The 288,358-nt window shown below is 42.3% G+C and overlaps 4 protein-coding genes and 1 long non-coding RNA gene across 18 annotated transcripts; 3 read left to right on the top strand and 2 right to left on the bottom strand.

Moving 5' to 3' along the window:
- Positions 1 to 96,375: 96,375 nt before the first annotated feature.
- LOC110504162 (rap guanine nucleotide exchange factor 2) lies at positions 96,376 to 224,739 on the bottom strand. 13 transcript variants are annotated; one of them, XM_036970350.1, is made up of 31 exons: positions 224,056 to 224,739; positions 177,276 to 177,346; positions 173,243 to 173,299; positions 165,957 to 166,040; positions 152,578 to 152,653; positions 150,123 to 150,290; positions 124,793 to 124,924; positions 120,392 to 120,569; positions 118,622 to 118,758; positions 117,623 to 117,781; positions 117,155 to 117,307; positions 116,719 to 116,883; positions 114,774 to 114,893; positions 114,350 to 114,553; positions 112,993 to 113,101; positions 111,563 to 111,729; positions 111,184 to 111,302; positions 110,347 to 110,504; positions 110,121 to 110,135; positions 109,427 to 109,667; positions 108,645 to 109,028; positions 108,172 to 108,383; positions 107,732 to 107,855; positions 107,221 to 107,244; positions 105,320 to 105,543; positions 104,897 to 105,067; positions 104,461 to 104,610; positions 99,990 to 100,194; positions 99,305 to 99,831; positions 98,540 to 98,943; positions 96,376 to 97,941 (listed from the first exon to the last, which is right to left on the bottom strand). In XM_036970350.1, the coding sequence occupies exons 1-30, from the start codon at positions 224,122 to 224,124 to the stop codon at positions 98,582 to 98,584; spliced, it is 4,965 nt and encodes a 1,654-aa protein (XP_036826245.1). In that variant the 5' UTR covers positions 224,125 to 224,739; the 3' UTR covers positions 96,376 to 97,941; positions 98,540 to 98,581. The 13 variants fall into 13 exon arrangements, with proteins under 13 accessions (XP_036826245.1, XP_036826246.1, XP_036826247.1 ...); XM_036970351.1 differs by having other exon boundaries at positions 105,320 to 105,534; XM_036970352.1 differs by having other exon boundaries at positions 114,786 to 114,893.
- Positions 224,740 to 225,363: 624 nt separating this feature from the next.
- LOC110505135 (uncharacterized protein C4orf45) lies at positions 225,364 to 229,520 on the top strand. Its single transcript, XM_021584132.2, has 5 exons — positions 225,364 to 225,551; positions 226,085 to 226,314; positions 227,558 to 227,616; positions 227,807 to 227,924; positions 229,373 to 229,520. Exons 1-5 carry the CDS (start codon positions 225,485 to 225,487, stop codon positions 229,379 to 229,381), a joined length of 483 nt encoding a protein of 160 aa, XP_021439807.1. The 5' UTR covers positions 225,364 to 225,484; the 3' UTR covers positions 229,382 to 229,520.
- A 12,575-nt stretch (positions 229,521 to 242,095) lies between these two features.
- LOC110505134 (peptidyl-prolyl cis-trans isomerase D) lies at positions 242,096 to 252,237 on the top strand. Its single transcript, XM_021584131.2, has 10 exons — positions 242,096 to 242,273; positions 242,725 to 242,865; positions 243,554 to 243,660; positions 243,825 to 244,013; positions 244,182 to 244,304; positions 245,537 to 245,643; positions 245,830 to 245,974; positions 250,733 to 250,819; positions 251,401 to 251,443; positions 251,765 to 252,237. The coding sequence occupies exons 1-10, from the start codon at positions 242,189 to 242,191 to the stop codon at positions 251,851 to 251,853; spliced, it is 1,116 nt and encodes a 371-aa protein (XP_021439806.1). The 5' UTR covers positions 242,096 to 242,188; the 3' UTR covers positions 251,854 to 252,237.
- A 37-nt stretch (positions 252,238 to 252,274) lies between these two features.
- Positions 252,275 to 271,521, bottom strand: etfdh (electron transfer flavoprotein dehydrogenase). Of its 2 annotated transcripts, XM_021584130.2 has the most exons (13): positions 271,283 to 271,521; positions 268,597 to 268,749; positions 266,508 to 266,737; positions 262,082 to 262,163; positions 261,804 to 261,922; positions 261,157 to 261,234; positions 260,739 to 260,885; positions 260,420 to 260,560; positions 259,976 to 260,119; positions 258,376 to 258,544; positions 257,823 to 258,005; positions 257,385 to 257,606; positions 252,618 to 252,781 (listed from the first exon to the last, which is right to left on the bottom strand). In XM_021584130.2, the coding sequence occupies exons 1-13, from the start codon at positions 271,311 to 271,313 to the stop codon at positions 252,618 to 252,620; spliced, it is 1,863 nt and encodes a 620-aa protein (XP_021439805.1). In that variant the 5' UTR covers positions 271,314 to 271,521. The 2 variants fall into 2 exon arrangements, with proteins under 2 accessions (XP_021439804.1, XP_021439805.1); XM_021584129.2 differs by lacking the exon at positions 271,283 to 271,521 and having other exon boundaries at positions 252,275 to 252,781.
- Positions 271,522 to 273,024: 1,503 nt separating this feature from the next.
- LOC118946062 lies at positions 273,025 to 277,795 on the top strand. Its single transcript, XR_005041231.1, has 5 exons — positions 273,025 to 273,739; positions 274,334 to 274,413; positions 274,561 to 274,683; positions 274,843 to 274,889; positions 275,251 to 277,795. It is a non-coding gene; the product is annotated as an uncharacterized LOC118946062 (long non-coding RNA).
- The last annotated feature ends 10,563 nt before the right edge of the window (positions 277,796 to 288,358 follow it).

Raw genomic sequence — 288,358 nt, 5'->3', positions numbered from 1 at the left:
CACCCACCTATGAGCCGTTCTGGGGTTTGCCAAAGGAAAGCCTGTTTCCTGCCAATGTTTGAAATCCACTTAATTTCTTTTCAAGCTGCAGTTTGATGGGAAAGCATTTGAACAGCCAGCAACTAATGACTACCCGAAATACATAATGTTCATCCACAGCACTGACTGCACAGCACACAAACACTTGAATTCTGAGCACTGACTGCACATACATATGAATCCACAGCACTGACTGCACATACACATGAATCCACAGCACCGACTGCACATACACATGAATCCACAGCACCGACTGCACATACACATGAATCCACAGCACCGACTGCACATACACATGAATCCACAGCACCGACTGCACATACACATGAATCCACAGCACCGACTGCACATACACATGATTCCACAGCACCGACTGCACGTACACATGAATCCACAGCACCGACTGCACATACACATGAATCCACAGCACCGACTGCACATACACATGAATCCACAGCACCGACTGCACATACACATGAATCCACAGCACCGACTGCACATACACATGAATCCACAGCACCGACTGCACATACACATGATTCCACAGCACCGACTGCACGTACACATGAATCCACAGCACCGACTGCACATACACATGAATCCACAGCACCGACTGCACATAAACATGAATTCGTAGCTGCGGAACGAAGTGAGAAGCTGAGAAGCCCAAGACAAAGAAACTTGACTCGTCACACCTTCAACATTATTTTTTCAACTTCTTCAACCTAAAAATGCGAGTGAGAGATAATCAGAAAGTCATTTGTGAATCTATTAATAGTATGTAGGGTCTTTAAGATGTCCGGTAAAGGTAATTAAGTCACTTCAATCTTCCAGAATGAGCTGTGTTTTCAATCATGATCACCTCAAAAGGTTTTACAGCTGCACCATCAAGAGCATCACTGCCTGGTATGGCAACAGCTTGGCCTCTGACTGCAAGGCACTACAGAGGGTACTGCGTACGGCCCAGTACATCACTGGGGTCAAGCTTCCTGCCATCCAGGACCTCTATACCAGGCAGTGTCAGAGGAAGGCCCTAAAAAATATCAAAGACTCCAGCCACCCTAGTCATAGACTGTTCTCTCTGCTACCGCACGGCAAGCGGTACAGGAGTGCCAAGTCTAGCTCCAAGAGGTTTCCAAACAGCTTCTACCCCCAAGCCATAAGACTCCTGAACAGGTAATCAAATGGCTACCTAGACTATTTGCATTGCCCCCCCCCCCCCCCCCCCCCCCGCTACTGTTACTCTGTTATGATCTATGCATAGCCACTTTAATAACTCTACCTACATGTACATAACTACCTCGATTAACTCGACACCGGTGCCCCCTGCACATTGACCCCATGGATATAAAGCCCAGCTATTGTTATTGACTGCTGCTCTTTCATTATTTGTTATTCCTATCTCTTACCTTTTTAGGGATTTTCTTAAAACTTCATTGTTTGTTAAGGGCTTGTAAGTAAGCATTTCACTGTAAGGTCTGTTGAATTAGGCACATGTGACAAATAACATTTGATTTGAATTTATTTTTCTAACGTTGACTCCAGTCAAGACTAACATATGACAACTAATTAACATTTAATGAAAGGTATCCTCTCTGAAAACCTGGTTTTATATTGAAATATATTCACACATAATTACGACGCCCCCACACCTTTCTGGAAAGCCATGCAGCGTCCCAAGAAGCAAAGAAAATGAAATTGTCACGATATATCACATTTTTTTAATTATTTACTTTCGTGCCAACTTCTTCCAGTCATTTACAATGTGCCCAGTATTTGTCGATGCATGGGGAGTTAGGGGGGTAATCAAACTCATCCCTAACACCCATTGTCTGTCAGTTGAATTTAATTCCCCATTAAATTGAGTGATTGCGAGCAGCGAGTGAATCACCCTGCTACAGACCCCACATGTTCGTTGTCCACAGCCAGACTCATTAAATCTTTCAAATGCCCATTTCCCTGCTCCTGCTTTGTGCCCTCATATTTTAATTAATTCCCAGGCAATGTTATGATAGCTTATAATGGGTGTGTTGCCAGTGTTGCAATGGGGTCTCGACAAATATCTTGATCATTATGGCGAAGTAGTCCATTAATAAAATACTAGTAAGATATCGCATTGTGTTGAGAGATTTTACTGTGTTTAACTGTAAAAACATTCAATGTCGTATTGCATGCTTGAACCAATCATATTGTAGTTTGTTGACTGCATCCTCAAATTGGTGGCCATATAATACAAATGAATGGTTTGGGATGTACATATAGATACTACTAAATCCTTCCTGAAGAAGTAACTACTAATACATACACCAGTACATGTCTGTGTCATTAAAACACAAGCCCCAGTAGTTACAGTGCTTTCAAAAAGTTTTCTGACTTCTTAACTTATTCCACATGCTGTATTACAGCCTGAATTCAACATGTATTAAATAGATCTTTTTACTCACCCATCTACACACAATACCCGATAAAAACAAAAGTGAAAACATGTTTTAGAAATATCTAATTCACATAAGTATTCATACTTTTTTATATTCACACTTTTTCAATACTTTGTAGAAGCACCTTTGGCAGTGATCACATCTGGTAAGTATCTAAGAGTTGTCCACACCTGGATAGTGCAACATTTGCCCATTATTGTTTTCACAATTCTTCAAGCTCTGTCAAATTGGTTGTTGGTCATTACTAGACAACTATTTTCAGGTGTTGCCATAGATTTTCAAGTAGATTTAAGTCAAAACTGTAACTCGGCCACTCAGAAAAATACACTGTCTTCTTCGTAAGCAACTCCAATGTAGATTTGGCCTTGTGTTTTAGACTATCGTCCTGCTGAAAGGTGAATTCATCTCTCAGTGTATGTTGGAAAGCAGACTGAACCAGGTTTCCGTCTAGGATGTTGCTTGTGCTCAGCTACATTCTGTTTATTTTTTATTCTGAAAAACTCCCCAGTCCTTACGATTATTAGAATCCCCAAAATATTATGCAGCCACCACTAGGCTTTAAAACGTCTTGGTGACAGGGAGGGCAGTATTGAGTGCCTTGGATGAATAAGGTGCCCAGAGTAAACTGCCTGCTACTCTGTCCAAGATGCTAATATATGCATATTATTAGTAGTATTGGATAGAAAACACTCTGAAGTTTCTAAAACTGTTTGAATGATGTCTGTGAGTATAACAGAACTCATATGGCAGGCAAAAACTTGAGAAAAATCCAACCCGGAAGTGGGAAATCTGAGGCTTGTAGTTTTTTTTAACTCGGCCCCTAATTGTAGATACAGTGGGATATTGGTTATGTTGCACTTGCTAAGGCTTCCACTAGATGTCAACAGTCTTTAGAAATTTGTTTGAGGATTCTACTGTGAAGTGGGGGCTCATAAGGGCTGTTTGAGCCAGGTGTCTGGCAGATTGCCACAGGCTCTGAGGCGCGGTCATGAGAGAGTTAGCTCTCGTTCCAATGCTTTTCTACAGACAATGGAATTCTCCGGTTGGAACCTTATTGATGATTTATGTTAAAAAACATCCTCACTAAAGATTGATTCTATACTTAGTTTGACAAGTTTCTACGGACTGTAACGGACCTTTTTGAACTTTTAGTCTGACGTTCGGCAGGACCTGAACGCGCTTTTGGATTTGTTTACCAAACGCTCTAACAAAAGAAGCTATTTGGACATAATGATGGACATTATCGAACAAAACAAACATTTATCGTGGAACTGCAATTCCTGGGAGTGCATTCTGATGAAGATCATCAAAGGTAAGTGAATATTTATAATGCTATTTATGACTAATGTTGACTACCCAATATGGCAGATATCGTTTTGGCTGCTTTGCTGTCTGAAAGCTATACTCAGATTACTGCATGGTTTGCTTTTCCATAAAGTTTTTTTGAAATCTGGCACAGCGGTTGCATTAAGGAGAAGTATATCTCTAATTCCATGTATAAAGTTGTATTTTCATCAATATTTATAATGAGTATTTCTGTAAATAGATGTGACTCTCTGCACAATCACCACATGTTTTAGAACTACTGAACGTAACGCGACAATGTAAAATGAGATTATTTGATATAAATATGCACTTTAGCGAACAAAACATACATGTATTGTGTAACATGAAGTACTATCAGTGTCATCTGATGAAGATCATCAAAGGTTAGTGATTCATTTTACCTCTTTGTGCTTTTTGTGACTCCCCTCTTTGGCTGGAAAAATGGCTGTGTTTTTCTGTGATTTGGTGGTGACCTAACATAATCGTTTGTGGTGCTTTTGCTGTAAAGTATTTTTGAAATCAGACACTGTGGCTGGATTAATGAAAATGTTATCTTTAAAATGGTGTAAAATACTTGTTTGCTTGAGGAATATTAATTATGAGATTTTTATTGTTTTGAATTTGGCGCCCTGCACTTTCACTGGCTGTTGGGGAGGTGGGATGCTACCGTCCCACATATCCCAGAGAGGTTAAAAAATATGTACAGTGGTACTCAGTAATGTGTTGTATTGGATTTGCCCCCAACATAACACTTTTCCACAATACACTCAAGAAATACTGCAAAAAATGTGGCAAAGCAATTCACTTTTAGTCCCGAATACAAACAGGACACACATATCTGAGCTATCAAACTGTAACTGTTTCCAAGTCACCAATGGCCTCATGGTGAAATCTCTGAGCAGTTTCCTTCCTCTCAGGCAGAGAGGAAGGACGCCTGTATCTTTGTAGTGACTGAGTGTATTGATACATCATCCAAAGTGTAATTAATAACTTCACCCTGCTGAAACGGATATTCAATGTCTGTGACAAACAAAAACTCACTTTAAATCATTTTAAATTCAGGCTGTTGCACAACAAAATGTGGAAAAAGTCAAGTGGTGTGAATACTTTCTAAAGGCATTGTATGTCTTCCCTAAAACCAATTGCACGCCTGTAATGCACGAGGGACACTTCAGGAACTAAAGGAAGACACTGAGATACTGCCGAACTGCTCCAATTTCTTTAGGCTACAAAATCAATTGAAAACTGGGAGATATTCATTTATTTTTGTGCTATTTAAAAACAAATTCACCCCATGTTTTCTTGCCTCACTCTGCTGTTCTTCATGCTCCATTAAGTATAAGTATACAGGGCTCACCCAGGGGATCATATCAACAACACTGTGTGTAGGCTATATATGCAGTGTTCAGCATTTGCATTTTTTATGTAATCTTCTGACACAGAGCATACTAATAAATATTCTCGTTACAGCTAGTACGGGATGCCCTAGCGAGCCCAATTCCACACAGCACCCCATAAATGTATTTCTTCCTGAAGACAGTTGCCACATTTTGGAACCGTGTCAATAAACGATCCGAATGCCGGCCTTGTGCAAGGGGCAGAATTACAATTTATTTGTTGACGTCCTCCACAAATATGAGGTTTTACTCCCGTTCTTGTCTAAGGTGAAGCATAAATCTAGTGAACACAATAAGGTTGAGGTGGTTCTCTTTCATGAATCTCTAATGAAAATTCCTTAAAAAATGTCACGTTATTCTTGAAATTGTTGACCTCTAGGCGGCAAGTTGCCATATTGGAACTTTTTGTTGCAGTCAACTTATGGTTTCTTTTAATAACTCACTCAATCATGGGCTGGCTGCCTCCAGTTGTAGATGTCTTTGGCCCTGCAACAGCAGGCAATGAATGTTCCACAGAAAGCAACCGTTTAAATTTTTTTTTAAATTATACATTTGTTCTTGCCTATAGATGGCAGGTATTGTATAACAATCAGCTTGGAAGTTGGAACTCAAACCATTAAGGTCAGTTTATACAGTGTTAACCAGAGAGAAAGCAATGAGGCAACAAACAAACAAACAATCTATGGTGAGCAATAAGTTATTGTCTAGACTGTAGGAGGATCCCTCGCTGCCCAACCAGTCAAGTTTCAAGTTTTAATGTCACTTGCACAAGTACAGTGAAATGCTTTTCTTGCCAGCTCTAACCCCAACAATACAGTAATCAATCTATTCTTATTTTTTATTTATTCTTCATTTAATAACAATGTAATACAAAAATAAATAACAAGGTAGAATAAAAACACACGAGATATGAAAATAAGAAATAAGAAGAATATGATAAAGTAAGTAAGCATACTATATACAGGGTCAGTACGAGTAGCATATTTACAAAGTGCAGGAATACTGGATAGATAGAGGTAGATTTGTATAGGGATAAGGTGACTAGGCATCAGGATATATTATAAACAGAGTAGCAGCAGCGTATATAATGATTGTATGTGAGTGTGGGTGCGTGTGTGTAGAGTCAGTATAAATGTGCAAATTGTGTGTGTGTGAGGAAATGATGGAGTGAGTGTTTGATTGTGTATTGTGTGTGTCAGCGTTTTGTGAGTGTGTAGGGCCCTATGAGTGTGCATAGAGACAAAAATAAGAATAAAATACAAGGGTCAACTCAGCCATTTTTAGCTATTTAGTTAGCTATTTATCCGTCTTATTGCTTGGGGATAGAAGGTGTTCAGGGGCCTGTTGGTGTCAGACTTGATGTACTGAAACCGCATGCCATGCAGAGAGAACAGTCTATGGTTTGGGTGGGTGGAATCTTTAACGATTTCCCATCCTTCCTTTCACACCACCTGATATAGAGGTCCTGGATGGCAAGGGGCTCGGCCCCAGTGATGTACTGGGCTGTCCGCACCACCCTCTGTAGCGCCATGTGATCGAGGACGGTGCTATTGCCATAACAAGCAGTGATTTTGACAACACTGAGCTGTAGTCAATGAACAGCATTCTCCCATAGTTGTTCCTCTTACCTAGGTAAGTGAGGGCAGAGTGGAGTGCAATTGAGATTGCGTCGTCTATGGATCTGTTGGGGCGATATGCAAATTGGAGTGGGTCATCTAGGGTGTCTGGGATGATGGAGTTGATGTGTGCCATAACCAGCCTCTTAAAGCACTTCATGGTAACCAGCAGCATACCACCCTGCATCCCACTGCTGGCTTGCATCTGAAGCAGGGTTGGCCAAGTCTAGGAGACCAGATGCTGATGGAAGTGTTGCTGGACGCACCATTTCCTCTGGTCTAAAAAAGTATCCCAATGCCCCAGGGCAGAGATTGGGGATATTTTCCTGTGTAGGGTGCCGTCTTTTGGATGGGACGTTAAACGGGTGTCCTGACTCTCTGTGGTGACTAAAGATCCTGTGGCACTTATCATAAGAGTAGAGGTGTTAACCCCGATGTCAACCCCGGTGTACATTCCCAATCTGTTGTAATACCATCACGGTCATGGTAAATATTCCCCAGGTCGTTGAAAATTCTCATTCAACTTATCTGGTAAAATAAATAAATACAAATAAATTACAGATATGAGTGCTACAGGGTGGTAGTCATTGTGGTATGAAGTCTTGAGAACAGGAATGGTGGTGTTCATCTTAAAATATTTGGGGTTCAAGATGGGTTGAAGATGACCATGAAGAACATATGCTCTGAGAACATTTACTCTATATACATACACTTAGGTTGGAGTCATTAAAACTTGTTTTTCAACCACTCCACTCATTTCTTGTTAGCAAACTATAGTATTGGCAAGTCGGTTAGGACAACTACTTTGTGCCTACCTTCAAACTCAGTGCCATTTTGCTTAATATCATGGGAATACCAAAATAAATCAGCCAAGACCCCAGAAAAAGTCTGGTTCATCCTTGGGAGCAATTTCCAAATGCATGTAGGTAGCATGATCATCTGTACAAACAATAGTGCGCAAGTATAAACAACATGGCACCACACAGCCATCATACCGCTCAGGATAGGAGACACATTCTATCTCCTAGAGATGAACGTACTTTGGTGAGAAAAGTGCAAATCAATCCCAGAACAAGAGCAAAGGATGTTGTGAAGATGCTGGAGGAAACAGGTACAAAAGTGTCTATATCCACAGTAAAACAAGTCCTATATCAACATAACCTGAAAGGCCGCTCAGCAAGGAAGAAGCCACTGCTCCAAAACCAACATAAAAAAGCCAGACTTCAGTTTGCAACTGCACATGGGGAAAAGGATTGTACTTTATGGAGACATGTCCTCTGGTCTGATGAAACAAAATAGAACTGTTTAGCCATAATGACTATCGTTATGTTTGGAGGTAAAAGGGGGACGCTTGCAAGCCGAAGAACACCATCCCAACCATGAAGCACGGGGGTGGCAGCATCATGTTGTGGGGGCGCTTTGCTGCAGGAGGGACTTCACAAAATAGATGGCATCATGAGAACGGAAAATTACGTGGATATATTGAAGCAACATCTCAAGACATCAGTCAGGAAGTTAAAGCTTGGTAGCAAATGGGTATTCCAAATGGGCAATGACCCCAAGCATTCTTCCAAAGTTTGGGCAAAATTGCTTAAGTACAACAAAGTCACGGTATTGGAGTGGCCATCACAAAGCCCTAACCTCAATAGAAAATGTGTGGGCAGAACTGAAAAAGCGTGTGCTAGCAAGGAGGCCTACAAACCTGACTCAGTGACACCAGCTCTGTCAGGAGGAATGGGCCAAAATTCACCCAACTTATTGTGGGAAGCTTGTTGAAGGCTACCCGAAACGTTTGACCCAAGTTAAACAATTTAAAGGCAATGCTACCAAATTCTAATTGAGTGTATGTAAACTTCTGACCCACTGGGAATGTGATGAAAGAAATAAAAGTTGAAATAAATCACTCTCTCTACTATTACTCTGACATTTCACATTCTTAAAATGAAGTCGTGATCCGAACTGAACTAAGACGGAATTTTTGCTAGGATTAAATGTCAGGAATTGTGAAAAACTGAGATTAAATGTATTTGGCTAAGGTGCATGTAAACGTCCGACTTCAACTGTATGTATATATAGTAAGATGGCGCCGATAGACATGGCAGCTCTGCTTCTAGATCCTAAGCAACTTTTTTGTTTGTTATTTCTTACATCATTAGCCCAGAACGTATTTTTTGTGTTATTACATCCAGCCGGATATAACTTGTGTACATCAGAGCAGTGGTAACTCACCAGCATTACTACCAGGAATACGACTTTCCAATTGGATCCTTTTTTTGTACCCCCCAGGGCAATTTAACTTATCCCATAGGCTGCTCCAAAACACCGCCAGTGGAGCAGAGGTATCTGCATCCTCTGGATGTACGTTTCTTGTTTGTTTATAGTCTCGTACAGTTTGTTAAACACCAGCTTGTTATTTTTCTTGTCCTGAGGTGGAATGAGTACACCAGTCACGATAACAGCTGAAATCTCCCTCGAGAGGTAAAAGGGAATTCCAAGACCAGTGAACAATGGCTTGACACTTCCAATGTGCTCGAGTCAGCACACAAGTTGGCGTTGATGAAGAGACAACCTCCCCCTCTCGATTTCCCCAACTCCACTGTCCTGTCCACACGATGAATGGAGGATCCATCGAGTTGGATAGCCATGGGGGGTATCTTGTCTGAGAGCCATGTTTCAAAAAACAGAGAATATTGCAGTTTTGAGAGTCCAGTTGGTAGTAAATCCGCGATTGGAGGTCATCCATCTTATTGTCAAGTGACTACATTGGCCAGTAGAATGGAGGGAAGAGGTGGCCGGTTCTCCCACCCTCGCCTTAATCTCACCAAGAGCTCCCCTCTCTTCCCTCTGTAACGTTGGTGTTTCCTCTTGGGTACCAAAATGTAGGTAAGTAACTGTCGATTTGATGTTCAAAAGTCCTTGTCAGTTGTAAGAAGTGATAGCGGATACATTTTGTGAAAATGAAGTAAAAAAAATAGATAAAAAGAATGACAAAATAGCAAAGTTGGGTCAGAATTCGCAAAACGGCGGCTATCCAGCACGGCTCCATCTTTTTTTGCGTGAGTATGAACTAGGTCTAAAAGTGGCCTAAGACGATATATTTTAATGATTCCATTATGCAGTTTTGAATATTAATATAACAGCTAATTTCTTCATATTGTAAATGCCTAATTAATCTACAGTACATGCTAAATTACAAATGTTTGACCTTGTGAAGAAACATCTGGTTCAACCATTCTACAAACCTGTTGTCCACATTGTTGCTCATCATTATGATTTTAACATTAAATACAACATTAAATACGGCAGATGCTCTGACTTGATTAAAACAGTTAGGCCTAGATTCAATCAGATCAAGCGTTAACCGGCAATTGCTAACACCCGCATAGCTGATGTTTTGGCAGTGTCAGAGGTGTAAGTGTGTTGGAGCTGTCAAAGCCACACCCATCCCAATTGCCTTAGAAGTTCCCAACAAGAAAGTGTAGGCAATGGCTATATAGAAATAATGACGCTCAGCCTAATCAAGTTGTAGATTACAAGGTTGCATGGGAACCAGGCTTCATGGGGTTTCTCTTAATACGACTCTGTGCAGCCAATGACAATGCCCGCTTAAGACAGGTGTTCCCAAACTTTTTGGGCCCACGACCCCATATAGATATCAGAAAATGACCTTGACCCCAAATATGTGAAAATAATTATTGGGGGCTATGGCAGTCAATTGAAAAACATTAACAAAGTATTTCTGATTGTCTTCTCAACTCACCATCACATACTTTTAATGTGGGGCTATGACAGTCAATTGCAAATTGGTCTGACATAATGTTTCTTATCTCACTAATGAGATGGGTGTAGTTGATGTATGTCGCGTCGGAGCTTCTCAAAGTCAGGGGGCATGGTTGACAGTGCACACCTCATCTCTGCTGGCACATCCAACCTGGATCGATATTTTGTTTTAATGCAGAGGAGAACACTGAATCCAGCTTCACACAGATATGAGCTGGCGAAGACCTTGAGTTTTATGGTGCTTCCAAGACACTGGGAATCATTACGTCAGTGGTCTTCAGGTCGGGGATTCGGAGCTCTAGAAAGAGGCCCGAGTTCCTGAGTTGGAATTCCAAGTTCAAAACGATTTTTCCCAGTCGGAGCTCATTTTTTTCCAAGTTCCCAGTTGTCTTGAAAGGCACTTAATCTGAGAGTTCCCAGTTCCCAGTTCCCAGTTGTTTTGAGCGCAGCATTAATGCTCAGAGGGGGACAGCAAGATATTCCCTTTGAGTCAGGAACCAAAACTCTTACGTAATGACCAGTGAATGTGTTGTCTGAAGCATTTGGTCACATGACCGCTCTATCAGCTGTTTGATTTCCCTTACCGGCATGTCATCTGAGCCAGGATCACAGTCAAACGGATTGGGAAGTAGGTCCCAAAGTGCTCTTCCGAGCGTTGGAGATGAGCAGTCATCACTCTTGTGTTAGAAACATACACAGCCGAGGGAAGGGGGCATGGTTCACTCCAAATTAGAATTCTTTCCTCTGAATCCACTGATTCGGTCACTCATCTGTAGAATGTTTTTGTATTTCCCCGGCATGCTTGCGTTTAGTTCGTTCAGTTTCCCAAATATGCCTGTTACATATGCAAGGACACACATTTTCTTTTCATGACACAGAAAATCAACCAAGTCAGTATTTTTTTTTTACATCCATAGTGAATGACGACAATTTCTCTCTCAATGCAAAAAATCTTTCCAACACTCCCGCTCAATAACCACCAAGCCTTGGTGTGAAATAGAACATTGTCATGATCAGATCCCATATCGCCACATAGTTTAGTGAACAGGTGTGCGCAGTGGATGTGGTTTGATGTAGTTTACAATCAAAGTTACCTGCTGCAGTGTATCTCCGAGTTCTGTGCTCAGGTCTTTTGTTCTCATGTATCATATATGCAATATGTCTATATGGCAGAGGGAGACACATTCATAACTAGAGTGAAGAGGCCTGCCCACCGTTCTGCCATCTGTGCAAAAGCCCACCATTCGATCCCTTATGAAATCTGTTTTTCGGCAATATAGCACTGTTTAATGCTTGGGAATCATGAGACAGGGCAATATGTCCTCGTAAATCCCCCCCCCCCGACATCTATAGTGAACAAAAGTCAATTCATGGTCATCTTGGCCCTCACAGCTAACGTCCATTTGGAGAGCATGTGCTGGGTTTTTAAGGTTAGCCACACTACAATGATTTTGAGATTCAAAGACAAAATGCTATCATATATTTTTGGGGATATTGTTTTTTTTTTCTTCAGGATTTTGGACATTTTCATATCAGGTCGCAACCCATAGTTTGGGAACCTGCTGGCTTAAGGTATAATGCCAGGAGACGGCCCTAAAGCAGCTCCACCTCTGACACCGCCAAAACAACCGTTATGCGGATGCCGGCTAAAGTGCATAAATGGGAGGATTATTATGGCCAGAGTAGCAGCCAAAGCCCAACACGATCCAGCATAACAGGGAAGATGGGAATAGATAATAAAATGTAATTTAATAGACTTTACTAGACAGCTCATACAAAATCTCACCAAGATGGCCATAGCAGACAAATCGAATTTTATAAACCTGACATTTAGTTTCAAATCTGTGCCGTGTATGGATTGCATTTGCAGTTATAGTTATTATGGCCTTAGCCACTATTTAAACAAAAGTACTTATAGGTCTTCACATTTGTGGCTAATTTATCTAAGAATAACTCCAGTAGTCACTGTTTGAAGACACTGTTTGATAGTCTCAGATCATTGGAAAACCTTCTAAATAAAATTTCCCTGAACCAGCAGTTCTCAAAGTTCCCTGCTTTTGTCTCCTACTTTTGTCGCGTAAAGCTATCAGGTTTTCTCCAAAGCCTGCCGACACTGAGATGGCAAAAAGCTAATGAAACCGAGTGCAAATCACATACAGTAAGTATGCATGAATACATTAGAAAGTGTATTTCATATTTAATGTTTTAACCAAGCAGTGTGAATCATGAATGATGTTCATATGCACACAAATGCATTGCATCACAGTCATGATGAGAAAATATCCTGGATATTATATTAGCACCACTATACAAAATGGAAAACCTTTCCTTTTGTCACAATCCTTATCAAAAATGTGTTTTTATAATGAATTCTGTCACAATTAATTAGAGAATATGCTAAAGGTATAGTTGACTGAACTCATACTAAAGTTACATTAACTATATATGAATACAGATTCAATCTTTGGGTTGCTCGCCAGGAAGAACTTCTCAAAGGTATTTCAAATGTGCATAGCTTTGCCAACAATAATCCAAAATCTGAAATCTATCTTTACATATCCAATTACAGACACAGCTCTTAACTCTGTTTATGCATGAGCACACATCCTTTTGCGCAGCTTAGTCAAGGTGTAGTGCCTCCCAGTATCAAAATGACATTACTCTGCTAAGATATGAGCTGCATCCCAGATGGCATCTTATTCCAAATGTAGGGAATAGGGTGCCATTTGAGACACAACCATGCTAACACCTGTTAGCTCCGCACATTAAGGCAGATGGGTCTACATGCTAATGAGTTGCGTTATCTCCGTTTTCATCTGTAATGAGATCTACATGCTCCGACCAGAAAGATTCATGAATACTGCTGTCTGTTCTATTACGCTTGTGGTGATACTCTTAACCAGTAATTAAGGTACTGGCGAGAGTGTCAACTGTCCACGTTTGTATTGTTGTAGAATTTGGTTGACCATTTCAAAGCCTTGGTTTTGGATTGCAACATCCTCATCATATCAGTTTCATATTCCAGTTTTTTTTGTTTTACAATGACCAATACCTAATTATTATTCTGATCTAATCACATATACAGTACATTTCCGTATGTGTACCAAGAGCCAGTTAAATTAATTAGGGCTAAATGTCAATGTATATTCCTACTGCGTCTTTCTTTTTCCCAACGCAGTTAAACCAAAACCATGTCCTGCTATTCAGAGGGTCGTTCTACTACGCTCCCATTGGCTAGCTAGCGTTGTCTCACTCACAAGCGATCAGCGCAGAGACCGTGACCTTCCAATGTAAGGATGGAAAGTGTAATTCAACAATTAGCTTCCTACCGTAATGCAGGCCTATTAGCATCATGTTTGGTAACATTTTCCCATGTATTTATTTTCAGAGTTTGAAATGAGTTGTAAAAATGTCTGAGAGAACTCTGCTGAATTCCCTCAATTGAAGGTCAGCTAAGTTAACCTAGGCTACTTAACGTTACTAGCTCGGTATTTGAAGTTATATCGTCATTAGTCTGTTATCAGGTAAAATCATATGCTTATTATTCATAATTTCTCAAATATTTATTAGCTAATAATTCAGTCGAATACGCTATGCTGCAGCCATTGAATGTCTTTTGAGCGTTAAGGGACGTTTATGGCTAGCTCGGTCCACGATATTATGTTGTTTTATTTTTTAATCTTGAAATATAATGGAAAATGTTATTAACCAGTGACTGAAATTTCGTGCTACGTGATATTGACTTCTGGACTTGGAGACTTGGAGAGCGCTCAAAGCTTTGTAGAACTGCGTTGGGGGAAAGAAAGAGGCATTCCTACTGCTTTATGAAATCTCAATCTTTAATCTTTCATTTTGTTTTCAAAGAAAATGAAATGACTTAATTCACCCCTTAACCCCGGGTTAATAATCAAACACTAAGTCTATTTTCATTGTTTTATTAAACTAGACCATTGAGATAAGTGAGATTTTAATGTAACATTACATGTCGGCAATCGGCCCTCCTTGAAGAGTTTGAATTTCATTAAAGAACTTGTGCTCACAAGTCTGTTGAAGATAAAGATATTATTGCCTGCCAGATCGTGTTTTCTGACTGCCCTCTATTTCATAAAAGGGAATATTACATAATTGACCTTTGGCTAAATGTGCCTGCATAGTCTGCTTTTATGGCACCTGGCTGTGGGCTTGACGTGCACTTAGAATTCACTCAGAGACCAAAGAGGCAATTGATTGAATGTCTTGCTCTCCTTACACCAGAACGTGCTCTATTAAGACTTAATAAAAAGCCTGAGCCAAAATATGACAATTGAATGGAGATGGAGAACAAGAAGTAAGAATCGAGCATCAAATCGGCATGTTTAGAGACATTCATTGTGAAGGTGCGAGTGGGGTGGCCACTTTCACAACCCCATTGTGAGATCATGGTCAGGTTTGGGGATTTTTAAAGCACACGTTGCAAACTAAGGCCATGCAAATGTATTTAAATGATTAACAAATAATCGTTTTTTTAAGTGAGGCAAGAGTGCGGAAAAAAGTGGACCTTCTTGATAAAATACTATAGCGACTGTAGTTCAACACATAGCAACCAAATAAAGAGATTTGAGCCTCTTGGAGAGGCTAAAAGAGTCAAAGTTCAGCCATAATCCTAGAGGAAGTTGTGTATCTCTTCACTGGAAGCTTGTAGTCTCTATACAGACAGGTTGCCTCCCACAATGTACAAATGCTGCAGTTTAGACAGTTGGGACAGAGATGACTATTCATAAATGGGACACACATCACAGGTGACGTCACTACCATATCCACTTGTAACCCTAGCTAAAGAGGAACACAATTCCCTCCGGCATTTTAAGCCCCAAGTGTCAACTGTCCTCTTTTGTATTGTTGTAGAATTTGGTTGACCATTTCCAAGCCTGGGTCTTGGATTGCAACATCCTCATCATATCAGTTGTAATACTTTGTTTTATATTCCAGCTTTTTTGTTTTACAATAACCAATACCAAATTATTATTCTGCTCTAATCACATATACGGTACATTTCTGAATGTGTTCCAAGACGCAGTTAAATTCATTAAACGTCCAAGAGAATGGGACATCATCCTCAGACCTTGTGCTCTTGATCCTGGGTCTTCAAGACTAGGAAAGCTTGAGGACATTATTTTTTGCTTACAATCATGCAATTTGTCGGTACAACTTTTCCGATTTTTTCTTGTTGTGAAGAGAGGTTTCCATTAAACATTTAATAACTTACATTTTGTCTGGACGAAGTTGTTTTTGGGGACATTTGACCAATGACACATTGGTAACACTTTGTTTGAAGTGTGCCTAAACAGGGACATGAGATTAACGCGACATAACAAAAAAAAGACAGGCAGAGTTATGCCGATTTGGAATTGGAAAACGTCGCCCTCTGCTCTCACAGATGCTCTCACAGATGTAGAGAAAAAGGTTCCATTTGATAGGTAGTCTATAACTGGAAATGTGAACCAGGTTAAATGAAGATAATGAAGGTGGCATATCAGTCTTTATAACTGGATGGCATTCTGACACACACACACACACAAGTAGTCTACAATATGCAGGGGCGCAACTTTGGTTTTAGAAGTAGGGCAGACATAAAACAGCCTACCCGACTGCTCGGAGGCGTCCGCTTGGTCCTAAAGTACTCCCTTGCTTTTTTTTGTATCACATTCCAATGATAAAACTGAGCCGGGGCGGGACAAAAACGGCAGGTTTATTTGACAAAAACAATATCGCAGCAGAAAACATTGCGACTTCTAACGACAACGGCAGCTGTAGGAGAAATGTTCTGAAGCTCGGCAACATTTTGAATCTGTTCGACAGGGGGATTTCTCGTGACGTCATCACTTAACATCGAAGCTCTGCACCATATTTAATTCTGAAGGCCGAAAGCTTGCTAAATCATATTTCATCATGGCAAAACACAAGAATGGCTGAATGTTGCTTTGATGCAAGTTTCACCATGCAAACATGCAATTCGACACATACAACAACACAGAGTTACACATGGAATAAACAAAACATACAGTCAATAATACACTTTGCAGACGCATGCCAGATCTCACAATGCCTGAATGTGTCTTTCCTATATACAGTTGAAGTCGGAGGTTTACATACACCTTAGCCAAATACATTAACTTTTTATGACTGCAGGGGCAGTATTGAGTAGCTTGGATGAAAAGGTGCCCATTGTAAACGGCCAGCTCCTCAGTCATGGTTGCTAATATTAGCATTTTTTATCCCCCACCTTTATTTAACCAGGTAGGCTAGTTGAGAACAAGTTCTCATTTGCAACTGCAACCTGGCCAAGATAAAGCATAGAAATTCGACACATACAACAACACAGAGTTACACATGGGGTACACACAGAGTTACATATTATTAGTAGTATTGGATAGAAAACACTGAAGTCTCTAAAACTGTTTGAATTATGTCTATTTCTGTATAACAGAACTCATATAGCAGGCAAAAACCAGAAAATTCCACTTCCTGTTTTTTTCTGAGCTGGCAGATTTTCAACCAAGCTCTCATTGAAATTACAGCGAGATATGGATGAGTTTTCACTCCCTACGCCTTCCACTAGATGTCAACAGTCAATAGAACTTTGTCTGATGACTAATGTGAAGGGGGGTCAAATGACACAGGAAATAGTCACCACTGCCACGAGTTGACCATGCATTCACCAAGCGTGTTCAGAGGGGAAGGACTTGCGTTCCACCGGTCATCTGAAGTCATTCTAATTCTCCGGTTGGAACGTTATTCAAGATATGTGTAAACAACATTCTAAAGATTGATTCAGTACATCGTTTTACATGTTTCTACTGACTGTTACGGAATTATGGACATTTCGTCACGTTATAGTGGACGCGCTTTGTGACTTTGGAATTGTTTACAAAACGTGCTAACCAAAGTAGCTAATTTGACATAAATAACAGACATTTTCGAACAAATCAAGCATTTATTGTGGACCTGTGTTTCCTAGGACTGCATTATGATGAAGTTCATCAAATGTAAGGAAACATTTATCATGTATTTTCTGGTTTCTGTTGACTCCAACATGGCGGCTAGTTTCGCTTCTGTTCTGAGCGACGTCTCAGATTATTGCATGTGTTGCTTTTTCTGTAAACCTTTTTTAAAATCTGACACAGTCGTTGCATTAAGGAGAGGTATATCTATAAGTCCATGTCTATTATCATCTACATTTATGATGAGTATTTCTGTTGAAACGATGTGGCTATGCAAAATCACTGGATGTTTTTGGAACTAGTGAATCTAATAAGCCAATGTAAACTCTGAATTATTTTACATAAATATGAACTTTATCAAATAAAACATGCATGTATTGTGTAACATGAAGTCCTATGAGTGTCATCTGATGAAGATAATTCAAGGTTAGTGATTAATTTTAACTTTATTTCTGCTTTTTATGAATGCTATATTTCGCTGGAAAATAGCTGTGCTTATTGTGGTTTGGTGGAGACCTAACATAAACGTTTGTAATGCTTTCGCTGAAAAGCCTATTTGAAACCTGACACTTTGGTGGGATTAACAACAAGATTACCTTTAAAATGATATAAGACATGTATGTTTCAGGAATAGTAATTATATGATTTCTGTGGTTTGAATTTGGCGCCCTCTATTTTCACTGGTAGTTGTCATATCGATCCCGGTATTGGGATTGCAGCCATAACAAGTTAAACTCCGTTTATCACAATTCCTGACATTTAATCCTTGTAAACATTCCATGTCTTAGGTCAGTTAGGATCACCACTTTATTTTAAAAATGTGAAATGTCAGAATAATAGTAGAGAGAAGTATTTATTTCAGCATTTATTTCTTTCATCACATTCCCAGTGGGTCAGAAGTTTACACAAACTCGATAAGTATTTGGAAGCATTGCCTTTCAATTGTTGAACAAATTTTTTGGGCAGCCTTCCACAAGCTTCCTACAGTAAATTGGGTGAATTTTGGCCCATTCCTTCTGACAGAGCTGGTGTAATGGAGTCAGGTTTGTAGGCCTCCTTGCTTGCACATGCTTTTTCAGTTCTGCCCACAAATGTTCTATAGGATTGAGGTCAGGACTTTGTGATGGCCACTCCTTGATTAAGGCATTTTGCCACAACTTTGGAAGAATGCTTGGGGTCATTGTCCATTTGGAAGACCCATTTGCCACCAAGCTTTAACTTCCTGACTGATGTCTTCAGATATTGCATCAATATACCCACATCATTTTCCTACCTCATGATGCCATCTATTTCGTGAAGTGCAGCAGTCCCTCCTGCAGTAAAGCACCCCCACAACATGATGATGCCACCCCGTGCTTCATGGTTGGGATGGTGTTCTTCGGCTTGCAAGCCTCCCCCCTTTTCATTATGGCCAAACAGTTCTATTTTTGTTTCATCAGACCAGAGACATTTTTCCATGTGCAGTTGCAAACCATAGTCTGGCGATTTTGGAGAAGTGGCTTCTTCCTTGCTGAGCGGCGTTTCAGGTTATGTCGATATAGGACTCGTTTTACTGTGGATATAGATACTTTTGTACCTGTTTCCTCCAGCATCTTCACAAGGTCCTTTGCTGTTGTTCTGGGATTGATTTGCACTTTTCGCCCATTTTAAATTCATTTTAAATCCATTTTAAATTCATCTCTAGGAGACAGAACGCGTCTCCTTCCTGAGCGGTATGACGGCTGCGTGGTCCCATGGTGTTTATACTTGCGTACTATTGTGTGTACAGATGAACGTGGTACCTTCAGGCGTTTGGAAATTGCTCCCAAGGATGAACCAGACTTGTGGAGATCTACAACAATTTGTTTCTGAGGTCTGGCAAAGAGGCACTGAGTCTGAATGTAGGCCTTGAAATACATCCACAGTTACACCTCCAATTGACTCAAATGATGTCAATTAGCCGATCAGAAGCTTCTAAAGCCATGACATTTTCTGGAATTTTCCGAGCTGTTATAGGCACAGTCAACTTAGTGTATGTAAACGTCTGACCCACTGGAATTGTGATACAGTGAATTATAAGTGAAATAGTCTGTAAACAATTGTTGGAAAACTTACTTGTGTCATGAACAAAGTAGATGTCCTAACCGACTTGCCAAAACTATAGTTTGTTAACAAGAAATTTGTGGAGTGGTTGAAAAAGAGAGTTTTAACGATGCCAACCTAAGTGTATGTAAACTTCTGATTTAATCTGTATACACCTGTTCTGAAAGGCCCCAGAGTCTGCAACACCACCAAGCAAGCGGAACCATGAAGACCAAGGAGCTCTCCAAACAGGTCAGGGACAGTTGTGGAGAAGTACAGATCAGGGTTGGGTTATAAAAAAATATCCAAACTTTGAACATCAGGATGACCAAGACTTCAGCCTTGCAATGTTTTACTTATTTATTGTTGTCCAGCACAAGCAACAGAACTGTCAACCATGGTGAACAAGCTGACAAACAGTGAGAAAGAGATGGAAGAACTGATGAGACAGAATGCAGGTAAAATAGTTTTTCCCAATCTTAGTAGCTATACTGGTGAATAGATATCAACCAACTGTAAATAGTGTTTTTTTTTAATATGTTGTTGTGTTAACATTAACCAGCAGAAATGAAAAATGTATCATGTGCTTTTATTGGTACAATCTCAGCAGCAGTACTGTCATCCATGGGGACCAGGGTGACAGCCAGTGAGAGTGAGGTGGAGGAACTGAAGAGACAAAATGCAGGTGAGAAGATGTGGCAGTAAGTATTACAGTATGGTGTTGGAATGACGCCCTTTAGAAATGTATATTTCAACAAACTTTATATTGACTCAGTTAATGACGCAGTATCCGTCAATTATTCTTTATGGGGAAAATTCAGGCCAGAGTTGTGCATGTGTAAATGGAACTTCATTATCTTCTTATGCACTTTTCTCTCTACTCGTGTTCTCACCTTCAACTTAAGCATGAGGTAAAGCATGTACCAGCTAGTTATTTGTTTGCGGTGGAGATGATAGAAATGGAGGTGTGGCAGGGGTGTGTCTACAGATAGGCTGTATTCTGACATTGACTTAATTCCCTCATAATTCCACCACCTTTACGAGCGAGGAAACCATGAACAATGTTGAGCAAACAGTCGGTTCCCTCCACCAATCTCCATGCACTGCAATTTACAAATTGATAAGAGCTAGGTAAATGAGTAATCTGTCTGGATAATGGGATTGTAAATGCAAAGGAAAATGGTTTTAGATCTATTTTACCTTATGATCACTGGAGACAAATGTGAAAACAGTCATATATCAGCACACTAAAAGCATGTCAACATTACAGGTCTTTCGGCTTCCTTTCCACAGTGAAGTATAAATAGTTGTATCGTTATTCAGAATTGGAATTGAAGGCCTATGGTTTCAGAATTTGCTGGAGTTGAATCAAGCCACTGTATATTTGATTAACCAATATATTTTGTGTGTGAAGGCTCTCCAACACTGTTTTATGTATGATTCATAAATTCTTTCCTAACCTTAAAGAGTCTACAAGATCAGAGTAATTTTTAATCTACCAATTGGTGCTGAAAAGGAGATGACTGTTTGTCTATTTAGATGGCTTTCTTTCATTGATCCCTATTCTGAACCCGTTCGCTCGATTATATATTCTAGTGAGTCTGACAAAAATTCTAATTAAAGTATACCATATTTAAAGGGATGGCTTTAGATAAATGTACTGAAAACCCTACCCAGTGATAACTCCACAAGACGATCTGTTGGCCAGCAAGAGGGAGGGTTTTCAAGGAAGCCACACCTACAAAGGCCATTATGCACCTGCATATGGTAAGTCTGAATACCAACTACTGCGAAGTGCTTCAATCAAAACACTTAAAAAAAGGAATATATTTCCTAATTCTTAATCTGCCAATAGTGCTTTTCTCAATCCCAAGGTGCTAAATATTTTTATTACATCAACTCGGGAGCAATAATATCCCATATATTTCAATAACTTTTCTAGATAAGTGCATCAAGTATACTTTTTAAGAATACAATGACTATCTTCTCTCTCATCTTCACACACAGCACAAAGTAGCCCCACCGGGCCTTCACGACTGGACTAGTTATCCAACTGGCCCCTACGTCGCGACGTTACCTGAACGCCCATCTGCAGCCCGCTAATTTTTAGCTGTCTTATCGGCTGCTATCTGAATAGGTCTATCGGAAAATTTTTCTTGGGTCACTATATATATCTATTTATCTATTATCTATTTTACCAATTGGATTGATCCCCTCTACCACACGGAACCCCACTAATCTACCGACGGAAACGCACGAGGTGGCTGAAAACAGACCTCCATCCTATGCTAGCTTGCTACCGATGGCCCGGCTAGCTGTCTGAATCGCCGTGACCCCAACCAACCTCACTACTCACTGGACTCTTATGATCACTCGACTAAGCATACCTCTCCTTAATGTCAATATGCCTTGTCCATTGCTGTCCTGGTTAGTGTTTATTGTCTTATTTCACTGTAGAGCCTCCTAGCCCTGCTCATTATACCTTATCCAACCTTTCAGTTCCACCACCCACATATGCGATGACATCACCTGGTTTCAATGATGTTTCTAGAGACAATATCTCTCTCATCATCACTCAATGCCTCCACTGTACCTCCACTGTATTCACATCCCACCATACCTTTGTCTGTACATTATACCTTGAAGCTATTTTATAGCCCCCAGAAACCTCCTTTTACTCTCTGTTCCGGACGTCCTAAATGACCATTTCTCATAGCTTTTAGTCGTCCCCTTATCCTACTCCTAAACTGTTCCTCTGGTGATGTAGAGGTGAATCCAGGCCCTGCAGTGCCTAGCTCCACTCCTATTCCCCAGGCGCTCTCTTTTGATGACTTCTGTAACCGTAATAGCCTTGGTTTCATGCATGTTAAAACTTCTTATGCCTGCTGGGGCAGTATTGAGTAGCTTGGATGAAAAGGTGCCCAGAGGAGCCCAGAGTAAACTGCCTGCTTCTCAGTCCCAGTTGCTAATATATGCATATTATTAGTATATTTGGATAGGAAACCCTCTGAAGTTTCTAAAACTGCTTGAATGATGTATGTGAGTATAACAGAACTCATGTGTCAGGCAAAAACCTGAGAAATAAATCCAACCAGGAAGTGGTAAATCTGAGGGCTGTAGGTTTTCAACTCATCGCCTATCGAATACACAGTGGGATATGGGTCATTTTGCACTTCCTACGGCTTCCACTAGATGTCAACAGTCTTTAGAACCTTGTCTGGCGCTTCTACTGTGAAGTGGGGCCGAATGAGAGTGGATTGAGTAAGGTCTATCATGACCTGAACATGCGCTGACCATGCACATACAACGAGCTTTGTTCCATCGCACTTCTGAAGATTTATGTAAAAACATCCTAAAAGATTGATTCAATACTTCGTTTGACATGTTTCTACTGACTGTTACGGAACATGACATTTCGTCCGCTTTTAGTGAACGTGCTTCGTGACTTTGGATTTGTTTACCAAACATGCTAACAAAAGTAGCTATTGGGACATAAATTACGGACATTACCAAACAAATCAAACATTTATTGTGGAACTGGGATTCCTAGGAGTGCATTCTGATGGTAAGTGAATATTTATAATGTTATTTCTGACTTCTGTTGACTGCACAACATTTTTGTCTTGATTGGGCTCTGAGTGCCAACCTCAGATTATTGCATGGTTTGCTTTTTCCGTAAAGCTTTTTCGAAATCTGACACAGTGGTTGCATTAAGAACAAGTTTATCTTTAATTCTATGTAAAACATGTATCTTTCATCAAAGTTTATGATGAGTATTTCTGTTATTTGACGTGGCTCTCTGCAATTTCTCTGGATATTTTGGAGGCATTTCTGAACATGGCGCCAATGTAAACTGAGGTTTTTGGATATAAATATGAACTTCTTCGAACAAAACGTATGTATTGTGTAACATGAAGTCCTATGAGTGTCATCTGATGAAGATCATCAAAGGTTAGTGTTTAATTTGATCTCTATTTCTGCTTTTTGTGACTCCTGTCTTTGGCTGAAAAAATGGCTGTGTTTTTCTGTGATTTGGCGGTGACCTAACATAATCGTTTGTGGTGCTTTCGCTGTAAAGCCTTTTTGAAATCGGACACTGGTGAGATTAACAAGAAGTGTATCTTTAAAATGGTGTGAAATACTTGTATGCTTGAGGAACTTTAATTATGAGATTTCTGTTGTTTGAATTTGGCACCCTGCACTTTCACTGGCTGTTGTCATATCGATCCCGTTAATGGGCTTGCAGCCCTAAGAAGTTTTAACATTAGAAACCTCCTCCCTAAGTTTGTTTTATTCACTGCTTTAGCACATTCTGCCAACCCGGATGTCCTAGCCGTGTCTGAATCCTGGCTTAGGAAGACCATCAAAAACCATCAAAAGCAGGCCTTTCTAATTGGGCATGGTATCCTGGAAGGATATTGACCTCATCCCGTCAGTAGAGGATGCCTGGTTATTTTTTTAAATGCCTTCCTCACCATCTTAAATAAGCACGAAATTAAAAAAATTACTTGTTTCACAAAATGTTTAAAAAATGTTAAACGGAAAAGTGGTGTGTGCGATGAAGCCCCTAAATAAGATCTGGTGCAACCAATTACCTTCAGAAGTCACATAATTAGTTAAAAATAGTCCACCTGTGTGCAATCTAAGTGTCACATTATCTGTCATATGATCTCAGTATTTATACACACCTCTTCTGAAGGGTCCCAGAGTCTGCAACACCACTAAGCAAGAGGCACTATGAAGACCAAGGAGCTCTCCAAACAGGTCAGGGACAAAGTTGTGGAGAAGTACAGATCAGGGTTGGGTTATAAAAAAATATCTGAAACTTTGAACATCCTTTGGAGCACCATTAAATCCCTTATTAAAAAATGGAAGGAATATGGCACGACAACAAACCTGCCAAGAGAGGGCCGCCCACCAAAACTCAGACTAGGCAAGAATGGCATTATTCAGAGAGGCTACAAAGACACCAAAGACAACCCTGAAGGAGCTGCAAAGCTCCACAGCAGAGATTGGAGTATCTGTCCATAGGACCACTTTAAGCCGTACACTCCGCAGAGCTGGGCTTTACGGAAGAGTGGCCAGAAAAAAAGCCATTGCTTAAAGAGAAAAATAAGCAAACACGTTTGGTGTTCGCCAAAAGGCATGTGGGAGACTCCCCAAACATATGGAAGAAGGTATTCTGGTCAGATGAGACTAAAATTGGGCTTTTTGTCCATCAAGGCAACGAAATAGGAAAAATGCCAAGGGGGGGGGTGAATATTTTTACAAGCCACTGTACATGTTTTCCATGTGTTTGGTGACATTACATTTGCTCCGTTTCGGCCATTATTATGAGCCAGCCTCCTGTGGTTGGACAATATGATTTTCGTCACTTATATTGAAGAAGCTATTACTTTAATACTGATGATACTCCAGCGTGATGCGAATGGAAGAATCTGATGCGTTATTATAAAAAATGTAAAATCTAATCTTGCTGTAGACAGAAACAACATAACACAATTTGAAGTCAATTGGCCAGAGTCTTACAAGTATTAGAAACAACATTGAGTGTAGATACTGTGGGAACATGTGGATCTGAGCAAGTGGGATGTCGTTAAAAAACTTCTTATGGCTGCAATCCCGTTAACGAGAGCAATATGACAACAACCAGTGAAAGTACAGGACGCCATATTCAAAAGAACAGAAATCTCATGATTAAAATTCCTCAAACATACATGTATTTTATATGGTTTTCAAGGTAGTCTTGTTGTTAATCCCACCACAGTGTCCGATTTCAAATAGGATTTACGGGGAAAGCACCACAAACGATTATGTTAGGTCACCAACAACTCATTAAAATACACAGCCAATTTTACCAGCCAAAGAGAGAGAGAAGAAATGCACAAATAGAGATAAACTTAATCACTAACCTTTGATAATCTTCATCAGATGACACTCATAGGACTTCATGTTGCACAATACATGCATGTTTTGTTTGATAAAGTTCCTATTTATGTAAAAAAAATTGAGTTTACATTTGCGCGTTACATTCACTAGTTCCAAAAACATCCAGTGATTTTGCATAGCCACATCGATTCAACAGAAATACTCATCATAAATGTAGATGATAATACAAGTTATACACATGGAATTATAGATATACCTCTTCTTAATGCAACCGCTGTGTCAGATTTTTTAAAAAACTTTACGGAAAAAGAAACCCATGCAATAATAAACGGCGCTCAGAAGTTAAAAAAAATCACCACAGCCACAACGATGGCGTCAACATAAACAAGAAATTACATGATAATTATTCCCTTACCTTTGATGATCTACATCAGAAGGCACTCCAGGAATCCCAGGTCCACAATAAATGTTTGTTTTGTTCGATAATATCCGTTATTTATGTCCAAATACCTTATTTTGTTAGCGCGTTTGGTATACATATCCAAATTCTGGTCAGCGTTACACCAGACAAAAACTTCAAAAAGTTATATTCCAGGTCGAAGAAACATTTCAAAATAAGTACAGAATCAATCATTAGGATGTTTTTAACATATAGCTTCAATAAAGTTCCAACCAGAGTATTCCTTCTTGTCTTCGTGGGCAATGGAACGCAAGTGGGTACCATGAGGAATAAGCATGATCAGAAAATGGCTGCTTGATAGACACCTGATACATTCTGCTCCCATTCACTCCCACAACACCATAGAAGTCTCATTAAAATGTATATTATTGGTTGACATCTAGTGGAACCCCCAGGCAGTGCAACATCATTCATATCTCAAGGGGATTTCATTGGGGACTCTGGTGAATACATACAAAGCTCAGATTTCTCACTTCCTGTTTTGATTTCAACTCAGGATTTTGCCTGCTATATGAGTTCTGTTATACTCACAGACATCATTTAAACGGTTTTACAAACTTTAGAGTGTTTTCCATCCAATACTAATAATAATATGCATATATTAGCAACTGAGACTGAGGAGCAGGCTGTTTACTTTAGGCGCCTTATTCATCCAAGCTACTCAATACTGCCCCCCAGCCATAAATGTTTGTGGAAATGTATGTAAATGGTACGTTGTTTATTGTTTTTATCTATGTATGTTTTTATTTTATGGAAAATGTGTTTATTGTAAAATGTTTAAAAATAAATAAAGGAAAAGACGCTAATTGAGAGTTTTGAGGATACAGTGGCAAGTTGTTGGAGCCAGAGGGTTGATGTTCCACACTGCACACCAGAAACAACCCCAGAGAACAACAATAGCTGCTAATACACAACAAAGTATAAGTTGTGAGAATGGCTGGCAAAGGGGTAGAGTGTAGTACTCAGGGCTTATGTCAGATCAAGAGCTTTCATTCTCTTTTCCCTGCATTTTGCTCAAGATATTCACAAATGAGCATATTCTGGATTCTGATCTGTACTTTTATGTACAAAAAAAAAAAAGGTTGTAAAGCTTAACACACTAACTTAAAAAGAAAGGTTTGCAATAATGATCACACATTGGCAAGTGGCAGATTTCTTGTAGCAAGTTCCATGATAAAAGGCCTCCCCTGTGACCTTAAAAATAACTATTCATTAGAACTGTACTCCCACACTCATATGACATTGTGCTTAGAAGAATAGAATGGTCCTTTATTTTTTTTTTACCATACATATTCCCAAAAGGTTGACAGTGACAGGCAAGTTATTTTAGATGTAGTATGGGTACTATCAATTGGAAGATATTGCTGTGGTGAAAAATATGTCCTGTCCACTTGTCTTTACTACAAAGCCTGCTTTGAAACATGTGCTCAGACACATAATTAAATGCTCATCTTTTTGGTTCATATTTCACTTTTTTTTTAATCACATCCTCAATGTAGCAAACCATGTGGTTTGGGTATATACTGTACAGCATTTAAGAAAAATCCTAACCAATGATTGTTAAAGGATAGAAACTGGACATGAATGTTAGTGGATACCCACAGGGGGACTATGTGTATACTGTATGTGAAATGAATTAGATGTCCTTGATACACATGTTTGACAGGAAATGTAGGACTGAGTGGAAAGAGTGGAAGTAAGCCTAAGTCAGGGTTCAGTTTCTATTTGGCTATGAAGTATTTGGTTGCAATGACCGTTGCTATTCTTTGTAACAAAGTATCAGTTGACCCAAAGTCCATTACATATTGGTTAAAAAATGTTTTTAATGTAATAAATGAGGCTGTAGCCGATACTGCATTGTCTCGCCTCACCAGAGAACGTTATTCAAATCTACACAGAATATTGTCACTTGTGATTGTTTCTCCGTTAGATGATGCACTCAGGTGCACTCAAAGTTTCCTGACAGCTAAAACATTTTTCTTTTTTTACCTGAACATTTTGTTTGTTCTGGGATTGTTAATTTCTAGGCAGGGAGGTTCTGAAAATGTTTTACTCTGGTCCTCTGAAAGTTTTCTTGTAAGTGTCACGCTCTAATAATGGAAATGATAGGTTATTTGAAGGTAAATCAATAACATTGAGAACATAGAATAAAAATGGTCTTCTTCTATAGAAATAGCTCATGCCTCGTGCTAAAGAGTAGAAAGCAGATTCAGTTAACGTTCCTATCGGTCCTAGACTATGGCGACATCCTCTATATGAACGCAACTACCACTTCATTAATTAAAGCCGTTTAGATGCATTTTGTCGTACTCGTTGGCGACAGTTTTAGTACTCATCACTGCATTCTCTACCAGAAAGTTGGTTGACCCTCTTTGATGTCACTTAGGTTGATACATTGCTAACCTTTTCATGGATAAAAAAAACACACTGTACCTAACATCATTACTACACTCTTAGGGGGGAAAAGGTGCTATCTAGAACCTAAAAGGGTTCTTCAGCTGTCTCCACAGAAGAACCATTTGAAGAAGCCTTCCAGGTAGAACAATTTTGAATTCCATGTAGAAACCTTTACAGCGAAGGTTCCACATGGAACCCAAAATAGTACAACCTGGTACCAAAAAGGGTTCTACCTCAAACTAAAAATGGTTCTCCTATGGGGACAGCCGCAGGAACACTTTTTGGAACACTTTTTTCTTAGAGTGCTGAGCAATTAGTGCTTTTTGAGGTCGGTTCCATTTCTGTTTGATCATTTCTTTTAATTACACAAATGCATTATGTGGGTTGAATGCTGTAACAACACAGAACAAAACAATTAATACAAGTCGCATGATGATAGTGAATGCCCATTACTGCCCATTAACCATCATTTATTGACTTTAAGAAAATATTTCAGCTGTTGTGTATATTAAATCTGTTTAATTTGATGACTTTGTTATTTCATTCCAAGTCATCATCTCCATAGAGCTGCTGCCTACGCTGTCTGACAAAATCCCTATTTTCGTAGTTCTTCAAAGTAAATAAGGCAAAACCTAGTCAGTATTACAACTGAATGCATTCAACTGAAATGTGTCGTCCGCATTTAACCCAACCCCTCTGTATCATAGAGGTGCGGGGGGCTGACCATAATTGACATCCACTTATTCAGCGTCCAGTGGGTTAACTGCCTTGCTCAGGGACAGAACAGATTTTTACCTTGTCAGCTCAGGGATTCAATCCAGCAACCTTTCGGTTACTGGCCCAACGCTCTAACCACTAGGCTACATACTTTTATGACTGCTGAATACCAACTATCAATCACTTAGATCATGTATTTTCAGGTAGCGATATCTCATGAAGCAACTGCTCTTTATGCCTCTCATTCTTGCATTCTCATCTTCTGTCTCTTCTCTTGCTCTTCGGGTCTTCCCCACACTATCCTAACATAGCAGGCAGGCATAGGCCTCCCGAGTAGCGCAGTTGTCTGGGGCACTGCATTGCAGTTGTTAGCTGTGCCACTAGAGATCCAGGCTCTGTTGCAGCTGGCTGCGACCGGGAGAGCCATGGGGTGGCGCACAATTGACCCAGCATCATCTGGGTTAGGGGAGGGTTTGGCCGGCAGGGATGTCCTTGCCCCATTGCGCTCTAGTGACTCCTGTGGCGGGCCGGGCTCATGCACGCTGACACGGTTGCCAGGTGTACTGTGTTTCTTCTGATACATTGATGTGGCTGGCTTCTGGGTTAAGCGGGCATTGTGTCAAGAAGCAGTGTCATTGGTTGGGTCGTGTTTTGGAGGATGCATGGCTCTCATCCTTCACCTCTCCCGAGTCCGTAGTTGCAGCGATGAGACAAGACTGTAACTACCAATTGGATACCACAAAAAGGGGTAAAGGTAAAAGAATACAAATAAAAAATAATAAATCAAACATAGCAGGCATAAAAGAAACCCACAGACCTCACAATGGATTATGGTCAATGCAGTGAATTACCACATTTTCTGCACTAAACTATGTAGAATATTTTTGGCCTGTTGGAAACTACAACTCCCTACTACATTGCACAGTTCGGGCTTGATCTGATCTCAAGAGAAACTGTGCAGTGAGCTCACAGAAAAAAAACGGAAAGAGATGGAATTCAAATAATCTAACTGACGGTCAATTAGTGTTTAAAAACATTTTGGTGAATTGCTCAGCACTAATCATTACTAAACGTTAGACTTATGAGTTACCACACCTGGTCTCAGGGATGGCTAACTCTGAAAATGTCTTGTTCTCTGCTGAGTTAGGAATGTCAATTTTAGTTTTCTTGCACCTTGTTGGTGGAACAATCTTCAAAATGTTCTTAGATTAGATGTTTTGGTGCCTCTAGGTCACAGGAGGTTGGTGGCACCTTAATAGGGGAGGATGGGCTCATGGTAGTGGCTGGAGCGGAATAAGTGGAATGGTATCAAATACATGGTTTCCATGTGTTTGATGCCATTCCATTTGCTCTGTTCCAGCCATTATTATGACCCGTTTTCCCCTCAGCAGCCTCCACTGCATTAGGTCAAACTGATTGAGGACGTTATTACTGATGAATGTGTTTGTTTTTTATGACCGTTGTTTTTCTTTCTACTTGCATTTTGTATTTATATTTTTTGATTTGTGCATTTTAAGTCATTTCTGTTCTTCAGGGCTCATCTGTAAAAGAGACCAGGGTCTCAATATGACGCCCTGATAAAATAAAGGTCCTATAAACAGCATCCACTTTGGTTAGTTTATTAGGATTCACATTAGCTACAGCACATGCAGCAGCTACTTGTCCTGGGGTCCACATAAAACATACAAATACATGACAAAGTGCAGACAAGAACAATATAAGACATTACATTGAATTCAAAATGCAAAATACAAATAAAGAGTTATACAGTTGAAGTCGGAGGTTTATATACACTTAGGTTCGATCCTGGCTGTAACCATGAAAGACAACTTAACAAAGACCTACAGTTGAAATCGGAAGTTTACATACACTTAGTTTGAAGTAATTAAAACTTGTTTTTTAACCAGTCCACAAATGTCTTGTTAATAACCTCTCTGAACCACCCATACCGGATCCGGGATAATTGTCATCAGCAACGCTGAATAGCATAGCGCCACAGTCAAATAATATTACTAGAAAATATTCATATTCATGAAATCACAAGTGCAATATTGCAAAACACAGTTTAGCCTTTTGTTTATCCACCTGAAATTATGCTTTACAGCGAAAGCAATACAAGCGTTTGTGTAAGTTTATCGATCGCTCAGCAAAACAATAAGTACACTGAGCAACAGGTAAGTTGGTCACGAAAATCAGAAAAGCAATCAAATTAATCGTTTACCTTTGATGATCTTCGGATGTTTTCACTCACGAGACTCCCAGTTAGACAACAAATGTTCCTTTTGTTCCATAAAGATATTTTTTATACCCAAATACCTACGTTAGTTTGGTGCGTTATGCCCAGGAATCCACCAGAAAGAGCGGTCACAACAACGCAGACAAAAGTTCCAAATTATATCCATAATGTCCACAGAAACATGTCAGACGTTTTTTATAATCAATCCTCAGGGTGTTTTTCAAATATCTATTCGATAATACACTGCTCAAAAAAAATAAAGAGAACACTTAAACAACACAATGTAACTCCAAGTCAATCACACTTCTGTGAAATCAAACTGTCCACTTAGGAAGCAACACTGATTGACAATAAATTTCACATGCTGTTGTGCAAATGGAATAGACAACAGGTTGAAATTATAGGCAATTAGCAAGACACCCCCAATAAAGGAGTGGTTTTGCAGGTGGTGACCACAGACCACTTCTCAGTTCCTATGCTTCCTGGCTGATGTTTTGGTCACTTTTCAATGCTAGCGGTGCTTTCACTCTAGTGGTAGCATGAGACGGAGTCTACAACCCACACAAGTGGCTCAGGTAGAGCAGCTCATCCAGGATGGCACATCAATGCGAGCTGTGGCAAGAAGGTTTGCTGTGTCTGTCAGCGTAGTGTCCAGAGCATGGAGGCGCTACCAGGAGACAGGCCAGTACATCAGGAGACGTGGAGGAAGTTGTAGGAGGGCAACATGGGGGGCCGCACAGCCCTCCATGTGCTCGTCAGAGGTAGCCTGACTGCCATTAGGTACCGAGATGAGATCCTCAGACCCCTTGTGAGACCATATGCTGGTGCAGTTGGCCCTGGGTTTCTCCTAATGCAAGACAATGCTAGACCTCATGTGGCTGGAGTGTGTCAGCAGTTCCTGCAAGAGGAAGGCATTGATACTATGGACTGGCCCGCCCGTTCCCCAGACCTGAATCCAATTGAGCACATCTGGGACATCATGTCTCGCTCCACCCACCACAGACTGTCCAGGAGTTGGCAGATGCTTTAGTCCAGGTCTGGGAGGAGATCCCTCAGGAGACCATCCGCCACTTCATCAGGAGCATGCCCAGGCATTGTAGGGATGTCACACAGGCACGTGGAGGCCACACACACTACTGAGCCTCATTTTGACTTGTTTTAAGGACATTACATCAAAAGTATTTAATAAGAATATTTTATTCATTCAGATCTAGGATGTGTTATTTTAGTGTTCCCTTTATTTTTTTTGAGCAGTGTATATCAACCGGGACAGTTGGCTTTTCACTATGATCGGGAGTAACAATTGCCGCCTTACTCTTTTGCGCACAATTCACTCTGAGAGCCCCCACCTATCCACTTACGCAATGTGGTTGTTCACGCTCATTCTTCAAAATAAAAGCCTGAAACTATGTCTGAAGACTGTTGACACCTTGAGGAAGCGATAGGAAAAGGAATCTGATTGATATCCCTTTAAATGGAGCAATGGGAGGCTATGGAACATGGAGTTTTCAAAATAGAGGCCACTTCCTGGTTTGATTTTTCTCAGGGTTTTGCCTGCAATATCAGTTCTGTTATACTCACAGACAATATTTTGACAGTTTTGGACAGTTTTCTATTCTGTCTGTCAATTTTATGCATATTCTAGCATCTGGTCCTGAGAAATAGGCCGTTTACTTTGGGAACTTTATTTTTTCCAAACATAAAAATAGTGCCCTCTAGCTTCATGAGGTTAACAAACCATAGTTTTTGCAAGTCTGTTAGGACATCTACTTTGTGCATGACACAAGTCATTTTTCCAACAATTCTTTACAGACAGATTATGTCACTTATAATTCACTGTATCACAATTCCAGTGGGTCAGAAGTTTACATACACTAAGTTGACTGTGCCTATAAACAGCTTGGAAAATTCCAGAAAATTATGTCATGGCTTTAGAAGTTTCTCATAGGCTAATTGACATCATTTGAGTCAATTGGAAGTGTACCTGTGGATGTATTTCAGGCCATAGCTTCAAACTCAGTGCCTCTTTGCGTGACATCATGGGAAAATCTAAAGAAATCAGCCAAGACCTCAAAACAAAATTCATTGGTCTCATACACATATTTCGCCGATGTTATTGTGGGTGTAGTGAAATGATTGTGTGATGGGATGTAGAGACAATATGGACAGTATATAGACTATGTAGTATATCTGAAGAATAGTATGCAGTATGTACAGCAATAGTTAAATGGGATAGGCATTGGCTAAAATACATTATATACATGGGGGTAAAACGGTATGTAAACATTATTTAAAGAGACCAGTGCTCTATTAGGGCTAGGCGTCCCGTTAGCAGGACAACTTCCGGCTAAACTGGAGGGTGTGCAATTCAAATAAATATTCATATAAATTATAGATATTAAACATTTAGGTACATATAAGTGTCTTATATCGGTTGAAAGCTTAAATGCTTGTTAATCTAACTGCACTGTCCAAATTACAGTAGCTATTTTAGCGAAAGCAAGCCATGCGATTGTTTGAGAACGGCGCCCCACAACAAAATATTTTTCCACTGGCACAGGTTTCTTAAATTCACAAATAGCATTTAAATATTCACTTACTTTGTCATCCAAAGGGTCCCAGCTATAACATGTTGTTAGATAAAATCATTCTTTATATCCCAAAAAGTCTGTGTAGTTGGCGCCATCGATTTGAGTAATCCACTCGTTCAACATGCAGAGAAAGGAACCCAACAATCTACCCCTAAACTTTGTTTCAACAAGATGCGTTTCTATTTACTCCTCAGATACCCTAAAATGTAATCAAACTATAATATTTCTTACAAAAAGAAGTATGTTCAATAGGAAACCGATTTTAGCAGGTGCATTCTGTCTTCATGGCGCGCACAAACACAAATTTCCAAGACTGTGTCCCTGTGCTAAAACTGATATTTCGTCTTCGTTTTTGAAGTTACAAGCCTGAAACCTTGTACATAGACTGCTGACACCCTGTGGAAGCCATATGAATTGCATGCAGGGAAATAACTTGCCATTCTAAGACGATGGTCTCTCAAAAAAGAAGGTTGGTTAATCTTTGGATTTCCTCCAACCATATCTATTGTGTTATATTCTCCTACATTATTTTTTTTACATTTTTTGACAAACTTCAAGGTGTTTTCTTTCCAATGGTACCAATTATCAGCATATCCTGGCTTCAGGGCCTGAGCAGCAGTCAGTTTACTTTGGGCACGTCATTCAGGCGGAAATTGAGAAAAAAAGGAGGCCTAGCCCTAAGAAGTTTTAAACTGACCAGTGGTCCATGACTATGTACATAGTGCAGCATCCTCTAAGGTGCATGGTACAGTACCCGGGTGGCAGCCATCTACTGACTAAAGTTCAGGGCATGGTACTGGGCGGGGGCCAGCTAGTGGTGACTATTTAACAGTCTGATGGCCTTGAGATAGAAGCTGATTTTCTGTCTCTCGGGCCCAGCTGTGATGCACCTGTACTGACCTTGCCTTCTGTATGGTAGCGGGGTGATCAGGTCATGGCACGGGTGGCTGAGGTCGTTGATGATTTTCTTGGCCTTCCTGTGACACCGGATGCTTTAGATGTCCTGGAGGGCAGGCAGTGTGCCCCCGGTGATGGGTTGGGCAGACCGCATCACCCTCTGGAGAGCCTTGCAGATGTGGACGGTGCAGTTGCCATACCAGGTGATGATACAGCCCGACAGGATGCTTTTAATGGTGCATCTGTAAAGATTTGTGAGGGTCATATGGGCCAAGCGAGGCGCTGGTAAAAGAGGCGCTGTTGCAGACTTCTTCACCACACTGTCTGTGTGGGTGGACCATTTCAGAGATTCAGTGATGTGGATGGGGCTTGCTACCTCTGCTTTCTCCTGAAGTCCATGATCATCTCCTTAATTTTGTTGAAATTGAGGGAGAGGTTATTTTCTTGGCACCACTCCGCAATGGCCCTCACCTCCTCCCTGTAGGCTGTCTTGTCGTTGTTGGTAATCAGGCCTACAATTGCGGTGTCATCTACAAACTTGCTGATTGAGTTGGAGACGTGCGTGGCCACGCAGTCATGGGTGAACAGGGAGTACAGGAGGGGGCTGAGCATGCACCCTTGTGGGGGCCCTGTGTTGATGATCAGTATAATGGAGGTGTTGCTGCCTACCTTCTCCACCTGAGGACAACCCGTCCAGAAGACCAGGACCCAGTTGCACAGGGTGGATTTAAGGGTGTTGCTGTTGCCCGTGGATCTATTGGGGCGGTATGCAAATTGCAGTGGGTCTAGGGTATTGGGTAAGGTAGAGGTGATATGATCCTTAACTAGCCTCTCAAAGCACTTCATGACTCCAGAAGTGAGTGCTACGGGTTGATAGTCACTTAGTTCAGTTACCTTCACTTTCTTGGGTACAGGCACAATAGTGGACATCTTCAAGCAAGTTGGGATAACAGACTGGGATAAGAAAAGTTTAAACACTCCTGCCAGTTGGTCTGCGCATGCTCTGAGGACGCGGCTAGGGATGCCGTCTGGCCCGGAACCCTTGCAAGGGTTAACAAGCTTAAATGTCTTAACCACAACAGCCACAGAGAATGAAAGCTCACAGTCCATGGGAGCGGTGGTGGCCCTCGTTGGTGGCACTGTGTTTCCCTCGAAGCGGGACGTGGCTGGTTTAGTCTTTATAATCTGTGATTGTCTGGAGTCCTTGCCACATACTTCTCGTGTCTGAGCCGTTAAATTGCAAATCCACTTTGTCTCTGTACTGACATTTTGGCTATTTGATTGCCTTAACTGGACTGTTTGCACAACTGGACTGTTTGTACCATATTCAAAGTCACCTTGCCATGGTTAAATGTGGTGGTTTGAGCTTTCAGTTTTTCACGAATGCTGCCATCTATATATGGATTTGGTTTGGATAGGTTTTAATTCTCACAGTGGGAACAACATCCCCTATAAACTTCCTGATAAACTCATTCACCGTGTCAGTGTATAAGTCCATGTAATTCTCAGAGGCTACCCGGAACATATCCCAGTCCACGTGATCAAAACAATCTTAATGCATGGATTCCGATTGGTCAGACCTGCGTTGAATAGTCCTTACCACAGGTTCTTCTTGTTTGAGTTTCTGCCAATAGGAAGGGAGGAGCAAAATGGTTGAGAGCTTTTGAAGCACGAGTGGCGCAGGCGATGTGTTTATTAAACCTTTGGTCGATTTTTCCTCAGATTTGCTTTATTAAAGTACCCAGCTACAATAAATGAGGCCTCAGGATATGCAGTCTCCAGTGTTGTTCCTTGAGAGCTGTCACAGTATCGGCTTTAGGGAGAATATACACGGCTGTGACGATAACTGGAGACAATTCTCTTGGGAAGTAATGTGGTCGGCATTTGATTGTGAGGTATTCTAGGTCGGGTGAACAAAACGACTTGAGTTCCTGTACATTACCACAATCACACCATGAGTAGTTAATCATGAAACATACACCTCCGCCTTTCTTTTTCCCGGAGTGTTCTTTATTCCTGTCTGCGTGACGTAGTGAGAACCCAGGTGACGGTATGGATGGGGACAGTATATCCGGAGAGAGCCATGATTTCATTAAACAGAGTATGTTACAGTCCTTGCTGTCTCTCTGGAAGGAGATCTTCGCCCTGAGCTCATCTACTTTATTGTCCATACTCAGAAGCGGTGGGTGGTAGGCATGCCTCCTGAGTCGGACTGAGAGTCCACTCCGAATACTTCTTCTCCTCCGTCGGCATCTTGGAGCAGTCTCTGGGATAAGTGGAATTGCCTTGGGGGGTACGAGGATCCAATTCAGTAAAGTCATATTTCTGGTTGAAATGCTGGTGAATTACCGCGGCTCTAATATCCAAAAGTTATTTTCGGCTGTATATAATAATGCAAAAGACGTTCTGAGCTAATAACGAGAGTTAACACACAAAAAATATACAATACTGCAAAGTTGCTTAGGAGCCATGAACTGGGTGACCATGTCTATCGGCGACCATCTTGCTAGAATGTTCCCAGGACGTACTAAAGATATGACATTAAATAAAACCAAATCTGAACCTGTGTGGAATGTTCTGTGGAAGTACTGAAATTCACACCGAAGTAAATTGTTTCTTAATGTTCTCAGAAAAATTCCGGCCCAATTCCGGTCCTGTAGACAAATTCAGACCTGTGACACCATGTGAGTGCAATTAACTACCAGGTACCGGGATTGGGCAGCCTTGCTATAATTAGAACCATGAGGAATGGGTTAGAGTTAGTGGATATTTAGTTGAAATGTTATTGGAAGTTATTGAACATCTATTGACCATCTACAAATCATCTACTTGCGAATATCCAAAGAAAGTGTAACTCAGTTTATTACCACCAGCCTATGCGATCACGCCACGCCAGAGCTACATGTTCTTGTCATTCAAACTTCCCCACCAGTTCATTGATAATGATCTACACTATTTTATATTCAGCAAGCAAGAGTGCTTCTTCTCTTTGAATGTTAGATTTTGTTTTAATTGCTCAAAATAAGTGACCAAACTTTAGGCCTATTGCTATTCCTGGTGCAAGAACAATATAGCAATAGAGAAGACAGGGAAAGAGAATAGTAATTCAGATGGTGGAGATGCCAGAAGAAGGGAACAGTGAAGACCGAAATATATGCTCAATCATATAGGCCTATTAATCTAGAATTCATATGCCAGCATGTATATTTGGCCTAGGATATGAACTATTACAGTGAATTTAGGCGACCACCTGTGCTATGCACAACGTTTTGATTTCACCTTTTTTCTGTTTTTTTGTTGACAGGGAGTCATGCTGAGACCAAGGTCTCTTTTACAGATGAACCCTGTATACACATCAATACACTGTACACGTCAATATACACATCAATATTCAATCAAAACGTGGAAAGGAAAAAGCAATCATAGAAAAAAACATTATTCAGTAGAAAAGGTCCTCAATCTGCCTTTTGAATTCCCCTAGAGCCACCAATTGGAGTCGTGGAGATTATTTCACAAGGTGCAAAAAAAACATAGTGAAAAAACATAGTGAAAAAACATAGTAAAAGTGAAAGTCACCCAGTAAAACACTACTTTAGTAAAAGTCTAAAAGTATTTGGTTTTAAATGTACTTAGGTATCAAAAGTTAAAGTATAAATAATTTAAAATGTCTTATAATATTTTTAGCAAACTAGACAACATGATTTTCTTGTTTTTTACATTTACGGATAACCAGGGGCGGCCCAGTTCAACACGTGTTTAGTGAGTCTGCCAGATCAGAGGCAGTAGGGATGACCAGGGATGTTCTCTTGATGCGTGAATTAGACCATTTTCATGTCCTGCTAAGCATTCAAAATGTAACAAGTACTTTTGGGTATCAGGGAAAATGTAAGGAGTAAAAAGTACATTATTATCTTTAGGAATGTAGTGGAGTAAAAGTAGTAAAAATATAAATAGTAATGTAAAGTACAGATACCCCAAAAAACTACTTAAAAGTAGTTTTACTTAAATACTTTGCACCACTGGGGAAAGCTAAACTTTCCCTAAAGTAAACTGTGCATACTCTTTATCGTTGATGGGTCAATGCAACTAGAAGTTTGTATTTGGACAATCATTTCCTCCTCCAGTTTAGTGACCTCCAGTCATGTACTATTTGCGTCTCAACTTCTTGTAGGCTTTTATACAGACAACATTGTTTTTATTGATATGTTTGACAATATCAGCAAAGTAGGCTACCTGCAATTTGTCGTCTTAAACAAGATTTGGCTTGTTTAATGCCTCCAGTCATATAAAGTGTAGTAGAATTGCATGATATTTGTTTATGAAAAGCCAAAACGAATCCACTGCAAAGAAAGAAGAAATTTAGGCTATATGATATAGCCTATAGCCTAGGCCTACTCTAAGCTATAAGCGCTCAGCCATGCATTGAACTGTCTTTTTTGCAAACAGTGATTATTATCCTAAATTATGACTATCCAATCCACTCATCACATTACGAATTATAGGCTCTTACATAAGTCTGCAAATGCGATGATGCATGGAATGCTTTATTATAAAAGGTGCATTTTTATAATAAAGGTGCATTTTTATAGTGAAAATGTGCTTCTTCAAACCTGAAACTCACATGCTGCTTATGATCCCGTGCCTTTATCACAGTCAACAACACACATATATATTTTATAGTAGGAATAGTCATATAATTGAATGAAAAAGGATGAAAGAGAACATATATTTGACCTTGCTGACAAAAAAAAGCAAAGCCCCGGGAACTATGATTTCATAATCCGGCCCTATTGGTGTGAAAAGGCATTTACAGTGGATGTAATCATGTGGGTTTTGGAGGCGTGCTTTGGTGCGGGTGTCTCGTGTGTGTCTCGTGTGTGTGTGTGTGTGTGTGTGTCTCGTGTGTGTGTGTGTGTGTGTGTGTGTGTGTGTGTGTGTGTGTGTGTGTGCGTTTTCAAAAGTGGGAAGCATTTGTACTTTCAGTCTGCCAAAACAGTACAGGCTGGTGGGAGGAGCTATAGGAGGACAGGCTCATTGTAATGGCTGGAATAGAATGCATGGAACCTATCAACCATAACAAACATGTGGTAACCACATGTTTGATTCCGTTCCATCAATTCCATTCCAGCCATTATAATGAGCCCATCCTTCTATAGCTCCTCCCACCAGCCTCCAATGGTACACAGTTATAGTCACTAACCCTTCTAGATAACTTGAAACAGTATTCCCAGGTATTGTGTCTGGAAGTAGCCTAGACAAGCAAGCATGCTAGTCAATGTATTTTGACACTTAGCTACAGCCAGCCGGTGTGTGACTGTGGCAAAATTGGTTTGACTTTGGATAGCCTACATGTGGGACTAGTTAGGGACCGTCAATTAATTACACTGTAAATGGGACTATATTTTCATTCTGCACACCTTTTATTTCTCTCCTTAAATGCTTTCAATATTTGTATAATAATTTCTAAAATCTATGGTTGGTTTGAGGGTTTTAAGTCATTGAATTGTGGAGTTATTTCACTTTTAAGTATTGTACCATGTACATTGTGTCATTTACTGATGGTCCCTAACTAGCCTTATATAGACATCGAATGTCCAACCAAATTGACCATGGGCATTACGATAGGTCGTGTGTAGCTGCGCTCAGAATACTTTGGTTCTGCCAGCTGTGGGCAGGATTGAAATAAACCAAACCCAAGGAAAACCCTTCATTACATGACATACATTTTTTTCCTAATCATCTCACAAATCTCAGATTTGGATGAGACTGACTTTATAATCAAAATTATCCTATTTACACTTTGTAGTACATTTTGACATTGGAATACAATTTTCTGACTCATATCAATGCCACATAGGCCGTTTTCAAAAGGAGAAGTTACTTATTACGTTAAGTTGCTCGTTAACGTTAAAATAAAAAAAATAAAAAATGTATTGGTCACATACACATGGTTAGCAGATGTTATTGCGAGTGTAGCGAAATGCTTATGCTTCTAGATCCGACAGCGCAGCAGTATCTAACAGGTAATATCTAACAATTCCACAACAAAACCTAATATCTAACAAATTCCACAACATAACCTAATACACACAATCTAGTAAAGGAGTGGGATAAGAATATATAAGTATAAAATATATGGATGAGCAGTGACAGAGTAGCTAAGATGCAATAGATAGTAAAGAATAGATAGGATACAGCATACATTATATACACTACCATTCAAAAAATTTGGGGTCACTTGAAATGTCCTTTTTTTGGAAAAAAAACCAACATTTTTTTTGTCCATTAAAACAACATCAAATTGATCAGAAATACAGTGTAGACATTGTTAATGTTGCAAATGACTATTGTAGCTGGAAATAGATGATCTTTAATGGAATATTTACATAGGCGTACAGAGGCCCATTATCAGCAACCATCACTCCTTTGTTCCAATGGCACGTTGTGTTAGCTAATCCAAGTTTATCATTTTAAAAGGCTAATTGATCATTAGAAAACCATTTTGCAATTATGTTAGCAAAGCTGAAAACTGTTGTTCTGATTAAAGAAGCAATACAACTGGCCTTCTTTAGACTAGTTGAGTATCTGGAGCATCAGCATGTGTGGGTTCGATTACAGGCTCAAAATGGCCAGAACCAAAGAACTTTCTTCTGAAACTCGTCAGTATATTCTTGTTCTGAAGGCTATTCCGAGCAAGAAATTGTCAAGAAACGGAATATACTGGAATATCTCACAGAACAGTGCAAACTGGCTCTAACCAGAATAAAAAGAGTGGGAGGCCCCGGTGCACAACTGATCAAGAGTACAAATACATTAGAGTGTCTAGTTTGAGAAATTGACGCCTCACAGTTTGCATAAAGTCCAGTGAAGTTCCTTGTTGGCCGTCTTGGTATCCGCTTGCGGGGGATATACACGGCTGTATATACACGGCTGTGACAATACCCGAGGAGAGTTCTCTTGGGAGATAATACGGTCGGCATATGATTGTGAGGAATTCTAGGTCAGATGAACAAAAGGACTTGAGTTCCTGTATGTTGTTACAATTACACCATGAGTCGTTAATCATGAAACATACACCCCCACCCTTCTTCTTACCGGAGAGATGTTTATTCCTTTCGGCGCAATGCACTGAAAATCCTGTTGGCTGTATGGAATCTGACAGCATGTCCCCAGCTAGCCATGGGGAGGGGGATAATTATTAAACGGCACCCTACATCTTCACCTTCTCATACGAATCTGTACTGTCTCTCCTCCTCCTTGTTCATTAATTTTACAGTGAAGTGTCATCTCAAATTCAAACCAATAAAGGCCATTTTTCACATTTAACAGTGCATTCTCATTGGAGCTATGACAGCCGTTTCCATGGTACTCCTCTAATTGGATTTTGGTTAAAAGGAAAGCATTTCCAACATGTTTTATAACCCAAACAAACATAGCCAAGGGTATTTATTTGGTTCCAAGAAAAACACATTGAATTCCAAATGTTTTGTGACTCCAAAAAAAACATGTGCCTTTTAGCTTGAGAGGAAGCCTCACTGTGGGCTTTCTACCAAATGCTCTTCATAGTAACACTCGCTCTAAAAAAAAACTACTCAAGCTATTGTGTTCACTGTTTTGATTAGAACCATTGAGAGCAACTATATCAACGACAAACAGCGATGGACCCACTTGAACCAAGTGATTATACTTAATAATAATCTCCACCTCGTGTAATTACCTCCCGAGGCTGTTCCCTTTAACAATGTAAATCTTTAGTCAATACTCCCTGTATTGAAAATACAGAGAGAGAGAGAACTGTCCGAGCACACTAGTTGTGCGACGGGGATGCTGATGAAAGGAGACAAAAAGTGGGGTGTAACAGCTAAATCAATATCCCGAGCAGGGCTTGCTTCAACATATGGGAATATGGGAGTTAAATCTTGGTTGGCTGCTGATTGAATTTCACACCCAGAGCCTTCAGGAGGGCAGTGAATGGTAATTACCTGAATGTCGGAACAAGCAGAGTGTAAAAGCATGCAAAAAAAAAAAACAGAAAGAGAATGAATAGTAGAGGTCCGACCCTTATGTGTAAGGAGGATTAGGAGAACAATAGGTGGACTATAAAGTAGGACTTCATTGCAGAATATTTACATTGATCTGCTCAATGCAAAGGCCTCACGAGAGTTGGAATTTATGGACTTTTGTACGGATTCAGAAGACATAGACCTGTGGATGATATGAATCCAATTTAAATAACTCTTAGAAAAAAAGTGTTCCAAAAAGGTTATTTGCGGCGGGATAGAAGATAAAGGTTCTTTGCAAAGGGTTCTACCTAGAACTATTAACATCCTAAGAACCATTTTCAGAAGAGTTCTTTGATAATTCTTTGGAAGGCAAGTTGGATTATTTGGAAGGCAATAACGTTTCTACATATAACCATTTATGGGCAATAAAAAGTATGTGAACCCTTTGGAATTACCTGGATTTCTGCAGAAATTGGTCAGCAAATTTGATCTGATCTTCATCTACACAACAACAATAGGCAAACCTAGTCTGCTTAAACTAATAATACACAAATTAGTGTATTTGTCTTGTCTATATTGAATACATAATTTAAACATTCACAGTGTAGGTTGGAAAAAGAATGTGAACCCCTAGGCTAATGCCTTCTCCAAAAGCTAATTGGAATCAGGAGTCAGCTAACCTGGAGTCTAATCAATGAGATGAGATTAGAGATGTTGGTTAGAGCTGCCTTGCCCTATAAAAAACACTCACAAAATGTGGGTTTGCTATTCACAAGAAGCATTGCCTAAACAAGAAACCATGCCTCGAACAAAAGAGATCTCAGAAGACCTACGATTAAGAATTGTTGACTTGCAAAAAGCTGGAAAGGGTTACAAAAGTATCTCTAAAAGCCTTGATGTTCATCAGTCCACGGTAAGACAGATTGTCTATAAATGGAGAAAGTTCAGCACTGTTGCTACTCTCCCTTGGAGTGGGCGTCCTGCAAAGATGACTGCAAGAGCACAGCGCAGAACGCTCAATGAGGTTAAGAAGAATCCTAGAACGTCAGCTAAAGACTTACAGAAATCTCTGGAACATGCTAACATCTCTGTTGACGAGTCTACGATACGTGAAACATTAAACAAGAATGGAGTTCATAGGAGGACACTACTGAAGAAGCTACTGCTGTTAAAAAAACACATTTAATTTCTGACATTTGCAAAAGTGCACCTGGATGTTACACAGCGCTACTGGAAAAATATTCTGTGGACAGATGAAACTACAGTTAAGTTATTTGGAAGGAAAAATGGCACAGCACACCAATATCAAAACCTCATCCCAACTGTAAAGTATGGTGCAGGGAGCATCATGGTTTGGGGCTGCTTTGCTGCCTCAGGGCCTGGACAGCTTGCGATCATCAACGGAAAAATGAATTCCGAAGTTTATCAAGACATTTTGCAGGAGAATGTAAGGCTATCTGTCGGCCAATTGAAGCTCAACAGAAGTTGGGTGATGCAACAGGACAACGACCCAAAACACAGAAGTAAATCAACTACAGAATGGCTTCAACAGAAGAAAATACGCCTTCTGGAGGGCCCAGTCAGAGTCCCAACCTCAACCCGATTGAGATGCTGTGGCATGACCTCAAGAGAGCAGTTCACACCAGACATCCCAAGAATATTGCTGAACTGAAACAGTTTTGTAAAGAGGAATGGTCCAAATTCCTCATGACCGTTGTGCAGGTCTGATCCGCAACTATAGAAACATTTGGTTGAGGTTATAGCTGCCAAAGGAGGGTCAAACCCTTATTAATCCAAGGGTTCACATACAGTACTTCCCCCATGCACTGTGAATGTTTACACGGTGTGTTCAATATAGATATAATAAAGATAATTATTTGTGTGTTATTAGTTTAAGCAGAGTGTGTTTGTCTATTGTCGTGACCCAGATGAAGATCAGATAACATTCTATGGCCAATTTATGAAGAAATCCAGGTATTTCCAAAGGGTTCCAAAGATTCCTAATGCCACTGTGTTAGGGTATAATTAGGTCCTCAGAGTAAGGCATTATGATATACACTATATGTACAAAAGTGGACACCCCTGTGGACACCCCTTCAAATTAGTGGACTCGGCTATTTCAGCCACACCCGTTGCTGACAGGTGTTTAAAATCCAGCACACAGCCATGCAATCTCCAATCAATGGCAGTAGAATGGCCTCACTGAAGAACTCAGAGACTTTCAATGTGGCACCGTCATAGGACGCCACCTTTCCTACAAGTCAGTTTATCAAATTTCTGCCTGCTAGAACTGCCCCGGACAACTGTAAGTGCTGTTATTTTGAAGTGGAAACGTCTAGGAGCAACAACGGCTCAGCCATAGGATGGTAGGCCACACAAGGTCACAGAAAATGACCACCGAGTCCTGAAATGCATAGTGAGCCCTGACCTCAACGAACACCTTTGGGATGAATTAGAATGCCGATTGCGAGCCAAGCCTAATCGCCCAATATCAGTGCCCAAGTCCCCGCAGCAATATTCCAACATTTAGTGGAAAGCCTTCCCAGAGGAGTGGAGGCTGTTATAGCAGCAAAGGGGGACCAACTCCATATTAATGCCCATGATTTTGGAATGAGATTTTTGATTAGCAGATTTCCACATACTTTTGGCCATGTAGTGTATGTGGCTAAAGTTGCATTTAAAAGTGGAAGCTTGAGGTAGAACATGTGTGATTAGGCCGGCGCAAATGACTAAGACTGCGGTTGTCAGTCATTAGTTCATTGCTTCATCCATTTTTGTGATTGGCTACTGAAAGGTTCAATTACTTTTTTGCTGGACATCACCATCTCATGAAATAATGTCAATGATCAAAATAAGGGTCAAACAATCAGTCACACTTATCTTTAATTCTGCAGGTATACATTATAAGGGGGTCATACAAGCACATTACAAGTCTTATAATGCATAACATCATTGTAATGCATTATACAGTTGAAGTCAGAAGATTACATACACTTAGGTTGGAGACATTAAAACTCGTTTTTTCAACCACTCCACAAATTTCTTGTTAACAAACTATAGTTTTGGCAAGTCGGTTAGGACATCTAGTTTGTGCATGACACAAGTCCTTTATTCAACAATTGTTTACAGACAATCACAATTCCAGTGGGTCAGAAGTTTACATTCACTAAGTTGACTGTGCCTTAAAACTTCTTCGGGATAGGGGGCAGTATTCGGAAGTTTGGATGACTGAGGTGCCCAAAGTAAACTGCCTTTTACTCAGGCCCAGAAGCTAGGATATGTATGTAACTGGTAGTATTGGATAGAGAACTCTCTAAAGTTTCCAAAACTGTGAGTATAACAAAACAATTTGAGCTCACCACTCATTGAAATGGCTGTCTATGGGAATATCAATGGAATACCTCCCAGATTGCAGTTCCTAGGGCTTCCAGTAGACGTCAACAGTCATTAGAAAGAGTTTCAGGCTTGTTTCAGGCTTGCACTTCGTTATTTATTTATTGTAATGAACATACTATTCTCCGTCTTAAATTGTATAGTTTATTTACATATTAGGGTACCAGAGAATTGATTAGACACGTTATTTGACTTGTTTGGACAAAGCTTATTGGTAACTTTTGAGATTCGTTTGTATGCATTTTGAACGAGGGAAACCGGTGGATTACTGAATCAAGCGCGCCAACTAAACTGACTTATTTGGGATATAAAGAAGGACTTTATCGAACAAAAGGACAATTTGTTATGTAGCTGGGACCCCTGGGATTGCAAACAGAGGAAGATCTTCGAAGGTAAGTGATTTATTTTAGCGCTATTTCTGACTTTCGTGACACCTCTGTTTGTTTGGAAAATGTTTGTAATGCTTTTGTATGCGGGGTGCTGTCCTCAGATAATTGCATGGTATGCTTTCGCCGTGAAGCCTTTTTGAAATCTGACAGAGTGGCTGGATTAACAAGAAGTTAAGCTTTTAAACGATGTAAGACACTTGTATTTTCAAGAATGTTTAATATTACGTATTTGGTGAGCTGCAATTTCACCGAATGTTGTAGAGCTGGGGCGCTAGCGGTACGCCTATCCCTAAACAGCTTGGAAAATTACAGAAAATTATGTCATGGCTTTAGAAGCTTCTGATAGGCTAATTGATATCATTTGAGTCAATTGGAGGTGTACCTGTGGATGTATTTCAAGGCCTACCTTCAAACTCAGTGCCTCTTTGCTTGACATCATGGGAAAATCAATAGAAATCAGCCAAGACATCAGAAAAAAATGTGTAGACTTACACAAGTCTGGTTCATCCTTGGGAGCAATTTCCAAACCCCTGAAGGTACCACGTTCATTTGTACAAACAATAGTACGCAAGTATAAACACCACGGGACCAAGCAAGCCGTCATATTGCTCGGGAAGGAGACGTGTTCTGTCTCCTAGAAATGAATGTACTTTGGTACAAAAGGTGCAAATCAATCCCAAAACAACAGCAAAGGCCCTTATGAAGATGCTGTAGGAAACGGGTACAAAAGTATCTATATTCACAGTAAAACGAGTCCTATATTGACACAACCTGAAAGGCCGCTCATCGTTCCAAAACCGCCATAAAAAAGCCAGACTATGGTTTGCAACTGCACATGGGGACAAAGATCATACTTTTTGGAGAAATGTCCTCTGGTCGGATGAAACAAAAATAGAACTGTTTCGCCAAAATGACTATCGTTATGTTTGGAGTAAAAAAGGGAAGTCTTGCAAGCTGAATAACACCATCCCAACTGTGAAGCACGGGGGTGGCAGCATCATGTTGTGTTGGTGCTTTGCTGCAGGAGGGACTGGTGCACTTCACAAAATAGATGGCATCATGAGGATGGAAAATTATGTAGATATATTGATGCAACATTTCAAGACATCAGTCAGGAAGTTAAAGCTTGGTCACAAATGGGTCTTCCAAATGGACAGTGACCCCAAGCATACTAACAAAGTTGTGGCAAAATCCCTTAATTAAGAACAACAAAGTCAAGGTATTGGAGTGGCAATCACAAAGCCCTGACCTCATCCTATAGAACATTTGTGGGCAGAACTGAAAAAGCGTGTGTGAGCAAGGAGGCCTACAAACCTGACTCCGTTACACCAGCTCTGTCAGGAGAAATGTGCCAAAATTCAGCCAACTAATTGTGGGAAGCTTGTGGAAGGCTACTCAAAAGACTAGTGTTTTCAAGAATCCTTATGGTACTTTGTAACATAGCTTCACAGTGGGGATAAACAGCAACTCCATTTTGGAGAGATTGTAATAAAAATGCAACAGATGTGAGCCATTCAACCGGGAGTGATTTTGAGAGTGAGCATCCGCTTGGGATGAAAAGCTAACATTTTCTTCCATCTTCTTTGAAGCATTATTTCAGCCAAATACCCCACCGAGACAAAACGAGTCAAACATACTGGTAATGAGTTGAACTTAATGAGATAATCGTCTAAAGATACGCACTCCATCCTCCCCGGGAAGCCTTGTCAGCCATGTGTTGCACTAGCGTGCTTGGAAAAATTTGCATTTTTATGAATCTTAATTATCAGAAATGTGTCTGACATTCCCAAAGATAGTATGTTGTCAAGTGTTGTGTGTCAAAAGCGTTCTTAGGCAATGAATCTTACAGTGATTACTGACATTTCTGCCTTGATGCATCTGGTTTAAGTTGTCCATGGTGCTGACAATGCTGGAGTGGTTGCAAAAGTGCAAACTTGATGTGAATGTTTTCATTGGGGCTTGTGTGTCCCTGCATTGAGGCTGTGAGTGGTAGGCACCAGCTTGAAATGCCTTATAAGGGCCACATCTGGGGAGCAGTGGCTCAGTGCCCAAATAGCACAGAGAGATGAGCAAAGAGGAACCTAGTGAGCCCATAGCTATGCTAGTGTACACCACATGCAGAGGGTGTGTGTGTGTGCAGACGCGCGTGTGCGTACACACACACACACACACACACACACACACCATTTCCACTGTACTCGAGCCATAAAGACGGTTAATATGCACTATCCTGTGTGTGAGTATCCATCTTCCATGACAGACGCAGGTGCATATGGTGTTCCTCTCTGACCAGTTCTCCCCTCTCACCACCCCCTCTGACAGTCCCCAGGCTCAACGTGTGGAGAGCCCCATCAAGGACATTAAAAAAAATTGTTGGGAGAGAAGCGTGCCAACTGAAGCGGTTTTAAACTCTGATTAAAGGGCGATCATTTTCCTTTCACAGTTCAATTTGGTTTGCCTTTCATAGAGCCGTCTGTGAGTCAAAGGCCTAAAAAACGATGGTGTCTCTCCATTGATTCCCAAGATAAAACCTCAATCAACAGTTGAAAGGTGATTTTTTTAAGGATACTGGTGATTTTCTAGAATGTTATTTCAAGACTAGGTTATTGGATGTCTCGCTCAAAGCGAAAATAAAAAAATACATTGTGCTAATAATGATGGTAGCTAAGGGTCCATGTTATATCCAATAATCACCATTAGCTTCACATTCCAACAAGCGTAATAATACAAAATATTGACAAAGCGCATTGGCGACTTTTAAGACAAGTTGAAGGGCTTAAGACCAATATTCAAGCCTACACGCACATCGACTGGCTGGCTAAAATGTCAACAGTGTGCGTCAACAGCTGTTAAGCTTTGTGACTGAGGAACTGTGACACGGAATCCGAGTACAATGACAAGGGGTCGTAATCCGTTCATCTGTTTGCTAATCAATATCTTGTGCACTTCCAACAGCTGTACATTGTATATTAGCACTGTATGTAGGCACACACTGCATAAATGAGTGTGAATAAACTGTGTGTGTGTGCCTGCATGTGTGCATGAGAGAAAGAGATAATGAGGCAAAAGTAAATACAAAGAACAAAAGGAACATGTGTGTCAGAGGGGTTGCGGTGGGGGACAAAAGAAAACTGGGACAGGAGAGAATATGTTTATGCCTCTCGCAAAGAGGCACAATATGCTATTCTCTTAGCAGCCGAGCACACAAGAAAACAGAGCAAAACAACCAAAGAACACAAACCCTTAATCTGCAGCCTAGCAGATGGCAATAGGGGTGGCTGTATTTACATATCAATCCCTGGGGACCCTTCTCCTTGTCAGCACCAGCCTAGTGTACACTACACCCACCATAGGGAGAGCGGGCAGCAGCCTCTGAAGATTAGGCTACTTTGACTGGGTCCCCATTCTACACTAGTGGGCTTAGAAATCCCCCCCTCGGGCTATGCTTAGTCTACCTGAGTTAAGGATCTCAGAGTTAGAGAGAAGTTAAAGTTAGCTAGATTGGACAGTGTGACCAGAAGGGGTGGGTGGAATGAACAAATGAGTGATATATTGGCAACTGAGGCATGGTCCGTCTACTTTTGATGACATAGCTCCCTTTCCTACTCAAAAACAACACTATTAGTTGAAACTCTTGAATATGCCAAAATGGGTAGGCAGTCTTTGTGACTTTTAGGATCTTGTTGACTGACAGTACCTTAGATTCAGACATTCGTAAAGTCTTAACAGGTCACAAGGGGATGCAGTGGGTGGTTACTAAAACATGTTAGCACTAAGGTCTTAGGAAGTCCATTTTACAATAATAGGTTATAGGGGGAAATCTACAGTACTGTAAGTTTTTTCCACTTCCTAGTGTGTAGTCTCAAAATCTGGGCCCCTCTTGAACGTGGTTGTCACTTTGCCAATATGTATTCTGGGAGCAGGAAGTTGACAAATAGGCTTGCCTCTCAAATATCTCGCCAAACCATTCACAAGGAGGGTAGGGCAGTAACCTGTTCACGGTGCAGTGACGCTAGCTGATGGGATTAAACGGCTTCCAACATTAGCAATGATAACTGTTGATAACAGGCTACTATTTAGCCATTAGCAGCAGATTTTCGATACATTTTTACTTGGCGATACTTTCTTCGTTCTCAATTTAGAAGTCACTGGTGTTTTCTAAACTCCAATGGCTAGTTGCAGGGGGAACGTTTCAATTGAGAAAATTCTCCGTTATTCAATTAAATCCAGGCGGTGAGGTCTGATTACCATCAGCCTTCACCACCTGCAGAAGACCTATAATCGACCACTAAGCTGTCTAACCTAAAAGGGTTACACACAAACACACAGAGCTATCCTACTCGCACTGACACACATACACAACTGCATGCACACACGCACACACACACACACACACACACACACATGCACGCTAGCATGAACACACACACAATCAAATACACACACTCATGCAGAAAGACACACACAAACAAGTTTTATAGTAACAAGTACAAAGACTGAGAGCAAAACAGCTTCTCTATCAACAATGTATTCAAATTTATTGCAGAATCTGGCAAAGCAAAAGTTTAGAATGCATGTAAACAAAATTCACAGAAGACATTATGCACATTTTCCTGCCGTTTGAGTTCAAAGGTCAAAAAATGTGAAACACTGCACACTGTGCACAGATAGACAATAAACAATGTTTCCTTCTTTCTCTTGCATGAAATTACTGTACTACAGTGTCTACAGTGTTCCTAAATTGCTCAACAACTAAATAGTTCAGAGATTGACACCCCAAAGCCTAAATCAATATCCCTGGCAAGCTTGGGCAGAGTGTTAGTATTAGGCTAATAGATAACCTAACCCAATGCGTCTCATTTGTGGTCCAATGTTTTTGTGGAGGTTACACGTGTTGCACAGTTAGTGTTTAATTGTCAACCAACTGGGAGAAAATAATGGTTTATGAACCTAGCAACAAATAAAGCTGATCCTCTCTCAAGCCACTAACGAGCAGCCAAGCGTATTGACTTATTTGTCGACAATATACATTTTTGTCATTTTCGCAATTCTCAAACAAAACGTTGAGATTCTGAAGCACTTAACAAGAATCTATACCAATTAGGTCTGTAATTGAATTATTAGCTTATATTTGTTAGGGCATAAGAAGGGAGAAAAACAGGCCTCATTGCAGTCACCTCTGTGGCGTGGGTGGCAGGTGTCGGGCAACAGCTGGCATGTCCACGCGGTGCCTGGCAGTGGCTGCCCGTTGTCGCCGCTCCAAATCCCCCAGCAGCCCCGGCTGGCCAGCTGGCCCTCACCATCCCACCGCCTAGCCTCAGTTGACTTGCTCCTCTCTGGGCAGCGTGGGATACTTCAGCTGAGTGTCATCCACCACCCACCTGCTTCCTGCGCACCACTAGCCTAGGAAAGTAAATGTGTCCGCCAAGGACATTTGGCATGGGCTGGACTGTGATAAAGTGTGCATGCGCACGCGCATTTGCCTGTGATCCTGTGCATGTGTGCCTGCCTGCTTGAATGTGTGTGTGAGCCAGTTTGAGTGTGTGTGTGTGTTCCCTACAAAAATGCCAGAATATCACATTTCGTTGTTAGCGAGTGGTGTAAACACAGAACGCTGTGCTGTTGCCAACCCTTGTCCCCATAGCTCTGGGATTAGGCTCAGACAGGGCGAGGTCAATAGATTCAATCGTCTGCTCGCCAACATTTCTCTCCACAGAGCACTTAACAAGTGAAGGGCAAAGTCCATGGCTCACGCAACACCTAAGAATAGAGTGCATGAAGCACAGGTCAGAATTATTTTGTAAGACTTATGTTGCCATTTCTCTCCAACAAACTCTGAAAATGTAAGTCTAGAATCAATTGATCATCTCCACTGGAACAGGCTAGTCAAATTGATTGTGTGTTGTTTTCTGTAGTTTCGTTTACGGAAGCATATATCCCTGACATCAAAACAGTTGCTTTGCAGAAATACATATTTCAGCCATATAAGGACTTCTCAAATTGGCTTCACCGCTAAGCCGAGACAAAATCCTAATGTATCGAAATGGCACTCAATTGCCCAATCAGTTTGCAAAATGTCTTACACTGCTCCCTCTAAAACGAAGCAAAACTGGGCCAAAACACAGCGAGTGGCGTTGGCTGCACATCAAATCAGCCCCATCGATTATCGAAGGTCACTTCTCTAATGAGCGAAGGTCAACCATCACTTCATCTGTCACCGTCGTCTTTTTCAGCCTCCTCTTCTCCTTTCCTCAACCATTATCTGCAATGCAACGGCGGGTTTGAGAGACATCCACGGAGAATGGGGCATGTCAATGTTATCAGCATGCAACAGACACCAGCTTTGAGGGAGACCATGACTTTCAATGCCACTCTGGCCATCCACGTGCTGGCTAATTACCACACCAGCCCTATTTTCTTGCCATAAAGCAGCCATGTGGTCGTGCGTTAAAAATGCAGCCATCTTGGTGACACAACTGGGGAAGAGCAATTACGTCCCGTCACTGGCTAAGAAGAGGTAATTGGACATGCTATTGTTTTGAATGAGAGATGGTTAAAGTTTAGGGAGACTTGAGTTACAGTATTAGTTAAAAGTAGTGGAATTAAAAGATGTCGCAAATGTTGCAAATGGTGGAACGTAGGCCTACCAGTGTCAGTGGGAAAGGTTTAAATACAGAGTTTTTGTCCGTTGTCAGCGTTGTATAGGGGCAAATGGGAAATTGACTACACAAATAAGCAACAATCATGATTCAGCAATCAGGTTGTGTCGAAAGAATGTTCGAACACTCCACATCCAGGAGTTAGGGTCCAACGGTTTGAAAATGACTCCTGCATTTGTATGGTGAACATTTTTAGAAAGTAAATTCTACACTCATCCACATTGAATGGATTATCTAAGGACGCTTTAGATGGTCCGGGACCAGTTGGGAAATTGAAAAAAAAACTAAATCATATGGAAATGTACAGCATTTTGTTGATCTGAGAATTTCTTCAAGATATGAACAGAAGTAAGAAGTAAATATATATATACTTTTAAAAATTTTTACCTTTATTTAACTAGGCAAGTCAGTTAGGAACAAATTCTTATTTTCAATAACGGCCTAGGAACAGTGGGTTAACTGCCTGTTCAGGGGCAGAACGACAGATTTGTACCTTGTCAGCTCAGGGGTTTGAACTTGCAACCTTCCAGTTACTAGTCCAACGCTCTAACCACTAGGCTAAGAGTCAATTGCAGGCTCTTACTTTTGATCAATAAACCAAAACGGCTTACCTCCTGACAAAAGCAGTAGGATTTGTATCCTTGGTGCGGTATCGCAAAACGTTTCAACCACATTTACATTACAAGATACAATCACCACCATAAAGGACATTTGATCATTTGTTTACACTCGCCGTCAATGTTTGGCATTTAACATGGGCTACAAGCAGATAAAGGGCAAGTCCTAGACTTAATAGACGTTGAATGTAGAATGTAAAATACTTACACAGGGTTGATTATGTTTTCTGCAAGAAATCAAGAGAGAGCTCACTTCAGAGGTTAGCAAAAAGTTGGAGTAAAGGTGGGAGTTGCTTGTGGACTGCTCAATCATTTCTTATGGTTAAATGTAAATTGTTGTATTCCGCTCTGAAAATGCACGAAATGAAACCTATCAGACCTGAGTGTTTCCATTGAATTAATGTACTTTGAGAACCTAATTTGAACCTATTGACTAGAGAATTACCTATCAAGGGAATTGTGGGCCATATGAAGAATCAGCACATCTTACTTTTGACTCTAACCTCAAAAACAACTACACAAGTGATGTCCGTGGAAATTGCTAACTAAATGAAAATAACACATAATAAGAACTAACGGTTTCCATTTTAGATGTTCCTTACACTTGTTTTTCTGCCCACAATAGGCAACAATGGGAAGGATAGAGATGTAATACACACCAAACCAAGGCAGAAATGGTTAATTACTTGTTAGATATTACTGCATGGTCGGAACTAGAAGCACACGCATTTCGCTACACTCGCATGAACATCTGCTAACCACGTGTATGTGACAAATAACATTTGATTTGACTACCCTATTACGGAAACCCAACTCAGGTGTAACTCAGTAAAACATAGCAACTAACCTTCCAGGCATCCAAGAACCCCCAACTTCACACTCGACTGTATGATTTCAATGCTAGTGGTTTAGGTGATGAAGTAACTTGTCACTAGGCAAGGTACAACCACTGACTGGAATGCAGTTCTTTTTAATCATGAATTGGCCTTGAACGACAGAGAACAACATTGAATTATTCTAGTATACTTTAAAGTGATCAATTTGTCGAGAACTTGTTTTGAGACCCTCAGCGCTCTGAAGATCAATCCTCACGCTCACTCAGCCAATCAAATCATGATTAGAGAAAATTAAATGCTCAATGACTGAATTATTTAAACAATTAACTTCTAAGGGGTATATCGATCCTTTATAAGCAAAGTCATACTAGATAGAGGGTGATACAAAATGTACTTACATCTGATGCTTTGCCAATGTGGAACATGATATATACACTATATATACAAAAGTATGTGGACACCTCTTCAAATTAGTAGATTTGGCTATTTCAGACACACTGGCCGGTGTATAAAATCGAGCACACAGCCATGCATTTTCCACAGACAAACATTGGCAGGAGAATGGCCTTACTGAAGAGCTCAATGATTTTCAACGTGGCACCGTCATAGGATGCCACCTTTCCAAAAAGTCAGTTTGTCAAATTTCTGCCCTACTAGAGCTGCTCCGGTCAACTGTAAGTGCTGCTATTGTGCAGTGAAAACGTCTAGGAGCAACAACGGCTCAGCCGCAAAGTGGTAGGCCACACAAGCTCACAGAACAGGAACGTTGAGTGCTGAAGTGTGTAGCTTGTAACAATTGCCTGTCCTTGGTTACAACACTCACTACCATGTTCCAAACTGCCTCTGAAAGCAACGTCAGCACAATAACTGATCGTCGCGAGCTTCATTAAATGGGTTTTCATGGCCGAGCAGCCGCACAAAAGCTTAAGGTCACCATGCGCAATGCCAAGCATCGGCTGGAGTGATGTAAAGCTTGATGTCATTGGACTCTCAAAGCAGTGGAAACGTGTTCTCTGAACTGATTAATCACGCTTCACCATCTGGCAGTCCGACGGATGAATCTGGGTTTGGTGGATGCCAGGAGAACACTACCTGCCCCAATGCATAGTGCCAACTGTAAAGTTTGGGGAGGAGGAATATTGTTCCGGGGCTGTTTTTCATGGTTCAGGCTAGGCCCCTTAGTTCCAGTGAAGAGAAATCTTAATGCTACAGCATATAATGACATTCTAGATGATTCTGTGCTTCCAACTGTGTCAACAGTTTGGGGTAGGTCCTTTCCTGTTTCAGCATAACAATCCCCCCGTGCACAAAGCGAGGTCCATACAAAAATAGTTTGTCGAGATCAGTGTGGAAGAACTTGACTTGCCTGCACAGAGCCCATATCTTAACTCCGTCAAACACCTTTGAGATGAATTGGAATGCCGACTGTGAGCCAGGCCTCATCGCCCAACTTCAGTGGCTAACCTCACTATTACTTTTGTGACTGAATGGAAGTAAATCCCCACAGCAATGTTCCAACATCCAGTGCAAAGCCTTCCCAGAAGAGGGGAGGCTGTTATAGCAGCAAAGGGGAGGACCAGCTCCATATTAATGCCCATGATTTGGAATGAGATGTTCGACAAGCAGGTGTCCACATACTTTTGGTCATGTAGTGTATAACACTGCTTATGAATATTTACTAAAGCATGTATACACAGTAGGCCTTCTAAGCAAAGCACAAGTTGTGTTTCGTATAGGAACTACTACTAAAGTATTACAATAATGTCATAGGGTAATTCAATTGTTTATTCTACTCTTCATTAATATCGGGAAGAATAAGCTACTCAAACGGGTTGCTGCAGAGTCCCCTCTCAAACTATGGAAATGATTTTGGAATTATTATAATCCTCTCTGCCCGCCTCAAACCTTGATGAGAACATTTGTTTGTTTACAAGTCTAAGTTTACACACACACTGAAATCCTCTCCCCAGTGCTATTGAACTCCTATCACAATATATGCTGCTGATCATAAAAAAAAAAAACATTAAGTCAGTTTCACTCTCTAGCAATATGATAACACGGCTTGTGTTTGAACTTAAAAGGGGGAAATACTTTAACTGCCACCAACGTTATTGTTTCCTCCCTGGGTAGTTTTTTTTTACAAGTTCTCCACAGTAAGCTCAGCTCCACCATCCGAGCCTGCTGCAGTTGAGCTGTGTGCTGCGGGGACTTCTCTGATAAGATAAATTTGACTATTTTGTGATCTCCAAAATGTTTTCAGCTCTTACCAGGGCTCAGTAGGACTGCTGAGAGAGAAAGAGGTACATCTGTTATTGGGAGTGATGGCCGCAAACAGTGCAGTTGGCTCCAAACGGCGCTTTAGTACTCTCGTTTCAAGCTAAGCAACTCCCTCCCACTCTCTTCCCCCTTTCTATTTTCTAACTGGAAATGGGAAAATGGGCTTCAGTTGTTTTTTTCTTCACACTGCCAACTACGCTGCAGCAAAATGTTATCATTCCGTGTATCAAGCTGTACCAGCCTGTTGGCAAGTTATAGGAACAGTGTCTGCATTGAACATCCATAGGCTGCACAATTATGTTGATGGCATTGATATTCAGGAGTTTTTACCAGTAACTATTGCTCGTTACAAGCAAGTGTATTGGCAACTAATACAATTTAGTCTCTTTCATTTTGTATGTTTGTAGGTTCAGAACCTCCTAGTCCAAAGTGGCCCTTAAAACATATTTAATGTACAAGGTCTAGGCCAATTCTGTGATTTAAAGGCCCATTCTCCACACAAGCAAGAGCTCATTCCAAAACAAAATCAGCACTCTGAAGGGCTTTAAAAAAAAAAAAACCTGGTGCTACAGCAGAATTTCAAGCACAGCTAAATGTGATGATTACGTTGTTAAATGCAGCATACAGTATCTCCCATTTGGCCTAATGCAGTGTGAAGGGGGTTTCTAGGCCTTAATTGCCTTCCCACTAGTCTTGAGAAGGAGTCGTTTGAGTGCACGTCTCCTAGCTGTGTCTGTTTGGTGAACGAGGCAAACAGCTTGAGAAAAAGGGAAGCGGCAATAAAAAAGGCTAGAACGATGACGACGGCTAGGAGTCGGCTATTCACAGGGGGCTGTCATAGCTCCTCCTCTTCCTGTCGTACAGTCCAGATGTTATCTTTGAGGGATCCTAGAATGAGTTAGGTAGAAGCCTGATTCAAGTGCAGGGCTAGATTAAAAAAATTAAAAAGTACACACTGAAGATTGATGGCTGAAAGGCGGGCAGTCTGTTTGATGACAACTGATGTATCGTGTTTCTTCAGAACTTTTCTGATTGAACTGAGGCAATTGTGAAATACCTTAAGCTTCGCCGAGCAATAGCAGATGCTGAAGAGGTTTAAACGCTTAACTATAAAGGCGTATTAAATTCACAGGTCTAAAATAGAAGGAGTGCATTGTTAAAACGAAACACACTTCATTGTAAGTAATGAAGGATAGAAGGGTGATATGCACATCCTAAACTTGAGTATACCAGTGCCGGGCTACAAGATAATATAGATAATATAGATCTAGAGCTGCCTCTTTCAAGGTGCGGGACTTAAACCCGGAAGCTTACAAGAAATCTTGCTATGCCCTGCGACGAACCATCAAACAGGCAAAGCGTCAATACAGGGCTAAGATTGAATCATACTACACTTGCTCCGACGCTCGTCTTACGTGGCAGGGCTTGCAAACTATTACAGAGTACAAAGGGAAGCACAGCCGCGAGCTGCCCAGTGACACAAGCCTACCAGATGAGCTAAATCACTTCTATGCTCGCTTTGAGGCAAGTAACACTGAGGCATGCATGAGAGCATCAGCTGTTCCAGGCGACTGTGTGATCACTCTCTCCATAGCCGACGTGAGTAAGATCTTTGAACAGGTCAACATACACAAGGCTACAGGGCCAGACGGATTACTAGGACGTGTGCTCCGGGCATGTGCTGACCAACTGGCAGGTGTCTTCACTGACATTTTCAACATGTCTCTGATTAAGTCTGTAATACCAACATGTTTCAAGCAGACCACGAGCAGACCCAAGAACACAAAGGCAACCTGCCTAAATGACTACAGACCCGTAGCACTCAGGTCTATAGCCAAGAAGAGCTTTAAAAAGGTAGGTAATGGCTCACATCAACACCATTATCCCAGAAACCTTAGACCCACTCCAATTTGCCGGTCTATCTAACTGGGCTATCTGCATTGTGCCCCACCCACCATCCGCCAACCACTCTTTTACGCTACTGCTACTCTCTGTTCATCATATATGAGTAGTCACTTTAACCATATCTATATGTACGTACTACGTCAATCAGCCTGACTAACCGGTGTCTGTATGTAGCCTCGCTACTTTTATAGCCTCGCTACTGTATATAGCCTGTCTGTTTACTGTTGTTTTTATTTCTTTACCTACCCATTGTTCACCTAATACCTTTTTTTGCACTATTGGTTAGAGTCTGTAAGTAAGCATTTCACTGTTCTATTCAGCGCATGTGACAAATAAACTTTGATTTGAGATAATTACTGTAAATGTAAGGCCCACACAATGAATAAGCTCACCAGTTCTTTATCCCACATTAAAAACACTTAAAAGGGCATGGGAAAATGGCAAGCCTCATGCACCTAAACATTATTCCGTTTTTATAAACAGTTGTACACAGCTAGTCAACACGTATACGCAGTACCTGTTACTTTATACCTCATTTCCCCTCTTTTTTTCAGCTGTGGATATAATTGAATCTACATACAGTGGAATTATGCCAGAATGAATACCGTAACACATGATTGACCATTTGGAAGTGTGCATTTTGATTGATGAAATCGTGACATTTTTTCTATGTCACTGTGGTGTAGCCCAGTTTCACAAGTACACTCAGTTCCAGTGCTCAACCTTGCATAAAATCACATGTTGAATATTCATCATGCATAAGCCTTTGAAGGGTAAAAACAGAATTTTCACTGAAGATAAGAAACACTGTCCATCATGTTACATCCAGCAGAAGACTTATTCCTTCTGTGTGTGACATAAACACCAATAAAAGATTAGCCAACGTTCTTTAAACTGTTTAAAATGGATGATTTGTGTTTACATTCCCGACATGTTTATTTAGTTACTTGGTTGTTCAGTTCTTCTCTTAGTTGGTGCACACATCCCCGAATATAGAGGCATATAGGAATGGAAAAAAAGACTTGCACGTTAAGTCAGTGAAATTCTCAAAATAATCTAATCAATTTAGTTCTTACAACAGAGTCTATGGGTTAGGAGTAAGGCTGTATTAAATTTAAATTTCATCAAATATGCTCAGAAATTAAACAAATCTGGCGCTCATTATTTGATAGTGCATGCCTTCAGATGTATTTTTAAAGATTACATTCTGTGGACTGTTTCCACCGAATATTTCCCAAACTTAAAGTCTCTGGCAGAGTATTTTATATCCTTAGAAACATTTTACCCCATGAGAAACGAACTAACATATGAGAGAATGTCACATTGAAACACAGCATAACGCATGTTAATCAGTCAGGACAAGTTTACTAGGAAGTTTAGAAAACAGTACAACACCGAGCAGAATATGTAGTCCAATGTCCTTTTCTCAGAGTGTGACTGGGCTGATTTTGTCCCCTAAAGAAGTAACAGGGAATGTTCAGGATGGTCTTTACGAGTCAAGGTGGCTCAAACCTACATGGTCAGTTTTCCCAGACTTGGGCCTGGACTCAGTTAGATCAAGCGTTAACCAGCCACCCGCAGACACCCGCAGACACCCGCATAGTGGATGTTTGAGGTGGAACTGCATCAAATCAGTGAACAGGCTGCTCTCTCAATCTTTGTTGTGAAGCCACACCCATCCCACTGGTTTTAGAGAAATGAGAAAATGTAGGCTATATAGAAAATGTAGGCTATATAGAGATAATAACACTGAAATTGCAAAATCATTACGCTAAATAATGAGGATATCTATTGTCTTAATTGAGGTGTAGATTACATCTCACATTCCAGTGTTCAAACGTGTAAACAAAACTGAATGGGATTTCTGTTAATGCGACTCTTTCCAGCAAATGGCAATTTTCACTTTAGTTATATTGCCAAATGTGGATTTGACAGCTCTAACACAGTTCCACCTCCTACACCGCCAAAACAACCGCTATGCGGATGTTGGCTAAAGTGGATCTGATTGAATCTAGCCCCTAATCCTACTGAGGGTTTTAGAATTAGTTGCTTATTATAGTATCTCATGTGTGCCCGATGATGCCCCTCATCCTTGATTCTCTGCTGGGCGCACAACATCAAGTGTGCCTAGTGTGGTCTCAATAAAATGATCTATAGGCTATAGGCCTAAGCTATACGAAGAGCATGCTCGGTGGAGCACAGAGCAAGATATATTTCTTCCTTCCCAAGTTTTTGTGCTTCTGGGATGGTGTATATTAAACTAGGCTTCACTGCATTACACACTGCAATAGATAGGCGTTCCCAATCATGAGCCCCAGCCTGCCCTGCTCTTGCTGATGTAAACCCTTTTGTACTGCCTAACCAGTGACTTTGCTGTGTAGAGTTGCACTTCAGGAAACGAGTAAAAGCCTTCTTCCAAAAATGATGTTTTATTTGTCCAAAAAATGCAGTATCATTCTGTGCACCCAGACTAGGCCTACTGATGTCCTCTTCAGTTTGATTGGGAGAGGGCGAAGATGAGGAGGACCGGAGGTAAGCTTGCTGCTGTTTTAATAGATTTGAATAAAAACAATATGTTTTGTTGCCCATAATTAAGCTATTTATCAGAGTTATTGACCTCACAACGAGACATATTTGAGTAATTTACATAACTTACATTACTATGAAGCGGCAGCCGTGGAGATGCACAGCGCATGGTTGCTAAAAGTAGACTAATTTGAGAAGGCCTAATTCATTAAAAAGCAGTCTTCATTTTAATTTACTTTAGGCTAATAACAACAAGAGGGCTTTGTGTTGGAGCCTATTTCTTCCTATTCAAGAAATAAGAGGTAGATGAAATTAAAGTCTACTATCTATATATTCTGTGTGTTAAGTTAAAACCAGGGCATGAAGTGAGGGGGTATGTGAGGGTATATGGCTAAAGCATAGGCCTACCCCTTGTTAGCTAAAGAAATTGAGAAATCAAAAGTTATAAACAACGACACTTTATGCTAGAAACAAGCTGTGAAATGCCAGGGAAAGACGTGACTCCGATGCATATGGGACCCCTTTGTTTTGTCTCTATGACATTCAGAGGCTTCGCTACAACCTTCTATACTTCACATGGAAAGTCATGTGCGATTCTGTCACCATCAATTGACGATCGATATATTAATCAACATACTAACTCTAAAATCAGCCAGGAGCAAGCCAGGTAGCCCAAGAAGGAACGCAAATGAATTATTTAGGCTATGTTGTTATTATTTCAGGGCTATAGTCTGCCATTTAAGAAATGAATTGTGAGGCATTTGTGACACGCTACAGGCTTGGCAGGAGCGCTTAGCATTTCAACAACGCATCAAACAACAGTACTTTAACAACATGCCTTTAAAATGGGCATTTAGGCTGTATAAATTGAAATGAACATAGAATGAAACAATAATGAAATGAAAAATGCCTTATTAGGCAATGCCTTTGAATTCACTTTTTAGAAACACGAGTTTGGCCAGTCTTTGGTTTGAGGATCATGCAGTGAGCTATGCATGCCTAGTTGGTTAATTTAGCCTAGAAGATCATCTTATATTCCCATGCCCTAATCACAGACAACACAAATCTATTTTGTAACAACAATATCATGGAATAAAATAGAATGCATTTAAAAATGATAGTTTCCCCAATTAAGAAAAGTTATACATGCGTATAGGCCTAACTGACAATGAGCAGCTTTTCTGTGTTAAACAAAGGTTTCTTTTCTCTAATTCATTGATAGTCATGTACTTCAGTTGTAACTGGTTCTTTTGCGCTTCATTTTTACGGTTGATAGACAACTTCAGCACTGTTCCAAACGTAGACTCTCCTCTTTTTCAATAATAGCCTGTATAGAAATCAAAATGTCTCCAGTGCTGCAGGATGTCATGCTCTGTTGTGGTATTTAAAAAAAGATCTGGCTCGTCTCCAGTCATGTAAAATGACGCATGAAATGCGTTTTGTAAAAGGCCATTTTTTCCCCCCTCAGACCGCAAATAAGATGATTCATGCAGTGCTTTTCTTATAATGGATATCTTTTCACCCCTGTCGTTGTCTGCGACTCCACAAACGTCTGGCTACTTTGCAATGTAAGTCTTACAAAATGAAGAACAGCTTCTAAAACTGGCTCTGGGCTGGGTTTCCCAAAAGCATTGGAGCACTAAGATAATCTTCCATCCATTTAGTGTCAAAGGAGTTAAGATGATCTTAGCGCTGGTCTGTGTTAGGAGTGAGGGTAAGCGATAGGCATGTTCTCTACTATCCACGCTCTGTTTTTAATTATTATTTTGGGTATAGGGGAGGGTCACTTATTTGTTTGTTTTTGATTGGAGGGCCATCCATTTTCACTTTTCTCCAGGTATTCCTCATTATAAATGACTTACAGTCCCAAACTCACCCCAAAAAAACTGGAAAGATTCTCCGTGCAAAATGTCCAAAAGACGTCAGTTTGACTGGTTGTAAGGAAATTGAAAGCTGTGAAAACATTTATATCAAAATTTTTCTGATAAGATTACAGTTCAGCTTGGGTGCATACTTTGTGTGGTTGATATACTATCAGCTTTTAAGATGCTGGTAAAGCTAGCCAGTGGCGACCCGTCCTTCAGGGCAGATCTCACATATCAATTTGCAAACAATGTAAAAAAAAATATATATATATATTGAGTTAATAAAGCCACATACAAACATGGACTCTTTTTTTGCTTTCTTGAGTAAGGCAGCTCCAAAATGCAGGTGTTTCAGCCTATCTAGTGCTTTCAGTGATGGAGGGGTTGGTAATATTCTCTAGTTGTGCTGTGATTGTCTCAGTGTTCTGTCACTCATGGGGACACAATGTCACTGCAAAATCTACAGGGAGAGCTAGAAAGTTCAAGCCCCCTTGGGTGCTGCCATAGATTGACATTAGAAGTGCCCATCAAAGAAGGCTCAAGGTCATTGGCCACAGATAAAATGATGTCAAATCTCGTTATATCTACCGTAGCTTTGATTGGACTGATCACGTCAACGACATGCTTTCAAAATCTTAGCTAGCAAGCTAGACAAGCAGTCATCATCATGAATCACGTCGACAATCTACTGGCAAATCCTTTTCAACCCTTGTCATGTGAAGAGAAATTACAGTAAAAACCTATCAGTGCTGATCGGCCATTAGACAAACATTACACAAGTTGGAAATCGCAAATTCAACAGTGTGTGATTTGGAAGGAATCAGCGGCCAACTGCAAATCTTCCAAAGCAATCACTATTTTGCTTCCCCTGCTATTCAGTGGAGAGGGTGTGTGGTCCAAGTCTGGGTTTAAGGGTATCTTTTTCAAGCTTAAAAGGATAAACATTCCCACACAACACCATGGGCCAGAAAAGGTTGAATACGCTGGCTATGCTGTCAATCCAGCATGACTTCTGCCGCATTCAAAACAACTGGAAACTCGGAACTGGGAAGTCTCAGACCTCAGTGAATTCAAGACAACCGGGAACTCAGGAAAAAAACTAGCTCCGACTGGGAAAAATACGTTTTGAACGGTCATCCAACTCAGAATATTAAGTCGGGATCTCGGACCTCATTCTATTGCTCCAACCTGAAGATCACCGACATCACGATTCAACCTATTTTTTTTTACTGATTTCCCAGTTGTCTTGAAAGCACCATAAATCTATAAAATGCCATACTTTGATGACAAAGTTTGATGACAAAATTTGCCCACAAGAAGGACCGGCGCTCCACCTGTTAAAGTGAGCACAACACAACAGTGAGTCTATTGTATGCTGCTGCATAAATTGTGTAATATGCCAGGGAGATATGTATACTGTAGCTAAGTAAGTAATAGTAAGTAATACTAAGTCTCTGTTGTGTAGTAAGCTCTTTTTAGCCTATGTGCCTCACCATAATAATTTTGTCCCTATTACCCTCATACATTGGCCTACTATACTAGTTGGTGGTGCATATGTAGCCTATACTAGCCTGTTTTAGAGAAATGTCATCATCAAGAGCTTTCATTGTCTGCTTACATGCCCCCTTCATTTATTATATGGTTCTGACTCGGTGTAAAGGAAGAATACTCTAAAAACAGCCCATGTTCGGAATTCTGTCGCTGTACATTTCAAAGTGCTGAACAAATAATTATATCGACTATGTCCGTCTTACCTTGCTCATTAATGTCTTAATCAAAATTACGGATTGGCTCTTGTCCGCTCATCATTCCATAGTTTGTACATCTCAGTTGTCAGTAGAAACCTAATTTGTTTAGGCAAGTCAGCCATGTAAGGCAGTACATGAGTACATGAGTACATTGAGGCTGAATTAACTGTTTTGTGTCCAGACAAGGCTCCGCTGATAGCAAGGTGTTGCGGTGGTAAGGATTCACTCCATGGTGCTGAAAAGAAAGGTCTGCTGTTGGGACAGCTTTATGTACTGTAGACAGTTTGAGGGCAGCGTTTGTCACAATTATAGTGGAACTAATGTATTGTTTAGTGTTGGATTATGTAGTGTAGTGGCTTTGCTGGCATGCATCTAAAAAAAATCAATGTTGCGTTTGCCCCACCAAGATTTACATGCTTAAATCGCCACTGAAGATAGCATCTAACTGCACATTTGCATTCTCACAAGATGCTGAAAGAAATAAATCATATTTCTCTACTCCTGGTCCCAAATCAAAATGATACATTTGATGTATCATTTTACTGCAAGACATACTTAATTTGGTAGGAGTTCATATTAAGGCTATGTGAAAGGTTATAGACCTAAAGTCAGTGTCCAGATTTCAGTTTCCACTCATCTGAACAGTAGGCTACAGTTCCCTTAACATGTAATATGCCTATTTGAAGTCCCTGTCTTGTGACTGTCCAATTTGTACAGCGCCTCACAATAATCACAGGAAACAGCAGAGGGAGCACCCCCCTATCCAGATCGATGGGACCGCAGTGGAGAAGGTGGAAAGCTTCAAGTTCCGCGGCGTACACATCACTAACAAACTGAAATGGTCCACCCACACAGACAGTGTGGTGAAGAAGGCGCAACAGCGCCTCTTCAACCTCAGGAGGCTAAAGAAATTTGGCTTAACACCTAAAACCCTCATTAACTTTTACAGAGCATCCTGTCGGGCTGTATCACCACCTGGTATGGCAACTGCACCGCCCACAACTACAAAGCTCTCCAGAGGTTGGTTCTGTCTGCCCAACGCATTACCGGGGGCAAACTTCCCGCCCTCCTGGTTACCTACAGCACCCGATGCCAAAGGAAGGACAAAAAGATCATCAAGGACATCAACCACCCAAGCCACTGCCTGTTCACCCTGCTATCATCCAGAAGGCGAGGTCAGTACAGGTTCGTCAAAGCTGGGACCGAGAGACTGGAAAAACAGCTTCTATCTCAAGGCCATCAGACTGCTAAACAGCCATCACTAGCACATCAGAGGCCTTTAAACATAGATTAGGAATCACTGGCCACTTTAAGGAAATGAAACACTAGCCACTTTAATAATGTCTCTGTATCTTGCATTACTCATCTCACGTGTAAACTTTACTCTATACTATTCTACGGTATCTTAGTCACTTTAATTGTCTGTAAATATTGCATCACCCATCTCATATGTGTATATACTGTACTCTACACTATGCCACTATCATATGTGTGTATATATTCTTAATCCATTCCTTACTTAGATTTACATGTATTTTGGGGTATATGTTGTGAAACTGTTAGATATTACTGCACTGTCAGAGCTAGAAGCACAAGCATTTCGCTACACCCGCAATAACATCTGCTAAACGTGTATGTGACCAATACAATTTCATTTGATTTGAAATAGCCGGCAATGCTATCATCCTCTTGTACCACTTCACAAAATCTTTCCCAAACATGACTTTTCTGACGATCCCTTCTCTTTATTTTCAACTCACCATTTCAAAGCTTTTCTCTTATTGAGTTAAACTCCGATATTGTCCTTTTTACCTCAGTGGATCAATGTTAACCTTTTCTGCCCAGTCTCAGAAGCAGTTGGCGATTGACGTGTAGGCTATATGACACTTGTAGATTTAGGCCCTAAAGCTTTTATACACGAATGCCAGATAGCCTAAAATTTCACAAGAATTATCCATTTATGGATTTTTTTGAAGATATTGTTTTCACTTTATTCAACTCGCCCTTCGTCCCAGCCTGGTCTCATAGACTAGACATAACATATTAAATATAAATCCAGGCCACTCAAATTAGTGCAATATGTTACTTTTGGTATGGTTACATAAGACAGAAGGTTACTTAAGGCCAGAACTTAACCTGTTAGATCTCTAGGGGCGCTATTTCATTTTTGGATAAAAAACGTTCCCGTTTTAAGCGCGATATTTTGTCACGAAAAGATGCTCGACTATGCCTATTCTTGACAGTTTTGGAAAGAAAACACTCTGAAGTTTCAGAATCTGCAAAGATTTTGTCTGTAAGTGCCCCAGAACTCATTCTACAGGCGAAAACAAGATGATGCATCAACCAGGAAATTAGCAGAATTTCTGAAGCTCTGTTTTCCATTGTCTCCTTATATGGCTGTGATTGCGCAAGGAATGAGCCTACACTTTCTGTCGTTCGCCCAAGGTCTTAGCAGCATTGTGACGTATTTGTAGGCATATCATTGGAAGATTGACCATAAGAGACTACATTTTCCAAGTGTCCGCCTGGTGTCCTGCGTGGAATTCGGTGCGCAATTGCCAGCTGCTTGTACTTTTCCATTTGATATAGGGGAGAAACCATGTGTCCAAGAACGATATATCAATGAAGAGATATGTGAAAAACACCTTGATGATTGATTCTAAACAACGTTTGCCATGTTTTCAGTCGATATTATGGAGTTAATTTGGAAAAAAGTTCGCGTTTTGAGGACTGAATTTTCGTTTTTTTTTGGTAGCCAAATGTGATGTATAAAACGGAGCTATTTCTAATACACAAAGAATCTTTTTGGAAAAACTGAGCATCTGCTATCTAGTCAGAGAGTATCCTCATTGAAAACATCAGAAGTTCTTCAAAGGTAAATTATTTTATTTGAAGGCTTTTATGTTTTTGTTGAAATGTTGCGTGCTGGATGCTAACGCTAATGCTAACGCTAAATGCTAACGCTAAATGCTAACGCTAGCTAGCTACTTTTACACAAATTATTGTTTTCCTATGGTTGAGAAGCATATTTTGAAAATCTGAGATGACAATGTTGTTTACAAAAGGCTAAGCTTGAGAGATGGCATATTTATTTCATTTCATTTGCGATTTTCATGAATAGTTAACGTTGTGTTATGCTAATGAGCTTGCTGATAGATTTACACAATCCTGGATACAGTGGTTTTTTCATAGCTAAACGTGACGCAGAAAACGGAGCGATTTGTCCTAAACAAATAATCTTTCAGGAAAAACTGAACATTTGCTATCTGAGAGTCTCCTCATTGAAAACATCTGAAGTTCTTCAAAGGTAAATGATTTTATTTGAATGCTTTTCTGTTTTTTTGTGTAAATGTTGCCAGCTGAATGCTAATGCTAAATGCTACGTTAGCCATCAATACTGTTACACAAATGCTTGTTTTGCAATGGTTGAGAAGCATATTTTGAAAATCTGAGATGACAGTGTTGTTAACAAAAGGCTAAGCTTGAGAGCTAGCATATTTATTTCATTTCATTTGCGATTTTCATGAATAGTTAACGTTGCGTTATGGTAATGAGCTTGAGTCTGTATTCACGATCCCGGATCCGGGATGGGGAGATCAGAAAGGTTAAGCATGGGAGGATGGAAGGATGGGTGGGCTAACCCTTTAACTTACCTTAAACTAACCTTAAACCTAAACTTTAACTAACCTTAAACCTAAACCCTGACTTGAGCCACCTAGCTAACATTAGCCTCACCAAATTGGAATTCGCAACATATTGTAATTTTTGCAAATTCGTAACATACCATACGAATTGTGATTTGTAATATATTATATGACATGGATGATGGGCATCAACAAATTAATACGTACCATATGAAACGTAACATATACTAAATGGTGTGTCTTGGATTCACGCACAAAATAATACAAAATGCTCTGAGACAAGGTTGTTCATCCACACAATATTTCATGACCTTAAACCTGCCGCCCCACCAACCAGGGGGACAGCGGGTTTTGAGTCAACCCATGCATCACTATTAGCCAGTGCTTGGCAGGTTTATATGGGGGCTGTCACCCCTCTGTCACACCCTGATCCGTTTCACCTGTCCTTGTGCTCGTCTCCACCCCCCTCCAGGTGTCGCTTATTATCCCCAGTGTATTTATCCCTGTGTTTCCTGTCTCTGTGCCAGTCCATCTTGTTTTACCAAGTCAACCAGCTCTTTTCCTAGCTCCTATCTTTCCCAATCTCTGATACCGAACCCGCTTGCCTGTTCTGACCTCGAACCTGCCTATCCCATTGTGCTGTTTGGACTCAGACCTGATCACTGAACCCTTGCCTGTCCTGACTTCGAGCCTGCCCATTACCTGGTACTGTTTGGACTCTGACCTGGTTTATGAACTCTCGCCTGTCCCCGACCTGCCTTTTTCCTACCCCTTTTGTTATAATAAATATTGGAGCTCAACCATCTGCCACCTGTGTCTGCAATTGGGGCTCGCCTTGTGCCCTTATACCCTCTTGTGGAGTGACCAAATAGAAGACAGAACGGACAGAAGAGGACACACAGTCAAGCCTTAACAGGCAATTAACACGACAGGAGGCGGTGGTTGTATTCATTGTGTTCAGGCCTGGCTGAAGCAAGGCCAACTGCATCAGAATGCCTGGTTGAGGCAACTGCATCAGAATGCATATGGAGCTAGGGGGAGGTTGATTGTAAAAGTCACAGAAATGGGAAAATATAGGTTATTAATTTACCTTTTTTTATCACTATGTTGGACGTTACTTTACACATAGAAGATGGAGTGGGTTGGAATTGGAATGCTGTTGTACTGCTTAGGCATGTCTTACCTAGTCTGGGTAACACCTAACTCAAAGCCCTCCTGACTTCAGAGTCTGGAAAGGCTATTTTGATGTTGTCGGCACGATGTGTCAATAATGAAGGAGATGTGTTTTTTTTTTACTGATTGCTTCTCCTCTGTGTATTTTTCACTCCAACCCACGTGGACAACCACACACAGGCCCCGAGCTCCGCCCTCCTCCAATACAACTGTACTATTTTCTAATCTAAACAATTTGAGGTCTCAACCCCCCCGGGAAGAAAAAAAAAGGTTTGAGAGAACCAAACACTGCACAAATACTGCCTCCTGTCCAGACCAGTGTGTCACAGCTCTCCCTCGCTGTGAGTCACGACTCGCATCAGGCAGGCTGTGCCTTACCTAGGACACTTCTCACATGAAAAAGTAAACGGCCATGCTATTTCAAGAACAGAACCATTCATAACAGTATTGCATGGCAGGTTGAGTTACATTCTCTGCTTAGCTGTTGATTAAATAGGATCCTCCCTACCAATGTAAAAAGAAAAATGACGGTTTCACTGACACAGTCAAGGAAAATACACTGTAATGAATTGTTTATTGAGTTTGAAAGTTCACAGTTCACCTCCGTTGCATTTTGATAATAAAATATTATTTCTGCCTCCGTCTGTCATTCTCAAAGTGACAAAGCCTCACTTGAAAAAGCCAACGCTCTAAAGATGGATGTCAAACCCTTTCTTTCAGATTTATTTTGCAAATCCCAAGGAAGACAAGACACATTATGAGGCCACTCCAATGGCTGACAGGTTCCATGAAGTCAGCACTCCGCTGTGAGGAAAGGAGGTAGCAAATGGCATAGATTTAATATTAATGATTTATATATTTCTGTATTTTGTGACACTGGCAGGAATATGAGCTGTGGCCGGACAGACGGTAAGTCTGAGAGAGAGAGAGAGAGAGAGAGAGAGAGAGAGAGAGAGAGAGAGAGAGAGAGAGAGAGAGAGAGAGAGAGAGAGAGAGCGAGAGAGAGCGAGAGAGAGAGAGGGGCAGAGAGAGAGAGGGGCAGAGAGAGAGAGGGGCAAAGAGAGAGAGAGGGGCAGAGAGAGAGAGGGGCAGAGAGAGAGAGAGGGGCAGAGAGAGAGAGGGGGCAGAGAGAGAGGGGGGGCAGAGAGAGAGAGGGGGCAGAGAGAGAGAGGGAGAGAAGCAGAGAGAGAGAAGCAGAGGGAGTGAAGGAGTGTCTACAGTTCCTGGCTCTAAGTAATAAGAATGCTATGTAAGGATGGGTTTTTGTCATCCGTTTTTGCCCTGGCTCCCCGTCTTATCTCAGCACATTTTCAGGTGCTTTGTCACAGAGGGACCACAGTCCACTTCAGTCAGAGAGCGGGGTGGAGAGAGGGTGTATGTGAGAGAGAAACAGAATGGGAATGAATCCGCTTGCAGCCTTCTTGTTGTCTGCACCTTCAGACTAACCTCATGCAGCAGGTGTAGAAAGATGCCTGAGCGGAGTCCCCACTTCCGTTTTTCAAGGGAAAAGTTAGGTGGAAAATAGTGTATCCCTGAAAGCCAGAAACATCCGCTTTCTACCAACGCCGCGAAGGGTGCCTTCAGACTGTTTATTTATTTGTATTATTTCACCTTCATTTAACCGGGTGGGCCAGTTGAGAACAAGTTCTCATTTATAACTGCGACCTGGCCAAGATAAACGCCAAGCAGTGCGACACAAACAACAACACAGAGTTACACATGGAATAAACAAAACATACAGTCAATAATCTATATACAGTGTGTGCAAAAAATCTATATACAGTGTGTGCAAATGAGGTAAGATTAGGGAGGTAAGGCAATAAATAGGCCGTAGTGACGAAGTAATTACAATTTTGCAATTAAACAATTTACCAGGATATACTTACTATCTTTGAGGATAAAAATGAGGAGGGTAAAGGTGGTGGAGATGATGATGGTGACGACGATTGTTATTTTGCTGTCGCATTGTACAATGACGTATTATACATTCAAATATATCACATCAAGTCCATCTCTGCACCTAGATCCAAACCAGCTACTCGATTTGAACATTTTAACTTTACTCTCAAAAGTCACTACAAATCAAGTGACGCTTTGGGTATAACACACTCGCTGCCCTTGTCAGGTATAGCGCCACATAAATGAACTAGTAAGCACCTGAATGTAGCCTTGTAGCCACCATACCCTGTCTTTGTAGCATACTTTAACATCCCATGACTGCATTCTTTCTCTATTTGGCCTTCAGACAGATCCTGGTGAAAGGGACGTGACATCTCCACTCTCGGCTCTCCTCAGCTCCAGTGCTGCCGTCTTCATCCAATTTAGCATGAACGGCTCCCAGACATCCCCCCATAATACTGCCCAGAGTATGCCCATTGAACACAGTCGACAACGCAAGAGCCCGGGGTTTACACACATAACTGGCCATTGCTCTGCATAGTAATGTGGATGTCTGGTGCTTCATGATAAGGCGTGCTGGCAAAGGGACTGAATATTCACCCAGACAATATTTACTGGGAAACAGCGCATCCCTTTGGTGGGGAGTACACACTGCACGTGGAAAGTGGGTAGGTGTACTGTATGCAGTCTTTTCTGAATACATCATGCCCTGTACTCAAGTAAGAGCAAAACCGGGATTGCATTGGGTTCATATTGAATTGTTAAAACGTGTTCAGGTGCATGGTTCATGTGCAATAGATGGCAATGGTATTCAAAGGTCTACATGTTGCCTAGGAAACAACGGCTGGGGTTGCAAAATGTTCCGTCAAAATCCATGTGGGACTCATGTATCACGTTAGGAAATTGTAAAGATGCTGACAGAAGTGCCTAAGGAGAAATCTCTTGATATATATAAGATTCATATTGTATCATACACAGGGGACTGAAAGGAGTGCGGTTAGAAAATAGGCCACCGATAGTTCAGTGCTAAGCACCATCAAGGACTCTGAGGAAGACGTCAGCTTGACATTGAAACGTCAGTCACCTGTTCGCATCCTGTACAATGGATTCAAGTGAGCTAAAAGACAATGGCTCCTTTCTGCTCCAGCTCCTTTCTGCCTCAAATGAGTCCTTTTTGGATTTTTTTTCCCTTGGTAAGCCCTTCTCGCCAATAAGGACTCATTGAAACACGTGATCTTGTATATAGGGCTCTATCCATCTATTGCCAATGGCCATAACATAAGCAGAATTATACCCTCCTGCTGAATGACCTGAAACAGCTTTTTAGACGGTTCTTCATTTCCTGGAACAGCCATCCAGCGAAAACGAACAGAACATGTCATTAAGACCGTTAAGAATGTATTTTACACGACAGATGTTTGGGTTGAGGTGCAATACACTTTGTTATATTCAGTCTGTCAATTTCAATACAAGGCTGTCACCAACGGATACAAGACAAGAGCTACAGCCAGAGTGATAAACCAACAGCGTCCATGTTTATCAAATAGCACACACATTGTCCTTGGATATAGAGTTTAAGAGAAATCTAAACCCAAACACCTATTTCCCGAACATCACCTCCCCTTATTTACACCCAACAGTCTGAAACAAAAGAGTTCCGTCTACCGTATATATTCATAATGTTTCCTTGAACATTGCTACCCGACACAGGGGTTGGAGGAGTGGAGAAAGTGTTTTAATTGCTGACTAAATAGACTTTGCCAGATAGAGAGACAGACAGAGCCCATCTCTCACACACTCACGGGCACACACATCAGATACACGTACTGCTCACTCTTCCCCACAGTGTCTCCTCCCTTTCCGTCTCTTAATCTGGCCCCTGTTATTCACTTCCTACTCTCCACACACCCAATCCTGATTAGCTCCCATTATGTACCAACTCTATCACAGACACACACTCTCCTTCAACACACTCCACTATCTGACACAATTGCCACAACAGCTACTGTACTAGGGCCCACAATCAAGTCACAAACACACGCAAGCACACTCACTCAATGCCATAGTCCCCTGACACAACCATGGATGAAATGAAATGGGCTGGCCGTGCGACAACAAAGAGAGAGGCATGGGGATAGGGACGAAACAAGTTGTTTGTTTGGCAGCCTGTGTGTCACGAAAATCAAAGGGCTGGGTTTTGAAGCAAGACCTTAGGTAGGATATCATGTTTATTAGTGTCACACTGTGATTAAATGGAATCACATCCCCTTTGAAGACTTGATGGAGCCAAATCTCTATTAATTTGGCCACATAATAACTAGCAAGCTGCTACAGCCAGTGTTATTATGGAGACGATCATTCAACCCCACAATGGAGAGTAACATTGAGATTGTTACAAAGGCTATAGAAGGAAAACACGAGGGCACTACAAATCTTAACCGTTGCGTTTGAGAACAACATACATTACCATTCAACAGTTTGGAATCACTTAGAAATGTCCTTGTTTTAGAAAAAAAATCGCATTTTATGTCCATTTAAATAACATCAAAATGATCAGAAATACAGTGTAGACATTGTTAATGTTGTAAATGACTATTGTAGCTGGAAATGGGTGATTTTGAATGGAATATCTACATAGGTGTACAGAGGCCCATTATCAGCAACCATCACGCCTGTGTTCCAATGGCACGATGTGTTAGCTAATCCAAGTTTATACTTTTAAAAGGCTAATTGATCATTAGAAAACCCTTTTGCAATTATGTAGCACATCTGAAAACTGCTGTCTTGATTAAAGAAGCAATAAAACTGGCCTTCTTTAGACTAGTTGAGTATCTGGAGCATCAGCATTTGTGGGTTCAATTACAGGCTCAAAATGGCCAGAAACAAATAATTTTCTTCTGAAACTCATCGGTCTATTCTTGGTCTGAGAAATGAAGGCTGTTCAATGTGAGAAATTGCCAAGAAACTGAAGATCTCGTACAACGCTGTGTACTACTCCCTTCACAGAACAACACAAAATAGATGTCATCAGCCAGTGTCTCTAACCAGAATAGAAAGAGGAGTGGAAGGCCCCGGTGCACAACTGAGCAAAAGGACAAGTACATTAGTGTGTCTAGTTTGAGAAACAGACACCTCACAAGCCATCAACTGGCAGCTTTATTAAACAGTATCCGCAAAACACCAGTCTCAACGTCAACAGTGAAGAGGCGACTCCGGGATGCTGGCCTTCTAGGCAGAGTTCCTCTGTCCTTTTCCCATCTTAATATTTTATTTTTATTTGCCAGTCTGTGATATGGCTTTTCTTTGTAATTCTGCCTAGAAGGCCAGCATCCAGGGGTCACCTCTTCACTGTTGAAGTGGAGATTGGTGTTTACAGGTACTATTTAACCCCAAACTTTCGAACAGTAGTGAATGTTCAAGATGTGGCGTTGTATTCCCTATTGAGGAATGAAGGTGGCATTAAACACTGTCCTTCACATTAAAACATAGAACAGGATACAAAACCAACAGATGCACCGCTTAGTTTTGGAATGTTTTACCCGTTTGCTGCTGCAAACAGCAAGAAACATCATCAATCCACGCTCCAATGCCAGCATATACAGTTGAAGTCAGAAGTTTACAAACACCTTAGCCAAATACATTTAAACTCAGTTTTTCACAATTCCTGACATTTAATCCTAGTAAAAATTCCCTGTTTTAGGTCAGTTAGGCTCACCACTTTATTTTAAGAATGTGAAATGTCAGAATAATAGTAGAGAGAATTATTTCATTGATTTTTTATTTCTTTCATCACATTCCCAGTGGGTCAGAAGTTTACATATACTCATTTAGTATTTGGTAGTATTGCCTTTCAATTGTTGAACTTGGGTCAAACGTTTCGGGTAGCCTTCCACAAGCTTTGTCCATTTGGAAGACCCAATTGCAACCAAACTTTAACTTCCTGACTGATGTCATCAGATGTTGCTTCAATATATTCACATTGTTTTCCTACATCATGATGACATCTATTTTGTGAAGTGTACCAGTCCCTCCTGCAGCAAAGCACACCCACAACATGATGCTGCTACCCCCGTGCTTCACGTTTGGGATGGTGTTCTTCGGCTTTACCTCCAAACAAAACAATGGTCATTATGGCCAAACAGTTCTATTTGTGTTTTATCAAACCAGAGGACTTTTCTCCAAAAAGTACGATCTTTGTCTCCATGTGCAGTTGGAAACTGTAGGCTGGCTTTTTTAATTGCGGTTTTGGAGCAGTGGCTTCTTCCTTGCTGAGCGGCCTTTCAGGTTATGTTGATATAGGACTCGTTTTACCGTGGATATAGATACTTTTGTACCCGTTTCCTCCAGCATCTTCACAAGTTCCTTTGCTGTTGTTCTGGGATTGATTTGCACTTTTCGCACCAAAGTAAATTCATCTCTAGGAGACAGAACGCGTCTCCTTCCTGAGCTGTATGACGCCTGCGTGATCCCATGGTATTTATACTTGCGTACTATTGTTTGTACAATTGAACGTGGTACCTTCAGGCGTTTGGAAATTGCTCCCAAGGATGAACCAGACTTGTGGAGGTCAACAATTTTATTTCTGAGGTCTTGGCTGATTTCTTTTGATTTTTCCAATGATGTCAAGCAAAGAGGCACTGAGTTTGATGGTAGGCCTTGAAATACATCCACAGGTAAACCTCCAATTGACTCAAATCATGTCAAATAGCCTATCAGAAGCTACTAAAGCCATTACATCATTTTGTGTAATTTTCCAAGCTGTTTAAAGGTACAGTCAACTTAGTGAATGTAAACTTCTGACCCATTGGAATTGTGATACCGTGAATAAGGGAAATAATCTGTCTGTAAACAATTGTTGGAAAAGTTACTTGTGTCATGCACAAAGTAGATGTCCTAACCGACTTGCCAAAATTTTAGTTTGTTAACAAGAAATTTGTGGAGTGGTTGAAAAATGAGTTTTAATGACGCCAATCTAAGTGTATGTAAACTTCCGACTTCAACTGCAGGTCTTTGTTATGTTGTCCTTCATGGATACAGCCAGGATCGAACCTAAGTGTAGATCAAGCTGTACATTGTATCTAAAGAGGCAGATTTTCAAATGGACAAAGAAGAATGATGATGCATTTTCCATTTACTGTAACCTGAAAAGGTTCTCTGGAATTTCAAACTTTGAACGGAAGTGAAAAATGATGGTTTACCACGATATCAAAACAAACTGGAGGTTAAGATCAAGGACAATGAGTACAAACCCAAAATAATATTTTCAAATTCAATTTGAAGTTGCTGCAGTACTCATATGATGCTGCTTATAGTGTGTCCACAATATTCCAAGTCAAAAGGGTTGATGCTGTCCACTCACTGTAGCCCACACCACACTAGACTACTACATACGTAGACTTATGCACTTCCTGGACTGACACCTCCACGAGTTCTGTGGGTACAGGAGGTACAGGAGGCCGAAAAAGGCCCACTGGCACTCATCATCGGCGCAACATGAACTCATTTCACATGGAGTGTGTGTGTGTGTGTGTGTGTGTGTCAGACTGAGGCTTTTCCACTGTGAAAGCCTTGGTTCCCCCTCTATCTAGCATGTTTTATTAATGTGGAATAGGAATGTCTAGTTTAGAGCTACAGGGTGACTGAAACAAGGGGAGAGCAGTCAGAATGACTAAGCCCTCGAGCCAAGCTGGTATTCTCCATAGTGACACTCCTTAGATAGAGTATCTCGGTCTGTTTAAACTCACAGAATGACAGAAACATTCACTCAAAAGTAGTCCGAATAGCAAGGTAATAGCTATAGTAGCCTATAGCAGTGTGTAAATCAAATCCATTGAAGAAGAACAACAACAACAAGAACAAGAAGCCTATGGGTAGTATTATCAGATCAATATTAATGACACTATACGTTCTGGATTTTCAGTTCTATAATGCTTTTGAGCAGGTGTTGAAGAGCTTCACTAAAAGCTACGTTTGTAATGTATTCAGTGTTGTAAAAGTACCTAAGTAAAAAATACTTTAAAAGAACAACTTCAGTCGTTTTTTGGAGTATCCGTACTTTACTTATAATATTTATATTTTTGACAACTTTTACTTCACTACATACTTTTTACTCCATACATTTTCTCTGACACCCAAAAGTCTTTGTTACATTTTGAATGCTTGGAAGGACAGGACAATGGTCAAATTCACACACTTATCAAGAGAACATCCCTGGTCATCCCTACTGCCTCTGATCTGGCAGACTCACTAAACACCAGCGCTTCATTTGTAAAGATGTCCGAGTGTTGGAGGGTGCCCCTGCCTTTCTGCAAAAGAAAATAAAACAATTTAAGTGGTGCAATCTGGTTTGCATAATAAGGAATTTGAAATTATTTATACTCATACTTTTGATACTTAAGTATATTTTGGCAATTACATTTACTTTTGATACTTAAGTATATTTAAAACCAAATACTTTTAGACTTTTACTCAAGTGGTATTTCACTGGGTGACTTTCACTTTAGTCATTTTCTAATAAGTTATCTTTACTTTTACTTATGCATGAATGTTGGGTACTTTTTCCACCACTGAATGTATTGGGATTTTGCTACAACAGAGCTTCCATCCAAACTCGTCATTAAACCAGAAAGAGGGAGTGGAGTCTAAGACGAATCTGAATGTCTCCTGCTGATGTGCTGTTGGATTCTTTAGAAAACAGTGCCCCCTTGTGCATGACACCACCATTTACAGAAGCAACTTCTTGAACTTCCTATACCACTAAGTAGAATCCCTCCATGGTTAGTGAAGGAATTATGGGAGGTCGAATTTGGAAGGTTTAGAATGCCTGGAAGACAAAGGGGAGACATGGCATTTTAAAAGGAGGACAACCTAACCAATTGGGTTGGCTTTTAGTGAACACTACTACACTCTCAATGCATTTCTCACTCCAATTAGTTATGAGGACATTGTATGAATAGACATGGTAGTTGTGCACATCGATATTTCAGGTATTATTATATAATTCTCAATTGTTCATGTTCATATTATGGTCTGCATCTTCGGTGTGGTGTGTGGTGCTGTGAGGGCGGCGCGGCTCAACAGCGGGTATGAGAGACTACGGGTCGTCCTGCTGGCGAATTTCCTGGTGCTGAAAACTCCTCTGTAATTCAGAAGGTTTCATTACGAAAACTCACGAAGGAGTGCACACCTTGTTACAGTAGGATTTAGTGCATAACAATATACTGTATCACAAACGCACACTTTTTAATTAGCCTAGCTGACTCGCAAACTAAACCAGTGAAATTATAAAACGAGACTATTCAATGTTTATCCCCCTGTTTTGCCCTTAGAACCGCCTAAATTTATCAGGGGGATGGACTCTGCAAGGTATCGAAAGCGTTCCACCGGGATGCTGGTGCATGTTGACTCCAATGCTTCCCACAGTCGTGTCAAGTTGACTGGATGTCCTTTGGATGGTGAACCATTCTTGATACACACACGAAACTGTTGAGTGTTTTGACACGAACGAGTGCGCCTGGCACCCACGACCATACCCCATTCAAAGGCATTTCAATCTTTTGTCTTGCCTATTCACCCTCTGAATGGGCACACATACACAATCCATGTCTCAAGGCTTAAAATTGTTTCTTTGGAGCTGTGCTTTGGGTCATTGCCCTGATGTAGGAGGATATTGCCTCCAGTTAAGCACCGTCCACAGGTTATGGCCTAGTGTTGCAAAATGGAGTGATAGCCTTCATTCTTCAAGATCCCTTTCACCCTGAACAAATCTCCAACTTGACCACCACCAAAGCAATTCCAGACCATCACATTGCCTTCACCATGCTTGACAGATGGCATCAAGCACGCCTCCAGCATCTTTTCATCGTCTCACGAATGTTCTTCTTTGTGATCCGAACACCTCAAACTTAGATTTGTCTGTCCATAAGTTTTTTCCAATCTTCCTCTGTCCAGTGTCTGTGTTCTTTTGCACATTTTAATCTTTTATTTTTATTGGCCAGTCTGAGATATGGCTTTTTCTTTGCAACTCTGCCTAGAAGGCCAGCATCCCGGAGTCGCCTCTTCACTGTTGACGTTGAGACTGGTGTTTTGCGGGTACTATTTAATGAAGCTGCCAGTTGAGGACTTGTGAGGCGTCTGTTCCTCAAACTAGACACTAATGTACTTGTCCTCATGCTCAGTTGTGCACCGGGGCCTCCCACTCTTTATATTCTGATTTGAGCCAGTTTGTGCTGTTCTGTGAAGGGAGTGGTACACAGCGTTGCACGAGATCTTCCGTTTCTTGGCAATTTCCCGCATGGAATAGCCTTCATTTCTCAGAACAAGAATAGACTAATGAGTTTCAGAAGAAAGTTCTTTACTTTTGGCCATTTTGAGCCTGTAATCGAACCCACAAATGCTGGTGCTCCAGATACTCAACTAGTCTAAAGGAGGCCAGTTGTATTGCTTCTTTAATCAGCACAACAGTTTTCAGATGTGCTATCATAATTGCAAACAGGTTTTCTAATGATCAATTAGCCTTTTAAAATGATAAACTTGTATTAGTTAACACAACGGGCCATTGGAACACAGGAGTGATGGTTGCTGATAATGGGCCTCTGTACACCTATGTAAATATGCCATTTTTTTAAAATCACCCATTTCCAGCTACAATAGTGACTTACAACATTAACAATGTCTACACTGTATTTCTGATCAATTTTATGTTATTTTAATGGACAAAAAAATTGCTTTTCTTTCAAAAACAAGGACATTTCTAAATGATCCCAAACTTTTAAACGGTAGTGTAATTGTATGTGTGGGGTACAGAGATGGGCTAGTCATTCCAAAATAACGTTAACAACTATTATAAAAACGAATCAAAAACACAAATCACATTTTATTTGTCACATACACGTGTTTTTAGCAGATGTTATTGCAGGTGTAGCGAAATGATTGTGTTTCTAGCGCCAACATTGCAGTAATATCTAACAAGTAATATCTAACAACACACACAATCTAAAGTAAAGGAATGGAATTAAGAATATAAATAATAAGATAAAATAGAATAGGATAGAATACAGTATATAAATATGAGATGAGTAATGCAAAATATGTAAACATTATTAAAGTGACTAGAGTTCCATTTATTAAAGTAGCCAGTGATGTCAAGTCTATGTATATAGGCAGCAGCCTCTAATGTGCTAGTGATGGCTATTTAACAGTCTGATGGCCTTGAGATAGAAGCTGTTTTTTAGTCTCTCAGTCCCAGCTTTGATGAACCTGTACTGACCTCGCCCTTCTGGATGATAGCGGGGTGAAGGGGCAGTAGCTTGGGTGGTTGTTGTCCTTCCTGTGACATTGGGTGCAGTCGGTGTCCTGTGGCCTGCGTTGGACAGCACACCACCCTCTGGACAGCCCTGCGGTTATTGCACACATAGTGAGTTCTTGCAACCTGTTGACATTTTAAGCAAATGATTACTCCTGACCTTATTTAGGCTTACCATAACAGAGGGGTTGAATACTTACTGACTCAAGACATTTCAGATTACATAATATATATATTTTTTACATGTATTTATTATGACTAATAACAAAATTCCACTTTGACATTATGGGGTATTGTGTGTATATTAGTGACACAACATCTTAATTAAATTCATTATTTTAAATTCAGGCTGAAACACAACAAAATACTTTCTCAAGGCGCTGCATCTCTCTGACATGTAGGCGACCTGGTTGTGCTCAATTCAGAATTTTGGAATCGACTCCAATTGAGATGAAATTCAAATTGATTTGGCCACACCCTAGAAGATGTAGAACTTGAATATGAGTTTGAGTGACAGGAAGTCAAATTTAATTCAGCTCAGTCATAGAACATGGGTTTCATTGAGCATCGTGCTTAAAAATAGTCTGTCCTCAGTTGCAACACTCACTACCACGTTCCAAACTGCCTCTGGAAGCAACGTCAGCAAAATACCTGTCAGTCAGGAGCTTCATAAAATGGGTTTTCCCATGGCCGAGCAGCCGCACACAAGCCTAAGATCACCATGTGTAATGCTAAGCGTCAGCTGGAGTGGTGTAAAGCTCACCGCCATTGGACTCTGGAGCAGTGGACTGATGAATCATGCTTCACAGTTAGACGGACGAATCTGGGTTTGGCGGATGCCAGGAGAACGCTACCTGCCTTAATGTATAGTGCAAACTGTAAAGTTTGGTTGAGGAGGATTAATGGTCTGGGGCTGTTTTACATGGTTCGGGCTTGGCCACGTAGTTCCAGTGAAAGGAAATGCTACAGCTAACAATGACATTCTAGACGATTCTATGCATCCAACTTTGTGACAACAATTTGGGGAAGGCCCTTTCCTGTTTCAGCATGACAATACCCCTGTGCACAAAGAGAGGTCCATACAGAAATGGTTTGTCGAGATCGGTGTGGAAGAACTTGACTGGCCTGCACAGAGCCCTGACCTCAACCCCATCGGACACCTTTGGGATGAACTGAAATGCCGACTGCGAGCCAGGCCTAATTGCCCAACATCAGTGCCCGACCTAACGCACGCTCATGGCTGAATGGAATCAAATCAAATTTATTTTATATAGCCCTTCGTACATCAGCTGATATCTCAAAGTGCTGTACAGAAACCCAGCCTAAAACCCCAAACAGCAAGCAATGCAGGTGTAGAAGCACGGTGGCTAGGAAAAACTCCCTAGAAAGGCCAAAACCTAGGAAGAAACCTAGAGAGGAACCAGGCTATGTGGGGTGGCCAGTCCTCTTCTGGCTGTGCCCGGTGGAGATTATAACAAAACATGGTCAAGATGTTCAAATGTTCATAAATGACCAGCATGGTCGAATAATAATAAGGCAGAATAGTTGAAACTGGAGCAGCAGCACAGTCAGGTGGACTGGGGACAGCAAGGAGTCATCATGTCAGGTATTCCTGGGGCATGGTCCTAGGGCTCAGGTCCTCCGAGAGAGAGAAAGAAAGAGAGAATTAGAGAGAGCATATGTGGGATGGCCAGTCCTCTTCTGGCTGTGCCGGGTGGAGATTATAACAGAACATGGCCAAGATGTTCAAATGTTCATAAATGATCAGCATGGTCGAATAATAATAAGGCAGAACAGTTGAAACTGGAGCAGCAGCACAGCCAGGTGGACTGGGGACAGCAAGGAGTCATCATGTCAGGTAGTCCTGGGGCATGGTCCTAGGGCTCAGGTCCTCCGAGAGAGAGAAAGAGAGAAGGAGAGAATTAGATAACGCACACTTAGATTCACACAGGACACCGAATAGGACAGGAGAAGTACTCCAGATATAACAAACTGACCCTAGCCCCCCGACACATAAACTACTGCAGCATAAATACTGGAGGCTGAGACAGGAGGGGTCAGGAGACACTGTGGCCCACTCCGAGGACACCCCCGGACAGGGCCAAACAGGAAGGATATAACCCCACCCACTTTGCCAAAGCACAGCCCCCACACCACTAGAGGGATATCTTCAACCACCAACTTACCATCCTGAGACAAGGCTGAGTATAGCCCACAAAGACCTCCGCCACGGCACAACTTAAGGGGGGGGGGGGGGGCGCCAACCCAGACAGGATGACCACATCAGTGACTCAACCCACTCAGGTGACGCACCCCCTCCAGGGACGGCATGAGAGAGCCCCAGTAAAGCCAGTGACTCAGCCCCTGTAATAGGGTTAGAGGCAGAGAATCCCAGTGGAAAGAGGGGAACCAGCCAGGCAGAGACAGCAAGGGTGGTTCGTTGCTCCAGAGCCTTTCCGTTCACCCTCCCACTCCTGGGCCAGACTACACTCAATCATATGACCCACTGAAGAGATGAGTCTTCAGTAGAGACTTAAAGGTTGAGACCGAGTTTGCGTCTCTGACATGGGTAGGCAGACCGTTCCATAAAAATGGAGCTCTATGGGAGAAAGCCCTGCCTCCAGCTGTTTGCTTAAAAATTCTAGGGACAATTAGGAGGTCTGAGTCTTGTGACCGTAGCGTACGTGTAGGTATGTACGGCAGGACCAAATCAGAGAGATAGGTAGGAGCAAGCCCATGTAATGCTTTGTAGGTTAGCAGTAAAACCTTGAAATCAGCCCTTGCTTTGACAGGAAGCCAGTGTAGAGAGGCTAGCACTGGAGTAATATGATCAAATTTTTTGGTTCTAGTCAGGATTCTAGCAGCCGTATTTAGCACTAACTGAAGTTTATTTAGTGCTTTATCCGGGTAGCCGGAAAGTAGAGCATTGCAGTAGTCTAACCTGGAAGTGACAAAAGCATGGATTAATTTTTCTGCATCATTTTTGGACAGAAAGTTCCTGATTTTTGCAATGTTACGTAGATGGAAAAAAGCTGTCCTTGAAATGGTCTTGATATGTTCTTCAAAAGAGAGATCAGGGTCCAGAGTAACGCCGAGGTCCTTCACAGTTTTATTTGAGACGACTGTACAACCATTAAGATTAATTGTCAGATTCAACAGAAGATCTCTTTGTTTCTTGGGACCTAGAACAAGCATCTCTGTTTTGTCCGAGTTTAAAAGTAGAAAGTTTGCAGCCATCCACTTCCTTATGTCTGAAACACATTCTCCTAGCAAGGGCAATTTTGGGGCTTCACCATGTTTAATTGAAATGTACAGCTGTGTGTCATCCGCATAGCAGTGAAAGTTAACATTATGTTTTCGAATAACATCCCCAAGAGGTAAAATATATAGTGAAAACAATAGTGGTCCTAAAACGGAACCTTGAGGAACACCGAAATTTACAGTTGATTTGTCAGAGGACAGACCATTCACAGAGACAAACTGATATCTTTCCGACAGATAAGATCTAAACCAGGCCAGAACTTGTCCGTGTAGACCAATTTGGGTTTCCAATCTCTCCAAAAGAATGTGGTGATCGATGGTATCAAAAGCAGCACTAAGGTCTAGGAGCACGAGGACAGATGCAGAGCCTCGGTCCGATGCCATTAAAATGTAATTTACCACCTTCACAAGTGCCGTCTCAGTGCTATGATGGGGTCTAAAACAAGACTGAAGCATTTCGTATACATTGTTTGTCTTCAGGAAGGCAGTGAGTTGTTGCGCAACAGCCTTTTCTAAAATTTTTGAGAGGAATGGAAGATTCGATATAGGCCGATAGTTTTTTAGATTTTCTGGGTCAAGGTTTGGCTTTTTCAAGAGAGGCTTTATTACTGCCACTTTTAGTGAGTTTGGTACACATCCGGTGGATAGAGAGCCGTTTATTATGTTCAACATAGGAGGGCCAAGCACAGGAAGCAGCTCTTTCAGTAGTTTAGTTGGAATAGGGTCCAGTATGCAGCTTGAAGGTTTAGAGGCCATGATTATTTTCATCATTGTGTCAAGAGATATAGTACTAAAACACTTGAGCGTCTCTCTTAATCCAAGGTCCTGGCAGAGTTGTGCAGACTCAGGACAACTGAGCTTTGAAGGAATACGCAGATTTAAGGAGGAGTCCGTAATTTGCTTTCTAATAATCATAATCTTTTCCTCAAAGAAGTTCATGAATTTATCACTGCTAAAGTGAAAGTCATCCTCTCTTGGGGAATGCTGCTTTTTAGTTAGCTTTGCGACAGTATCAAAAAGGAATTTCGGATTGTTCTTATTTTCCTCAATTAAGTTAGAAAAATAGGATGATCGAGCAGCAGTAAGGGCTCTTCGGTACTGCACAGTACTGTCTTTCCAAGCTAGTCGGAAGACTTCCAGTTTGGTGTGGCGCCATTTCCGTTCCAATTTTCTGGAAGCTTGCTTCAGAGCTCGGGTATTTTCTGTGTACCAGGGAGCTAGTTTCTTATGAGAAATGTTTTTAGTTTTTAGGGGTGCAACTGCATCTAGGGTATTGCGCAAGGTTAAGTTGAGTTCCTCAGTTAGGTGGTGAACTGATTTTTGTCCTCTGGCGTCCTTGGGTAGACAGAGGGAATCTGGAAGGACATCAAGGAATCTTTGTGTTGTCTGTGAATTTATAGCACGACTTTTGATGATCCTTGGTTGGGGTCTGAGCAGATTATTTGTTGCAATTGCAAACGTAATAAAATGGTGGTCCGATAGTCCAGGATTATGAGGAAAAACATTAAGATCCACAACATTTATTCCATGGGACAAAACTAGGTCCAGCGTATGACTGTGACAGTGAGTGGGTCCAGAGACATGTTGGACAAAACCCACTGAGTCGATGATGGCTCCGAAAGCCTTTTGGAGTGGGTCTGTGGACTTTTCCATGTGAATATTAAAGTCACCAAAGATTAGAATATTATCCGCTATGACTACAAGGTCCGATAGGAATTCAGGGAACTCAGTGAGGAACGCTGTATATGGCCCAGGAGGCCTGTAAACAGTAGCTATAAAAAGTGACTGAGTAGGCTGCATAGATTTCATGACTAGAAGCTCAAAAGACGAAAACGTCATTTTTTTTTTTGTAAATTGAAATTTGCTATCGTAAATGTTAGCAACACCTCCGCCTTTGCGGGATGCACGGGGGATATGGTCACTAGTGTAGCCAGGAGGTGAGGCCTCATTTAACACAGTAAATTCATCAGGCTTAAGCCATGTTTCAGTCAGGCCAATCACATCAAGATTATGATCAGTGATTAGTCATTGACTATAATTGCCTTTGAAGTAAGGGATCTAACATTAAGTAGCCCTATTTTGAGATGTGAGGTATCATGATCTCTTTCAATAATGACAGGAATTGAGGTGGTCTTTATCCTAGTGAGATTGCTAAGGCGAACACCGCCATGTTTAGTTTTGCCCAACCTAGGTCGAGGCACAGACACGGTCTCAATGGTGATAGCTGAGCTGACTACACTGACTGTGCTAGTGGCAGACTCCACTATGCTGGCAGGCTGGCTAACAGCCTGCTGCCTGGCCTGCACCCTATTTCATTGTGGAGCTAGAGGAGTTAGAGCCTTGTCTATGTTGGTAGATAAAATGAGAGCACCCCTCCAGCTAGGATGGAGTCCGTCACTCCTCAGCAGGTCAGGCTTGGTCCTGTTTGTGGGTGAGTCCCAGAAAGAGGGCCAATTATCTACAAATTCTATCTTTTGGGAGGGGCAGAAAACAGTTTTCAACCAGCGATTGAGTTGTGAGACTCTGCTGTAGAGCTCATCACTCCCCCTAACTGGGAGGGGGCCAGAGACAATTACTCGATGCCGACACATCTTTCTAGCTGATTTACACGCAGAAGCAAGTCCCGACAGCAATGTTCCAACATCTAGTGGAAAGCCTTCACAGAAGAGTGGAGGCTGTTATAGCAGCAAAGGGGGAACCAACTCCATATTAATGCCCATGATTTGGAATGAGATGTTCGAGCAGGTCATGACTTTTGGTCATAGAGTGTATCAATTTCTTCTCTGGAAACAATGCTCATATACACTCCTTTAACTTCAGTGCTTTGAATAGCCAATTATATGTCCACCAACCATTTCACTTGTTTGGCTTCTTCTTGAAGACTTTAGGGTCAACTTGAGAGTTAAACTAATTCATTCTGGGAAATGTAGTATTTTCCCCATAACTTTAGGGTCAACTTGAGAGTTAAACTAATTCATTCTGGGAAATGTAGTATTTTCCCCATAACTTTAGGGTCAACTTGAGAGTTAAACTAATTCATTCTGGGAAATGTAGTATTTTCCCCATAATGGACAAAATGTAAGTGATTCGTGAAATATAATAACTTAAGAATATTTGCATACAGGTTTTGTTTTCCTTGATCATTCATTTTCAGAGTTTGTCTTCAAAATGAATTGTTTCAAAAATAAAATGTGAATATAACGACATTTGATCTTTTGTGTACAAGACGTATATTTGTATAGATTACACAAATTGTATTTGCATTTAATTGAATTTCACTGAATTCAATTCTATTTCCTTATTTCAAATTCTGTATCCTGTTTACTACTACAATTAAAATTCAATTCAAAGTCACGAATTTAATTGGAATTATTGAGCACAGCCCTGGTAGGCAATAAGGATTCATTTAAAATATTCCTGAAAATGTCTGCAATGTTCAGTAGGCTATGGATTTGGAGTGTTAGAGGGATCTTAAAGATAATTGTATTTGTGGGGTACAGAGATTGGGTAGTCATTAGAAAATCCTGTTAACCAGTATTGTTGCGCACACAGTGAGTTGTGTAGTTTTTACAGTGTCAGCCATAGTGGTACGGCCTCACTGGAGCAAATTAGGGTTAAGTGCCTTGCTCAAGGGCACATCAACAGATTTTTCACCTTGCTGGCTCTGGTTTTCAGGATGCATGTTTTAGTAGAACCCTTTCGGTTCTGGCGCAATGATCTAATTGCAAGGCTACCTGTCGCCCAGTTAACTGTTACAGAGTGTAATGGCTGTGATAGGAGAAAGCTCCACAATACTAACCTAAATGATAGAGTGTACAGAATAAAAAATATTCCAAAACATGCATCCTGTTTGCAATGAGGCAGTAAAGTAATACTCCCAAAAAATGTAGCTAAAAAAATATATGTTTTGTCCTGAATACAAAGTTTGGGTCAAGTTTGGGTCAAATTCAACACATCACTGAGTACCACTCAGGGTGTTGAAAACATTCAGTATCTAATGAAGATATATATATATATATGTGCCACCAGAGACTCTGGGTTCGCTTAGGCTCTGTCGCAGCCGGCCGCGACCGGGAGGTCCGTGGGGCGACGCACAAGTGGCCTAGCGTCGTCCAGGTTAGGGAGGGGTTGGTTGGTAGGGATGTCCTTGTCTCATCTCGCACCAGCGACTCCTGTGGCGGGCCGGGCACAGTGAACGCTAACCAAGGTCGTCAGGTGCACAGTGTTTCCTCTGACACATTGGTGTGGCTGGCTTCCGGGTTGGATGCGCGCTGTGTTAAGAAGCAATGCGGCTTGGTTGGGTTTCGGAGGACGCATGGCTTTCGACCTTAGTCTCTCCCGAGCCCGTACGGGAGTTGTAGCGATGAGACAAGATAGTAATTACTAACAATTGGATGCCAATCACATCAAGATTATGATCAGTGATTAGTCATTGACTATAATTGCCTTTGAAGTAAGGGATCTAACATTAAGTAGCCCTATTTTGAGATGTGAGGTATCATGATCTCTTTCAATAATGACAGGAATTGAGGTGGTCTTTATCCTAGTGAGATTGCTAAGGCGAACACCGCCATGTTTAGTTTTGCCCAACCTAGGTCGAGGCACAGACACGGTCTCAATGGTGATAGCTGAGCTGACTACACTGACTGTGCTAGTGGCAGACTCCACTATGCTGGCAGGCTGGCTAACAGCCTGCTGCCTGGCCTGCACCCTATTTCATTGTGGAGCTAGAGGAGTTAGAGCCTTGTCTATGTTGGTAGATAAAATGAGAGCACCCCTCCAGCTAGGATGGAGTCCGTCACTCCTCAGCAGGTCAGGCTTGGTCCTGTTTGTGGGTGAGTCCCAGAAAGAGGGCCAATTATCTACAAATTCTATCTTTTGGGAGGGGCAGAAAACAGTTTTCAACCAGCGATTGAGTTGTGAGACTCTGCTGTAGAGCTCATCACTCCCCCTAACTGGGAGGGGGCCAGAGACAATTACTCGATGCCGACACATCTTTCTAGCTGATTTACACGCAGAAGCAAGTCCCGACAGCAATGTTCCAACATCTAGTGGAAAGCCTTCACAGAAGAGTGGAGGCTGTTATAGCAGCAAAGGGGGAACCAACTCCATATTAATGCCCATGATTTGGAATGAGATGTTCGAGCAGGTCATGACTTTTGGTCATAGAGTGTATCAATTTCTTCTCTGGAAACAATGCTCATATACACTCCTTTAACTTCAGTGCTTTGAATAGCCAATTATATGTCCACCAACCATTTCACTTGTTTGGCTTCTTCTTGAAGACTTTAGGGTCAACTTGAGAGTTAAACTAATTCATTCTGGGAAATGTAGTATTTTCCCCATAACTTTAGGGTCAACTTGAGAGTTAAACTAATTCATTCTGGGAAATGTAGTATTTTCCCCATAACTTTAGGGTCAACTTGAGAGTTAAACTAATTCATTCTGGGAAATGTAGTATTTTCCCCATAATGGACAAAATGTAAGTGATTCGTGAAATATAATAACTTAAGAATATTTGCATACAGGTTTTGTTTTCCTTGATCATTCATTTTCAGAGTTTGTCTTCAAAATGAATTGTTTCAAAAATAAAATGTGAATATAACGACATTTGATCTTTTGTGTACAAGACGTATATTTGTATAGATTACACAAATTGTATTTGCATTTAATTGAATTTCACTGAATTCAATTCTATTTCCTTATTTCAAATTCTGTATCCTGTTTACTACTACAATTAAAATTCAATTCAAAGTCACGAATTTAATTGGAATTATTGAGCACAGCCCTGGTAGGCAATAAGGATTCATTTAAAATATTCCTGAAAATGTCTGCAATGTTCAGTAGGCTATGGATTTGGAGTGTTAGAGGGATCTTAAAGATAATTGTATTTGTGGGGTACAGAGATTGGGTAGTCATTAGAAAATCCTGTTAACCAGTATTGTTGCGCACACAGTGAGTTGTGTAGTTTTTACAGTGTCAGCCATAGTGGTACGGCCTCACTGGAGCAAATTAGGGTTAAGTGCCTTGCTCAAGGGCACATCAACAGATTTTTCACCTTGCTGGCTCTGGTTTTCAGGATGCATGTTTTAGTAGAACCCTTTCGGTTCTGGCGCAATGATCTAATTGCAAGGCTACCTGTCGCCCAGTTAACTGTTACAGAGTGTAATGGCTGTGATAGGAGAAAGCTCCACAATACTAACCTAAATGATAGAGTGTACAGAATAAAAAATATTCCAAAACATGCATCCTGTTTGCAATGAGGCAGTAAAGTAATACTCCCAAAAAATGTAGCTAAAAAAATATATGTTTTGTCCTGAATACAAAGTTTGGGTCAAGTTTGGGTCAAATTCAACACATCACTGAGTACCACTCAGGGTGTTGAAAACATTCAGTATCTAATGAAGATATATATATATATATGTGCCACCAGAGACTCTGGGTTCGCTTAGGCTCTGTCGCAGCCGGCCGCGACCGGGAGGTCCGTGGGGCGACGCACAAGTGGCCTAGCGTCGTCCAGGTTAGGGAGGGGTTGGTTGGTAGGGATGTCCTTGTCTCATCTCGCACCAGCGACTCCTGTGGCGGGCCGGGCACAGTGAACGCTAACCAAGGTCGTCAGGTGCACAGTGTTTCCTCTGACACATTGGTGTGGCTGGCTTCCGGGTTGGATGCGCGCTGTGTTAAGAAGCAATGCGGCTTGGTTGGGTTTCGGAGGACGCATGGCTTTCGACCTTAGTCTCTCCCGAGCCCGTACGGGAGTTGTAGCGATGAGACAAGATAGTAATTACTAACAATTGGATACCACAAAATTGGGGATAGTAAAATTAAAATAAAATAAAAACTCTACTCAAAGATGTCGGTCTGCATGAGGCAAATGGTGGTCACCCCAGACACTTCTGATCCACGTCGCTACTTTTTTTTTAAAGGTATCAGTGACCAACATATGCATATCTATATTCCCAGTCATGAATTTATTTCAAATGACTTATTTCCTTATATGAACTGTAACTCAGTAAATGCTTTAAAATTGTTGAATGTTGCATTTATATTTTTTATTCAGTATAGTTCTCATTGTATGTAGGCCTAGCTGTTGATTTCTATACTATAATACATGTACATTGACTACTGCTTTCATTGTGCGTTGTACTCTTACAATGTTTGTAGTTTTAAATTGTATGTATGTAGCAGTCTACTAGGCATATAACGTACTGCCTGTGGGACTCCATGGTGCTTTACTGCTTTCACTGTGTATCATAGGCTATACAGCTTTAATTGTATACGCTGGCTACTTGCACCCTTAATGGCTGCATTGGCTTCACTCAGGGAGGAGGAAGGAGCATCATGGAGCCTTTCAATCCCGTGTTCATGTGTAGTGAGCTACTTGCACCCTTAATGGCTGCATTGGCTTCACTCGTGTCTAGACTTGACACTTACAGTGCCTTCGAAAAGTATTCAGACCACTGGACTTTTTTCCACATTTTGTTACGTTAGTCTTATTCTAAAAAATAATTAAATACAAAAATTATCAGCAATCGACACACAATACCCCACGATGACAAAGCGGAAACAGATTTTCAAAATGTTTGCAAAAAGGGAGTTAAAAGTCCGTGTTGCCCAGCAACAGCCCCAAAACATCACTGCTCTAGAGGAGATCTGCCTGGAGGAATGGTCCAAAATACCAGCAACAGTGTGTGAAAACCTTGTGAAGACTTACAGAACATTTTGACCTCTGTCATTGCCAACAAAGGGTATATAACAAAGTATTGAGATAAACTTTTGTTACTGACCAAATACTTATTTTTCACCATAATTTGCAAATAAATAAATAAAAAATCCTACAATGTGATTTTCTGGATTATTTTTTTCTCATTTTGTCTGTCATAGTTGAAGTGTACCTATGATGAAAATTATAGGCCTCTCTCATCTTTTTAAGTGGGAGAACTTGCACAATTGGTGGCTGACTAAATACTTTTTTGCCCCACTGTATATAAATAAATAAATACCATATTTACTTCCATAAGAATTCAGACCCTTTGCTATGACACTAAATTGAGCTCAGGTGCATCCTGTTTCCATTGATTAACCTTGAGATGTTTCTACAACTTCGAGTTCACCTGTGTTAATTCAATTAATTGAAAATGATTTGGAAAGGCACATATTAGGTCCCACAGTTGATAGTGCATGTCAGATAAAAAACCAAGCCATGAGGTCAAAGGAATTGTCAACAGAGCTCAGAGACAAGATTGTGTCGAGGAACAGATCTGAGGAAGGGTACGAAAACATTTCTGCAGCATTGAAGTTCCCCAAGAACACAGTTGCCTCCATCATTCTTAAATGGGAAAAGTTTGGAACCGCCAAGACTCGTCCTAGAGCTGGCCGCCCGGCCAAACTGGGCAATCGGGGGAGAAGGTTTTTGGTCAGGGGGGGGACCAAGAACCCGATGGCCACTCTGACAGAGCTCTATAGTTCCTCTGTGGAGATGGGAGAACCTTCCAGAAGGACAACCAGCTCTGCAGCACTCCACCAAATGAGGCCTTTATGGTCGAGTAGCCAGAGGGAAGACACTCCTCAGTAAAAGGCACATGACAACCCGCTTGGAGTTTGCCAAGAGGCACCTAAAGGACTCTGACCATGAGAAACAAGATTCTCTGGTCTGATGAAACCAAGATTGAACTCTTTGCCCTGAATGCCAAGCGCCACCACTGGAGGAAATCTGGCACCATCCCTACGGTTAAGCATGGTGGTGGCAGAATCATGCTGTGGGGATGTTTTTCAGCGTCAAGGACTGGGAGACTGGTCAGGATCGAGGCAAAGATAAATGGAACAAAGTATTGAGAGATCCTTAATGAAAACCTGCTCCAGAGCGCTCAGTGGCTTCGGGACAAGTCTCTGAATGTCCTTGAGTGGCCCAGTCAGAGACCGGACTTGAACACGATTGAACATCTCTGGAGAGACCTGAAAATAGCTGCGCAGCGACGCTCCCCATCCAACCTGACAGAGCGTGAGAGGATCTGCAGAGAATAATGTTTCTTCCAGACTTTCTGAAGGCACTGAGACTTCTATCTGAATACGAAGCTTGCATAGAAAACGCAGGTCTAGACCCACAAGTTGCTTTGTGTTCTAATTGTGTTCAGATCGGTCTGACCACTTCAGGACATGGTCAGGGAAGCATTGTGTGCAGATTTCTTCTCAGTCTGGACGCAATCAGGTTACCGAAAGCACATACAGTTGGCGACGTCATCATGTGTTTTGGGACCGAGAAGCACCGTTTTCATTATAACGGAGGAAATACGATCCTAGCGTGTGGAGAACGTGTCTGCTGGACTCATAAATGCTAGCCAGCTAGTTAAAATTTAGAAAAAGATTTGTCTAGTTATGCGAATTCGTTTGCAATCGCTTTAGCGTTGCTTTGGCTACAGTAGTAGCCGCTGCCATCAGCTGTTTCGTTATCATATTTAGCCTATTCCACTGTTTGTAGAATGCATACTGGCATCTGAATATGGCGCAGGAATGGACACAACGTGGAAATGGTGGAAACATTTAAATGTAGACGTAAATGCATGAATTCCATGATGTGAACACAAAAGCTGAATTCCATGATCAGAATACAAAAAAAATAAACTGCACATACTGTCAAGTCTAGACACGGCCTCAGGAGACGGGAGGAAAAAGCAGCATATTGGAGCCTTCCTTCCACGTGTTGACGGGTAGTGAGCTACTTCTAACCTTAGCAGTTGCGTTGGCTTCACTCATGTCACATAGGGAAGATGGAGGAGCATCATGGAACCTTCCTATCCTGTATTGACATGAGGTGAGCATTACAGGGAAGACTGAGAAGCATTTTGGAGCGTTCCTAGCCTGTGTTGATGTCTAATGAGCTACTCGCACCGTTAGCGGACGCATTGGCTTCACTCAGGTCACATCGTCAGGAAAGATGACGGACGAGCACACAGGGAGGATGGAGGACGAGTGCGCGGTGAGGAAGGAGCAGCATCTCGGAGCCTTCTTTCCTTGTGCTGATGTGTTGTGAGCTATTTGCACCCTGAGCTGCCGCATTGGCTTCACTTAGGTCATACAGGGAGGAAGGATGCACATGTTGGAGCCTCGCCCCTGCATGAGGGGCTCAGAGACCCTCTATTTAGACTCCGGCTGTCTGTAGTCAACTCATGCATGCTTCTGGATCTCTTCTGCCCTGGTGCTGTTCTACAGCTTGTCGCTTTATAGCAGTGTTGATAAATGGGCATTTCCATCAACTAATGGTTTACTGTAGCAATGAGATTTCTTCTCTGCCTCTTTTCCAATTGAAAGAGGGATTGAGCATGGGCCTACAGTATGGATTGTAGAGATGGATTATCATCATGTGATTTCTTTACACTGTATCACACCAGAGACTTGGTAGGCTGTCTACTTGGCTCTCACCCCAGAGTGTCTTCATTCACAGTGGATAACATTCAACCCGTGTCTAATGCAAGGTCTGAAGGGACTCTTAACGCAAAGAAACAAGGGGGCTTCAAGAAGCCTCACACATATTACATTGCTAATGGCCAGGCTCCAGTCAATGGCCATGAACAACTTGGGTTCTGAAAAGTTTGTAAGGTGTTTAAAAAATATATATTTTTGGTAAGAAATATGATCAGTGAACATAACACATTCTCTCTTGTAGAAAACATGGTTAACTACACCTTACATTGCTGTCGCATTAATCGTCTTCATAACTATTCAAAATAAACGTGAAAAAAGTACAAATAAATAAATATATATTTCTGACACACACCGCTGTCAGTTATAAAAGTGTGAGAGTTACACATTTCAAGTCACTGCCATGTCTTATTTTGTGCAAACACTAGATGGTGTGTAGGTTAGGTCTTGGAAAGGAACAATATTCAAAAGAGGAGACCTGAAAATGCAGGGGGAAAAAAAGAGGTTTAAATGCACTATGAATTGATAACTTTTGTAGTATTTATTGATTTCCCAGCTTCATACAAACTGGATGTTGAGGCATAAACATAGTACATTTCAACAAAAATATAACCAATATTTACAATTATTGTATTAAAAATACAAAAAAAAAAAAAAAAAAAAAAAACGAAACATACTCCACCGATTGTCTTTTTAAAAGACATACAGGTCAAAGTAGTAGAAGAAAGTATGAGAAAAAAATCACCAGCTAAATGTACACTTCTCACTTGACATCACACATCAAAACGGAGTAGGAGTTCTACCTACTACAATTAATCTTTATGCTTGTACAATGTTGTGCAACGTCTTTGTTTTTCCAAATAGGCCTTGGCCTGCTAATATCCACATGATCTTCAGAGCTGAAAGAGTGAATGATGATGCGTGTCACCATTGTATTAAAACGCATGATTGACAATCTATCGGCTGCCATGAAAATAATAAAAATGGACAGAAATAAGTGTAGTAACAGCCCACAGTGAAAAACACAGCACTTTTTTTTCTCTCCCTTCTCCTTCTCAGTCTATTGTTTCTAACTACTGATCAATGTGATCAGCACAACTCAGTGAAAAGAAAAACTAAAAAGTGACACTAATTCTGATTGGCAGCCTTCAAAGTGAATTCTTTCATCTAGGTAACTTCCCCACCGGAGTCAAAACAAACATATTCAATCATTTTCTTCAGTCAATTCCAAGGGTGTTAAGAAATGGTGGAAAACAGCTTGCTCTATGCTTAGCATTGCCTAGTAATATACAAATCCATTGATCTTGATGCCTGTAACAGCGGAGGACTTGTCGATGAAGAGGAGGATGTTGCCGATGGCAAGGTAGGAGAGGTGTATTCTAGTTCAGTCTAAAAAATGTACTGTCCAGTGTTTCAATTTCCAGATTTCTATGAAATATGACCTATAATAATTACACTGAGTGAAATCGTTTTCCTTTCCACAACAAAAAAAGAAAAGCAGCTTGTGTTGTTGGAATGGTGTGGGCGTACCCCAATGGTGTGGGCGTATACCTGTCATAAAACATATTCATGCAAGTAGACCGCTGATTGGCCAGCACATCATTCTCTATGATGAAATAGCAATATTTAAAAAAAAAAATGGTCTGTTTGATATGTTTACAACAAAAAAAAAGTGTTTTTCTCCAATTAATGTTTGGCGACAAATACGAGGACAGGATGAGTCAACATTATTTGGGCATGAGTTAACAGAATAGGAAGTATTTCAAGTTAAATTTCCACTGGACAGTTACTTTAAAATGGTTGACAGAACCCAGGGAAAGCATTTGGTTATGCAGCACCGCTGAAAGGCATGAGACTCCATTCACCTGTATAGGATTTAAGCCCTCGACATGCCTTTGGGGTGCATAACTAAAAACACGTTCCCCGAGGTGGCTGATTTGCCAAATCGGGTATAAATACCCTTTGTGCTTATCTTTTAACATCACAACCCTTTAGGGACAAGACTAAGCCAAGAAAAATCTCCTGTAGTTGTCCTTTAAAATGTTGTCTAAATACAGAATTAATATAAGTCACCAGATGACCTAGGTTAAAACATGGATATCAAATAGCCAGATTGACTCCCTAGTTGGGTCACTGTTATGATCCACACAACCTGCCACATATCGTATATGACCTAGAACTGAAGATGTGGCTGGCCATATCGGAAATAGACAAGATATCCAGGCCAGGGTTAGGAATGGAGGGTTGCACTAAAACCTAAAGTTGTACTGAGAAGTGCTGAAGCCAGACTTGCCCAGTGTGTGTCAGAACATTAGATTATGAACGTGCATGTTGGTCCCCCCAAATGACATATTGGTCACCCCAACTTATTTCTCTCACTGTGACTGTCCAGTTAGCAGTGGGGGTTGAGCCACCATTAGGATATGTGAATGGACAAGATAATACTGTAATTGTGGAATAAAACTCTTAAGATTGACAGATCTGTTTTTCAGAGTCCACACCGGGATATGAGACTTGGGTATAGCCACTTTTACCCCCCCCCCCCCCCCCCCTCCCCCCGAGTGCAATAGTTCTGGAAAGAAGACCTCTAGAAACCTAGAAGAAAGTTCAAAAATTGATCAAATGTTATTTTTTTTCCTCCATCGTCATTGTCCATTTTGTTCTCGTTTTATAAAGTAGAAAATTAAAAAGTGCAGACAAAGCTCAACACGTCATGATACTGTGTGTGTAAAGCGAGGTGGGGTTGGGATAGGGGGTTAGTCTTGGAAAGCTGTTCCATGACAGCTGTGTGTGTGTGTGTGTGTGTGTGTGAACGCGGTTGCCGCACTTAGCCGTTTTTTTTCTCTTCAGCAAAACCGTTTGACTTGTTTTTATTTTTTCCCCCCAAAGTGCAGGGCATTTTGTGTCTTTCTTTTTCCATCTCTCCATCTTCTTCTTCACAGTATTTTTTTTTTGTTGCATGCAGGGTCATTCAACCCCCCATGATGCTTTAAGGCGAGGGGGGGAGGGATACGAGCAGAGGAGTCCACCAATGACGGAGAGTCCGGAAGAGGAGGCAGGCACGTACGTACTGGATTGGTCTGTCCATCAATCAATCAAGTCAGTCTCTCTTGTTCCGCCCCCATGGAAGGGACTTCAAGTCACTGCAAAGGACATCCAGCAGAAGACCGTTCTCAGACTGCTGATACCTGCTCATCCTCTGGCGAGAGAGAAAGAGAAACAAAAATATATATATATTTTTTTTGCAAAGTCCTGTAAAAGCATCACAGAAGCAGAAACCCCCACAAAAAAACATCACTAACTGTCCTCTATGTGAACTTACCGTATCATAACAACTATCCAAACTGAACAATATGCATATTGGCTACAAACAGCAATGTTAAGTGCAAAAAGTGTGAAAAACACTGCCAGGGATGGAGATGCATGTGTGCAAGCATCGTCAAACACAACCGTGCCCGCAGATGAATGCCATTCGACACTACTTGTGACATGAGAGACAGTAGAGAGAGTGAGGAGCAAAATGTCGCTAAGGCCTGGTGAGCTTGGTAAGCTTTGGTCCAAGCATGATGACTTCATGCACATGAGATGCCATGGTGGGTTTGTGCTAGCCTGGTCCGAGATCTGTTTGTGCCGTCTTGACATCTCCTCGATGCCAACTCCTATGAGGAATGAGCAAGACGGCACAAACAAATGTGGGACCGGACTAGGTTTGTGGTGGATATGGGGGGGTGGTGGTTCAAGTCCGTGTTGTTCCTGGTGGGCATGCAGGTTATCGTTGGTATAAATCAGTCATTTACCTCAGCCTGAGGGGGACCTGCCCTGTAACCCGTACACTCATCTCATGGCCTGGTTGTCTCTGGTGTTGTGTGTGCCACTGTCTTCCTCAGAGCGACTAGTTTGGGAGACAAGGACTCACCCTCCTCTTCCTCCTCAGGCTCTTCCTCCTCGCCTGGCGAGCGGGTGCGGTGGAGCCCTTGGCGCTTGGCATGTTGTTGGGCCTGGTGGTGGTGATGGGAGTCAGGCGACTGGGTGACCATGCGCGAGCGCTGCAGGGCCGTGGTGTAATCGGGCGGGCGGCGGCCGGAGTGGGCCGGGGCTAGGGGCGGCGACTGCGTCTGCCCTTCGCTGAAGTCAGAGATTGTCAGGGCAGTGTAGCCCGGCGGGGTTGGAGGGGGCTCGCGGTACCGGCTCTCCTTTCGCGCTGAAGGTGGGGTGAAAGATGGTGGAGTTAGTTGGAATTAATACTTTACGCACCTGCGCCACACACACCTCTCAGAAAACGTGTTGGCATGGAGATCTTCTGACATCAGCTGACATGTACTTCGCTCCAAAGATGCATGCAAATCGTAAAAGGCATGAATGCATACATATGTGAGGAAGGTTTGGTATTTTCAGAACATTCTAAAATCAGCCCTTTCACCACAAAACTGTTTATTTGTTAAGGAACAGGTATGGACTACATAAGATTACATTTTTATTTGTTGAGAAATAGGAACATTCTCCTATGAGGGCAACTAAACCCATCCATCAACAGAACAGACAAGGTTCAGCGGTCAACTCACTGATAAGGCCCTTGTTTCCGGCAGTGATGGGTGATGGCGAAGGCCTTCCGTGCTGCTTGGCCTCGTCGGACCCCATCGATGTGATACTACTCGTCTCCGGGTCGGTGTTCACATCCTTCCCGCCTCGCCGTTTAATCGTGCCCGTGTCGCCCTCGGAGTCCTCGCCCCAGTACGCCGCAGAGGAAGATGAAGAGGCCGATGCCCAGCTACCTCTAGCCTGGGACGCCCACAGTCCAGCGGGGCCCCCTAGTAATGCTTCAGGCCCCCCGGGTGGGTGGACACCAATGCTCCCGCCGATGACACCCCCCGGTCCGAAGGCCAGGGTCTCCCAGCTACGTCCCTGCTGCATGGTCTGGATGTTGTCATGGGAGCCCGAGGAGCAAGAGGTCCAGGAGCCGCGGCCGCTATCGGCGGCGTCCAGGGAGACACGGTCCCCTTGGTCCTGGGTCAACTCCTCTGAGCTGGGGGAGGAGAGCACCATGGCGCAGGCATACAGGCCCCGGCAGTCCTGCATGGACGAGTAGGAACTGTATGGGAAGGGGATAAGAGACAAGCTTCACCTTTATAATGGTTTCGCCATTCATCGACAACACAGTGGACAGATAGAAAAATAAAGGGCTGGGATGAGAAATCTTCCATTTTCAACTTATCGCTGTAACTGTAAATTGGCAGCATTGATTCATACCCGAGGCTGTACTGATCAGGGTCGGTCGTAGCCCTCCTCTCAAGACGCACCCCTCCAGCGTGGGGGTCTCCCACCCCTCCTGAGTGCCTGAGCCCCCTCCTCTCCTCCTGGGCCATGTCGAAGGAGGAGTTGCTGACCAGGCTGGAGCGCGACGAAATCTCGCTGTGACCCGAGTCCGAGTAGGTGTCTCCCGTTCTTGGGTAGCCTGGAGAGAGGAGGGGGGGTGGTTAAAATTAACTTACTGATTCCAATCTACTTGTCCATGGGGTTGTGTTCAGAGGGTTGAAACATTCAGAACCTCCTAGCATGGATTAACAGCAGGCATAATGAGAGAACACATAGGCTCACTACAAGAAACTTATCTTTCTATCTGCACCTGGAAAACAAAACATCTAACCTCTCAAATCACCACCTTCACTCAGCACACCACTGGACATAAAACTTTAACACCCTCGAGTCATGATCAAAATAATATTCAAAAGATCCCACTACCCACCTAGAATCACTAGCCTAAGAAAAGGATAGGAGAAATACACAGCAAGACCTAACTCTATAACAAACCTCAGAATGTGCTTGGGGCAGCGACCCAATACCCCCCCCCCCCCCCCAAAAAAACGAAGATCCTCACACCTTTAGCCTGGAGTCACAATGACTGATATTACAAATAAATCCCATTCACACACATCAAGAAACCCCATCTCAGAGTCATAAATCCTATCAACTTCCTCTCCCACTTTGCGCACCAGTCATCAAAAACGGCATTAAATCACTGGGCAAACCAACCTCCAGCTACCATTCAGAAAATGAAGTGTTATTCTAAGTCCGGCGGCCGAGCGTCAAGACGGTCTCTGAAACCCATCCAATATGAGTGCATTAGTTTTCCCCCCCGGTGGACCGAAGGGCTTCTACTGGCTTCTAAGCACACTACACTATCAAGTGGAATAGTGGATGTCGGTGAAGCAGCAGCAACTGAGCACTCCATCTTCTGAAGCAACTACCTTACTACGTGTAATACAACGAGACATAACAGCAGCAACTCAGCTACTAAGACAAGCGGGACGACACAAGCCCCCCCCCCCCTATATGTACAGGTTCCAACCAGTTCCTCTTTGTAAGATCAACTGGGTCGTGTTCATTTTTTTGCAACGGAAAACAGTTCCTTATTGGACATGTTTAGGTCCCTCCCGTTTCTCTTTTCTTCCATTTGGTGCCTAATGAACACGACTCTGATTTGTTGCCTAATCGAAAACGTTGGGAATATTAGTCATAATTTAAGACTTGGTTGGAATTGAACAACTAATACCCTGCGTGTATAAGGGGGGGTATCATACGGGGAACTCCAGTATGTGTTCTAGGTCAGCAGCGTCTGTCTAGGTTTAGAGCCGGGCTTAGTTTACCTGTCTGTTTACTGGTAAAGGTAACCTTCTGGACACTTTGGCCCTTCAGTGTCCCGAGCCCTACGTGCAGCAAGGCAAAGAGACCGTCACACACAGACAGGACACGGGACAGCAACACAGTATGAAAAGGGGTGAGGTAGTTGGGATGGGAGGTAGGGGCATTCCAATATGGACCAGCGTAGAACTAGGCGCTCTCTAAGAATGGCTTGGCTAAGGGATAGTTTAGTGTTGTGGTTAGGGCTTGGCGATATATCGAATTAATTTGATTAATTCGAATGTGTGTGTTTTTTTTGGGGGGGAGTGATATTCTGTATCGCAAGAATCTTTTGTTTTGTTCTTTTTCGTATTCATGAGCGTTTATGTCCGCTTGTTCTCATGCTGTATTTGGTCTCGTGTCTTTCGCTCCTCTGTGCACCTTTCCCATTTTACACCAGAGATCTGTATAGAATGGCGTGATGCTCATGTCTCCGCCCTAAAAAAAAAATGGGAGTCGTTGTCCCAAAGGCGGGAAGGAGGGTCCAACGCTTAGGTACAAAATAAACCCAGAAAAACGGATTGGCCTCATTTTGGTCCGATTTTAGTGAGAGGTTGTTTCGCCTCATCCTTTACGGTTTGCGCACACACACACACACCAAGCCCCTGCTACTTTCTCTCCCACCAACAAGAGTTCAGAGATCACATCTTCCGATCTGACAAGAGGTTTCAACTAGCTATTTGCATTTGAGGTTTGGTCCAACAGAATCGGTCATATGAACACAAACACATTGAGACATGATATTTTTTACTGCAATAGAGAAGATAACTTTTCTAACGACAACCTTTCTATTCAAATTGCGCGCAGAGCAGACACTACTAAAACGAGAGTATCAATGAACATTGATTCTGGAAAATGAATGTTCAGTTTGTCACATTTGGGTCCCACCTACCGCTAGCAGCATTTTAGCCAAAGACTGTTATGAGCCGTCTAGTCTGTGTTCTATAAATGTGCAATAAGCATTTAAAAACAATGATATAAAAGGAAATATAAGGAATTGGCAACTCGTTCTCATTCTGAGAAAATAAGGTAGGCCACTTCATTTCAACATCCGAACAAAGTGGACAGGCTAGCATGCTGTTCAAAACAGCTCCAGACGGACAGAAGGGTGTGTTCATAACAATTCAGCTGCTCAACCTTGTCGATCCAAGTTGGCTAAACTTGAAACACAAAGATTAGCTGGCTAGTGCCTAGAGAGATTGTTAGTGCCTAGAGATTGTTAGTGCCTAGTGCCTAGAGATTGTTAGTGCCTAGTGCCTAGAGAGATTGTTAGTGCCTAGTGCCTAGAGATTGTTAGTGCCTAGTGCCTAGAGATTGTTAGTGCCTAGTGCCTAGAGAGATTGTTAGTGCCTAGAGAGATTGTTAGTGCCTAGAGAGATTGTTAGTGCCTAGAGAGATTGGTAGTGCCTAGAGAGATTGGTAGTGCCTAGAGAGATTGTTAGTGCCTAGAGATTGTTAGTGCCTAGAGAGATTGTTAGTGCCTAGAGAGATTGTTAGTGCCTAGAGAGATTGTTAGTGCCTAGTGCCTAGAGATTGTTAATGCCTAGTGCCTAGAGATTGTTAGTGCCTAGTGCCTAGAGAGAGTTAGTGCCTAGTGCCTAGAGAGATTGTTAGTGCCTAGAGAGATTGTTAGTGCCTAGAGAGATTGTTAGTGCCTAGAGAGATTGTTAGTGCCTAGAGAGATTGTTAGTGCCTAGAGAGATTGTTAGTGCCTAGAGAGATTGTTAGTGCCTAGAGAGATTGTTAGTGCCTAGAGAGATTTTTAGTGCCTAGAGAGATTGTTAGTGCCTAGAGAGATTGTTAGTGCCTAGAGATTGTTAGTGCCTAGAGAGATTGTTAGTGCCTAATGCCTAGAGAGATTGTTAGTGCCTAATGCCTAGAGAGATTGTTAGTGCCTAGTGCCTAGAGAGATTGTTAGTGCCTAGAGAGATTGTTAGTGCTTAGTGCCTAGAGAGATTGTTAGTGCCTAGTGCCTAGAGATTGTTAGTGCCTAGTGCCTAGAGATTGTTAGTGCCTAGTGCCAAGAAATTGTTAGTGCCTAGAAATTGTTAGAGAGATTGTTAGAGCCTAGAGAGATTGTTAGTGCCTAGAGAGATTGTTAGTGCCTAGAGAGATTGTTAGTGCCTAGAGATTGTTAGTGCCTAGTGCCTAGAGAGATTGTTAGTGCCTAGAGAGATTGTTAGTGCCTAGAGAGATTGTTAGTGCCTAGAGATTGTTAGTGCCTAGAGATTGTTAGTGCCTAGAGCGATTGTTAGTGCCTAATGCCTAGAGATTGTTAGTGCCTAGAGAGATTGTTAGTGCCTAATGCCTAGAGAGATTGTTAGTGCCTAGTGCCTAGAGAGATTGTTAGTGCCTAGAGAGATTGTTAGTGCCTAGAGAGATTGTTGATGAGACCTGTGTTTATTTTCTATAGCCTAATGCCTGCTATTAAGAAGTTAGCGCTCATTCACTAATAATGACTATGTATGATTCTAGTTCAATTTGTAACAAAAAAGGGCATTTTCATACAGTAGATAGACTTGATCGCCAGATCAGTGATTATTGCAACATCAAAAAAGCAGGCTAAACTATTCTGATAAAATAAAACATTATTAGTTGGTCTTATGTTTGTGGAAGGCTTATATTTAGCCTAGGTATAACTTTTACAAGGCCTCAATGCATTAGCTTATTGCAGACTGTTTGAAATGCAGTGTATTTGATCTTTAATTGTACGACAACGCTCATTTAGAGAACACAAAGAGAATCTAAATATATATCGCGAATCGCCATCAGTTTTTAAAAAAAATGGAGATATGATTTTTAGGTCATATCGCCCAGCCCTAGTTGTGGCGTGTGTGTTTTAATGTAACTCCACAAGTAAAACACAACTTTACATTTGAATGGGTCATGTCCCATAGCCCCCAAAAACCTAGAGTAACTGTTGCTATGTCAACACGACATCACAGGAGGCTGAACAAGTAGTTGCCCTCTATGACCACTAGGTGTCAGCGTGGGTGAGGGGGACTGGGTTGAGGTTGAATTGAGGGGATTATAATTTTACCCTTCCTGGGCGAGCTCTGGGGGGAGGTGGGAGGGGAGGAGAGCTGCGAGGAGGCATTAGACACCGTGTCCTCCGTCTGACGCTTGTGACGCTCGCTGGCCTCCTCCGACAGCGATAGGATCTTCTTCAGCGACTGAGGGGAACTCGTGCCTTCAAAACAAAATAGCCCAAAATTAGCATTTGCTAATTAGCATTCAGCAAGGGCCAATTTCCCAGACGCAGATTAATCCTTCGAATCTCCAGCCCATATTGTCTAACTAAACTAGCTACCAACAATACAAGCAACATTGTGACCGGGTACATTTGACCTGAAACTGAAAGGAATGCATTTTCCTTCGAGGAATCACAGATTGTATGGTGTCAGAAAGAAACAATGTTCTAAAACGAGCATAATTGCATCAAGTATGTTTTCCCCTCAACTTGTGCAGGTTCTTACCGAATGGTGGCAGGTCCTTGACTGGCACTTTCTTGCGGGAGGGGTAGAGGGCCACAGCGGGCACCTGAAGGGCCTGGTTGCCCTTCTGCAGCTGGCCCCTCTGCTGGCTGGCAGCCCTGGACACCACCGGAGACGTGTCTGGCCTCTTACCGCCACCAGCGTTCTTGGGCACTGAGAAAGGGTTGAAGGAGAATGTGGTGCATTAACAAATCAATAATACCAGTGAGTGTTGCTGCTGAACCAAAAATGGCCACCCGGTGTGCTGGTGAATACACAGCATGCATGTCTGCAACATTTACATGTTTTGATGGAGGGCTCACATTGCAGCTAGAGAACACAAGTGTGTGTGTGTGTGTGTGTGTGTGTGTGTGTGTGTGTGTGTGTGTGTGTGTGTGCACAGCATGTACTCTATCCAGCACTTACGTGTGTTGATGGAGGGCTCACACTGCAGCGAGAGGGTCTGCAGCGCCTCCTCGTTGGTCTCCAGGCTGAGGTTGGACAGGTACTGCTTGACCTTGCGGGCCATCTGGGCATCCTCGTACAGCTTCTTGGCGTTCAGGAAGGAGCTGCGCCTCACCCGCTTCTTGTGCCCGCCCGTCTGGGTGACGTCTAGCACCGCCGCGTTGGCACTGCCCTGGCTAAGAGACCTGGTCACACGCGTACACACACACACATACACGCACGCACGCACACACACACGCACACACACACACACACACGCACACACACACGCACGCACACACGCACGCACGCACGCACACGCACAATACACACACATAGAAATGGAGAGGGGAGAGCGAGACCACCATCAGACTATGGCCATGTGTGTGTACTAATATGTAGATGTCCTGGAAGGTAGTAGAGAGGAGGGTCGTTTGAGAGTCAAACATGCAGAGACCGAGAGGCTTTTGGGGGGCATTCCTCTCAGCTCCAGAACATTCCATGCATTCTAAAGAAGAAGGGGAGGGAATGTGGGGGGGGGGGGGGGGGGGGGTCAATCAGTCAGGCAACAGGGGAGGTGTGTGTGTGTTGGGGGTTCAAATAGTGGTAAATCTGTACCAAATCTGTGGTAAACACCAAGGTAGTTGTATTGAAATGCCTGTTCAGCAGAAACTATGGTACATACTGAGTACATGCACAGTATAGTGGTATAGTACCTCCTTGGCCACTGTAACGCTGACATGTAAAGCATGACTAGTTTGGCTGCAGGGCCTAAAATGAACTACCATACACTCAGATTTTTTACCAGCCAAAATACTTTTGGGGCCATAATTACATTAAAAACAACAGATGACATGCTTTGTAATGTTTCTAAAGCAAAAAACGTATCAGTAAGAAGTAATGTGGTATATTGCTAAATTTGATGTATTGTGACCCGAGTCTTTTGACCAAAATATCAGGGACAAAATGTTCAGCTGCCCCTTTAAGGCCTGGAGGTTACCCTAGTAACAGAACGACTCACGTGGGTCTTGGAAAGCAACCTTATGAACAATGTAAAGAGCCAAAAAACAAGGAGACTTGAGTAAATTAGACCTGTGTGCGTCGCCCCCAAAAATGTATCTATCAGCACTTCACTGCCCTGCCAGTGTTGCTGCGTGAGGATTCATATTTCTTTGTGCGATTAGCAACTATGAAACAAAACAGCAGAAGTATTTTGAAAACTGCCACGGCAGCAAATTTTTTTTTTAACCCTAACTTGCACATGTGCTCATACTTGACTTTTGACAATTTTTTTATTCGCGAATGTAATGCTTACACTGTAGAGCCCTGCAAATTGACCACCCGCCTTTGTGGCAGGTGAATAGTCATTCTTAAGCCCCCCCCCCCCAATACCTAAATCTACCCGGATTTGGCAGGTGTTAATTGTAAGCCCTGTTTGTCCTTGTAGCACACTACAGACTTCCATGTTGAAGATATTTTCAGTATGGAGGCTGTTAAATCCAAACCATGGCAAATTGATGCAAAACAAAAGTAGGCATGCCATTTTTGGTAAGTAGTCCATCTTAGCTGGGAAAACACACAAAGTAATCACTTTTGCTAGTTCATGGGATGCAAATCGCTCTCAGTTCTAACGCATAATTGCGAAATACTTTTGAGATTTCAAAAATGGCGGTGTGACCTGAAAAAAGCAAAAGTGATTTTAATTTCCATTTCTAAAGACATTTTCGCCAGAGCCAAGCAGTGTTAGAAGGGTATCAAACCAAACAGGGTAGTAAAATCTGCACTTAAAACAAACAAACAAAGGCCTCAGAAGTGAGGAAGGGAGGGAGCGAACAAATGGAGCAAAAGAAAAAAGCATGGAAAGGTCGGTCACCAAAACTTACCCTAAACTCCTCCATTTCTTCTTCCTAGAAGGGATAGCCATGAACAGTGAAGCGTGGAGGGCAAAGAGTGCACAGGGAGAGAGAGAGAACGAGAGAGAGAAAGAGAGGGAGACAAGCTTAAGACAGGATAGACCACAAAGAGCCACCAAGATGAGCAAGTTTACCAGAGGCCCACAATAGAGAGAAAGAGACAAACATTGATAACAACCACCGACACCCGGAAGTGACATCACAGCATGGTGGACATACATAGTCACAGTCAGACAACACACTGACACATGAGCACTGTGGTTTTACGCCAACGATAAGTGGAGAGCACAGAATACAGGAGACAGCTGGGTTGCCCGGGGAAACGGCTGCTCAAGGGAAAAGCGTGGAAGCGCGGAATATTGACAATCTACACGTGAACAATCATTGACAGTGGTTTGACTGGACGTATAGGGGATGGTGAGGTGTTGTTAGTCTTCTGGGATTATATTGGGTTTTTCTGTGTTTTTCCCCCCGATGTTACCTGGTTCTGAACATGAGCGCAGGGTCCATGTTGACGGAGGCCATGCGACCCACGTGACGGATCTCCTTGGCGATCATCCGCAGCTTCTCAAAGTTCACCAGGCCGTCCACTTTGGAGTCGTTCCCTGGCGAAAGACGAGAGAGGCTGTTTGTTACAGCAGGTTGATTAAGATGCCTTGTAGTAGAGCATTGGCATACAGGGGAGTGCAACACCCGATACAAAAATGGTAGACAAATAGCCAATGTATTTATAGTCTCTTGTGGAGGTCTGTCGGCGACACGCGCTGAATCTGACGGTGGAAAAGGAAGGGGAAGGGCTGGGGGCGGGCTTTGGCAGAAGCTTTGAGAAGGGCGGGCGTTTATCTTAAGATTTGGGTTGCAAAGTGAATGTTTCTGAACACATTTTTCATACAAAGTGACAAAGTGTGTGTCATTGGCTACCTTCATGCAGGAAGGTGAGGTCCTTCTTGATTACAGGGAACAGGGGGATGATGGGCGGCTGGAGGTTCTGGTTGTTGAGCACGTTGCGGTACTTGGCCATGTTTCTGGACGGGTCAAACAGGTCCTGCAGGTCCCCAAACAGCTTCTCGTACTTACTGGGGAGCTTTTCCCACGTGCCCCGGAGTCTAGATACCGGGGCCAGGTTCAGACCACTGTTGGGGGAGCACCACAGACAGACAGTGAAGTTAGAAGGCTGATCATGTAGAGGGGGGGTGCTAACCTCTGGGGATTAGGGTTAGGGGGCTAACTGGCTAACTCTGGGTCTAGAGGATGAAAAGGTTTGCAGGCTTTTGTTCCAACACCACACAAACACAGCCAATTCAGCGTAACTGCTGGACTTGGGTGTAAAACTCCTCAAAATCGATTTAACCCATCTACATGCCACCTGGTCTCCTCTCGTCCTCCCTCCTCACCTGATGATAGCGAACATGGAGTTGAAGTTCTTGCACTCTCTACAATGGAGAGCAATCTTGATGAAGTGCTTGACAATCTTCATGCGCTTGAGCTGGTTGGGCTCCCTGATCACCTCCGACGCCACCCAGAAGGTCTCCTGGTTGATGACCTCCTCGAAGCGCTTGAGGCAAAACGAGCCCGTCTTGGACTTCAGCTTGAACAGGTCATCGATGTACTCGGTGGGCTCGATGGCGCAGAAGAGTTCGAAGGCACGCATGGAGAGCTGCGTGGCTACTTCCACAGTGGAGAGCTGGAGGAGGGAGATCTGGCCTTCCCGAAGAAGGTCCTGGGCGTCCTCGTCTGAACAGAGAGTCTCTGTCTCCATGTTGCTCTTCAGGTAGTATCTAGAGAGAGGGGAAGAGCAGGGAGCTCCTTTAGTATTTACAAGCAGGTGTTCTATTGTAGATCGATCACCGGTCTCTCTTTTGTTTGTCCAGTAGAAATCTTATCAACACAAAGCACATTTTCAAAATAAGTACTTTTGTTGCTAGAGTTATTCATAGCATCACGTTGAGTCGTCATTAACAAGCACCTGGCGTTGTGACTATGATGTGACTTGAGTTTAAAGAGAAAAAGACAAGGAGTTCACTAATAAGGGACTATGGAAGAGGGGGGGGTTTAAGATCGGAATAGTCAAGAGAAAGTCAGCACAAGAGGAAGGGGAGACTTGAGAGTATTTGCTAGCTTTTGTACAAGAGATGGGACAAAACTGTATAAATAATTGGGGGGGGGGGGTCCTTACCTGCCACTGAGCTGTATCCTATCAGCCAGCTTGGACAGCTGCTCTGGTAGCCGCCGTTGCTTGATGACACCCTCCGGCGTGACGGACACCTCGCACAGCGAATAGGCTTCGGGCACCGCGGTCAGGGCGAACTCTCGGATGGCCTGGGCCACCACCTCCTTGGCCGTGGTGTCCTTACCAATCATGATGTATCGACTCTGTTGGTCTGCCTTGAACACTCGCAGCACCTGGTCGGACATGTCTGTGGGGGGGAGGTGGGGAGGAGGTATAACCTCAACACAATGTTGGACAAACATTGGGGCGGAATCCTCATTTGGGATATGTAGATCACTTAAATTGCATTGCAATTTTATCATGCAGTCGCATAATTCATGTACCATTGTTTCCCAACACACCAATATGCACTGAGAATGTACAGGTCAATGTAATGCTGGCTGCTTACACTCCGTCAAATGTTTACATTTGAACCTGCACTCCAGTTAGATTTAGGCGTGCGTTACCCCATTAAAACACACGGACTTGATGCCTGCTTTTTATCAAGACCGACAAGCCCAGACCATAACCACAGTTAAACGTTAGCCCTTTAGAGACCAGTTTTAGAAACACCATAGGACGCTTGTAAAACTAAAAAGCAGTTAGCTGACAAAGAGGACAAGCGTTGCCGTGGGCAGAGCAGCAGCAGCGTGATACTCACTTGTCACGACCGGGGCTGAAGGAACACAAAGAGTGTGTGTAGGAGAACGTAAATGGGTGTGTCAAACATGGATGCCAGACAACTGGCAAAGTACGTGCACGGTTAGCAATGTATATAAATGCATGCGAAATAGACGGCTTCAAGGGAGCTGAAGACAACCACGCTGTGCTTCTCATATACAGCTGTATACTAGAGGTTCAAAGGAGGCGTGTCTGTCTGTCCTCACCCGGTTGGTTGTTGAAGTCCAGGATGCGGTGGTGGGACTGCAGCAGGTCAGGGTTGCTGGACGATAGGTTGCTGCTGACAGGCAGCGAGGCCGGAATCTGCTTGGACTGCTTCAGGCCCACGATGCTGTCGTCCTGCGACTGGCCCACGCCCACATCGCTACGGAAACACGGAGGGAGGGAGGGGTTACAAGCAGTTCCACTTTCAGAGGATAGAGGGCAATGTTTGTACAGTAAAGTAGACAGTGTACAAAACATTAAGAATATCCTAATATTGAGTTGTGCACCCCCACCCCTCTGCCCTCAGAACAGCCTCAATTCGTCAGGGCTTGGACTGTACAAGGTGTCGAAAACGTTCCACAGGCAAGCTGGCCCATGTGGACTCCAATGCTTCCCACAAATTGGCAGAAATGTCCTTTGGGTGGTGGACCATTCTTGAGAGACACAGCAGCGCTGCAGTTCTTGAGACAAACCGGTGCACCTGAACACCTACTACCCTACCCTGTTCAAAGGAAGTTAAATCACCCTCTGAATGGCACACATACACACATCCAGGTCTCAAGGCTTAAAACAATCCTTTAACCGGTCTCCATTCATCTACACGGATTGAAGTGGATTTAACAAGTGACATCAATAAGGGATGACGGCCGTCACCTGAATTCACCTGGTCAGTCTAAGTCATGGAAAGAGCTCAATACATCTTCAGAAATACAACAAATTAAGACAAACCCATTTTATTCCACACTCTCCTCTTCTATTTTCTTCAACTCTCCTATTATTATTTTTACACTCTCCTTTCCTCTCCAAATGTGACGTTACATTTCCCCCTGGGCTCTTACTTGTATGGTTTTGGGGGCAGGATGCTGGTGAGCGTCTTGTCGAAGATCTTCTTGAGCTTGTTCCTTCCTCCCACCGTGTTGGCTTTGGCCTTCTTACTGGCCTTCTCCAGGCCCATCACCTGCATTAAGGAGGAGGCAGGATACCATTAGGTTAGGTTTTAGGAATGTCTTTACTGAGATCAAACCGGGGGACATATTCATTAAGGCACAATGTAGCAAAACGTTTTGCAACGGAAAACGAAAACAAGCATTTGCGATTGGACAATGTCAGGTAGTCCCTTCCTTGTTTCAGTCTTTTTTCTTCCGTTTGGTGCCTAATGAATCCATGCCCGATACCATACACAAAGCATTATGGGTACTGTAGTCCATAACAAACCACCTGCTCAACGTCCACCGCCAGGTCAGGGATGGAGTAGCGCGAGCCCTTCTTGATGTCCCCAATCTTGGGTAGGTGTGCCGGGGCTCCATTCTTGCGGTCCACCTCTGGCAGATCCTCACCCTCTGCCTCGTGGTCGTGCTCCGGCCGGGCTAGTAGCTCCTTGAACACTGGGTGGATGAAAGGGCGGGAAATGGATGAGTATTTCTTACCTGCTCCTCTTCATTACTGTGTGAAACAAGGCTTAGTGATACTGTTACTTATATTATTAGTATTAGTTATTATACTGATCAAAAAATATAAAAAAAACGCAACATTTTCAAAGATGAGTTACAGGAAATCAGTCAATTTAAAGAAATTCATTAGGCCCTAATCTATGGGTTTCACATGACTGGGAATACAGACATGCATCTGTTGGTCACAGATAGCTTAAAAAAAAAGGTAGGAGCGTGGATCAGAAAACCAGTCAGTATCTGGTGTGACCACCATTTGCCTCATGCAACACGACACATCTTCTTCGCATAGAGTTGATCGGGCTGTTGATTGTGGCCTGTGGAATGTTGTCTCACTCCTCTTCAATGGCTGTGCAAAGTTGCTGGATATTGGCAAGAACTGGAACACGCTGTCCATCCAGAGCATCTCAAACATGCTCAATGGGTGACATGTTTGACGAGTATGCAGGCTATGGAAGATCTGGGACATTTTCAGCTTCCAGGTATTGTGTACAGATCCTTGCGACATCATTATCATGCTGGAACCTGAGGTGATGGCGTCGTATGAATGGCACGACAATGGGCCTCGGGATCTCGTCACGGTGTCTCTGTGTATTCAAATTCGATAAAATGCAATTGTGTTGGTTGTCCGTAGCTTATGACTAACCATACCATAACCCCACCGCCACCATGGGGGACTCACAATGTTCACAACATTGACATCAGCAAACCACTCGCCCACACGATACCATACACGTACTCTGCGATTGTGAGGCCGGGTGGATGTACTGCCAAATTCTCTAAAAACGACGGAGGCGGCTTACGGTAGAGCAATTAACATTACATTCTCTGGCAACAGCTCTGGTGGAAATTCCTGCAGTCAGCATGCCAATTACACACTCCCTCAAAACTCGAGACATCTTTGGCATTGTGTTGTGTGACAAAAACACATTTTAGAGTTGCTTTTTACTGTCCCCAGCACAAGGCGCACCATGCTGTTTAATCAGCATCTTGATACGCCACACCTGTCAGGTGAATGGATTAGCTTGGAAAATGAGAAATGCTCACTAACAGGGATGTAAACCGATTTGTGCAAAACATTTTGAGAAAAATAAGCTTTTTGTGCGTATCATAGTATGAACCATTTGTGATATGGGACCAACACTTTTTTTATTCAGTATAGTATTACATTCATAGTTAGTTTGCCTTCAAAATTCTCACCTAAAAGATTGGTTTTCACAGAAATGGACAAGTGGGTGTTGTTCCTCAGGATCTCATTGGCTTTGGTGAGCTGGACATTTTCAAAGTTCTGCCCATTCACCTCCAGAATCTGTTCAAAGACAAAACAAATATTCCACAACATGACATACAGTAATCCTCCACATCCTCGATCCGTTTAATTCCTGCAGGAGTCAAATCCACAACTCTGGCGTAAGCACCCCACTATGAGCCACGTGAACTATTCTATTACATAACACTGACACTCATCTACCGTATATCCTCCCGGGTGTTGGAAGAATCCCCCCTTCCCATGTCCTTCTCTCTAACAGCTACACTACTTGTCTATTTCCTCTTAGCTGCTTTATGACCAGTGCTGCCTTGTCATGAGGACTTTGCATTTACACATGAGCGTGCCACCGAGCCACCAGGAAGTGATCTCTGGGTGCACCAGGAAGTGATCTCTGGGTGCACCAGGAAGTGATCTCTGGGTGCACCAGGAAGTGATCTTTGATCTCTCTGTGAGTGAGGGGCCTTCCTCTGCAGTCATTACCACAGTGTTGATGGCGCAAATCAGGTCGTTTCTGGGTCAGCCCTTATTAAAAGAAACACTGGTCGTAAGTTCGGCTAAGCGGTCTCGTTAATGGGCCGATGAAAAGGGTAGTGAGATTGATAAGGATATTTGAGCTCGTTAGAGCAGTGTTTACCAGTCCTGGAGGACCCCAAGGGGTGCACGTTTAGATTTTTGCCCTAGCACTACACAGCTGATCCAAATAATGAATTAATCAGCAAGCTTTGATGATTTGAATCAGCTGTGTAGTGCTAGGGCAAAAAACAAAACGTGCACACCTTGGGGTCCCTAGGACAGAGTTTGGGAAACGCTGTGTTAAGAGTCACTCACTGTGTATATGGCAATTACATGAGACGTTTTGACAGGAGAATTGTAAGAGTAAAAATGCTTTGCAGGATGCTATGGTTCATATTTCCTTTGGGAAGCAGCTGCAGGGAAGTGTTTAAGAGTATACCTTTAAGCCACACAGAAAGCACAGTCAAGTAGGGTTTCCAAGCTGTCGTCCTGGATTTAACCTAGGCACTTTGGAACCCTTGGGGCAAAGTGGGAAAAATCAGTGCTGAGTAAACTAGTCTAGTGAATGAGCACTCATCCCTTTTACACCGTCATTGCTGTCTGATATGTAAGTGATCTTTCTGGCGCAAAGCAGAGCCATACCATCAATCAGGTGGGTGCTACACATACACATGGTAGTGGAGGAGGGAAGTTTTCCTTACTTTTTTTCTTCTATGTGAAGCATTTTGAACGTGTGAAAAAAACGCTACACAAAGAACGTTCTTGTTACTTCACCTGGTCTCCTCGTTTGAGGCCGGCCTCTGCGGCCTTGCTCCCGGGCTCCACGCTGTCGATGAAGATGCGGAAGCCCTTCTCAGAGCCCCCCAGCAGGGTGAAGGCTAGCGGGGCCTCCCTCGACGGCTTGGTCAGTGTCACGAGACGCAGTTTGGCTTTAGCAGCACAGGCAATGTTTAACAGTCTAAGATGGCCGCACATTTTCTGTAAAGAAAATTGAGAATGTTTAGTGTATTGCGCAATTCAGGGTTTGCATCTCAACTTTGTTACAATGTGAAAGGGAGAAAAACATTTTTATTTTAGCATTTATTTGTGAAACAAGAGGCTAGTGCAAGGCAAATGTTTTGACCATTTGAATGCTTGACTGAATATATAATGAAGGCAAAGGATGGTTGAACTGGATATGAAACATGCTATGCTTAACTGAGACACGGACCTCTCTCTCCAGATTGCTTTCGAACTCTTCAAGAAAGTGAGTCATTGCGGGGTCGCCTTCAAAGTCATTGAAGTGATTGTTCACCCACAGCAAGACTACCCGTGTAACCTGGGGATGTAAAGAAGAACGTTCATTTTCACTCACGGTAATAAAAAAATAAAAATAAAGTGGGTGAGCATGGGCTTGGATTGAACGTTAGCTAGTTCGATGCATTTCCTCACACTTAGGTCTGTGTGTGGGTGCATGTAAGGATGTATTCATCTCTGTAATTCAATCTGCGTGTATGTAAGCATATGTGACTTGTTTCAGGAAACTAGGCGTATGTCGCACATCACTACTTCACAGGAGCAATATTTGAAAGTAAAAAAAAAAAAGGTGTTGCCTTAATAACAAACTTGTATTCCATCTATAAATACAAATGAAATTGTTAAAATACAAGCCTGGTTGGTTTAGCGATGGAAAAAGTCAGGAACCTTCCCACTGGTCATGATTGGCTGAGATAATGAATGGGCTAGACAAGCCGGGAGATGAGTTAGGATTGCTCTGCCATGTAGCACGCTTCTGTCTATAACGTGAGCATTTCAGTATGTGTTGACAGTACTTTCTACCTTGCCGTTTTTTAAAGATATAAAGTTAGCCATCAAGAACTACAAAAGTTGTGCTACTTTTTGCAACAAGATTGATGCCCTGAATTTAGCAGGCGCTATCGACCGATCATGAGGAATAAGGGATGGGCTACTTTCTTCACACGCCACAGTCAGTGAGAACCGGAGTGAATTGACGCAACGCTGGCCAAACAAGTTAAATGGTTCCAGTCCACCGTGAAGCATTCATCCATGTATACGGGTAAGAGTCTAGCTACATTTTACAGATCTAAGCTTCTAATTTAGTCAGAAAGTAATGTTTATTGCAAGTTAAAGCATACTGTTAGTTAGCTAGCAAACGTTAGCTTGCTGGCTCGCTAGCTAAAGTTACGTGTATGAGCCGTGTAGTAATATTATTCGAATCAGAAATCCATTTGAATGGCTAGTTATAGCCTAATGTTAGCTAGTCAACATTGAACCTAGTTTGTTAGCCTTAGCTACCTGCAGATTCACACTACAGCTATGACAATGTTTGTATTGGTAGTAGTAGGAGTTGGGATTATGCCGGTTCATTGTTTAGCTAGCTTGCTACCTAGCTAGCTACATGTCTAAACAAATGACTCCACTTCGGCCAGGTTATTACATGACCCATCAAATTAGCAGGTGTGATTACAGCCATCGATTGCATTTCATGAACATGTGTACATGTCTAGACAATAATGACCCATCCACTTAGCTAGGTGTGGCTGGGTGGGGTTATATCATTTTGGATCTGGTAAGCGTCATCTAATAACGATAAAAAATATTTTAGAAATATTCTATCTGGACACTTTCTGTTATTGATATTGCAAGTATGCAAGTACTATCACTGTAGCGTTTACACCTGTATTCTGTGCATGTGACAAATAAACTAGTTTACCACATGGCCTCATGTGAATCCTTAAAGAGATGGGTGGGACTAAGTCTTAAGAGGGTGTGAACGATACTGAATGGGTGTAAACAAAGAAGAGCTCTCCGGTAGGTGTACAAAAACATTCAAGGGCCAATTTCTCCAAAGTGGGCTTCAAGTTAATCAACTTTCAAAGCAGAATTACTTTACCATTGTTCCTCAACTGCAGTACATTAAGTACCATTTTCTAACTCCGAGTCTCTACTTTTATTAATTGTAACAAAAAAAACAGGTGGTGAAAAACAAGTAAGAATGTTGCATGCATGCGCCTGTTAATCTATGTGGTATTAACTATGCGTTAGCTATTACGGATGTTAAGTACTGTCAGGCTTCCATTGCAATGCAATGACTGAAATACTTTACTGAAATGGATAGTAAAGCCTTTGTACTGGAAGCTGACCTTGTCCCTGAGGCTTGGGTCATGGAACCACTCGAGGAGCTTCTTGCCCACGACCATGGGGCTGGAGAGGAAGGTTCTGTAGGTCAGCAGGAAGTCCTCGATGTAGGTGGGGTCCACCACCGAGTGCTCCTCTACCAAGTGCATGGTCAGACGCTCCGTCGTACCCTAAGGGAGAAGGTGTACGAGGAGAAGCGTATTCACGTTTGTTTTGAGTCTCAAGGACCATGTCACTGTGAAGACACCAAAGGCAACTTTCCACATTTATGTGGACAATACTTTTTTCTTCTTCTGTTCTATCCCATTCACAACGATAATAGAGATTAGATCAGAATCCTTCCGGTAACACTGAAAGTTGGATACATAGCATTTAGGACACCCAATATGAACGCGACAAGGGACCTTTTACGAGGCTTTGTTCAAGAATGAAGGACCCCACCTTGATGACGATGTGTCCCTTCCTGGTGCCGGTGCGGTCCAGCTCGCGGTGCTCCTTGACCATGACGATCTCGCCCTCCTCCTCCACCTTCTGCATGTTCTTCTCCACCTGGTTGAGGATGCAGCAGTAGTCCTGCTGCGCTATGCACACAAACTGGAGCAGAGAGAGAGAGAGAGAGAGAGAGAGGGTAGTAGTTAGCTTGGGGACACAATCCTTTTTAGACCAACATGGCTGAGATCCAATCTATTTTATGATACCATTGACATAAATACAAAATCTCTTGGTAAATTAACCCCAGTGTATTCATTTTGGATTTTTGGCAAACGGTTACAATTATAACTAGATACTTAATTCAAGCAAGTAAATAAGTAAATAAATAACAAGGTAAATAACAAGGTCCAGTAAAATCACACAGCTCAATATACCAATCGTCCATCATAAGAGCCAGTCAGAGCGCTGGGCCTTTACCTGACAGTCGTCCACCTTGGTCTTCATTACTCCCTTCATGTATTCCTTCTCCATGGTGGGGGAGACCCCAAAGCTGTTCCCCATACACAGGATCTCAGGCCTGCCCTCGGGGTACGTCACCTCCACCGAGCCATTCAGGATCACTGACCACGAGTCCAGCTGGGGGGACCATAAACACAAACCGTTAACGGTCAGAAGTACTCCGTGATCATTCAGTGGATATCAATGGGTTTAATATCAGGCTAGGATCAATGTTGAAGGAAATGATCACCACAACGATCCTTGAAACACATTGTTTAATCACAATTAGCGATTAGTTAGCAGGTTAGCCATGTCTGATTGAGGAGTGGACCAATGTATCACGCTAAATTGAACAAAAATTATGAGCATCACATTCTTTGACAGGTAGATATCTTTAATGATTGGTCACAAATGTTTCAATAGTATAAAAAACAGCCCAGTTTTAACGCCACAATAACTGGAAGCTTACCCTTTTATTACGATAGTAAAAGATGTACAATTTTATAGCAAGAGATCAATTTCTCACTCAATTTCTTCCCTAGCGCATCATCAACAATATATATAAATCCGACACTGCACTAAGGCAGTATTGTGGACATATTGCTAACACACATCAGCTCAATGGGATGTTATTTTACATTGACTGGACTAACATTGAAGTGAACTGCCCTTAAGGGTAATGGCTTTTCACTATTGTTTGGATGCAAAACCAGACCAAAATGGTTTCATTCAAGAGAAAGTAGATAAGTGATCTCTCTTCTGGTCCCCTTAGGCAATCTTATGATCCCAAGATGCTTGGAGATGGCAGTCATTCATGTTCAATAGGGGAAAAAAACCATCAGAAACCTTCATTGGTAATGGCAAGGGCAAAGTGCATGTGCAGGCCATAGACGTGCAAACCCAGACACATTCCAGGCACACACAATACAGACATAAGAGAGTCACTTAGGACACACATCCCCCTCCACACACACACACCTCTTCCCCGTCGTTGAGGACGATGGTGCCGGCCCGCTCGACCACGGCAAAGACCATGACGGCACACAGCTCCCTCCTCACCGACATGGTCATGTTGGCAAACGCTGGCAGCTGATGCATGAACTCCAGTAATTGCTCTGTGGAAATGTTGGAGGGGGGGGGGGGGTTAGGAAGGTCTTGACACACACACAGACAGAGAGAGACACAGACAGAGACAGAGACAGAGACAGAGAGAGAGAGAGAGAGAGAGAGAGAGCGAGAGCATAGGAGGACTTGGCAGTGCTTCACTCTTCCTTCACCTTCTCTGTGGCTTTGGACAAAAAAAAGGGCACAGCTAGCGTGAGAGAAAGTTAATTAAATTCAACCCCACAATAGTGATGAGTACCCAACAGCGGGAGGATTATCTTAAGTACACTAAGGCAAACTATCAATTTCATTTTAACCGAGATTTTTTTTTAAAACAACTGCGCGACCTTCTGCGTGTAAACATTTTGTGATCATTGTTAGATAGATACATAGGTTGATAGTCAGCCAGTTCCAAAACAAAATTCTCTTCCACAGTTTGTCAACCTTCATTCACATATGGGGCTTTCAGCTCAGCTGTATAGGTCCTTGCCTATCCTGTTTCCTGGGCCATGCAATTTTTGGGGGGCTCCTTGAAATAGCTTGCTGTGGAGTTTTGGGGGGGGGGGGGGATTTTGGACCAGCAAAGTGACTCCATCCCCTTCCAAGGCACCTAAAGCAAGTCTGGGGTGCGGGGCTGACCTGTGTGGTTGGCATGGCAAACAGTGCCATGTGGGAAGCCTGCGGAAGCACTGAAACTTTAATGTGCCGGGAGAGGAGAGGCGAGGATGTACGGCGTTGACCTAAAAAAGCCTGCCGGCACAGAGAGCGGGGAGGGGCGGCGGGGAGGTGGGGGGGGATTTTCTCTTTTTGCATCCACTATATCATCCACACACCACATCGAAGTTTCAAATGGGAGTAAATGTGAACTAGTCTCTTTTTTTTGGATCGCTATCACTGTATTGCTGCTAACAGGCCTATGATATCACAGGCTGTTGTGTGGCACAGACAGAATATCACTCTGGGCTAAAATAAATTCACCTAATGAAAGCAGTAGAGCACGAAGGCCTAGAGTCGGGCACATCATTAACAGTAGCTAGCTAATACAGACGGGCGGGGGTTGAGATACACTAAGGGCGTGGCACTGGGAGAAGGGGGGGGGGGGTAGGCTGTGGATCGTTTATTTAAAAATTGCAAATGCTTGATTAAACTCTGACGAGCCTACAATGGGAACTCGGGGTATGATTTCCCCTTTGTGAACAAAGCCAACGCTAATTGGTTCCCATTGCTTTTCCAAATGTGTTGCCAAAAAAATTAGCGAGCACTTACAAGATGTTTTAGCAGTAGTACTGTAATCAAACAGTGGAATAAGCATATTAACAGTTATTTCTAGATTTAGCGTGAGGGTTCAATCGTAGTGCGGAATAGTCGTAGGGTTCCCCTTTCTGTTCCAACATGATCAATTAAAACCAAGAGGAGCCAAACTGAGGCAAGAAGCAACATAGCAAAGCAGGGAAGGGAGAGGGAGGCACTCTGCCTAGTGACTACTTAACAGTAGGGAAACACTGGCACGCTACCAGGTAAATAGATTTTGGCTCCCAGAATGTTGTGAGAAAGTTCCTTTACAGACAATCAAAAGGGGGGGGGGGGGGGGGGGGACCTTGAGGGAATGTTAGAGGAGAATTCTGTGTGCTCACACGGACTGACCTATGTCGTCATCGGTGCGGTCCATGGGGTCCTTCTCGAGGCAGTCCCGCACGACGTCGCGGCTCATGAGGGGGTCCGACGCTCGCTCCATGTCCTCCTCGTCGTCGTCCTCCTCTGAGTCGACGGCGGTCTCGGGCAGGCCGCTGAGGTCCATGTCGCCCGGCTCGTTCTCCGTGGCCTGGGGGTCAAAGGAACGACAATATGACGCAACAGGTGTCTCCGTCTTAACACCAACCATCAAGCTTAACCAGTGGGTTTTAGTAACATGAGTGGAGGAAAAGGGTCGCTGGTCTGTGCTAAGCATTTGTCTGCTCCATCCCATCTACTCCATGTAGGAACAGCTGCAAACTGGTGGGCGGAGATTATCGGATGGCAAATATAAAAATCAGGGTTTTGGTGCAATAACTTCACATAACGGCGGGCAATTATTATTTTTTAAATAAAAACTATGCTTATAAGCAGAACCTGCATCAACCCAACGCATCAAAAGCGACAACCATGTCAGTGGTAACACAGTACAACCAAGAAAAGACACCACCAATCGTATTTTCAACATCTAGCCCGTTCAGTAAGAGGTGCGTGTGAGAGACACTGCATCATCAAACACCCCCCACTATGCATAAAACACCCAGCTAATTATCTCACAACTCTTTCTCTCGCTCTCCCACTCCAGCTTGCACTTAGAGCCTGACAACCTCTTTGAAAGAGTGAGATAAAATATGGAGGAAAGAGAGGAAAAACTAACGAGAGGGAGCGAAAGTGATGCAATTGACAATATCACAGAGATATTAATAGAAACCGTGGCGCTGCGCATCCATCAAGGCTTCTCACACACTATAAATACCGCTGAGAGGCCGTATTGCGTGTTTTGCGCTCTCAACACGAGCCCCGCCTAGAGAACGAAAACCACGCATGAAACACAGGGAGATGAAAACTGAAAACAATCCTGGCCCAGATGTGTCGAGTGCGAACCAACTCCTCTTACCTGAATGCGGTCCCTAAACTCCTGCCTTTTTCAAAGCGAGAGCTAGAAACAACGTCGCCTTCGTAAATTGCCTGCAGGAGCCTAGTCCGAGACGCATCTTTACCGCCCGGGCTGTCAGTTGTGTTTACATTGTTTCCGAAATTGAAAGAGTCCCCGTCTTTCACAGAACGTAGCCCAGAATGTCATTCCTCCTTAACCACCATGTGCAAACGTCTCATTAATGATTCAGGGTGCAATCTGTGTAGCCACTCGGGCGTCATGAGGTCAGCCATGTGGGCGGGGCAGGGGCCTGATGGGGCGAGAGAGTAAAGGGGGTGTGGTTCTTCCCTTGGGGAAGGGGTTGGTAGAGTGTGGATTTGTGGAAGGAGTGAAACCGTGAAAAATCTGAAGATCGAGGTACGTCGGTTTTCCACGCGACAGGGAATAACCGAGGTGCTGAGATGGAGATTCCTAGAAAATTGTTTTGAAGTCATCTGGAAATCTCGGCAGCAGTGAAAGCAGAAAACAGCTATCCGTCTTCACCTTGATGTGAAAGTCAATGTCTATGGATGCTGAAACCCGGTAGAAAACAGCTTACATTCCACAGTAATAAAACATTGTTGGCATGCTCCAAACCTCAGAAGGACACTGTCCTAAAATAGCAGAGATATGAGTCACTGGACATCTTCATTGACCCCATTACTTGTCTACAGTAAGATCTAGGCTAGTCCTCACACAGTAGCTTTCATTGATTAAATATTGTTGTATGTCAATTCAATATTAGCCACCCACCTCGGTTTATGAATCAGGCTTATGACAGACTAAATGCTCATGAGTTGTGTGCTGATCATAATTGAGAAGTGTGTTCGCCAGGGAGATTGCGACACCTTCGGATCTGATTCGGCACAACATTTCCAATGAGCTACACAATGTTCGCAACCCACTGGGAACCCTGAACCCTTAAAAACCAAATCAAAAATGTCAAATGTGACCTCGAAATACAGAGAAACTCTGAACCCCTCTGTGTGTGAGTGTGTGCGCATGTACATACATGCGTGTGTATGTGATGTATGATCCATAAATGTGTGGTGAGCGAAAAAAAGAAAGGGGGGGCGGGGGGGGGGGGGGGGGGGGGGGGTAGTAGTTAATATTTCAACAGGGCTATTCTTGGATCAATGCTTTCAAGTGTCCTTCTGAAGAACCAATTTCATGATTTATTCAGACACAAAACAGTTGGCCATGTTTGCAAGGCAGTGACAGAGGATGCAGCTCTATTCTTCTCTCTGGGAGAAAGACGATGGCGCACTCCAGCGGACACGGCTCGTGGATGAGAGGAACGGGCAGCATCGCCAAAAAGCTTCACCCTAGTAGACATCTGTCAAGAATACTCAGAAATCTGAACAGTTGTCTTATTGTAGACATAAAGTCTTACTAATAAGACAATATTGCCCTTTGACCATGTAAAATACCGGACTTGGTCTCACCACTATTAAGGAGATTGAAGCAACAAACAGTCACAGGTCTGCAGCCGCGGAAACAAATCTAATTGGAGTCCCGTGATGTCGTTATACACTGACTAAATGTTCCTGTGTCTTTACCCTGGATCTACCCTCCTTCACTCTATCCTCCAGCCCTGATGTGGACAGCCATCAACCCAAAACACATGCTTGTCCAGGGAGGAACTACCATCATGTCATCCATCTTCTCTACGCGTTGAAGACGGTAAATCTAACCTCCTCAGACGAAGTGATAGGTGGGTCGGGGTCATCTCCATTCGTGAGAGAGCAGGGCGGAGTAGAAATGGGGAGGGACAGAGAGAGAGAGAGAGAAATAGAGGGATGAGAAGCTATGGACAGATAGGTCATTAATGAGAGAGGCGGACTGGCGAAGGAAAGGTGTTATGGAGGGAAAGAGGAAAGGGAGCGGACAGTAGACAACGGGGCTTTCATGGAGACGCTACAGCAGACCTGTTAATGAGGACCGAGCAGATGGCCCTAAGACTGGATGAGGGCCTGGGCACAACCGGCCCCCGAACGCTCCACACGCACGCACACACTGCAGTATGTACTGTACACAGATAGTGCACTTGCACACACAGAAATGGCAACAGACTGACACAGACTAATACACACCCGCACAGTGCACTCACATAGATACACACACACACACAGCAGATGACGACGTAGGGAGCCAATGGGGTGCCTGTGTGTGGTAAGAGGATTAGGTGCGATTGGCTTTGGGGGCCCGACTACAGTCACGAGATGGTGGAGTGGGAGGGGCCTGTTCTGTTCTATGGGCGTTTAGATGGTGTTGGGGGGACGTTGTTGGGAGGTTATGGGGACATTTGAGGGAGGCCTGCTTGGTTGGTTGCTACTTCCAGAGTGGGGGGGTTTGGAAGGGGGACTGCTCTATTGACATTTAGAGGACGTTGTACGGATGTTGTAAGATTAGGGAGGTAAGGCAATAAATAGGCCATAGTGGCGAAATAATTACAATTTAGCATTAACACTGGAGTGATAGATGTGCAAATGATGATGTGCAAGTAGAGATACTGGGGTGCAAAAGAGCAAAAATAAATAACTATATTTACAGGTGGGCTATTTACAGATGGGCTGTGTACAGATGGGCTGTGTACAGATGGGCTGTGTACAGATGGGCTGTGTACAGATGGGCTGTGTACAGGTGCAGTAATCAGTAAGCTGCTCTGAAAGCTAATTCTGAAAGTTAGTGAGGGAGATAAGTCTCCAGCTTCAGTAATTTTAAATTTGTTCCAGTCTTGGCAGCAGAGAACTGGAAGGAAAGGCGGCCAAAGTAGGAGTTGACTTTGGAGACCAGTGAAATATACCTGCTGGAGACTGTGCTACGGGTGGGTGCTGCTATGGTGACCAGTGAGCTGAGATAAGGTGGGGCGTTACCTAGCAAAGAGTTATAGACGACCTGGAGCCAGTGGGTTTGGCGACGAATATTAAGCGAGGGCCAGCCAACGAGAGCATAAAGGTCGCAGTGGTGGGCCTTGGTGACAAAACGGATGGCACTGTGATAGACTACATCCAATTTGCTGAGTAGAGTGTCGGAGGCTATTTTGTAAATTACATCACCGAAGTCGAGGATCGATAGGATAGTCAGTTATGTGAGGGTATGTTTAGCAGCATGAGTGAAGGAGGCTTTGTTGCGAAATAGGAAGCTGATTCTAGATTTAATTTTGGATTGGAGATGCTTAATGTGAGTCTGGAAGGAGAGTTTACAGTCTAACCAGACACCTAGGTATTTGTAGATGTCCACATATTCTAAGTCAGAACCGTCCAGAGTAGTGACGCTAGTCGGGCGGGCGGGTGCGGGCGCGGGCAGCAATCGGTGGAAGAGCATGCATTTAGTTTTACTTGTATTTAAGAGCAGCTGGGGGAGGGGGGGGGGGGGGGGGGGGGGGCTGTGCTTACCTGGTATATGTCTGACAGGCTGCTGCTTCCAGAGTCGCTGGTGATACTACATCCTGAGTGGCTGGAAGAAACGTGGGTCACCTGTGGGTGCAGGCCGTCGGCCAGGTGGAGTCGACTGAAGTCCGCGGGGAGCTGCACACACACACACACAATCACACACAAACAGACGGTCAGTTTCACCAGTCGCAAACCCACTCACACCACCGACGCACGGCTGTCAGGCGTTTAAAAGGCACTTGGCTACATGGTGGGTGCAACACTTATTTAGCCCTTACCAAAACATTGCAATCGAAAAACTGTACAGTCTGCATTAGAAGTTAGTGCGGCAGGGCACGAGGGGAGTTGGTAGGGGAATGCGTGGGAGCAGAGTTCCCAAAGCGAAAATGTAGAAATGATTTGACATGTTGAAATCATTTTTGGAGCCGAATACCCTTTGAATTGACAGCGAGCGAACGAGTTCCGAGTTCCCAGAGTGATTTTTTTTTTGATTCTCGGTGTAACTGATTAATCTTCTTTAGTTCATGATGTCCCTCTACATTCGTTTAATTTAACCCATCTCCTTCTCCTGTGACTACACAGCAGTCTTAATAGAGCATATTAATATTAATGAAGCCTGTGAGTTAACGCTGAACTTCTTCCAAGTGACTCATAATCAAACGAGCCGCCATTAATAACATTTCCCACTTTCATGGTATCCGTGGGGAACATTTATGGAGTTTAACGTGTATTTATCTAACATAATAGACCATTGATTTTAAAATGCGTCTCGAAATGTTACTGTGATAGTGTAATTTACTCAACACTATTAAGCGCAAGATCTGTTGTCAATTCAATTTGAAAGTGTAGCGTTTGGTATGGGCAAACTTTGCCGTTCGGTTTGGTGTCCATATTTGCTGAGCTCATCTTACGCGTATACAAAGTAGCCATAGGCCAAGTAGCGAGGGTAGTTGGGCACTGCGTCTTGCTTGCTGGTGTGACCGACTGGGATTCAAACCTGGTTCTCCAACACGTCACAAGATTGTGCTAGCCCGTTGAGCGAAAGCCTTGACAAGACTTCTGTACCAATGGCAACAAGCATGTACAATATAACTACCTGGCTCCCAGAAACATTTTGTGGTGTTAGTTACACACAGACTCACGACGAGGCAGTGAATTTAACATTGAGGCTTCAAGTAGCCCATCATTCTGTGTTTAATATCGAAGAGTGCCTACTAGATCCAGTTAAAATGAATATGACCCAATTTCCAAAGCTATATGGAGATGGCAGAGTCGCACCACCACCAGAATTCCCAGGGCAGAATTAGCATTCAAGCTAATGGAAGAAAATGGTGCGAAATCTCAAAAGGGCTAGATAGAATAACAACAACAACAACAACTGCTATTAGCATTCTGGAGCATGAATCCACACAAATATCTATCCGGACGGAACCAAGTCTATGTTAGGAGTAGAAAAATCATTAAACGTTTCAAAAGGAGATATGGGCTACAGAATTCCAAGAGATATAGTTAAATATGAATATTTGAGAGTTGTAATGTTTTATTTATCTATTTATTACCATTCTCAAAGCTTTAAGGAAGGCACTTGCTCCTTAAATCCAACCCCTGGCAGCGACAGGGCATGAATATTTAAATCTTCACACCTAAAAGCACAGCGCATGTGATTAAAATGCTTCAAAATCAGGGCGTCACTGCCGGAAAAAGAAAATGTGAAAAGCAGAACATTGGCAGCGCTTCAGCTAAGAAATTTGAATACAAACTAGAACAGGAAAATAGTACTGATCCAGATATTAGACCTATACACCTAACCATGCTATTCAGAACCACCAAATACACGCGCGCAGGTACAAATCTGTGTCGGGATAGAGAGTGAGGCTGACGAGGAGCGTTACTAACGTTGGTTTGAATGACTTAATCAACAGCTTTTAAAAAGGGTGGGAACAGTGACGACTGTTCTGCTCCTGGAATTAACACTTCCAAAATCTCCATATTCTATGGTGAATGTCTTTGGTTAAGAAGTCACTCCTCAATATTCTTCACTTCCATTAGGCTATATACATTTTTTTTGGAGAGGATCCACCACAGAACTGTAGTAGATACTAAACCATGTCACGGAATTGAAAAAGAGTTGGTGAAGAACACCAATGACTTGTAAAGTCACACTTTGAAACATTAATTAACTTGGGAAAACTAATCATGCTGTGAAGTGTGTGTGTGTGTGTGTGTGTGTGTGTGTGTGTGTGTACCACAGAGCAAAAAAGCTAGCCCACACCCCAATACATTCACAGCCCAATACAACTGTGAATGTGATGTCATTACAGCGTATCAAAGACGGCAATCACATTTCATTAACCGGCTCGGTGCACAGAACCAAATGGTTCATCAGGGGGGCTAGAGCCAGGACCAGGACACAAGCCCCCCAGGCTGGTAGAGCCCCTCTCCCCCATCTCCTCATCTGAACCCCCTCCAGCAGAGTGGGCAGAGATTATTAGTGGACCCTGAATTGTGTTACAATTCTAAAGATTTTATACATTTGCAGTCTGCATTGAACAAACTGAATGACATTCCTTGGCACTATATATTAAGTGGAAATGTTACCGTCTTATATGACTGGACACCAAATTGTGTTCCAAATGGTACACATTGACTACAATTGCAGACTGTGTTGAAGTCCACATTGAACAGCATTGGCATTCAATGGCACTATATAGAACAAGAGGCAAATGTACTTTTGTATTTTTGTATTGTATTCTTTCGTTTCAAGAAAACATTGGTCGCAAAAATCAATGCTGCCTATAAGCTAGTCTGAGATGGCCTGCATTTTAAATATTGCGGATTCCATCATGACGTAGAAGTGCAAGGCATGGTGGACAAACAGAAAACAACCCTGAACATGAAGCAATGGGAGGTTTATCAAAAACCAAATGGGCGACCAGAGGTTGGGAGTAGTACACACATGGTCGATATCCACATGTCAATAGCAATATCCAGGCTGTTTCCCCCCCCCCCACCCTAAAGCAACTGGCTAGACGACCCCCCCCCCCCCCACCCCCCCTGCTAATCGCTATTCATTTGTGCATGTGTCATTACCGAGAGCATTTCTCAAACTCTCTACGAATGTGCGCAAATCATTATGATGCAACATCGAGGTCAAAAACAAATACATCCAAAGCGCACAATTTGCCTAATCCGAGCCGTAGCCACAAATATTGACAAATCAACTGGTCATGATGGGATTAGAACAGTAGCATCCTCTAACGCTCGAGCCCACAACACCACATTCCCAACTGTGCCGTCCATGGTGAGCAGATGTGGCGCTCCTATAATTACACTGTAGACCTAATGACCTAGATTGCCGCACTGGCGGCAGCCCCGTGGATGTGGATGGAAGGGCTGGCCAGGGCTCAACCTCCTTTATGGGGATTCGGTATACAGTGAAGGGTGAAACTAGGTCTGTGACTGACTTGGATGACCTAGATTGGAGGCAATTCCTTCTACCTGGAGAATTAATAGAGAGACTTAACTAAGGTAGATGGGGGAAAATTGAGGTTTGGAGAGAAGGTGGGGAAAATGCCGATGTTGGCAGACCAGATATGGCAGGCGCTATTCCCAGAGGAGTCCCCCCCCCCCCCCCCCCCCCAGACGGTGGGGGCTTCTCGTGTTCCTGAGCCAGGTGGATCAAGAGATTAAAGCCGGTTTGGGGCTGGGTGTCTGATTAAACAGGCCTGATATTCGCCCTTCCTGTGATACCACTCTACCAAACCCAGCCAGAGCACATACTCACACACACAACATGGCAAAGAGATGGGAGAGAGCACGTGACAGAAAACACTTACCAACCAACACGGCATCCATTATAATATAACTTTGCTGCTGACAATCACCTAATACTCATATTGTAATATAATTATAAAACAAATGGTGCATTGTCCAATGCCTTTAAATGGACAGTAATTATATATCATAAGAAGGGAGCGAAAGAGATACACACAAGGGTCAACAAATAGATGCGCTAACTCATAACAGCCATGCTACTATGACAACCACCTACCCTCACTAAATAGGCTTACAATTTCCCCATATTAGTCACAGGCATGATGCCACTACCACAGAAATATGATACTCTTCTTTGATTGCCGTCTCCCACCGTATTCGCTTATAAATATTTGCATACTTCTCACTTGCTGAGGAGGAAGAGCGAGAGAGAGAGAGAAAGAAAGAGAGTAGGCTAAATCTGTGTGCTACATAGACGTACATTTACCCTCCACAATCCGTCTACCGCTGTGATTTACAGCTATAGGCACGAAGCTTCGGAGGGTTGAGCGATGCCAGCGGTCGCTGACAGCCAGTCAATTCATTTACAGCTCATATGCAGACCACTCAGTAGCCTACAAATGTCTGCATGATCGCTGTCTGGCTGTCACTATTAGCACCATGGACAGCAGCCCACACAAGGCTGCCTCCATCAAACCGCACGCCTCAACACAACCCTTGCAAAAAAATATGATCTACGACACCTGTATTGCATTTGAACAAGACGTCGGCTAACCTTTTATTTTATAAGGGCGCGTTGCGCAGAAAGAAGCAATCAAAGTATTGTGCCGTAAGTGTCACATAAAACTTAATGAGGAACCCAGATACTCTCGAGTCATCCGTCATCCGTGTGACAGCGAGCACATGGCCGTGGTGACTAGCCTACAACACTTCGGGCTGACGGATAAATAAGGTTGAGATTCAAGGCGTACGCGCGCTCCTGTGTGGCGCTCGGCTATAGCCTAGCGGGCTGGGCCCGGCGTATTCATTAATCTAAGCGCGGCTTGAAAGAAACCCGATGACCATTCATTTCTGGCTATAGAATAGCGAATCATATCCAGGCATCGGCTCATAGAGCAAAACATACACGCACACGTCGTCACTTACCGGGTTTTTATCTTGCTGGCTCGGGACTCCATGGCTGGCTGCTGCTGCTAATGGTTTCATAATGACACAATATACGCCGGGCTAAAATGTAACATTCTGGGTCTAGCTCTCTATGCTACAGCGCGCCTCTTCCCCATCGTCCTCCTCCAATTCCTCCCTCTTTCGGCTATCTCCCGGGGCTGTCTCTCTTTCTCTCCCTGGGAAGTGAGGGGGTGATACTGAAGGAAGCCGGCGTCGGTTTCAGACGCACCAGCAGCCCCGCATCCGGGTTTAACTCCAGCGAGAGAACAGCCCAGCCTGCAATGCCGAGCGCACGCTACTGTCTTGCAGCGCAGGGATGGAGAAAAAGGCTAGAGGGGAGAGAAAAACAATCGAGCCCCGTGCGTTCTTTCTTTTTACGCTGATGCCAATTAGATAGATTCCTCCTCCAGTGAGCTCCGGTGTGTGGATAATAAAGCAGAAAAATGGGGGGGAGGCTAAAATGGCTGACACCACTTTCACTCACGTTCGCTCCCTCATCCTACCTCTCCCTCCCTGCTCTGCTCTCTTTCGCTGCCGATGGTAGGCTGGCTGTCACAAACACAAGCACGCCTACGCGCACGCAAAGACTCGCTCACTCGGCTTTTACGCGCCATTAGATTAGTCTGAGACCTAGGAGCCACAGCCTCCTGGCTTTGTTAACACTACTCTCAGTTCATTTGTGGACCAAAGCAGTGGGACGTGTGTGTGTCAGTGTGTGTATTGGGGAGAAAGGGTGGGGGGGGGGGCTTGAATAGGGACCGCCCTCACTGATGCTGAGAGTCCAGCCGGTGGTGCCTGCTGTTCTACTCACCCAGTCTACAAGGCTTAAAAAGAGATAGAGGGACAGAGGAGAGAAAATGAGAAGGATGAGGATGAATAGGCTAGCTAGAGACAGATAAACAGATACACAGGGAGATAGAGAAAAAAAGAGCGATAAAGGACGCAATGGAGAGCAAAAAGCTGAGAGAAATCAAAAGGATACTCGTGAGAGGTGGTGAGCCCAGCGAGAGTAATGCCATTATCACACTCACTTCAGCAGAGGACCGCGGCTGCAGCCAGTTGGCATGGTAACAGAACCAGGAAAGCAATTTCCTGGGCGGTGGAGAGAGAGGGGGGGGGGAGAGGGGGAGCATCCTCTTCAGTGAGAGGGGAGAAAAGAGGAAAGGTGGGCCTGATAAAGACTTGCTCAAAGACAGTGGGTAATAAAATTAAAGAGGACCATGGCTATGGAGATGAACAGAGTTCTCCTTGAATCAGTATGACAATGATGTCACCACTGTCAAACGGCTGGAGTATAGTAACCAAGGCGACTGAGCATGACTCGCCCCCACGGGCCTTTGGTGGTTGCTGTGGCGACAGAAGCATAGAGACACAGAAAGATGGAGGAAGTAGAAAGAGAGAGACAGAGAGAGCGAAGAGAGAGGGGGGCACACATGTGTGTCAGAGGCCATCTCGTCACCGACTCCCCCGTCCTACTTTGGTGAAAAGGCCCCCATCGAGCATGGGCTGTGGTATCACATCATAGACGGGGCTGAAGGCTCTATCAAATCATGACACGCAAGCACACACACACTGTAACCACCCTTCACAATATACCACTAGGTACACACATACATACATATACACATATACACACACACACACACACACACACACACACACACACACACACACACATACATATATACACATACATATATATACATATATACACATACATATACACACATACATACATATACACATATATACACATACATACATACTGTATATACATACATATATATATACATACACACACACACACACACACACACACACACACACACACACACACACACACACACACACACACAGGGGATGCCCATTCCCCTAGGGCAGGGATCAACAACTAGATTCAGCCGTGGGATGATTTTTGTCTTGAGTGGATGATCAGGGGGCCAGAACATAATTACAAATAATTTGTAGACTGCAAATGGACTGCAAGAAGCCCAAATGGATATAATATTTGATTAAAACATCATTTTTAAACACGCTTACATTTGCACACAATCACATACTGTATATCTCTCTATTATGAGTGGGAATACTTGGTGGGCCAAACAGTCGCCAGCTGCCTTAGGGGATTCTGGTTATTGGCAACACAAAGGGCCCCTTGTCAGATATGAGGCCAGCGGGCCAGGCTTGGTGACGGACACTGAGATATGAGAAGAACAGCGCTTTAAAATGACGAAGGCACAGCGAACAATGGCTTAAAGGGCAATGCAAGACTGCGTCCGAAATGGCACCCTATTCCCTACAGTCACTCTGGATCCTGGTCAAAAGTAGTGCACTATATAGGGAATAGGGTGCCATTTAGGACACACACCAAAACAATGAACAATAGGCAGCCGAGTGACTCGGAGCTGATATTATTATCTTGAAATGGCACAATAATATACTGCCAATTCAAATGAGAATCAAAGCCCCAACGGGCAAATAGGAAAACCCTACAGTGTTCCTACAATGACTGTCAAAGATAAATAGCTTTGTTACACTAACAAAATACACTACACAACCAAAAGTATGCTCATTGAACATCTAATTTCAAAATCATGGGCATTAATATGAAGTTGGTCCCCACTTTGCTCATATACAGCCTCCACTCTTCTTGGAATATTGCTGCGGATACTTGCTTCCATTCAGCCAGAAGATGTTGGGCGATTAGGCCTGGCTCGCAGTCGGCGGTAGAATTCATCCCATAGGTGTCCGATGGGGTTGAGGTCAGGGTTCTGTGCAGGCCAGTCAAGTTCTTCCACGCAGATCGACAAACCATTCCTGTATGTACCTCACTTTGTGCACTGGAGCATTGTCATGCTAAAACAGGAAAGAGCCTTCCCCAAACTAGATGTTAGAATATTGCTGCGGATACTTGCTTCCATTCAGCCACAAGATGTTGGGCGATTAGGCCTGGCTCGCAGTCGGCGGTAGAAATCATCCCATAGGTGTCCGATGGGGTTGAGGTCAGGGTTCTGTGCAGGCCAGTCAAGTTCTTCCACGCAGATCGACAAACCATTCCTGTATGTACCTCACTTTGTGCACTGGAGCATTGTCATGCTAAAACAGGAAAGGGCCTTCCCCAAACTGTTGCCACAAAGTTGGAAACACAGAATGTCATTGTATGCTGTAGTGTTAAGATTTCCCTTCAATGGCACCAAACGGCCTAGCCCAAACCATGAAAAACAGCCCCAAACCATTATGCCTCCTGCACCAAACTTTACAATTGGCACTATGTATTGGGGCAGGTAGCATTTTCCTGGCATCTGCCAATCCCGGATTAGTCCGTCAGACTGCCAGATTACTCCAGAGAACGCTTTTTCACTGCCCCAGAGTCCAATCGGGGTGAGCTTTACACTCCTCCAGCCGAAGTTTGGCATTGTGCATGGTGATCTTAGGCTTGTGAGAGGCTGCTTGGCCATGGAAACCCATTTCATGAAGCTCCCGACAAACAGTTCTTGTGCTGACGTTGCAACCGAGAACAGACAATTGTTACGCGCTTCAGCACTCGGTGGTCCCATTCTGTGAGTTTGTCTGGCCTACCACTTTGCGGCCATTCTACGGTCAATGGAAATTGCATGGCTGAGTGCTCAATTTTATACACCTGTCAGCAACGGGTGTGGCTGAAATAGCCAAATCAACTAATATGAAGGGGTGTCCACATACTTTTGTATATATAGTGTATGTGTTGCCAGTGCTGCCAGTCTTCAGATATGCAACTTTTTTGTTTACACCATCCTTACATTAGCCTTGGATGTGGTGTGGCAAAGTGACCTATAGTGATTCTTGTTGTTGCAGTGTTGGATAGGAAAACAACAACTATTGAACATGCGTATGTACAGTCCATCTATATATGGCTCTCACATGCAGATCAAATGTGGGTCAATGGAAGAATAAACACCACATTTACACATTGAGTCGTGCTTGAGGGGGCTATTTGCTCACGTATACACCGTATAACTACTGCGTTAATAGAGACAATGCCTCAAAACCAGGGGTTGCAGCATTTATTATCGGCCGGCTGGCCTCCATCCGACGGAACATGAGAATACCCACTGTGACATCATTCCCATCACCCTCTCTAGGCCCCGGGCGATGATGTAATGCATCACCAAAACAAGCTCAGGTGTTTGCTTCTGGTGCTGATGACGGTGTCATTAGCATTGCTGGCAACAATAGTCAAGGGACCGGGACATCATTATGTCATTACATCACCACGGCAATGGGTGGGGCAGTGGGGGGTGTTGTTGGGGTCGCGTCTGGGGACCACAACCAGACACTCTTGGTCGCACTCTAATGCTTTCCAGTGACAACGAGACTATGGCTCCCGTTCCAAATAGCATCCCATTCCCTATATAGTGTACTACTTTCGACCAGGGCCCATAGGGTGCTATTTAGGGAATAAGGGGCCATTTCAGATATAGACTATGGGGTTGGCATTCTGCTGAACAACTTCAATCTAAATGCAAAGGAAAGGCAAGGGCGCATTGATTTTACTTGATTGGAACACTGATGTAACAATGCTAGCGGTGCGTAACATTAATGGATTCAGATTCATTCGAGGGGTCAGGAAAGCCTAGACACCAGCCATTTGTAATGTTCTCTGCTAACCACTGTGGCTATAAGTTTGTTCCAAACATTATGGGTTCGGGATGCATAGCATTAGGGTCGTACAAAGTTCATTACCACGGTAGGGAAGACAAAAGCAAACTCACACGTATGTGCATGGACATACACAGGTGCATGCTGTAGGCAGACAACAAGCACATAAAAGAAAGAGTGATGTCGCCTTTAGATAAAAAAAAAAAACATTTTACAGTTAGTTTTATTACTAGCACGACTGCATGCGATGAACCAAAGGAAAACAATAAAATTAGGACAACAGAAAGCGGCAATTTAAAAAAAAAAACAAGTCTTTTCCACAAAGCCACTGTATCAAGGAGAAAAATATTGTGAATCTATCAAGCTCCTATAAAACAGCAAATCTGACATGGCCTTTCCCACTCACACACAGTAGCTGGACATCAGCACAAAGACTAAGAGCTTAAACTCTCCTCTCTCCCCCTCTGCATCTTCCTACAAGTCAATAAGTACCAGTCAAAGCAAATACCGGTGCTAATACCTTGCCAGATAAACCACTGAAATTGCAATTTCAAAAAAGGTTAACCAATGCAAATACTCGTATGATCGGGTAACATTTGCCATTTCTTAAATAGGCCAATAGCATATAAGAAGAGATCTATTACACCTGGCTATAAATCTAGAAGTCTCGGTGTCTTTTAGGTTTTGCAACACGGTTGATTATTTCAACAACAAATATAAAACTGATTAACAAACCAGTAGGCGATTAGCACCAGTCAAGCTAACCAAAGCAGCTAAAAACGGACGCCACCAGCCTGCCATTACTGATCATGACGGTGCAATTCCCACAGTACATTATCTTCATGTTAGTATATGTGAAAGAGTCTAAAGCCTTGTTAAATTGCTGACTGCGCATATCAATAAAGGGCCAGACCCTTACTTGTAAAAAAAAAAAAAAAAGTTGCTAATACACTGCTGCCATCTCCTCCTCTAGGGTCGACTTCCTGATGCTGCTGTTCCCACGCCACCTCTGCCAGTTCAAGAGGCAGCAAGGTATTGTGTTGCTGTTGGCATGAGTTGGCGTGGGCACGTTTCCTGTCCGAGTAGGAAGTGGACAGGATTTGCAAGCCAAACCAGGTTGCCACTGCCACAAAGTCATAATTATGGCTAAACCCTGCCTATTTGAACAATTTCTCTTTTTAAAATATGATTTTGAACCTAATCTTCAACCACACTGATAACCTTACGCCTCATCTTAAATTAAGTCCAAAAAGCACATTTTTGTTTTCACGACACAGCCAATTTTGACTTTGTGGCTGTGGTAACTAGTGACAACCGATATAATGGGAGGAGAGGGAGGGGGAGGGCGAGGAAGAGGAAAGGCCTGAAATAATAGGCACAGACATCTCCCAGGATGTAGGGCAAGTCAGCGGGATCAGAAACAGCCAGGGTCTGGTTTTTCCCAAAAGCATCTTAAGGCCATTAAGGCCATAGCTGCAGGAAGTAGGGGTGCTGGAGGTGCTGCAGCATCCCCTGAAATTGAACAAATGTCCCCAAAAATATATATATAAATATATATATATTTTTTTTAATTTCCAAAAACTACATTACTCCTGTCTGAACAGACATAAAATCAGTCAAAATACTACACATGAGAACATAATTTACTCACAGAGGATCAAAAGATAGAAAATAATAGTGCTTGGGATAAAACCTGATCCACAGCTTAGTCGAGAGGGCCGCAATTTGGGCAGCATGCTCGCCAAATATAAAACCACTTGTTGCGTTATGGCCATAGACATATAATCCATAGAAGGGTTTTGGAACCTCTAACCCTGGCAATTTGACTGTTAAACTCATGGGTACACCAGCAATGGCTGCCAGTCCTGACTTGAATGGGAACCAAATCAAATCGTTATTAGTGACTATGCACTGAATACAACCGGTCCTTACAGTGAAATGCTTACTTATGAGCCTCTGACCAACAATGCAGCTTAAAAAAAAAAAGATGAGGAAGAATAAGAAAAAAGTAACAAGTAATTAAAGAGCAGCAGTAAAATAACAATAGCGAGACAATACAAAGGGGAGTACCGGTACAGAGCCAATTTGCAGGGGCACCAGTTAGTTGAGGTAAAATGTACAGATGAAGTCGAAAGTTTACATACACTTAGGTTGGAGTCATTAAAACTCGTTTTTAAACCACAAGTCGGTTAGGACATGTACATTGTGCATGACAAAAGTCATTTTTCAAACAATCGTTTACAGACAGAGTATTTATAATTCACTGTATCACAATTCCAGTGGGTCAGAAGTTTACATACACAAAGTTGACTGTGCCTTTAAACAGCTTAGAAAATTCCAGAAAATGATGGCATGGCTTTAGAAGCTTCTGATAGGCTAATTGACATCATTTGAGACATTTGGAGGTGTACCTGTGGATGTATTTCAATGCCTACCTTCAACCTCAGTGCCTCTTTGCTTGACATCATGGGAAAATCAAAAGAAATCAGCCAAGACCTCAGAAAAAAAGTTGTAGACCTCCACAAGTCTGGTTCATCCAAACGCCTGAAGGTACCACGGTCATCTGTACAAACAATAGTACGCAAGTATAAACACCATGGGACCACGCAGCCGTCATACCGCTCAGGAAGGAGAAGCATTCTGTCTCCTAGAGATTAACATATTTTGGTGCTAAAAGTGCAAATCAATCCCAGAATAACAGCAAAGGACCTTGTGAAGATGCTGGAGGAAACAGGTAGAAAAGTATCCATATCCACAGTAAAACAAGTCATATATCGACATAACTTGAAAGGCCGCTCAGCAAGGAAGAAGCCACTGCTTCAAAACCGCCATAAGAAAGCCAGACTACGGTTTGCAACAGCACAAGATCATAATTTTTGGAGAAATGTCCTCTGGTCTGATGAAACAAATATAGAACTGTTTGGCCATAATGACCATCGTTATGTTTGGAGGAAAAAGGGGGAGGCTTGCAAGCCAAAGAACACCATCCCAATCGTGAAGCACGGGGGTGGCAGCATCATGTGGCTGTGCTTTGCTGCAGGAGGCACTGGTGCACTTCACAAACTAGATGGCATCATGAGGCAGGAAATGTGCATATTGAAGCAACATCTCAAGACATCAGTCAGGAAGTTAAAGCTTGGTCGCAAATGGGACTTCCAAATGGAAAATGACCCCAAGTATACTTCCAAAGTTGTGGTAAAATGGCTCAAGGACAACAAAGTCAAGGTATTGGAGTGGCCATCACAAAGCCCTGACCTCAATCCTATAGAAAATTAGCGGGCAGAACTGAAAAAGTGTGTGCGAGCACCCAACTTATTGTGGGAAGCGTGTCGAAGGCTACTCAAAATTTTGACCCAAGTTAAACAATTTAACGGCAATGCTACCAAATAGTAATCGAGTGTATGTAAACTTCTGACCTACTGGGAATGTGATGAAAGAAAGAAACGCTGAAATAAAATCAATCACTCTCTCCACTATTATTCTGACATTTCACATTCTTAAAACAAAATGGTGACCTTAACTGACCTAAGACAGGACATTTATACTAGGATTAAATGTCAGGAATTGTGAAAAACTGAGTTTAAATGTACTTAGGTGCTAAGGTGCATGTAAACTTCCGACTTCAACTTTACATGTAGGTAGAGTTATTAAATTGACTATGCACAGATGATAACAATAGAGAGTAGCAGCGGTGTAAAAGAGGGGAGGGGGTGCAATGCAAATAGTCTGGGTAGCCATTTGATTAGATGGTCAGGAGTCTTATGGCTTGGGGGTAGAAGCGGTTTAGGAACCTCTAGGACCTGGACTTGGCACTCCGGTACAGCTTGCCATGCGGTAGCAGAGAGAACACTGCCAGGTGTAGAGTTCCTGGATGGCAGAAAGCCTGACCCCAGTGTAGTGCCATGCAGCCGGAGGCCGAGCAGTTTCAAAACCAGGCAGTGATGCAACCAGTGATGCTCTCGATGGTGCAGCTGTAGAACCTTTTAAGGATCTGAGGACCCATGTCAAATGTTTTCAGTCTCCTGAGGGGGAATAGGTTTTGTTGTGCCCTCTTCTCAACTGTTTTGGTGTGCTTGGACCACCTTAGTTTATTGGTGATGTGGACACCAAGGAACTTGAAGTTCTCAACCTGCTCCACTACAGCCCCGTCAATGAGAATGGGGGCGTGCATGGTCCTCCCTTTTCCTGTAGTTCACAATCATCTCCTTTGTTGAGGGAGATGTTGTTGTCCTGGCAACACATTGCCAGGTCTCTGACCTCCCCCCGATAGGCTGTCTCATCGTTGTTGGTGATCAGGCCTACCACTGTTGTGTCATCGGCAAACTTAATGGTGTTGGAGTTGTGCCTGGCCGTGCAGTTAATGAATGAACAGGATGTACAGGAGGGGACTGAGCACGCACACCTGAGGGGCCCCTGTGTTGAGGATCAGCGTGGCAGATGCGTTGTTACCTAGCCTTACCACCTGGAGGCAGCCCGTCAGGAAGTCCAGGATCCAGTTGTAGAGGGAGGTGTTTAGCCCCAGGGTCCTTAGCTTATTGATGAGCTTTGAGGGCACTATGGTGTGGAACGCTGAGCTGTTGTCAATGAGTAGCATTCTCACGTAGGTATTCCTTTTGTCCAGGTGGGAAAGGGTGGTGTGGAGTGCAATAGAGATTGCATCATCTGTGGATCTGTTGGGGCGGTATGCAAATTGGAGTGGGTCTAGCGTTTCTGGGATAATGGCTGTTGATGTGAGCCATGACAAGCCTTTCAAAGAACTTCATGGCTACAGATGTGAATGCTACAGGTTCAGTAGTCATTTAGGCAGGTTACCTTAGTGTTATTGGGCACAGGGACTATGGTGGTCTGCTTGAAACATGTTTCTGGGCCTGTTCCCGGGAAGGCAGTATATCATTCACATCGGGCTCGTTAAAGGAAAAAAAGGATTCTGCCAGTCCGTGGTGAGAAAACGCAGTTCTGATGTCCAGAAGTTATTTTCGGTCATAAGAGACGGTAGCAGCAATAGTATGTACAAAATAAGTTAAAATATAAACAACTCAAAGAAACAAACAGAAACCCAATTGGGTAGGAATACGTAAAACGTCAGCTATGTTCTCTGATTGATTGCGGCTGTCTGATTGCGTTTCACAAATTTCAAAATACAAATCGCTCAACATGTGGGAACTCCTTCAAGACTGTTGGAAAAGTATTCCAGGCGAAGCTGGTTGAGAGAATGTCAAGAGTGTGCAAAGCTGTCATCAAGGCAAAGGGTGGCTGTAATTTTTTACATTTTATTTTGTTTAACACTGTTTTTGGTTAGTACATGATTCCACATCTGTTATTTCCTAGTTTTGATGTCTTCACTATTATTGTATTATGTACAATGTATTAAAACAAATCAAACCTGGAATGATGTGGTGTCCAAAGTTGACTGGTTCTGTACGTACAGTATTTCATGATGAATGTGTCAAATATTTTAATTTAGTGCATTATTATACAGTATAAGCATTAGAATAAGCTGCCTCAATATCTGCAGCCATATTGGTGATATCTCTCTAGGAGCTGAACGATCTACAGTATTATGGAATAATTCTAATGTTAAAGGTAACATTTGAGTGTTGAAAGCTGATCGGAACAGCTGCGCTTCCTTTCTTTCCATCCTTTGAGTATCGACACAGGCTCCAACGATGCACTTAGCTTAACGTTCTCTGTCGGGGAAATGGATGTTACATCTTTGGCCGTTGTAGTAACGACGCATCGCTAAAACAGTCGTAAGCCTAAGTTACATTGCTATTGGGAAACCGGGCCCTGGAGAATAGGTGGAAATGCCCCTGTATTAATATGTGTGTCAGGGCCATAGTGAGGTGTTCAGTCTTAACCGATACACTCGGTCTGCAAACTGTATGATTGATGACCATTGGAACATATGACAGTGGGTCTGAGCATTGTGCAATGTAAAATACGGTACATGAAATAACAAGATCAGCAGTTGAAGTGTTTAAGCCTGGAAATGAACGTGGCTTGGTGAACACCACAGAATATTCAACCTCCCCATTACATTGGCTGCATAACATTTCATCTTTGCAGGCAAAACTGTGAGCCAGTGTGTGTGATTGACTGACTAGATGAGATTGCAAGTAAGGAGTGGAAGAGTACAGAGAAAGTCACAAACCAGGCACAATGCCGAAGTCATCATCCAATGTTGACAGAGACATGGGAGAGTGGGGGAGATTAGATGGCATAATATGACCCTGTAAGCATAGTACTCAACACTGTTGTTTTGGAAATTCAAACTCTTACCAACAGTCAGTGATGAGGGAATTGCCAAATCAGTCCATGTTCAGGACAACATTTTATATGCAAATCAATAGTTACAAATGTAGGCTACATAACAGTCTATACAAGCTAATCATGGGAATTGTGAACATTCAAAACTGTTCTAAAGTGACACCCAACCCAACTGTTTATCCAAAATGGGTCAACTTTGAGCACCTTTATCTCATGAATGTTCAAAACAAGATCAAAAAATTAACTTTCTGACCATGGGCAAACATGTATGGAAAGTTTTGTTTAAATCAAAGGGATGCTGTCAAAAAGAGATTGAATTCAAATGGACTCACTTCTTCACTAAATAATTTTACTATGCAAGAACGAATAGTCGTGTAGGCTACTCAACTCATGGTAGTCAACACAGCAATGTTCACACATAAAAACGGGAAAAACCTCAACCCAATCACACATCGATTAAAACACGTTCACAAACCCACTTACTGGTTTGGTTCATGATTTTGTGATATCCAATTAGTAGTTACAGTCTTGTCCCATCTCTGCAGGCGAAGGTCGAGAGCCATGCATCCACCGAAACACAACCCTGCCTAGCAACACTGCTTCGTGACACACTACTCGCTTAACCTGGAAGCCAGCCGCACCAATGTGTTGGAGGATATACCGAACAACCGATGACTGTGTCAGCGTGCATGCACCCGGCCCGACACAGGAGTCGCTAGAGCGCGAAGGGACAAGGACATCCCAGGCCGGCCAAACCAACGTTGGGCCAACTGTGCGCCGCCCCGTGGGTCTCCCGGACACGGCCGGCTGTGACACAGCCCGGGATCTAACCCGGGCCTGTGCCTTAGACCGCTGCGCCACTCGGGAGGCCTGATTAGACCATCTTGAACATCACTTTAACGTTGGTTCAGCAGTTGAGATTCGGTGTTCGTCCGACAGATAAATTGCGCTCATTACCTCGGTTCATTAAGCGGTGCAGCAATCCTAGTTATCATGTTCACTGCACGGATTACGACCATATTCCATATGGCTGTTTAATGGGTACTGCAACATATCAGTGGAGAGGAGCCTCATTTTCAGATGTGAAATTGTGAATCTCTATACAACCACAATTGCTTTTCCAATTCTTGTCCTAATAATATAGCTACAGGAAAATACATTTGGCACCATTAAATGAAAAGATACACAAGTCTATATCTAAAAGGTGATGCTACCTCCATACATGAAAGTGGGAGGACTAGCACAGACCGCTGCAGAGCAGAGGTTAGCGAACACACTGTACTTTTTTGTTCACGCATGTGTATAGATGTAATGTATTGACACCTGTACCATGATGCTTTTTCGTGTGTCAAAACTCAATGTAAGTGGTCCACAATGTGATTGGGGGAAAAAAATCTGTATTTTGTATTATTGTATCGTTGTGGAGTGACACTTAAATACATTGTTCTAACACACACACACACACACACACACACAGTACCTGAGCTTTAATGCATTCCTGGGAGCATTCAGGATGAAATGAAAGGCATGAAAGGAAGAAGCAGAGAGGAAGATGGGTGTTATTAAACATGCAGCATGTCACTCAGGGATGGAGAGAATTGGGCCTGATGCTTCAATCGCTGCAATTGACAGCTGTTAAAAAGCATTATTCTGTGCCAGTTGGGCAGGGGTAGAAACACAAAAGCAAGTACATTATTCATTGAGCCAAACACTCCCATCGTCCTTTACCCGTTTCGCATCACAACTGAGCTATCTGAAGAAAATATTTCACTGGTTGGGCCTAAAAGAAACCTTATATCAAGACTCACTCAGCCTCAACACAGACATACACACAAAAAAACTGAGAAATCGCAAGAAAGCCCTAATTGCATTCAGCGAGGGCACAGTCAAATAAGCGGCCATATTGTGAGACAAAACAGTTTCGGGAATCATCATTAGACGCAATAACTTCAGTCCCCTCCGGGGAGTTTCAATTTTACATTGAAACAATTAACACCAATCATGGACGGAAATTAGCCTGTGGTTGGTTGGACACGGAGACGAAGGCGGGAGGGGATGTTGAATTGAGGGGGCATCGATTCGCTGAGGCCGCCGCAGGCCGCACCATTGAAATTAGGGAACAGCTGCTCAGGGCCTAGGCAAGACGCTGGCGGCCACCGAGCAGACCCCGAAGAGAGGGATTACTCATCCGTTTGGGTGGAGAGGGAAAGGTGGTAAAATGGAGAGGGTGATAAAGAGAAATTGAGTGAGCAAGAAAGAGAGAGACAAACACCACCATCACAGAGATAAGACCATCTAACTCAGGGTTGCCATGTCAGCGATTTTCCCCACATAATTGGCCTATTTTTAAAAAACGATGTCGTTGGGTGAAAATGTATTGGTCGCGGGTTGCAGGTTTTGGGGCTACTTCTAAGTTGCACCGCCACCCCCATGAAATTTCTCTTAAAAAATAATAATAAAATATCTATTTCACTGTGACCTGCTGCCGCTGAGTATCAGGCAGTAAGGCAAGCTGTTGCTGAGTGAGTGAGTGGTATGGAGCGCCAGAGGCGTGTGTGTCGGTTGAGAGAGCACTGCAGCGGGTAGTTTAGTCCGCCTCTTTCTTTTGCCCAAAGCAATTAATCCAAAACCAGGCCCCGTTATTCAGAGGGGCGCTCTCCATGTCCGGGAAGTGAATATCGCGTAGCGCAAAATTTCAGTCACTGGTTAATAACATTTCCATTATATTTCAAGATTGAAAAATAAAACAACATAATATCGTGGACCGAGCTAGCCATAAACGTCCCTTAACGCTCAAAAGACATTCAATGGCTGCAGCATAGCGTATTCGACTGAATTATTAGCTAATAAATATTTGAGAAATTATGAATAATAAGCATATGATTTTACCTGATAACAGACTAATGACGATATAACTTCAAATACCGAGATAGTAACGTTAAGTAGCCTAAGTTAACTTAGCTGACCTTCAATTGAGGGAATTCAGCAGAGTTCTCCGAGACATTTTTACAACTCATTTCAAACTCTGAAAATAAATACATGGGCAAATGTTACCAAACATGATGCTAATAGGCCTGCATTACGGTAGGAAGCTAATTGTTGAATTACACTTTCCATCCTTACATTGGAAGGTCACGGTCTCTGCGCTGATCGGCAGTGAGTGAGACAACGCTAGCCAGCCAATGGGTGCGGTTGGCTTAACGGTGTTGGTGTTAGTCACGTGATTGAGAGGATACAGAGCTGCATGTCGTGGCAACTTTTTTTTGCCAGTTGTAGGTAGGCTATTTAGATTATCATTATGGAGACACCTATTTCCACCCCCTTTTCCCACATAACATGAACATGCTAGAACTGATACGCATCAAGAAATAACATTGACAAAGCACTGGGGAACTACTTTGGGCACATTAGATAAATTCGCTCTGCAGGTGGTTTAAACTCCATGCTTATGTCGACTTTTGCTTATGGAAAAACGGTATCAAGCGAAGTGTTCAGCGCATGCTCCGTGTTTGGGTCTCAGGAGTTGTGCGAGTGGACATTTTAAATGGAAGGTTTTCCAACTCCCTCTCATGCTCCTGTTTATGGGTGTTAAGTCCTCAATGAAACTGCCATTAAATGGAGAAGACCGAATGCAGTGTGCAGTTCGGGGCAGGGCTCAATGTGGGCAGAGTCAAATGCGTTTAACCCGAACCCTTCAAGGTCACCCAAGTTGAGGTTCAAGTCGAAGGTATCAAAGTCAACGAAAGTGAATCTTAAATCGAACCTAACCTACATGGATAAAAATATACACAATGGAAGTGAGACTCATTATGCATCATGTACTTTGTAAGATTCATGTTATACCAGTGCAGTGGTATATTTTTATAGAACCAACAACCGCACCGATGTGAGCAAGCTAATTAGCACCCTTTTGCAAGGTAACTACCTAATTGCTTACATTGAAAGAGTCTAATCTGGACTAAATTTGCCTACTTGAGCATGTAAGCCTAGGTTTAAATAATCGATTTGATCATTGATTTTGTGTTTCTTCAATGTATGCCTTGTTGTGTTTGGCTGGATCTAAAGTGTGTATCGTTGACGCCGACAGCCATACCCTAAGTTACACATAGCGAGTCTACACAGCCTACACATAGTATATACAATAATGAAATGAAATGCCTATTTTATGCGTAATTATCATACCTTTTATGTCTATGCTTATTTTTCTTTGATGTATAGAGACGCTAGTGTGTTATTGGAGGGCGAGAGTCCGCAAAAAAAAAAACGTCATCGCTGCCCCCTCTGCACATATAAGGCTGAACAACAAACAAAGGGTCATGCTTTCAGTGAGGCGCAGAGGTACTATTTCTTCCTTTGTTTATTAAATATATTTGACCTTCCAGTTATTTTAATTTGCTCTATTTTCTTCAGTTGCATCGGTGCATTTAATTTGTTATAACTGGTTACTTTACTGTTATTCCTCTCTTTCGGCGTTCACTATCACAAAGTGTGACTTCAGTTGTGGAAATGCGACACACGTTCATTGTTGCTATTGGCTCCCGGCAACAATAGTCAATAGAGCGGAGTTTCTGAAGCACCCAGAGAGGACGTCAAGAGCTGTTATGCGAGTGCAGAAAGGATCCAAGGTAAGGTGCTAGCTAGCATTAAACTTACCTTATAAAAAACAAACTACACATGGTTGATGATATTACTAGTTTATACTAGCACAGCAAAATCTGCAGAGCTGGGAAGATTGTATCCCCCATTTATATATAACATTCTATTGGTTGCTAGAATTTTGTAAAGTCATTTAAATTGAAAAATGTGAAGTTTTGAATCCGGCGTTGTTTTACCTGTCAATTCATAAACCATGTGCCATGGAATGGGTACATCAAAAAATCTCTCCCCAACTATTTTGCAATTTATATACATAACTCCACCAGTCCTATTTGTACCATTCACTAAAATTGCCCCCCCCCCCCCCTATTCATGTTCAGTAAATGAGTCTGTCAATTTGAACGAAGCATTCTGCTTAGTTCAGTTTACATCTTGCCTAGGCTACTGTAGGCTATCGGAAATGAGATGTAGGCCTATCAGGGGCTATAGGCTACCTGCAACTAGCTAAGCAAACCATGGCAAAGTTGATATCATAAACCCAGGTTTTAGTCTGTAGCCTACGCCTATTGAAATGTCAATCTCGCAAATGGGCCATTTATAACTGTTTCAAGTCTTAACATCTGGCACATAACAGCACAATTGCCAGAAAATAGACTAAAACATTTTTTTATACAAAAAAAACAAAAAAAGTTTGTCCAAGTGTTTCTTGCACACAGATTGAGATCCTCTGTCCAAATTTCATCACTCAAACTCTCCTGTTGGATTTTTCTATAGTTCCTATAGCAAAGGGGATGCATTTACAATTATAAACTGGGTGGCTTGAGCCCTGAATGCAGATTTTGGGTTGAAATATATTACTGAGCTTTGAGTGTTGCTAGTGCAGGTAGCACATGGAATCATGGTAATTCCGCCAAAACGTTATATTTTTTAATTATAAACTGGGTGGTTGGAGCCTCGAATGCTGACTGGCCGAAAGCCGTGGTATATAAAGACTGTGTACTACGGATATTAATGTATTTTTACTGTTCTAATTACATTTGTAACCAGTTTATAATAGCAATAAGGCACCTCTGGGGTTTGTGGCATATGGCCAATATACCACCTCTAAGGGCTGTATCCAGGCACCCTCCTGTTTCGCCGTGCATAAGAACAGCCCTTAGCCATGGTATATTGGCCACATACCCCTCGGTCCTTATTGCTTAATTATAAACTGGGTTTGAGCCCCAAATGCGGACATGCTGAAAGCTGTGGAATTACAGACCATATACCAGGGTTATGACATGTTTTATTTTTGATGTTCTAATAACGTTTCTAACCATCTTATAACAGCAACGGCTAACGGCTGTATTTAGACACTCCGCATTGTGTCATGCTTAAGAACAACAGCCCTTAGCCATGGTATATTTGGCCATATACCATAACCCCCTCGGGCCTTATTGCTTAATCATAGCAGTCAAACGAGTTAAACCGACATCCATTGATGGAAAATGATCTGGCAAGGTGAATGTTTTTGTTTGTTTGTTGACATACTCAAATTCCTTTTATAGTCAAGTCATAATATTTTTTGATAAACGCTACTAACGTCATCTGGCTTGATGTTGTTATGGAAAAAGGGTTTATTGTATAAATATGGAAACACCTCCCTTACTGCGGCAAATTAAAAACCTTTTTTTTTTTAAACTCGTTTTCTGGCCGTTTTGGCAGGTTTTGAGTGGTCATTGTTATGGAAATGTTAACTGGACCTGGCAACCCTGATCTAACCACACTGTTGACAGACTCTAAATTGACATACATTTGACCACATCATGAAAGAAATAAAGAAACCAAGAGAAAGAGAGAGAAAGAGCAAGAGGTACAAGATGAAAAAGGATAGAAAGAGCCAGCCTGAATTAGGTGGTGCCCATTCTGAGGACAGAAGGGGCTCAGTCAGTGTGGCCGACCTCATCTGAGCGAGTGGTGTGTGATGCGGTGTGTGATGCATTCTAAGATGTCCGATAGCGTCGGCTGCAGGGCTCACAGATAGTCTAAACCCCAATGGCTGATTTGACGTCCAGTTTTAAGTCTGTTTAACTGCATTTTTCATTTGGAACTTGTACTTTAGCATTGCTATTGCTTCAGTAACTTGGTTTCTGCCTTTGAAGCTATTAGCCTTAGCCTCATGTGAAAGTCAGGCTATTCATTTGGTGAAGCACCAGGTCACTTTTGCTTTCTGGGACTTTGAGGTAAAATGGATGTCTGGCAAGTGACAACTATCCATTATTTAATGACATTTACCATTGGGAGCATCTTTTTCAGGGGAAGACCGGGACATTGGGCTACACACAGAACCAGACGTCCCAAGAAGACCATCAATGCTAGGTTAGCATGCCATTGGCAGTATACCTGTTATAATTTACTGAGACACAGTAGCTGTTGGTCACATCCCATCACATCTACGGTGGGGGAACAAAAGCTTGGGACCCTCTCTTTGCTTAGAGGGCCTTCAATGGGGATGAACCCACTGAAGAAAGGCCCACACTTAAAGCGAGTGTCCTGCATATTGTTTTCAATAAAGCACGTTCCTATCGGCAATATATATATATATATATATATTTTGTTGAAGAAAAAGGAGACGGAGGAGATATATTTGGATCGGTGTCATCATAGGTAGATAGATACCTTGAATGAAAGACCCCTTGCTGTAAATGGGATATCCCCACAAAAACAAAATGTTCTTGCAATACACAAGACCAATGTCCATGCAATACACCTATTCCGAATGTCTACCAAGTGAGATTTAAAAGGGGCGTAAATTTGAGTTACAAAGACAAACCCAAGCTTTTGGCGTGTTCACACGGCTCTCTCTATTCCTCTGCCAAAAGTTTCTCCCTGGCACATTTTTCACCTCTAAATGCGCCTCTGGGTTTTGAGAAGGAAAATCCAGGCGCAGCCTGGCATTCCAAATGCGGGAGATTAGCGTGCTACATGTCATCTTAACATCTAAGCCCATCCAAGCTTTCCCCCTATGCGCTCGGCAGTATCGTCAACTGAAGTTATTCCCTCTACGCACTGCTGTACTTCAAGTGCACTCCACTCCACTTGGGACTACTTGTTACCATGGCACCCCACTTATTCTTCCCACAGGGCCTCTGAGGAGAACTAGAATTTTGTGACAGGCGCCGTCAGGCCATGAGAAAGTTCAGGGTATCCTTTTATGTAAAAAAAAACAAAGCCAGTCTAAAATTAGGGGCGGGGGTGACGTCCGGCACGTTTCCGCTTTGTACGGCCAACCCAGATTATTCCATGGCATTCCAAACGAGCCGGGGTACTCTTGTTGACAACGTCCTCCCTTCAGAATTGCAGAAATAGGAGGAATGGGTTGAAATAAGGCAGGAACTGGGGCTCATGAAAAATAACATGGGGCATGTTCACATCAGTGAACATGGGTTCCCATGAATAGCAATAGGGGGGTGTGTTCACGAGATTGTACTGTATGCTTTATTAGTGAACCCTTCATTATAGTGAACATGGGTTCCCCATTCACATAAACACACTTTAGGACCCATCTCGGGCACTGCTGTGGCCACCTCAGTGGACTGTGGCGTGCTCCATTGGAAAATAAGAGAGAGACTCTCCATCTCCACACATGCTGCCCTTTTAGAATATTTGTGTGTGTGTGTGTGGGGGGGGGGGGGTTTGCATGAAGATAGGCACAGCTTTGGGACGACATGATGAAAAGGACCCCTTGTTCTCTCTTCTACACAGACTCTTCTCTACTCTCCTCTTACCCCCCTTTCCAGTCATGCTCCTGCTGATTTCGCTGGAGAAACCAGCTGGCTCTACAATCGCCATCCACATCAACCCCTGGTGGGTGACTCAACACGGCTTCTCCCTTCAACTACATGGAACTCCTAGAGCTACACTGTGTAGAATAACAACCACCCTGACACCGCCTGGAGCAATAGGGGACACAGGGGTTATGGGGTGAAGGAAAGATGCAAAGGGAGTAAAGGCAGTGGGTATATGGGGGTGTTGCATAGAGGCACTAGTTCTAGAAAAAAAAGGGCCCAAAGATGACACAGGAGGGTATAACCTATATATAGTCTATTAAGGTCAGACGGTGAGTTTGTAGCAATGGTGCACAAGAGGCGAGCAAAAGGGTGAACAGCATGAACAATGCATTCCGGAGTACAGGTACCCAAGAAGGGTAGAATAATAATATTATTATGGTGAAACAAGGCACAGCAAGCCTACAGCAAACACGATACATTGACCACAACGTAACTATAGAGCAGAGCAAAGTAGAAACAAGGGTGCACACAGATCAGGGTATATATGTCAGGTACTGTGTAAGCTGTGACTACACAGACCAGGGTATAAGGTACCAACTAGTAGGCTACACAGACCAGGGTATAAGGTACCAACTAGTAGGCTACACAGACCGGGGTATAAGGTACTAACTAGTAGGCTACACAGACCAGGGTATAATGTATTCACTAGTAGACTACACAGACCAGGGTATAAGGTATTCATTAGTAGGCTACATGGACCAGGGTATAATGTATTCACTAGTAGGCTACACAGACCAGGGTATAAGGTATTCACTAGTAGGCTACACAGACCAGAGTATAAGGTATTCACTAGTAGGCTACACAGACCAGAGTATAAGGTATTCACTAGTAGGCTACACAAGCCAGGGTATAAGGTATTCACTAGTAGGCTACACAAGTAGACGTCCAACAAGCTTAGACAAGGACTATGTTAGCCGACACAAGCGGAGGCAAGGTAAGGAGTATGTTAGGCCAGCACCGAAACTCAAACTACACAAACTGGACCCTCCCTTTTGGCACCACGAGTGTCCAGTTAGTTACTAACTAAACAGGAGGAGCCAGGTAGCTAGATGGTGACTCACCGTACGGTATCCCCTGGCTATGGGCGGCTTGCCGGTGGGGTACGGGTCCACCGTGTCGATGATGGTCTGCCGCTCGCCCTTCTGGTTGATCTTGCGGAACCTCCGGCGGGACTGTCGGTGCGATGCTTGCCGCTGGAAGTACTCCTCATTTTGGTCCATATAGTCCACCTGGGGAAACAGGGTAGGAGGAAAGGAAGGAGTGACTGTCTTGTTTTCCTCGCCCCCTCCTCCCCCTCTCTCCCTCCCCCTCTTCCCGCCCCTCTCACTGCGTAAAAATTGCAGCGTGTGTGTGTGGGCTGCGCCTCAACACTCCTCTCCGACATCAAAGGAAGCTATCACAACTCCAGGAGAGGGGGAACGAGCGAGAGGGAGGTGTGTGAGAGAGGTACATAGTGAATTGGCAAGGCAAGCGTGTGAAAGGAAGAGGGATAAAATATAGGAAGAGATCAAGAGGGATGGAGAGAGAGAAAGAGAGAGGAAGAAAAGATAGAGGGGAGACAAACACAGGGAGATGGAAGGAGAGATGGAGAAAGGGAGACATACCAGCCCCTTGCCCTGATGTGATTCAGATTTAGTCATTCAGTCTCGAGTTCAGTCATTCATACTGCTCCTGCCGTCGATCACCCTCGGGAGTCCCATGAAATGGCTCAAAATGACCGTCGTAATAAGGGATAATGATACAACTGGCCTCAAATTACGAGTACAACTTGAGGTTGAGGAGTCACAAGGCATCGGCCATCAGAAGACAGAAATGCATGTACTACATGTTCTACCTGCAAAAATATTGCAGCAACATCTTTTCTCTGCTCACAAAATGCATTTCAACGACTTAATACTTAACAGTCAAGAGTAGTAGCCTGATGAAATAGGCCTGGTGCTAGAATGACAAATTTAAGGCGTTTACAGTTGGCACACACTCCTCCCTCACAAGCTTCTTCACTGCGGCTTCACATTTCACAGCACTCAGCCTTTGGGATTACACATAAAATCTCTCTACCTCTCTCCCTCGCTCGCTCTCTGCCGTACCAACTGCTGCTATGGCAACGGCAGGGGAGCTGTGGTGGATGAGAGAGAGAGAGAGTTGTGTTTGAGGAGCGAGAGTGCATGTGATGTGTGTATCAGTTTGCTTCGAGTGTGTCAATCAGTTTCAGTGTGTGTGTGTGTGTGTGTGTGTGTGTGTGTGTGTGTGTGTGTGTGTTGACTGTGCATATGTGTGTTGACTGTGCATATGTGTATTGGTTTGAGTGCATGTGCGAGTATGATTTTGGTTTGCGTGTGCATCAGTTTAAGCATCTTGCGTTTATCGCTTTAAGTATGTGTTGGAGACTGGGGGCTTAAGAGCAAGAGCTGCTGCTGTCTTAGTATCACCCCAAAGCCAATCTCCCAGTAATTATAGGCTGCTTGTTGCGCCCATAATAGCTGAGGCTACGCCAGGAAGTGGTAATGATCAACAGTAGGACAGAGAGGAGGAGAGAAGGCTATTAGAAAAGCTGAAGCTTTAGCAGCTGGAGCCACATTTAACAAAAAGGTGCCATCTATATAATTATTATTGGAGACATTCATAGGACACTATGATTACAGAGAGGATCTTTGTGGCAGCCGTACTGTAGGACGGTTGGTGATTAACAGTAACATGATGTAACTGGTTAGGTATGGTTGCTCTATTCAAAACGGAGCAGTTTTTAGGCGATAGGATCTGTGTCAAATTGTAGCGTGTGCGTGTACGCTCTTGATTATGCGTGTGTGATTGATTATGCGTGAGTGGGATGTGTGATTGATTATGCGTGAGTGGGATGTGCGATTGATTACGTGTGAGGGTGGTTATGTGTTAGGCGTGTGCATGCACATGACACAGAGCGAAAAAGGACAGTGGGCTTTCGTATCTTTAAAGATCTACCACGCCTCCAAGGCCTCATGTTCCCGACAGCAGATTGTGTTGTGCTGCTACTTTTATATCCTGGTAAGGCTGGATTGATTGGTTTTCAACTTTGCTTTTTATAAGGTCTGTGCCAACATTTGATGTTACCATAAAACTCGGTCAACCTTTATAATCACTGACTGGACATTACTGAAGCACTTTATGGTATTCATCACATTTAGCCAAGTATGCGAGCGTGCAGTGAACAACAAAAAAATCAGCTGCAAGCACTATAGCTGAATGTATGCATGTCAAGTGAAGCACTAGCATTACTTGTAGTTGGTTCGTCCACAATAAATAAAAGGCCATTTAGTAGACCTAAAAATCTAGGCACCTAAATTCGGTGGGGTGTAAAAGTCCCCATAAAAAACGCTAGGTCATCGCTAAGCCCTATAAGTCCCTATAAGTCCTAAACCCTAAGTCTCATCTTTTGTAAACCACCCGTCCCAGTACATCAGTGTATGGAGTGAGTGTGTGGTGTGCTGTTGCCTGACGTGACGCCACTGTGGTGGAGTTGGCAATGGCGGCAGGACTCACCACAATCATCTCGGAAGGTTCCAGAACGATGCACTCGCATCCGCGTCTCAGGCTCCCTGCAGAACGCTTTCCAAAACTGGTGATGGAGCAAAGGAGAGAGAGAAGAATGAAGAGTTTAAAAGGCAGGGAAAGGCACTTTTAATACCCTTCACTTGGCATCATTGGGATTCAATCTGGAAATCCTGTTCCAACGATGGAACAGACAGACGAAGATTCACTCTAAATGTTCCTCAGAGTAAAAATACACCACAGAAATACACCACAGAAATACACCACAAATGGAAGAGTCCACTTGGTGACATCACAGGCTGTACAGTATATGTGCTCTCCAGTGAGGAGGGGTGTAAGAATATTGAAGTGGAAAAACCAAAAGTCTTGAAATGGGGCAGCAGCCATGGAAATTATGAGTAGGGTAAATTAGACAAAACTTAGACAAAAACTTGGGGCTGGATGAAGATTCAAGACTGCAAGCGTTGTATGATACATTCAGACCCACATTTGAGTAGAGGGCTCCCTTGTGCCGTATTTACAAAATGATCAACACCAAAATGTGTGTTGATGTGAACCCCCCCAAACTGATGTGATTATTTATTCAGCATAAAACTCCAGTCACAGAGTCTGTTCAAATAGTGGTCTGAGAAACATCCACCAGTTTGGAATATATATTTTTATATGCTGTGCAGAAGCCATTATTCTTGCCATTTCACCACCTAGTTGTGTTGCAAATGGCGTCATATTTACAAAACCTTCTACTGATGGCAGCCAATCCCTAATCCAGTGGTTCCCAAACTAGGGTTTAAGGAAGAACTTCCAACCCCCCCCCCCCCAAAAAAAAAATATATACATACAACACAAACACAGTACCAGTTTTTATTTGTTCTATTTTCTACATTGTAGAATAATGAGGCAATGCAAAGAGTGTGCAGAGCTGTCATCAAGGCAAAGGGTGGCTACTTTGAAGAATCTAAAATATATTTTGATTTGTTTAACACTCTTTTGGTAACTACATGATTCCATATGTATTTCATCGTTTTTGAGGGCTTCACTACTACTCTACAATGTAGAAAATAGTAAAAAAAAGAAAAACCCTTAGTAGCTGTGTCCAAACTTGTGACTGGTACTGTGTGTGTGTGTGCGTGTGATATAATATATATATACAGTGCCTTGCGAAAGTATTCGGCCCCCTTGAACTTTGCGACCTTTTGCCACATTTCAGGCTTAAAACATAAATATATAAAACTGTATTTTTTTGTGAAGAATCAACAACAAGTGGGACACAATCATGAAGTGGAACGACATTTATTGGATATTTCAAACTTTTTTAACAAATCAAAAACTGAAAAATTGGGCGTGCAAAATTATTCAGCCCCCTTAAGTTAATACTTTGTAGCGCCACCTTTTGCTGCGATTACAGCTGTAAGTCGCTTGGGGTATGTCTCTATCAGTTTTGCACATCGAGAGACTGACATTTTTTCCCATTCCTCCTTGTAAAACAGCTCGAGCTCAGTGAGGTTGGATGGAGAGCATTTGTGAACAGCAGTTTTCAGTTCTTTCCACAGATTCTCGATTGGATTCAGGTCTGGACTTTGACTTGGCCATTCTAACACCTGGATATGTTTATTTTTGAACCATTCCATTGTAGATTTTGCTTTATGTTTTGGATCATTGTCTTGTTGGAAGACAAATCTCCGTCCCAGTCTCAGGTCGTCCCAGTCTCAACGTTTTGCATTGTTGCCAAAAAGTTCAAAATTGGTTTCATCTGACCAGAACACCTTCTTCCACATGTTTGGTGTCTCCCAGGTGGCTTGTGGCAAACTTTAAACAACACTTTTTATGGATATCTTTAAGAAATGGCTTTCTTCTTGCCACTCTTCCATAAAGGCCAGATTTTTGCAATATAGGACTGATTGTTGTCCTATGGACAGAGTCTCCCACCTCAGATGTAGATCTCTGCAGTTCATCCAGAGTGATCATGGGCCTCTTGGCTGCATCTCTGATCAGTCTTCTCCTTGTATGAGCTGAAAGTTTAGAGGGACGGCCAGGTCTTGGTAGATTTGCAGTGGTCTGATACTCCTTCCATTTCAATATCTTTAAAAAAAAAACTTTTTGTATCCAAATCCGGCTTTAAACTTCTTCACAACAGTATCTCGGACCTTCCTGGTGTGTTCCTTGTTCTTCATGATGCTCTCTGCGCTTTTAACGGACCTCTGAGACTATCACAGTGCAGGTGCATTTATACGGAGACTTGATTACACACAGGTGGATTGTATTTATCATCGTTAGTCATTTAGGTCAACATTGGATCATTCAGAGATCCTCACTGAACTTCTGGAGAGAGTTTGCAGCACTGAAAGTAAAGGGGCTGAATAATTTTGCATGCCCAATTTTTCAGTTTTTGATTTGTTAAAAAAGTTTGAAATATCCAATAAATGTCGTTCCACTTCATGATTGTGTCCAGTTTTATATCTTTATGTTTGAAGCCTGAAATGTGGCAAAAGGTCGCAAAGTTCAAGGGGGCCGAATACTTTCGCAAGGCACTGTATAAATAAATAAATAAAATAGTCCTTATCTCAAAACGATCGTAATGTGGTTTACCTTAATCTAAAAATGAAAATGATTAAAAATCTAAAAGAAATTTAAACCAGAGAGCGCCCTCAGATCATGGGAAAAGGCGGGACTTGACCATTGCACTTGAATTATTCCCACATTGAATGGCTACGCCCACTACTCTATGAAACCACACACTATTGCAGAGACTTTGACATTACCGGCCGCAATTGATACAGTGAAAATGTGTGGGGAGCCAGAGGCACAGAAACTCACAATACCTTTGTCAGATAACCCTGGTAAATAAAGAATTTATGCTATTGCGAGCAATCAAGACGAAACTCTGACTGAACAACTCTCCTCCACGGGTCACTATGGAGGAGTTTGGGTTTCTGACTCAAAGGGAATATCCTGCCGTCTCCCTCTGAGCATTAATGCCACGTCCAAAACAACTGAGAACTCGGGAAATCTCAGACTACCAACTTCAGTGCGTTCAAGACAACTGGGAACTCAAAAAAATTAAATAAAAGAGCTCCGACTGCGAATAATAGTTTTTTTTTTCTTTCCTAGAGCTCCGACTTTCCGACCTTGAAGATCACGGACGTCATCATTTGACCTCGTGTTATTCCTGAGTTCCCAGTTGTAGTGAAAGCACCATACAACTCATGGAACCCTTTCGACGGCTCATTACTGTGTGAAGCTGGATTCAGTTCTCTCGTCTGCAATAAAACTAAATATCGATTCAGGTTGAATGTGACAGCAGAGATGAGGTCCTCACTGTCGACCACGCCCCTTTGACTTTGAGAAGCTCCGACGCGACACGCATCAAGTACACCCATCTCATTAGATATTATATGTCAGACTAATTTTGACTGTCATAGCCCCACATTAAAAGTATGTGATGGTGAGTTGAGAAGACAGTCAGAAATAATGTTAGAATGTTTTTCAAATGACTGCCACAGCCCCAAATAAAAAAAAAGTAAACATTGGCTGTTAATTCTAAACATTTTTTTCACATGGTTATGGGTCGCGGGAATTTTCGAAAATATCAAAATGGGGTCGTGAGCCGAGAAAGTTTGGGAACCGCTGCTTTAATCCAACCTGGATTATGCAATGGTGCATGTTACACTCTAATAACAGATACCTGTCAATTAGGAACAAAATAATGACCAGAGAATTGCCACCCATTCAATTAATTTATGGTCCATTAATTCAAACTCATAACACCATTAGTTCTGTCATTAGGGTGTTTTGAGATCAAGAGCTGGGCTAACTATTCACCATTCAACCCAAAGTCTCTCAATTCTCATAAATCGGCAGCGGCTAACTGCGTCAAGGCCAGTACGCCCATCCATCATAGCCCCCCAGCAACACAGTCAGGTCTGACAGGAAAGGACCTCGGGCCAGGCATTTCTCAAATGCTTCAGAGACCTCGGCCCATTGCGACATGTTGCCCGGGCCGGCCTTCGTCTGGCTTCCAGTCCATCGGTGTGCACCCCCCCCCCCCTACCCATCCCTCTCGCTCTCTTTCTCAAGCCATGTGCCTCGCTAGCCTTCACCTGACTGAGATTTAGCATTCCCTCCCTCCCTCCATCACTTTTTCCCCTCCCCCTCCGTCAGTTCTGCAGTTGCCACGGCAAAAGTTTTTTTCATTTTCTTCTTCCAAGCGTGTGACCCTCTCGATGTTCCTTTCACATTCCTGTTTGTTCCGATTAAATCCTAAATGCTAGCATTTAGCGTTTGAAGGTGACAAGAATGTGTTCTAAAGCATGTTAAAATGTGTTCCAAGGGAGAAACGATGTGCAGGGCTATTGTATATTGAGTGTGTTAAGCTGTATGGGGTTAATGCCAATCATTACCGTTTGACATCACTGGTCATGTGACTGACTGAGCTGCAGCTTAATGCACTGTTAGCTGTGGCCCACACACACACACACACTATGCCATAATGGGAGAACACAAAACGGCGTGTTCAATCATGCCCTACCCTTTACATAAGTACTCTTGACACGCCATTTCGTAGTGTTCTTTCTGCACTGCAAATGCCATGAGATACTAAGAATGGATTATGGGATGTAGGACTTGTTTAGGGGTCAATCCACTACAACGTTCCCCGTCTGGCCAGACCAGTCATAACAATGCTGTGTTTGCTCTTCGGGAATGTAAATAAGAAGATGGAAGAGAACAGGAGGGTAAAGAACTCGATAAGCTGTGAAGACGTGACACAGGTTTATCACCTGTTACATGTAAAGGATGGGATGTGATTAAGCATGACGACGTGGGGGAAAAAAAATCTAGGATTTACATAGAACATGATTCAGGTGTTTCTTTGAATTAGAAAGCTGAGAAGCACTCCAGTCTCTGTTCTAGTAGGTTAGCGCTAACAGCGTTTGGTTTACACACACACACACACACAAACACTGACGCAGTGCAAATATGACATAGGGCTCCATTGTGCTCTGGCTATCATTATCATTCCCTGCATGCCAGAGCACTACTAGTCCCTTTATTAGCCTTGGTGCGTAGGAATTCTCCCGGCATGTTGACGGACATCATCTCCCCTGCTCCGGCGGCCTCTATTTGGCATTCCCGCGTTACACAACACCCTGGGCGTCTGGAATGTCATTCCATGCCATTCCACAAACACATCACCCCCCCCCGTCTGTGGCCCCCAAGCTACATAGAGACTCCCTGGCAGGTTGGGCCACATCAAAACCCCTGCCCTGGACTGTGTGAACTGATCCTACAATGGGGTCTCCACACTACGCTTAAGCCCTTTAACCAGGAGACAGGGAGGGATGGCTTTTTTTATTTATTGTAATCATCCATGGCCCATAAGCCAGACAAAGATTAAACCCCTGGTTATACAACACTTTTTGTGCTTGGAGGTGGTGAAGCCAAAGGAGGTGGGCGGAAGGAGTGCCTTTGAAAACGCGACCGGGAAAGGAATAGTTTATAGAATCCAACCAACCAGCGGCTAAAAAGAAAGTTGGATGTTTAGAGAGCATCAAAAGGTGCCGAGAGTCAGATTACTTTTTGCCCTTCCAACGCAAACAAATAATGTTTGGGCACACAGACGTCCCGAACTGGAAATAGCCGCTGACATCCCAGCAAAGAATTCACAAGTGACTTGTGACTTTCGCTTCCCGAAATATGACTTGACGATGCTTGAAATGGTGCCCGGAATACAGTCGAGTGCCTCAAAAACTTTACAAGACATCAATGACGCCTACAGCCTACTCAACACACAAATTTCCCAAAACATACTCAAAGGTATAAGGGTACATTTAGTCAGTTTCCCTCTCCAAGTTTTCAAACTAATGTATAACCTTCTCGACCTAACAAGTCTCTCTTGTGAGCTGAACGGGCGGAACAGTTTGCTCGCTAACAATACCAAAATAAAACATTAGAGACCCCTTGCATTCCTGACATCTTTCATATACTCAAATGTTTTATAGCGACCAGCTCCCTTGCTGGAGAAGTCAACATTCCATCTACAACCTTTCTGCTGTGCTGTTACGCTGTTACTCCTGGGGAAAACATGCTCTCACAGATTCACACCCAGTGCTTAAAAAAAACTCAATGGATACTTACCCCTTGGTTATAAACTCAAAAATCCTTCCTCAGCCTAGAAATAGTCCTGGAAGTGTAGCTATATCCAGTTCAGGAAGTTCTGATCAATCCCAGCATTTCGCTCCGCTTACAGTCGCACCCTCGTGCTGGTGTTTGAGTGAGAGTGTCGGAGGGTGTGTGTGGAAGCTTCTGTCTGCCTCTTTCTGGCTACGCTGTGCGGACAGCCAACATTCCAGAGCACAGCTCACTTCATTTCAGCTACAACCACCCAGAGCACGGCAGACAAAAACAGGAGTTTGGCCAGGGGTGGGGTGGTGGGAGTGAAAGTGAGATGGTGACCCTTGCTTCCCCCACACCCTGCAGACCGTTCACACGAACCCTACGAGTGGATTGTGCAATACAGCACTGTTTTGGTCCTGGTTTTTGTCTTAACCAAGTGTTTAACCCACAACCAGGTTTTGATTTGGTTGAAATCAACAAGCTTGCTAATAGTTATGCAGTGTGGTGACAAATCAGAAAATTAAGTACACTACATTACCAAAAGTATGTGGACACCTGCTCGAACATTTCATTCCAAAATGATGAGCATTAATATGGTCCACTTTTTTTTTTTTTACCTTTATTTAACTAGGCAAGTCAGTTAAGAACAAATTCTTATTTTCAATGACGGCCTAGGAACAGGGGCAGAACGACAGATTTGTACCTTGTCAGCACCGGGATATGAACATGCAACCTTTCGATTACTAGTCCAACGCTCTAACCACTAGGCTACCCTGCCGCCCCAGGTTATAACACCAGGTTATAACACTCTCCAACAACCTCCACTCTCCTGGGAAGGCTTTCCACTAGATGATGGAATATTGCTGCTTGCTTCCATTCAGCCACAAGAGAATGTGATTAGGCCTGGCTCACAGTCGGCGTTCCAATTCATCCCAAAAGTGTTCGATGGGGTTGAGGTCAGGGCTCTGTACAGGCCAGTCAAGTTCTTCCACACCGATCGACAAATCATTTCTGTATGGAACTCACTTTGTGCACAGGGTCATTGTCATGCTGAAACAGGAAAGGGCTTTCCACAAACTGTTGCCAGAAAGTTGGAAGCACAGAAACGTTTAGAATGTCATTGTATGCTGTAGCATTAAGATTTGCCTTCACTGGAACTAAGGGGCCTAGGCCGAACCATGAAAAACAGCCCTAGACAATTATTCCTCCTCCAAACTTTACAGTTGGCACTATGCATTGGGGCAGGTAGCGTTCTCCTGGCATCCATCAAAAGCAGATTCATCCTTCGGACTGCCAGATGATGAAGCGTGATTCATCACTCCAGAGAAAATGTTTCCACTGCTCCAGAATCCAATGGCAGCGAGCTTTACACCACTCCAGTAGACACTTGGCATTGTGCATGGTGATCTTAGCCTTGTGAGCGGCTGCTTGGCTATGGAAACACATTTCATGAAGCTCCTGAAGAAAAGGTTTTTGTGCTGACGTTGTTTCCAGAGGCAGTTTGGATCTCGGTAGTGAGTGTTGCAACTGAGGACAGACCGCTCTCGCGGTCCTGTTCTGTGAGCATGTGTGGCCTACCACTTCGCGGCTGAGCCGTTGTTGCTCCTAGACATTTCCACTTCACAATAACAGCACATACAGTTGACCGGGGCAGCTCCAGCAGGGCAGAAAGTTGATGAACCGACTTGTTGGAAAGGTGGCATCCTATGACAGTGCCATGTTGAAAGTCACGGAGCACTTCAGTAAGGCCATTCTACTGCCAATGTTTGTCAATGGAGATTGCATGGCTGTGTGCAATTTTATACACCTGTCAGCAACAGGTCCGGCTGAAATAGCCGAATCCACTCATTTGAAGGGGTCCACATACTTTTGTACAGTATATATAGTGTACCTCAAAACAAGGGTTGGGCAACAACATTGCCTTAGTAACAATAAAAAATAAACATTGTTCCAATGGTCAAGTTATTATGCAACTCCCACAACAGCAAAACTGGATGAATGTGCCAAGAACGTTCTTCTGTCACAGAGTCGCCATTGTAGGTCTTGCAGAGGCTTTACAGAAGTTCATCAGACAAAGGCGCGACCGGTTCTCAATAGGAAATGACTTCGGTTACAATGGGTAAAGGGGATGTGTCCCAAATGGCACCATTTTCCCTATTGAGTGCACTACATTTGACCAGAGCCTTGTGGGCAGGAGTCAGTTACACACAATAAGGTTTACATTCCTATAAAACAAAGTGTGGGTGGTTTGCTAAAGTTCAGGTGATAATATGGGGAAGTGACAACAAATCGAAGGGGAAACGTGATCCCATAAAGGGTAAATATAGGGCACGGCATCCATTAATCATTTCTAGCTCTGCTGGCTAACTGTGTTATATTACTCAAGATATACAAAGTTAATCCTAAATGGAGATGCTCAAACCACCACCTAAAATAAATGAAAGGCTACAAGAATTAAAGGAGCGATTTAGCGAGAGATTTCAGATTTGGACAGAGGTGGAAGTGGGCATCGGGAAAACATAAAACCCCCAGCGCTTGTACAAGTCAACATTACTCAACCTTTACTTTTTCTAAAACACAAATAGACTGTGACGCTTTTGACATTTGCACGTGTCGAAATGTATGCCAGCCAAAACATTTAGAACATACTATTTATACCCAAACAAATTATTCATTGTCTTTGCTTTCAAGTAGACCCTCATTTAAATAGGGCAGACTGCTCTTGTGATTCTTCATTTAATGACTGTCTGAGTCATCCTTCTGAGAGAGAGAGAGAGAGAGAGAGAGACAGAGAGAGAGAGACACAGACAGAGAGAGAGACACAGACAGACAGAGAGAGAGAGACAGAGAGAGAGACACAGACAGAGAGAGATACACAGACAGAGAGAGAGAGAGACAGATATAAAGTGAGACAGACCACGAGCAAGAGAACATGAAAGAGTAAGAGAGAATGAAGGTGCAAATGAGAGGAGAGCGTGAATGAGAGTGAGCGATTGAGTGAGAGAGGAAACTGGATAGAGCAGTAAGTGTGAGAGCAAGAGCGAGAGACCCAGATTGAGAGAACAAGAGAGGCTGAATGCATATCAGCTTCTCCCAACATGTCTGGTGGTGTTGAAGTGAAGAGTGGGGCCTAGGGCTGTTGCGGTGGACTGTATTACCGCCACACCGGTGGTCATGAGTCATGAAGACAGTCAAGTTCCACGTGGCCGTTTAGTCACGATTATTAGGCTTCTCCAAGCTCTGCTGCTGCTGATGGTCATTAGTAGCCTACCAAACGTGCTAACTGCCTGGTACTCCACATTCTATTGTCTCTCTAATCACTCTGACATCATTACAAATGTAATCGAAAATCCAATCAAACACTTCATGAGAGCCCATGAGCTCAGGTTGCGCAACATTTCTATCGGCTATGCAACGAGCGAGAAAACAGAGTGATGTCCTCTTAAAAAGAGAAGGATACTATAGGCTCGGCCTACAATATTTATTTCTCAACTTTCCTAATATTAAGCACATTCCTTATCTTTACAACAGGAGTATAGCCTACGTGGCTGGCATGAAAATGGACCATGAGAAAAATGTCCTCCATTCACTGTTTAAGTGCAGAGATGACACGTATTTTTTCCCTTGCCCCGGGACAGGTGCATGATAATGGTCCATTCTAAATCAAAACTAATTTCACACAGAGTGGGGCAAAAAAGTATTTAGTCAGCCACCAATTGTGCAAGTTCTCCCACTTAAAAAGATGAGAGGCCTGTAATTTTCATCATAGGTACACTTCAACTATGACAGACAAAATGAGAATTTTTTTTTAGAAAATCACATTGTAGGATTTTTAATGAATTTATTCGCAAATTATGGTGGAAAATAAGTATCCCGCTAAGGGAACATTTGCACTTAAAGCCTACTGCCTATTGCTCATTGCAGGGGCTATTATGTGAAAAAAACGCAGAACATTTTAAGCTAAGCATTCTGATCTGTTGCGTCAGCCTCGTTGCATTTGTAGAACAACTAACGTTACATGAATAACAAAATTAAGCATATAGGAGTACCTATTTTCTTTTTAACCACTCAACACAGAGAAAGGCACAATATCCATTCAATTTTATTCAGCTTTGTTCAATTGTATTCTTCACATAAAATGCCACGGAATTCTAAGCAAATCCTGTCTGCTAAATGAACTACTGTAGCCCACAGCCATATGGCATAGCCAGATCAGGACTTAACATAAGGACAACTGCCAGAGCCCTAGTGGGACCCATTCCACTTAGTCTTTAAAAGCTCCAGGAACTCCCATCGTGGGTCTATTCAAGTTCATCGTGTCACAACCAATACCGTCCCCGGTACCATGTTAATGGACTGGCAGTACCGAACGCTGATCGGCTGGTTCCTGGCCTATGACAGCGTGTAAGGTCACACGGTAACTGTGGTGATGACTTATCGTGCCATGACCTCTTGCGGCCTACAATCAGATTGAAGAGCGGAATAATTTCTATTGTGGTTCATCAAAAACTCTTCAGTCACTCTTGCTTTGGACGCGAGCCATATGCTGGTTGGCTGTTACGGAGAATTTATGTGCGTCTGTATATTTGGGAGTTGCGTGCACACAATGCATACTGACCAAGCAAAACACACGATTCACAAATGATTAAAGTGCACACATACACTAGTAATTCCAAGACGTACCCAAGATGTACATACAGTATCTTTCCCTGCATGTTTTGTAAAGATTGGGCTGAAACAGCATAGTTCTGAAAACAAGTGGGTTCATATTCAACCCATATAGCTCCTCCTGCATGATTAAGTGCATCTCTGCATGGTGCCTGAAACATTCGCTTAGCAGACATTTTCAGACCCCTTCTCCTTAGTGGTTGCATCTCAAGCATTAAAGTGTAATCTGCCAATATCCTCAAATCCTTTGCACACTTTCACCTTGAAAAACGGAAAAGGGGGAGTCGCCGTCTGAGTTCTGACAGTTTGCTCCACTATGATTGTCGTATCACTGATACGGACCCTGCGCTATGGGAGAATAATTAGTGCTAAGCTTCTAAAGTTGCTGGTGTATACGCCTTGTATTGCCAGTCTGTTACATAGAGGAGCATTGTTTCAAGAAACCCACAGGTCGGGAAAGTGAATCCCATGTGAAAGACTGGATCAGATCACAGAGTTGATTGATTTGGACTAAAATTACAGTCGGGGGACGAACATTTCAGGTGTTGACCATCGTTTTATTCACATGTCTGCACCTATAGTGCCTGTAGTCTCGCACATACAGCACTACTCCGATATAAGACTTGCCTGGCTACTCATCCACATCGCACCAGCTAAAATGTCACGCCCACTAACGTACAGTTGAAGTCGGAAGTTTTAAATTCACATTTAAACTCAGTTTTTCACAATTCCTGGCATTTAATCCTAGTAAATATTCCCTGTCTTAGGTCAGTTTGGATCACCACTTTATTTTAAGAATGTGAAATGTCAGAATTATAGTAGAGAGAATGATTGATTTCAGCATTTATTTATTTCATCACATTCCCAGTTGGTCAGAAGTTTACACACACTCAATTTGTATTTGGTAGCATTGCCTTTCAATTGTTGAAATGGATCAAACATTTAGGGTAGCCTTCCACAAGCTTCCCACAATAAGTTGGGTGAATTCTGGCCCATTCCTCCTGACACAGCTGGTGTCACTGAGTCAGATTTGTAGACCTCAATGCTTGCACACGCTTTTTCAGTTCTGCCCACAAATTTTCTATAGGTTTGAAGTCAGGGCTGTGTGATGGCCACTCCAATACCTTGACTTGTCCTTGAGCCATTTTGCCATAACTTTGGAAGTATGCTTGCAGTCATTGTCCATTTGGAAGACCCATTTGCGACCAAATTTTAACTTCCTGAATGATGTCTTGAGATGTTGCTTCAATATATCCACAATATTTTCCCTTCCTCATGATGACATCTATTTTGTGAAGTGCAGCAGTCCCTCCTGCAGCCTTGCAACCCCACAACATGATGCTGCCACCTTCGTGCTTCACAGTTGGGATGGTGTTCCTCGGCTTGCAAGCCTCCCCCTTTTTCCTCCAAACATAATGACGGTCATTATGGCCAAACAGCTCTATTTTTGCTTCATCAGATCAGAGGACATTTCTCCAAAAAGTACAATCTTTGTCCCCATGTGCTGTTGCAAACCATAGTCTGGCTTTTTTATGGCGGTTTTGGAGCAGTGGCTTCTTCCTTGCTGAGCGGCCTTTCAGGTTATGACGATATAGGACTCATTTTACTGTGGATATAGATACTTTTGTACCTGTTTACTCCATCATCTTCACAAGGTCCTTTGCTGTTGTTCTGGGATTGATTTACACTTTTCGCACCAAAGTATGTTCATCTCTAGGAGACAGAACGTGTCTCCTTCCTGAGCGGTATGACGGCTGCGTTGTCCCATGGTGTTTACACTTGCGTACCGTTGTTTGTACAGATGAACGTGGTACCTTCAGGCATTTGGAAATTGTTCCCAAGGATGAACCAGACTTGTGGAGGTCTACAATTTTCCATCTGAGGTCTTGGCTCATTTCTTTTGATTCTTCCATGATGCCAAGCTAAGAGGCACTGTGGTTGAAGGTAGGCCTTGAAATACATCCACAGATACACCTCCATTGACTCAAATGGTGTCAATTAGCCTATCAGAAGCTTCTAAAGCCATGACATAATTTTCGGGAATTTTCCAAGCTGTTTAAAGGCACAGTCAACTTGGTGTATGTAAACTTCTGACCCACTGAAATCGCGAAACAGTGAATTAGAAGTGGAATAATCTGTCTGTAAACAATTGTTGTAAAAATTACTTGTGTCATGCACAAAGTAGATGTCCTAACGGAATTGACAAAACTATAGTTTGTTAACAAGATATTTGTGGAGTGGTTGAAAAACTAGTTTTAATGTCTTCAACCTAAGTGTATGTAAACTTCAGACTTTAACTTTATCTTCTCCACGATAAGTCTGGATTTGCTTCCTTCCAGGCAACTTCTCAAATGCGAACACATTCAAACCATTCTGACTGGTCCCAAAAACCGATTTGCGTAATTTTGACATCAGCACAGACAACTTCTAGGATAGCAGGTTCACTGAAGTATGGAGTGATCGATAGAGCAGTCAAATTAAATTCAGGATACGTCGTCAGACAAATATAAAGACACCCTCAGGTCAAAAACATGATTAAAAAATGGTGGACAATTTGATCAAACACAGTATCAACTTGCTGTTGTTCGTACCTGCTTCTTGGCAGGAACATGGACTCCTTGATGAAGACGGACCCGGACAGTAGAATAAACCAGCAGCTTCCAACGTCATCCGGGCTGTGAAAGAGAAAGAGAGAATTGAACACTTGAATCACATATCCAAACCCGCCCACACCCAAGTGAAAACACAGACAGCATGCTACAGTGAACTCACACTGACCCTAAACAGTTCAGCTCGCTGTCAAGTTATTACAACATCGAAGATGACACACAGTTGTCCAGCTTCCAAATCAAAACTGTCTAGTTCGCATTTCCAGTGAAGATACTGTCAGGTTTGCAGTTTAAAGTAGCCAGAAGCACCAGAGGACTACAGTACACTAGCGAATGAGGGAGGATTCAATAGTCCAAAGAGAGGGTTTTCCGACAGAGAACCATGGCTTGCCAAGAAAACGATTCAAACAATAGTTCCAACACAAAACCGCCCATTGATAATGAGGAAGTGCAGATCTAGGAGGAAACACCAGTACAGGCAACACTATTGTTCCTTCTTCTAAATGGAGCCTAGGAATGGGTTCGGCTTTATTTTGAGGGGATGTTGGCTTAGCCATAGGAGTTCACACGAGACCTCAGTTCAATGGACACTGGTTTTCACCTTCCTATGGGCCTAGTCCCCACCATATGACGCTATAACAAGGAATAGACTTGTGCTTCATCGTCACAGTTCAGTCCTACAGCAACTACAGAGTAGACTATGCTATTGCTGTTCAGAGTAAGCGCAGTCTGCCGTGCATTGTTCATGTGCTTTTAAAGTGCTTGTCTTGCCATTGGACTCCCTTTAAATACAGTGCTAAAAATCGGCCAGTCGCGTGTAACTATTGGTCAGCGCGTTCATCAAGTCCCACCAAGGGAGGGCGCTGAGCGGTCGTCTGGAGATCAATCAAATATGGCACGCCCAAGGTTTGTGTCACACTCATATTTAGAGAGGAGGGATAGATGGGGATAAATGAAGGCCCAAACAAACAGACAAGCACATTGGACACTCAAGTGCACAAGTATGTGCACACGTGAATTTCAAGTACATCTACACACACACACACTTTAAAGACTTTATTTGAATTCACAAATCACATCTGAAAAGGACTCAAACATTTCAAAGGTCATTGATGCAAGAGCACATAAGGAATCAAAAAGCACCTTTTCCTCCACACAGCTCGGCTGCCCATAATGACTGAAACAGAGCAATACCTATCCAGTTGTTTTTCAATCTGAAGGCCACATATGATAAGCCTACGTATGTGCACACACACACACACACAGATTCTCTGAGAAACAAAGTAGTCGCCCCATCCCCCTCTTCCCCTCCTTCCTTCTCTCCACACCTTCATTCTGGAGCTAATGAGGCTGAGTATAGGACACCGTACTGACGCAGCGTGAATCCGCCTTCCCTTCCTCTTTCCATCCCTCCATCTCCCTCCCTCGGCTTCCATTTTCCCTCCTTTCCCCCGATGCACTCGTTGCCCCCTTCATCGTCCCTCCTCTCCTCCGTCGCAGTCGCAAATTAAATGTTCAATTATTCATCGCTGGCTTGCAGAGGCGCTCCCTTGCTCCTAGTTGAGGGGAGGAGTGGAGAAAACCCCCCAAAAAAAGTAGAAAAAGACAGGAAAGTCTTATGCGCCATGAAGGCTTGACTGAACCGGGTCACGTGCATTTTTTGGGGGGGAAACGATCGTAGGGAAAAGCACTTGGCGACAACAAGCCTGGACCACCTGGAAGCATCTAGAAACAGGACGAAAGGTGGTTGGAGTGGAGCCGAGGGTCTGTTAGAAGCTGGAGAGGAAATTGTTTAAACATCAATATTTTTTTACGAGACACAGGCTTCCTTATGAAATTACGTTGATCAAATGATGTTGGAGTGGTGGGGGGGGCAAAACAATGACCTGACACCATTTCTAAAAGGGGTGGGTCTACTAAACTACAGTATAGTGTACACACTGCGCATTTAAAGTGTGCTTGATATGATGGTTCTAAGTACAGAATATTGTTAGCCCCAATACTTACGTGACTCTCCCGGTGCATGCTCCATGTGCTTTACAAAGTGGCTATTTTACCATAGGGCTCCATTTAAATCCAGCGCTAAAAATCGGGCAGTCGCGTGTAACTATTGGTCAGCGCGTTCACCAAGACCCACCAGGGGAGGGCTCTGAGAGGTCGTCTGGAGGAAATCAATCGATGGCAAATATGGCACGCCCAAGGTTTGTGTCCCACTCACACTTGGAGAGGAGGGATAGATGGGGATAAATGAAGGCCCAAACAAACAGACGAGCACAAATGTACGCATGTGAACATACAAGTACATCTATATACGCACACACTTTAAAAATACTTTATTTGAATCCACAGGTCACATATTACATCATAAAGGACTCAAACATGTCAAAGGTTGTTGATGCAAGAGCACTTAAGGAAACAAAAAAGCAAATTCTTCTCATCCACAATCAATGTATTTATAAAGCTCTTTTTTACATTTGCCGACGTCACAAAGTGCTGTACAGAAACCCAGCCTAAAGCCCCAACAGCAAGCAATGCCGATGTAGAAGCACGGTGTCTAGGAAAAACTCCCTGGAAAGGCTGGAACCTAGGAAGAAACCTAGAGAGGAACCAGGCTCACAGCTAGGCTACCCATAACGGCCGAAACAGAGCAATACCTAGCCTGTTGTTTTGCAACCGTAAGCCTATGTACGTCTGAACTCTCACACAGACAGACACACAGAGAGGATGGACCTTACTACAGAATATTGTTAACCCTAACACTGACACGACTCTTCCCAATTCCTACAGAGACCATCACTCTCATTGCGATTAATCAGTAAATCATCAGTTGACACATTGAATCTGCCTTTCCACGCCCATTTTTTGTGCGTTTTGTCCTTTACAGTGGTATTTCTCAGAAAGAAAAAAATATATATAGGTATTTCGTTTACTATCTAGATTTGCACATACAGAAATATGTAAATGCAATGGTCCTAGAACAGAGGACGTAAACACCATGCTCCCTACGCGTTGCCTGGATGTAACATAACATTTTTCCCCAGCTCTCTTCCCAGTGGTTATCCCTAATCAGATGACCTTGTTTCCAGAGGCAAGCGGCCACGTTCCCAGCTGATTACAGTAGGACCCTGGTGGGAATAGGAGCTGGGGTGGGGGGGAACTTTCCGACAGCTGCGTGTGAGCGCTGCACACACACACACACACGCACACACACACAGGGGAAGTTAGACACGCATGGACACATAAGACAGACCGACAGACAGACAACACATCAGGGAAGAGGAATGCCCAGAGATGAGGACTGCTGGAAGGTATAATCAATTCCCGTCAAGTGAAATACTCTGGGTTTAGGAACTGTGAAGGTACTAAGATGGCGGTGTATTGCCTGTGGCACGCACACTATCAACCTCACTTTGGCGTTTCAGGTTTGGACAGAATTGGTTTGGAAGTGAGATGGGAGTTGCTTAGCCTTGTAACAATTACAGTTCTTAACCTCCCAATCCAAAATGTGCCGTCTATGCCTTGATCTCAGGAACTGTGCAATTAGAGCTGGGACAATACCAGTATCACAATATATTTTTCAAATGGCAAAGAATGAAAACACAAGGCAGACCGAACTCTTTGGTCCTTTAAAAACCTGCTGTATGTTGTGTGCTTTAGCTTGGAAAATAAGTAACTGTGGATGACAACATAAATGTTTGTTTCCAACATGTTTTCCTAAAGAAGTTAAACCCGCTTTGTGTTTTGTTTCCTTGCCACGATACTAACGAGCGTCGCCATACAGGTATCGTCCCGGCCCTACGGGGGTTTACCTTAAAAAAGGGGCCATCAGTACTTCTATCTTACAGTGTTTGGCTTTAATGCCTCTGAGTCCCCAGGTAGACAGAACTCATTGCTAAAAATAGAAAAGTTAAAAGGAACCACTTCAGCTAAAGATCCTTAATGAGATTCTCCACAGGGGGAGACTGTATCTGATTTTCCCACTGTTTGTTCCCAGTACTTATCCAGGAAGAACCCCAGTCAATGTCTACAAGAGGAATCCCCTACCCTGCCCAATAATACTCATGCAAGCATACATACTCCGTACACATTATCACAGGCACGCGTGCGCTCGTTCATACACACAATAAAATTAAAAAAAACACATGTAAGCGTGGGTAGAAAGAGAGTGCTGAAAGTGTCTCCACACTAGCCTCAAGCTAGCAGCGGGGGGAACCAGATGCCCCCTCTCTCCATTACTACTTTTGGCCAATGGGAGAGCATACAGTTGAAGTCGGAAGTTTACATACAGCTTAACCAAATACATTTATTCACTTGTCTGCACCTATAGTGCCTGTAGTCTTGCACATATAGCCCTACTCCGATATAAGACTTGCCTGGCTATTCATCCACATTGTGCCGGCTCAATGTCACACCCACTAACATACAGTTGAAGTCAAAAGTTTTACATACACCTTAGCCAAATACATTTAAACAAAGTTTTTTTTTACAATTCCTGACGTTTAATCCTAGTAAAAATTCAATTTTAGGTCAGTTAGGATCAGCACTTTATTTTAAGAATGTGAAATGTCAGAAAGATAGAGAGAATGATTTATTTCAGATTTGATTTCTTTCATCACATTCCCAGTGGGTCAGAAATTTACATAAACTCAATTAATATTTGGTAGCATGGCCTTTAAATTGTTTAACTTGGGTCAAACGTTTCGGGTAGCCTTCCACAAGCTTCCCACAATAAGTTGGATGAATTTTGGCCCATTCCTCCTGACAGAGCTGGTGTAACTGAGTCAGGTTTGCTCGCACACGCTTTTTCAGTTCTGCCCACAAATTCTCTATAGGACTGAGGTCAGATCTTTGGGATGGCCACTCCAATACCTAGACATTGTTGTCCTTAATTAAGGGATTTTGCCACAACTTTGGAAGTATGCTTGAAGTCATTGTCCATTTGGAAGACCCATTTGTGACTACATTTTAACTTCATGAATGATGTCTTGAGATGTTGCTTCAATATATCCATGTAATTTTCCCTTCCTCATGATGACATCTATTTTGTGAAGTGCAGCAGTCCCTCCTGCAGCACAGCAACCCCAGAACATGATGCTGCCACCTCCGTGCTTCACGGTTGGGAGGGTGTTCTTCGGCTTGCAAGCCTCCCCCTTTTTCCTCCAAGCATAATGATGGTCATTATGGCCAAACAGTTCTATTTTTGCTTCATCAGATCAGAGGACATTTCTCCAAAAAGTACAATCTTTGTCCCCATGTGCTGTTGCAAACCGTAGTCTGGCTTTTTTATGGCGGTTTTGGAGCAGTGGCTTCTTTCTTGCTGAGCGGCCTTTCAGGTTATGTCGATTTAGGACTAGTTTTACAGTGGATATAGATACCTTTGTACCGGTTACCTCCAGCATTGTGATAGAGTGAATTATAAGTGAAATAATCTGTAAGTGAAATAGTCTGTAAACAATTATTGGGAAAATGACTTGTGTCATGCACAAAGTAGATGTCCTAACCGACTTGTCAAAACTATAGTTTGTTAACAAGAAATTTGTGGAGTGGTTGAAAAACGAGTTTTAATGACTGCAACATAAGTATGTGTGACCTTCTGACTTCAACTGTACGTGCGAGTGTGTGTACAACTGTGTATGTACGCGTAACTGTGTGTGTGCGTGTGTGTGTGTGTGTGTGTGTGTGTGTGTGTGTGTGTGCCCCCTCTGACTAGGGCATTCTGGGACAGCCCTGCTCTCATCTAATGAGGCAGCTCCTTGGCTAGGGCTAAACCCAATGGGGGAGGCTAAGGGGGTCTATGTGAGAGGGGCTCCAATAACAAAGACAATACTGGCTAATCTGCATTGCGTTTGTTTAAGCAGTTCCTGCATCACTCTTAATGAGATACCGAGGCTGTCTCCTGCACCTATTCGTGCACACAGACACAGAGGAAAGAAGAGGGGCGCCGATAGGGATCTAGACCACTCTTGGCATTTTGAGGAAATGATAGGGTTAATTCATTGACCTTTTCCTCACCTTAAAGCCACTGTTGATAAAGCTACAACAAGTGATTTTCTATAAAAGGTCATTATTTCTCTTCAGAGATATTTGACAACAGTTAAACCTCTCGATATGACGTAAGGCCTAAGACCAATTAGATAGGCACAACCACATTATAGAACTTTTACCAACATAAATTGCACAACAGCTACACCATTATGTCCATCAAATGAAAAATAGAATCTCTCCACTGTTCAACCAAATTATACATTACCATTCTCTAACAATTAGATTAATAATTAACTACTCAAACAGCAAATTATACAAACATAATTTTAAAATGGATCATTACTCCTAGTCTGTCAATTGTCACTTATTTTCAGAGGACAATTCCCATCTAGAAGGGATATGGGAGAAGACTTAACTCTTAATGGAGTGGTAAAGGTAGTGTGGAGGATCTCTTTTGTGCACGCTCCCTTTGGAAACAAAATTTGAGTGTGAAATCACTGGGACTGTCCATCGTCAGGGTTGGGGGAAGCCTACTTGAGTGTGTGTGTGTGTGTCTGTCCGTTCTCTGGCTCTTGGCCTCATAACAGGATGTCTTGGGGCAAAGCAATGAGTGCCCCATGCCAACGGGAGACTGAACTGCGCCAGAGGGGTCCTTCATTCTCATGCACCAAGATTGTGCACACACACACACCATAAAAACACCACATGCACGCACACACATGCTCAAAAGCTCATACACATACACACAGAGGTGCGAAGCATTTCCATACCCTCTCAAGGCACATCACTATCTTATCTCAGTCTGAATTGGAAGTCAGAATGCAAAGCATTACCTCAAATAGCCTGCTAGCCAGGAGCAAACGATCCAAGACGAGCGATTTAGAAACCATTAAATCTACACTTTGACATCAATCCACAGCTCAATGACTTGTAGAGTAGGCCAAATTCAATTGTTCCGGAATACCTTGCAGGTCTCCGCTCCAGCAGTGCAGCAGAGTGGTTTAGAATCACTCCTAGGTAGCACTGAGAGGGTATCTGGTGACCGCGCAGATGGTCACGCCCATTTGTTTTCATTAGAGTCAATTAAATCATTCAGTTCTGTGCTCTGCGGCATTGGGGCCTAATCGCTGCATGTCAATAAGTTGGACTTTGATCATGTCTAGTGTAAAGGCATCTGGCAGAGAATATGTAGATATGATTTATTAAGAATGGATGTATTAAGAAAATGTGCACTTAGGTACACACACACACACACACACACACACACACACACGGGTACTTACTAGTAGAGCACTTCATTGGCTTCGTGTCTTTCATAGCGCACTGTCTCACATATTATCCTGCAGGGAAGAAGGGGAGAGAGGAGAGAAGGGAAAAGACAACAGTCAGATATACGTGTTACCAAATACAACAGAACAGATGGATGGGTGAGTCCACGAAGTTCAGTTTCTTGAGTTATGTGCAGCGCACGACGGAGTTAACCTTTTTGAGAGGACAGAAATGTCACTCATATAGGTGTTTTAAAAAGTAACTCAAGGCCTACCAAGTTTGTGCAACTTTACCGTAATAAGCAGCGATAAAAAAAATAAAAAAACACCAACTCCCAAAAATAGATTTGAGCATTTGTCATGCATGTTGTTCTTGTTGCTCAAGGATGCAAAACAAGCGGGAGAAAAAACAAGAGTCCCAGAGAACTAGCTACCGCAAAGGAGAACAACACATTCCTTTAATACAGACGGAAAATATCAAAACCGATCGCTTAATCCCATAGTTAGTGTGATTGTAGGGTAGTGGGATTTTTGCTAAAGGGTTAACATGTTTAAGACTGGCTGGATTGGTCTTTTCGACCAAAGGCGATGGGGACATTCTTTGGGAATCCGAAGGGCAAGCGGGGGGGGGGGGGGGCTTGTGATGTGTGTGTGTGTGTGGACAAGGGGGGAGCGAATGGGTCAAGTTGTGGAATGTTCTAGCAGGCCAGGGTCATGTGCTCTGGTATTGTTCCCCAGCAGTATAATCCACATGTATCCACACATGGCCTGATGGGAACCGACCCCAGACTAAGGACTGTTTGTAGAGTGGAGTGGACTCGGGTTGAATATTTTTCCCGGTATTTCATTTCTCCCAGGTAACCCACTATTTCCCGCCAAAAACCACAAGTGTCATTCTCAAGCATAGAAATGTCTTAATTTTGATTAGAGCTTTAAAATCAGCATGAAAATTCAAGCCTGATGAGCCATATATTAAATGTAAATTTTATAAGCTAGACACATTTTGAGCCCAAGCCAAAAAAGCCCAAAAGATTTTGCCGTTCTCCAGCACATGGATAGCACATTACGTACAACAACAAAAACATAAAAGCCCATCGATCTTGGGTAAAAAATAAAAAAAAAATGAAACAAGCTCCAGTAGGCTAATCTTTGAGTGCGGACTGTATTACATTGTATTATATGGAATGGAATTACGCACCTCGTTCAAACCATGAAGCTGGGAGAGAACATGCAATGCTGGTGCAGGACATGCAGCCTTACAAGGTTACAATTACCTGATTAGAATTTTGAAATATAATAGAACCTATTTAACATGTTTATAATTAAGTCGGCTGACACATACATACACCACCGTTTGAAAGTTTGGGTTCACTTACAAATGTCCTTGTTTTTGAAAGAAAAGCAACATTTTTTGTCCATTAAAAAAACATCAAATTGATCAGAAATACAGTGTAGACATTGTTAATGTTGTAAATGATCATTGTAACAGTAAACGGCTGATTTTTTATGGAATATCTACTTTGGTGTACAGAGGCCCATTATAAGAAAACATCACTCCTGTGTTCCAATGGCACGATGTGTTAGCTAATCCAAGTTTATCATTCTAAAAGGCTAATTGATCATTAGAAAACCCTTTTGCAATTATGTTAGCACTTCTGAAAACTGCTGTCCTGATTAAAGAAGCAATAAAACTGGCCTTCTTTAGACTAGTTGAGTATCTGGAGCAACAGCATTTGTGGGTTCGATTACAGGCTCAAAATGGCCAGAAACAAGGCACTTTCTTCTGAAACTCGTCAGTCTATTCTTGTTCTGAGAAATGAAGGCTGTTCCATGCGAGAAATTGCCAAGAATCTGAAGATCTTGTACAACGCTGTGTACTACTCCCTTCACAGAACAGCGCAAACTGGCCCCGGTACACAACTGAGCATGAGGACAAGTACATTAGTGTCTAGTTTAAGGAACAGACATCTATCTCACAAGTCCACAACTGGCAGCAAAACCCGCAAAACACCAGTCTCAACGTCAACAGTGAAGAGGCGACTCCGGGATGCTGACCATCAAGGCAGAGTTGCAAAGAAAAAGCCATATCTCAGACTGGCCAATAAAAGTCAAAGATTGAGATGGGCAAAAGAACACAGACACTGGACAGAGGAAGATTGGAAAAAAACTGTTAAGGACAGACGAATCTAAGTTTGAGGTGTTCGGATCACAAAGAACAACATTGAGACGATGAAAAAATGAAAATATGCTGGAGGAGTACTTGACGCCATCTGTCAAGCATGGTGGAGGCAATGTGATGGTCTGGGGGTGATATGGTGGTGGTAAAGTGGGAGATTTGTACAGGGTAAAAGGGATCTTGAAGAAGGCCATCACTCCATTTTACAACGCCATGCCACACCCTGTGGACGGCGCTTATCTGGAGACAATGTCCTCCTACAATGACCCAAAGCACAGCTCCAAACTGTGCAATAAATATTTAGTGAAGAATCAGTCAGCTGGTATTCTGTCTATAATGGAGTGGCCAGCACAGTCACCAGATCAACCCTATTGATCTGTTGTGGGAGCAGCTAGACCACATGGTAACGTAAGAAGTGCCCATCAAGCCAATCCAACTTGTGGGAGGTGCTTCAGGAAGCATGGAGTGAAATCTCTTCAGATTACCTCAACAAATTGACAACTAGAATGCCAAAGGTCTGCAGGCTGTAATTGCTACAAATTGAGGTTTCTTTGACTATATTTCCTAATCATTTTGCTGCCAGTAAGATTGCACCTAAATCAACCATTTATCGGATCATCAAGAAGTTCAAGGAGAGCGGTTCAATTGTGGTGAAGAAGGCTTCAGGGCGCCCAAGAAAGTCCAGCAAGCACCAGGACCGTCTCCTAAAGCTGCGGGATCGGGGCACCACCAGTACAGAGGTTGCTCAGGAATGGCAGCAGGCAGGTGTGAGTGCATCTGCACGCACAGTGAGGCGAAGACTTTTGGAGGATAGCCTGGTGTCAAGAAGGGCAGCAAAGAAGCCACTTCTCTCCAGGAAAAACATCAGGGACAGACTGATATTCTGCAAAAGGTACAGGGATTGGACTGCTAAGGACTGTGGTAAAGTAATTTTCTCTGTTGAATCCCCTTTCCGATTGTTTGGGGCATCCGGAAAAAAGCTTGTCCAGAGAAGACAAGGTGAGCGCTACCATCAGTCCTGTGTCATGCCAACAGTAAAGCATCCTGAGACCATTCATGTGTGGGGTTGCTTCTCAGCCAAGGGAGTGGGCTCACTCACAATTTTGCCTAAGAACACAGCGATGAATAAAGAATTGTACCAACACATCCTTCGATAGCAACTTCTCCCAACCATCCAGGAACAGTTTGGTGACGAACAATGCCTTTTCCAGCATGATGAAGCATCTTGCCATAAGCATGAGCAAAACATCGATATTTTGGGTCCATGGCCAGGAAACTCCCCAGACCTTAATCCCATTGAGAACTTGTGGTCAATCCTCAAGAGGCGGGTGGACAAACAAAACCCCACAAATTCTGACAAACTTCTGACAAACTGATGGGCTGCCATCAGTCAGGATGTGGTTCAGAAGTTAATTGACAGCATGCCAGGGCAGATTGCAGAGGTCTTGAAAAAGAAGGGTCAACACTGCAAAATATTGACTCTTTGAATCAACTTCATGTAATTGTCAATAAAAGCCTTTGACACTTATGAAATGCTTGTAATTATACTTCAGTATCCCATAGTAACATCTGACAAAAAAATATCTAAAGACACTGAAGCAGCAAATATTGTGGAAATTAATATTTGTGTTATTCTCAAAACTTTTGGCCACGACTCTGTACATTGATGAGGGGGGGGGGGGGGGGGGGGGTGTAATCCATTTTTAGAATAAGGCTGTAACGTAACATGTGGAAAAAGGGAAGGGGTCTGAATACTTTCCGAATGCACTGTAAATAGTCATTCATGTGCTATTCGCGTGGAAATAACTTCGAATACATGTTCGTTAACTTCAACTCATGTGATAAATGTGAATCAAAATGGGGAGCGCTCACCTCAGCTGGTGTTCTCTGAGGTTAGAAAGGGCCTCCATCCCGTGAAGATAGGAGTAGACTATCTCCAGGTCCTGTGGAAAGAGAGGAGACGGTCAGTCATTAGTCATTGCATTTCAACATGGAGAATAATTTGAGGTAGTTTAGCAGATTCGACCGGTTGTATGAATATCATTGAGAGAAAAAAAAAGGTCAGACGTGAAGAATCGGCAGTTCATTTTACTCATGGAGAGTACTCTCCCTCAGTCTTTACACTGAATATGAGGGAGTGGGTATGGAAAGGCAGGGGAATAGTAGCCTACTGCTGAGGGAAAAGACAATTGGAACCCCTACAAATTCCCTATTCAGTGCCTCCCTTTATCAAGTCTCAGGTTGTGCCTGAAATAAATACATTAGGCCCTAATCTATGGATATCACATGACTGGTCAGGGGCGCAGCCATGGGTGGGCCTTTGGAGGGCATAGCCAGGCCCAGCCAATCAGAATTAGTTGGGGTTCATTAGCTGTTTGGGTGGCTGGTCTCAGACGATCCCGCAGGTGAAGAAGCCAGATGTCCTGGGCTGGCGTGTGAAAACATGGTATGCGGTTATAAGACCGGTTGGATGTACTGCCACATTCTCTAAAACGAGGCGGCTTATGTTAGAGAAATGAAAATTCAATTCTCTGGCAACAGCTCTGGTGGACATTCCTGCAGTCAGCGTGCCAATTGCATGCTGCCTCAAAACTTGAGACATCTGTGGCATTTTGTTGTGTGATAAAACTGCACATATTTAGAGTGGCCTGTTTTTTTGTCCCCAGCACAAGGTCCACCTGTGTAATGACCATGCTGTTTAATCAGCCTCTTGATATGCCCCACCTGTCAGGTGGATGGATTATCTTGGCAAAGGAGAAATGCTTGCTAACAGGGATGTAAGAAAATTTGTGCACACAATTGGAGATAAATATGCTTGTTGTGCATAATGGACATTTCTGGGATCTTTTATTTCAGCTCATGAATCATGGGACCAACACTACATTTGTTCAGTATAGTTTGATGGTTGCAGCCATCCATTGTCCCATTAACAAATCCCATATCTGCAAACTTATTTCATTTCAAACCTCACATTTCTCTAGTATAGGCTACTTATTGTAATGAACGATATCGGCAAAATGCCTACAATAAGTAACCGGTATGGTCGGTGTCTATGATTTTCAGTTTATCGTCCCAGCTCTCCTTGATCAGTGGCACTCTTCCAAGATGGAGGTGAAACAAAGTGCCCATGCAGTCCACACAGCATAGCCACTGTGTGTGGGTGCACACTGAATCAGTGTGCAGAGGGTATCGAGTCAGTGAGTGTGTGTGCGTGTATATAGAGTCCATTGAATGTGAAGGAGGGGATATTGAAGGGCGGGGGGGGGGGGCAAAGTGTTCATAGAGTGGAGACTGGAGGCCGATGCGACGGGGGTGGGGGGGGACGGGGGGAGACAAGAGAGGGTCTGTGTTTTCACAGAGGTCCCACTCTTCAGCCACCAGCCAGCTGATGTGACACAGCCCTGGCGACGCAACACTCTTCCTGCCACCCAGACATCTTGTCCCTTCCTAATGCACAGGGGCAGAAGCACATGTACTCACAGACATACATGTAGGAGATGTGTAGATACACAGATGTGCAGATACATTTTAGGCACAGACACACCTCTGCCCTTCTGGGCAACATAGTACACCACAGGACCCCAGAATTGTTTTTAATTCTGAGAAGCACGTAAATCTAAGAAATATTTATTTCAGAGACAAAAACAACAAAACAAAAACAGGACGGGTGGTGCTTCCCTTCATTTGTCTGGACTTTTTCAGCTGACAGCAAGTTCCTGGGCTCTGAGACCGTCTGACACCAACGGGGAAGGAATGGAAGGGCCAACAGGTTTGAATCAACTCCGGTGAGAGGTCACAGACTGAGAAAGGGAGGGAATGCTTGGTTGAAACGCCCCATGGGTCGCACGAACTTAACACCCACCGAAAGCGTGAGTTAGGACAAATACAAGATCATGGATCAAACACGAGCTGTTGTATAGATCTGAAATCGGATCTTTTGCAAGTTTATTATTAGAACAATTGCACATACGAATGTGTGCATGTTGAACAGAAAAGGCCTATAGGCTATTATGCAAAGTCAGATTTGCTAATAGGGTATCAAATATAGGCCCTATTCCACCCTCAAAATACACCGCATCCATGCAATATAAAACACGGTTTAGATCGTTGGCTGTTGGTTGAATTAGAACTAAAAATAAAATAAAAAACTAGGTTGGCCTTCAAAGCTCCATAGAATGGGTTACTTCACCCCGTGTTACATCATGCAGTGATTTCCCCAGCCTAATTGAAGCCTTATGTTCTGTTCTGAAATTGCCTACTGTTTTGTAGGCGGTTGTTGGCCTGAGAATTCTGCATGGAGACTACGGGCTCTGGCGCCATCTATTGTAAAAGGACAGGATAGTTGGGATTCGTCGTCATAAAATAGAACAGTGAAGCAAATCATCCAGCAGGCTGAAATAGCCATAGAAATTGATAACACTAAAGACGTATTGAAATATCCTTATTGATGTCGTGTCCAGGGCGGAAAGTAGCCTAGTGGTTAGAGCTTTTTGCCGGTAAGTGAAAGGTTGCTGGTTCGATTACCTGAGCCGACATGGCAAAAAAACGTTTGTGTTCTTTGTGTCCTTGAGCAAGGCACTTAACCCTAATTTGCTCCAGGGGAGCCATACTACTATCACGGACTGCACCTGTCTTATTGCTGCAGCACATGTCATGGCAGATTTAGCAAAAAACTATCGCCACCTAATTGATACAAATAATCATGTGTCGGGGCGGCAGGGTAGCCCAGTGGTTAGAGCGTTGGACTAGTAACTGAAAGTTTGCATGTTCAAATCCCGAGCTGACAAGGTACAAATCTGTCGGTCTGCCCCTGAACAGACGGTGGTTAAAATTGTGTGTTGGAGACCCTGAGCTACATTATTGGGGACTATAGACGAAACACTGAACATGCTGATTCACAGCGGTGTAAAGTACTTAAGTAAAATATATTTATAAGTACTAAAGTCATTTTTGGGGGGGTATTTGTACTGTACAATTTATATTTTTGACAACCTTTGCTTTAAGACTTTTACTCAAGTAGTGTTTTACTGGGTGCCTTTCACTTGAGTAAAAGTAAAAAGATACCTTAATAGAAAATGACTCAAGTATGACAATTGAGTACTTTTCCCACGGGACGACAGGCCCTGTTGAAAGCTTATAGGTGACATCCTTCAGTCTTCCCTTCCCTTCCTTTTTTGTGTCATACGACCTAACAATGATTTCTATATGAATTTGATCTGTCATTCTCATTGAAAGCAAAACTAAGAAGCAGTAGATCTGTTCTGTGTGTGCTATTTCTATGCTTCCCGGTCTTACATTTAGTTTTTGCATCTTTTACTTCTGGTTTTGCTACACCAGCTTCAAACAGCTGAAATACAATATTTTTGGTTCTGAATATTTCACAGCAGTTTAGATGGTACAATGATTCTCTACACTATACTTACATGTTTTGTCACATAAACTGAAATTAGTCCAACTAATAGAATTTTAACAACCAGGAAATGGCAAAGAGATGTCTGCATAGTGCTTCTTTATGTGGGCCTCATCACAGATTTGAGGTCAGGTAGGTGTACCCACTAAGGTGGAAACCTTGCTTTGACTTATCTAATCACATACAGTAACTACGACTATAATGTCAAGGAAGGGTGGTAAGGATTCAAAACACCGGAGCGCAAGTCCAATCGGCCCATTGACACAGAGAATTAGACCTTACCAAGAACGACCACTAGGTGGCATGCTAATGTCAGTTTTCCTTTAAGCCTACCATTGCTCTTTGACATCACAAGCGTGGGAAACAGCGCCACTCCTATACCACTCGGGAGCACCAGTGAGAGAGAGACAAATATGCATAACCATCAATTGTGGCTTCTGTCTTAAATATTTCAAAATTGTCTTTTGAGATTGGCGCCATGGAAAGAATGCGAAGGACCCCATTTTTCCACTCCCTTTTGCTATCATTGCACTTGCATTTTCTGGTTTTGTATTGGATAATGTTTGAGATGTTGGGGCCAACCGCAAAAACAAAGGGGGAGGATATCTAAGTGCATCTTGTATTGTATATCCAAAGCAATGATACACTCGGTATGAGTGTGAAGCAATTAAAAGTGAGAAGTGTGTGTGTGTGTGTGTGTGTGTGTGTGTGTACACGACAGAGCGCGATAGAAAGCACGGGCAAGCGTGTGATGGGTTTATAAATAACAGTGCTATTCAAGCACAAAATCAGGTTGGTCAGGAATTGCGACAAAGGTCTTAGCCTCTGATTTCACCCTGAGAGTAGGCTATGGCCTAACAACCACACCATTTGTCCTCTAGGCTTGGTGTTGTTGAAATGACATCCATCTCATAGTCATTTCCTGAGTACAAAAGCCTTTCCACAGACACTGACAAGGTTATGATCCAGAGTGGGGCAGCGCTGGACAGATCAAAAGGAGGTGGGCCAATCCGGCTCAAACTACTCGGCTACCGGAGTTCCGACAGCATAACATCCCACCAACTGTAAATTCCAGGTTTTCATTTCGGGAGTGATCCTTCCAGGAACTCTGGTGGACCCCCTCCAGGAGCAAAGTAAACCAGGCCACCAGGACTTCCTATTGTTGTTATGACATTACTTAAGATTCCTTCAAAAGCTGCTTGTACAAAAAAAAAAAAAAAAAAAAAAAAAAAGTACTCATTCTGACCCTTTGTATTTTTGAAATGCCAAATTAGTATTATTCTAGTCTTTAATGGGGTCTGAGACATTTTGCTCTATTACCACTTCTTAACTATTTCCTTAATGAAACCAGATACATTAAGGGGGATCTAATGTTTCAGCACACCTCCGGGTCCAAGTCAGACAGTAGCAGTGTACCGTACCATACTGTAGGCAAACTATTGGAGGTATTTCCTCCCAGGAGGACATTAGCTAACAATGATAGCCTTGTGTTCCCTGTGTTTGGGGCCAAACACAATATGACCGAGGCTGCCTCTCCAGTCTCCATTCTCTATGGGTTGTTATGCAACTCCACTGGGAGAAGGGTGCAGAAAACAGGGCGCTGGGCCAACTTGTTGAGCGACATGACAATTTGGTCGGGCAGACAGAATTCAAAGGAGGAAGTGGCCCATTGCACGCCCACTGACATCCTACCTCACCCAATGCACGCCCACTGACGTCCTACCTCACCCAATGCACGCCCACTGACATCCTACCTCACCCAATGCACACCCACTGACATCCTACCTCGCCCAATGCACGCCCACTGATGTCCTACCTCACCCAATGCAAGCCCACTGACATCCTACCTCGCCCAATGCACGCCCACTGACGTCCTACCTGACCCAATGCAAGCCCACTGACATCCTACCTCGCCCAATGCACGCCCACTGACGTCCTACCTCGCCCAATGCACGCCCACTGACGTCCTACCTCACCCAATGCAAGCCCATTGACATCCTACCTCGCCCAATGCACGCCCACTGACATCCTACCTCGCCCAATGCAAGCCCACTGACATCCTACCTCGCCCAATGCACACCCACTGACATCCTACCTCGCCCAATGCACGCCCACTGACGTCCTACCTCGCCCATTGCACGCCCACTGACGTCCTACCTCGCCCAATGCACGCCCACTGACGTCCTACCTCACCCAATGCACGCCCACTGACATCCTACTTCACCCAATGCACGCCCACTGACATCCTACCTCACCCAATGCACGCCCACTGACATCCTACCTCACCCAATGCACGCCCACTGACATCCTACCTCACCCAATGCACGCCCACTGACATCCTACCTCACCCAATGCACGCCCACTGACATCCTACCTCACCCAATGCACACCCACCTCGCCCAATGCACTCCCACTGACATCCTACCTCACCCAATGCACGCCCACTGACGTTCTACCTCACCCAATGCACCCCCACTGACATCCTACCTCGCCCAATGCAAGCCCACTGACATCCTACCTCGCCCAATGCACACCCACTGACATCCTACCTCGCCCAATGCACGCCCACTGACGTCCTACCTCGCCCATTGCACGCCCACTGACGTCCTACCTCGGCCAATGCACGCCCACTGACGTCCTACCTCACCCAATGCACGCCCACTGACATCCTACTTCACCCAATGCACGCCCACTGACATCCTACCTCACCCAATGCACGCCCACTGACATCCTACCTCACCCAATGCACGCCCACTGACATCCTACCTCACCCAATGCACGCCCACTGACATCCTACCTCACCCAATGCACGCCCACTGACATCCTACCTCACCCAATGCACACCCACCTCGCCCAATGCACTCCCACTGACATCCTACCTCACCCAATGCACGCCCACTGACGTTCTACCTCACCCAATGCACCCCCACTGACATCCTACCTCGCCCAATGCACGCCCACTGACGTCCTACCTGACCCAATGCAAGCCCACTGACATCCTACCTCGCCCAATGCACGCCCACTGACATCCTACCTCGCCCAATGCACGCCCACTGACGTCCTACCTCACCCAATGCACGCCCACTGACATCCTACCTCACCCAATGCACGCCCACTGACATCCTACCTCACCCAATGCACGCCCACTGACATCCTACCTCACCCAATGCATGTTAGAATGGATTGAAGTTATGAGGAGAACTAGGCCTATGACGTTCGAGGGTGAAGATTTGACAACCTTTTCATAACACATTTTAGCCATTCCATCGAGCAATCCGCCACTCGCTCCCTTTCACTTTCAATAAAAATGGGAAGGGACACTAGAGCAACAGAGCGTCATCTAAATTATAAAATGGCAGCCGCCTATCTCGAACCCACTGCTGTGTCTGCTAACAGGAGGGTGCTTTCATTGTCCGCTCCCTTTGTTGGCCTGGTTTAAATTTAGGCCGGGGTGAATGCAGAACCCCTTGCATCTTATCACACTGATACTGTCGACAAAACATAAAGGGTGGGGTCACGACCTTAAGACAATGAGGTGCTGTAGGGAAGGTAAAGAGGTGGACGTCACCTCCAAAAGAGGACACTACAAGTCTGCTGACCAAGACCTACTTAAACCTCATTGGCTGAGCCTAAGACGTTAGCCAATACATTATGATACAATATTCATGAGTGTTTTGTGAGAATTTGTCATGTGTAACATGTTCAATTTTCTATTTGGTGCATTAGATGGGTGGTTAATAGTGGTTAATATGCAATCTTTGGTTTCCACAGGATATTACAATTATATGGATTTATTTCATTTTAAATGTACCTTTATTTAACTAGGCAAGTCAGTTTAGAACAAATTCTTATTTACAATGACGGCCTACCAAACAGTGGGTTAACTGCCTTGTTCAAGGGGCAGAACGACCGATTTTTACCTTGTCAGCTCGGGGATTCGACCCAGCAACCGAAACTCTCACCACTAGGCTACCCTGTGTAAGAAGAATTTCAAATGGGTGCACTGACCTCACAAAAGGAAGTAAATCAATGAACTGCGCATTATGTAACACAGTGTTACCATAAAAACCCTCTATCATTCATTCAACAGTGGCTTCCTCTACTGTAAGCCCTGCTCCAATGCACTGTAGCGTAGAGATTTTAAAGATCTGACAGTCAACGGGATTCACCTCTATGGCAGATCAGAGATCCCCCTTGAAGGAAAGAAGTATGGATGCATTTTTAAAAAAAGTGTTCCTCAGGAGACACTCAAATACTGGCCATAAGAGACAGAAATAGGCCAACAGTGAGGATTCCTTCAAAGCTGTTCACAGTGAACCACATCCTGTTGGCATTCCCACAATGCAACTAGACCGGTTCTCTGCTCCATCAAATCAATGTAGGGCACCTTAAAATCGGGGGCACTTCGCACAGAGGATTTGTTGTGGTTCTGTTTCGGAGAAAAGCACAAATTAATCCCCTGCGACTCGAAGCTGAGCCGACCTAGATTCGACAACAATTGCTCACTTGTCATCGACTGAGGGTGATGATTTCTCCATACCTTGTTTTGTTTTTTAAATTTTAGGGTAGGGTTAACACTGAGCAATGAGACCCGTGGCAGCGAGTTCAAAGCTCAACCTAGTGACCGGTGAAACAGAAAAAGAAAGGGGGGGGGGGGGGGGGGAACACCATCAGTCTGATTGCCACCATTTTGAATTCCGACCTTTACCCACTTGGGCCTTTTTTTTTTAACCGGGTCGTCCCTCCCACCAGGCCGAGTCACAGTGTCAATGGATCCCCTTACCGTGACAGTAAAGGGGTCATCTTGTGTGCCAGCTAGGGATGAGGCCTGCATTCCTCAGATGACACTGACGAAATAATGTCTCTGTGTCCACACAAATAACACACAAGGCCTATGCTATGTATACTATGCCCCCCCCCCCCCTTGCCACTTCCTAACCTATGGAAGGTATGACATGCCGGGAGGAAGAGGCATCTAGGTTGTCCAATAGTTAGAACAGGTCTGGTGCCTGGCTACATTCTGGGGCTTGCAAGAGACTACTCACTGTCAAGTTTTAGCCATCAGTGAAAATAACTAAAAATGGCCAAACACGCCAATATCCTCCACATAAATATTTTTAAAAAGGAATATTCTGCTATATGTCCTGCTGTACAATGGTCATTTAAATGAATGCCATTGGGATGAAACAAAGAGTTTAAAAAAGTGTGGCTTTAATGTGATCGGTATTTAGCAAAAGGCAGCAGACTGGGGGTAGTGTATGTGTGTATAATGAGAGGCATTGGACAGTGAGTCAACCAGACAGACAGAGGTGAAAGTCACCAGGTCAGTGTTTCCTACAGTGCATTATGTGCAAATGGCATATGCAAGGTTCATACTGTTGGTTCAGCACAAACACGCCCCAGCCCCGTCAGCGTGCCAAGCTGGACTCATGAGGCCCCCAAGCCCATTCAAAATAGCAAGGATAGCAACTTGTTCAAAATGTTGCGGGCCCATGATACTTGTGCAGGTGTGTGTCATTGTGGATGTAACATCATTAATGTGTGCAGTGAATGTGTGCAGTGAATGTGTGTGTGTGTGTGTGTGTGTGTGCTCGCTCGTATTCCTGTGTATGCCTGTGAGTGAAGGGACATTGGCTGCTGTCCTTGAATCTCTCCTGACAAAGAGTGTGGGGCTTGAGGGGTATTTTTATCAATTGCCTGGTGTGAGCCAGGCAGCAGGTGGAGCCTTTATGTGGTAGCGCAAGGTCACGGTGGAGCTGTGTGCTACACACCGCATCAGTGGGTGTCCTGGCCAAAAGACAGCCAACGGTCTTGTTTTCAAAACTCCATGTGGGCTACACTATGGTAGGAATGTTGGTGTGGGCCAAATCTTTTCCCCCCTGGTGGAAACTTAAATATGATTTGCTAAATAATTGGAAAAAAATGCTAACTCGTCACGCCAATCACTCTGGAAATTGGCATATAATACTACCTGCAATGCTCATTTCAAGAACACCCAGTCTCCAGCCATGCTTCACAACCCGTTAGTGTTAACTGTGGGAGGAGGGACATGGTGGCTTTCGGTAACAGGAATCAGGGAGGCACGTGAATGAGCTTAGCACCCTCCAATTCAGCTGCCGGGATAAAGCCTTTAAGAACAAAAGTGGAGTGAGATTCTTTAAGAATGCAAATAGGATGCATGCATGCTACGCTAAAATGAGCGGTCTGTAGTATTTAGTGGGGAACCCTTTGGACTGCCTCTTAAATCAGGTTTGAGCTGTAAATCAAAATTGGCTACCCTGCATTATAAATTGCCACTTACAAGTAGGAATCTTCAACACATTTATTCACAAGATAGGGCCAATAGGGTTGTTCAGGACTTGATGACCATTGGGGACCACTGCACAAGCTATCGTGCTAATATTCTATGTTAGCATCACAAAAGGACCAGGGCAGGTACATTTCGCCGTTACACTGCATTCATTCATTCATTCATCAAAGAGCATGGAAAACAATGGAGGTGGAAAAGGACAAAAAAAATGGACACATTAAATATTCTAAATATTGGCTGTAGGGTGGTTCGGTGAACACGGCTGTCAAAGCAGACTTTTAGGCCCCGTCACATAAGGAGGTAATTATTAGGGATTACATCTGTTGGTTATGGGCAGGGTGAGAGGATGCGGAGTTAAAAACAACAACAACATTGTGCCTAGTTACTGATGGTAATCCCCAAATCTAAATGACTGAACAATAAACGGGCCCCATTTCTAAGGCAATGGCCAATTTTCTCTGAGCGCTTGCCATGTCAAAATGGAGGAAGAGGACATCTCACCTCCCCACCGAGTCGCCGCGTCTGACCGGCACTGATGTTGCGCGTGTTTGTCATTGGCTGCATTAATCTCATTCTTATGGACCGCAACCTCATTACCTACATCAGCTATAGTATTAATACCTGGCTGTGGTCAATACTACCAAAAATGGGACTGAACTCGCGTCTCACAATCATAAAGATTGTGATCTCATAATAACAAGATAATAAGCTGCAAGATAACACGGCTCACTCGTTTATGTGTAACAATCTGATGGTAAAATGGCTTCAACTGTTAACCTGTCAGCATAGTTTCTATTTGACATTTTTTGCAGACGACTTAGTGCATACATTATTTGTTCTGGTCCCCCATATGGGAATTGAACTCACAACCCTGGCATTGCAAGTGCCATGCTCTACCAACTGTGCCACACAGGACCATCTATCAATCTCTCATACCCTCAGGCAGACAGCTAGGGGACAGGAACTTTAAAATGAGACAGGAGTTCTACCGGTGCTGGCATAACAGTAATAACTTCCTAGTTTTACAAATTCTGCGAAACATTCCTTAGGCTTCATGGTGGGAAAATTGGTAGATTTTATACCGCAAAAAAAAACCTATTGGGGATAGTTGCATTTTTTGCAAAGGTTGTCGTCAGCATAGAGGAATATTTTGCATAAGTAGGCTAGTTCTTTTTGTAAGAGCTACTATTACTGAATTATTTTTATTGAAAACAGCCAAGAAAATTCCACGTACAATATCATCAGGTACTCATAAAACTCATAAGCCATCATTTCTTGCTCAGAAAGCTAAATTCAGCCAATGTTATTGTGTTTGTCTCCACAAACTACAGCCCCCCGGCAAAAACCAAGCAACTGATATCTTCTGAATAATTTATGTGGTAAATAAACATGTATAATTCATGAGCATGTTCACCTTTCCTCAGAGTGGATCCTCAGAGATTTAAAGATAGCAGCGGCCGTCCTGTTTGTGAGTAAACATTTAACAAATGTTATTTTGGGGGGGAATGTCAGGAAACAGAAATCTTAGGCCTAAGCCTATGTATTAGGAATGGAAATTATGGTGATTGAAGGGGGGGGGGGGTATTATTGCTGGGGGTGAAAACGCTATCTAAAAGATGGGCAAGAAATTAGTTGTAACATCACTGAAAAGTGTATCCATGTTGAATAATGCAGGGTGTGGACCAAATCACTGAATATCAGATTATGCATTGTGAGGACACGACATTGTAGCCCCGCTATGCCTCTGGGTGCGAAAGAGCCAATCTGTTCATGCTAAACGAGCAATAGCTTGCCCGCAGGTCTTCAGTCTGGTGTTATTTTAACATTACCCACACAACATTAATCAAGCGACGTCAATACGGGAACTCATTTTATGCTCTGAGCAGGGCGTGAGTTGTGTGTGTGTGTGTAACTACAGATCACAATTATGTAAGTATGGTTAGTAGGGCTGTCCCCCCCCAAAAAAAAATTGTATAAATGGTCGACAGTCGTTGTCTGTTCTTTCGACCAATCGGCCACGTGACCTATGGGGCCTGACCAATAGCATATCTTTATCACAACAATAAATTGGTTAGAACAAACTCCAAACACCGTAACACGTGACGGCAAAATGGATGCAGAGGACTTGACGAAAGAAATCGAAAAACGGGGGAATGTGTACTGGTTGTGGACTGTGTGTAAAATACAAACAGGTGCTGTTGGATTAGAATATTATTTCTGACGGTTTTAAAACACTAAATCAATTAGAAATGTAGAACAGAGGAGTTTTTTTTGTAAAGCTTTTAAAAAAAACAGCAAAGACAGGAATACAATTTCCGAAATGGAACAGTGTATTTATTCATTACGCTAATTATTTTAAGGGTCACTTTGTTGTTTTAGTTTAAAACTAATGCTCGATTGCATTTTCAAATCAGGAATGAACCGTATGCTGTGTGACGACATGAACAAATTAATGATCGATTCACTTCTGTAGCCTATACAGTGGCAAGAAAAAGTATGTGAACCCTTTGGAAATACCTGGATTTCTGCACAATTTGGTCATGAAATTTGATCGGATATTCATCTAGGTCACAACAATAGACAAACAAAGTCTGCTTAAACTAATAACACACAAAATAAATTGAAGTTATCATGTCTTTATTGAACACACCGTGTAAACATTCACAGTGCAGGGTGGGAAAAGTATGTGAACCCTTGGATTTAATAACTGGTTGAACCTCCTTTGGCAGCAATAACCGTCAACCAAACATTTTCCGTAGTTGCGGATCAGACCTGCACAACAGTCAGGAGGATTTTGTACCATTCCTCTTTACAAAGAGTTTCAGTTCAGCAATATTCTTGGGATGTCTGGTGTGAACTGCTCTCGAGGTCATGCCACAGCATCTCAAATCAGGTTGAGGTCAGGACTCTAACTGGGCACTCCAGAAGGCGTATTTTCTTCTGTTGAAGCCATTCTGTTGATGATTTACTTCTGTGTTTTGGGTCGTTGCGTCAATTGGCGGACAGATAGCCTTACATTCTCCTGCAAAATGTCTTGATAAACTTGGGAATTCATTTTTCCACAAGCTGTCCAGGCCCTGAGGCAGCAAAGCAGCCCCAAACCATGATGCTCCCGTTACCATAGTTTACAGTTGGGATGAGGTTTTGATGTTGGTGTACTGTGCCTTCTTTTCTCCACACATAGTGTTCCTCCAAACAACTCAACTGTAGTTTTATCTGTCCACAGAATATTTTTCCAGTAGCGCTGTGGAACATCCAGGTGCACTTCTGCAAACTTCAGACCTGCAGCAAAGTTTTTTTTGGACTGCAGTGGCTTCTTCCATGGTGTTCTCCTATGAACACCATTCTTGTTTAGCGTTTCGCGTATCGTAGACTCGTCAACATGGATGTTAGCATGTTCCAGAGAGTTCTGTAAGTCTTTAGCTGACATTCTAGGATCCTTCTTAACCTCATTGAGCATTCTGTGCTGTGCTCTTTTCAGTCATCTTTGCAGGACGGCCACTCCTAGGGAGAGTAGCAACAGTGCTGAACTTTCTCCATTTATAGACAATTTGTCTTACCATGGACTGATGAACATCAAGGCTTTTAGAGATACTTTTGTAACCCTTTCCAGCTTTATGCAAGTCAACAATTCTTCATCTTAGGTCTTCTGAAATCTCTTTTGTTTGAGGCATGGTTCACATCTGGCAATGCTTCTTGTAAATAGCAAACTCAAATTTCGTGAGTGTTTTTTATAGGGCTCCAAAACAACATCTCAAATCTCGTCTCATTGATTGGACTCCAGGTTAGCGGACTCCTGACTCCAATTAGCTTTTGGAGAAGTCATTAGCTTAGGGGGTTCACATACTTTTTCCAACTTACACTGTGAATGTTTAAAAGATGCATTCAATATAGACAAGAAAAATACAATAATGTGCGTGTTATTAGTTTAAGCACACTATGTCTACTATGTCTATTGTTGTGACTTAGATGAAGATCAGATCAAATTTGGTGACCAATTTATGCAGAAATCCAGGTAATTCCAAAAGGGTTGACATACTTTTTCTTGCCACTGTTTAAGTATTGAAATACATACACGTAAGTTACGTATGAAGACTAAACAGGATGTGCTCTTAGGCCTACAGCTCGATGGTGGTTATACAAGACTGCTATACTAAGCCTCCTAATGATAATGACATTACTTATTATTATCATAATAATAAGGAGATCAAGAAAAATGAGGGTTATTATTATTATAATAAATATAATTTGACAATTTGGGAAAAATTATAAATAACACCAGAGACTGTTCTAATGGAAAAGTGTAAAGCCTTTAATACAACATAGCAAAGATTAAAAACCGACAAATTTGTGAAATTGCTTATTGACTTGTGGTTGCGTGAGGCTTGGTGCTCACGGAATCAGTAGGCTACACTCAAACAAGCAACAGAAGCAGGATCCGTCTTATTTGTGTTGATATACAGTACCAGTCAAAAGTTTGGACACAACTACTAGTTTTTCTTAATTTTTACCATTTTCTACTTTGTAGAATAGTGAATGCATCAAAAATATGAAACAAATGGAATCACGTAGTAACCAAAAAAAAGTGTTAAATAAATCTAACTATATATTTTATATTCTTCAAAGTAGCCGTCCTTTGCCTTGATGACAGCTTTGCATTCTCTCAACCAGCTCCATGAGGTAGTCACCTGAAATGCAATTAACAGGTGTGCCTTGTTAAAAAGTTAATTTGTGGAATTTCTTTCCTTCTTAATGCGTTTGACTCAATCAGTTGCGTTGTGACAAGGTATGGGTCGATTACAGAAGATGGTATTTTACCAAATAGGGCTAAATCCATATTATGGCAAGAACAGCTCAAATAAGCAAAGAGAAACGACAGTCCATCATTAGTTTAAGACATGAAAAAAAAAACATCAAGCGCTATGATGAAACTGGCGCTCATGATGACCGCCACAAGACCCAGAGTTACCTCTGCTGCAGAGGATAAGTTCATTAGAGTTACCAGCCTCAGAAATTGCAGCCCAAATAAAATGCTTCAGAGTTCAAGTAACAGACACATGTCAACATTAACTGTTCAGAGGAGACTGTGTCAGGCCTTCATAGTCAAATTTCTGCATAGAAACCACTACCAAAGGACACCAATAAGAAGAGACTTGTTTGGGCCAAGAAACACGAGCAATGGACATTAGACCAGTGGAAATCTATCCTTTGGTCTGATCAGTCCAAATTTGAGATTTTTGGTTCCAACTGCTGTGTCTTTGTGAGATGCAGAGTAGGTGAACGGATAACCTCTGCCTGTGTGGTTCCCAACGTGAAGCATGGAGGAGGAGGAGGTGTGATGGTGCTTTGATGGTGACACGGTCTGCGATTTATTTAGAATTCAAGGCACACTTAACCAGCATGGCATTCTGCGATACGCCATCCCATCTGGTTTGCGCTAAGTGGCACTATCAATTGTTTTTCAACAGGACAATGACCCAAACACACCTCCAGGCTGTGTAAGGGTTATTTGACCAAGAAGGAGAGTGATGGAGTGCTGCATCAGATGACCTGGCCTCCACAATCACCCGACATCAACCCAATTGAGATGTTTGGGATGAGTTGGACCTCAGAGTGAAGGAAAAGCAAAAAGCAGCCAAAGCACTCAGCATATGTGGGAACTCCTTCAAGACTGTTGGAAAAGCATTCCAGGTCAAGCTGGTTGAGAGAATGCCAAGAGTGTGCAAAGCTGTCATCAAGGCAAAGGGTGGTTACATTTCTGGTTTATTTAACACTTTTTTGGTTACTATCTAATTCCATGTGTGTCAATTAATAGTTAATGTCTTCACTATTATTCTACCTTGTAGAAAATAGTAGAAATAAAGAAAAACCCTTAATCCAGTAGGTGTGTCCAAACTTTAGACGGGTACTGTATGTGGATCATTTACAAAGCCAGGTGCATTTAACAGTTAGGCTATTGATTATAGACTTAAGTTGGGGTTTCCTCACTTTTCTTTAAGGCAAGGGCTGTTTTCTCGTCTCCGAACTCGGCTGTTGCCTCCACAGCATTTCTCTCGGCACCAATATGCTGGTAAACTTTGCCGTTATGCACATAGCATCATGGTCTAGGTAAAGGTGCCAATTCAAAACGGGGGAGAAAGCGCATGTTATAAAATAATAGTATTTTTTAGTGTTGCACCATTGTTCTTCCGTAATATAACCATAAACGATTTCAGTAGCAAGTCAACGAGTGATGGACTGATGCACACTCAGACAGGCGCGTATCAGAACATTGTTTTTGCTACTGCTTAACCTAAGAAATCTCTTTATAAAACAAAATAAATAAGTTGACCAGTCGAGTAAAAATGGGGTCAGCCCTAATGGTTAGACATGGCAATATTTCAAAAGCATGGTTAGCCATGAATTAGCCAAGAAAAACCTTGTCCAAACTAGTCCAAAAAAGTTACCTCAACTGACAAGCTATTCAAACATTATCTGTACAAAAGGTGCTACTCGGGGATATGAGTGTTGCCCAAACCCCAATGACTTCACCACACAGCCTCCAAGTTCAACCATTGACAGCAATCATCACCATGACCATCAGAAAACGGACTCAAATGCAAACAATTGCCATGATTCCTCCAAGCAACTTGTCACAAGTCTCGAGCCACAATTTCTGTGACCACAGAGATACCATTAACCGTACAGCCAACCAGAACTTTATCCACAATCTATTATCATGATTCATAACTGCAACACAATTGTTACCCAACCCGATAACTTTACCACAATGTCCCAGTATGGATTGAACCGTGGACTCTGAACACTTGTTTAAAAAAAAAAAAAAAAAGAAGATATTTCAGCACTGTCATTCAACCATGTCATTCAACCATGTCATAGCAGACCCGAGCTGGGAACAAAGCCAGTTGTCCGGCCAAATGAAATCCACTCCATTTCGCCCAAACAAAGCCTTCAAAAGAAAGGTGCAGCGTAATTATCACAAATTTACACGACATAGGCATTAAGATAAATTAATGCTAATCCACCCACAAAATGAAGCAAACTGGGAATAATGATACAATAATGAAGGTGAATTTGTGCTCAAATCTATCGAACAAAACAAATGATTTGCTCTGTGTGGTCAAATATGTAAAATAAATAAATAAAAAATCCTATTAAATATACACACATGGGCAGGCTGGGGCTAGGTCGTGAATCAGAACGAGTTGGGATGATGAGGGGAAAATAATAAGTCGGGTCTGGGCTCCACTACAGTGCCGTTGAGACTGCATGCATTTCGGCCATTCTCTCCGTTCCTGTGGCCATTAATCCTCAACCTATCCTCCAATGCATATTTTCAGGCCTCCACTTGGGTATTTATGGAATCCAATAATCAAAATCTCCTTACTCCGTGCAATTTCTCCCCTCAGCATTCTCTGGAAGGCAATTCCAGCCATGTGCTAGGGATGATATCGTGCCTCAGCTGCGAGAGAACAACCAGTAGAAAAAATAAAAATAAAAAGAGCTTTGCTATCTATGATCATGGCTTTCGTTAGGGGGGGGAATATTTCAGGCCCCAGGGGCATAAACTCTCTCCCCTTGCCAGATGGAAATGGAATTTTAGGGGGTAGTAAATCTGTGGTGGTAAATTGTGATATCCTCAGACTACTTAGAGGCAATCTTTTCTCTTATCTTGTCAATGGATTGTCAATGACAGGGGGGGGGGGGGGGCTTCAGACAGAATCGACAGGTCGACAGATCGACAGGTCGACAGAGATTAGCCTGCTCACAGCTAGTTATTTCTATCGTTTAGAGAAAGAATACACACATGTACCCCTCTCCCGAATCACTCCCCCTTCTATAGACACTTAGGGCTGACCCCATTTCATCGACTGGTCGATTATTTGGTTGGTCGACCGAGATTTCATTGGTTGAGCAGTAGCAAAATAATATATGTATTTTTAAATCATGGTGTACAAGACACCTGTCTGATTCACGCCAGTCTGAGTGGACTGATCCATTGTGGAGGCCGTGGGGGTGGCACAGTCCATCAGTCCAAGACATGTGCTTCTGAAATTCTATATGATTATATAAAATGTTAGAACAATGGTACAACATCTTTTTAAAATATTATTTTATGACAAATGCACTTACTCCCGCGTTGGATAGTGGTCAGTGTCTGTGGTTCTAAAACACATAGGTGCGCGGTTGAATTGGCACTTTTTCCTAGACCATGTTGCCATGTGCATAATAGCAAAGTTAACCAGCAAATTGGTGTTGAGAACAATGCGGCAGAGGCAGCAGCGGAGTTAGGACATGAGAAAAACAGCCCTTGCCATAATTGTCTAAGAAAAGTGAGGAGAGAGGAAACCAACTCAACGTAGGTCTATAAAGCAATAGCCTAGCCTCACGCAACAATTACACAAATTTGGGTGTTTTTCATCCTTTGTCATGCTGTAATAAAGGCTTTACACTTTTTTTCATTAGACCAGCCTCTCTCGTATTATTTATCATTTATTTATGTTGTTTACACTGTTCCAAATTGTCAATATTTGTATTTATTATAATAATAATAATAATAATAATAATAATAATAATAATAATAATAATAATAACAACAACAAGCCTCCCTTTTCCCTTATCTCCTTATTCCTATTATGATCATCGTTATAATAATAAGTAATGTCATTAATAGCCTTAATAGAGCAGCCTTGTATAACCACCATCGAACTGTAGGCCTGTAGACATGTTCAGTCTTAATACCATAACTTACTTAGGCCTATATTTTAATACTTATTATATAGGCTACTGTATCAACCCAGCATTTATTTGTTCATGTCATCACACAACATCCGAGTCATTCACGACTTCAAATGCAATCAAACATTTTAGTTTAAAAAAATAAAATAAAGCGACCACTGAGTAATTAGTGTAAACAATAAATAGGCCTAAACCATTTCGAACCGTTACTGTTTAGTCTTTGCTGTAATAAAGGCTTTACAAAAAAACAACAACAACAAAAAAAGTTACTCTGGTATGCTTATCATTTATTTAGGTGTTGTTTACATTGTTCCAAACAGTCAGAAAAATGATATTGTAACCTAACAGCACTTGTTTGGCCCACACAGGCCTAATATGCACACAGCACTTGCACCATACCTTATTTTTCTTGATCCCCAGTATTTTCCAGAACTAGTCAAATTTATTTCACACATCTCTGACTTCCCCTTTACCTCCCGCGCAACCAGTAAACATTTCCCAGTTTCAAGTTGATTTATCACGTCCTCTGCATCCATTTTGCTGTCACCTGTTACAGTGTTCCAAGTTAGTTATAACCCTTTTTTTTAATGTGATTATGTTATGCTATAGGTCAGGCCCTATTGGGCACGTGCATAAAAAAAAAAAAATGTGTTGTCACGTAAAGAGAGCAAGAGTTGAGAGAATATGTTTTTCCCTAAACAAATGAGGGCTTTCGGTAAGAGAACTTTTCAGTCAGAAATGGTGTTAATTATGTTGCAATTTCAATACGGAAAGCTAGTCATTTGTGTCTTAATTATTTCTTCAAACGGTTTTCTTAAAGCATCAGATAAGCTCAGTGCATATATTTGACTTGATCAAAACACATAGGACGTGTCTATATGGAAAAAATACATGTTTTAAAATGTCAAACAATCGATTGGTCGAAAGAACAGACTCTTGGTCAACAAAGATTTTTTTGGGGTCGGGGACAGCCCTAACACACACACACACACACACAGTTAATCCTGACACCAACACTGAGCAGTACAAAGAGGCATTTCAATTGCTCTACCTTCCATGTCAAGGCTACTCTCCCCCTGTCACCAACCATATGTTTAGTGTATTTCAAAAGGGGCTCTGACATCTGGGGGTTATCTGTGCAAGGACAACATGTTCCCAGTGATTCAGGAGCAGGCCAGAGGCGAGATGCCGTTGCTAGTAACCAGATGACAGTCACTATCGTTCCTTCATCGTTCCAGCAGTAATGGAAATTCTGGATCTCTCACCAGTCTCCTGGCGATCTCACCTCTCTACCGGAGGGTATGATTGTCACCTACTAATATATACAGCAGTAATGGAAATTCATGGCACTTTCGTTCCCAGTATTCGAAAAAATGCTCACTGTATGCTGATGGTGTATTTGGTTAAAGTGCAAGTGTCATTAAGGTGGATACCAAGAGACATGTAATAATTATTTAGGTTATTTCAGTGTGGCTTCCTGGCACAGGTAAAATGGTCAATTCTAGTGCCGCAATTAATTAAGGCATATAACACGACTGCATCTGTTATAGCACTTAGTATGAAGGCCACTACAAATCAACAGTGCTAATGAACATTAGTTGTTGCAATTACATTGGCCAAAATACAAACTGCAACTGTTTAGAAATGTGAAATCAGTGTTTATCCAACAGACCGAGCTGGCTAACCCAGCTAGCCTTTTAATGTTCCTATACGTCCTGTTTACAGAGTTGCCTTACGATCCCCATCTAAGGCCCTAGCTCCACGCTACGTCTAAAATAGGGACCCCGAACTACAGAGGGTGGCATTTCAAGCTACATGCTAAGGATGTTGTTTTACAAAATAAACATGGTGGAATACATTTCACTATTGTGATCTGGCGGGACCCAAGTCACATACATAGGCTTCCTTAAGCACTACTCACCCAGCCTAATCATGTTAGAAAATGAAAAGGTTTGATTTTTTAAATTGGGGATAATTCTCAGAGTTGTGGGGATTTGGAAAATGAAGACCCTGGATATGAGTAATTTCTGCTGGTGTGGTATAGAAGGCATAATTTCAATGGGTGTCGCTGAAAATGTACTAGATTCTTCAAAACGTTTTTCCAACCAAGCTAAGCTTTACAGGTTGAGCAGGCCTAGGATAGAGCTAGGCAACCAAGATTCAGCCGCGGGCCAATTGTTGTCGGCATGGATGGCCGGGGGCCGGAAAATTATTATAATTATTTGTACACTGCAAATTGACCACAACTAAGCCCAAAAATAGATTGCATTTGAAAATAACAATAATTTCATACCTTAATTACATTGAGACACAATCACATCTCTTTTCTATTTCGTGGAAATACTTGGGAACAGATGTCAGAAATAAAACTCATTTTATCTTAATTCCGACACCTGGCCTAGGCTATATGTGTTTAAATATATATATTTGGTATGGGTACAACCACAGTCTGTGATAATGGCACCGGAGGGGATGGCTGCCGTTTTAATGCGTTTTTTCGCAATTTATTTCGTACATAATGTTAATAATGTCTCTTTTGACCGAAAAGAGCTCATGGACATCAGAACAGTGATTTACTCACCTTTAATTGGACAAATATATATATATTTTTAAATTGCGTTGGACGAGAGGGAATTTCCGCCAGACACACAAACAGGCCCTCATCCCAGTAATGTGCAGGAGAAAAGACAGAGGCTTCGCAGAAGGAGATTAGGGTGGCCTTGTAAGGATCCGGCGACGAGAGGCTAATCTGCCTTTGCCATCGGTACTATTGGCCTGGGTACAATCGCTGGATAATAAAGTGGATGAACTAACAGCACGTACAACACACCAACGGGACATCACAAGCTGTAATATCTTGTGTTTCACCGAGTCGTGGCTGAACGTATACACTGTATCGGCAGGATAGAACAGCAGTCAGACGGGGCGGCGGCCCATGTATATTTGTAAACAACAGCTGGTGCACAACATCTAAGGAAGTCTCAAGGTTTTGCTCGCCTGAGGTAGAGTATCTCACGATAAGCTGAAGACCACACTGTCTGCCTCAAGAGATGACATCTATATTCGTCGTAGCGGTTTACCACTACACACCGATGCTGGCACTAAGACCGTACTCAATGAGCTGTATACGGCCATAAGCAAACAGGAAAACGCTTATCCAGAGGTGGCGCTCCTAATGGCCAGGGACTTTAATGCAGGGAAACTTAAATCTGTTTTACCTCATTTCTACCAGCATGTTAAATGTGCAACCAAAGGGGAAAAAGCCTCTAAACAACCTTTACTCCACACACAGAGACAAGTACAAAACTCTCCCTTGCCCTCCATTTTGCAAATCTGACCATACTTCTATCCTCCGGATTCCTGCTTACAAGCAAAAATTAAAGCAGGAAACAACAGTGAATAAATAAAAAAAGTGGTCAGATGAAGCAGATAATAAGCTACAGGATTGTTTTGCTATCACAGACTGGAATGTGATCTGGGATTCTTCCGATGGCATTGAGGAGTACACCACATCAGTCACTGGCTTCATCAATGAGTGCATCGATGACGTCGTCACCCTAGTGACTGTACTTACATACCCCAACCACAAGTCATGGATTACTGGCAACACCCGTACTGAGCTAAAGGGTAGAGCTGCCACTTTCAAGGAGCGGGACTCTAACCCGGAAGATTATAAGAAATCCTGCTATGTCCACCGGCAAACCATCAAACAGGCAAAGCGTCAGCACAGGACTAAGATTGAATCATACTACACTGACTCCGACGCTCGTTGGATGTGGCAGGGCTTGCAGACTATTACAGACTACAAAGGGAAGCACAGCTGAGAGCTGCCCCAGTGACACGAGCCTACCAGACGAGCTAAATTACGTATATGCTCGCTTCAAGGCAAGTGACACTGAAACATGCATGAGGGCATCAGCTGTTCCGAACGACTGTGTGATCACGCTCTCCGCAGCCGATGTGAGTGAGACTTTCAAACAGGTCAACTTTCACAAGGCCGCAGGGCTAGACAGATTTCCAGGACGTGTACTGCGAGCATGCGCTGACCAACTGGCAAGTGTTTACACTGACATTTTCAACCTATCCCTGTCTGAGTCGGTAATACCACCATGTTTCAAACAGACCACCATAGTCCCTGTGCCCAAGAACACTAAGGTAACCTGCATAAATTACTACCGACCCATAGCACTCATGTCTGTAGCCATGAAGTGCTTTGAAAGGCTCGTCACGGCTCACAACACCATTATCCCAGGAACCGTAGACCCACTCCAATTTGCATACCACCCCAATAGATCCACAGATGATGCAATTGCACTCTACACGGCCCTTTCACACCTGGACAAAAATAACACCTATGTGAGATTGCTATTCATTGACTACAGCTCAGCGTTCAACACCATAGTGCCCTCAAAGCTCATCACTAAGCTAAGGACCCTGGGACTAAACAACTCCCTCTGCAACTGGATCCTGGACTTGCTAACGGGCTGCCCCCAGGTTATAAGGGTAGGTAACAACACATCCGCCATGCTTATCCTCAACACGGGGCCCCTCAGGGGTGCATGCTCAGTCCCCTCCTGTACTCCCTGTTCACTCATGACTGCATGGCCAGGCACGACTCCAAAACCATCATTAAGTTTGTCGATGACAACAGTGGCCTGATCAGTGATCACTGACAACAACGAGACAGCTTATAGGGAGGTGATCAGAGACCTGACCGTGTGGCGCAAGGACAACAACCTCTCCCTCAACGTGATCAAGACAAAAGGAGACGATTGTAGACTACAGGAAAAGGAGGACCGACCACACCCCTATTCTCATTGACGGGGCTGTAGTGGAGCTGATTGAGAGCTTCAAGTTCCTTGGTGTCCACATCACATATCATGATCCAAACACACCAAGACAGTGGTGAAGAGGGCACGATAAAGCCTACTCAGAGGCAAAACGTTTTAGCATGGATCCTCAAAAAGTTTTACAGCTGCACCATCAAGAGCATGACTGGTTGCATCACCGCCTGGTATGGCAACTGCTCGGCCTCTGACCACAAGACACGACAGAGGGTAGTGCGTACGGCACAGGGCCAAGCTTCCGGTCATCCAAAATCTCTTAACCAAACGGTGTCAGAGGAAGGCCCTAAAAATTGTCAAAGACTCCAGCCACCCTATTCATAGACTGTTCTCTCTGCTACAGCATGGCAAGCAGTACCGGAGTGCCAAGTCTGGGTCCAAGAGGTTCCTAAACAGCTTCTGCCCCCAAGCCATAAGACTCCTGAGCATCTAATCAAATGGCTACCCATACAATTAGCATTGCCTCCCCTCCCCCCTTACACTGCTGCTACTCTGTTATTATCATTGCATAGTCACTTTATTAACTCCACCTACATGTAAATATTACCTCAATTACCTCGACTAACCGGTGCCCCCCGCACATCGCCTCTGTAGCCGGTACCCTCTGTATATAGCCTTGCTATTTTTATTTTGCTGCTGCTCTAATTATTGGTTACTTTCATTTCTTTTTTTATTGGTATTTTTCTTAAAAGTGCATGGTTGGTTAAGTGCTTGTAAGTAAGCATTTTACTGTAAGGTCTGTTGTATTCAGCGCATGTGACAAATAACATTTGGTAAAACAGTTACTACCAGTGTTGGTTTGATGATTTTTGAAAAGCAGAAGTTGGTTACAACAAGAGGCCATTGTGTCAGGCCCACACTTGCTGGTTGGGACTCACAGCACCAGGACCAATGGGGAGGCATGCATAAATGGCTGTTAACTTTCCCTCCAATTACAGTACGGATTAACATAATGTTCCCAAGTTCTTATTTAGTCCCCAAAAAAAGAGCAAAAAAAAAAAAAACATTTCACTGCTGATTGTGAAGACAAACACATTATCCTCAAAGCAGGTAATATATAAAGGAGGAGCCTATATCTTGTGCCACGTCGGCAAGCCGAGTGAGACATCGCTATTATTAACCTTAGGACGGCCATAGACAAAAAAACACATACAGACATACCCTCGGCAACAACACGGCCTTTGTAAAAGGCTACACGTGCCCAAGCATGAAGACAATTCTAAAGGTGAGACACTGATGTAAATCAAAACAAATTGACATTGATCAATTCAAACATATGGTCTTGGAGACCACGTGATACTGTATCTTTAAAAGTGGTGCCAGAGCACAGCAAACAATGCTGGTATCAGGCCACACTTCAAACAAGTCATTATAGTTACCCAATGGGAATGGAGTTCAGTCCTTGAGCTGTTCTTGTCTATTGATGTTATGTATGATGTCATGTTTTGTGTGGACCCCAGGAAGAGCTGCTGTTGCATACTAACACTAAAATAAAGCCCCTAGGACTACATCCAACCACCAACTGACGCTACAGAAATGTCCCCATGTATCACGTCTCACCTAAAGGAACTTGACAAAGTACACAATGTTTGTTTTTTTTTCCCTCCCTGGACTGCAAATTGGGTTACTCCCATGTTATAAATAATTCACTAGACTGACCACCACTTGACTGTGCCTGACCTGGTTTAAAAGCTCTGCGGTGGACAGTAGGTAACATGCAAATTACCGGATGCAACTAGCTTAGGTTCCTTAAGTATAGGGGATTAGACCTGAAATAGGCCTACGGTCACAAAATGGTACTCAATGTGACAGAGAAAAGCCTGGCAGTCATGGTGTATAAGACACCCGTCTGATTCGCGCCTGCCTGAGTGGACTGATCCATTGTGGAGGCCGTGGGGGTGGCACAGACCATCAGTCGAAGACGTGCTACTGGAATTGTATGTGGTTATTCTATGTAAGAACAAATGGTGCAACAAAAACGATATTACTTCATGCGCTTTCTCCCGCGTTTGATAGCACTAGCTGCCTGTGGTTCTGAAGCACATCAGTGAGCTGTTGAATTGCCGCCTTTTCCTAGACCATGTTGCTCTCTGCATAATAGCAAAGTTAACCAGCATATTGGTGTTGAGAACAAAGCGGCGGAGGCTGCAGCAGAGTTAGATGATGAGAAAACAGCCCTTGCCTTAGTTGTCTAAGAAAAGTGAGGAGCGAGAAAACCAACCAATAAGGTCTATCAACAGCCTAACTGTTAAAAGTGCCTGGATTTATAAATTATCCATATATACATATGTATGTACAGTTCAAGTCTGAAGTTTACATACCCTTAGGTTGGAGTCATTAAAACTCGTTTTTCAACCACTCAACAAATTTCTTGTTAACAAACTATAGTTTTGGCAAGTCATTAGGGACATCTACTTTGTGCATGACACAAGTAATTTTTCCAACAATTGTTTACAGACAGATTATTTCACTTACATTCACTGTATCACAATTCCAATGGGTCAGACGTTTACATGCACTTAGTGGGGTGTGCCTTTAAACAGCTTGGAAAATGACAGAAAATTATGCCATGGCTTTAGAAGCTTCTGATAGGCTAATTGACATCATTTGAGTCAATTGGAGGTGTACCTGTGGATGTATTTCAAGGCTTGCCTTCAAACTCAGTGCCTCATTGCTTGGCATCATGGGAAAATCAATCAGCCAAGACCTCAGATAAAAATAATTGTAGGCCTCCACAAGTCTGGTTCATCCTCGGGAGCAATTTCCAAGGTACCACGTTCATCTGTACAAACAATAGTACGCAAGTATAAAACACCATGGTAACACGCAGCCATCATACCGCTCAGGAAGGAGACGCGTTGTCTCCTAGAGGTGAACGTACTTTGGTGCGAAAAGTGCAAATCAATCGCAGAACAACAGCAAAGGACCTTGTGAAGATGCTGGAGGAAACAGGTACAAAAGCATCAATATCCCCGGAAAAATGTGTCCTATATCGACATAACCTGAAAGGCCACTCATCAGAAGCCACTGCTCCAAAACCGCCATAAAAATGCCTGCACATGGGGACAAAGATCATACTTTTTGGAGAAATGTCCTCTGGTCTGATATTGATACTTTTGTACCAGTTTCCTCCAGCAGGGGTTCCCAAACGTTGTGGCCCACCATTTTTGATATAAAAAAAAAATCTAAAATAATGTTTTGCGACCCCACCGTGTAAAAAAAGTGATGTAATCAACAGCAAATACAATGTGGGTATTGCCTATATGATGAGATTATTATGGACAGAGCGAGATTATAAAAATGAAGTCAAACGGCAGCCAAATAACCATCCTCAGAATAAGACACTCAATCTGTACAGTAAAGCAGTGTCGAGCTGATACTGATACCACTTTCACCAACCTGTTAAATTCATTAGGATTGGTTTCATCTGTAGTCTTATAAAACTGCATGCGTTCCCGAGTAAAGTGAACCGATATGTGATTTTAACCGTATAACTAGCATCACGGCGATGGCTAAATATTGCATTGCCATTGATTTTCTGACAGCCGAGGTCATACTGGAGCAGCTGATGCTCATCTCTGCAGCACACTTGACCCTTAAGGCAGAGAGCTCGCTAGCAACACCAGGTCCGTCATGACCGTCTGTCTAGTTGATGAGAACACAAAATAACTCTACCCGATGCTTTCCAAAGAAGACGATTGCACAAACATCTACCAGGAAAATGCACTAATATTGTGTTGTACAAAAAAAAATACCACATTCTTGGCAATATGAATACTAATGATGACAAGATGATTCATGCAAAGCATTTGTTCTCAGCAGGAATGGCTTATGTGCAAAGGAAATTCCATGCCATCTGGGAGAAACCTCTGGCAGTGGATGGCAGCTTGCGGTCAAGCCAGGCATGAGTCAATTAGCCAGGTCTGCGACAGATATGATGTAATCCTATTAATAAATGATGCGCTGTAATACATCATGCAAGTTAGAGCATCAGATCATGGGCATTAATATGGAGTTAAAGCCCCCCCCCCCCCCGCTGCTATAACAGCCTCCACTCTTCTGGGAAGGCTTTCCACTAGATGTTGGAACATTGCTGCGGGGACATGCTTCCGTTCAGCCACAAGAGCATTAGTGAGGTCGGGCAGTGATGTTGGGCGATTAGGCCTGGCTCGCAGTTGACGTTACAATCCATCCCGTAGGTGTTCAATGGGCTTGAGGTCAGGGCTTTGTGCAGGCCAGTCACGTTCTTCCACAACGATCGACAAACCATTTCCATATGGACCTCGCTTTGTGTATGGCGGCATTGCCATGCTGAAACAGGAAAAGGGCCTGGTGCCACAAAGTTGCAAGCACAGAATGTCATTGTATGCTTTAGCGTTAAGATTTCCCTTCAATGGAACTAAGGGGCCTTGCCCGGACCATGAAAAACATCCCCAGACCATTACTCCTCCAAACTTTACAGTTGACACGTTTCATTAAGGCAGGTAGCGTTCTCCTGGCATGTGCCAAACCCAGATGCGTCCGTATGGCTTCCCGGTGAAGCACTTTTCATCACTACAAAGAACACTTTTCCATTGCTCCAGAGTCCAATGGCGGCAAGCTTTACACCACCCCAGCCAAAGCTGGGCATTGCACATAGTGATCTTAAGCTTGTGTGCGGCTGCTCAGCCATGGAAACCCAATTCATGAAGCTTCCGACAAAACCGTTTTTGTGCAGACGTTGCTTCCAGAGGCAGTTTGGAACTCGGTAGTGAGTGTTGCAACTGAGGACAGACAATTTTTCAGCACTTAGCGGTTCCGTTCTGTGAGCTTGTGTGGCCTACAACTTAAAGGCTGAGCTGTTGTTGCTCCTAGATATTTCAGTACTTACAGTTGACCAGGGCAGCTCTAGCAGGGCAGAAATTTGATGACCTGATTTGTTGGGAAGGTGGCATCCTATGACAGTTCCACATTGAAAGTCACAGAGCTCTTCAGTAAGGCCATTCTACTGGCAATGTTTGTCTATGGAGATTGCATGGCTGTGTGCTCAATGTTATACACCTGTCAGCAACGGGTGTGGCTGAAATAGCGTAATCCACAAATTTGAAGGGTTGTCCACATATTTTTGTATATATAGCTTTTGTCACGTCATCTGACAGACACACGTAACCGGTAAGAGTTTAGCATACTGTCAAGGCCTTACGCAAGTCTGAGAAATAAATGTCGTAAGAAGCTAGCTTGTGGAGGCAGAATCACGTACGCACAGTATGAGGAAAGACTGGTCGGCTAATCTTGAGGTTGACAGTCTGGTAGCCAAGGCTTTAGCCGTTAAAATATAATTTAGACGGAGTTTCAACCAAGGCAAGGCTCTACCCGAGATAATTACCCCTTTTTTTTCCCCAAAAGAGGGGAAATAATATTAAACTGTCTGACATTCCAATGAGAATTGGATTAAGATCGGGCCTGGCCAGGAACGGACATTTTCTCCGATGGGAAGACGAGGGACGGGGTCTTGGAAACGTGACCAGCCACAGGTCAGACAATGCCTCAGGAACCTACTACACAGATAGGGTATCCCTCTATTTGAAATCCTACACCTCGATTCCAATCCACTGTAGAGGGCACAAGAAACCATAGGGACGTAGGAGCAACTGAGGATTTCTCATTTCTGACTAAATATAACAATGTTGGGCTTAGTTACTGCTTTGGTAATGCAATTGGAGCGCAAATAACAAGGGTAAGCAATTTGAAAACAAATGTTGAAGACTGATGACTTAGAAGTGGACATTGTTTTACATTTCGCAAAGGAGCATGCGTCATTTTAACAACAACTGATGTAGGCGGGCAAATTCCAAGGTAACAGAATGACACTTTGACTTGGACTTCAAAATGATTGCAAAACAAAACCAATGATTTCAAAGTTTAACAAACCATACAACTCTATATATTGTAAGGCCTACTTAAAAATGTTGTAGAATTTACTAAAATGAATTTAGTGGGAGAAACGTACAGATGCAAACTTCGGTAACAGAATCACAGTAAAATCTCCCTCTGATTTTTATGTGACCACGTTTTCCAAAAGCTCTTAAATATCTGCTCTGAATTAAGATTTTCTTGTAAAGTCTGCAGAAAGAGTTTGAAAAAAAATATATATTTTGGTTATTGAACGCCATTAAGTGAGTGGATTTACACCCGGTAACGGAATTAAATCATAGGCCCCTGATCTGTATTATATAGAAATTCGTAAACGATGGATATGACTGTCATTCACCTCATGTTTCACAAGTTTGGGCATCGTTGCTCAGCACAGCAGAGTAGTGTAGTACGAAACAGCACAGCACAGTTCAGTACAGTCTAATACAGTACAGTATTGTATTGTGCTCACTGTACTGGGTCACACTATTTGGATAGTGTGGATTTTCATACTATCAACAAACTATCTGTTGATAAGCAACTGCTTGCCAAGGTTAGGGTTAGGTTTAGAATAAGGGATAGGACAAGGGTTAAGGTTAGTAGATAGTTGAATTGTTACAGATGGTCAATTCAACTAAGGTGTTACCCTGCATTGTGCGGTACTCTACTCCCTGAAATGTGCTATCCAAACTTGTACAACAGTCTGTGAGGATGCTAACATCAAGGCCAGGGTGGACGGACCAATGTCTATGGATGCCTGGTGCTTAGTGGGTGAGGATGCTGGAAAGAAAGGGGACTCGTGGGTAGGTAGGTGTCAGTGCGAGGTGGGGAGGTGACATTAACGGGAGAGTGAGTGACAAGAGTGAGAGGTTGTGCAGACTCGGACTGTTTTAATGCTCTTGGTTTGACTCGACAACAGAAAGACAAAGAAAAATGTTATTGGCTGAACACAACAGTATGCCAATGGAAGGGAGGACAGCAGCAGGTCACCCAACTTTGGTTTGTGACTTTTATGATTTCCCATTGTAGCCAATTCAGTTGAAGTAATTCCGTTACAGATTTTTTGGTAATTCAGTTACCAATTTGGTAATGGAATTACGAGTTTTAAATCATTTAACGCAAGGAGAATTGATATCATGAGTGGCTGCTGCCAACACACTGACACTGACTCAACTCCAGCCACTTTAATAATGGGAATTGATGGGAAATTATGTAAATATATCACTAGCCACTTTAAACAATGCTACCTTATATAATGTTACTTACCCTACATTATTCATCTCATATGCATACGTATATACTGTACTCTATATCATCAACTTGTATCCTCATGTAATACATGTATCACTAGCCACTTTAACTATGCCACTTTGTTTACATACTCATCTCATATGTATATACTGTACTCGATACCATCTACTGTATCTTGCCTATGCTGCTCTGTACCATCACTCATTCATATATCCTTATGTACATATTCTTTATCCCCTTACACTGTGTACAAGACAGTAGTTTTAGAATTGTTAGATTACTTGTTATTACTGCATTGTCGGAACTAGAAGCACAAGCATTTCGCTACACTCGCATTAACATCTGCTAACCATGTGTATGTGACAAATAAAATTTGATTTGATTTGATTATCAGTAAAAACACTATAACTAAATGGATGGTCTATGTCTACCTTGATGTGTTACTTCTGTTTCCTGTCAGAATCCTCCCTCCTCATAATGGAGAAATTTGAGACACAGTATGGTGGGTTTTTGTTAACGGAATTACAAGGCAATATTTCTTAAACTTTACAGAAAGTAAACAATATCTCCAAAACTAAATATAAGTGTTGCTATTAGTTGGCAGGCGTCTGTCTATAGGTCAACAATTTTGTGTTTTGATGAATTTCTGATGCCTTAAGACTTTCTGGTAGATGTTAAAAGATCCCATTTTCCCATCTGTTTATTCAGAAATCAAAAGACTTTCCTTTAAGACTCATTATTTTCTGGACGGAAATAGTTGAAAAATGTATCTAATGCCTTCATTTCCCACGAATATAGACTGAGCAAATTTGATACGCTCCTATGAACTTCACATGCTGGTGCTCATGCTTCCTTTTAGATGGAAATGCCCAGGCCTGTCATTTTATTGTCCGGCTGTCTACTTTAATAAAATGTCAAAACCTACTTTGTTTTTTCCCCCCTTTTTCCCCCTGACATTTTTCTTTTGACAATGGCTTGTGCCCATTTCATAAAGAAACGGATTTGAATCAGCCATTTCTGTTCACATGTCAAGCAGTCATACCCTCCACAGCACGGGGCGGCAGGGTAGCCTAGTGGTTAGAGTGTTGGACTAGTAACCGGAAGGTTGCAAGTTCAAACCCCTGAGCTGACAAGGTACAAATCTGTCGTTCTGCCCCTGAACAGGCAGTTAAACCCACTAGGCTGTCATTGAAAATAAGAATTTGTTCTTAACTGACTTGCCTGGTTAAATAAACAAAAAACACAAAAAAAAAACTGTGGATACAACACAGCCTATGCTAGCATGTGGTATGACAAGCTAAATTAATTCAATTTAGACTAGGTCTCAAAGCCCTTTACATTGTCTGGGAAGAGAAACTCACCCACCATTCCAACACTGACGTCTAGCAACCCCCTGGGTGATGCACTGTAGCGGTCTTGCGGCAGAATCCACACCACACATTGGCTATGAAGGTAGACGGATAATTAGATGATCATGATAGCATGCTGTGAGGTTAACATCTCCACTTTTGAGGGAAATGCGCCAGATGGTCTAGCAAATAAACTCACATGCCAGGAGCTTGACTAGGCCAAACCCAAACCTACAGAAATGCGATGATTACCAGAGGACACAACTCTACCGCAATACAGAGATGAACTTTATCATCATCGCGTAACAGGGAGGCTAGTTTACACTTTGGCTGAATGCCATAGGTCGGTTGAGAGGTGGAGGGAGGGCAATACAATGTTTCACTGCCTAGTAGGCTAGATCGTTTTTTGCATTGTTTACTTGCGAGTTAGAGCATAGTTGAAAAGCATTTTGAAGATTTGTAACTGTCCCTCACATGCCAGATCGGATGTCTTTATCATAATGTCAGCAGAAAGCAAAATACAGTCTGCTTTGATTTTATCTGAGCAGAGGAGATAGTGGGACAATCCCAATCTATGCTCTAGTTTCACATAAAGGCAGAAGACAAATGTAAATGCTCAGGCAAGTAGGATGAGGGTTGAAGGACGGCATGCATTTTGGCTTAGTGTTTGTTTAGACATTGATCATTCAAAGATACTAAAAGGCGCAACATATACCCAGTCACCAGTGCTAGGGTAATTCATCTAAATCATGAGGCTTCTTGAGCCGATATGTTAGGAGTGGGAGTCTGGCAAAAGTTTCTGCTGGTAGTCCAACAACTGGAAAGTGGAAAATGGATAAGGTGACCCAGGTTGGCCAAAAGTAGAGACAAAAACTGGCCAGTAGAATACAATTTCATCTGTGCCCAGACGCCGACCCTTGACACTAAGATGGAAAACTTTGTAAACAAGCATTAGCTCTATAGTGGACTACAGCCCCTTTGGATTTACAGACTTCTAATCAGGCAATTAATCAGCTCACCGTTTTATCCACTTCATGTCTGGCCAGTTCACAAACAGGAAGGATTACCCTGTGCAGTAGGGATCGAGGCCAAAAGGCAATTTTCACTCATAAGCCATTCTGGTGCTTGTTTTCTTCTACTGCCATTAGATTCAATGCCAAGCACAGCATGAGCCATGTAATACAATAGCAAAAAAATGTAAATATTGCGCGTCTGAGCATGTGCATGGGTTTATTCTCGTCTACCCTTTGCACAATGTCAAGGACAAATGGAAGTTATGTAAAGCATGTAGTGTTCAGTGATATGTTGATCTCTCGCATTCTGCAGTGAAGGACAATGTAATTTAGACTGTGGGGCCTTGACTCATGTCTGATGATTTTGTTGCTTTAAAAAAAAAAATCTCTCATGAGGCATGCGAGCATAAGGACCTGACACGTGCCTTTTCCATGAGACAATGAGGGAGATTCATGCCTGACAAAATGCACGACCGTCAAACAAATTGCGATCCATCGATATTTCAAGCGCAGACAGATATGGGAACCACGCAGCGCGAAGAAAGTAGTGTGTCTGCTGCTGCCCCCCCCCCCCCCCCCCAAGAGCAGTGCTAACGCATACAAAAGAAACAAGGGCTAAGTCTTGACTTTGCACTGCCCCGAGTAAGTATGGCTGCAGACCAAAGTGTACAATCACTTTGATCACAAAAACATGGTTTGCAATGTGATAGAAGAGAGCAGGCAGCCTAGTCACACTTCAAAGCTACAGTGTGAAGGGGCATTAACCAGAGTGTGCCTTCCACACAGGAGCATTAGAACAGAAGATGAAGGAAAGTACAGAGGGAGCACTGGATGCTAACTACTTATTGGTTCGCATCCAGTCCATTGCACGAAGGCTGTTGAATATTCCCGCTTGATTTGCACCTTTCCTTCTCCAAAAACAGTAATGTATCTGAAATATATGTATTTTTGAAACAGAGAGACAAGTGGTATTAGCATGTGAAAGTCCAAATCTAAAGAATCCTATAGGCCTACTTTTTTAGTCCACTGTATAGGTATCCTAGATATTTCATAATTCACCACATTGGATAATACTGCCTTAAAAAGGCAAATGAATTCTTATCTTACCTTTTGTTATGAACAGAGTAGAAACAATTCACTTCCGACAGATTGTAACGCAGAGATGGGAACTATACAGTAGCCTGTTCAAGAGGTTCAGACACAAGGTAGCGGCTCTTCAGATGTTTCTAGAAGTCCAGTGTGGTTAAAATTGTGTGCCAAAGTGCAACGGTTTGTGACCAGTCTCTACGGTGGATTTGAATATAGAGGATAAGCCTACCTCACTGACCTTCTCATTCGATTTTTATTTTATTTTTACAAACAGACAAACACGAGCACCCTGGCACTCAGCGTCCTGGTATTCCAGTGAGATATTGCAGTAGCTAGAACTTAGAATGCAGACCACAAGTCAAACCAGGCAAAATGAGGAATTCAGATGTGTTATTTGCCTGTCCTCCATTGCTACAGTCTGTTACAGAAAATGAATGGCTGCCCACTAGGTCGTTTTAAAGTTTCTTTGTACATAATGTACATTGTTACCTATGACCGAAAAGAGCTTCTGGACATCAGAACAGCGATTTATCACCTCAAACTGGACAAGGATTTTTTCTTTAATGAGTCGGACTCGAAGGATATACTGCTCTTCCCGGACCAGGCCCAAGTCCCTGTCATTCGTATGAAAAGGAGACGCCGTTACAGAGGTCGACGAGCCGGAACCCTGGCGAGACTACGTCGGCAAGTGGATAATCCACCTTTCTACTGGCAAATGTACAACCACTAGAGAAAAAAACTGGATGGTCTCCATTCAAGACTATCCGATCAACGGGGCATTAAAAACTGTAATATCCTGTGTTTCACAAAGTTGTGGCTGAACAAGGACATGGATAATATACAGTTAGCTGGGTTTTCTATGCATCGGAAGGACAGAACAGCAGCCTCCGGTAAGATCAGAGGGCAGGTGGTGTGTGTCTGTCTCTTTGTCAACAACAGCTGATGTGCAATGTCTAATACTAAGGAAGTCTTGAGGTTTTACTCACCTGAATTATAGTACCTCATGATAACTCTTGGTAAATAGCGTGGTCTACAGCTGATCTATATTTTTCGTAGTCGTCTATCAACCACCACAAACCGATGCTGGCACTAAGAACTCACTCAACAAGCTGTATAAGGCCACATGAAAATGCTCATCCAGAGGCGGCATTCCTAGTGGCCGGGGACTTTAATGCAGACAATCTTAAATCCATTTTACCTCATTTCTACCAGCATGTCACATGTGCAACTAGAGGGGGGAAAAAAACTCTAGATCACCTTTACTCCTCACACAGACGCCTACAAAGTGGAGAGCTTATATATCCTTCGAGTCCGACTGATCTTACCAGAGGCTGCTGTTCTGTCACATTCCATTTGGAAAATCTGACCATAATGCTATCCTCCTGATTCTTGCTTACAATCAAAACTTAAACAAGAAGTGCAGTACCAGTGGCATGCTCAATATGGAAGTGGTCTGATGAAGCAGATGCTATGCTGCAGGACTGTTTTTTTTAGCACAGACTGGAATATGTTCCAGGATTCATCCGATGGCATTGAGGAGTATACCACACCAGTCACTGGCTTCATTAACCTGCTCGTCGGCGACGTCGCCCCCTTAGCAACCGTGCGTAAATATCCTAACCAGAAGCCATGGATGACAGGCAACATCAGCACTGAGCTAAATGCTGGAGCTGTCGCTTTCAAGGAGCGGGACACTAATTTGGACACTTATAAGAAATCCTGCAAATCATCAATACAGGACTAGGATCGAATCCTACTACACCGACTCTGGCATTCGTCGGATGTGGTAGGGCTTGCAAACTATCACGGATTACGATGAGAAAACCAACCGCAAGCTGCCCAGTGATGAGAGGCTACCAGTCAAGCTAAATGCCTTCTATGCTCACTGAGGAAAGCAAAAATAAACCATGCATGAGAGCACCAGCTGTTCAGGACGACTGTGTGATCGCGCTCTCTGGAGCCGATTTGAGTAAGACCTTTAAATAGGTCAACATTCACAAGGCAGCAAGACCAGCTAGCAAGTGTCTTCACGGACATATTCAACCTCTCCCTGACCCGGTCTGTAATACCTACATACCACCATAGTCCTTGTGCCCAATAATGCTACCTCCCTAAATGACTACCAGATAATTTGTTCTCAGCCAACTTATCTTTTAAACAACGACCTGGGGATGAATGAGCACCATCATCCCAGAAACACTGAACTCACTCCAATTTGCATACTACCCCAACAGATCCACAGATGACGCAATATCTATTGCACTCCACTCTGCCCTTTCCCACCTGAACAACAGAAACACCCATGCGAGAACGCTGTTCATTGACTACAGCTCAGCATTCAACACCATAGTGCCCGCCAAGCTCATTACTAAGCTAAGGACCCTGGGACTAAACACCTCCCTCTGCAACTGGATCCTGGACTTCCTGACGGGCCGCCCCCCAGGTGGTAAGGATAGGTAACCACATATCCGGCAGTGAGGTTCCCGGACAACAACAACCTCTCCATCAACGTGAGCAAGACAAAGGAGCTCATCATGAACAACAGGAAATGGAGGGCCGAGCACGCCCGCATTCTAATTGATGGGGCTGTAGAGGAGTGGGTCGAGTGCCTCAAGTTCCTTGGTATCCACATCAACAAAGGACCTATCATGGTCCAAACACACCAACACAATCGTGACGGGCACGACAATGTCTATTCCCACCCTCAGGAGGTTGAAAATATTTAGCATGGGGCCTCAGATCTTCTAAACTCCAGCTGCACCATCGAGAGCATCTTGACCACTTGGAATGGCAAATGCTCTGCATCCAACTGCAAGCCACTACAGAGGGTAGTGCGTACAGCCCAGTAAATCACTGGGGCCCAGCTTCATGCCATCCAGGACGTCTGTACCAGGAGGTGTCAGCGGAAGGCCCTAATAATTGTCAAAGACTCCAGCCACCCAAGTCAGAGGTTGTTTTCTCTGCTACAATATGGCAAGTCTGGGACCAGAAGGCTTCTAAGCAGCTTCTATCACCAAGTCATGACTGCTGAACCGTTCATCAAATGGCTTCCCAGACTATTTACATTGACCCCTTTATTTATTACTATTTTTTGCACGGACTCTCTTGCACAGGCTCGATGTACACTCACTGGACTCTAACCATACACTACTACACTGACACGACAGCACACTTTCACACTTGTCACATACGCTGCTGCTACTACTACTTGATGTTTATTATCTATGCATAGTCATTTTACCCCTACCAACACTGTACATATTACCTCAATTACCTCGACTAACCCGTACATTGACTCGGTATTGTAATTTTACTGTGTTCCTATTTTTCCTGTATTTAGCTCATTTTTCTTACCATTTTGAAACTATTGCTGGTAAATGGTAAGTAAGCATTTCATTTGTCATTGTGAGCTAAAATACATTATCCAATGTGGGACTGCCTTAGACTAAATGTTGTGCTCTGAGCTAGAGTGGGCATCGTTCATTGGAGCTTTTAGTGCTTTTCTTCACCTTTTTCCATTGAAATATGTAGCCTCTGTACTTAAAATGTGATGAATACGTAATTATAACCGCTATGTGTGTAACCATTTTAGCCAGAGCTCGGCCTCCACTTTCAATACAATATTTTTTTTTATTTCACCTTTATTTAACCAGGTAGGCAAGTTGAGAACAAGTTCTCATTTATAATTGCAACCTGGCCAAGATAAAGCAAAGCAGTTTGACACGAACTACAACACAGAGTTAATCATGGAGTAAAACAAACATACAGTCAATAATACAGTAGAAAAATGAGTCTATATACAATGTGAGGAAATGAGGTGAGATAAGGAAGGTAAAGGGAAAAAAGGCCATGGTGGCGAAGTAAATACAATATAGCAAGTAAAAAAATAAAAATAAACAATGGAATGGTAGATTTGCAGTGGAAGAATGTGCAAAGTAGAGATAGAAATAATGGTGTGCAAAGGAGCTAAATAAATCAATAAATACAGTAGGGGGAGAGGTAGTTGTTTGGGCTAAATTCTAGATGGGTTAAATTCTAGATGGGCTATGTACAGGTGCAGTAATTTGTGAGCTGCTCTGACAGCTGGTGCTTAAAGCTAGTAAGGGGGATAAGTGTTTCTCCAGTTTCAGAGATTTTTGCAGTTTGTTCCAGTCATTGGCAGCAGAGAACTGGAAGGCGAGGCGGCCAAAGTAAGAATTGGTTTTGGGGGTGACCAGAGAGATATACCTGTTGGAGCGCGTGCTACGAGTGGGTGCTGCTATGGTGACCAGCGAGGTGAGATAAGGGGGGACTTTACCTAGCAGGGTCTTGTAGACGACCTGGAGCCAGTGGGTTTGGCGACGAGTATGAAGAGAGGCCCAGCCAACGAAAACGTACAGGTCGCAGTGGTGGATAGTATATGGGGCTTTGGTGACAAAACGGATGGCACTGTGATATACTGCAATTTATTGAGTAGAGTGTCGGAGGCTATTTTGTAAATTACATCACCGAAGTCGAGGATCGATAGGATAGTCAGTTATATGAGGGTATGTTTAGCAGCATGAGTGAAGGAGGCTTTGTTGCGAAATAGGAAGCCAATTCTAGATTTAACTTTGGATTAGAGATGTTTGATGTGAGTCTGGAAGGAGAGTTTACAGTCTAACCAGACACCTAGGTATTTGTAGTTGTCCACATATTCTAAGACCGAACCGTCCAGAGTGGTGATGTTGGACGGGCGGGCAGGTGCAGGCAGCGATCGGTTGAAGAGCATGCATTTAGTTTTACTTGTATTTAAGAGCAATTGGAGGCCACGGAAGGAGTTGTATGGCATTGAAGCTAATCTGGATGGTTGTTAACACAGAGTCCAAAGAAGGGCCAGAAGTATACGGAATGGTGTCGTCTGCGTAGAGGTGGATCAGAGACTCACCAGCAGCAAGATCGACATCATTGATGTATACAGAGAAGAGAGTCGGTCCAAGAATTGAACCCTGTGGCACCCCCATAGAAACTGCCAGAGGCCCGGACAACAGGCCCTCCGATTTGACACACTGAACTCTATCAGAGAAGTAGTTGGTGAACCAGGCGAGGCAGTCATTTGAGAAACCAAGGCTATCGAGTCTGCCGATGAGGATGTGGTGATTGACAGAGTCGAAAGCCTTGGCCAGGTCAATACGGCTGCACAGTATTGTTTCTTATCGATATTGTTAAGATATCGTTTAGGGCCTTGAGCGTGGCTGAGGTGCACCAGCTCTGAAACCAGATTGCAAAGCGGAGAAGGTATGGTGGGAATCGAAATGGTCGGTAATCTGTTTGTTGACTTGGCTTTCGAAGACCTTAGTAAGGCAGGGTAGGATAGATATAGAATAATAATATAGAAGAAGAAGAATAACACGTGACATCACCTAAATTCCACAGGTTTAGCAGAGCAATGAGGCCAAGAAAAGTTGCTTTTGTTTTTATGGACTGGGAGTTTGAAGCATTTAGCCTATTAGCACATAGTCAACGCTATATTTTCTATGGGCAAACTACAAGGTTCTGAATTAGGCATGTTCAGTTCAACTATAGCTATGGGAATACATAAATGATAGTGTTATTCTATTTTACCAAGATAGTCAGAACACATCAAATATACTGAACAAAAATGTGTAAAATGGTGGTCCCATGTTTGAGCTGAAATAAAAGATCCCAGACATGTTCCATTCGCACAAAACACTTATTTCTCTCAAATGTTGTGCACAACTTAGTTTACATCTGATAGTGAGCGTTTTTCCTTTGCCAAGATAGGCCATCCACGTGACAGGTGTGGCATATCAAGAAGATGATTAAACAGCATGGTCATTACACAGGTTCACCTTGTGCTGGGGAAAATAAAAGGCAACTCTAAAATGTACAGTTTAATCACAACATAATGCCACAGATGTCTCAAGTTGAGGGAGCGTGCAATTGGCATGCTGACTGTTCAAACAGGTGCAGGTCTACAATTTTGTTTCTGGTGTCCTTTGACAGCTCTTTGGTCTTGGCCATAGTGGAGTTTGGAGTGTGACTGTTTGAGGTTGTGGACAGGTGTCTTTTATACTGATAACAAGTTCAAACAGGTGCCATTAATACAGGTAACGAGGGAGGACAGAGGAGCCTCTTAAAGAAGAAGTTGCAGGTCTGTGAGAGCCAGAAATCTTGCTTGTTTGTAGGTGACCAAATACTTATTTTCCACCATAACTTGCAAATAAATTCATAAAAAATACTACAATGTGATTTTCTTGAATTTTTCACATTTTGTCTGTCATAGTTGAAGTGTACCTATGATGAAAATTACAGGCCTCTCATCTTTTTAAGTGGGAGAACTTGCACAATTGGTGGCTGACTAAATACTTTTTTGCCCCACTGTATCTATCTCATAGAACCTTACAGTCCCATGGTCTCGCATTGTAGAAGTGCTGGTAACCATACAAAAATAAGAATAAGATTTACATTTCTACTTTCAAAATGATACCACGAAGATGGTTGGAGGTCCACATATAAGAAGATGTTGACTTAAATGGGAATATCTGTTGTTTTAAATTATACTCCCAATCCTCCATAGGTGAATCTTTTGAAATCATAGAAATATTTATCATAGAATAGACGACCACTTAAATTGACATTCAACGGTGGACATCTTTGTTGTAGTAATTAGAAGTTAAAATATAGGCCTCCCGAGTGGCGCAGCGGTCTAAGGCACTGCATCACTACAGCCTGGGGTTCGATCCCAGCAACAGGCTGTGACCGGGAGTCCCAGCGACCAGGTGTTAAGAAGCACGGCGTGGCAGGTCATGTTTCAGAGGACTTTAAAAAAAAATCATAACAAAATAGTTTGACAACACTATAAGCTTTTAAATGACAAACTTGACTGTTTATCTTTTCCAGTGATGAAAACATGGATGTTTCATGGTATGGTGGGGTATGCAAAATGGGTCACCTTTGAATACCTTTATCTCCTGAATGTTTTGGCATTCAGGTCCAACAAATCACTTTCTGATGGGCAAACATGTATGGAAAGTGTTGTTTTAATCAAAAGGGATGCTGTCAAAAGTGATTGAGTTCTTGCCTAGTCAAAAAAAAAAGGTTAAATAAAATGTCACATTTTTAATGGATTTGCCCAGAAGCTAACAAAAGCATGAGACAAAAGTTATTCTCAATCCGTTTTATTTCTCAATTAAGCCCGTCTCACATGCTTCTGTTCTGACTGGGTGATCAAAATAAGCCAGAGATCACAAACCAGAAACCACACACAAACAAGCATCATAAAAACAGTCACTTCAAAAGTGTTCTCTCCTCTCTTTTGCAATCAGCCCTTCCTTCCTGTTGGCCTGGTTCAAAAAGCATCCTGACGCTTCTCCACTCAGGATGCTGTCACCGGAGAAAGAAAGCTTCCACCCTCTCGCTGACCCTCCCGGCTCCTGTCTCCACCTTCTTCGCACTGCCTTTTCACTTGGATATTCCTAGCCACTGCTTGACTACTATGCTAATCCTTTGCTAAATCCAGCACACAAGGACACAGTCTGAGCTCTGACGTTTGAGCTACATGATATGATTCACTGTCAGCCAGAGGTCTTGCTGACTGTTCATGCCGCTGCCTAAACAATTACAAGGAGCAGACGAGCCTTTGACTCATTGTCCCTTCTTGGATGGCTCCTGCATCTTAGGCAAAAAAGTAGCCTGTGTGTTTCTAATTATAGCTTTAATCTTTCCTCCGTTTCCCCAATAGAAATATTGTGTATATATAGTGGTTTGTGTAATACAGTCACCACAAAGTACTGAACAGCAACCTAGGCAAGCAAAGGCAACAGTTCCATAGAAAATCTCACTGCATCTCAGTAGGCTACCACCATGCATGCCAGGTCACGATTAGCGCTTTAAAATGGCAAAATCCACACCAGTCCGAACACTGTGTTTAATCCCAAGAGGCCATGCCATCTCCAATAGGACAAACACGGTCAGTTGCTAATGGGGGACACTACTAGTTTAACATTTGAACGAGTGACAAGTTACAATTCCAAAACAAAAAAAGTGCACAGGGAGGGCCTGTCCAGTTATAATTCAAAATATTCCGGACATACTTCAAGGATAACTTGTCTGGTGACTGTGGTCAGTCCACATTTTTCAAAAGACTTCTTTACTCATGTCACCACCACTATGAGGTTTAATGAAACATGCACGAAATGTGTTGGCACACTAGCACACGGTTAACGAGTCATCAATGACAACACTTGACAGCCGTTTAATTGTCTCTGCAATGTCAGATAGACAGATGCATCAACATGTGGCTGTGTCACTGTGCCAGCAACAGCTTGCCCACTATTTTAATTGGTGGTCTATTGATTCTCTGGGCTATTGTTGTGCGTATCCCTTGCTGCCATCAAACCGCAAGGCCCATTGCCTAATGGTTGAAATGTTCTGGAAATACGAAGCGAATACTTACAATAAATAATTGTGTGGGGGGCACTTCCAAAGTAGCGCAATTATGCTGATTCAGATTTTTCACTTACAAATGTATGCAAAACAAAAAAACATTGATTTCAAAGTTGAACAAACCATACAACTCCACGCACAATGACTACTTTTAACAATTTACACTGAAAACTATGAAGACACATTCACTGGAAGACCTGTGCAGATTCAAAGCTTGATAACAGAATTGCAGTAAAATCTCACTCCGTTTTTTGTGACCATTAAAAATACCTGCTCTGAATTAAGATTCAAAATGTCTGCAGAAAGAATGGGGTGTAAAGCTATGACATCTTGAGTTTGAAAATATATATTTTGGTTATTGAACTACAGTAAGTGAAGTGTATTTACATCTGGTAACAAAATTGTGGCAACTGAATTTCATCATGGTTCCTTGACCTGTACTAGAAAGAAATGCATAATTGTGGATATAAATGTAATTCCCTTCATGGTGATGTATCCTAAATAGGTATGCAAAAAGGTAGACGTGCAATATCCTCCTTTGCATAGTTGGGTGTTATTCTACACACTAGCTATTATTTTAATGAGCTCCGCCGCCAAACAAGACCAAATATGGTTGGTCCGGATCGGACCAAATCTGAACCAATCATAGACGTCTATGTTTCACAAGTTTGGACATCAAATTATAGCTCTGTAGAGTAAAATCTTGTTATAATCTTGTGTATATTTTGTATTTTCATGAGGACCACAATGGAAATACTTGTAACTTTGTGTCATCCTCATTGATTTTAATGGCATTGTACTGTATCCACGTTTGGTTGTATTGTGTTTTAAAATATTGTCTAATAAATCAAATAACTTTATTTTTAAAAGTGCAATACAGCACACAACAGTGGAGTAGAGTTCAATACAGGTATGTCACAATACCAGAATGACACAAAACCAGAATTTTGACTTCGATACCAGGTTTAGTATCATGAAACTCGATAACATAGCAATACTCATTACCAAAACGATACCGGAACAGAAAAAGAAAGGCACTTGATCCAGACAAACTCAGCTACTGCTTTGTTCAATTGTTGGGCATGTTTTAAGTTCAATAGCATTACATTTGAAATGATTAATGCCAAAATATTTCAGAGACAGCCAACAGTGAAAAAAAATACCAATCTAACTACATAACGTAATGGTAATAATTTCTTTGAATGGTAAATCTCTAATGATAAACTGGGTGAATCAAGATGTAGCCTTTGTCTATTCACAATACAGGTGAATGCATATTCAATAGGACTGTGGGCGTGCATTGATTGATTGATTGAGCTTGTTTTGGATGCTTTCATGGGGTTACAGATGACAAACAATCTTTCTCCCTTCCATTTGGGACTTTTATTGTACTGATCAACATTTGCATAGAAGTAGCTTCTTTCATAAAAGTGCACACTCTCTCTAACCAGTAATGATGTCCTTCACGAGGCAAAACGGGTGCGGCTCGTCGGAGACCTATTCACACACACACACACACACACACACACACACACACACACAGTGTTCGCTGAGGCAATAGATAATCTCTGGCTGATGGAGAGACGTGAAAGAGAGACCGATTAAGTGAATGAAATGTTTTTGGGTACCGAACAAATTTTGTTCTAGTATAGAAAAAGCATTGACGTTTCGGTATACCGTGCAACAATAGTATAGTCAAGTAGAGTATAGTTCAGTACAGTAGATTTCAGTACAATACAGTAGAGTATCGTTCAGTACATTATAGTTTACTCAACTGTGCTCTCTGCACCAATGACGTGGATTAAGGCAGCCCCCCGCACCTCTCTAAATCAGAGAGGTTGGGTTAAATGTGTTCAACATTTTGGTTGAATGCATTCAGTTGTGACTAGCTATTCCCTTTTGCCATCCTCTAATGTTTACTGTACTGAACTCTGCTCCTCTACTGTACTTTTCTGCACTGAACTCTACTTTTCTTTAGCGTGCACTACTGTACTGTGCTGTCCACATTTGTCAAACAGAGACATCACTTTTTGGGACAAATGAAGGCTGGTCCAGATGTCTGTGGACATTGAAATGAAGGCTGGTCCAGACCGGACCAAAAAAAGGACATCTGTGGATGTTGAAATCAAGGTCAGGGCGGACTGACCAAATGTCAATGACTTTTCAACATCCATGCACGTCCAGTGTCGTTTGGTGCTCAGTGGGTGAGGACGCTGGTTACAGTAAATGGAAAGAGTGGTCCCATAGGTAGGTGTCAGTAAGAAACAGGAAAGCCAGAGAGCCAGGGGAGGGAGAGAGCGAGGTTGTCAAGAGTTGACCACCAGATGACAGAAAGAAAACAGTTATCAGCTGAACATAACAGTATGCCAGTGGACGGGAGGACAGTAGCAGGTGACCCAACTGTGGTTTGCGACTACTATGATTTCCCATGATTGTACACAATTCAACTGCAGAAATTCATTTTTTTATTTTAATGGAATTTCTGTTAGTGATTTTAGTTTGAATCACTTAATAAATTCAGAAACAAATTGATATCAGTAAAACACTAACTAATTGATAGATCAACCTTTACTTGTACTTCTGTGAACTTTTGGGGTATGCAAAATAGGTCACCTTTGAGGACCTTTACAGCTTGAATGTTTTGGCATCAAAAACATCACCTTCTGAGCACTTCTACAATGGAATATGTATGGAAGGTTTCGTTCAAATCAAAAGGGGTGCAGTCAAAAAGTGATTGAATTTAAATGGACTGAGCCGGAACACTGAGGCAACCACCTGTGCTAATTAGCTATCTAATTTGCCAATTTGTGTGTAAAGGAAGGAAGGAAAAGTGTTGTAACTGAAAAATACCGTCAGCTACAACTGTGTTAAACCTGGTTAAAACAGTAAGTGTATATTTTGCATGTGTGAAGTGTCTTTTGATATTAAAGTAAAGGGTTTTATGTTTGTAGAACCATGTCGCAATTAAGGATCGATTCATGTTTAGACGGAGTAACGTAAATTGACTTTTGGCTCCCTGAGCCAGCCTCCCTCCAACATAACATACATTATAAGGACCTTGGATGTTAAGGTGTAACGGTCGCTTGGCTACACTCCTTAACACTACATTCTTAGGCTACAGCTCGCTCTCGCAAACTCTAGGCTGCATTCTGCCTTTTCCCTACAGTTTACAGCCATTTGCTTCGCCCACAACTGGCTCATGTGAACGATTAGAAACATGAATAGTCATCACTTGCAATACGGCTTTATGAACATATGGTGCTATCTTTCATCAGCGAGAAAGAATCCTTCGAATAAAAGGAGTTACTTCCTGAGTTACGCTTACACACAGGTGTTCGGAGCATGCTAGATAGCCAATTAGTGCAGGTGGTTGCCGCTTGTCTTCCGTCTGTCTTCCGTAAACAAGCGCTGTAACATGGAGATATGGCCGTGTGAGAACACTAACCCTATAAAAAAAAGTCTCAATTTAACATTTTTTTGCTAATATGAAAGATATGATCCTTATGCTTCCAAAACCATACCACAAGCGATGTGTGTTAAAGTTCTGACTGAGCGTCGGGGGTGTTTCTTAACAAAACTCCCTTGTACAGAAGACGCTTTTGTCCAATGACTTATGTGTAAAGTAATGGGAACTAAAGAGCCATGATCAAGGGCTGGGCTACAGTCTGCTATGCATTATCTCAAACAAGGCAATACAGGCCAATACCTGATATAGACTACATGAGGCTACAGATTAGGAATCCTGAATGTTCAAATCAGTTCTAGGAGAGGCCTAAAGTGTACATCTGAGAGTTGATCATGGTCTATTAAATCAACACACACACTATTGTATAAATGTCCATGCAAGCTCAATATGCCTGACACACATTTAAGGGTTGTTTAGACTTGGTTTACGCCTACAGCATTCGTGTAGGCTTATGTTTTTTTCTTTCTATTTTAAATAAAATAAAATAGTACATCTAGCAAATTGCTAAGTTATTTGACTGTTTGCGAAACAATGTAGCCTATGAATGTTTACATAACCGTTTTGAAAACAGGAAACATTTGCTGGAATGTGCCAGGTCTGAGTGTGTTCGTGACATAAGTGGCTGGGTTACTATCAAGTCCTGTTGCGTTTAAGTACCTCGAGATTATCTCCCTTGATAGAGCTTTAGCGGGATGTAGACAGGGATACGTAACACTGTAGCAGAATGGCAACACACAGAAATAATGTAACAATGTAGTGAAGGTGTGGCTGGGGGGAACGATAGAACACTGTCATAGTAACCGAGTGGTTTTACAACATGTCGAGATTAGTATTTTAAGGTATATCAAATAATTATACTGACCTGTTGCGTTCTTTCTGCCGGATTCATCATCACAGCTTGACGAAAGCTGTTATCGACATAAGACGCCATTGTTTTGAAGACCCGAATTTCAAATAATTAAATTGCTTAGAATGTTGACAATATGCAAATATTCGCGGACTGGATATTCACAGACCAAGCCACAGTCAGTCTGTTATCCACTAATAAGAGAACTCCAGTGGTCGAAAGATCGGAAATGGATCAGTCCCAGGCCACAATGGCCAGGCCACAATGTGAGCCTAGGGGTTTCTTCTGTCCCCAAACCGATATCAAAAGGCTGCCACCGATCCCAACAAAAAAAAACTTGCTATTAAGGTGCGGCTCGAAGAATCCTGAATCCAAGTCCCAGTAGACGTGTCGCTATACAGTTGTATTATGGAAGAACTGTTCCTTTATCCAAGCCGACGCTAAAAGCAAATATATGTATCTTCAGCATTCTTGATTTTGCCACAATTCAATGTATCCGCCTTCAAATAAAATATCAAACTACTAATCTATCCTGACAATAACCGGTTGTCCATTTTTTGTAATAATAAATGTATAGGCTACATGTACAAAGGCAACCTTTAAAAAATCATTATGATGGGTTTAAAAGTGACGATGGGTCCGCCGCCACAGCTTTTTGCTGTATGCCACCATGGTGACTGACACAAGGGGAGGCTCATGGGCGAGTCCATTTACAAAAATGGAGCCGGAGGACAATGTATTGTGGCCTACAAAGCTATCTTTTGTCGCCATCCAATGACAGAAACTGGAATAGCACATACAGATAGGCTATTCAAAGAGCAAATAGTCTACTCAAATGCACATTTTGGAATAATTAATCGTTACAATTAATTGTTTGGGGGGCCTATTCATTGAAGCTCTATTTGACTGGAATTTCATTCTTCTTTGATCTATGGGGGAAAATGTCAAGTGTAGAAATAGGAAATGGGAAAAACTTATGTTCGATTCCATTGAATTATATTAGATTTATTTATGCTATATTCTAACTACGTGTTATATTTGACATGCTCCAGTGCTGTTCAAGGTTTCCAGAAAAATTGGTGGACCATGGTACAATTACATTATGTAAAATTGGACACTGAAGTGGAGGTAATTATGACACAACCGAGTCGCTAATGTCGCGTTCAAACACTACTCGGAACTAGGAAACTCGGAAATGTCCAACTTGCTGGTTCGTTAAATACGGCAGATGGAGTTAACAAGTCGGACATTTCCGAGTTCCCTAGTTCCGAATAATACTAGAACGCGGCACTAATGCATTCAAACACTGACACCGTGACAAGCATTAGTCGCATGGCAACAGCCCACTGACCCCATGACCAGCACCCTCACATTATCGCCCTCGGGCGTGCTGCTGTAACCGTGTACTCGGCTGCTGGTATCTAGTCCAAAAATAACAGTTCCAATGGAGAGTAGCACAGTGGTACAAGTAAGGCTCCCCCAAGCCTATGGTCAAAGGATGCTTTTTACAGGTATGTGTCACATAATTATTGGGTTTGATGTAGAATGTTACAAGGGTAGAAATAGGTTACACAACAATCACCTCTTATTACATAGGCTATTGTGTGTAGCCTACAGTATGTTCCATTTTATTCATGATGTATATAATTAGGCCTATTTTGGAAGTTATACATTAGGGGTTTGTCATTATAAATATATATATATATTTTTAATGACATGTAGATAGGTCAGGACAAGAAACCGTGGGGGTGAGTGGATGAGAGATACAGCCTCTTCATTGGCAATGCCCTTTCTGTAAAATGGAACCACCCTTTAGACTGGGAGAAACTCTAAACGGGATACTTTGGACATACCAACTCTGACGTCACCCCATGGAAGTTCTCAATTAAAAGGGTTAAGGTTAGGGTAATAGTTAGGTAAGAGTTAGGGTTTAGGGTATGGACGTCCCAAGATTTCTGGATAGCATAAACCTTTAGAGTAGGGCTCTGTGTAGCTCACTATTTTCTGAATGGTTCTCACATTTCATTATATTGATTCTAATAAGGTCCAGATGGAATTGGAGACTACAAGGCAAGATTGATCGACTTTCCCCGCTACATTGGCGTTGGCCCTTTGTCACCTGAGGGTACAAGCGATTTGAATTACCTGTGTCGGCCTGCTCCCTGCGCCCCACCCCCCATGCCCAAACAGTGTTGCATTGGAGGGGTGGGATGGGGCATGGAATATCACCAGCTGTTGAACAGTAGGACGCTGCGCAGCAATGTGCAAATTAAGGTGGGGCCCAAATGAAGCCTGTGAGCTGGATGTTAATTTGATTATTAATAAAGGAATAGGTTAGGCAACCTTGATGAACATTTAGTAGATTAGCTACATCATATATTTTATTTCATAAGCCCTCAAAGTTCCATAATGGGCTGGAAATGTCAGCCATCTTGGTCAGGCAGAAATCCAAAACCAGTCTGAATTGGAATGAATGGCATTAGAGACATAGGTGATGCATTTCCTGCTTTTAATTATGCAGGAAATATAAAGTAAGGCATGTGATGTATCAGAAATTGTTTAATGGAATTATAGTCAACCTAAAATATTTTCATATAATTATAAATACAGTTTATACGGGTTTTATGCCAATTCTGTATAAATATCCTCTAAAATATATGTAAACAGTCCGCAAATGAGTGCTATTATATGATACAATATCAGTACTTGTTGGATTTACAACTTGTCTAAATCCTATCATCAACTGCTTTGAGCCACTGTATGGCTGTGGATTGACTCTAGTGTTTCAATGGAATGTTGGCAGTTGACAGTTCATTTGAAAAAATAATGAGATCATTCCTCTAAAACTGTCTGGCTAGTTAGCTAATACAAAACAGTGCAGATACATTCTTCACTATCTTATCACAGCACTGGCAAACCATGGTTGACCAACTCCCTGACCAACATGGCTGACTTTTGTACCGTCATGAAAAGGTTCAAACCCTTTCTAGTATTCTAATGAATAATTATACGGCTATTATACTCACCTGTCACAATGGCCAGAATGATGTCCTAAGAAAATACTGTAGTCATAATGCTCACCAAGTGTTTGACTTGGCCAGGAGCTCACCGGAGCTGTGTACCGGCACCTCACATTTTCTACTGCTTGAGCTCCTGTTCCTCTTATAGAATATTAGCTCAAAAGTATTGTGGAGCTCCTGCATCTATAAATGTAAACAGTACTGGCACCCAAAATGAGAGCCGGCACCTATTTTGTCCAAGTCGAGCACTGCTCACCTGTCGCAATGCTCAAAACTGTAATCATGATTCTCAACAAATGTCACGATGGACACAGTGCTCAGATCACGATACTCAAATCACGATTCTCAAAGTTGTCAGATTCATGACCCTATTCATTCTGATGCTGGCATTACATCGGTATTAAGACAAGCCACTTTAATTGAGACAATTTATTCTCTTCTTTCAAATGTTATAACATACAACTTTCAAAGTGACTCAGACCATATTGTTCCTACAGAGAGCTGAATTCCGCTCAGCCCTTGAGGACAGAGTCACCCACAGATATCAAAACCCATGGTAGGCCTCACATGTGGTAACCCACACTTTATGTAATATATTTTATTTTTCAGCCAGTCAGAACCACTTTACCTGCACGCTGTGCACATTTCCATTGTGAAAGTGATAGCATCGCAGCAGGCTTGTGGAGTGTCGAGTGAATGTAGGTGCACCCTTCTTCATCCATTATTCACCATTTCCACTTTTGCAGGCACGCACCGCCCCACTTCCTAGATAAGCAATCTGTTGGAGCCCGCAGCAAACTCGCATGGACACACAAGTACGACTGTTATATCCAAGATAACAACAAACAGTTCCTTCTCAACAGGGTAAGTCATTAACTACAGGAATGTGACATTTCCTCCCTTCAAACACCAGTATGAAGGACACATTGCATAACTGGAGATATATTTGACCCACTAAACCCAATTGTAAGGGAGAGGATGAGGGGCCCCTCTTCACACGAACAATCCTATTTCTGCATAGGCCTTGTCCTCAGGGAGTATCTGACCTCTCATTTGATATATCACCTATTGCATTATGCAACTATATACACAGCATTTGAGGAATTCGATGCAAATGCATTCGAAGTTAAAGGGCCCTACGTGATACAGTGCCATGCAAAGTTTTTCACACCCCTTGGAGTTCTTCACATTTTATTTTGTTACAAAGTGGGATTAAAATGTATTTAAATTGTCAACAATCTACTCCAAATACTCTAATGTCAAAGTGGAAGAAAAATTCAAACATCTTTTAAAGATGAATAAAAATGTGATAGCGTAATTGCGTAATTATTCAGCCCCTTTGTTCAGGCAAGCATCTTGTGTACAACAAGGCACTAAAGTAATACTGCAAAAAAAACATGGCAAAGGAATATACTTTTTGGCCTAAATGCAAAGCCTTATGTTTGGGGCAAATCCAACACATCACTGAGTAACTGCCTCCTCATTTTCAAGCATGGTGGTGGCTGTGTCATTATATGGGTATGCTTGACATCGGCAAATACTGGGGAGTCTTTCAGAATAGAAAATAAGTGGGATGGAGCGATGTACAGGCAAAATCCTAGAGGAAAACCTGCTTCAGTCTGTTTTACACCAGACACTGGGAGATAAATTATCCTTTCAGCAGGACGATAACCTACAACACATGGCCAAATCTACACTGGAGTTGCTTACCAAGAAGACAGTGAATGTTCCTGACTGGCCAAGTTACAGCTTTGACTTAAATCTGCTTGAAAATCTATGGCAAGACTTGAAAGTTGCTGTGCAGCTGTGATCCCCCAACATCTCGACAGAGCTTGAAGAATTATGAAAATAATAATTTGCTAATATTGCACAATTCAGATGTGTAAAGCTCTAAAAGACCCAAGAAGACTCACAGCTGTAATCGCTGCCAAAGGTGTTTCTAAAATGTATTGACACAAGGGGCTGAATACTTATGCAACAACAACATTTCAGTTATTTAATTTATATCTTTGAAAAAATTGATTCACTTCCACTCACATTAGAGTATTTTATGTAGATTGACAACTTTTTTTTTTTAAATCCATTTGTAACAATAAAATGTGAGGAAATCCAAGGGGTATGAATACTTTTGCAAGCCACTGTAAATGAAAGGACATAACTTTGGTCGGTGAATGAACCCATTCAAACCACACATCATGCTTGACCATTTCTGTATGTGGTGTTTTTAGTGAACAGTATTCAATAGGATTATGATATTTTTGCCTGACGTACCTACAACTCACAAATGCTTCTTTGTGTTTTTCCCTTTCTAGAGAGATTAACTCGTTCAGAGAAACGCTGAAGGTGCTTCACAAATGAGTTCCTTGAAATAGTTTGGGTGAAGAACGGATGATGATACAATCAGCTGTGTTGTCCTGAAGACCTGACCAATTGTCTGAATAAATATCACCATTTCACCTACTGTAGTGTATACAAAAGTTAATCAAACCATTGTACTCTGTCAGTACTCAATTACAACTCTCATTAGTAATTTGCATGATCTATTTCACTGAAATGGTTTAGGAGCACTGCAAGTAGGCTACTATACCACACCCTTACACTGGTGTATTTTGCAGTTAGTTATACAGCAACATTTACAGTAAATTAGGAATCCTTTAAATCTTCAAACAAGGATTTGATGAGATGAAAATATCTCCAAGTTTTGTCTGAAAGGTGAAAGTAAAGCTAAGTGTAAACAAGAACATTTTTTGTTAAGTCCATTGGCTTTACTTTAAAATCTAAAAAGTTTTGCCACTTTTCTAAAAGTACTATGTTTTCTGCTCTGCTAGCTCTACATGGGGAACTGAGAATGAAAATGTCAATTCACCAAGGATGCCTCGGACACCAGTATTGCATTCCACAGGTCCAGGACCCAGGTCTTTCCTGTCTTGTGTCATAGATTCAAACTTTCGATAACAAGTGTGTGTAAAGATAATCCATCCCCTGAGCAAAAGCAATTACATTTGCCAAAGTCAAGCTCCGGTAACTGCTGCTGACTCAGATTGGGAGAGGAGTTTTTACTGCACCAGAGATTTCCAATTGTCATGTAATGAGGCACAGCAACATATTCTTGTTAGCTCAACTTCAATTTGGTGTTAATCTTGCCTCCATTTAATATCTGACCCTATCTAAGACCTCTTGTGGCAATACAGAAATTACTTTTTTTTCATCTATTTTTCTACAGTGATTTTCTATCAATACATGGCCAACATACTATCTTCCTCTTCGGTACATCCAGAAGAGGACTGGCCATCCCCCATAGACTGGTTCCTCTCCAGGTTTCTTCCTAGGTTCCGGCCTTTCTAGGAGAGTTTTTCCTAGCCACCGTGCTACTACACCTGCATTGCTTGTTGTTTGGGGTTTTAGGCTGGGTTTCTGTACAGCACTTTGTGACATCAGCTGATGCAAGAATGGCTTTCTAAATAAATTTGATTGATTATTCACATGCACACTTTTGGGACATATCTACTATCATATAGGTTATAGCAGTGGTTGATTGGAATGGGATTAGGCAAAAGGGTCCACTCTTTTAGGATTGGGGAAAGAACACGGGATAGAAAATATATTTTTTGAAAAATCTACACATTTTGGGTGCAGTAGACAGCAGTGTTGTTCCATGTTTTAAAACGTCTAAATAGAATACACTAAATATCGCGAGATTTAACGTGTATATAATAAATTCAATATCGCGATATCCAGGACTTGAATATCCTTAGCATCACGGCAGCAACATTATCATGCCGGTAGCAGCATTAAGACTTCCGTTTTGGGATTTTGCCATCAAAATAAAAGTCCGCTGTAAAACGCTAATTGCAGCATGATATTTTTTTTGCATTATGTTTAATTATAGCTACACGGAGGAAACTGAACGAAAGATAATGACTTTCGAAATAATATTATAAGGTAGAGCAAATAAGTTTGCATGGGGCCCCTGGACACTATACGGTACACACAGGGGTGGTAATGTAAAGGATTACAAAAAAACGATAACTGTAATCCGTTACATTACCAGCAAAAATCCATAGATTATCTCATTTTAATAAAGGCTTGGAGGTAAGGATAACAGCAGTTTAGTTTCCTGCGATCCGGATATCACTTATTATTGATATCTACATAGCGCATTGTTGTGAATCCCACTGCTGTTCTCTCATTTAACTATTTGCGCCTTACAGATTGTGGTTGTTGTGGATGACTGTTCACAAATCTAAGTGCATTTGAACCCAATAATGGTTCAATTCAAGAAGTTTAAACTGCCTATCAATCATCGTTTTTGAAACCATTGAAAGATGTGCTATTGCAACAGCTGCATAGTTCGGATCCCAGCCTATGGAATAAAAGTTGGTATTTTATTGCTCAATCTAATTCATGCTGAAAAAAATACAAATAAATCTATAGGCCTAATGGACACATGCTCAATCTCGCACACTTTTGATAGACTTAAAAAGGGTCCGTCTGTAGCTGCTATATCCATTTTTTTAAATATATATATTAATGTAAATATATAACTTAATCATATTATTGTATGTAATAGAAAGCGATGGTTTAGATTAGAAAAAGCCTACATAACCAACCCATAAAGTAAAATGTAACATCCATATATGGCCAGCTATGTAAACTTTAACATTGATTTATCCTGGAGTAGATGTAGTTCAATTGGTAACATACATTTTTGTCTTCTTCTAATGCCTCTTAAGGGGAAAGTAACTGAATGTAATCAGATTATGTTACTGAGTTGAGGTAATCCAAAAGTTACGTTACTGATTACAATTTTGTACTGGTAACTGTAACGGATTACATTTAGAAGTAACATACCCAACCCCAAGCTTGCTGTACAACATTAAAACCTATTCAGTCTGTCTACAAACAGGCTCTCAAAGTGCTTGATAGGAAGCCCAATAGCCATCATCACTGTTACATCTTGTGCAATACACCAACGCATGTCTTGTATTCAAGATCCTAAATGGCCTGGCTCCCCCTCCACTCACTATTCTTGTGAAACAGAAACCCCAAACATATGGCAGCAGATCCACAAGGTCTGCCATGAGAGGTGACTGTCCTTAAGGAAAAACACCTTTAGTAAATCCGTTTTCTCTGTGAGAGCTTCCCATGTCTGGAATACACTGCCATCAGACACATAACTGCACCACATATCACACTTTCACAGAATGCTTGAAGACATGGCTAAAGGTCAATCAGATGTGTGAATATAATCCCTAGCTGTGTGTTGCCGCTTTCCATGTTGTCTGTAGTTTGTGAGGTGTGGAAACACTTTGTTGCTTTTATGAATTTTGTCTTGCTGCTTTTTGTTCTATGTTGCTATGTCTGTATGCTACGTCTTGCTTGTCCTACAGTGCCTTGCGAAAGTATTCGGCCCCCTTGAACTTTGCGACCTTTTGCCACATTTCAGGCTTCAAACATAAAGATATAAAACTGTATTTTTTTGTGAAGAATCAACAACAAGTGGGACACAATCTTGAAGTGGAACGACGTTTATTGGATATTTCAAACTGAAAAATTGTGCGTGCAAAATTATTCAGCCCCCTTAAGTTAATACTTTGTAGCGCCACCTTTTGCTGGGATTACAGCTGTAAGTCGCTTGGGGTATGTCTCTATCAGTTTTGCACATCAAGAGACTGACATTTTTTCCCATTCCTCCTTGCAAAACAGCTCGAGCTCAGTGAGGTTGGATGGAGAGCATTTGTGAACAGCAGTTTTCAGTTCTTTCCACAGATTCTCGATTGGATTCAGGTCTGGACTTTGACTTGGCCATTCTAACACCTGGATATGTTTATTTTTGAACCATTCCATTGTAGATTTTGCTTTATGTTTTGGATCATTGTCTTGTTGGAAGACAAATCTCCGTCCCAGTCTCAGGTCTTTTGCAGACTCCATCAGGTTTTCTTCCAGAATGGTCCTGTATTTGGCTCCATCCATCTTCCCATCAATTTTAACCATCTTCCCTGTCCCTGCTGAAGAAAAGCAGGCCCAAACCATGATGCTGCCACCACCATGTTTGACAGTGGGGATGGTGTGTTCAGCTGTGTTGCTTTTACGCCAAACATAACGTTTTGCATTGTTGCCAAAAAGTTCAATTTTGGTTTCATCTGACCAGAGCACCTTCTTCCACATGTTTGGTGTGTCTCCCGGGAGTCTTGTGGCAAACTTTAAACGACACTTTTTATGGATATCTTTAAGAAATGGCTTTCTTCTTGCCACTCTTCCATAAAGGCCAGATATATGTGCAATATACGACTGATTGTTGTCCTATGGACAGAGTCTCCCACCTCAGCTGTAGATCTCTGCAGTTCATCCAGAGTGATCATGGGCCTCTTGGCTGCATCTCTGATCAGTCTTCACCTTGTATGAGCTGAAAGTTTAGAGGGACGGCCAGGTCTTGGTAGATTTGCAGTGGTCTGATACTCCTTCCATTTCAATATTATCGCTTGCACAGTGCTCCTTGGGATGTTTAAAGCTTGGGAAATCTTTTTGTATCCAAATCCGGCTTTAAACTTCTTCACAACAGTATCTCGGACCTGCCTGGTGTGTTCCTTGTTCTTCATGATGCTCTCTGCGCTTTTAACGGACCTCTGAGACTATCACAGTGCAGGTGCATTTATACGGAGACTTGATTACACACAGGTGGATTGTATTTATCATCATTAGTCATTTAGGTCAACATTGGATCATTCAGAGATCCTCACTGAACTTCTGGAGAGAGTTTGCTGCACTGAAAGTAAAGGGGCTGAATAATTTTGCACGCCCAATTTTTCAGTTTTTGATTTGTTAAAAAAGTTTGAAATATCCAATAAATGTCGTTCCACTTCATGATTGTGTCCCACTTGTTGTTGATTCTTCACAAAAAAATACAGTTTTATATCTTTATGTTTGAAGCCTGAAATGTGGCAAAAGGTCGCAAAGTTCAAGGGGGCCGAATAATTTTGCAAGGCACTGTATGTTGCTCTGTCTTGCTTGTCCTATGTTGCTATTGTCTATATTGTAATTGTTTTTAATAACCTGCCCAGGGACTGCGGTTGAAAATTAGCCGGCTGTCTAAAACCGCCACTTTTACTGAAACGTTGATTAATGTGCACTGTCCCTGTAAAAAATAAACTCAAACTCAATATAGCAACGGACAGGCAAACAATCAATTGTGTGTCCATAAAACCAGGGTCCAGTTTACTTTTACCTGGTGAGCACAAGGCAATAATGTCACACAATCAGAAAAACCCCAACCCACATCCCTGCTACTTTCAGTCCAAAATCCCAAATCCAAACCTTTTGATTAATTGCGACCAGGATGGGTTGAAGAAAAGTGCTGTTAACCTCCGTGATAACCCTTGATAGGCTATAGACATAATTGTGGTGATACTAACCTATATGATCTTACTATGATACTGCCTCAAAAAAAAAAAGAGATATCTTTGCCTAGCCAAATCGCTTGACCCAATGCATGTTTTGCTATGTAAGGGCTTATGTAAATGTATAAAGCCTGCAGCCTGCTCATCATCATTAGGATAATGTATGTCATTTACAGGTATGCCAGTCAGTTAACACCCCATCTACTGATCACATACAGCAGTTGCCATTGTTTCTCTGAAGCAGTTCGTACTCACCTAATCACATGCTAATAGTCTGAATTTTTCACCTACATTATAGGGCAAGCTATGGAATGCAAGTCTGGTATGGAATGGTGTTTTATTTCACACTGGAAGCTAAACAAAGAGAAAGCTAGAATAGTTAATGTATTGTTTTGACATTTAGATATAGCCCTGAATTAGTCAGTCAGCAGTGAGTTAAAGTGACAGTACAGCAGTGCATAAGTACGATTTAGACTCGACGAGAGTTCACCGTCCTCATAGCGTCAGAGTAGGTGCTATTAACGAGCCTTGCTGTTCTGGCCTTGATGAACCTCATCAGTTTACTTGAAGGGAAAGGCTTGAAGAAGGGATTGGCTGTTTTGTATTCGAGTGACTCTAGTAGACTGGACCCTGGTTTTCTGGACACACAACGGATCGTTTTGCCTCTACAGTGCAATATTTTTACCGTATAGTGTCCAATGGCTCCATTCGTTTGACATTATTTGTCAGGCCAAGATGCATCTTTTTGGCACAGGTCAAGGCTGGCCTTGGACTGATTTAAATGTATGAAAGGCACAGCTGGCTCATCATCATTAAGTTCATCTAGGTCATTATCAGTCCATTTTTTACATTGTGTCTTTAAAGTAACTAATCACCTATAGGCCTACAGTGTATTGCATTGCAGTGAATGGAGTGGGTGGAGTAGAAAATGTTGCTGGGCATTTAGACCGCAGTCCACCATGGAATAACACCATAAATTCTACAGACCCTAGTGAGTAATCCAAACCCCAATTTAACTTTGGCACCTATAGTAATTTTTGCTCTATAAACCCATATGTATATGTAATTTTTATGCCTACAGTGTATTGCAATGGGACCAATAGAGTTGGTGGAGTACAAAGTGTTGTTGGTCATATAGACCTCAGTCAAAAGAGAGAAATGTATGTTTAAACTATACAAGCTTCAGTGGTTACCCGTCATTCAGGGCCTCTCTGCCCCACCTGTTTAGCAAAATAAAAATAAAAATAAAAAAAAGCCTGTTTTTCATGTTATTTTGGCATTCATATGTGCCATATATCAGTTTGCAAACAATGTAAATAAAACAGAACAATTGAGTTAATAAAGCAGCATACAAACATGGTCTCTCCTTGGGCACTGCCATTGAGTTACATTATAAGTGCCCATCCAAGAAGTCTCAAGGTCATTGGCCACAGATAATATGACATCAAATGAAGTTATATCTACCGTAGCTTTGATTGGACTGATCATGTCAACATACTTTCAAAATCTTAGATGGCAAGGTAGACAAGCATTCATAATCATGACTCAGTAATCAGCAATCTACTGGCAAATCCTTTTCAATCCTTGTCATTTGAAAATAAATTATGGATAAAACCCTATCAGTGCTGATCGGCCATAAACATTACACAACAAGTTGGAAATCGCAAATTCAGCAATGAGGGGTTTGGAAGGAATCAGTGGCTAACTGCAAGCATTGCATAGCAATCACTAGCCTGCTATTCAGTGGAGTGGGTCTGGGTTTAAGGGTCTCTTTCCCAAGCTTAAAATAATAAACATTTATGCTGTCAATCCAGCATGACTTCTGCCGTGTTCAAAATAACTGGAAACTCAGAAATCTCAGACTTTAGTTAGTTCAAGACAGCTCGGAACTCTGAAAAGAATTTGCTCAAACTGGGAAAATACGTTTTGAACCGTCATCAAACTCGGAATTCCAAGTCGAGAACTCGGGTCTCTTTCTAGAGCTCCAACCTGAAGATCACTGACGTCATAAGTTCCCAGTTGTCTTGAAAGCAACATAAATCCAGAGAATACAACACTTTGATGACAAAATTTGCCCACAAGGACCGGCGCGCCACCTTCCTGTTTTTGTGACCACAGCACAACAAGGTGAGTCCAAAAATGTATTGTATGCTGCTGCATTAATTATATAATATGCAAGGGAGATATGTATCCTGTAGCTAAGAAACTAATAAGTGCACAGTGCATTTGGAAAGTATTTAGACCCCTTGACTTTTTCCACATTTTGTTACGTTACAGCCTTAATCTAAAATGGATAAAACTTTTTTTCCCCTCATCAAATCTACACATAATAAACCATAATGACAAAGCAAAACGTTTTTTAATTGTATTTTTTTTAATGTCTAAAAAATACAAAACTGAAATCACATTTACATATTTCCGTATTCAGAGCATTTACTCAGTGCTTTGTTGAAGCACCTTTGGCAGCGATTACAGCCTTGAGTCTTCTTGAGTGTAACACTACAAGATCGGCTCCAAGTCTGGCCTCTGGCTGAGCCACTCAAGGACATTCCGAGACTTGTCCCGAAGCCGCTCCTGGTAGTCTTGGCTGTGTGCTTAGGGTCGTTGGAAGGTGAACCTTCACCCCAGTTTGAGGTCCTGAGCGCTCTGGAGCAGGTTTTCATCAAGAATCTCTCTGTACTTTACTCCATTCATCGTTCCCTCGATCCTGACTAGTCTCACCTGCCGCTAAAAAACATCCCCACATCATGCTTCACCGTAGGGATGGTGCCAGGTTTCCTCCAGATGTGACGCTTGGCATTCAGACCAAAGAGTCCAATCTTGGTTTCATCAGACCAGAGACTCTTGTTTCTCATGGTTGGAGAGTCATTCAGGTGCCTTTAGGCAAAATCCAAGTGTGCTGTCATGTGACTTTTACTGAGGAGTGGCTACCGTCGTACCACTCTACCAGAAAAGCATGATTGGTGAAGTGCTGCAGAGATTGTTGTGCTTCTGGAAGGTTCTCCCATCTCCACAGAGGAAATCTGGACTCTCTGTCCATCAGGTTCTTGTCACCTCCCTGACCAAGGCCCTTCTCCCCCGATTGCCGAGTTTGGTCGGGCGGCCAGCTTTACGAAGGCTCTTGGTGGTTCTAAACTTATTCCATTTAAGCATGATAGAGGTAACTGGGTTTCTGGGGACCTTCAATGCTGCAGAAATGTTTTGGTACCCTGCCCCAGATAATATTTTTGCTCTGACATGCACTGTCAACTGTGGGATCTTGTATAGATAGGTGTGTGCCTTTCCAAATCGTGTCCAATCAATTTAATTTGCCACAGGTGTAATCTAATCAAGTTGTAGAAACACCAAGGATGATCAATGGAAACAGGATGTACTTGAGCTCAATTGAGTCTCATAGCAATGGGTCTGAGTACTTATGTAAATAAGGGATTTCTGTTTAGTATTTTTTATAAATTTGCTAAAATTCTAAAAACCTGTTTTCGATTTGTCATTATGGGGTATTGTGTGTAAATTGATGAGGAAAAATGTAATTGAATCCATTTTAGAATAAGGTTGTAATGTAACAAAATGTGGGGAAAGTCAAGGAGTCTGAATACCTTCTGAATGCACTGTATGTTGTGTAGTAAGTTGTTAGTAGCCCATGTGCCTCACACTAATAATTTGGTCCCTTTTCCCCTCATATGACCCCTTTATTTATCATATGGTTCGACTTGGTGTATAGGGAAAATACTGTAAGAACAGCCCATGTTCTGAATTCTGTGTGCTGAACAAATAGTCGATCCAGCTTGCTCATTAATGTCTTAATCAAAATTACGGATTGCCTCTCCTCTGCTCGCCTTCCCCTTATGCCATAGTTTGTACATCTCAATTGTCAGTAGAAACCAATTTTTTAAAGCAAGTCTGCCATATCAATTGTTTTTTTAAAGGCAGTAAATTTGGCTGAATGAACTATTTCGCTGGCAGACAAGATTTCGCTGGTGTAAGCAGTGGTAAGTATTCACTCCATGGTGCTGAAAAGAAAGCTCTGCTGTTGGGACAGCTTTATGTAGGCCCCTGTTGGGCACCATTTGTAACGGTTATAGTGCAATGAATGTATTGTTTTGTGTTGTGTTGTGGCTTTGCCCCACCAAGATGTACATGCTAAAATCATCACTGGCAAGCTTACTGAGACGAGAGCCCGAACATTTATATTCAGCACAGGAGATGCACAGAAAATTCTACTCCCTTGGGACTTAACCACCACCATAGTCCCAGAGAAGGAAACACTGGGAGAGTATGAAATAAAATAACAAAAAAACTAAAAGAGAGAGTAATTAGCTTAGAGCTCCACGCCAAAACGCTCAGCAAATACTACAACAGTAGAATCCCATGAGGCTAAGGTATTCAAAAAGAGCCTTTGCAGACACTGGTGCAAGATATTTTATATATATATATTTTTATGTATATTACTGTTCATCGGATCAAATGCTACACATCATTGACCATTCCTCTAGAGAGTGTTCTACTATAAAACAAGCTACAAATTAATGCAAAATTGACATTGATCAGACATACAGTATCAGTCAAAAGTTGACACCTACTCATTCAAGGGTTTTTCTTTATTTCTACTATTTTCTACATTGTAGAATAATACTGACGACCTCAACACTACGAAGAAACACATGGAATCATTTAGTAACCAAAAAAGTGTTGAACAAATCAAAACATATTTAAGATTCTTCAAAGTAGCCACCCTTTGCCTTGATGACAGCTTTGCACACTCTTGGCATACAAGAAAATGCTTGATGACATAACAAATGATAACTCGATTAATATACAGAGATCAGATAAGGGAGGTGGGATTGTGATTTCTAATACAAACATGTTTATCTGAAAAAAATAATAGAAAATGTTACAAGAAATTGATTTTCGATCCTACCTCCAACTATAAAATTGAAGTGAATAAAGCCCTCGATAAGCCCTCGATAAAGGACTACAAAATAAATTGTCGACATTACAGGAATATAAATATCTTTCATGTGTGCTAGCCATACTCTCAACATGCTTTATCTGCCCTTAACCTTGTTCTGACCCCCCACACCAGTGTGATTACTACCTCTGAGCGTTTCGGTAGTTTGAAGTAGTCACCTCATACAATTGGGAGTATGGTTAGAAGGTACACTGTCCTTCTCTCAGCACATATCCATTAATACAGGTAACGAGTGGAGGACAGAGGAGCCTCTTAAAGAAGAAGTTACAGGTCTGTGAGAGCCAGAAATCTTGCTTGTTTGTAGGTGACCAAATACTTATTTTCCACCATAATTTGCAAATAAATTCATTGAAAATCCTACAATGTGATTTTGTGGAACTGAAAAAAATACAATCAAAGGGAAAACAATTCACACAATGAATGTGCAATAATTGGCAGGAGACAGTGGAGCACATTCTGGAGAGCTGAGTGCATGCATTCTGGAGAGAGATGCCTATATCTTTGCTACACACCCCTCCCCTCCTTGTTTTACCACTTTAAATTATACTCAAGACAGATTATCTTCACACATCTTAGATGTTTTTCACTGACAGCTGCAACTCAATCATCCGCTAGGCCTATTGCCACGAGTGCTCCCCAAATTGCTCTGCTTCCCAAATAGGCATAGGCCTCTACACTTGTGATTTGAAAGAATCCAGAGTATTTAAAAAAAAAAAGAAGCTAATGGTCCTCTGTGGCTAAATCAAGCTCTCTGGTAAAGTATTTTGAATGATTTAGACAGGAGAAACAATATCATTTTGGCAAAATATCAATTTACTTTAGCCAACTTCCGAACAGGGCACTGTGCGCTCGCCAACTGTACTTTCTAAATAGCAAGTGCTGAAACCAGAGATTGGACAGCCTACAGAGAGGAGGTAAGGGCCCTGGGAGTGTGGTGCCAGGAAAATAACCTCTCACTCAATGTCGAAAAAACAAAGGAGCTGATAGTGGACTTCAGGCAACCAGCAGAGGGACCACACTCCTATCCACATCGACGGGACCGCAGTGGAACAGGTGGAAAGCTTCAAGTTCCTCGGCGTACACATCACTGACGATCGAAAATGGTCCACTCACACAGACCGTGTGGTGAAGAAAGTGCAACAGTGCCTCTTCAACCTCAGGAGGCGGAAAAAAATGTGACTGTGTGAAGGTTTTAGGTGCCAAGCCAAAAATGTTCAGCCTCCTGAGGTTGAAGATGCGCTGTTGCGCCGTCTCCACCACACTGTCTGTGTGGGTGGACCATTTCAGTTTGTCCGTGATGTGTACGCGAGTAACTTAAAACTTTCCACCTTCTCCACTGCTGTCCCATCGATGTGGATAGGGTGGTGCTCCATCTGCTGGTTCCTGAAGTCCACGATCATCTCCTTTGTTTTGTTGACGTTGAGTGAGAGGTTGTTTTCCTGACACCACACTCCGAGGGCCCTCACCTCCTCCCTGTAGGCTGTCTCATCGTTGTTGGTGATCAAGCCCACTACTGTTGTCGTGTGCAAACTCGTTGATCGAGTTGGAGGCGTGCATGGCCACGCAGTCATGGGTGAACAGGGAGTACAGGAGGGGGCTGATCACCCACCCTTGTGGGGCCCCAGTGTTGAGGATCAGCGAAGTGGAGATGTTTCCTACCTTCACCACCTGGGGGCGGCCCGTCAGGAAGTCCAGGACCCAATTGCACAGGACCCCCCCCCCCCCCCCCCCTATCTGAGATACCTACTGCAACCCTCATCCTCCACATTCAACAACTGTTCTGCCAGTCACATTCTGTTAAAAGTCCACAAAGCACACACATCCCTGGTTTGCTCCTCTTTTCAGTTTTCTGCAAATAGCGACTGGAATGAGCTGCAATGAATACTCAAACTGGACAGTTTTATCTCCATCTCTACATTCAAAGACTCAAACATGGACATTGTTACTAACACTTACTTATTGTTGTCTCTTCCTTTTTGCCCTTTGTGCTGTTGTCTGTGCCTAACAATGTTTGTACCATGTTATTGGCACAGCGGTCTAAGGCACTGCATCTCACTGCAAGAGGCATCATTGCAGTCCCTGGTTTGAATCCAGGCTGCATCACATCTGGCCGTAATTGAGATTCCCATAGAGCGGCGTACAATTGGCTCAGCGTCGTCCAGGTTTGGCCTGGGTAGGCCGTCATTGTAAATAAGAATTTGTTCTTAACTGACTTGCCAAGTTAAATAAAGGTTAAATACATTTTTAAAAGTAGTGAGTAATCCCAACCCCGCTTTTACTTCGGCATCTAGAATCGTTTTCTCTTTAACCCAATATGTAAATTGTAGGCGAACAGTTTATTTCATTAATGGAGAATAAAGTATTGCTGGCCATAAAGACCTCAGTCCTGCATGAAGGAACACCATACAGATCCTAGTGAGGAATCCTAACCCCACTTTTACTTCAGCACCAAGAATAGTTCTCTCTCCATAGGAGTACTGCGTTGGGGGCATTTATTTGACCTTGGAACATGTTTTAAAACCCACATTAAATGCAAATGTCACTTAAATATGAACAAATATTCATAATTATTAATGTGTAGACAATGTTTCATTAAATGAAGGTTAATGACACTTTTGTACTATTACGTGAGGGGGCTTTTATTTGTAATTTTTCGGAAATTCCGTGACCCGGAAGTTCTTTTTGAGTGTTGCTGACGAGTCGCTGATAACTAGGAGTATTGTGGAAGTAACTTTAGCTAGCTGACGTTTAGAATTTTAGAAATGTCTAACGCAACACCCGTGACCAAGCCTTCAAACAAAGAAAACCCCCGTGTCTTCTTTGATGTAGACATTGGTGGTGAAAGAGGTTAGGATATTTTCAATAAAGCGCTGTTAGTCATTCAACTGGACACGCTAGGCTAATGCTAGCAGCGCCGGGTGGTTTCTAGAAAAAGCACATTCATGCTAGCTAGCATGATCTTAAATTAACGTTACAGCGACCAATGTATATTAAAGTACACATTTGTAATTCCTACGCTATTTTGAACCATTTAGGTACTTGTATTGTTAGCTATTTTTTACTGTTTAAATATAACAAGTTAGTCTAATTTGTGAATATCCATTCGCCTGATACATTAACGTTCCATTCGAAGCAACAAGCACGTGCTGTCATGTTTTTCGTAAATATGCAACACCCCAGTGTCTACCAGATTAGCTAGTTGAGGACTAAAAGGCTTGTTTTTGAGTTACATCTACTTTGAAATTGCATTTTTTTAAAGACCAACTATCCACATAATGTCATGCTATGTTGTCACCAGTTGGCCGAATCGTGTTCGAACTGTTTGCTGATGTTGTCCCCAAAACCGCTGAAAACTTTCGAGCACTCTGTACTGGAGAGAAGGGAACTGGCAAAACCACAGGAAAACCACTCCATTTCAAAGGATGTCCTTTCCACAGGAGTAAGTATTGTGCATTTCCACTGTTTGTTAGCCAGCAGATCGTACCTGCTTGCTTACAGCCTGACTAGGGTCTAGTTAAGCAATAAGGCCTGAGGAAGTGTGGTATATCGATAATTTACTAATGCTAAGGGCTGTTCTTTTGCACGACGCAACTCGGAGTGCCTGGACACAGTCCTTAGACGTGGTATATTGGCCATATATTACAAACACCAAAGGAGCCTTATTGCTATTATAAACTGGTTACCAATGCAATTAGAGCAGTAAAACTAAAAATTGTGTCATACCTGTTGTATATGGTCTGATATACCATGTCATTCAGCCAATCAGAATTCAGGGCTCAAATACCCAGTTTATAATGATCAATATGGGCTATTTATCAATGTTTTGTCAACAGGAGGAAGCAGCAACGGCATCATTTTCAAATTACATTTTTGGACAATAAATAGAATTTTAAACATTAATTTCTAGTGCTTTTGTACTTAATCAGGTAAAGACTGCTGAATGAGTCCAAAAACGTGTTGTGATTTATCTTGATGATATACCAGAAATCACCAAAACTGGTTTGCCCTGCCTACACAAAGCTATATATAGATCACATCTATATTGCGGTAGTACATCCATTTTATGGTAACAAACTGCAGTAAGATCAATAATGACCACAAACATGTACGCTGTCAATCAATTTAAGTTATCAAGCAGTTCATGATCCAGGGAGGAGATTTCTCCAACCAGAACGGCACTGGAGGGGAGAGCATCTATGGGGAGAAGTTTGAAGATGAGAACTTCCATTACAAGGTAAGGATTTTCATAATGACTCTGAATAATATAGGAGATTTTCTTGACCAGTATAAAGTCTGGGCTTTAGTCATAGGAATAACTCCTGGCCTTTAGCATGACAAATTATTTCTGTTTTCTTGGTCATCATTGAATTAACATGTGGGTGTCTGTGTCCTCTCCAGCACGACAAAGAGGGCTTGCTGAGTATGGCCAATTCTGGACCCGCCACCAATGGCTCCCAGTTCTTCATCACCACTGTGCCCACTGCTCATCTAGATGGCAAACACGTTGTCTTTGGACAAGTCTTGAAGGGGTTAGGGCTGGTGAAAACACTGGAGGCCATAGAGACTAACGAGGACACACCTCTCAAGGTCAGTCAATGAGAATAACTACCGCCACATTCGATAACATTAACGCAGCAGCAAGCTGTATGTTTTGCCTTGCAGCAGGTAGATTACCTAGTATTTTTCTGTAGTGTGTGACACTTGTGAAATGCTCATCGTGTATTTACAGTTTTGCTTTTGATTCTTTCCCCATAGCCCTGTGTAATTGCCGAGTGTGGTGAGCATAAACATGGAGACAACTGGGGAGTAGCCCCGAACGACGGCTCAGGGGACACCCATCCAGACTACCCAGAGGACGCCGACGTTGATTTAAAAGATGTTAGTAGTCCTACCTCATTTTCTCTCTAAACGCTTCTCTGAAGATACCCATGCTGACGTTCTATTTTTTATTTTGGTTATTGTCAGTCTCAAAAGGTGATCTTATGAAAAAATATATATATAGCTCCATTATCTTTTCCACGTACATTATCTGTTTTTAGTTTACACTGACATTTTACAATCACGGAAATTATAACGCCTCTTCATATCTTTTGGAGTGGCAGGCCGCCTCTGCTAAATTTATGTAGGGGAAACACTGGTTGCACCTGTATTACTGTACCTCGATTCCACCTCGCAAAGTTTGCATTTCCTTCTAATTTAACTTCTCAAAGCATTGCCATACAGGACTTTGCTGCTGTCGCTTGCCTTTCTCTGCCTTTTCCCCAACTGTTAACGACAATAATGTAGTGGCGGAGAGTCCACTCTAAAATAATACTGTCCTCAACTCCTTGCACGTCGACTCCCATTTCTGAGTGTCAAGATTGGATTCCGCTAGGAATCGACTACAAAGATTCTGTATTTTTTGGAACGGAGGAGACAGCTTAGATGCCGAGAACACAAACACTTGCGTCTTTCATAGTGAGCTAACGAGAGAGGGGAGGGGCACAGTATAGGCAGGTCGGCCACTAGCCAGACATTCAGAACCGTGCACTAGGCCTATCTAGAGGCAATTAAAAGGTGTATCTCGCAATGGAATGCTGCATTTCGCAATGTCTTGGCTTGCAATGTCTCGCAACTTCAGTAGGTTATGATGTTCTTCATTAGCAAAGAGCAGGTGAGCCAGCGTGCGAGAGTGGAGGGGGCAGGCTGAAAGAACCATACACATGTCTTGGTAATCTGTATCTCGAAATGTCTTGTCTTGCATGTCTCGCACATTCACAAAAAATTGCAGAAAGTTAGCCTCTTCCTCTCTGGTTCTATTTAAATTACACAACTTTCTCCAGGACTTTATAGCCTATTGTCTAGTTAGGCTATGACTAGGAAAAGAATATGCTTTGTGATAACTGCACTGTGATTTCAATTTTATGGATTTTGTATTATTTTTTGGTTAGGGGTGTTAACGTTAAGGATCCCGATTTCGTTTAAATGTTCACACCCCTATTATGTGGATTGATTTATTTAGTCAAAATGAAGTGTGACATGAACTATGAATTTCTGTGATTGTGAAATGCTGATGCAGCACTGATTGTGAAAATAGCATAAAAGTCCCATACTTGTTGTTTTTTGGTTAGGTTGACAAAGTCCTATGTGTTGCTGAGGATATTAAGAATATTGGGAACAACTTTTTCAAGAACCAAGACTGGCAGTCTGCAATCAAGAAGTACTCCAAAGCTCTCAGGTGAAATGTTGTCCAGGGTTCACTCCACTCGCACTGTGATTTACAGTGTGTGTGTACTAGGCCTGCTTGTGTCACAGCATGACATGCATTTGAATGCACAATGACCATAGGAGTTGGCCAAATGGCACAAACCGATCTGGGACCAGCCTAGCAAAGGACTAAATGGTGAAACTTGTCACTTGCCAGGTATCTGGCAGTTGCCGGTGATGAGCAGGAGATTGAGAAAGCCCAGGCAAAGCTGGAGCCCACGGCGGTGAGCTGCATTCTCAACACCGCTGCCTGTAAACTGAAGATGCAGCTCTGGCAGGAAGCCATGGACAGCTGTGACGAGGTAAGTAATTTAGGCCAATATGGGGGCATTGCACAGTCCTGTGCAGACAAAAATAGCTTATAAAGCCAACAACTAAAAACAGTACAGCCTGCAGGTAAAATAATATCCTAATAAAATAACAAATCCTATAAATCACATTGGCTGTGCATGGCCTGTCTGAAACAAACTTGAAACATTGTATCAACTATGAACTTGGATCCGTCTGAAGATCCATGCAACATCGTATAACATATTCTGGGCACTCATAGTTTCCCGCGCCAGTGACCTCAGGACAGACACAGCTGTAGGCTATTTCCGCAAGGGATAAGAAGTAATCGGGTAGGCCTATTTTATGATGTTCCCACTGGATCAGAGCATGACATTTCAGGCTGAGTGGTTATCGAAAGGGAGAGGGCTGGAAAGATTTTTCAAATACATTGAGGAATTGTCAATGTCTGTAAAAACAGACTTTGTTTGCTTGCTGTTTGAGGCGAAGAATACATTAATTTGAGAAGCTCTACAGCTCATTAGTGGTGGTGCATTAAGCCGATCATAAATAATATCAGATCTCCAAATGGGAACATTTATAAGCTTACATTTGCACGCATCCAGGCAGCCTATAGACCTACTTCTATGCATAATCAGGTGACGTCATTACTCAAAATTGACAGGAGTGCTCCAAAAAAAAGACTAAATTGACACAACTCAAATGGAATGAAATGAACAAAAAACATGTTTCTCACAAGTGTAGCATAGGTTGTTTACTCTGCAAACAACGTGTCCGCTCCTACAATGAGAATGGTTAAAGACTGGAATAGTATATTGAATGCCTTAACAGACATAACCGTAACCAATCAAACATTGTAGATTAGGAATTAATGGTAAATGTACTACCGGTGATATATGTAATGGGAACTTGAGACACTAACAATCGAACGCAAACAATTCACACAATGAAGTTATGAAACAATGAATGTGCACAAATTGGTGGGAGAGAGCGCACAAATTGATGGGAGAGAGCGCATTCTGGAGAGAGACAGGGTGTGGCTGCACATTGCACTTCTTGGACTGTGCCATCCCCTAGGCCTACGCAATGGATTCATTTACTTCGTTTGGCACGAATAAGACAGTTGTCTCGTGTGCCCTAAAATATATATATATATGCTACTGCGCAACAAAAAAAATCTTGGTTGACCAACAGCGTATCGACCAAGCAATTGACCAGTCGAATAATTGGTGTCAGACCTACTCAGTCACAGGAGAGGTGGTATGGTTATGGGATTTCTTTTTTTAAATAAGGTGGATTAGAAATTATGCAAACAATTTAAAATTGAAAGAAAAATATTTTAGGCCAGCTGAAATCCTAGATGCCAGGCCCATCACACTTCCACCACTCGACTACGGTACAACTGTTTATTAGTGGCAAAGATTTAAAGGCCATTCGTGGTCAGTACTATAAAAGTCTTTATGGAACTCATTGTGAATGCAACTGAGGATATGTTTTTGTAGAGTACCGTAATATTTCTAGTTAAGTCTGTAGATAAACATTCTTATTCAGTATTTATGGCGCCGGGGGGATGGCTGCCGTTTTACTTGCTCCTAACCAATTGTGACCTGTTTCAGGAAACTAGACGTATGTCGCAAGTCACAACTTCACAGGAGAGCCTTTTTTTAAATGTAATATTATTATTTTTTTAACCCCATTTTCTCCCCAATTTTGTGGTATCCAATTGTTTTTAGTAGTTTGTCTCATCACTACAACTCCTGTACGGGCTCGGGAGAGACGAAGGTTGAAAGTCATGCGTCCTCCGATACACAACCCAACCAAGCCGCACTGCTTCTTTAACACAGCGCGCATCCAACCCGGAAGCCAGCCGCACCAATGTGTTGGAGGAAACACCGTGCACCTGGCAACCTTGGTTAGCGCGCACTGCGCCCGGCCCGCCACAGGAGTCGCTGGTGCGCGATGAGACAAGGACATCCCTACCGGCCAACCCCTCCCTAACCCGAGCGATGCTAGTCCAATTGTGCGTCGCCCCACGGATCTCCCGGTCGCGGCCGGTTACGACAGAGCCTGGGCACGAACCCAGAGTCTCTGATGGCACAGCTGGCGCTGCAGTATAGCGCCCTTAACCACTGCGCCCACCCGGGAGGCCAGAGCCATTTTAACGTTATTTTATTTTTTATCAAAATGTGTTTTTTTGGCAGAAATGTCTTCTGTAACATCAACTTTCATGTGCCTTAATAATATACTTGTATGCCATCTGTAAATATGAATAAAATTGTTAAATTACTAGCCTTGTTGGTTAAGCCACAGAAGAAGAAAAAACCTTCCCACTAGCCATGATTGGCTGAGATGAGTGGGCTGGACTTGCCGAGAGAGGAGTTTGGATTGGTCTGCCATATAGAAGGCTTTTGTCTATTTGAGCTGGTCAGTCAATGTTGGTAATCCTGTCGAACGCGGCTTTTTATAACAATATGTAGTGGAGCTGTTTAAGTGTTGCTCTCCACTTTCTAGAGGATCAAGTTTTGAAATCAGTGGAATTAGAGTATGATAGCTAAAGAGATGGAGAAACAACTCCGGATTGCATCCGTGACAGGGAGACGCATCCATCATGCATGATGATGTATAAGATAGTAAGATAGTCTAGCGCTAGTTAGATACATTTTCAGATATTACACGTGTCTAATTTTGACCAAGTGGTTTCATTTCAAGTTAGTGTACTGTTAGCTAGCTAACTAACATTGTTTGTATCCCAGAACTGTTTGCTTTGCTAGTTAGAGCCTAATGTTAGATAGCTAACATTTGAACCTGGTTGGTTAGCTCCCAGCAGATTCATGCAGGGTAGTAACAACATGATTTGGCACTATTTCATCGTTGTTTAACTAGCTAACGTTAGCTGGTTGGCTCATTAGCTAACGTGACGTGTGTGCAGATGGATGTGGTACCTTCAGGCGTTTGGAAATTGCTCTCAAGGATGAACCAGACTTGTGGAGGTCTACAATTTTTTTCTGGGGTCTTGGCTGATTTCTTTTGATTTTCCCATGATATCAAGCAAACAGGCACTGAGTTTGAAGGTAGGCCTTGAAATACATCCACAGGTACACCTCCAATTGACTCAAATGATGTCAATTAGCCTATCAGAAGCTTCTAAAGCCATGACATCATTTTCTGGAATTTTCTAAGCTGTTTAAAGGCACAGTCAACTTAATGTATGTAAACTTCTGACCCACTGGAATTGTGATACAGTGAATTAATCCATCTGTAAACAATTGTTGGAAAAATTACTTGTCATGCACAAAGTAGATGTTCTGACTTGCCAAAACTAGTTTAACAAGACATTTGTGGAGTGGTTGATACACTTATGTTGGAGTCATTAAAACTTGTTTAAGTAAACATCCGACTTCAACTGTAAATGTTTCAAGCAGACCACCATAGCCCGTTTCCAAGAAAGCTAAAGTAACCTACCTCAATGACTACTGCCCCGCATGGCTCACATCAACACTATCATCCCGGAAACCCACAGATGACGCAGTCACACTCCACACTGCCCTTTCCCACCTGGATAAAAGGAACACCTATGTGAGAATGCTGTTCATTGATTACAGCTCAGCGTTCAACACCATAGTGCCCTCTATGCTCATTACTAAGCTAAGGACCCAGGGACTAAATACCTCCCTTTGCAACTGGATCCTGGACTTCCTGACGGGCCGTCCCCAGGTGGTAACGGTAGGCAACAACACATCTGCCACGCTGATTCTCAACATGGGGGACCCTCAGGGTTGCGTGCTTAGTTTCCTCTTGTACTCCCTATTCGTCCATGACTTTGTGGCCAAGCACGACACCAACACCATTAACTTTGCTGACGACACAACGGTGGTAGGCCTGACCACCGACAATGAGACAGTCTCTATAGGGAGGAGGTCAGAGGCCTGACAGTGTGGTGCCAGGACAACAACCTCTCCCTCAACGTGATCAAGACAAAGGAAATGATTGTGGACTACAGGAAAAGGTGGGCTGAACAGGCCCCCATTCACATCGACAGGGCTGTAGTGGAGCAGGTCGAGAGTTTCAAGTTCCTTGGTGTCCACGTCGCCAACAAACTATCATGTCCAAATACACCAAGAAAGTCGTGAATAGATGCCTTTCCCCCTCAGGAGACTGAAAAGAGTCAGCATGGGTCCCCAGATCCTCAAAATGTTCTACAGCTGCACCATCTAGAGCATGACCGGTTGCATCACCTTCTGCTTCCTGCCATCCACGACCTATATACTTGGCTGGGTCAGAGGAAGGTTAAAAAAATTGTCATAGACTGTTCTCTCTGCTACCGCATGGCAAGCGGTACCGGAGCGCCAAATCTATGTCCAAAAGGCTCCTTAACAGCTTCTACTCCCAAGCCATAAGACTGCTGAACAATTCATCAAATTGCCAGTCGGACTATTTGCACTGCTGCTACTCACTGTTTATTATCTATGCATAGTCACTTTACCCCTACCTACATGTCCATATTACCTTGATCCCCGCACATTGACCGTTTACCGGTACCACCTGTATATAGCCTCAATGTTATTGTGTACTTTTTTTTTTTTTTTTCTTAACTGTATTTTCTGAAAACTGCATTGTTGGTTAAGGGCTTGTCAGTAACCATTTCACAGTTTGGTCTACACCTGTTGTATTCGGCGCATGTGACAAATATAATTTGATTAGGAAGGGAAAGAAACACTGAGAAGTGCAGTCACTATTTAGTCTGATTTATGTATGTTTGCTTGTTTTTTTAGGCACTGGAGTTGAACCAGAAAAACACTAAAGCTCTGTTCAGGAGGGCCCAGGCCTGGCAGGGACTGAAGGAGTACAGTAAAGCCATGGTAAAGAAAAAAAGTTGATATACACTCTTATCATACCAATCATGACTTCAGAATGTGAACCATTTGTCCCAGTCTAACAAAAATGGGCTTTCTGGACTGGAACCCCATGCGACAAGGATGTTTTCCCCCACCGATTCATATGGGTTTATTTGCACTAAAACATTTCTTCCAAAAAGTTGGGGCGAAACAAACCCGGCCTGTGTATTGGTATAAAACTGAGGAATGGGCCTGGAGAAATGTAACCACTCAAATACAGACAGAGCTATCGATTTACGGACTGACCCTCCATGATATCATCATTTTAACCATGTTCTGACGCTATACAGTGTTTTACATTGGTGTAAAACAAGCATGTATTTTGGGTTCTGATGGGGTACGACTATTGAACTAAGCTCATGAGGCATTTATAAATGATATTCTTCAAGAATGAAATGGGTATATCAAAAGTCCAAAAATGGATGTACCAACTGAGGATTCCAGCTTAAAATCTGGAATTGGAGGAAGTGATCAATAGCTGGAACATTGGAGTTTGACTTGTCTGTCAACTCACTAAAATATTTCTCACCTTTTGCCATTTGCAGAGTGATCTGAAGAAAGCTCAAGAAATAGCACCAGAGGACAAAGGTTGGTACTGCCTCTTTATAGTAACATTCAATCCAGGGGATCATTTGTGTCCTTATGGCAGCATTTACACAGGCAGCCCAAGGATAATCTATTGCCCAATTAGTGGAAAAAAATATTAATAATTGGGCTGCATGTGTTATTTTGAATATTCTAAAGGCTAACTAGAACTTAGAATAAATGGTCAATAGTGAGAGCAGTATGATGCTCAAAGTAACTTATTTACAAAACCCCTTCATAACAAATGCAACAGTTTTGCCATTTTGTTGTGATAGGTTGTTTTCCTTGCCTGACAAGTGAATTTACTTGTTCATCCTTTGACAGCGATTGGAAACGAGATGAAGAGAGTCCAGTTGAAAGTGAAGGAGGAAAAGGAGAAAGAGAAGCAAATCTATGCAAAAATGTTTGCATGAAGATCAGACAATCATTTGATAAAGTCCACTCGCCAATAATGAGTTATTTCTTTAAGGCAGCTAGCTACAATCAGGTCCCAATTGAAAATCACCACAGTATATTATTGGCTGTTGTTGAAAGTTATTTGTGTGGCACACAAGGGTAGCTGAAAATTAAGTATGGAGGAAGCTTAACCCTGTCAGCATTTTGTCTGAGTATTTCACTGTATTCATTTATTTGGAGTGTTGTGTCAATGATACTTATGTCTACAAAGAACTACTGTAATATCCCTTTGTCTGAATGTTTAAGATAAGCCATAAAATTGTGGTTGGTTAGTTAAGACTCATTCTGGAATTTGCCTACTCCACCTGTATGCGGTGCAATTAAATTCGACCTGAACATTCAATGAGAGCTGTGATTTGTGGATTAAGCTGACACGAGGCATGGCAAATATTTATTCACCAACATACATTTGTCCCACTAATGACATTATGTACAGTATCTCTCAGATCATACGCTGTTGCAAATGGTACCTGCAATAGCTAATACATTGAAGTGGGTTAAGTTAGTCTATTTTGAAGTTATGTCAATGCAGCTTTCTGCTTATGACGTGCATTATTCAGGACACCATACATGAACCAAAGCCACTTGTCTTTTATAACCATTTTACAATTCCCATATTGAAAGAATATGGTGACATTCCGTTTCATATCTAGGCACACAGTATAGTATTCTGCAAGCCCTGAATGTGTTTTTGCAGCCACCTCAACGAAGAGAATCAAAATCACAATCCGTTGTAGGCTGGTCCTCCACTGCCTTCGGGCACCACCCAGTTGATGTTCTGGCTGGGGTCCTTGATGTCACAGGTCTTGCAGTGGACGCAGTTCTGAGCGTTGATCTGCAACCTCATACCTTCTCCAGTCTCAAGGGGAACGTACTCATATACACCTAGTAAAAGGGGGGAAAGAAGGGCATCATTCAAAATGGAAACAGCAACCAAAGATGTATTCCATCCACTGTACATTTAAATTGTTACAGGAAAGATAGAAAATAGGATATGATGTTTGTGTTGCACCAAAATGCAAGGCCAAGCAGTTATGCATCGTAGGGGACCAATTTTTTTTTTTTTATAGATTGGGGTACTCCATTAAAGAGATTCTAGTCTTAACCCAGTAGCTCATTTGGCAATGGTGATTTAGTCTCCCTTGCATGCTTTTACATTTCTTCCCATTCTGACTTGGGTATTAGGCTATAGGCCTAGTGAAGTATGTACAGAAGAAATTGAAGTTGTAAATGCCAATTATTGTTATGCCGTATTTTAATTCAAATGTAACTTGTACTTTTTTTCAGGTTTTAATGAGAACGTTTTCCCCTCAAAGTTCATGATTTATTAATATAATTTGTCTGATTATCATACTGCATATGTAAGACTAAATGCCATTTGTAATATGTTTTAGTGCAGGTATGTACCAGTAGTTAATATACAATCCAGAAGTGTCTGATTAAAGGACATTCCATAGAATTCTACAAAAATACAACCGTTCCCTAAAACTGCTATAACTCATTCAGAGGTAAATGTATTTCTATTCGGATTTCAAACCTTACAAAATAAGGAAGACTTAATATGCTCCATCTTCATTAGGAAGTGTGGGAAATGTGTGTTTTCTTGACTGATTACACCATGTGATGCTATTGTATGCCCTATCATTTGAAAGGGCTGTTTCTCAGCTTTCAAAACATGTATCATGTTTTAATTTGGTTCGACACCAGCGAATTTTGCTCATTAATGCACAGAGTTCACGGTCTTACAGTTTTGTGATTCAGATATTTTTTGGGGAAAATCTTGCCAGTGACGCAACAATGGCAATATGGCGATTTACAGTTAGCTGGTATTCTAAAGCCTATTGTTTATATACCCCTTTAAGAAAAACAAATTGACAACCCTAACACGGAACCGCACGTACGCCATCGTGCATACATTTATTTTGTCCCCCCACACCAAACGCAGGTTCACTATGCCTAGGTTTATATTCACTGTATTCACATCCTACCATAACTTTGTCTGTACATTATGCCTTGAATCTATTCTAAAAGGTATTCGAAAGCCAAGTTAAAACAGATCACAGACCATTTCGATTCCCACCGTACCTTCTCCGCTATGCAATCTGGCTTCCGAGCTGGCCATGGGTGCACATCAGCCCCTTTCAAGGTCCTAAACGATATCATAACTGTAATAACTATCTACTACTGTAGGTCTGCTCTCGAGTGACTCATATTTGATTATCAATGAGCCTGGTTTTGCAAAGAAAGGCCACTCCTTACTTTCCTGATCCTACATACACAACATGATCAAAAGTATGTGGACACCTGCTCAAAAATCTCATTCCAAAATCATGGGTATTGCTATGGAGTTGGTTCCCCCTTCGCTATAACAGCCTCCACTCTTCTGGGAAGGCTTTCCACTTGACGTTGGAATATTGTCGCAGGGACTTTCTTCCAGAGCATTAGTGAGGTTGGGCGATTAGGTTGGCTCACAGTTGGCATTCCAATTCATCCCTAAGGTGTTCGATGGGGTTGAGGTCAGGGCTCTGTGCAGGCCAGCCAAGTTCTTCCACACCGATCTCAACAAACCATTTCTGTATGGACATCCGTTGGACTGCCAGATGCTGAAGCGTGATACATCACTCCAGAGAGCTCGTTTCCACTGCTCCAGAGTCCAATGGCGGCAAGCTGTACACCGCTCCAGCCGACGGTTGGCATTGCGCATGGTGATCTTAGGCTTGTGTGAGGCTGCTCGGCCATGGAAACCCATTTCATGAAGCTCCTGACGAACAGTTCTTGTGCTGACTTTGCTTCCAGAGGCAGTTTGAAACTCGATAGTGAGTGTTGTAACTGAGGACAGACAATTTTTACACACTTCAGCACTCTGCGGTCCAGTTCTGTGAGCTCGTGTGGCCTACCACTTCATGGCTGAGCTGTTGTTGCTCCTAGATGTTTCCATTTCACAATAACAGCACTTACAGTTGACTGGGGCAGCTCTAGCAGGGCAGACATTTTATGAACTGACTTGTTGGAAAGGTGGCATCCTATGACGGCCATTCTACTGCCAATGTTTGTTTATGGCAATTGCATGGCTGTGTGCTCAATTTTATACACCGGTCAGCAATGGGTGTGGCTGAAATAGCCGTATGCACTAAATTGAAGGGGTGTCTACATAATTTTGTATATATAGTGTAGGTTAATGATAGGTTTGTGAATATAGCTATGCAGCCAGAATCATGATTGTTGTGTGCAGTGCAGCCCTCCCAAACAGCCATTATGTGTCCCTACTCATTATCCATCAGATTACCACCCATTTGAAAATGTCAAGTTCAACAATGTATGTAATAGTTATATTATGGATGGAAAACCATAAAAGAGATGAACAAAATAACAGGTTCAGGGCCAGACATCTGTGGAGAAGACTGATTTCTAACAGTTGTCTGTATGTCGAATCAATCATACTGCATGTATTACATCTCTGCCTTAGTAGCAGTAATGGGTTTGATGGCCATTTCACAAATATATATCACTCTGATCATTTATTGAGACTTCCAGAGAATAAACCTGGCTGTGCTGATCAATATCAATGTCTTGAGTCATACTGGTCGTGCAGGCAATGACAGCACTTGGAAGCGGCAATGGCATGCTTGAGCTTTATTCATGGAGGGTCAGGTGTTTCAGTGGACAGTAATATTCAATTCCACAGAGATCCCTGGCCTTGCTCCATACCTCCTAGGTGGAGCTATTGGGCACGTCCAGGTCGTTCTCATTGCAGTCGCGCTGCACAGATTATTATATCTCACAATGCCTGAAGGCACCACAGTAGTATTACACAGCAATCTTAAACACATGCTGTTTTCAAGGAAACGTTAACCATTTGGTTGTAATATTATCACCTCTTGAAGAGCATAGTCAGAACTATACATTTTTGATTATTCCATGCAAAACAATTGCACACATTTGGCTTGAGTTATACAGCAGTTAACTGCATGCTTTTCATGATCAGTAGACATCAATTGATCATGTAATTTCAGATACGTGAGGGTAGCCTCTCTCTCGCTCAATATTGGCCACCATTAATTGGATATTTTGAGTGATTTAAAATAAAAGTGAACTATAATTGACAAGTATGAGTGGTTTAGGTTCATTTCCCAACCTTTGTGGGATCTGCCTGTCAAGCAGCAGAAGGGCACATTTGCCGATGTACAGTTAGCTGATAATGTTTACTTTGCAAGCTACCAGTAGAAACTTTGTACAGTTGGCTAAACATATTAATCAAAGGGAAGTTTGTTTTAAAGTGTTTGTCCTATATCAGAGATAAGAAGGAATAGAAAAAGACACTTTTTTTTAGCCACTAAACTACTTCCATAAATACTGCCATTCATTTTCTAACTGGTACTGGGCTACCTTTTGGCGAGGCTTGTGGCCGTCCTAGAGCCAAACATGTACGTGTCCGTGAGAGAGTCACCTTTCTATAGAGGTATCATATTAGTGTGTAGCCCAAACTGTTGGGACGCTACAGACAGAAGTTGGCAGATCAGCGGTACCGAGTTCAGACGAGTCCCGTGACGCTTGTGGGGGTCGTAGAGCAAAACATGTAGGTATTCGTAAGAGTCTCTCCTTTCCATAAGCGAGTCATAATAGTTTTTAGGCCAAACCATTCCGACGCTACAGACATTTGTGAGAGAACCGATTTTCGGGATGTCTCATGGTCTGAAACACAGCTGTAGCTCTGCCACTTTTCACCGCCAATGTGTTGTATTGAGCCCATGCAAAAAAGATATCTCTAGCTTAAAACAGATATTTTTATGGGGATGTTTTTATGCTAATTTGATTTCAGCAAGGCCGCGTAAATGACTCTAGGGTTAATCACGTTTGCTGCTGACAGACATGATAGGCTACATTGATTGATAGACCATGTCAAATTGGCTAGCTAGCTAATAACAGATCACATCTCTTAACAAGCCAACTTTCAGGGGATAAACTAGATGGCTATATCCAAATATTGTTTGATTTGCTTGCCATCTATAGTGGTGATGACAGTAGTCCGACTGACAACTTTACCAAGACGAGGACTTGCCGATGTCAAGCTCCTTTCAAAAGTCTAATCCTACGAAGCAACTAAATGACACATTGTTTGCTTAGCTGGCTACATGCCAATGGATAGGCTATTCCTCACATATCTGAAATGACATGATCAATTCATGTTTACTGATCATAAAAAGCACTGATGTACTAGCTAAATGTGGAATAATCAGAAATGTAGTTCTGACTATGCTCTTCGAGGTGTGACTATATTAAAGTCAAATAGTTGGCAAGGTAGCTATAACATTTATTTAACAATCCCTTAAACTACGCGTAATTGTCAAAGATCGAATGCTCTGCACTGTATTGTAACGTTTTATTGATAATGACCCATTGCTTATACCTATCCAACCCTTTCAGATCTAAATTAAGTGCCTGTGTTGTATGGGCTAAGGATGGATTTGTAATTGTGCATCAGTGGTACCTGCTGGACAGAAGCGCTGCTCGGGCCCATCGTAAATGGCCAGGTTGTTGGCCACAGGGATGCTGTCGTCCTTCAGGGTGAGGTGGGGGGGCTGGTCCCCCTCGTGGTTGGTACCGCTCAGGGCCACAGAAGAGAGCAGGTCGAAGCTCAGCTTGCCATCAGGCTTGGGGTACTCGATGGGCGTGCACTCCTTAGCCGGTTTCAGTTGGGCTGAGTCCAAGCCTAGGGTAAAAGAGTCGGGAGTTACCAAACCTCAGTTGGTTGCAGGCCAGATAAAACATTGGTGTGTTCCTTGAGGCAATTCTTAGCATGAGTGCATGATTTTGATGTGCATATAGCAAAACTGAGTTGTTGCTTTGTCCAATAACAATTTGGCCGAAACAGAAACGGACCATCTTTCCTGATGAATACGTCATTCAAATCATCAATATGCTGCACCTGCATGTTTCAGTGTCCATGGCTCCTTCCCTCTAAGTATCCAGTAGAAGACACCAGTGTAGACCATGCCCCCGTACAGTCCAAAGTAGTTGTGGAACGACGGCCTGATGTTCCTCACTGCGTACAGCTCTTTCCAGATCCAAGACTTCTTCAAATTGTCCTCATACTCCGGTATGTGAAGTCCTGGAAGACAAATTACCAGAAAAGTATAATTCTATTCAGATGACAGTAAAATGTTAGATGATCTTGCACCCACAAATTAAAATTGCTCATTTACTTTGTGTTTTTTTATCAAATAAAATTCCATTAATTTACTTTAAAAAATGACACACTGGAGAGAAGCAATTAACATATTTCCCCCCCCCCCCCCCCCCCCAATTAGCATTAGCGATAAAAGTCTCAACAAATTACACTCTTTAATAGTGTATTCATTGCATATTTTATAATGTAGAAATGTGCCTTTGGCTTCACTTTACAATCAGTGAGAGGTGTGTGTGTGTGTGTGAGGGAGCATTTAAATCAAAGGAAAAGGTTTTGGTCTGGTTTAACCTACCTGCCGTTTCAGATGCTGGGTCTTCGGCTGTGACTTTGGGGAAGATGGCCTCTGCGGCCAGCATGCCGCTCTTCATGGCCGTGTGGGTGCCTTTGATCTTTGGTACATTCATGAAGCCCGGACTGCATCCGATAAGCATCCCCCCAGGGAATGTCACTTTAGGGAGGCACTGGATGGAGGAAGACCGGTAAAGATTATAATCATGAATGTAATGGGAAAATGCTTTCATGGAATAAGAACCAGTGGAAAACCTGACCTAAGATTCACGTATTTCCCATTTTTGATGCCGAGACACACATTAAAGTTACAAAAATGTGGCGCAGGACATTTGACAGGCAGCATTTTTATTTACTGGACCTGATTAGGGATTCCATCCATGGTGCTCAGAATGAGAGAAATCCCATTTAGATTATAAAATGAATATTCAAGTCGAATATTGGTCCCTCTTACCGAATTTAGATGTGCATTTTGAAGATGTTAGAATAACTCTCCACGTGTACTTTTCCTCAGCCAACAAGATGAGTAACGAACAGCAAAAACACTAGCCTATGTCAATCTACTATCCCCCATAGTAGAAAAGTTTACCTATTGTATTGGTCAGCTTTTCGAGAAAGAAACAGCCTATTCAAAACAGACTCTGGAACAGTTGTGGGACAATAGATCCCAAATTCATGCAACCAGTGGGCCCTTGGCTACATAAAAATAAACCTTAAAAAGCAATGAGTCTGATGCAACAGATCTGAATGTTTAGCTTAAAAATGTTGATAAGCTGTTCATTTCTTTACATAAAACGTAGCAACGCGCGCACAAGGCAGTAAGGCAACGCGCAAATGTTTGTTCCATAATGCAATTCATTGGAAAACACCCTTATGAAAGTGCACCAACACATGCAAGCGGTTTCATGTGACAAAGATGAAAATAACTGTTTGAAATGTTGAAAGAGGGGAGCTCTAATATGCGACAACTAGCATGGGCTGCTAATATGACTAGGATTTTGCCTTTGGCTACTGGACAATGAGAGAAAGTTGATATAGAAGAATTGCCACCACCGATATGGTCTGATTTTAGCTAGGCTACCTTGAAGTAAGGTAAGACATGCCTCATAATATGTAGTAAAACGTTCGGGTTTCAAACAGTTAAGTAAATGGTTTCAAAATGCATACTGCCTCCAGCTCATTGCAAAGTGGTGTGTGACGAGCTGAGTGCATTTGCTGTTTGAGATGATGTTGCAGCAGCAGCTCTCCTGCTGTCTTGACAGATTTTCCGCTCAAAGGCTCTGTATCTATATGCTGTACGCATGTGATAAATAAGATACAGAAATACTGTACATGCGCTAATTTAATTCCACATAATTATGCATTTAACCTATAGGACGATAAGCATGACCAGTCAAATGTATTTCCATCGACTGGTATTTCCATCAATGAATAGGTTAAAAAGCATTATTTTGCAATGGGATTTTTTTTCTTCTTCTCCCGGGCAATTTACGGGCGCTAAATTTTATTTATCACAAAAAAGCTGGCTATTATCGGCTAACAGAAACCTTGACACAGAGCCACACACATACCTTTGAGTAGTACATAAAAAAATACACACACACCTGATAGCCTCCCTCGTTGAGCGCCCTGGCTCCGTAGGCGATTCTGTCACCTCCCTCCAGGGTTTTGGCAACGAAGGGATGGTGCTTCCAGCGCTGGAACTCTCTGAAGGGGCTGAGGTAGGGGTTGGTGTAGTCAAGACCAACCTGGAAGTGGGGAAATACACAGCATTACATTTTTGGATACAATCGGTCATTGACCTCAATGTATGATCTTCATAAAAGTTTGAGTTATCACATATCTCAAGTTGCCCCTTTAGGCCCAAGTTGGCCTAATGAAGATAAAGAGAAGGGTAGAAGTATAGTGCATTGTAATACACTGACCTCAGTTTTACAAATGTTATTTCACTTAGTGTTTAGACCGTTGCCAAGTGTTAGCATGGCTGGTAGTTTGGCAGTTGACATCCATTGCAAGGAGCCAAAATGGCTGCCATAACCGTGACTCACCACAAAGCCCAAGGCCACCAGTGGCTCGCCCTCGTTCAGGTGGTAGAGGAAGGAGCCGCCATACGTGTTCCTGTTCAACGGCCAGCCCACCGAATGCTCCACTCTGCCCGGCCTCCACTTCTTCTCATCAATCACCCACAGCTGGTTAGACAGAAAAACAACATTCATGTAAGTCGTTGTGCATAAAGCATCTGCTAAATGACAAAAATGTAATGAATATGACATTTTGATTTGGCTACATGAAGACCTGTATTGTATGACTGCTTAAAAACAGATTATTTGTTTATTTGGTCCAAATACAGTTGCTTTGGGATTTTACCTCTTTCAGGCCAATGGCGTAGGTCTGTGGTTCACAGTTCTCCCTGAGGTTGAACTGCCTGTAGAGCTGCTTGGCCAAGTGGCCGTGGCAGCCCTCTCCGAACAGGGTAACTTTAGCATGGAGCTCCATCCCCCTCTCAAACACATCCTACAGAGGCAAATTGAGAGGAGAATGTTATTCTGATACACCAGGGATGAGGCTACTTGTCGCTTTCATAAAACAAATTATATTCTATTCAGTGCTGATTCTTCCTCGTTTAAAAATAAAATAAAACTCTGTTTTTACAGTCAAACTCTATACTGTACAAAGTGACCATACATAGGAGAAAAACATTTGTACTTTGTCCAATGAAAATAACTTAAAGACTTTCCGTACAGTGATGAGTCCATTTTATTGACACAAATCTGCATAAGTTTACCTTTGGCGAACCATCCTTAGCGATGCCCACGTCATTGGTGGCAATTCCTTTCACACTTCCATCTTCATGAAACAAAACCTGAAAAACAAAATCTGAAATTAAAACACTTTTGAAAGTGGAATGACACCTCAAGCAAACACGATCAATGAAAGCCAGTCGCGATACGTCAACGCATCAGTGAAATCGATCTCAGGCATGAAAACGGAGCTGGCTCAAAATATCAGTCTATTATCTCTGCCCTACCAAGAAAAAAGGCAGTAACTACTCATTTGTTTGAAAATGAGTTAATGTCATTTTTGCTACATTAAATACATGCTTAATCATGTGGACAAGTATCCTGCCTCTATTGTACTGTGTTTTGGAGAAAATGGGGGTCATGTTAGCAGTAACTGCATAAAGTTACTGTGAAACCAGGGTAAATAATAGCAATTTTTCTCAGTTCCACGCTATGAGCAGTTACTGCCTTTTTGCTTGGTAGGGCAGATCTGGTCAAAGGCATACAATTATGTAAATGTTTACTGAGAAAAAGCTGACGTTCCAGGAAAGATCAATGTACCATGTCAATGGTAATTATCACCAATTTTCACCAATTTAAGTAAGATGGCCTGTGTTTTCTGAAATTGTCATGAATGGTGGGCGGTGCTCACCTCAGCAGCAGCGTAGCCTGGGTATATCTCTACTCCCAGCTCCTCAGCCTGCTCTCCCAACCAATGTACAAAGTGACCCAGCCGCACAATGTAGTTCCCATGGTTGTTCATGGGCAGACCTGTGGGGGGAAAAATTTTCAAAAAATTAAATAGAATGAAAAACAGACTGCAGTCAAGGCTAATACCATAATAGCTTTATGTTTAGGACAAAGCTTACAGGTGACAAGCTAGAGTTGTCATTTGAAAAGATGTCCTGTAAAACATGCATGTGACTTTACCTGGCAACATTGGGACAGGGATTCTATACTTCTCGGTTAGAATACTAAACAAATCCTCGGTCACTGGTGTGTTCAAGGGTGCCTAAGAGAAGAGTACACAAATAACAGAACACTTCATTTATTTTTAGCCTAGGTGTTGCTTGCAAGATGTTCCCTTGGGCAGGATCATGGTGTTGTCTAGGACTGTGATGTACTCTCAACGTTATGTCTGTGATAGTTATGTCTGCAGTTAGGTATGGCGGCAGGTAGCCTAGCGTTTAAGAGCGTTGAGCCAGTAACAGAGGTTGCTGTTTCGAATCCCTGAGCCGACAAATCTGCCGATGTGCCCTCGAGCAAGGCACTTAACAATAGTGACTTACAGGAGCCATTTGGGTTAAGATCATCTGCTAAATTACTTAAATGTAATGTCTGAGACTAAAAAAAAAGACAACAAAAAGAAAATGCCAGGTCCATATCCTGTGTGTATCTGTGAATTATGCTGCATATTTCCCCTCACAACCTTTCCATAGACTGGCAACCTTTCTTAGACTGACGTGCTCAATACTTAAATAATAGAGAGCAGAGTTGTGGACAATTTCATTTGAAATCTCTCTCAGTGGAAAGAAACTCCTGCAGAGTGAACTCAGTGTGAAGATGCTTCTTTCCTCTGGATGACATTTGAACATTTTCAACGGACCTGCTGAAGCAGCCCTCAGACGAGAGTGCATTTCATTTATAAATCTATCCCTCTCTCCATAGATCTAGATAGGGCACATCTCCACAGGAGTGTAATTCAATTCATGAATGTCTATGGCCCACTGACTCCAACTCTGCTATAACTAACAGAATAATGTAAGGAACATCCAAATATTAGCACATAGATCAAAGTTTTTGCAGAAATATTCAAATTTGCCCTGGGTGCATGTCACCAGTAAAGTAAGTTTTCCATGATAGCCCTAAAGGCGTGCCAGCTAATTATTGATATCGCTGCCCATCTCCATTACCCAGAATAAGGAATACACACATTAGCAAGCGAGTAGAGTAGGCTGTCCCAGGGAAAAAAAGGGATTTATTTTTATCTTGGTCGACCAAGAGTCGTCTGTTCTTTTGACCAATCAATTGGTCAACATTTTTTTTGTGTATTTTTCCATATATACACACACACACATCCTGTGTGTTTGAATCTAATCAACTATATGCACTGAGCTTGTCTAATGCTTTAAGCGCTCGGTTTGATGAAATAATTAAGACACATAACTAGAGGGAGTCTGACCGCAATTGATTTGATTGTGCGGGCTGGGCTCAGACTTGCTGCGCTGTATATACACTTTTTTTTTTAATAAAGACAGCGAGTGACTGACTAAAACCCATTGTTTCTCACTCCTCCCTGCTGCAGCGGCCACCACAGAACATCAACAGTGTTTATCACTCTGTCCGTGTTGCTGAAGCGGCAACAAAATTACAGCCATTTCTGACTGAAAAGTTCTGTTACCGAAATCCCTCATTTGTTAAGGAAAAACATTCCCTACTACCTTAACTCTTGCTCTCTTTCCATGACACATGCATGCATCACATGCACGTGACCAATAGGGCCTGACCTATAGCACATCATAATCACATCAATAAAATGGTTATGACAAACTCTGAACACATTAACACGTGACAGCAAAATGGATGCGGAGGACAACTCGAAACAGGGGAATGTTTGTTTACTGGTTGCTCAGGACGTAAAGGGGAAGTCAGGTGTGTGGAATACATTTGACTAGTTGTGGAAAATACTGGAGATCAAGAAAAATAAGTTAAGGAGCAATATAGTTTGACTGTTTAGAACAATGTCAACACTAAATAAATGATAAGTGTTGTAATGTGTTTTTTTGGAGAGCATTTATTACAGCAAAGACTAATCAGTCGCAAGCATTCGTGAAAGCGACTGCCAAAATGGAAGAGTTTATTTATTGTTTACAGCTAATTATTCCCAAAAATGTTGTGGTTATTTTATTTTAAAACTAAAATGCTTGATTGCATTTCAAATCATGAATGACCCGTATGCTGTGTGATGACTTGAACAAATGAATGATTATTTCATTACTACTACTGTATGAATCATAGGCCAAAGTTACAGTATTAAGACAAAACAGAATGCGCTCTTAGGACTACAGCTCCATCGATGGTGGTTATACAAGTCTACTACTACTACTACTAATAATAATGATATTACTTATTATAATGATCATAATAGTAATAATAACAAGGAGGGTTATTAATAATATCATTTTTTTGACCATTTGAAACAGTGTAAACACAAAATTAAAAGTAATGCCAGAGAGGCTGTTCTAACGGGGAAAAAAAACATATAAAGCCTTTATTACAGCATAACGAAGATGAAAAACAGTCAGATTTGTGGAATTGTTTATCCTACATGTGGTTGCGTGAGGCTTGGTGCTCACGGAAATCAGTAGGCTACTAAACAAACACTCAAACAGGCAATAGAAGCAGGATGTCTTATTTCTGTAGACATACAGTGCATTTGTAAAGTATTCAGACCCCTTCCCTTTTTCCACACTGTTACATTAGCCTTATTCTAAAATGTATTAATTCCCTGACTCAATCTACACACAATACCCCATAATGACAAAGCGAAAAACAGGTTATTAGAAATGTTTGCAAATTTATAATAAAAAAAATGAAAAAAACAGAAATACCTTTTTCACATAACTATTCAGACCCTTTGCTATGAGACACGAAATTGAGCTCAGGTGTATCCTGTTTCCATTGATCATCCTTGAGATGTTTCTACAACTTGATTGGTGTCCACCTGTGGTAAATTCAATTGGCTGGACATGGTTTGGAAAAGGCACACACACCTGTCTATATAAGGTCCCACAGTTGACTGTGCATGTCAGAGCAAAAACCAAGCCATGAAGTCGAAGGAATTGTCTGTAGAGCTCCGAGACAGGATTGTGTCGAGGCACAGATCTGGGGAAGGATACTGTAAAATGTCTGCAGCATTAAAGTTCCCCAAGAACACAGTGGCTTCCAACATTCTTAAATGGAAGAAGTTTGGAACTACCAAGACTCTTCCTAGAGCTGGCCGCCCAGCCAAACTGAGCCATCGGGGAGAAGGGCCTTGGTGAGGGAGGTGACCAAGAACCCAATGTTCACTGACAGAGCTCCTCTGTGGAGATGGGAGAACCTTCCAGAAGGACAACCATCTCTGTAGAACTCCACCAATCAGGCCTTTATGGTCGAGTGGCCAGGCAGAAGCCACTACTCAGTAAAAGGCACATGACAGCCTGCTTGGAGTTTGCCAAAAGGCACCTGAAGGACTCAGACAACGAGAAACAAGATTCTCTGGTCTGATGAAAGCAAGATTGAACTCTTTGCCCTGAATGCCAAGCATCACGCCTGGAAGAAACCTGGCACCATCCCTGCGGTAAAGCATGGGTGGAGTGGGGATGTTTTTCAGCGGCATGGAATGGGAAACTTGTGAGGATCAAGGCAAAGATGAACAGAGCAAAGTACAGAGAGAATATTGATTAAAAACCTGCTCCAGAGCACTCAGGACCTCAGACTGGGGTGAAGGTTCACCTTCCAACAGGACAACGACCCTAAGCACACAGCCAAGACAATGCAGGAGTGGCTTCGGGACAGGTCTCTGAATGTCCTTGAGTGGCCCAGCCAGAGCCCGGACTTGAACCTGATCAAACATCTCTGGAGAGACCTGAAATAACTGTGCAGCGAAGCTCCCCATCCAACCTGACAGAGCTTGAGAGAATCTGCAGAGAAGAATGTGAGAAACTCCCCAAATACAGGTGTGCCAAGCTTGTAGCATCATACCCAAGATGACTCAAGGCTGTAATCGCTGCCAAACGTGCTTCAACAAAGTACTAAGTAAAGGGTATGTAAATGTGAATTGAGTGTCATTTTTAATACATTAGCAAACATTTCTAAAAACCTGGTTTTGCTTCGTCATTATGTAGTATTGTGTGTAGATGGAGATTTTATTCTATCCATTTCATAAATAAGGCTAACGTAACAAAATGTGGAAAGAAGTCAATGGGTTTGAACACTTTCCGAATGCACTGTATCTAGCTGTGAATTCCACACTAACTGCTGCACAACAGTGAGTGACTCAAGGTGCCGGTCTCTCATTGTGTGCTTGTAAACAAACAACGTGACTGGGGACTACATGTAAGCTTCATAATGAAAAACTCCTAATTAACGCAATCTTCTTTATCTCCTAATGTATTGCAGAAGTTGACTGCAGGTATTTACTTAAAGTAGCTATAAATATTCACATTTATAAAACAAAATGTAAAGGAAATAGTTTCAACAGTATTGAAAAACCATTGCATGGTATACCGCCCAAGCCTAACAGATACAATTGAAGCTAGAGACAGATGTGTATTGGGCCTATACACACACACACGAGATGACACTAACATACCCCTCTCTCCTTCCAGTCTGGGAAGAGTTCATTGAGGGCGCTGGGCTCCAGGCAGGCCCCGGAGAGGGTGTGTGCTCCGATCTGAGACGCTTTCTCCACCAGGCACACACGCAGCTCCTTCTCCTGCTCTTTGGCCAGCTGCTTCAGCCGGATGGCTGCCGACAGCCCCGCGGGACCCCCTCCCACTATCACCACATCAGCCTCGTCAGCAAACCGCTCCATCTCCACACCTGGACAGAAACAAAATGCCACACACAAATAGGTATGTGTCACCAAGTGGGTTTGGAACCTTGTTCGTCTGAGCAGCACAAGAATGTACTAGCCCACTGAGCTACAGCCTAGTCATTAGCTTGAGGGAGATCACACAAATCCTCAGGTTTCGGGCAAGGTTACACAAGCCTCCATAAAGACCAACTGGAATATTAGTATGTTGTACTATCTGAATGTCGAAAGTAGAAACTTGTAGTTTTGACATCAGCGTTAATTTGCAACAGCATCCCATAGATGGACATTGAAGGACAACTAGTATTTTCCACAAGCACATGGAGTAGCCAGCCAAATACAAAAAGTTGACAGCCAGGATCCCCCAGGATTGCCGAACAAGCTCTATTTTTCGTGGCCTCTGGTACATTCTAATGCCTTGATTCAATCTGAAATACAAAGCAATTATTTAATACTTTATTAAGTTTACCACAACTAATGTTTCCAATCAGGGAGGTACTGTGTTTACAATTTAAATGACTGAAAATGTATGAATTCAGTATTGTTATGTAATTTTCTAGGCCTCGAAGATCAGGCCTATTTTCTAAGTAACTTTTCTTATTTAAATATTGTACATTTAACCTGTCTTCGATATTAAAGTATTTTACTGCAAGATATGAATTGAAACAATTATGTATGTTCTTCAAATAGTTTATCAAAACAGAATTTGGGCTATTTACTTAAATTTATTTAATAAATAAATCAAAGGTTAAATTCAAATTGTGTGATGGGCACTTTCTCAAATGGGTCTCTAAAATAAACAGAACAAATGCTCAAAAATAAGTTCTGGGTCCATAGGTGTTAAGAGATCAGTTAAATTAGTGAAATAATTAAGTGTTTGCAACTCTTTGAATTGCAGTATGTCATTAATAAAACATTTAAAAAATTGTTTTACAACTTCTTCTTAAATAATCTTTTAAGAGTCTGCCAACTTCCAAAGGCTTCAAGCTTCCTTTTAAGAGGCATTTTCTCAGCTATCTGCAATAAAAAGGTATGACTGAAAAATGAAGCAGGTGTTAATCATGGGTTTTGCTAAGAAAGCAGCAGTTGATTACTCCATTGTCAACACTTTGATTAAATCAGTAGACCTATATAAATAATCTTTGAAAATACTATATACAGTGCATTCATTAAGTATTCACACCCCTTCACTTTTTACACATTGTTACGTTAGTCTTATTCTAAAAATATTTAATACATTTCTCAATCTACACACAATACCCCATAATGACACAGTAAAAACAAGTTTTTAGAAAATGTTTGCAAATGTAGAGGGCAGCAGGTAGCCTAGAGGTTAGAGCAATGGACTAGTAAACAAAAGGTTGACTCAAATAGATAAAGGAGCATCATGCTCTCTCTCCCTTAGTGTAAAGAAATTGGACTTCAACTGCAGCATACACAACACACACACACCGGGAGGTCGGACAGACAGCAAACTGTTAAACCAACAGTGTTTCCCTGTCATCGCTCACTTTGACTGATGGGCGCCTGTCCTATGAATAGATCGCTAGAAGATGCATATTGTTTATTCTAGCGGGACCGGGCTCAGCTAACTTTTCTTCTGACTTACGAATTGTAAAAAAGTACCTGGCTGAAAAGGAGTGGGTAACTGGCTGTACAGCCAACACGAGAGGAAAACACAGCAAATATGTTTGTTTTAGGAAGACAAATCTAATATTCCCCACCCACTCACATATGAGATCAGTTCAAATGTTATCAGCATTGGTATAAGGTTAAAAAAAACAAAGGAAACAAAGGTGTTTGGGTCTCGCATAATATAACACATTCCATTTCAGACAGTGTGTCAAGGGTGAGAATTACACAGTACCTTCCCATCGTGGGTCTTTGTCCCTGGGGAAGATTGTGTAGTGTGACGTTATGCGAGGCATCACTGCAGATGAGCAATTCCGTCTCCACGTGTAGTGCTGTGGAGGTGCATGTTCCGCTTGCACTGTTTTCAATGCTCGTATACACCTTTGGGCTGCAAAGAACAAGGCAGATCCGGTCAGTGCCGACGGACTGGCGAGGAAGCTGATAAAGTGAGGTCCTACTGAATACCTTCAGAGTGTGTACACATGTTACCTTATGCACAGTACAAACAGTCAGACAGTAAAAAAGGACACTCAAGAGATGACTTTGTTTACAGCTATCTTGATGACTCAAATCATTATGGAAGTTATTGTGGTCATACAGCAGAACTGTTACGCTGTACAATACATTGCAACAGAACGTGTCACTATTATTCTGTGTAGCAGCCTATGAGATTTGTATGGGCGTCTGTAGCAGTGGAGGTTTATCAGGAGGTAGGGGAGGACCATCCTACTCTGCAGATTTCATAAAAACAGTGAAACTTTAAAAACAAAAGTGATCCTTAGATAAAACTATAGTAAATATATTCATGTCACCAAATAACTGATTAAAACTGTTTTGCAAGTAAGTTCTACAGTAGCCTCAACAGCCTCTAGGGTTATACCATGGTGTAGCCGGTGGGCAGCTATTTCCCATTGTACATTGACTTCAATACAAAATCCAGGAGGCTCATGGTTCACATCCCTTTTCCATAGACTTACACAGTAATTATAATCGATTTCCGGGGGACGTCCTCCAACCTATTATAGCTCTTGAGGTATGAACTGATGTTGTCCATCCAATCAAAGGATCAGATAATTAATATAGTACTGAAAGCATAATCTACAGCTAGCGAACGCTGCAGTGCATATAATGCGGTGAGTAGTTGACTCAGAGAGAGAAAGACAATAGCTTAACAGTTGAACAAATTAATTTCTTAAATTAATGAAGCAGCAGAGCTATATTTTGTTATATTTCTTCTCTTCTTAGTTTACCTTTCACTTACTTAGCTTATGCGGCTAATTTAGCCTACTCAACAACCTGACTGAAAAAAGAGAGGAATGTTATATGTTAGCTAGTAGGCTAAGACTATCCACCACTGCAACTCTTCCAAGTTAAGCAAAGCTTTCGGTTTTATTAATTTATTGTCATTGGGGTCCGCCGGTGTAACTGCTAAACTACTTGCTGTACACTGTACTGCATGATTGTACACCTGGTTTGTGGGTTTACTACATGTTAGCTGTTAATATGGTAACATCGATGTAGGCTAAGTAGCGGTTATGGTATGAAGGTTTGGCTTGGAGAGGTTTTTGCGCCTGGTCAGACTGCAGTTGTGTTGTGCACTGAAGTCCACAAGCAAAGGGAAAAGGTGAGAGGAGAAGAGGGCGTAAATGTGAGAAGGAATTAAACAATGCGCAAAGTGATGTTGATGCATGCTTTGTGGCTGCTATGATAGTGAACTGTGTGTGCAGGTGATCTGGGGAGAATTCATTCTGCTGATTCTGTTGCAAAACGTTTCTTAAATGGAATGAAATAGGGAGGGACCTACCGGAATTTGTCCAATACAAACTCTGATTTTTGACTAATGATTACACCCCTGATCAGCTTGATGCAGGCTAGAGTGTGCAAGGTCGGTATTGTAAGTTTCACTGTCATCTTGATTAATCCAATTTGTCTCTTGAACTGTGCACCTACATTATTAACTTTCATTTGTAGGCTAGGTTGTAGCAACCTCATGATGGGTATAGGGCAAATTTTAGTATCCCGTAGAAGCGTAAACCCATCTATGTTAGATTGAGCTGGGTGAATGGTACAGTATATGAATGACAGTCATCTGTAATAGAAATAAGGCCATATACTTATTTTGTTCTCCCTAATTTTGAACGGCACCAACTGCCACTGTGCAATTGTCAATAGGCATGTAATCCACGTCCATTTAGGTCATGAGATTGTCAGCAAAATTTTTTTTTTTTTTATTTTTTTTTTTATTTCACCTTTATTTAACCAGGTAGGCTAGTTGAGAACAAGTTCTCATTTGCAACTGCGACCTGGCCAAGATAAGGCATAGCAGTGTGAACAGAAAGAGTACTGGTATCAGCCAGTTAAGTTATCACCTATAGCAGTCAACAAATACTGCTATCTTTCCCGAGACAAACAATGATTCGTGCCTTGGCTTGTCAGTAGATTGACGCCATGAGACGTCACAACTGTCAATATTGACACTCACGGTCAAGCTAGCTAGCTAGTTAGCTAAGATAGTCAGCCAATTACTTTTGAAAGTGCATAACTAATAATATTACTTTAGTTCAATATTAGTTAACGTACAAAATACTTAATGTATTTCTGCACGTACTAAACTAACATTGGCTGACCAAAGGACAATCGTTAGTGACCTATATTATAACAGTATTTGACTTCAACTTTGCCCTATATTTAGCTTAGCTAACTAGCTTAGCAAACCGGGCAAAGGTGCCAGACTGAAGCTAGCGTTTCAAGATTCCACAAAGCTAATGTCAACCGTATTTACTAAGTAAATGTTAGTCCATGCCACTCTCAAATTATAGATAACTATCATTTACAAAATAGGGGAACATATAAAGTGTCAAAAGGCAAGGCAGATAATATGGAAACTGACAGGCGTATGAATAGCTGGCTACCTAACTTACCTTGAATTGAATATCTGCTAGCTGGAAACATCGTATGAAGGTCAGCTAGTGCTAGTTCTCTAGCTAGTAGCAGTCCTCTTTAGGTACTGACAAAGGGCTCTTGCAGCTCAGTCACCCCAATGATCATGCAAGTCTGTTGGGACAACAAAATTCGTCTCATAACAGACCATTGAAGTCGGTAACTCCACACAGTGCGCATATGCCTCAATGTTCTGGCACGTTCACGTGAGTCAAATGAGGCGGTACCTGGGTAAATTTAGATCTAAAACCCGGAAATGAGTTATGGGGAAATAAAGTTTTGGGATAAACCGCAACAATTAGGTCTGAGGTTAACGCAGGCTTAGGAAATCTTATACGTTTTGTTTTGTATACGTTTTTTATTGTTTTCAGTCAGTTTTTATTTTCGGCGTTTATCCAAAAACCCGACAAACTCAGTTTATTTCCACATAGGCTTTGGCCAACAAGCCATGGCTGAGTTAATGCCTACACAAAGATGCCATTACTATTGCTTTCTATAGAACTCCTCAGTGGACAAATAATAACCACAAAACCTTGCAGTCAAACACATAAATGGTTCTAATCATCTTCCACCATTCATTTTTTCACATAGTGAATTTTACAAGCACTTCAAATGTAGTATGTGTTTTGTGTAGTTTTAACTTGGTGTGATGTTTTGTAATTCTCTCTTGGACAAGGTGAGTTTTATCAATATATTCACCTCAATTTACTCTGAAATTTTTATTCGCAACAGATAGAACCTCAGCAAGGCAAAAAATCCTGCAGGAAGTTCCTGCACTTCATCTTTAGCCGACGTTGTCAGCTATCATTCACCAGCACGATTAAAGAGAGACCTGTGCCCAATCCATGATGAATCCATGTGCTGTATTGAAATTACTTGAATTAAGTGTTGAACTTCTTCATCCCATTTCTGTGTCTTCGCTAGCCACTGACTACACTTTAGCTAGCCAGTTGGCAGAGCAGTAGATCAATAAATCAGCCTAGATTGTTTTTTGTACAGTATATCGACTTTGGTGTCTATTTAAGACCTTATAGCATTTTTCAAGGATGAGCATAAGAACATTAAAAGGGGAGAAGACCACTAAATCTGGCAATGTGGACAAGTGCAGCTATTGTGAGGTGCAATTTACTGGTTTGGTCAGGGCCAGCTTGAGGGATAAAGTTTATCCTGTGTCGGGGAGTGTATCTATTAAGTTAAGTTTGAGCATATTAGCAATACAATGTGTTCTATACAGCTGTCAACGTTCTACAAGGAAAGAGCCACTTAATGAACTATATAATCATTAACCAGATTACCCCGGATACCAGACTTAGGTGAGTGATAACTCAGTTCTAGAATGTTGTCATTGATGAGAATTAATCTAAAAATCTATTGACATTCAGAATTTACTTTGTTTAGAAATCGAGCCTGTATTATACTTGCATTACCAGAGACAAATCTTCAAAGGCACATTATTTATTTACAGTCTTGATTTATAGGATCCTTCCCACTTTATGATTTGCATGTCAAGTGATAAAATCCCAAGTTATTAATTACACATTTATGGGAAAACTGCACTTGTCCTCGAAAATTACAGTTTATGAAATATTATACACCTTCTAATGTCATCAATCAAATCAAACTTTATTTATATAGCACATTTCTTATAACAAATGAATTTAAAGGTGTTCAAAGTCATGCATTGAAAGACGTGGCACTTAACATCCTTCCTCTTGGCAGGTGACCAGGGGATTCTCTCTACCCCATGCGAATGCCTCCGTGGAGCTCGTAAGTGTAGCCATATAGCCTAAGCCAGCCGTGCCCAACTAGGTGCAGTTAGTGGCGGACCTGTACCCGGCCGAAGACTGCAACCCTCTGTCCAGGCGATCCCACAGAGGACGATCTTCAGTGGCTAAGGAACCGTCTCCAGGGCAAGTTCAATGGAATGGCATATCTCCATGAACCTGAGCCAGAACAACCGCTACCCTTTCTGTCATCCCTGTCTGTACCGGACATTGTTTAGAAGCAAGGGAACCTGGGGCTTGCAGGCATCCTGGCTGGCATGGCGCTGTCGGTGGAGCAGCAGGAGGCTTTACGGCAGCGCACCAAGTTGGACAGCGCACCAACCCCAACTGGCACACCATGAGGAGAGGGAGGTTGACGGCCAGCAGTTATGGAGCAGTGGTTAGGGCCAAGCCCGTTACTCTGTTGCTGCTAAAAAGGGTCCTCCGATCACAGTCATTGGATGGGTTGTTGTCTGTAAAGTGGGGCATAGATATCAAAGACGAGGAATGGATCTGCAGGAGTCAAGGCTTTGGGTCATGGAGTCTGGGATCCTGGGTGCCTCACCGGATGGCCTGGTGGGCACCACAGCAGTGGTGGAGGTCAAGTGTCCCAATGGTGCAAGGGATCTTACCACTGAAGAGGCAGTGAAGTCGAAGGATTTCTATATCAAGGAGGTAAGATCTTACCACCTCCGTAAAGACCATTCTTACTGGTACCAGGTCCAAGGTCAGATCTTCATCACTGGAAGGGACACCTACTTCTTTGTTGTGTGGACCACCAAAGCCTCCGTCATCATCCCCATCCAGCATGACAACCTCTGACAGACTCATATTCCAAAAATATTCCACACAGTTCATACAAACACACTAGGCTCCCATAATAGGTTATATTACATACAAATACATTTATGTGGTTAACATTATCATGGGCACAGTGGGAATTTATACATGTGATGTTCAAATTATTTTTGAACCCTGTGTCTTGATGAAGGCCCCAGTCATCCCTGCCTGTACCTGACATTGTTGAAAAACAAGTGAACAATGAATTAAGCTCATACACAAACAAAAGGTTCCTAGAATAGTTTATATTATATTCAAGTTTTGCTCACAGCAGCCAACTAAAGTAATATAGTTAACTTAAGTTCAATCACAGGCTGGTCTGAATGCATCTCCTCAGTTTCATTCAGTAGTAAAACAGTTGACATTGCATTTTATCATGGGCGCAGTGGGAATATATTTCTGTGATGTTTAAATTATGTCTACCCCCAGAGGGAGTGAGTGAGAGAGTACATCACTTCCAGCAGATCTCCTTGCTGAGGATGGGTTGATCATGCACTGCTTCTCGTGGGGTGAGCTTGATGTTCTGCATGTCACGCCTCATGTCTTAAACATGGGGGAAATGGGACATGAAGTCAACATTTCGATGCATCTACAAATTCAATGTTTTACACAATATTGCGTCACATTTGATGAGTTACTGACCTGTCCGTCCACAGGCTCGATCTTCTGTAGTCTCCACAACTAGACGCTCGCTCTCGGATCACAACTGGTACAAGATGTCCATGCACCGGATTGTCTGAGGGATACACTCCTGTTGGACTGGAAAACGGAGGCATTTGGTCAGTGTTAGGTATTTTTCAATGCTGTATCCCCATCTTTATCTGGACAGAAAACACATTGTCCAGGGTGTGTTTGTGTTATGATAAACAATGTGACAAATGGTCCCTCAACACCCAATTGTCACACCTCATTGTTTGTTCTTGTTTCCCAATCATCAGTCTGGATCTTCCTCTTCTGCCATGGGGGATGAGCTACCTTTTTTCTGGTAAATACTGGGCCATTTATCTTTCCCAACAGAAAAATGGCAGCTGCAGACCAGTGTGTTGTCACTGGGTTTCCAGTTCGCCCATCTGAAAGTAGCTAGCTAAAATAATTACTAAAATGGTAACATCTATATTAAAATACCATAACCCACAGACTTGACTATAGTAACGGTAAAAATAGACTGGGTTTTGATCTAGCTGCACATCTAAAATCCTACTATGTGGATAGAACATTTCTGCTGGGATGGAGGAATTATTTGGAATGCTCAACTAGATGATCAGGACAGTCTAGGGTACTATTTGCCTGAAGATGTGAAGTATTGCTATGAGCTATAAGACTGTACGTCTGATTCTAATTCTCAGGAGGAAAGTTAAATCCCTCAGCCGTGAGGTCACTGAGGACCAACAGTAGAAGGGGGATCATCTGGACTGAGATGCAGGGACAGAACATAAGGATTTGGGGTAATGGCCAGCAGACCATGATTTCTACTAGCATGTAGGTCCTATATCTGTGGCATGTGATGTTTGTAAAGGCAAAATTTCACTGCTGTGTCAGGATAGTTTGGTACATTGTCCACTAGTCCAGTCTGAAAAGTACTAGCCTCGGGCTAGCTTAATTTACATCCCTGACTCCACAGGCCATTTGATCAGTCATGTCCAACAGATGCAGTAATGGAACAAAACCGTTTGTGTTATGTATGGGAAAACATTGAGCCCACACGTCCTTTGTGAGCTAGCTGGCCAGATAGTTAACGTTAGCTCACCGTTCGTGTAGTCACACTTTTGACATGCTAGCTAATGTTAGCCCACCAGGATATTTAGTGAAAGTTTAACTAGCTAGTTACGTTAGCTCATCGTTCGTGTAGTCAGACTTTTCCCCAGACCCCAGTGGTGGTGACATGCTAACTAGTCCACCAGGGCAGGGATATTTAATGTTTTCTCTAACATGTCATCCATCGCCTGTTGGGAAAGTCAGACTACACGACAGTGAGATACGGTGCAACGTTAGCTAGTTAACTTTAGCTAATGTAGCCAACTAGGCAACCAAGGTGCCTAACCAGCTAGCCCATCAGGCAATATATAGCTGGATATATCCTTGCTTTGGTGGGCTAGCATGTCACCACGTGAAAAAGTATGACTACATAAACTGTGAGCTAAAGTTAACTAGCTGGCTAGTTCACAAAGGACTTGTCAATAATAATAGGTCACAACAGTCATTATGCTAGCCTATGCTGTTTTTTTTGTGTTTTTTTTTTACTTGTAAGGAACATGCTTTGCACACGTAACTACTGTGGGTGGTTATCTAGCAAATATTTAGGGATGCACCGACATGACATTTTCGGCCGATACCGATATCTGATATTTTCCTTGCCAAAAAAACCTGATACCGATAACCGCTATTACATTTTTTAGGGCCTTTAAGTATTCTAGTACAGTTAAATAGTTTAAACACACACACTGACCAAAAGGTTATTTTGTTGGTATTTACGTATGTCCCCATTACCAGTAAAACATAATCAAAACCTATTTCTTTCACTAACTTGCTGTGCTGTGCTGTGCTGTTTCGTTGTTCATTTGTTCAGTCATTTCAATCTCAACCAGGATTTGATCATGCATGTCAAGCAATGAGGTTTCAGCTCTCTGTCCATGGTCTCTTCTGTCGTCGGTCCTCTTCGGTGCGCACTGTCACTGTGTACGTTTCCATATTGTTCAGCTGTGTCAAACATTTCAGGTAAACCCTGTTTCTTGTCTGCATCAAAGTAGCGGCCCTTGTATCTAGCATCGAGCATGGCGGCGACACAGCAAAGAATGCCACCGAATCACTTGTTCACAGCCTCTAGTCGAGTACTTTTGCAAGTTTTAACCCCACGGTCTGTTTTGACAGTTTTGTTGAGCAGGTCTTTCAAGTGCCATGACAGAGGATATCACGTCTGCTGCAGACGCAGTTGATGAGCTTATTTCTCAAGTCAGTTGTTCGAATGGAGCTAGGAGTGTGTTCATGTTTCAAACATGTTCTCAAATGCCATTGAAATGGCAGAAGCGGTATGAGAACCAGCACATTCTTGAGCATGCAATACGGCTTTCCTCATTACGAAATCCTTGTCGACCGACTGTGCTGTCAGAGCTCATTGGGCTGACATCGCTGGTTCAAATGTCAGTCGTGAAGCTAATAGCAGTGACGCCCATATCAAGTAGCTAATTAATGTGAGTTTCAACAATACTGTGTAACTCCGGTAGTGCAACATCTGAAAAATAGCGCCTACTTGGTAGTATGTACCGGGGCTCGAGGTGCTTGACCAGTCGAAAGCCAACATCATCCACGACAGAGAACGGTTGATTGTCAAGCTCAATGAATACCATTATCTTGGCATTAATGGATTTCGCCTTTGAGTTGTCTCGCTGAAATGTTTTTCCTCTTTCAAATGACTGCTCGACTTGAACTTGTTTAGTTGTTGGAAGTATGTGTTTAGTTTTTTTCTGCTTTTGTCCTGAGTATTCGCTGAACATCTGGGGATGATGCATTTTCAAATGAGTAATTAGGTTTGTGGTATTGAATGATTTCACTTTCTCCCCTCCTCGGGAAATAATAGGAGCACAAACGTTGCATATGGCCTTTTTGTTATCTTCGTTTGAAACTTCTAAATAGATCCCCACAGCAGAAATTGTGGTTAGGAAGGCTGTGTTGCATGTATAGCGTCAGCTTTGATATCAGTTTTGCGCACAGCGTTAAACTAGACGTTGGGCCGATGTTGGCATTTTTTAGATAATATCGGCCGATTCTGATATGCTTACCATTGTGCATCCCAACTCATTTTCATGAGTTTCTAGCTAACCACAAATATTTGATCTAACCAAAATGGCTTGTTAGTGTAATAGGTTGAAAAATTGTCACACAAAATAGACACCCCCTAATTAAAAAAACAAACAAATTGTATGTATCTTAATAAACTTTGGGCCAGTAACCGAAAGGTTGCTGGATTGAATCCCCGAGCTGACTATGTAAAAATGTGTCATTCTGCCCCTGAACAAGGCAGTGAACCCACGTCATTGTAAATAAGAATTTGTTCTTAAGTGACTTGCCTAGTTAAATAAAGGTTAAAAAACCCAACTCTTTTCTACACGCTTTAGCAGTATTTAGCCCATCAGTCCAATAGATGGCGCTGTTTCATTGTGGCAGTGAGGAAAGCAACAAGTTCTGACCAAGCGCACATAATTTCCTTAGAATAAAAAAAGTGCCAGAACTGTAAAGACTAACTTTTGTGCCCGTTTCTCATTATCACTACAGGTATGTAACAGCACATTTGAACTTTCTCATATCGAAAGAACATCATAACATGCTGGATGACGTACCAGTAAAGGGATTATCATGTTTGGTGAAAGTTGTATGTGTTATTTTTGTATCAAACTGAGTGAGTGAAGAACGTGACAGAATTAATGAGTGTATGTTAGCTTTTATGCTAGCTTTGTTGCAAACTATTTTACAAGTCACATAGAGACGTTGGTTTTCTGAGTAAATGTACATTATTTCCTAATAGCAATTTCGCAAATAATCAATTTATTTGAGGTTTCTGAGTTGGTTTTACGTGTTATTAGTCTTCTGTAAAATTGTGCTCCCTGCCTGTGTCAACGGACTTTAGTATAGGCAGTGCAGGTGCGAGAGAGAGAGACAATGTCATGGTTGCACCACTGTTTTGAAGCTGAATGTAATGCTTATCTGTTTTCTGCATGTGTAGCAATATTCAGACACGTCAGTTGTTTATCTTTTTTCCATAAGTGTTTCGATTGTGAATGAAGGAATCTACTGTAGGTACATTGCATTTATGTTTCAAGTTAATGTGTGCACTTGTATGTGGATGAACACATCAGTAATTAAAGAACATAACACATTCAAAATGCAACTAGTACTTTTGGATGTCAGGGAAAATGTATGGAGTAAGTTTTCAAAAATAGAAATAGTAAAGATACCCCAAAAAACGACCTTAAGTAAAAAATACTTCAAAGTACTACTTAAGTACATTACACCACTGTCAATCAATTTAAATGTAATTGATAACCAAATATTTGAAATGAGAGAATTTAATAAAAAAAATCATATTAGAGAATAAAGAATGTGCCAAAAATCACTTCAGAGGCCACCTTCAAAGTCAGTCTGAGGCAGGTAACATTAGAAGCTAGCAAACAGGACTTACTTGCCTTATCACACAGCTCCAGCGACATCTCTCGCTTACAGAGATCAGAAAACGATCACATGGAGAAATGTGGAGGTTTTTCCTACCCTGCGTCTTGAAGAATGACATCAAAGCTTGTGACAGGATGTGTAGTTCTGTATGATAGCCACATTGGCAGCTAATTTCATTTTTGGTGGGTTCAGGCGAATATATTAATAAAGGTTACCTTGTCCAAGAGAGATTTCCGCAGTAATCAAAACGTCATGCCAAGGAAAGCCTACACAAACAGGCCATATATGAAGTAGTTCTAAAATCCACTACGGAAAAATGAATGGTGGAAAAACGATTGGAACCATTTCCGAGTTTTACTGCTAGGTCTTATGACTATTACTCATACTATGGTACTCAATTGACCCAGAGCCATGTACAGTATTTTATATATTGACTCATAATGCAGGTTTCAATGTGTTTACTCATCTATAAACATTTTTTTATACACATTGAAAAGGATAATATAACAAGAATGATATAAAATACTACATTGCTCACGTTACATTTAGAAAGCAAACAAATCATGCATAGTTTTTTATTTCCAAGCTTGATGCTATGTAAAGCTTTACAAAAATTGTTGGCCAATATCATACTGTAATATATGGCATTTACGTAACAGGTGTTTTTATCCAAAGTGACAACAGGGAGTCCACACATTTTTGTATGGGACCGCAGAGTGGTAATTCTGACACTAGCGATCCACCACTCTGGTGTTGCTAGTGCCATGCTCTTACTAATTAAGCCACACAGGACGACTACAATACATGATTACAATACAGGTGGAAGGTGTACGAACGCCACCACCTTGAGCGTACCACCCTCCCAAGGCCTTGGATGAGGTATGCAATGACATCAATCCAGACCTGTCAGGCTTGGATTCATCATGCCAAAAGGTTTCCCCCAGGTGTATGAACAACCCACGGCCAAATGCTCAAGACAGATTTGATGCAAACTAGTGCCCGCTAAACATCGTTTCCTTCATTCATTTCATTTGTTTCTAGTACACCTATGATGTCATATTTGAACAATACATTTATTTTTTGCATCAATGATTATGAAAGATGTCTTCAATGATCACGACTTTGATTACACATGGGATTTTCACATTTTTATGTGTCAAATTTGATGTGTAGTGCAAGTGTATTGCCTAATGTGAAAACAGTTTAATGTACTGTCATTTACAGTACTGTAGCATATTACATTCAAATTGCAATTTTGAAACATGTATCTTGCATTTTTTGCTATTGGATTAACTAGTTGTTAAAACAACTAAATTGAGAAGATATCATTATGTTGTGTTTTGGTAATTAACCCAAATATCTCTAACCGCCGCCCGTGCGTGAGTTTTTTTCTCTTCATGCGCGTGATGTCAGAAGGATCTCATTGTTCCAAAATGTGATTGTTACGCAACAGGACAGTTACCTGCGCTGCCCTCAAACCAAGGCACGCTGCCTGCTAATTATCTATAGGCTGTTTCGATTTCAAATGATTTTCTAGCAAGTTTTTTTATTTTCTAAAAATAGTCTGAATTGAGGTGTGTTCCGCCGCCTCGTTATGTCACATGAAGAAGCCCATTTCACTGTTGCGGACAATTTTATATTTGAGGCTTTACTCAGCTGGACAAACTTCTCTCTTCAAGAGCCCAAGCACTTCCCTTGTGTTTCCCGAGATCAAGTATGAAGGCATTGTGCATATCTAGTCAGAACAGTCCTTGCACAAATATTTCCCCCCGGCACAATTTCTGACTGGCGCCCACATTGCCTTCATAGTTGTTTTCCTTACAAATTGGACTTCGGAACGCACACATGTCCAATCAAAGTAAGGGGCTTATTTTCTGTATATCGTTTCTGCTGTAGCACACCATATGTATGTATGGATCATAATGTATTTACGTTTTAAAGTTCTGGTGACAAATTATGCATTCCGATTCTTGCATAGATTGTAATGGATACACATGATGTGTGTAAAATACTTTTTTGAATGTTGTACTGATTACGATGAGCTATGTGTGGCGCCATGTTTGTTGACATCATACAATGCATTCTGGTTGTCACGTAAGCATCTGTCAGACCAAAGATGTTATAACGAGAGAGTTTGCTCGACTGACTTATTTATGGTGCTTTCAAATTCGGAGGTCTAGAAAGAGGATTCGCTTCCAAGTTGGAGCGTTCAAAACGATTTTTCCCATTTGGAGAGTCCCCCCCCAGGTTCCAGTTGTCTTGAACCCGACCTCAGATTGTATCTCACGGTTGCCAGCTCAGACCCTCCCTTTCCAGTTAAAAAAAAAATGTATTTAACGTATAAACTCTTGTTTGTCCCCCATTTGTTGATAAATCCCCCATCATAGGTAGGCCGTCATTATAAATAAGAATTTGTTCTTAACTGACTTGCCTAGTTAAATAAAATAAATAGTAATATTTCCTGCAACATATCACCTCATGATACCGTCCCCCATTTTTACCCCCAATGGACTTAAACCCCCCCACAAATGAAATGAACCCCCCTAAAATGGTTTCATCCCTGTTTAGCTTTCACACTACAGTTAGGTTAGGCAGTAGGCTTGTATTTGGTGTGAGGTGATTATTCTTTTTTTTTTGGGGGGGGGGGGGGGGATTTGTCAAATGGTAAACGACTTGTCAAGTCATGTGCTCCGGTTCTTCTATACACTGTAACAAGTACATCAACGACTTGTAATATGCGGAAAATTGGCTAAACTAAGTATATATTTTTCAGGCAATGAGCGCAGCCATCTTTGACTTTGTTTATTTGTGTTTTATAGTGAATGGCATTCTGGGATTAGGGAGTTTTCGGCAGGGCAAACATAAATAAACATGGCTGCCACCATATAGAATTTAGTTGCTGTTAGCTTTGCTGACACGCATTTATTTTCTAAACAACATTATATTAGCTTCTTGGGCTCACCAGAGATGTGGTGCGTTGTAAACTAGTCTAGCTGTCAGGTCGCTAACTTATGTTTTGTTTTTTTGTCAGCGCAACCTGTTATTTAGACTGGTTTATGGAATGAGTTTGACTGTGGATGTGTTCCATGTGATGCTTGGATGATGAAGTTAGCATTTATCTTTTACAATAAAAGGTACAATTGAGGAATAACGTTTAAGACCTTTATTTTCCATCCATACAAAAATATTTAGATGCTGTTCAGACAACAATGCTGTATAAGACGCGTTTGTTGCATAATACGTTCGGTTGCTACTGTTCCAATCACATATTTGAGATTGTACGCTTCAGGGACCACTCAACAATGATCAGAAATACGTGATCATACGTGTCAAAGGGTTAAATCAATGTTCTCATGGTATTTTACAGTAAACATATATGGGCCAAAGGTCGTGTGGTGAAAGACGTCTCCAAACAATTAAATGCACAATATAAGGTTTTTAATGTTAGACTTGCTGCGTTACGTGTTCCAGTTTGAAGTTTTGTACTAAGAGTTTCAAAAACTCACCATATACAGTACCAGTCAAAGTTTGGATACACCTACTCATTAACAGGTGTGCCTTGTTAAAAGGTAATTTGTGGAATTTCTTTCCTTCTTTATGTGTTAGTGTTTGTTTGAGCCAATCAGTTGTGCAGTGACAAGGTAGGGGTGGTATACAGAAGATAGCCCTATTTGGTAAAAGACCAATTACATATTATGGCAAGAACAACTCAAATAAGTAAAGAGAAACAAAAGTCCATCATTAAAAAAGTCCTTTACGGGATTAGTGTCACTATACCGGGATGGTTGAGCTAATGTGATTAGCATGACGTTGTAAGTAACAATAACATTTCCCAGGACATTGACATGTCTTATATGGGCAGAAAGTTAAATTCTTCTTAATCTAACTGTACTGACCAATTTACAGTAGCTATTACAGTGAAACAATATCATGCTATTGTTTGAGGAGAGACCACAACACATTTTTTATCACGGCAACTGGTTTGGTACATTCACCTCAGAAGGTAAATCATGTACTTACATTCAGTAATCTTGCTCTGATTTGTTATCCTTAGGGTCCCAGGGATAAAATGTAGCATAGTTTTGTTTGATAAAATCAATTTTTATATTAAAATGTAAGTACTGGGTTCTACAGTTTGAACTCTGTCTCCCCCACCTGGCCATCTAGATCTGTAAAAATTAGTGTGTAAGCTAATGATCCATCATGTTTGACATTTTGGGAGTGTGTAAACAAAAAAAAAATATGACCATATAATGTTTGTATGTTATGTACTTGAAAATGTATCAACTGACCAATTCGACCACATTTGGGCAGACTTGATAATGAATATTGTCCAGTATTGCAATGCTTCACTGGATCAATCTGAAACTTTGCACACACTGATGCCATCTATTGGCCAAAATTGAAGTTGCGCCTAAACTGCAATATTATGTTTTGGCCTTTATCTTGCATTTCAAAGATGAAAAAAATGTTTTTTTGTTCATTATCTTATTCCAGAACTAATGTGTTATGTTGTCCTACATAAATTTCACATTTCGCCAAACTTTAAAGTGTTTCCTTTTCAAATGGTATCAAGAATATGCATATCCTTGCTTCAGGTCCTGAGCTACAGGCAGTCCGATTCGGGTAATTTTAGGCGAAAATTGGGAGGGGAAAAAAAGTTCAGATCCTTAAGACATGCAGGTCAGTCAATCCGGATAATTTCAAGAACTTCGAAAGTTTCTTCAAGTGCAGTTGCAAAAACCATCAAGCGCTATGATGAAACTGGCTCTTATGAGGACCGCCACAGGAAAAGAAGACCCAGAGTTACCTATGCTGCAGAGGATAAGTTCATAGTTACCAGCCTCAGAAATTGCAGCCCAAATAAATGCTTCACAGAGTTCAAGTAACAGACACATCTCAACATCAACTGTTCAGAGGAGACAGCGTGAAATCAGGCCTTCATGGTCGAATTGATGCAAATAAACCACTACTAAAGGACACCAATAAGAAAATGAGACTTGCTTGGGCCAAGAAACATGAGCAATGGACAATAGACCATTGTAAATCTGTCCTTTGGTCTGATGAGTCCAGATTTGAGATTTTTGGTTCCAGATGCCATGTCTTTGTGAGACACAGAGTAGGTGAACAGATGATCCCTGCATGTGTGGTTCTCAACGTGAAGCGTGGAGGAGTAGTTGTGGAGGAGGACTTGTGATGGTGCTTTGCTGATGATACTGTCTGTGATTTATTTAGAATTCAAGACAGACTTAACCAACATGGCTACCACAGCATTCTGCAGCAATACGCCATCCAATCTGGTTTGCGCTTAGTGGGAATATCATTTGTTTTTCAACAGAACAATGACCCAACACACCTCCAGGCTGTGTTTAGGCTATTTGACCAAGGAGAGTGATGGAGTGCAGCATCAGATGACCTGGCATCCACAATCACCTGACCTCAACCCAATTGAGATGGTTTGGGATGAGTTGGATCGCAGAGTGAAGGAAAAGCAGCCAACAAGTGCTCCGCATATGTGGGAACTCGTTTAGAACTGTTGGAAAAGCATTCCAGGTGAAGCTGGTTGAGAGAATGCCAAGAGTGTACAAAGCTGTCATCAAGGCAAAAGGTGGCTACTTTGAAGAATCTCAAATCTCAAATATATATTTATTTGTTTAACACTTTTTTGCTTACTACATGATTCCACATTTCTACAATGTAGAAAATATATTAAAAAAAACTTGAATGAGTGGGTTTCCAAACTTTTGACTGGTACTGTACTTGTGAAAATAGCATCAAAGAGTAACAAAAAAAGTTATTTTTGCTATCATGTCATGTAGTTCATGAAAATACATCCTCAGCAAAAATCAAACAATATGTCTGCAAGATAATATCCACAAAATCAATACATCAGAAATATTTTAAGACCACTCAACTCTGGCATCAGTTGATTTTATTACATATAATTACTACAAATAAAATATTAAATGATAACACATATATTGTAAAGTGTGGGAGAGACAGTGAAAATATTACGATAGCTCATCCTTCCTTACAAAGAATGAATGACACATTAGCACTTATCAGCAACTGTAAATTGACACCTTTGAACATCCTGTCATTTCTAGCCTCCTGTTGACATCAAAAATGGTCAGTAACCCAAGGTCAACCATCTTTGGAACAAGAGAGATCTTTTGTGTTACAATGGCAAATATAAGTCACCTCTGCAGTCTGCATAGCCTGTACCTTAAAATGAGAAACATGTTCACTGCTCCTCTCATAGATGACTTCATTACAGTGCATTCGAAAAGTATTCAGACCCCTTGACTTTTTCCATATTTTTTTTTACATTACAGCCATATTCTAAAATGGATTAAATACACTGCTCAAAAAAATAAAGGGAACACTAAAATAACACATCCTAGATCTGAATGAATGAAATATTCGTATTAAATATGTTTTTCTTTACATAGTTGAATGTGCTGACAACAAAATCACACAAAAATGATCAATCGAAATCAAATTTATCAACCCATGGAGGTCTGGATTTGGAGTCACACTCAAAATTAAAGTGGAAAACCACACTACAGGCTGATCCAAATTTGATGTAATGTCCTTAAAACAAGTCAAAATGAGGCTCAGTAGTGTGTGTGGCCTCGTGCCTGTATGACCTCCCTACAACGCCTGGGCATGCTCCTGATGAGGTGGCGGATGGTCTCCTGAGGGATCTCCTCCCAGACCTGGACTAAAGCATCCGCCAACTCCTGGACAGTCTCTGGTGCAACGTGGCGTTGGTGGATGGAGCGAGACATGATGTCCCAGATGTGCTCAATTGGATTCAGGTCTGGGGAACGGGCGGGCCAGTCCATAGCATCAATGCCTTCCTCTTGCAGGAACTGCTGACACACTCCAGCCACATGAGGTCTAGCATTGTCTTGCATTAGGAGGAACCCAGGGCCAACCACACCAGCATATGGTCTCACAAGGGGTCTGAGGATCTCATCTCGGTACCTAATGGCAGTCAGGCTACCTCTGGCGAGCACATGGAGGGCTGTGCGGCCCCCCAAAGAAATGCCAGCCCACACCATGACTGACCCACCGCCAAACCGGTCATGCTGGAGGATGTTGCAGGCAGCAGAACGTTCTCCACGGTGTCTCCAGACTCTGTCACGTCTGTCACGTGCTCAGTGTGAACCTGCTTTCATCTGTGATGCTCATGCTACCGCTAGAGTGAAAGCACCGCCAGCATTCAAAAGTGACCAAAACATCAGCCAGGAAGCATAGGAACTGAGAAGTGGTCTGTGGTCACCACCTGCAGAACCACTCCTTTATTGGGGGTGTCTTGCTAATTGCCTATAATTTCCACCTGTTGTCTATTCCATTTGCACAACAACATGTGAAATTTATTGTCAATCAGTGTTGCTTCCTAAGTGGACAGTTTGATTTCACAGAAGTGTGATTGACTTGGAGTTACATTGTGTTGTTGAAGTGTTCCCTTTATTTTTTTAGCAGTGTAGTTGGAAGGTGGACCTAGGGCTGTTGCGGTGACCGTATTACCGCCACACCAGCGGTCATGAGTCCTGAAGGCAGTGAAATTCCACATGACCGTTTTAGTCACGGTAATTAGGCTTCTCCAAGCTCTGATGCTGCTGCTGGTCATTTGTAGCCTACCAAACATGCTAACTGCCTAGTACTCCACATTCTATTGTCTCTCTAATCACTCTGACATCAATGCAAATATCTTCTAAAAAAAATCGAATCAAACACTACATGAAAGCCCATGAGCTCATGTTGCGCAACATTTCTATAGGCTATGCAATTGCAGGAGAAAACCGAGTGATGGTCACTAATTAAAAGAAGATCCCTTCAGCTTTCTATAGGCTTACTATATTTATTTCTCAACTTTCCTAATACTAAGCACTTTGCTTATATTTACAACCGGAGTATAACCTACCTGACTGGCATGAAAATAACCCCCCCCAAAATAAAACATCCTCCATTCGCTATTTAAGTGCATTGATGACATGTATTCTTTCCCGCTGCCCGTTTTGATACAGGTGCATGATGATGGTCCATTCTAAATCAAAGCAAATGTTTCACATATTATTTAGTATATTTAAATATTTAGTATATTAAATCAAGTATAGTCTGATGGGTGACAATATTAGCCTGTCACTTGTGAATGATATGTTATCACTTGTGAATGCAAAAGAAACTGCCTTTTTTGGCGACCTCATGTAGCTTAGCCCATAGGCCCATATGTTTTGATAAGGTTTGTATCCCAACTATAGTGGCCAAAAAACGTCTTAAAAGTAAGCACATTAAGCCGATTACAAGGGGTGTGGAGCCTAACTAGCTTATATAAGCAGTGGGTGAGTTTCAAGTTTAGGGAAGAACATTTTCACCATAGAAATTCACCTTTTATCATAAAAGCATTACATGCATAATTGCATTTGCAGTCACTTTTGCTAATGGTGTTTTCCGCTAGTGCAACATTCACGCATATAGCCTACTGCCATGTGTGCATTGCTGCGCTTATAATGTGAAGAAATAGCCTTAAAGTTTATCAACATTTTAAGCTAAATGTTCTGATCTGTTGCGTCAGCCACATTGCATAAAAAAGGTTTTTTGATGCTAGTGGTTGTATTAATTTGGGATCTATCGCATCCCACAACTGTCCCAGACTGTTTGGAATATTTATTTATCGCACAGAATGGAATAGGTCAACCTTTGTACTATGGGGGATAGTAGATTGACATATGCTTGTGCTGTTTGTTAGGCCTACTCATCTTGTTGGCTGACAAAGTAAATGTGGACATCCAATATCTTCAATATGCTCATTGGAATTGGATAAGGACGCGTGCAGTTGCGTCCCCGATGTGTGTTTCTTAACTTGTGAGAAAGACCCGATCACGTGACGGAAAGCCGTGTACACTCAGGGAGAAGAGCATAACACAAGCACTCCGGGCCGCAAAAGGCATAGATTTTTTTAGGGTGCATACGGTCACAAAGGGGATGCCGCTGTGAATTTCCAGGCTTTATCAAGTGCTTGTCAAATTGTGAATGAGAGACCATTGGCTTGTGTACAGCCTTCGTAAAAACAAAGCAGAGCTCATGCCTTTCAAGTGACTTTCATCATGCGGCCTTACAATGTATTAAAAATCCAAACATATAGCCGGACGTTTGTAGAACAACTAAAGTTACATTAGTAACTCTAAATTAAGCATATAGGAGTACTTATTTCTTTGTTAACCACTCAACACAGAATAGTGCGCACTCCCTCAAATCGTTTGGAGAAAATATTTATATTTT

This window comes from Oncorhynchus mykiss, chromosome 31 (assembly GCF_013265735.2).
Source record: "Oncorhynchus mykiss isolate Arlee chromosome 31, USDA_OmykA_1.1, whole genome shotgun sequence".
NCBI classification, from domain to species: Eukaryota; Metazoa; Chordata; class Actinopteri; order Salmoniformes; family Salmonidae; genus Oncorhynchus; species Oncorhynchus mykiss.
The sequence above is the reverse complement of the archived record's forward strand: the minus strand, read 5'-3'. Positions and strand labels throughout refer to the sequence as shown.

Excerpts from the sequence above, each read along its gene's own strand:
- LOC110505134 (XM_021584131.2), top strand. The coding sequence starts at position 242,189 with ATGTCTAACGCAACACCCGTGACCAAGCCTTCAAACAAAGAAAACCCC. Across the intron at positions 242,274-242,724 it reads AGACATTGGTGGTGAAAGAG|TTGGCCGAATCGTGTTCGAA; the intron begins GTTAGGATATTT and ends TGTTGTCACCAG. Across the intron at positions 244,014-244,181 it reads ACGAGGACACACCTCTCAAG|CCCTGTGTAATTGCCGAGTG; the intron begins GTCAGTCAATGA and ends CTTTCCCCATAG.
- LOC110504162 (XM_036970350.1), bottom strand. The coding sequence starts at position 224,124 with ATGGCGTCTTATGTCGATAACAGCTTTCGTCAAGCTGTGATGATGAAT. Across the intron at positions 111,730-112,992 it reads TGTGAAAACCAATCTTTTAG|TGTTCAAGGAGCTACTAGCC; the intron begins GTGAGAATTTTG and ends TCATCCACCCAG. Across the intron at positions 105,544-107,220 it reads AAGAAATGGAGGAGTTTAGG|GTCTCTTAGCCAGGGCAGTG; the intron begins GTAAGTTTTGGT and ends GCGTGTGACCAG.
- LOC110505135 (XM_021584132.2), top strand. The coding sequence starts at position 225,485 with ATGGAGAGTAGCACAGTGGTACAAGTAAGGCTCCCCCAAGCCTATGGT. Across the intron at positions 225,552-226,084 it reads TCAAAGGATGCTTTTTACAG|GTCCAGATGGAATTGGAGAC; the intron begins GTATGTGTCACA and ends GATTCTAATAAG. Across the intron at positions 226,315-227,557 it reads GCAGCAATGTGCAAATTAAG|AGAGCTGAATTCCGCTCAGC; the intron begins GTGGGGCCCAAA and ends TTGTTCCTACAG.
- etfdh (XM_021584130.2), bottom strand. The coding sequence starts at position 271,313 with ATGTTTCCAGCTAGCAGATATTCAATTCAAG. Across the intron at positions 266,738-268,596 it reads CAAAGACCCACGATGGGAAG|GTGTGGAGATGGAGCGGTTT; the intron begins GTACTGTGTAAT and ends GTTTCTGTCCAG. Across the intron at positions 258,545-259,975 it reads TCAACGAGGGAGGCTATCAG|TGCCTCCCTAAAGTGACATT; the intron begins GTGTGTGTGTAT and ends TCCTCCATCCAG.